The sequence below is a fragment of the Aythya marila genome, assembly GCF_965140915.1.
Source record: "Aythya marila genome assembly, chromosome: Z".
Taxonomy (NCBI): Eukaryota; Metazoa; Chordata; class Aves; order Anseriformes; family Anatidae; genus Aythya; species Aythya marila.
This window is the reverse complement of record NC_139080.1, coordinates 38,119,919-38,408,276: the sequence shown is the minus strand read 5'-3', so window position 1 is coordinate 38,408,276 and position 288,358 is coordinate 38,119,919. Positions and strand designations below refer to the sequence as shown.

The 288,358-nt window shown below is 38.8% G+C and overlaps 5 protein-coding genes across 12 annotated transcripts; 2 read left to right on the top strand and 3 right to left on the bottom strand.

Annotated features, from left to right (window-relative positions):
• Positions 1 to 5,570: 5,570 nt before the first annotated feature.
• RORB (RAR related orphan receptor B) lies at positions 5,571 to 47,095 on the top strand (the record flags this gene model as incomplete). Its single annotated transcript, XM_082783907.1, has 10 exons — positions 5,571 to 5,616; positions 6,586 to 6,671; positions 11,061 to 11,202; positions 14,350 to 14,751; positions 31,905 to 32,026; positions 33,377 to 33,509; positions 35,005 to 35,112; positions 36,266 to 36,376; positions 46,149 to 46,261; positions 46,779 to 47,095. The coding sequence occupies 10 exons, from the start codon at positions 5,571 to 5,573 to the stop codon at positions 46,932 to 46,934; spliced, it is 1,419 nt and encodes a 472-aa protein (XP_082640033.1). The 3' UTR covers positions 46,935 to 47,095.
• Positions 47,096 to 76,774: 29,679 nt separating this feature from the next.
• TRPM6 (transient receptor potential cation channel subfamily M member 6) lies at positions 76,775 to 173,484 on the bottom strand. Of its 8 annotated transcripts, XM_082784012.1 has the most exons (40): positions 173,095 to 173,484; positions 167,901 to 168,049; positions 149,602 to 149,681; positions 148,599 to 148,637; positions 141,650 to 141,827; positions 141,041 to 141,254; positions 140,044 to 140,168; positions 139,089 to 139,260; positions 137,518 to 137,692; positions 136,777 to 136,900; positions 135,848 to 135,920; positions 135,631 to 135,731; positions 132,477 to 132,611; positions 131,867 to 131,920; positions 129,684 to 129,824; positions 128,943 to 129,077; positions 127,117 to 127,397; positions 125,834 to 126,062; positions 125,078 to 125,233; positions 122,591 to 122,725; positions 121,518 to 121,646; positions 119,072 to 119,323; positions 118,000 to 118,174; positions 115,999 to 116,113; positions 114,270 to 114,469; positions 111,624 to 111,756; positions 107,929 to 109,070; positions 107,088 to 107,200; positions 105,994 to 106,120; positions 104,995 to 105,092; positions 102,603 to 102,658; positions 101,141 to 101,166; positions 99,353 to 99,403; positions 97,087 to 97,152; positions 94,591 to 94,877; positions 94,244 to 94,326; positions 93,223 to 93,428; positions 91,242 to 91,293; positions 82,732 to 82,838; positions 76,775 to 80,955 (listed from the first exon to the last, which is right to left on the bottom strand). In XM_082784012.1, exons 2-40 carry the CDS (start codon positions 167,928 to 167,930, stop codon positions 80,834 to 80,836), a joined length of 6,117 nt encoding a protein of 2,038 aa, XP_082640138.1. In that variant the 5' UTR covers positions 167,931 to 168,049; positions 173,095 to 173,484; the 3' UTR covers positions 76,775 to 80,833. The 8 variants fall into 8 exon arrangements, 6 of the variants coding, with proteins under 6 accessions (XP_082640138.1, XP_082640135.1, XP_082640136.1 ...); XM_082784009.1 differs by lacking the exons at positions 167,901 to 168,049; positions 173,095 to 173,484 and adding an exon at positions 165,137 to 165,729; XM_082784010.1 differs by lacking the exons at positions 167,901 to 168,049; positions 173,095 to 173,484 and adding an exon at positions 165,137 to 165,729 and having other exon boundaries at positions 107,932 to 109,070.
• Positions 173,485 to 175,890: 2,406 nt separating this feature from the next.
• LOC309890306 (uncharacterized protein C9orf40 homolog) lies at positions 175,891 to 180,807 on the bottom strand. Its single transcript, XM_082784015.1, has 2 exons — positions 180,361 to 180,807; positions 175,891 to 177,205 (listed from the first exon to the last, which is right to left on the bottom strand). The coding sequence occupies exons 1-2, from the start codon at positions 180,787 to 180,789 to the stop codon at positions 177,050 to 177,052; spliced, it is 585 nt and encodes a 194-aa protein (XP_082640141.1). The 5' UTR covers positions 180,790 to 180,807; the 3' UTR covers positions 175,891 to 177,049.
• A 293-nt stretch (positions 180,808 to 181,100) lies between these two features.
• Positions 181,101 to 213,867, bottom strand: CARNMT1 (carnosine N-methyltransferase 1). The gene is made up of 16 exons (XM_082783906.1): positions 211,800 to 213,867; positions 209,578 to 209,634; positions 209,070 to 209,160; positions 208,418 to 208,466; positions 206,840 to 207,011; positions 206,690 to 206,761; positions 205,640 to 205,746; positions 204,560 to 204,649; positions 201,382 to 201,997; positions 198,170 to 198,365; positions 197,001 to 197,164; positions 191,186 to 191,326; positions 186,999 to 187,177; positions 185,112 to 185,225; positions 184,123 to 184,226; positions 181,101 to 183,832 (listed from the first exon to the last, which is right to left on the bottom strand). Exons 1-16 carry the CDS (start codon positions 212,261 to 212,263, stop codon positions 183,731 to 183,733), a joined length of 2,718 nt encoding a protein of 905 aa, XP_082640032.1. The 5' UTR covers positions 212,264 to 213,867; the 3' UTR covers positions 181,101 to 183,730.
• On the top strand, positions 212,927 to 229,701 carry OSTF1 (osteoclast stimulating factor 1; the record flags this gene model as incomplete). Its single annotated transcript, XM_082783905.1, has 10 exons — positions 212,927 to 212,978; positions 221,098 to 221,144; positions 221,689 to 221,739; positions 221,823 to 221,886; positions 224,994 to 225,047; positions 225,403 to 225,597; positions 226,034 to 226,083; positions 226,194 to 226,272; positions 226,752 to 226,850; positions 229,643 to 229,701. The coding sequence occupies 10 exons, from the start codon at positions 212,927 to 212,929 to the stop codon at positions 229,699 to 229,701; spliced, it is 750 nt and encodes a 249-aa protein (XP_082640031.1).
• Positions 229,702 to 288,358: the final 58,657 nt, after the last annotated feature.

Sequence of the window (288,358 nt, the reverse complement as noted above, 5' to 3'; positions counted from 1 at the left end):
AAATACTTTGCCAACAAAGAAAAATCTATGCATCTTTCTAACTCGGGCCATCATAGGAGAAAATGACTAGTGAAGATATTTGTAAGTATATATATGTATATGTATATACATATATATATATGTATGTATGTACGTATGTATGTATTTTCCCCAAGGGTTCACTTCAAATGTCTGAGAAGATTTAGTATTTGCTTCCTTAATCATATTCTACCTTTCTTCCTGTTGTCCTGAGAGAATAAAATAGGTTCCAGATGGTAAACCCGGCATCTTGTAGGCTATTGTTACTAGTCATGTGGATTTAATTAACTCCATTGTGGCATTTGAATTTGTAGGATGCCATATAAACCTAAAAGTAGTTCCTAAGCTGATGTATAAAGTAAGAGATGAATACTGAAGAGAGGCAGGATGACCCTGTGATAATGATGAGAGAAGTTACTATTAGTGATAAGTGATTAGTGATCCACAATGCAGCATATATCCAAACATTATTAATGATTTTGGGTGATGGTTGTTTGCAGAATTTTATTGAGTGATACATCTCAAGACAGGATGAAAACTGAATGTGCTTGTTGAAAAATTGAACAAATGGGCAGTTGAGACCTATGTTGTAGCTTGAAAAAAAGGCAGGAGCCATTACTCTTACACACATTATTAAAGTTGATGTGTAAGAAGGCAAGTGGAAGGACTCTAAAATTGGAGATAAGTAGTTTTGTTGTTATGTTTTCTCATTTTTAGTATATTGGTAGAAAATAAATTCCTTTCCTGTACGGCTGAAAGTTATCATTACGGCAACTCCACTATTAGTTCCTTCCATTTTTACTTCAGTATTCAGGAATCAGTACCGAATCAATGTATTTTATACTTGCAAGGAATTCATAAGTGAGCTGTTTAGTTTATAGCAGCTATGGGTAGCAGTAGGATATACAGTTCCCTAAAATGTTTCTTGGCCTAAGAGGAGAAAGGAGGAAGAGAAACAACATAAAATTATAGGTGTCTGAACAAATACAAGATGTGAAAAAGGTGTAGTAGTCCCTGACAATCATTAAATCTGCAAAAGAAACCTGGTACATTGGGTGTTAATTACGGTAATTCAAGATGTTTCAGGGAATACAGTGGTTTCTTTTTCATCTGTCCTGTACAATTAATGACTCAAGGTTTCTCTTACAAATATTGTTCTGCTGTCCTATGAACAAAAAGAAATGCCTAGAAGACCATAGCAGAGTGTATTTTTCCAAACTTCTTCAAATGCTTTCTGTGTCCTAAAGATGTTACCTTCTCTGTGAACTATTTGAGGAGCCATAGTAGCAATTTCTTAGAGATCCTGTATTTACTATTTTATAGAATGGTTAGTTTTGAACAAAGGTTTGAATTAATTGATAAGTTGCATGCCTGTAATATTTATTTCATATTAATTGAAACCCAGAGCCTTAGCATTTAGTGACCTGATCCAGAAATATTTATCATGAGCATAGTGCTTATAATTGTAAGTCACACATGGAATTATTGATTGCTCATGGTAACGAGTACTGTGCTTAATGCAATGATTGTCACAGGATCAATACTTCTATCTCTGTTCGTACAGCATTTACAATCTGTATACGCAAGTCACATTAAAAGTATCTTTGAACTGTTTTTATTTTTTTCTTCCCTTGTCATTACTTTTCCTGGAGATCTCCTCATATTGTCACAGTAGTCCCTGCTTCTGACATTGATATATGTCTTTGATGCTTATCAGCATAAAACAGCACATGGTCCTAGGGCCTACCTTTGCTCCCTCCACATGACTTTCAAGCAGAAACCTGTGAGCAATTGTTTCAGCTAGCCTTTCAAAGAGCACTACCTTGATGTGCATGTTTAAATATTTTAATTACCTCAGTGGGGATAAGGCATGAGCATTTTTAAACAGTATCAACCTGGAAGAATTACCAAGAAACTGCATCTACATTTCTATAAGGAATTTCCATTTATTTTTTATTTATTTATTTTTTTAATGTGGTTATTAAGCTAGAAGGATAGCCAATGTATACAAGTTTCTTAAGAAGGTAGAAAATCTACATCACGTGTTTTGTGAAAGCAAAACAAGATACAGAAACTAATCACAAAAATGTGGATGACATAGCAAATTGTGTTTCAAGACATGAACTTTCTTGAATAGAAGGACCCAAAACATATTAACAATAAATAATATTTTTCTACAGCAAAATTCATCCTATCCATCTTAGCTTATAAACAATTTAAAAATCTCTATTGCTTGCTTAAGCCAGTGTTCACCTCACCTAGAAATATGATTGATCAGAGACAGCATCTTAGAAAAGTGAGATTACAATGGGAAACAAAAGTTTCTCTAACCATCCATAAATGTTCTTTTTTCCTGGTTCATTTTGTATATGGTGTCCCAGGGAAATAGTTACTAACTTTACAGAGAAGAGGCACACTAATATTCACCTTGTGGTTTTTACTTTAGTAAGTCCCTACCATGTAATACAAAGGAGTAGGGGTTGCAATTTTCCTTTCAGTGGGAAGTATGGTGGCTCTGCAAGACACTGCCTTGAGCTTTGCTTGCTTAACTTGATGGTGGCAGAAAGATAACTCTTAGGAAACTCTTGTTTCCTGGAAGTAGTGATAAATGATAACTATAGATTGGAAATGGTCAAAATCCAGACTATGCTATTACATTACCCCAACATTCAACATACGAATGTGCTTAGTGCTTGTCTTAAAATATGCAATCATTTTTAAATACATTTTCTCCAGTATTTATAGCCTTTTTGTGTGACAACAGGCTTGAAATGTCCTGAATTATAAACTTGTTTTCCTGACTTCCAATCCATTTTGGAGTTGAATTTATCCATACAAAGTATTAAGGGCTAGCAACTTTTGTGCTCAGGGTAGCCTCACCATGCAGGCTCTCAGTTTTGCTGCCCAAGTATTTGATGAGTGACTTGTGTTACAGAGAACTGTTACTATTTTTGCCCCAAATATGGAAGATATTGTCTTGGTTTTGGGTAGGATAGAGTTAATTTTCTTCATACTAGAATCTTCTGATCATAGGATCATAGAATGGTTTGGATTGGAAGGGAAGTTGAAGACCATCTAGTTCCAACCCCCCTGCCAGGAGCAGGGACACCTTCCACTAGACCAGGTTGCTCTAAGCTCTATTCAACCTGACCCTGAACACTTCCAGGGATGAGGCATCCACAGCTTCTCTGGGAGACCCGTTCCAGTGCCTCACTACCTTTATGGTGAAGAATTTCTTCCTACTAAAGTTACCCCTTTTTAGTTTAAAACAATTATTTTGTATCCTATCAGTACACTTCCTGGCAAAAAGTCCTTCTCTTGCTTTCCCTTAGCCCCCCCTTTAGATACTGTCTCCTAGAGCCTTCTCTTCTCCAGGCTGAACAACCCCAGCTACCTCAGCCTATCTTGGTAGGAGAGGCACTCCAGCCCCTTGATCACCTTCATGGCCCTCCTCTGGACTCATTCTAATAGATCCATGTCATTCTTAGAATAGGGGCCCCAGAGCTGAACACAGTGCTCCAGATTGGGTCTCATGAGAGCTGAGTAGAGGGAGAGAATCACCTCCCTCAACATGGTGGCCACACTGCTTTTCAGGAAGCCAGGAAACTGTTGGCTTTCTGGGCTGCAACTGCACATTGCTGGTTCACATGCTTAGCTTCTCTTTGACTAACATCCTCAGATCCTTCTCAGGGCTGCTTTCAATCCATTCTCTACCCAGGCTTACTTGTGCTTGGGATTGCCCTGGCCTAGGTGCAGGAACTTGCAATTGGCCTTGTTGAACTTCATGAGGTTCTCATAGGCCCACATCTTAAGCCTGTACAGGTCCCTCTGTATAGCAACCCTTCTCTCCAGTTTGTCAACCACACCACACATCTTGGTGTCTTCAGCAAGCTTGCTGAGACTCTTGTGTACTCAAGTGCACTCTTGTGCATTCAAACCCATTTTCCGTGTCACTGACAAAGAGGTTATATAACAGTGATCCCCATACTGACCCCTGAGAAACACCACTCATTACTGATCTTCACCTGGAGACTGAGCCATTGACCACAACTCTTAGAGTGCAGCCATCCAGTCAATTCCTTACCTACTGAGTGGTTCATCCATCAAACCATGTCTCTCCAATTTAGAGACATGGATATTATGGGGGTCAGTGTCAAACACTTTGCACAATTCAAGGTATTTGATGTCAGTTACTCTTCCCCTATCCACCAATACTGTAATCCTGTTTTAGAAGGCCACCAGATTTATCAGGCACAATCTGTCCCTAGTGAAGCCATGTTGGCTGCCACAAATCACTTATTTTCCATGTGCTTTAACATAGCTTCCAGATGGATCTGCTCCCTGATCTTGCCAGGCACAGAGGTGAGACTGACTAGTTTGTAGTTCCCTGGGTCTTCCTTTTTTCTTTTTTAAAAATCTAGTTTATGTTTCTCCTCTTCCATTTAATGGGAACTTCACCAGACTGCTGCAGTTTCTCAAATGATGGACAATGGCTTAGCAGCTATATTTGCTGTTTTCTTCAGGACCTGTGGATGTATCTCATCAGGCCCCCTTGTGCACCTTCAGATTCCCTCACTGGTCTTGAACCTGATTTTCTCCTACAGTAGGCAGTTCATCATTTTCCCAGTCCCTGATTTTGCCTTACGGAGCTTGGGCTATGTAGCTAGAGCTCTTGCCAGTGAAGACTGAGGAAAAAAAGCCATTGAGTACCTCAGCCTTTCCAGGTAAACAGGTCTCCTGTTTCCTTCCAGAGAGGTCCTGCAATTTCTGTGGTCTTCTATCACTGATGTGCTTATAGAAGCCAATAGATGGTATTGTGCTGTTTTGGAATTGTGATGAAAATAGTGTTGAAAACACACTGCTATTTTAGGTGTTGCTGAGCAGTATTTACACTGAGCCAAGGATCTCTCTGCTTCTCATGCTACCTCACTAGCTGTGCAAGAAACTGGGAGGGGTCACAGTGAGGGCAGCTGACACCAGCTGACTAGTGGATCCATCCCATATCATATGATCAGCAATAAAAGGTGAGGGGAAAGAAGTAGGAGATGAGGATGTTCAGAGTTATGACATTTGTCTTGCCAAATAACTGTTACATGTGGTGAATAAACTATGCTTCCTGGAAAGGGTTGAATGATGCCATGCAGCCCAAAATGGCTGAATGTCTGTGGATGTGAAGTACTGAAAGAACTATTTTGCTTTGCTTGCACATACAGATTTTGTTTTACCTAATAAACTGTCTTTACCACAAGCCATGAGTTTTCTCACTTTCACCCTTCTAATTCTCTCCCTCATCCCACTGGTGGGGAGTGAGCTAGAAGTTGTGTGGGGTGTGACTCTTTACCGGGGTTAAACCACAACCAATATCTGCCAGGAGTACTGGTCTTTACCAAGTATGATACTAGTTCCAGGTTGCAGGAGAAATCCAGAGAAAACATACTTCCACAGTGGAAAAGAAATGAATAGGAAAGAAAAAAAAAAAAAAAAAAAAGGGTTTCATTTCAACTCAATGCTTCTTACTAGAATAAGTACAATCCTTCCCTAAATTTCAGAGCATGTCTTCTTACAATGTAGAAAATGGAAACATACGCAGAATTCAAAGTAGGTAAGGGAAATTAATGGCTACATTACCAAAAGAAAAGGATATACACATAGAAGACAGTAATTTTCTAATCATTTGGTTTATAAAGGGATATGAAAGATAGACATATTCAAACACTTTCAGGTAGTGCCTGACTCTCCCATCACACAGTTATTGGATATTTAACCTCGGTCTGGATATTGCCTATTTTTGAGTAGGGGCTAGTAGTACTATTAATACTAATTATTAATAGCTATCCATATTATTTATTAATTACTTGTTTTTAAAATTCTTATTAATTAATATTAATTATAATCTATAATTAATAATTATTAATCAATTGTTTGTTGATTTAATTTTAAATTAATTATTGATATTGATGTTAAGTACTAGTAATAGTAGTACTATTGAGCTGGGGCTCAAACAAACCGCTTGAAGAGAAAGAGAGGTTAAGTAATCGTTGGCAAACTTATCTCTCCTACTGGGAGATCTTTGTGTGTCTTGAAGCCATAATCTGAAGGATATGAAAACTTCATCACCTCTACTGTTCTGCAAAATGCACCAAAACATACCATGTAAACCTACCTCTGCAAAATGAAGTCATGAATATTTGAAAACTGTAAGCAAGAACAATCTAGACAATTATTTAGGATCCTTAATGACTGTCATTAGTAATAATTAAGATGAAATTAACAAGTAAAAACAAAAGAGAAGAATATGAGGAAAAACTTGTTAATCATGAGATAACTTAAACTGTTTAAGAGTTTTGTGGGGTATGGCAGAAATTACATAATATGAAGAAATTAAATTCTGCCAAATCAAAGCATTCAGAAACATACAGTACAATAAGAAGCAGTTTTATGTTATCAGGGGAGGAAACAGGGGGACACAGCCTGTCTGTTGTCTACCTCTATCTTTTAAAACCTTCCTTTCAGGAAGAAAGAAATGAAATAGAATTACATACTCAAAATATTTGTCTTATTTTTCAGCGCAAATTGAAGTGATACCATGCAAAATTTGTGGTGATAAATCCTCTGGAATACACTATGGAGTCATCACATGTGAAGGCTGCAAGGTATGAGATTTGAGTACAGAATAGTCATCATCATCTGCATTAGCCTCAGGCATTAGTGTATGCAATAATACACTTCTACACTCTTTCAAGCAAGAGAAACCGAAGACCATAAAGCCTGCTGATCATATACATGTGTTCTGTGTCTGATTTTACAAGTTACTTTTCTTTTCATTAAATAGTCTTTAGAGTTACATCCTCTTTTGAAACATGAATTAATCACATCTGATAAAAGTATTTTATACTTATTATATATTTATATTTATATTATGTATTATTTTTATTATATTTATATTATTATATTATACTATTATATCATTGTATTATTTTTATATTTATTATTTATATTATTTTATAATATAAAATAAACTTGCAACTTAAAGTCACACAAGTTCTACTTTAAATCAGCTTGAGAACTGGATTGTTTCTTACATATTCTTTGTAGCATTAGAAGTTGATACGGTATCTCAGTTCAACATCTTAAAAGCTTACTGGTGTCAGTTTAGTCATATTTTATACGCTTTGCATTCTCTGCAAGCCAAATTGTAGTCTCTAAAAGAAAAAGATGCCTTATGTTATGTGTAGTGTAAAAGGATCCTTTTCCTTCTTCTCTATAAGCTCCAGCATAGTGGAATTGCTAGGAACTGGCAGTGAGACAAAAATAAATAAATAAATAAATAAAAATTTAGAATATTATCCCAGACATTGGCTCAAATAACTGTAATCAGACCCCAAGCAAATACAACAAAAAGGCTTAAGTTTTCAACTTTAAAAAGACTCTGTACTTTTTATTATATAAGGAAATAGATTATTACCTATGGGAAAACAGAATTTTATATTATACGCACTGTTATTTTAGCTCTAAATGTAAAAGAGAAGTTGCAAAGATGACGACAATATCTCTGGTTTATTCTGTATGGAAACAGTGAGTTCTGTATGGAAAGAGTGAGAATTCTGTAGAGTGAAATTCTGTATTTGTAAAATCTGAAAATTTGTGTACACCTATTCAGAAATGAAAATATTTAATGCCAACATGTTAAGAAACAATATATTGTCAAAGATCAGATTTCTTTCAGAAATATTAACAATTTTAAACAAAGACTCCACAATGTGACACTGTCTTATTGTGAGACTGGACCGGGAATAAGCATATTTTTCCAACAGTGACATGTGTTAAGATTTGTGTTTAAGATTAACACGTTTTAAGACATGTGTTGATCTGATACCTCAACATTGGCACAAAAATGACTGGAGAGAAATTCTTTAAGCAGAAAATGAGAGTATTAACTCAATACCCAGCCTCCACAGAAGAGTAGAATGAAGGGTGGAGTCTCCTGTAGATGTGATTAGGGTTAATGCTGGCCTTTTGTGTACCCTATGGGGAGATGACTCCCCTCAGCTCTGTGTGAGGACCACTTTTTGAAATAAATAACTTCTCTTGCACTCACAGCAGTTTTAAGCCTATGGTTTTTGTTCCAGAATCAGATCAATTAGTCTAATCTTGTTTTGTGAGGCTGTTGTGAAAAAAAAAAAAAAAAAGAAAAAAAAAAAAAAAGAAAGATGTCAGTTTTCACATCAGGTTCAAGAGGAAGCCTCTCCCTCTGCAAGACCTCTCTCTTAAGGTAAGCACTGTCTCAAGCAGTGCAACTCTACTCTTCATCACCCAGCTGCTATATAACTATTTGCTCAACACACACACTAATGTCCAACACTGGTCATGTCCAGCTCCTTTTGTCTGAATGCATTAGAAATGTGAACCAATTAAAAGGGAGAGGATGTGCAGAAGAAAGAGACCAGAAGTGTATCCACCAGCATGTGTGGATTTGAGCCAGACACCAGAGGGCCACAGCATTTCAGGATGTTGTGTTGGAGGATTACACTGCCGCTGTCATTGCTACAGACTCCAGGGGACACAAAATCCTTTCACTGCATGTCTGCATTAGTTCTGCCACTGCAAATGCATATCCTAAGTGCTTAAGGGGTGTCATAAACTTTGTGGCAGTTCCATGATACACACCTGCATAGACTGAGTAGCGTACTGGAGCCAGTGAAAAAATGGTGTCTGCTGCCATTGTTTCCACTGTCAGTGTGAAACCTGAAGACAGGTTTCTTCTGAGAAACAAAAAGCTTGAAGACAAACAAACAAAAAAAAAACTTTCCTTTTTTTGATGAGAGGTCTCTTCTCATCTCCTCTTCTGGCCCCGGCACAAAGTGTTTGCTACTTCTGACCTGTCTTGAAGTTTTTGTGGCCTCAGTAATGATTCATTCCCTGCTTCCCCTAACTGTCATTATTCTCAGCAAATATAGCCAATATTGTATAAAGATCCCCTAAACATGAAATAACTTCTCTCTACTTTGAAGAAAACACTGAGATATTTTGCATGAAGAACAAATTACAAAAGTCTCCTTGGAGAAATAAATTACCTGCTGTAGATTAACTTCATTATGTAACCCTTGATTTTTTCCTAAGAGGGGCAGAAAAGGAACAAACAAGTTTTTGTGAGAGGAGATCAACCTTAATGGGAGGGAAAAAAAATAGTCTTGTGAGAGGAGATCAGACAATGGATAGAAACAGCACTGCAGGTTAAGACATGTTGGTGCTAGATGGTTGTGTGTGTGTGTTTTTAACATCTTTTAATTCATTTGTTCTCTTAAATCCATATCCACATAAGAGGCACTAAAATCTAAACCAGAAAATGTTCCTCATGTCACAAACAAATTGGCTGTAAAGTTCAAAAAGTGGGTAAGAATTATCTGCAATTATCATCCATCTAGTGTTAAATTAAGCTCACCTCCACAGCAAGAAGAAAGTTTTGGTCAGCCAGGATGAGGCAAGTCCCTACCAGATTTTTTCTGAAAGCCACCCTATGTTCATGCATGGACGTTCATTCTCTTAGCAGTACAAATCATAAAACTTAATTTAATTTTTAGATATAATCACTGATAAAACCAGCACAGGCCAAATAGTCTCCTTATGCTCAACATTAGGAACTACCACTTCTGTCTCCTTAGCGGGATATTATGCCTATAGCCCATTGTTACTGACACCTTGTGACACCCTGATTTGGTTTGCAAGGACTTGAGTGAAAGTTTGTTTGCTACCCCTGGCAAGCAAATTGAGCCATTCACAGAAACCACAGCAGTTACAGATTCCATATTTTATCATTATCAGTCTGCATGGAGATAACACTGGTTTTGCTTAATGAGTGCAGTAAGCTCTTGCTTTCTGACTCCACTGAGAGCTGTTTACAAACCAACCCAGAAAAGCACAACCACTTTTGTGTCACTTCTGATAACTAGTGTAACTGCAATAATGATGCATTCTCTTTGTGGTTTCCTGCAGTTGTTAGACTAGCCTTCACCTTTCCCAACACAAAGCCATGCAGTTACCTGTTTCCACAGCTGTTAAGTTTGCCAATGAACTTCTTTTCTTTCTGTCTTTTGTTTCTCTTTCTGTCTCTAGATTCAATGTTCCTCCTGTTCTTTATTTTACAGGAAAAAAAAAAAAAAAAAAGAATATTATAAAATGTTTTCTCCCTCTCTCTTTTTCATCTCCTGATTTCATTTCTCTAGTCAACTCTTTCATTTCAAGTCACTTTTACAGTAATAGTACCTCTTGGTGATGATTGTAGCACTTCAGAGCTCATAAGGCTTTAAGTATTAGTTCTAGTTCTTTGATAAAGAACTGCCAAATAGTCCAGCCAAAGCTTCTAGAAGATAGAATAACTACAAAAATTTTAATAGATAAAATGGATATTTATATTGCATTGATATGGGAAATGTCTATATTTTCTCATGGTAGTCTCTAACGGTGTTGCTTTCTCCTTTGTGTGTCAGGTTTACTTGATACAGTCATTAAATCCTAGTGCTTTTGTTATGCTTGAATTTGAATTACTTTTCACTCCTGAAGTGTATGGTCTCTCCAGATCAGATCAACATTTGCCAGGTTAAATTAAACAGCAGACATTTTAGCTTCTAATGCTACGCATAACCAGTGCTGGATATTACCAGTATCTTTCACTAAAGAAAGAAAATAGTCAGAATATGTATTTTAAGTTGTCTGTTTACAAATTCTGACAGTCTTTTCCTCTGTAAGGAACAAGCACTAGATGATACTTTGTAGTTATTACACAGTAGGAGTGTATTCTGTAACTCTCCACTTTTTGTCTCTTAACAAAGTGGAATTATTTAATATTCTTCTACAAAGAAAAATTCTCCTTATTGGGAGTGCATGTTCTTTAATTCCACTATACATGTTTAGTTCATCAGCAAAGCCACAGCATAAATAACATTGTGCTAAATAAGAAATAAGCATGGCTGTGAGTGTGTGTGTGAGCGTGCGCACATATACGCACATGGTAATACTCTGTTTCTCTTCTTCATTGCCCCTAGGGATTCTTTCGGAGGAGTCAGCAGAACAATGCCTCCTACTCCTGCCCAAGGCAGAGAAACTGTTTAATTGACAGAACCAACAGAAATCGTTGCCAACACTGCCGACTGCAGAAATGTCTTGCCCTGGGAATGTCTAGAGATGGTAAGGAGTCAGATTCCTGCTTCATGCCTAATCCCTTTGAAACCCTTCTTCACTACTGACTTGCTTAAACTCCCTGTAGATTTCTAGAAAAAGAGAGAGGAGAAGCTCCTTGCTTTGTAATGCATGCACTGTGAGACACAGATCTTTGCCAGTTAACAAAGGAGGTTATATTTCGGGGGGGGGGGGGGAGTGGAAGGGGGGAGTGGAGTGGGTGTGTGTATTGGAATCACAAAATGGAGAGCAGTGTTGGTTTGGAAGCATCAAGAGTTAGGAGGAAAATGTGCTGTTCTGATAAAATGTGCTGTTCTGATTAAAAGCACAAAATGGTCCGTCCTCTCTTCAGAGGTGGATTTATATTCTAGTTTATATAATTTCTTATATTAATAACGCTAAATATTGAGGTAAGAAAGCATCCCTTTCCTTGAGATCTCTAAAGACAGTAAATAGGCAATTATTAAAAAAAAAAAAAAAAAAAAAAAAAAAAAAAAGAAGATAATATTAAGGTTTCAAACTCATTTATTTTATTCAGAGCACTTGACCTGGCATTTTTTAATGAAAAAAGAAAAAAAAAAAAGCATTTATTTCACTTGTGTATTGCCTCCTGTCCTCCTGTCTGGGTCTGGGTCTATATAAGAAATGTTGATTTAGCATTGAAAATGGAAATCAAACCAGGGGGAGGCTTCACAGTTTATCCACAGGTAGGATCTTTTGTAGAGCTCTGATCCACCTTCCAAGATGTGGGCAAGTCATGCTGAAGGTCTGGTGGGAGGCTTGAGCAAAGCTGCCCACAGCAGACCTGCCCCAGCCACCACTGCTAATACAAAGGCTGTGCAGCTCACAAACACATTTGAGATGGTCAGGAAGTATGATAAGAAAACATTGTTTTTGAAGAAAGGTTATATTAATTAGGTTTCCTGCCAGCAGTTTTCAGTCTTAAGCAATTTACATAAAATCTGTCATTTGAAATTAAGTCATTGATGAAGAAGTTACATAAAGAGCTATTTCTTTATATGGCCTGGTTTATAAACTTGTTTAAAAATTTAAATTTGTTTAAAAACGTCTTTTCCCGCCTCAGTATATTTTATGTCTCACTGAAACAACTTGCTTACCTGTTCCACCAGTCTGGGAGATACATTGCTATCTCATGGAGTTCTTTTGGTCCTAGCATACCATATACTCTGACAATTCAGCTCCCACTTCCTCCTGGAGGAAATTAAAGTAGCAAAATTTCAGTAATTTAACAGCACGTACTTTCCCATAAAAAGTACTATTTCCCAAGTATGGGATCACAAAAGTATTTTAACATGACTGACAATCCTGTCTTCCCAACCTATAATTCAGGGAACACTGCACACAGGTAAAGAAAGGGATTCTTTTGACAGCATCACTTTCTTCTCCCATTGTTGCTGTGAGGGTGTTTATACTTAATAATATTGAGAGCTCTTGCAAGTTTAAGATAGCCTGTATGGATTTTTTTAGCAGAGAAAATGAATGTGAATTTTACCTCTCAGCCATGTAACAGATTCGTTTTTATCGTGCGGAGGCAGGATACTAATTGACAGCAGCTGGAGAATCCAGTTAATGAATATATAATGAGAATAAACAGTGGGTGTTTGTTTTTATTACTGAGGCTCTAAATTTGAAGAAAATACGGAGTTGCATTTTTCAAAATCCAGTCATCTGTAAGAAAGTGCAATGCGCTATGGGCCAGTTGCAGGGACAGCCTTTGTGTGTCCATGTGAAGTGGCTTGTAGACTTTATGGAGGGCTTCAAGTAAGCTGGGGGTCATGACAAGAAAAACAAACTCTCAAAGTAAAGTTCAAATAAATTGAACAGGCTAACACCCCCTCAATTTTCTGGCACATCCTTCTCATATTGTTTCCTTCTTTTTCTGTTGTTCTTCCTATTAGAAGATTTTCACTCTCACCTACATGTGTAGGCTCAGAATCTTCTTGAGGTCTATAACTGAACTGTGAGATAGCAAAAATGGGAGACAAGCCCATCCTCTCCTACTAAGTGTGATGATTCTGAACTGATCTCCATTACAAATGGACTGGAAATACTCAGCATTGGAAAATACTCTTCATAATGTGTAAAAACAAGTATTTCCAGAGGAATGTCCTCCTGTCTGTTCTCTGATAAATTCTGCTAGATGTATCATAATGGAAAGATCTTATTTGTCTTACAGCACAGCTACCTCTGCTCTGAGAATCCTAGGTCCAGGCTAGTAGAAAGCCAGAATTTAAAGAGAGATGGAAAAATAAAAGATAACTCTGTATATACATGTGGATATATGTGGATATACCTGTATGTGGATATACTTCTCATAGTTCCCCTGCAATCAGCTTCTTATTTTTTGAAAATTTTAATCTCAGTGTGTCCTATTCCTGGGAAGGTTGTTTTTCACTCTGATGTTTTTCTGCCTTTCTCATTAGAAGGAATTCATGGATCTTAAACATGGAGATTATGTAAACTGATTGTGTAAATCCCTGAGACTTTCCTCTGTGGAAAAAATTATATTCATTTATGCTGCTTACCTTCAAATCTGTTATTGTCTTCTAGGTTATAACTCTAACCTCCAAGATTTTTCTAAATGTGTGAAGATAACACCCCATTGAAAGGATGCGATAATAGGGCTTTAGGGCTTGTTTTCATCCATAGCGCTAATCCTGTTAATGCACAGTTTAAACTGTTGTGGAAAGTTGGTAAATCATATGGGATATGAATCCAGAGATTGTGCATTTCATACAGCTCTACAGCTCTGGGTTGATGTTCAGTGGACACAGAGATATATTAAAAAAAAAAAAAAAAAAAAAAAGTTACATGATCTTTTTAACTTTCACAGTAGAAAGTGAGTTTCTTGACATAGGCCCTCCTGTCAAATAGAATTTAACAGTTGTCACCTTGTAAATCCAGGCACGTGATAGTTTTCCTTTGTGAGATACATCTTTGTGAGATGCAGTGTAATACTTTGCATTCTCTCTCATTTCTAATAATAATAATTTTCCACAGCAAAAAATGATATTAAAATTAAATATCAGAGAAGTGGTTTTGTTGAAAAGAATCAAGAAAAAAAAAAAAAAAAAAAAAAGGAAGAAGAAGAAGAAAGAAAGATGACAATGATTTACATTATGCTTTATTTTTCAGCTGTGAAATTTGGAAGAATGTCCAAAAAGCAGAGGGATAGTTTATATGCTGAAGTGCAGAAGCACCAGCAGCGACTGCAGGAACAGCGGCAGCAGCAGAGTGGCGAGGCAGAAGCCCTTGCCAGGGTTTACAGCAACAGCATCAGCAATGGCTTGAGCAACCTGAATAATGAAACGGGCAGCACCTACTCAAATGGGCACGTCATCGACCTGCCAAAGTCTGAGGGTTATTACAATGTGGATTCTGCCCAGCCTTCTCCAGATCAGTCTGGGTTAGACATGACTGGAATCAAACAGATAAAACAGGAACCTATCTATGACCTCACCTCTGTACCAAACTTGTTTACCTACAGCTCATTCAACAATGGGCAGTTAGCTCCGGGGATATCCATGACTGAAATAGGTAAGGAAAATTATTATTTCTCTTGTGTAATGGATAAATATAAACCAGATTACAATATTGTCTTTATTAAAATATTTTATAGGCATTCCATACATGGTTCTACAGTAATTACATGTTCATATGCACATATATTTGCACACATATACAAGAACTAAATGAAAGAAATGGAAGTAGTTGAAATGATACTGTTTTAAATAAACTCTGTGAATTATTCAGTCTCTTAAACCAAGCAGTTTACCTTCTGTGTGTGAAATACGAGCACCAAAGCAGGTGATGAATCAATCAGAACCAAGTGATAATTAGTAGTGTGGCATTTGCTTCAAATGAGCTCATTACTAGGAGGCTTAAATGATCTCTTCAGCTAGCCAGCTGTATTCTTGTCAACACCCAGAATCCCCACAGCAGCTAAATCTAGGGTATTCATAGTTAAAAACACCAGCTCCTGGTGTGTGGATGTACATGCAGAACAAGTTCACTTACCTCATGAGCTCAGCAGAGATGAAGGTAGTTTTGTGAACACCCCTGCCTGAATTCCTTGGAGCACCCTTCATTTCTTATTTGAAAAGTAGCATAGAGCCCTCAGTGTCAGATGAGACAGTTTAAATGGCAACAGGTGATTCTTCTGTAAGGGATTTCTGTTCATCTAACACTTCTAGTCCTATCTCTCCAATTCAACTGATGGTACTGCCTCTGATATAAATGCATATAATGGAAGGAGATCGGCATCCTAATACCTAAAGGTACTTCCCACCTGAACAAGTGAAGTATGATGACTCAGTTGTGGCTGAGGATATAATCAAGGGATAAGATTTCTCTAATGGGAATCAAAAATAAAATAAAGTTATAAATAAAATAAACCAAAATATGCTCAAAAACACTTATAACGAATTATTTAATGTCACACCATAAACACCAACTAGGCCTGGCCTTCCTCCTCGTGGGTGTATGTATGCTAAGATGTATAAGTATATGCATGTACTCAGACCTACAGATTGCCCTGGAGTTGTGGTTTGCCTGTGCCATTTCCCTGTGTCATGTTTGGTCTAGGCTGTCCAGTGAAGACCTACACCTACAGTGTAGCAGTGTGGATTACTGAAGATTACTGATGAACTTTTTTTCCACTCTCCTGCTTGGTTTTGGGGACTTGTGAATATTACTTAAGAATGATTTCTTCAAAGCTCAGTACTAGAACGGTGGTTAGTATTACAAGGAACCATCTGAGAGACAATTTAAACAATCCTGAGATCTGTTTCTCTGCAGCACCCTGTACCAAAGGGAAATGTTCCCAGAGATGTTCAGAGGAGGTACAAGAAGTATCGCAGTTCTGATAGTACATTAATTGAATTAGTGCTCAGTTACAGAACTGAGCCCAACATAGAGGCCATGAGATTATATCCGTAACAGCTAAAGGATTCCACCAAAATCAATGGGATCTTTTGACTTACAGAGCTTTAGAAAAGTGTTTAACTTCTATCTCTTGCAGGATCACTAAGAAATAATGCATTACTCTTGAATTCTCACCCAGCTTTTTGTTCTCTTCCAGCTTTTTGTTCCATCCCTGTACTTGACTGCCCTGTTTCCCATTCTTTCATCCTCCATACCATCAGACTGGTATTCCCTTTCCTGAGCAGAGAAAGGGGGGAAACCCACAACTGCAGAGAGAAAGACACAGCTAAGGGCCTGTCTCTGAGCTGACAACAGATGATAGGTGTTGGAATTGCCTCTTCTATTTGAAATTGGAACTGAGGCTCCTAAATTACTAGAATTTTACCCCAGTTCTGCTTTTATGTCATTTGTGGCACCTGCAGAAGAGTAGTAACATTTTTACTGAGAGATAATGCAGTATAACAGGTAACTGATGCAACTGAAGAAAAAAAAAATGGAAGAGAGGTACCATAAAGTATCGGAATTTGAGCACAGATGAAAGACATTTTCAAGGTTTAAAAACAATCAGAAAACATCTCTTAATGCTGCAGCAGATTGTGAGTATCTATATAGCCACAGTCTAGCAATGAAAGCAAGAAAACTCTAAGCAGTGGGATGCATTGATTTCATATTAAAATATGATTAAATTTCACTCTCTCTTACTTAGTCTGGTGAAACTTAGAAATAAATTCAAGTCATGTTAAGTAGAAGTTATAACCTTAACTGGTAGGTGAATAGAGAATATAAGAGATAGAAAAACAATACTGCATTGATTTTTGTGCTTGATAGGACTTTATGCTATCCTGCCTATTGATACTCCAAACTGCTGTTTTAAGTATCCAGGTCATTTTAGTTCTTATCCTCACTGAAGACTTTATACCAGATTCAGACTTCCATTCTTTATGTTGTTCTGGTGTTCATAATTCTTCAAAAGTGTATTTGTTTAAGCACCAGCACACTTGTCTTGTCATATCTTGACAAGATTCAGACAAGGCACTTGATCTTGTCTGAATGCAATCCTCCTCATAAACAAATGTGTGAGAATCCTTCCATCCCTGAGTTCCTTAAAGTTGGAGTAAGCTTTTCACAAGTCTTATTTGCAGGCAGCCCAGAATCATAGCTCTACATATTATAATCATAGCATCATATTTTAACCAATATCCATTTCACCGCTTACTACTTCAGTGCTATTGCTTTGGTTGTTTCTCATTTACCTTTTTACTGTATAGGACATTTCTTATTAAGAGACCTCTGAGTGCACATTTCTAAGCTTAAATCTTGTTTTCTCTTTTCTGTTTTTCTGTCCTTTTCAATCCTGCTACATTAGGTCTCAGTCGTCATTGATGATTTGTGACTTCTCTTGGTTTGGAGTTATCTACTCATTTAATTAACATGCTGTGAACCCTCTCTTCCAGATTATTAATGAAAATGTTAAAAGCTTGTTAAACAAGTTCTAACAATGGCCCCTGCTGCACCTGACTAAACAATTTGCTGCAACTGCATAAAGTACTTTAGTATTTACTTTTTGTCCACTAGCAAACAGTAAAATTCTCTCAAAAATTAAACAAGTATTCTTCATTTCCTTATCATTTTGACTCAGATATAGAAATAATGTTTTCAATGGTATTCTACCAAATAATTTATGTAACATTTACTTTATTTTCTTCACATCTTATTTTTTATCCACAAGTCAAAATTATCAGGCATGCTTTGATCTTAACTCTTATATGTTTTAATTTAAATGTAAAAGTTCTATTTTTTTCTGAACATACCTTGATCTGTTGTAGACTTAATAGTGGAAGTGGAAATTGTTCATTTTAACAGTTTTGAGAAACAAAAGTTTTATACAGCAGATACTTTAAATATATATATGTATTAGAATGCCATGGTAAGCAAAATGTAGCTCATCCTGCATTACATGCTTACCAGTATCTCTAAATACTGTACCAGGAAATAAGTGTAGGCAAAAGACATGCTGACAAATTGAAGTTATATAGGGCTCCTTCAGAGGTATTTAGAACTATTATATTCCTCCAAATAGGCCGAATATTCCAGGGTACAACTGCACCTTATCTGATCATGATGAGAATGTTGAGTATAAGAAAGAGCAGTCTTTCAAATACAGAAACAAATTTCTCATGTAACTGCCAGAGCCTATGATGAAGAATAGCTTGATTAAAACAGGTAGTTCCCCATTAGGCAGAAGAGTGCCTTAGGCTCTGCCCCGGTCAGTATTCCAGTTCCCGATTCAAAAAGAAATTCAAAACCCCAGGAAATAAAAAGCTGGTAAATAATCTGAAGCTGGTAAATAATCAGAAAGGAGCAGAGCTTCATCTTGACATCACTTGAATTTCTAGGTTATTTCCTTTTACTTTTAAGACAGGTATTTTCATCTGTGACTCAAGGCATCTTGTTTGGAGCCATGAGCTGGATTTGTAGCCAAGGTGGGCAGAGGACAGAGGAATTATTCAGCTTGATGAATTCAGGATAAATTGAGCATGCTTTTTCTCTACTTGTCCTGCTGACCATTGGCAACACAAGCCAGGTGTGTCCCACCAGCCAGGCAAAGCTGGCAGTATGAGGGGCACCCATGTCCCAGGGGTTCATGGTACTGTGTGTCCCTTATATCTGTAGGTCTGGGAAGGCAGAATTTTCTCCTGCTGTGGTAGAAGCTCAAACTCAGGTCCAATCTGCCTCTGTGCTGAAACCAAGTATTTCGTTGTACATAGAATGTCCTTCTCCTCACAGAGAGAGAGAGGCAAAGATCAGCCTGTGCATGGGAACTCTTTAAGGGAAAAAGCAGCTCTGTTTCCTGACCATTGCAGCTCCAGAGAAAATATAGTAATGCTTGTGCCCAAGTGTGATATTAAAGGCTTATTTTTAAACTTGGTCAAATTAAAGACCATCTTGTTTCAATGTATGTGCATAACGTTATCTGTTACAAAACAGCACTGCATTTTCCTCACAAAATGTGTCCTTAAGGCCTTGGTGTGTAGAAGTTAATGGAAAAGTTTCCTTGCCTTGATGACAGATGAGACTACCAGGCTTTACTTTCTTAAAGCCTTGTTTGGTCTTCCTTCCTTCCTCCCTCCCTCCCTCCCTCCCTCCCTTCCTTCCTTCCTTCCTTCCTTCCTTCCTTCCTTCCTCCCTCCCTCCCTCCCTCGCTCCCTTGCTTCCTTGTTGCTGTTGTTGTTAATTCTTTAACTCCCTTAACTGTACCTCCAAGCCTTGCTCTCTGTGCCAAATCAAAAATTAATGGACTGTCTACAGAATGTATACTTATCACTTAGATGTTATTTCAAAGGTTATTGTATAGATCAGATGATTCAAAATGCAATGAACTCTCTAAATTAAAGCCCATACCTAAGGCGACATTAACAACAGCTGTGTTGATGTTCTCTTTTGTCTGTAGCTTCTTTTCAAGCCCATGGACCACTACATAGTAAAACAAAAAGGCTGTGTAAATGTAGTCCTGCATAATATTTCTTCACCTCTTTTTCTAAGCCATGTTTTAATATCTCTTCTACCAAGGTGGTAGTCAAATTTTGCAGGGCAGATGTGTGCAGATGTGTACAGCCTTACAGCTGTATTTCAGCAGAGCGATGTTGCCATCTAGTGAGCAGTTAAAAATGTGCAGCATGAGCATTTCCATGCAGATACCCTTAGGGCACTATTTCTAATCATCATTACCTATTTAAAGGTAACAATCAGAATAAATTAATATTTCAGTGTTGTGCTCATTTCAGTTAATGTAATAAAGCTTAGAACCCCCTCTTCTGTTAATTTTTTAAGGTAATTAAGTAATCTTTTCCACTTCTAGTACATTAAAGAAGAAAATGGGGAATGGCAAGATTCAAAACTAATTTGACAGCTTAGCTCAGCTAGGAAACATTTCCACTTCATCTGAAATGGACAGAAGGGTGGAGGAATAAATTAAAATATTATGATGCAGAAAAATTCTAGCTGAGCTGATGTTAAAATGAAAATAGCTATATATATATATATAATTGCAGGTTCTGAATTTTAAATATTTAGAAATAAATTTGGCCAACAAAAATGCCATAAAATTATCAGAATTTTTGAAATATTTTTGAAAGTTTGTAGTTTTCTCTAGTTTTATCTTTTCCAGATTAGTAATCTTTATTTGTAAATTTACATATTTACAAATGACAATTTACAGATCAAAACCAGACTAATTATAGATCTATATAAAGGCTGTATTGAATATGTATTTCTCACACTGATAGTTTAAATGATCCAAATGTTAGCAAATAAATGATCATGTTCTTATACTTTACTAAATGCATATTTTAGCTCTTACTGACTTAAGAAGACAGAGAGAGCAGAGTTTGTGTTATAACTCTTGATGTAGATTTAGAAAACAAAAATTCACCCCGTGGCTTTCAAGTCACTGAACATCCACTTTGCCTCACTGTATCTGCAGTGGACTTCAGATCTGTCTCATATCAGTTATAGAAGTCATTTTCAGCTGCATTTAATGCAAATTACAGCAGTTTAATAAGCAGAATGCAATGTGCTTTTTTAACTATACTAAGTTCAAATTTATACAATTAAGCAATTAACCTAAAACTATTTAAAAATGCAATAGATAGACTAAAATTGTATGCTAGAGACAATTTTCCTGTAAATTATAAAGGGTTTGGGTGTTTTGTTTGTTATTTTTGGATTGTGCTTTTTTGTTTGTTTGTTCGTTTGTTTGTTTGTTTTGATATTTCTGAAAGTGAAATCCTTTTTCTCTTTCAGAGAAGGAAAAAATTCTCTTCCAATTAGTTCAATTTATATGTCAAATGCTAGCCAACTAAAAGAGCCACATTAATTTTACCAATAATGTCCATTGACATTGTTTCTAAATGGAGTCTGATTACATTACAGATCATGCACTATAGAGGTTGCAGAAAATGCCACTTTAAATATTGCCCTTTATGAGGATAATTGTTGCTGGTAGGAATACTCAAGATTTCTGGTTACATATAGTTAAATAATTTCTGGAAAATGATGCATATTTTCAAGAAATGAAAAATGTCTACTGACTGTGCAGCACCAAAGAGAACGAGGTCCATCTTAATTGCAGCTATGACTATTTGAAAAACATAAACCACTGCTTCAAGTATTTAAATTCCTAAAATCAATTATATCTTTAGCTGAGATTGAGAATAGGGAATATTTTGTGTTGTTTGGTTCTGTTTGACCTGCTTTTCAGACCATTGTACAAATGAATTAAAAATATATTAAACATTATTTAAAACAAATTAATCTATAGCTTACATTCCAAAGCATGATAATATATATCTTTAAAGTGGGAATATTTCTAATCCATTAAAACAAGTACATAAAATTCCTCTTTTTCTCAAAAGATATATTTTCTTATATAAGCAAACTTGACAGAATGTGTTCATTCTATTGAGAATCCAAAAAGCAGTTAGAAAGCAACCATTTGTAGCAGTCAAAATATGTAAAATAACATATCATGCATCCCATATATTACCATATATCATGATAATCTTTTCAGAAATAGCACTGTACGGTGAATATTATCATATTATAAATCACACAAAAAGATCAACCTAAAGCTAGCGGTATAATAAGTACTGAGGTGTGCTATAGCTGTCAGTCATAGGAATATCTGTTCAGCTGATTCCCTGCTGAACTGTATTATATTGTATTGTGTCGCAGTGTCAGCAGAAGAAATGGTAACTGGCTTTCTCTAAGAAACCCTCAGAAGAAGAAGGCTGGAACAGAGCATGGAGGGTATGTGGCATGTGATGTATGGTGCCGTATGGTGCCTTGCAAAGTTGTGTCTTACACACAACCTCTGAGGCAGCAAAGACAGCACTGCAGATGAGAATCAATGGGGCAAAACAGTGAAGAGTTAGGAATCACTGTAGTATATAGAAGTATCATATTATCTCCAAAAGTCACGTGTGTTGAATTAGTAGTGAAAAATTGCTTACCTCCTCATCCGGACAACCCCTTTACCTCAGTGTCAATGCTGATATTCGTGCATGATTTTTCTGGACAGTTCAGTACTGACAATATGCATATGTACCCTGTGCTTTTCAAAGAGCTAAATGTGGGGGCTGTAATGTATTTCTTTTTCATCGCATACAGCATTGTTTGATTCTTCTCTAACCTCCAGCCACAAGAAAAACACAGAAAGCTTTGTTTTATTTTGTTGTTGTTGTTTTGTTTTGTTTCCCAGTACACATGCAACATCTAAAGTGTTATTTTCCATTGCCATAGTTGACTTTTGTACACCACATGCATTCTGTGTGGTAGATTTCATTCATCATATCATGCATTTCACTACTATCCCTTTTATATTTATGAATAATGTGCATTATGTAGTTTATGATGTTTTTCCCAGCTCGATTGAGACCTATACCTTTCATTAGTCCATTCATTTTTGATAGTTCGTTTCAAAGAGCAGCACCACTATTTTTGTACAGGAGTGGAAACATATGAGGAAAATGTTGGATTGAAACACAGTGAGGAACAAGCATGTGTTTATTGCAAAGTTGCAGTGCAATGAGACTAAAATTCAGACAAATGAGCATCAGAATAGGTGAAATCACTGGGATTGTTTATGACGATCAAATTGTTTCAATTTCTGACTCTATACAGTGACACTACAATGCAGGTGTCATACTATGGGAAAATAGAACTACTGTAGAATGCTTTGTTATTGCTTTTTAAAGCAGTTCTACACCTAAATAGTATAAAATCTTTAAAAAAAAAAAAATGAATAGAAACCTGTGTCAGAGAAAAAAATGCTCAAATGTATTCCTAAACTCTCCCAATCTTTTGAAGACTTACAGGTCAAAGCCTTACAACTGTAGTTTAAGAGTTTTAATATTCCAAGTGTTCCATGCATATTTCTAGGTTTCATAGTGAACAATGTCCATTCTAAAAATGTTTGCTTAATTGTAATAAATGAAACCACATTCTTGCTTTGGAACAGTCTCAATTGTAATACAATTGTGTAATCTGTGTTTGAAGAAGTTAGGAAACAGTTCATCTCAATGAATTTGTGATAATTATATGGTGCCTGTAGAGCCCATGTCCTGTAATCTCTAGCCATTGCCTTGGTTTGTGCTTTTGCTGCCAGCAAAATGATTTCTAATTAGTATAAAATATACGTTTTTGACTAAATTGGCAGAGATCCAGGGAAAGAATTATTAAGTGGAGACCTTTAAGCATTTATAAATCCTCTAGGTTTTAACTGAATTCTGGGTCCATCCTCTAAGTTCCTTTGAATTAGGACTTTATTCAACTGTATTGTCATTTCTTGTAATTGATTAGCTTTTTATTATTATTTATTTATTTTCCCTTTATGCATTATGCTATTGAGAAAACCAGGGACAGATAAAAACATTAATTTGTTTTTTGGAACCACATTTCGGAAAAATTGTTTCTATTTTTCTATTAAAAATATATTAAAAAAATAAAATAAAATAAAATAAAATAAAATAAAATAAAATTAAAATAAAATAAAATAAAATAAAATAAAATAAAATAAAATAAAATAAAATAAAATAAAATAAAATAAAATAAAATAAAATAAAATAAAATAAAATAAAATAAAATAAAATAAAATAAAAAATAAAATAAAATAAAATAAAAAAGAATTTTCAGCCAGCCCATTTGTAAAAACAGATGGAAGGATGCAATATTCATGTTGGACAGCCACTACAGGACACATCTTTTCTTTATTGCCTGAATCACTGCCTCTACTGCCATAGAATTTCTTCAGAATTTCTTGAGGTAATCTATGTAATGAAACCTGTTCACAAATTTTTACATTTACGGTCATAGTTCCCTTGAATTAGAACACAGAAAAATGTTAATTTGGTATTACCCTGCCATTATTTTGAGTATTATAATGGAGATTTTATTTAGAATGTATAGCAGGAGTTTTGATAGTTTTAAGAACTGATATGCATGCTTATAGCAGCCAGCCAAAGCTGTGGTGTTATTGCAGCATTAATTCAAAGTGGATCCCTGTGAGAGCTCAACTTAGGATATAAGCTGAGATGAGCTATTCAACTGGATCCTAAGGGTAAGTGGCAAATTAAAAATTCATTATTCATTTTAATTGAGGATGATTATCAGTGTTTTAGGAGGCACACTTCAAAGTTCTTCAGTTCCCAGTGCAAAAGAAGGGAATGCTGAGAAAACCTAGGATTTCTCATGAGAAAAGACAGACAAATGAAAGAACTAAAGAGCCTGTAGAAAACAGACACTGCTGAATCCTGTGGATAATTTCCACTTAGCAGGCCAAATTCACAGCTGGTGAATATTGCGTGCAATGTTTGGAGTTACTAGACCTATAACCACCAGCACTGAACTTGACTCCAAGCTGGAGTTTTTCCTAGGCATTGCAGTTGAATATCTCCAGATATTACAAGGAAATGTCTGAAAAAGACAGGACTGACTCATCAGCTGATGAAAGACCACTGCAGGTCTGCACTAGGCTGATTTATATTATCTAGGTTGCGATGTTCAGTTTTCTGTATGTAGTTCAGATTTAAACAGCTCCTAACCCGTTGGTGCAATTCATGCTTGAGCTGTCACAACCTTTGGAGAGTACCTATTGTGAGGTGTCTACTGAAACCTAAAACAAGAAATGTAGGAAGAAAGGAAGAAAAGGAACGAAGATATCCTGGTTTCAGTTAGAACAGAGTTAATTTTCTTCCTAGTAGCTGGTAGAATGCTATGTTTAGGCTTAGGATGAGAAGAGTGCTGATAACACCCCGATGTTTTAATTGTTGCAGAGCAGTGCTTATACTAAGCCAAGGACATCTCAGCTTCTTGCTCTGTCCTGCCAACGGGCAGGCTGGGGATGCAGTAAGAGCTGGGAGAGGACAGACCAGGACAGCTGACCCAAACTAGCCAAAGGGGTATTCCATACCATCTGAAGTCATGCTAAACAATATATAGGGGTGGCTAGCTGGGGGAGGGGGCCGGACTGCTCGGGATTAGGCTGGGCATCGGTCAGTGGGTGGTGAGCAATTGCATTGTGCATCACTTGTTTGTACACATTAGTACTAGTAGTACTATTATCATCATTGTATTATTATTATTATTATTTTCCTGTCTTATTAAACTGTCTTTATCTCATCTCATGGGCTTCACTTTCCATTTCTCTCCCCCATCCCAGAGAGGAAGGGGGGAGGGTGAGCGAACGGCTTTGTGGTGTTTAGCTGCCGGCCGGGTTAAACCACGACAGAAGAAAAAGAAAGGAGGGAGGTAGGGAAAAGGAAGGAAGGAAGGAAGGAAGGAAGGAAGGAAGGAAGGAAGGAAGGAAGGAAGGAAGGAAGGAAGGAAGGAAGGAAGGAAGGAAGGAAGGAAGGAAGGAAGGAAGGAAGGAAGGAAGGAAGGAAGGAAGGAAGGAAGGAAGGAAGGAAGGAAGGAAGGAAGGAACTGTCAAGTATTTGTATCACCCAATACTTCTTTAACTTTCTCACACCCAGTACTTCTTTAACTCCTGTTCATCCTCAGCAAAGGCAGTCAGTGGTCTCAGAAATTTACATTCCCACAAACTTTTGCAAAAGAGATTACTCAGCTGTTGACAAAGACAGACCTTCTCAGGGAAGGAGAAAAGCCATGGTCAGGCCTGTGTCCACCCCAGAAGGTGTTGGCCTGCTGGCCAGTCAGCCTGTGTAGACAGGCACCATGTACACACTTGAGACCTCTTACCCAGCTGAACACAGGAGGAAGGGCAAGTGATGCGTCCATAAGAAACCAGGATGGATTTACTGCACTAATGATGCTGCAGCTTATTGCACTAGGCCAGTCTTCCAGAATCAAACATTTTTCTTGTCCCTGTAGTTTTAGGTAGACCAGACCAAATTTAAAAGCTGTTTCTTTTGCTAGAGCAACATTGATCTCTCATGGTCTTCTTCCTCCATATCTTGGCTATGTGCTATATTCCACATTTCACTGTTGAGATGCTGCTTTTCCCTAATAGCTTAATATAATTCTTTTAGTGTCAGTTAGATCCATCATTATGCTCTGGGACTGTTCCCATCAATATTTGCACATGACCTCTTTCAGGTATTGGCTTTAATAGGCTAATTTGCTTCCATCAAGCTGCCAACCCAGGAGCATGTTCTCTAGATTTTTATTCTGTCACCAGTCTCCTCTGCATATTGTACAGCTTTTGTTTTACTCACAGTACATGTATACATCTTTCTTTCATGTTTTTGTTGCTTCATCAGGTCACAAGCTTTGAGGCAATCTTGTCTGATCAGTCACATTTCACAGACCATAGAATTACATGCATATACAAAGTATTTCTTTCAAGAAATCCACAACTGTTTTTCTGAATTAGAACAAATCTTTTTTGACAGATAATCTTTCAGCTTCCTGATGTATGATTTTCATCTTATTTTGAGCATCTTCTTCTGCATATTTTACTTTATTTTACAGTGCTGTATTGCAAAGTCCCAATTAATTCATTGTCCACCATCCTTTCTGTGTCTCACTGAGTGCTGCTGATTTCTCCTACACACTGGATTACAGCATTGTTCAAGTTATTTCTTCCTTGTCTTTCTTTCTTAAATTGATTCTTCTGATTTAAGTTTCATTTTCTGTTACTTTTTCCCCCATCTATCTTACCATAATCTTTGGCAAGGCTTTCAGGAACTAGCTTTGGCATCGGAGGCATGTAATAGAGGTATGACTTGCAGTAGGGCTGTTAAAAAGCACAGGCTGCTGTTGTCAAGATCTTGTCACATGAGGAGAATCTAAACAAAAGTTTTGATGTCTTCTCCATGGTGTGGGCCTGTCTCTCAGTAAATGCCTGTATCTACACATCCACCCACCCTCCTGCCTGCCCAGCACCTTTCAGTGCCCCATCAGCATTGCCGTGGGGGAACACCTCCACAGCTTACTCAGCCCTGCAGCTCACCCTGTCCTGGCCTCTTCCACAATTCTTCTGGAGCTGTCCCAAATTATTGCCTGCCCACTTGACTGTTTGGGGAAGAATACAGTTTTCCTATTTTTCTCATTAATCAACAGGTTTTAGAGAATGTTTGAAACATCTCAAGCATGTTTTCCCTCTTCTGCAGTGTTTTTATCAGGGCAGGGTTGGGATCTGGTGGACACATCTCTCTGGAGGTTTGAGCTGTATGCTAAAACTAAATTCTTGTCTCTCCAGTTATTTTGGAGAATTCTGTGAAAGCTGGACATGTTAATTCTCCTGTTCTGAGAAACCAGTCCTGCTGGCAGGCATTTCTATAATCCAGATGATGAATCTATAAAATCAGCTTTCTTTAAAGATCTTGTTAAGACACCACTTGTAATTTTATTATTATTATTATTATTATTTAATTTAGTTTAATATAGATGTTTACCACACAGACTGCTCTGGTGTGATTTGATATTAAATCTTTTGAAATTCAGAGTCATGATGAACCAAAAATGTCTATTTTTTTTTCAGAATGAAAAAGAATGAATGAGACTTAATGGCTAATATAGTGGGTATTTACAGAAAACTAGGCAGGCATATATGGGACAGAAATGAGATATAACTGATCATTCCAAGATATAGCTTGCCTGAATATTTCTGATTTTTCAAGACCTCATATTGGTTACAACTAATAACTATTTACTTGATAGACTATGTTGTTTCTAGCTTACAAGTCTGGAAGCAAATACTTCTTACTGGAGACTTTTTGTAATGAAACAGTATTTGCACAAAAATAGACAGTTTTCTATGAAAAAAAAAAAAAAAAGTCAGAATAACAATACTAAAAATTCTTCAAATTTATAACTAAAATAAATGGAAAATAAAATGGAAATGCTTCCAATATATGCTGGGAAATACATTTTCTGTGGTCCATGTTTCCCAGCCAGAGTCAGTCTGCCAGGATATGCTGTGGCTCTCAGATCCCTAAAGGGTGTCATTCAGTATCAAGTGATCATGTTGCATGAGAGGAGATAGAACCCTAATATAATAAACCCAGTATGCATACAAAAGGGGAATAATAAAACACCTAGTGTACATCTGTGTTTACATATTATGGCAATAAGCTTCAATAATCATGCAGTTTACAACTGTAGTTATTGTTAATGTTGATGGTATACTGTCATGCAGGCTTAGTGATTGCTTTTGGCTGAAGTTATTAATTTTCACTCAACACTTGCAGGTTTTCCTTGCAAAAGAAAATGCTTCAAACTTTGATTCTCAAATATAAAGAATCAGCATCATCTCTTTCGCTTGTCTTGTCATAAAGCAAATGTTGCAAACCTGATGTAATCTATGTAAAACGGAGACTGAGAACATTTTAAAGGGGAATATAGTTCATATTGAGGTCACAAGAATTGTGCTGTCTTTCATAGTCCTTGCAACCCAACCAAAAAGGATTCTTAGTTATAGTTGTGTCTGTGCAGCTTCCTGGTGTGAGGGAACCCTTGGAAACTCTGCCTTAAGATGGCAGACAACAAAATGAAGTGAAAATGAAAATAATAAAATTGACTTAAGTCAAGACCTGTTGTGTGGAGAAACTGTGGTAGAAGCTTCTAGTCTGGAGAACAGGAGGGACATATCTGTTGACTATTCCCCCAGAAGGGTACCTCCAGGGGGCTGAGGCCATGGCCTCTGCATTAAGGCAACTGCTCTCTGTAGAAAGCTGCTTTCCTTCCTCACTGTTCCATTCTTTGAATGAACTCAGTTGCCAACAATACTCAAGAGCTGCTAGGTCTCCTCCCAGTAATGTGTCATGTTTTGGATTTCGCACAATACCCATGCCATATATCAGGACAGGTTTACATTAGATGTCATTACATTATTCCCAAGGATTTAAGGTCTTCTTTCTGCATGGGATTTGCAGAGATATGTGCTGATTTACATAAGTGAAAAGAACTCAGATCTGAAAATGGCATAGGGAAAAAAAAATAGGGGGGGGGGGGGAAGGCTATGCTCTTTGAAATCCCTTTGAGAGTAATATTCTTTGCTCTGCCTGCATTGCATCTTCTGTTGCTGAACCCTCTGAGAAGCCAAGATAAGCTTATAATTCTTTTGTTTTTTTGAACCATGTCAGCAATGCACACCCCATGTATCTGCTATATCTGCATAAAGCACCTCCCAGAGACTCCAGCACTGAGTGTAAGCAAGCAGCCTCCTCTGCTGCTTACACAAAATACGCAGTCCCATCTTCCCCTGAGACCCAGCATACCCTTTCCTTCATGCACTCAGCCTTGCCTAGCCTGCAGCCCAAGAGTTTCAAATCTTTCTTGCACCTGGTTCCTCTTTGGATGTCAGGATTTGGAACTGCTGCTTGCTGCAATTGCCCTAGGCCTTCATACATCTAAATGTTTTTTTATTGTCAGCTCAACGTAAGTACATAAGGAAAAAATGTATAGAACTAAAACACAGGATGCCATCCCTACAAAACCTTGAAGGTTCATGAATTGCTACTCAGATCTTTGATCCTAAGTTAAATATGTAAATGGTAGGAAAAAGACTGGGGCTGGGAGTCTTTGCAGTGATATAGAACTGATGATTAAATACATTTCCAGGTCAGTGAAATGAAAGGATCTTATCTTCAGATTCACATCGGGCCAACAATCAGGCCAGACTTATCTGATTCAAAATCTGGCTATGCAGTATTTATACTGCATATAAAGTATTTGATATTGCAAGTATTTTCTTTTGTCAAGAACATGAATAGTTCCAGCCTAGTGTAACAAATGCTGAGGCTAGGGGAGATGAGCTAGAAAGCACAAGAAACAGAAAGACCACTCAGTAGTTATAGAGAGCAAAATTCTTCACTTTTCAGATTGGGAATGTGTAATACAAGTTTAAACTATATTTATTTAATTGGTGTTTTAGATACAAGGTTTAAATGTTCTAACCATACTTCAGTTCCTTCTGGTTAAATACTTTCTGGAACATAAGATACAAAATTTATACCTTGAGCTAAACTGCTACAGTCATACTTACTGTAGTTTATGATTTTTCCAGAAAGCTGATTTTTTTTTTTCAACATACATTAAATTGAACAGTATGAGGAGTAAAAATCTGAAATATAGTGTTTATACAACATTTTTTTTTAATTATTGTTCAATTTATTCTGACATGTCCATTTATCTGTAAGGTTTTTACTACAAAATACAACATTGACTTACTACCATGGGGTAAGACTTGTATGCTTCCATGGAAGAATGATAGATTCCTGTACTTACTAATATACACTTTTAGTTATCTTTACACTAGTCAGTTCTTCCACCAGGAAACCTAGAGGCAGCATTATCTGTTAAATTATTATCTAAAGATTCAATAGAGAAAATACTCTCTTTTTGTACAAAAACTTGTAACTCTTTTGTGTTTTCTTCAGCACCCTTCCATTAACTCTCAGCTTATCAACTGTGACAGTAATATAGAAAAATCTCCTTTAATTCATACTCCTATAGTAGTGATTGCAGACAGCATATATATGTTTACAACCATTTTTCAGCTTTCCTTATTACTGGTGTTTTTAAATTCAGATAACATTTGTCCAAAGCAACAGTCTTATTTTGGGACTCCAAAACAACAGATCCACCCACTCTAAGAAAGTGTTGAGGATGTGGATGAGTAAATGATGACATTCCGAGTTCTTTTTATTTCCCATGTTTTCTGATAAGTGCAGGCTTTGAAATGACTATTTCAGATCAGGGTTGTTCTTTTTCTCCCACCTTTTACGTTGCTTAAATGGCATTTAGCTTAAACAATGTCTTCAGGATAAGGCACTGAGCTACATTAGCTATATAGGTCTCAAAGCTGCAAGATAAGAAATGATCGCGTTTCTAGAGCATGCTTTATCAAGACATTTCAACTTCCAGTGCTAATGAATTCATGTTGGATTTTATTTTTTTTGGGGGGTGGGAATATTTTTAATCCATTCAAGTGGCTTTCAAATGCTTCCTTGAGAAGTTTACTGTTAATTTTATGGGTTTCTCAGGTCAGCAATGAATGCTTCCCCCTTGCATCCTGCACTCCATGCTATGCAGTAATGTCTAAAGCTGTGATTTCAGAATAACTTTAATGTAACTTAATCATGTGCTGTTACAGTGTGAGAGCTATTCCCCAGCCTCTCTCCTCCTAAAACTCAGGCTGCTCATTGCAGCTTTCACACCTTGCTAGCAACAGTCTCCATGTTCATGTCCATTCTGCTAATTCACAAATCAATTCAGCTAAAACCTAACTGGAGAAAAATGAGACAATTTTCCTGTTTCTCTGATGTAAGTAATCCCCAAGTAATGCAAATGCCTATGTCAGGACTGAGTAGCCAGGTGTGGGCAGCTGTGCAGGCTTTGGGTAAACAGAAATGATCAGCAAACCAGAGTCTCCAAACATTTATTTGAACACATTAATAATAATAATAGTAATTGTCATCATTGTCATCATCATCATAACTTACAGAATGAAAGAATTAAAATAATTTCATAAGATCCATTGTTATTTCCATATATACATCCAAAAGCATTCTTAATTTATGAAGCATCCTTTGGTTTTGGATTGAATACTGAAATATTTCACAGAAGACGTCTTCAGAAATATTTTAAAAGAGAGTGAGATAAAAGTATCACTGGAAAGAAAAGACTTTTATTTTTATTTTTTGAAAATCTGCATTTTCCAAAAACCTTAATATTTTCAACATTTTGTTATTGCAATTCACTGTTCACCAGAGTGTTTCATATGAGCTACTTTTTATTCCCCTCAGATCGAATTGCACAGAATATCATTAAATCTCATTTGGAGACATGCCAATACACAATGGAGGAACTACACCAGCTAGCATGGCAGACCCACACATATGAAGAAATTAAAGTTTATCAGAGCAAGGTACAATCCTGTAATATGCTTTTTCTTCTGTTCCCTGTGAACTGAAATTGTTAATATAACAATGTTAATATAATTGTTATTGTAACATATTTGGCAAGGAAAGCTGATGAGTTTCATACAGGTGAAAATAGGCTTTTAAATATCTTTCAGGAGCCTGGTCACTAAAAGTAGAGTGACATTTCATAAATAGAAGGAGTAGCTTACTAGCAGGTTGGGATAATTTTTAAGTTAAAGCTCAGACATGGTCACAGAATCCAGATTTCTATCCAGTGTTTGTTACAACGTATTTAATCATTATGCAGAAATTCAGTTGATCATCATGTGATCAGGATTGGACCCTCTCTATTTTAAGAGTTTTCAGAAAATAAGACAACCTAACTTGTTTCCTTATCATTTTGATAGTTGTTAGAAGCACAGCCCTTTTTTATCTGAATAATAAATATTTTCACTGTGAGTAAAGTAAATATCTGTCACTTATAGATAACAAACAGTGATGAATTGAAAACACTCTTTAAAGTGAAGTTGTTCAAAAGTGGCTGGAAAAATGGTCTCATTACATGTTTGTTGGGATTTTTTTTCTGCCTTTGTGATTCTCAGATCATGTTCAGAATATTTCTTACTGGTACCTCTTCAGATATAGTCCAGTTAACAGGTCAAGCCATGCTCCTTGTGCCTCTTGTGCCTGTATCACTAAGAATGTTTCTGCAATGAGATATCAATTGGCAGATTAACTGATCATGCAAGAATCCAAAGAGACTCCTTCTTGTTCTAGGAAAGCCATGGGGCTAAGAAGAAGTAACAGGAATAAAAACACACTAACTTGCACAGTTATTGTATGCAACCCAAGAACATTGGTTTGCATTTGCACAACTTGCATGCACAAGGAAAGTAGTTTTCAAGGAGACAAAAATCTCAGGTAGTCAGTATTCAGATTGCAATGATACTATAATGATTTATTTTTTTAAGTTTCAAACTAGTAAAAATATTCTGTCAGATGACTGAATAGCACTGCACCACTTCCTCCCTTGGAATATCCTGGGTTATTTACATTGTTGGTGCCACTGACTGTCTCTCCTGCACAAAATTCAACACTAAAATCATTTTTTAATATTGGCCAATGCATTATCCCCCTCTGAAGAAGCAAAGAGAGATTTCAGACTACTTGGGCAACCAACTTGTGAAAACAACATTCTAATAAAAAGTGTTAGGCACCTTGAAAGGCAGAGATGCCACTAGCTCTGACTGGGGAGGCAGTCCTACGACTTTCTTGCAAGGCCACTTGAAGTCCTCTATGCACTGACGAAGCCCATTACTTATTGGTTTGCTTTTCCATGTGTGTTTTCCTGGAAGACCAGAGAAGCTCTGTGGCAACAGTGTGCCATTCAGATCACACATGCTATCCAGTACGTTGTGGAGTTTGCAAAGCGGATAACAGGCTTCATGGAGCTCTGTCAGAATGACCAAATTCTTCTCCTTAAGTCAGGTGGGTAAATACCAAAGGCTTGAGACTGGTTTTACTCCCAGTACGTTAGAAATGTACTCTGCTGTCTTGTTCTGTAGGTCATTTTAATTTTGATGGAACCTTACTTTTCAGTCTATTTCATTAGCTGCATTAACCCTTCTGTAGTTTTCCCCACTGATCATGTTACTGTCTTCTGATCCCCTTCCCTCTACAGTCAGTTGTGGTTATTAAATACACACACACACATTGTCATTGCAACAACTGCAGTCTCCAACCTGACATATAGTGGAAGGACCCTGTGAATTGAGCTGGTCGAGTCAGTCATCTGCCACCCCATAAAATCTCCACTTGTCATTAGTGAATGCCTCTGTGGTCATTTCTAATCTTTTTAATGAGACTACAGAGATACCCTCCAGCCAGTGCGCAGGAGAGTAAATCCCTGCTGGCGCCAGTTGGTTTGGAACTAAATGAGAGCGGATTATGGTGGCATGCTCTGGCCATGCTCTCTGTGCATGTCTGGGTGTGCATATGTGTACATAAGGGCAAGGTGGAAGGAAAGGGACAGGTCCCTTCCCTGAGATGGGACGTGGTAATTTCTGTTCTCCTTAAGAATCATGACAAGTTTTGTTCTGACTATACAACAACAGCGCTAAACTCAGAAGGACAAAATGGTGTGACAAAGTGAGGTGTGAGACAGCTTGTTAAAGCATAAGAAGTGCTTCCTTTTTCAACAGAAAGCTGTTCACTTCATCTGAAAGTCAATGTGGTTAGTGCTGTCTGTGGCCAGTGTGGGACTTGGCCAAGGTGGTGGGCAGAAGTGCAAAAGGGAAGGGAAGCAGAGCAGGTCCCTGGAAAAAGAGAGACATATAACAACATTTTTATTTTATTTTTTTAAGTTCACACTAACTTTGAAACGTTTCCAAATGACAGTGCGTCCCATGTCATTTCTTTCATTTGATGGACAAAACTAGCAACGCAATTGTACCTTAAGCAAAAGATATAGTTGCGCTTGACTATACAGTTAGACAACTCTGTTTAGCTTCAGCATGTATAAACACATCAGGTTTTATTTTCTGTTTTGCTGTTAATGCCAAGCAGAAGTTAGAAAATCTGGACCTTTTAATCTAAAACATGTTTGTAAAAGAATCCTCAAATTCAGAGTTTCTCTTACAGGAAACTTGGATTTAGTTAGAGGGTGCTTAAAATTATTATTCCATTCATTTTTCCAGGTCTAAATTCAGATTAAGCCTATGTTACCAATTTGCTGCAAGAAGAAAATAAGCCTAAAGAAAATATGGTGAGGCTGGCCCAAAAATTACTCATCTTCTATAATCAAATCAGACAGAACTATTGTTTCCCTTATTCAGAGAGAGATCATCTAGGTGGCTCCAAAGATTTTCTGTGCCTGTTGATGTTTCTAATGATTGATATCTTCCTAAATATTTTCTTGAAATTTCCTGTATTCTGATGTTTTACAGTAATGTGTGGTACTTTTCTTCCTTCTTGTGTCCTATAGGCTGCTTGGAAGTTGTTTTGGTGAGAATGTGCCGTGCCTTCAACCCACTCAACAATACTGTTTTGTTTGAAGGAAAGTATGGAGGGATGCAAATGTTTAAAGCCTTGGGTATGTTGATCTTCTTTTCAACCAATTACATAGAGCTAAATAACAGCAGATTTTATCTTTCTGAAAATACTGACACACATTGAAAACCTTAGTAACGTTGAACCTCAAATATCCAAATCTCTACAGTCGAACTGAAAATGTTGCCAGCGGTAGTGGGTGTTTTTCTCTAAAGGAAAGGAGCACTATGAGGGTTTTATCAGACAGAGACATCAGACATACTCTTCCATCTAAAGCTTTGATAAAGCATGAGTTCATGGTGAAAGCTGCATGGTTTAACATCACAGGTCAGTTATGCTTGACATATCAAATCCCTCCCACTAATTGTGTCCTGCAGAAGGCCACTTTATTATACCAAGGAGGGGACTAAAATGATGAACCACAATAAAATATACAAAGGGACTTGTCTAAAATACTGTATTGCTGAAAACATTTAAGCTTACTTAGATTCATATGTGAAAGCAATTGCTTCATTTCTTGACATAATATTAAAGGCTACCTAAAACATTAATAGCTAAATGTGTGTCCTTTGTCAGTCAATGAGAGTGATACATTATTAGCAAATTTAAAATGACACAAACAGAATCACATTCAAGGAGAGTAATTTATATCAAAAATTTATATCAAAAAATTACTGTATAGGTATAATTTTTTCTTGCATATGAATAAATATAACACTTTCTTGCATGAATAAACATTTATGTGTGTGTTAATTGCACTGTTTTAAGTATTTTAGTCCTTATGATATTTTCACAAATTTTCAAAAATTTTTGTACTGTTAATTAATAAACAATATGAGTGAAAGTTATTTAGGACTGGTCATTCACCCCCATTAGTTTTTATGTCTGATTAGAAATAAAAATTCTTTCCATGCTGGGAATAGAAAACACCTTTTTAAGATCTCTGTAAGTTGTTCATTTAAGTCATACCCCTAATTCTTGATAATTTTTTGTGCTTCTTTGGGTGATTAAGTGATACATGAAGTAGCTGATTTTCAGAGCAAGTAGAATTTTAATAGCTGATGAAAGGTAGTTGTTTTAGAAGTAGGGATATTTGTGCTTTTTTTTAAAAAAAAAAAAAAAAAAAAAAAAAACATGAAAAGGAAAAATATAAGCTAATACATTTCTAACTTGATGTTGTCCTTTGTGGTCTGTAGGTTCTGATGATCTGGTGAATGAAGCATTTGACTTTGCAAAGAATTTATGTTCCTTACAGCTCACTGAGGAGGAGATTGCCTTGTTTTCATCTGCAGTTCTGATATCACCAGGTATTTATTTAATCCAAACACCAGAATGAATCTTCTTTTTTTGTTGTTGTTTAGTTTAGTTGTTTGTTTGTTCATTCTGTATTTAACATCCTTGTCCACCTTTATTTCTACTTTTTTGAACAACCGTTTAAGGTGTATTAAATGTATCAAGTTGTGTATTACTCAATGGAAGAATACCTATATTAGTCAAATACAACTCCCAGTATTTTGGTTAGACTGCCAACAATTACACGTGTTGGAAATAGATCAAAAATGTGGTGGCCCTATCACAGAAATCCAGATAAGCAGACTATGTAACATACCATTTATATATATAATTTAGGAAGAAAGGAGGAAAGGAAGGGAGGAAGGGAGGAAGGGAGGAAGGGAGGAAGGGAGGAAGGGAGGAAGGGAGGAAGGGAGGAAGGGAGGAAGGGAGGAAGGAAGGAAGGAAGGGAGGAAGGGAGGAAGGGAGGAAGGAAGGAAGGAAGGAAGGAAGGAAGGAAGGAAGGAAGGAAGGAAGGAAGGAAGGAAGGAAGGAAGGAAGGAAGGAAGGAAGGAAGGAAGGAAGGAAGGAAGGAAGGAAGGAAGAGGAAAGAAAGAAAGAAAGAAAGAAAGAAAGAAAGAAAGAAAGAAAGAAAGAAAGAAAGAAAGAAAGAAAGAAAGAAAGAAAGAAAGAAAGAAAGAAAGAAAGAAAGAAAGAAAGAAAGAAAGAAAGAAAGAAAGAAAGAAAGAAAGAAAGAAAGAAAGAAAGAAAGAAAAAGAAAGAAAGGAAGAAAGGAAGAAAGAAAGAAAATGGGGGAGGGGGGAATCAATTGTTCTCTACCTGAACTTAATCTATAGGCAAAGATTTGCTATTTGAGTCAAAGACCATCTCATTAGACTGGAACTTGAGGGAGACATAGTTGCTGAGAATAATGGTAATAGACAAGGAGCAAGATTGTGCAGACAAGAAGTGCCAGCTGGCATTTCTCCAGCATACATACAGAGAAATATGGTACCCAAGATAAGGCATGGTCCTCTTAGGATTTTCAGTGAACTCAGATCTCACGACCCTGAGCAGGTCCCTAGTTATGACTGGGTTTTTCTATGGGGATAAGAACATGAGTAGTAAAAATCTGCATGAGTTCCTGTCTGAATTTATGTCCATGTGAGAAGTGATAATTCCAGGGGCAAAATATTTCTTTTCATATATTCACGTAACTCCACAAAGACAAACTCAGTTTAGTGTGGTATTTTAAACATTCCTCAGGTGTGGCAGACCTCCAGTTCCCACTAAGAGTAACCCCTTGAAAGGCCTTTTCAAAAAATTCCACCATTAATCATTTTTCCAGCCTGTTCCCTAAGGACTTCTTCTAGGTCACTTTGCCGTCTTGCACATCTGTGGTGGAAATCACATTAGGCAGAATTAGACTAGCACAGATGGTATCAACATGTTTGTTCTCATTAATGACACCTCCTGAAAGCACTCTACTCCTATTTTTCCTTTGAGCACTTCTTGCAGTCATCTGCTCGGAGGTGAAAGGTTTGAACTAGTGCCTGCTAGATGTGAGATCAGGATGTTTCAAAGATGACCCTCCAGAGAGCCCCCATTACCATGTGTTCCTCAGCCATGTCCTAGTTGTACATGGGTGTGAAAGCTGCCTGTGTGACACCTCCCAGATGTCCTGGCTTCCTCTGGGACAGGGGACACAGTGCCTTATTGGGTCCCTCTCCACCAGCCCTTTTCTCCCCAAAAAAGACCCAACCTATGAGAATAACAGAGATGTGCAACATTTGTTCCTGTTTAACATTAGTGACCTGTCAACTGACTGACTCAATTCAAAGCTGAAGACAACCTGGAAATTCTGTGGCAGTCTAGGCTGTACAGTTCCTCAGTAATATACTAACAGAGACAGCAGAAGATGATTTCAGGCTGACTTCATATTATAAAGCTAGGAAAAGTAGGATGGGGATGGCTGAATATTTGACCTTTTTAATATTTAGGGTGTTTCCTGAACAGACAGAAGCAATAAGATTATTTGGAAGCTGACTTCAAAGCACTTTTTCAAGCCATTTGCTGAGGCGATCGGCTCCGGGGCAGACGTGTTCTGCAGCGGAGCAGGGGACCGAGGCGGGCAGGGCTTTTTGTCCGGCATCGAGGCCACTCGGGGGAGCCGCCGGGACCCGGCTGTCCTCGCGAGGGAGGCTGACGAGGCGAGGGCGGAGCCAGCAGCGCCCCCTCCCAGGCTGTTAAAAGCTGCCCCTAGGGAGCGCGAGCGACCAGGAGCGCGGCGAACAGGGCGGGCAAACAGGGCGTGGCACGTCGAAGGGCGTGGCAGTTTGCGCGGCAGTTCGCGCGGGCAGGGCGAGCGGGGGGCTCATCGTCGCTCTTTTGCAGCTGCCTCTCCCTTCGGTGCTTGTAACCTGCTTGCGTAGAACCTGACCATGGTATCGACCAGGCAGAAAACCGTGGCCTCCGCATCTCGTGAGGCATCTCCAGCCACGGTCGCCAGTGTGGCTACTCAGACGGAGGGCTCGGGGAAACACGCAGCCGTCCAGGTCCTGGGCTGCAGAGTGTGCCCCAGCCTTCTGTCGGTCTCCGACAGCAGTGGTGGGTATGCCTGTGGGAGGTGTGCCCAGGTTGAAGAACTGCTCGGCCAGGTAGCGGAGCTCCGGGAGGAGGTGAACAGGCTCAGGAGCATCAGGGAATCAGAGAGGGAAATTGACTGGTGGAGGTGCGCTCTACCCTCTCTGAGGCAGGTTCACGAGACTGCCACGGCACAGGCGTCTCCTGTTACGCAGAAGACGGAGGTTCACTCCTCCAGCCAGGCAGCGGGAGGAGACCTAGATCAAGGGGGGGAATGGAGGCAGGTGCCTATTCGGGGTGGTAGGCGAGCCCTCTCTCTGCCCACCTCACCTTCTCATCTACCCTTAAATAATCGATATGAAGGACTAGAGCAAGACAATCTAAATGACAAAGTAGACAAACACCCGTCCCAGTTGGAGGGGGCGCCTAAGACAATGCGACCTACACGTCGCATTGCCACATCATCCTTCAAAAAAGAAAGAAGGGCTATTGTTATGGGGGGCTCCCTCCTGAAAGGGACAGAGGGACCGATATGCCGACCGGACCCAACCCGCAGAGAAGTCTGTTGCCTCCCTGGGGCTCGGGTGAGAGACTTTGCCAAGAAAGTCAAGCGCCTGGTACGGCCCACTGACTACTACCCGCTACTGGTCTTTCAGGCTGGTAGCGATGAAGTAGCAACGAGAAGTCCGAAGGCGATCAAAAGAGACTTTAGGGATTTGGGGCGACTACTTAGAGGATCAGGGGCGCAGGTGGTGTTTGCCTCTGTCCTTCCGATAGGGGGGATCGAAGCTGAAAGACGTACTGTTCGCATAAACTCGTGGCTTCGAGACTGGTGTGACCGGCAGAATTTCGGTTTCTTTGATCATGGGAAGGTCTATGCTACACCGGGCCTGATGGCACCGGATGGGATGCGCCTCTCTCGGAGAGGGGTAAGGATCTTAGGTCAGGAGTTGGCAGGGCTGATAGATAGGGCTTTAAACTAGAGTCGAAGGGGGAAGGGGCTAAAACCAGGCGAGCCGGTGAAGACCTAAGGGATGGTACGCTAGAATCAGAGGGGCTGTGTGCCAGTGGGGTCCTTTGGTCAGATCCACAAGGTGCTGAGTGTAAGGAGACGCACCTGAAGTGCTTTTACACAAACGCACGCAGTATGAGGAATAAAATAGATGAGCTAGAAGTCCTGGCCCAGTCCCGCAACTACGACATCATCGGCATAAGCGAAACCTGGTGGGATGAGTCCTGTGACTGGGGTGTTGCGATAGATGGTTACAGGCTCTTCAGGAGGGACAGGCAGGGTAGGCGAGGTGGTGGGGTGGCGATGTATGTGAAGCAGGGGCTGGACTGTGTGGAACTTCAGGTCGGCGATGGCAAAGTTGAGAGCCTCTGGGTAAGGATCAAGGGACGAACGAATAAAGGGGATGTCGTTGTGGAAGTCTATTACAGACCGCCTGGCCAGGACGATAGCGCCGATAAATTATTCTTTACAGAACTAAGAGAGGCCTCGAGATTAACTCCCCTTGTCCTTATGGGGGACTTCAACTTGCCGGACGTTAACTGGGAGTGCCACACGGCTGACACGAGCAAGTCCAGGAGGTTCATGAAGCACCTAGATGATAACTTCTTGGTACAGGTGCTAACGGAGCCAACTAGGAAAGGTGCCCTCCTAGACCTGTTGCTAGAAAACAGAGAGGGTCTGGTGGGAGATGTGGTGATTGGTGGCCGCCTCGGTCATAGCGACCATGAAGTGGTTGAGTTCAAAATTTATGGTGACAGAAGGAAAAGTGCCACCAAAACCTCATCCCTAGATATGGGGAAAGCGGACTTCAGGCTGCTCAGGGAACTAGTCAGCAAGGTACCCTGGGAAACTGCTCTTGAAGGCCTTGATGTCCACCAGTGCTGGTCACTCTTTAAGCGATGCCTCCTAGAAGCACAAGATAAGGCAATTCCAAAATATCGCAAGTCAGGCAGGCGGGGCAGGAGGCCGGCGTGGCTGAGCAGGAATGTTCTAATGGAGATTAGGCGGAAACAGAGAGTGTTTCGCTACTGGAAGGAGGGCCAGGCGTCATGGAAAGAATACAGGGATGCTGTTCGTGTTTGTAGGGAGAAAGTTCGAGTGGCCAAAGCACAGCTAGAGTTGAAGCTGGCTGTGTCTGTGAGAGAAAATAAAAAGGGTTTTTTTAGATATGTAAATGGAAAAAGGAGAACTAAAGAAAACATAGGGCCGCTCCTTGATAGGGAAGGTCTCCTCACAGACGATGACGTAGGCAAAGCAGAGACGCTTAACGCCTTCTTTGCCTCTGTCTTCAATGCCGATGATGGGCTTCGGGACCCAGGGTGCCCTGAGCTGGAGGACCGGGACGGTGGGGATGACAAACTCCCAACTGACCCTGAACGTGTGCGGGATTTGCTACTCCACCTGGATCCCTACAAGTCCATGGGTCCGGATGGGATTCATCCCCGGGTGCTGAAAGAGCTGGCGGATGTCATCGCGGAACCTCTATCAATTATTTTTCAACGATCCTGGGAATTTGGAGAGGTCCCTGTAGACTGGAAGCTGGCAAATGTTGTGCCGATTTTCAAGAAGGGTCAGAAAGAAGACCCTAGCAATTACAGGCCTGTCAGTCTCACGTCAGTGCCTGGTAAAATCATGGAGAAGTTGGTTCTCGGACTCATTGAGGCGCACCTGGGGGACAAAGCAGTCATTGGTCCCAGCCAGCATGGGTTTGTGAAGGGTAGGTCCTGCCTAACTAACCTGATTTCCTTTTATGATAAGATCACCCGTATGGTGGACCAAGGGAAACCAGCTGATGTGATTTTTTTGGACTTCAGCAAGGCTTTTGACACGGTTTCCCATAGGATCCTACTGGACAAAATGTCCACCATACAGCTAAATAAAAACATCATACGATGGGTGAGCAATTGGCTAACGGGCAGGGCCCAAAGGGTTATGGTAAATGGAGCTGCGTCAGGCTGGCGGGCGGTCACCAGTGGGGTCCCTCAAGGCTCCATTTTAGGGCCGGTACTTTTCAATATTTTTATAAATGATCTGGATGTAGGAATAGAAGGTATTTTGAGCAAGTTTGCTGATGACACCAAACTTGGAGGAGTTGTGGACTCAAATGAGGGCGTAAAGGCCTTGCAGAGGGATCTGGACAGGTTGGAGAGCTGGGCGATCACCAACCGCATGAAGTTCAATAAGAGCAAGTGCCGGGTCCTGCACCTGGGACGGGGAAACCCTGGCTGCATGTACAGACTGGGCGATGAGACGCTGGAGAGCAGCCTAGAAGAGAGGGATCTGGGGGTCGTGATAGACAGCAAGTTGAATATGAGCCAGCAGTGTGCCCTGGCAGCCAGGAGGGCCAATCGTATCCTGGGGTGCATCAAGCACGGCATCGCTAGTAGGTCAAGGGAGGTGATTGTCCCGCTCTACTCTGCGCTGGTGCAGCCTCACCTCGAGTACTGTGTGCAGTTCTGGGCACCACAGTATAAAAAGGACATGAAACTGTTGGAAAGTGTCCAGAGGAGGGCTACGAAGATGGTGAAAGGCCTTGAGGGGAAGACGTACGAGGAACGGCTGAGGTCACTGGGCCTGTTCAGCCTGGAGAAGAGGAGGCTGAGGGGAGACCTCATCGCAGTCTACAACTTCCTCGTAAGGGGTTGTCAAGAGGCAGGAGACCTTTTCTCCATTAACACTAGTGACAGGACCCGCGGGAACGGGGTTAAGCTGAGGCAGGGGAAATTTAGGCTGGACGTCAGGAGGGGGTTCTTCACAGAGAGGGTGGTTGCACACTGGAACAGGCTCCCCAGGGAAGTGGTCACTGCACCGAGCCTGTCTGAATTTAAGAAGAGATTGGACTGTGAACTTAGGCACATGGTCTGAACTTTTGGGTAGACCCGTGCGGTGTCGAGAGTTGGACTTGATGATCCTTAAGGGTCCCTTCCAACTCAGGATATTCTATGATTCTATGATTCTATGATTCACTTTGGATCAGATTGGGGTATCTCACATGGAGAAAGAAATTCAGTTACATAATTTCTAGATAAATTGAAAAGAAGTTATATTACTGTCTCCCAGGTAATCCTGGAAATGAGAACAATTTATAGCCTTATTTAACAAAATCTGGTCACAGAAATCTTCCAGCATCTTTGAGTATTGTACACCTTAGGTCTGGGAAAAAAAAAAAAAAAAAAAAAAAAAAAAAACACTATTTAAGCAATTAAAAGTTTCCTGTTGACTTTAATGGACTTTTGATCAAGTAATTTATGAAGCTATAGATAAGAATTCAATGGAAATCAAAATTCTGATAAAGGTTTGCAGATCTTCATACATCCCTTTACTTTGGAAAGCAACAAAATCTCATGCATTCTGTCAGCAGATCACTGACACTCATTTCTACTTCTAAAACATCTGCAGCTGTACTAAGTGTTTGAAAAAGCCAGCAACTCAGCACTGGCTTTGAGCCAGCGGTATTGCAGGCATGTGTTGTAAAATTTCTCCATTAATTCTAGTAAAGCATTTTAGTCAAAGTTGGGTGTCTTTTGAATAGCAGCTTCTGCTAAGTAACACAAATAAGTGGAGGTAATTCAAAGTTTTTTTCACCATAATCAAGCTTGAGGTTTGAAACTGGTTGTACTTGATGAAATACCTCAATAATCTGCAGTTTCTCATTTCATGTCCAAGTTGACATGCAATGTCTCCTATTCTTTTAACCAAAAAAAAAAAAAAAAAAAAAAAAAAAAAAAGGAAAAGTGATGCTTGTTAAATATTTCTTGCTGTAGTCTGCAAGCATCTGTATCTTTAGTCACTGAACAAGAAATGACACAATGGGCTGAAGCATCATGTGCAAGTGTGAAGGCAATCTCTCTTCGTTAGAATGACTGCAAGTTTGAGCTGTGTAAATAATTCTCCTTTCAGCTGGGCTGCTAAGTTTGTGAATGGGGAGGCAAGAAAAATCAGTACACATTGAATTGACATTGAAAATTGCCATTTATTTTCTTTCAAATATAATAAGCAACAGAGAATGAATGAAGAGTGAAATAATCCATGTGTTCCACTTTCTTCACCATAAAGTGTTTTATCTTGCAAACATAAGTAAACAAATAAAGCACTGGTTCACCAGTAATTCAACCCACTAATTTATTGACACATCCACTTCCTTTGACAAGTGTTCATCTTCAAGTTTTTCTTATACAGATGCTGCCAAAACCCACAAGGAAAAGCCCTGAAAGAGTTGAAAAAGTGCTTCTCATATTCTGTATGGGTAGCCACTTATCTGTTGACTTTTTCCCACACTTTAAGAATATAATTAGAGGTATCTGGGGAACTTGCAAAAATTTGCACGTTTTTCAGTTGGTAGAAACTACATTTTGGGAGACAAACTTAATATCCATTGTAAAATTTTCACTTAGCTCTTGTCATTATTTTAAGAACTGTATTATATACAACATGCTCTGTGACAGATAAATGATGAAGCTTGTGGTCCAACAGTCTGTCTATTTTTAAGCTCATTCTTTTGGCAGAAAGATACATCTTCAAGGATTGCTCTCATAATTCTTTCTACTTCCAGTCTGCCACAATAGGCATTGATTTAACACTATTGAAAGGTATGTTTTTGCAACAGCATAAATTTTGGAGCTAAACTGTAAAGTCCAAATATTCCTATGTGTTTATTTGTGTAGATACTGTGTGTTCCTTTGGCCAATTCTGTTTCTATGGCCACTGGTGGTACAGAATCCATTGGCTTATCTCCCAGGATCATGATCCCTAACCTTTTCATTTTTTTTTCTTTTTCTGATTATCTGCTAAGTATTTAGAGGCTTAGTTTTGTCTCTTTTCAGAACATTTGGTGAAGGTCACTTTTCATAGAGTATTCTCCACAGACAGTCAGACAAATGACAGAATCCTGCTTCTTCTGTGCTGAAATACTCTTCAGCTCCAGTCTCTTGATTTACATTCTTTCTATGGATTATTTTAGTGACTGGGGGAGGTATGGAGAAGAGCTCTGAAAAGGAGAAGGATTTTCCTGCACCTGTACATTAAGATTCGTGCCTGTGACAAAACTTAATTTCTTATTTCCTCCTGGAAAGCTAAAATCTATAGATCCAAGAATCAGTCTGGATTGTGAAAGAGGGAGAAAAAAATTTGCAGCGTGGGAACTCAGAAGGTGCTGTAAATGGGTATCAGGAAGAGCTTCTTCACTGAAAGAGTTGTCACGCACTGCAACAGGCTCCCCAGAGACACAGTCATGGTACCAAGCCTGCCAGAGTTTAAGAAGTGTTTGGACTGTGCTCTTAGTCATGTGGTCTGAATTTTTGGGTAGACCTATGTGGTGCCAGGAGTTGGACTCAATGATCCTAGTGGGTCCCTTCTAACTCGGGTTATTCTATGATTCTATGATTCTATGAACACAGAGTATTAGTCATTTGGAGATTGTCTTGGGGTCTGCTACTTCACTTTGTGTATGGTTGTTTCCAGAAGCTATGACTTGACAGAATATAGATTTTCTTTTTAATCTCCTACACTTGGGATTTGAGATCAGTACAAGTCCAAATAACTGTAATTGTTATTCTGCCATATAATCTTTATTTTGTGTTGTTTAAAAAGAGAATATTTTTAAATAATGAGAAATTTGCACTTCAAGATTTTGCAAGAGCTCATAATTCTTTGCATTATTAAATAAATTCTTTTGAAGGAAGATTTTTTTATACAGAATATAATATTTGGTCTCATAAAGTTAGCCTAATAAATAACGAGATACATTTTGTTTTGTTTTGTTTTTTTGATAATTATATTATTTTCAAATATGTGACTGTTTTGATTAATATGCTTATTCTTTATGTACTAAGACACTAAGATGACATGACATCTTTTTTACCTAATCAATACGAAGTTAGAGCAGTGACTACCAGCAAAGTATAATAAAATGCTTGGATCTTATTTCATTTCTACTCCCATTTTTCCCTCTAACATGCTGGTTCACACAAACAAATGCAGAGCCAATATTGTGTTGCTGTATACTCAGAATGTGTTAATTAATCTCTCCAGTGATCCTTTAATGGATTAAGATACTTTGCTTCTGAAACCATGTTTTAATTATCATGCAGTCCTTCCTCATGAGAATTATGATTGCTGTGAATGCTTGCCAGCATGGGACACTGAGTTCATCCATGAGCATGTACCACATCTGTGCTTTTCTTGGCCTTATCTCTTCCCTTCCTTTTTCTTAGACAGAGCCTGGTTAATAGAGCCAAGGAAGGTCCAGAAGCTTCAGGAAAAAATATACTTTGCACTTCAGCATGTGATCCAGAAGAACCATCTTGATGATGAGACTTTGACAAAGGTAAATTGTTAAAACAAGGAGCCAAGCACTCCTCAGTCATGTGTCTCTTTTTGTAGCCACTTCTCCATTACTGCATTAATATACATTAAAATCATCACACTAAATGCTTTCATTGCTGTAATTCAACAGTAAGCATTGCTGTTGCACTCTTCTTCTTGGTGTTGTCTTTCCTCTTAGTTCATATTTTGTTCTATCCATTAATTACTTTATTTGGTATCCTAGAAAGAGTGGGACCACTTTAACAAAAATACCCCTAGAGAAGGTTCCTTGTTAAAGGAACTTTAACAAAACTTTTTGTTTTGGCACTTCTCTCAAGTTTCCAGGACAATTGCTTTTAGCCTTTAACGGTACTTGAACAGTGGTCTTATACAAGGTCTGGGTAGGTAGTTTTGATAGAGTTCAGGATATTGCATCCAGTTAACCAAAAAGATACTATATTAGTTCACTCTGGAAACTGTAATTTATACTAAATTTATTTCCTCCCTGTTCCTTTTCTTCTTATTTTAATGTCTCACAGTTAATAGCCAAGATACCAACCATTACTGCACTTTGCAACTTGCACGGAGAGAAACTACAGGTATTTAAACAGTCTCATCCAGATATAGTGAACACACTGTTTCCTCCCTTATATAAGGAGCTTTTCAATCCAGACTCAACCACTGGCTGCAAGTGAAGGGGATAATAAAATTTTCACGTAGTCATGGAATGCATCACTGTTAAGACAAAAAGAAATGTTTTCATAATGAACTTATTAAAAATGTCACTACTGCAACACTAGGAATGTTCTGCACTTAATAGAATTATTTTTCACCGCTACAGTTTGAAGAATGTAAATATGCAACTCTGAGTGGGGATGTCCTTTTTCTCTTTTCTTTGTTTACTTTTTTTTTCCTTTTTTTTTTTTTTTTTTTTTTTTTTTTTTGAACTGACTATGAGTATAAAATATAGTACACTGGGTGTTACCTTTTTTAAATTTTATTTTATTGGGATATGTTTTGGGAGACAACTGTTCATAGAATTTTATTGTAGATATAAATGAGAATAGAGCAGTACTTTGCAGTATTACTCTTGCTGTTTATTGTTCAAATATAATTTAAGAAAATTCCACTTATTAGACTTGCCTATTTCTATGTTTTTAGATAGTTTAATGCATGTGGAAATTTGTAGCTGTCTTGGAAATTATTGTGCATGTATGAAATACGTATATATATGTATATGTGCTATATACTTATATATATATATATGTATGTATTATATGCATACATGCTGTAGCTTAAAAGTCCCATGCCTACTTTTAAAGGATGCTCAGCCAGGCTGTCATGCATTTCTTGCTCTCCAAGTAATGTATTAGATTTATTTTGGGCAATCACAATTTAATTTGCCAGTCAGAGTTAAATCATCAACTGCCAATGTGTAATGACAGGATCACTCCTGAGACGTGTAATGTAGTGCATGTGTGCAGTCTGTAAATGAAACATCAGGAATGTATCAATGGTGCAAAAGCCTTGTCTGGATGATTTTAGTGGAGAGAAGAAAAGCTTTTTTGGAATTCTCCCTGTCACAGGGATACAGCATATATAAAAGTGAACGCTTTAGGACATGATGTCATTGAAGTGTCTGAAACACTGAATAAAAATCTAGACGGTCCCACCCATACATTTTTCTGATTCCACAAAGGATTTTATTTTATATATACTTCTTTGAAAAGTAATTTCAAGACTTGGCTTGTTTTTTTGCTTACCTCAATGGAAAGACTTAGTGAACTCAGCAAAAACCATAGGAAGCCTAAAATGTAGCTCTGAGGGAGGGAGGAGGAAAGTCAAAGCAAGCAATGGCCATGGTTACAAAGATGAACATAACTATCGCTATTTCTGATGTAGCCTCATCTAGATGAGACTGATGGTTTCCATTCCACATATATGTTACATGCACATGCACTTACGTGTGTATATATATACACATACATAGGGATGATTTTATGCTCTCTTCAGGAGGCAAGCAAAAGATTCAGGCTATCTTTTTGTCTCTCCCTGAATTGATTTTATGTGCATTTATTTGTTTGCAAAACCGAAGGTAAACATAGGAGGGAGTTAAGAAGCATAGACTACTACAGACCTAAAGTTGGGGATTTATTAAATCTAATTGCATTCATGATTAACATATTTGGAGTCTACCAGGGATAAAAACCATAAACTTTTTGCCTGTGGAAGAACAGGTATTCAATTCCTGTCATGGCTCTGTCTTTAACGTCACTTCTACCTGTTGTGAGCTTTTCCTGAGAAGTCCCTTCAGGGGACACCACCAGAGGGACTAGAACAGAAATAAGAGGATGCAGAAATAAGTGAAAAAGAAATGAAGCAAAGGTAGGGCAAATAAAGAAAAGCAGATGCATTTCTTTATTTCAAATCACATTGAAGGCAATGCAAGCTGAGGCCTGGTGAGGAGGAGCATGTTGGCAGGCAGGCTGAAAGCCCCACTGTCTGCCAGGTCACTCCCAGAGCAGTGCTCCCGGGACCAATGGGGACACAGCTGTGCCTTATGGTGGGTGCAGAAACTTGGCTTGTGGCAGTGATAAGTTTAAGGCCTCTGGCTTTTCCAGGAGACCACACAGCTCCTGTCTCAGTTCAATGCTCCGTTTTCCGCATCATCTAGTAATTCAATGCCTATTTCAGACAAAATTGATATGGCCAGCCCTACACCAACCAGTTTGCAAGTATACATACACTGTTTTAGCACTCCCAGACCTGATACAAGAGCAGTTATGATCTCACAGCTAATAAATATTTAAGTCCATTCCAACTTATATGTATATAACCTGCACAAGCTAGTTAGTTGTGCTGAGAATAATTTTGTTGTGAACATGACACAATCTTCCAAATTACTAGGTCCTATACGAAATAAATCTCTAAAACACCTTTTTCTTCCACCAAATTCAGAGCATGTTTTCTGATCATTACATTGATATGTCTTCAGTTAACATAGTAAAACATTGCTCTTGATGCTTCTTTACAGCACTTAGTAAACCCTAAGACTGGCATCCTCTTAGAAGGTGATTTATCTGCTTGCAGCAAAGCTGTGAATAGGACTCCAAATTCCACCTCTTTCTAATATCAAAAAAAAAAAAAAAAAAAAAAAAAAAAAAAAAAAAAAACTAACCATATTTATGCATGGTCAGCTTGAAGGTACTTGGAAAAAAAAAAAAAAGTCAAACTGAATCCCACAAGAGCTCAATTTTAAGTGCAGGGGATTCATGTTTTTCTTCTGTTTTTCAACAAGAACATATCTATCTATCTATCTATCTATCTATCTATCTATCTATCTATCTATCTACTACCTATCTATCTATTCATTTGAAGTCTTTTATAAACTCATTTTCTGTATAAGTAACATATTTAGCTAAGCACCAGCATATGGAATGTGATAAATATTACTGTTCTTATTGTTGATAAATGAAGTTTATTATGTTTAGAAACAATCCACAGTTATGCATTACATCTTGAAAACGTTTTATTCTTTTCAAATAAGCTAATCAGTCTTTAGCTGACATTATGACTTAAGCAGGATGGCAAAATGGACATCACCAGTGAAAATGACATATTATTTAGTAATTATCCATGGGGAATTTCATCCTTAAAGCGCTATTCTTTAATCACTGCAACCTCTTGACCTCTTCAGTAAGATTTGACCAAATCATTAAGGATAACTTACCCTTTTCTAAAGATAAAGAAATGAAGATAAAGAAGTTAAATGACTTACCAGAAACCACAGAGGTAGCAGTGTACAGTCTGGGGTGAGAAATGGATTCTCTCCTTTTGTCATAAAACCATGAAGAATCTGGTATGCAAAAATCCTCATTGTCATTGATAGGCAATAGCCTGTACAAACAATAACAAATATTGCTAAACGAATTATTATCTTAAAACAATAACTATCAATAGCTTGTTCTACTTTTGTTTCTACTTTTACAGAATTTGAGGAAGTAATTCTGTTATTTATTTGAAAAACAGAAAATTATTCTCATACATTATTTATTTGTGCTAATTAGAGCTGATAACATTTATTTAATTTTCTGTGATTTTGGACTGGCCACATAGGTCAAGTAGTACTTCTCCTGCCCTTCGTTGACTGAGTATAGAATAACAAAAAATTACCAGATGCTACAGGCTGGATTTTTGTTGTCATTGTTGATACAAAGTCATTTGTACACAAATTCTCAATATTGGATATTGCATGTTCCAGTTATCCAAGTAAATAACCACATAGACCACTCACAGAATGCATTTCAGACAATATTGAGACAATATTGGTGCAATGGTTTATTTCTTGTTAGCTTTCATTAGTCTGCAATAATATCTGGAGCCCTTTAATCAAATCTCTAGAACTGGAACTTGTCACATCTGCTCCGTGTAGTAATTGGTTATGTTTGTTGATATTTTTAGTGACAAGCTCGTCACACAGGACACAATTTTTAATGATTGATGGATTCTTGGTATTTAACAAACAGATATTTAAAACATATATTGAGTCTTCTAGAATTGCTCTCAGATAATTGAACCACATTGATCTAAATTTTCCTTGGCATCAAGCAGGCAGATATAGACTGTTTGTTATACTACCACAGAGACTTCACTTTGGTGTAAATGTCACTCTAGCCAGCTCTTTGCATAAAGAATTAATTCCAAGAGTCATATTTTCTTCTAATGGAAAGAATGCTTTAGTGATTGCTAGGAAAAATAAATAAATAAAATAAATAAAAAATAAAATAAAATAAAATAAAATAAAATAAAATAAAATAAAATAAAATAAAATAAAATAAAATAAAATAAAATAAAATAAAATAAAATAAAATAAAATAAAATAAAATAAGAAAGGAAAAAGAAATCAACACAAACAAACAAGGTAATAGAAGGCATTCGGTTGAATCAACTAGTTTCCAAAAACAATGTGTATTTTAAGATTGCTTTGTGATAGGCAACATTTAGGAATTGATTTTGCAAGATGTCAAGCTCCCTGAGCTCTAACTAGGTCTGCTAAAAACGGAGGCATCTCAGCATCACACAGAAGGTGCTCAACTCCTCACAAAGTCAGACCTTTGATGTTAAGAGGTCCCCTTTGAGCTTTGTGGAGCACAGTCAGATGTCATCATACTTGCTCTTTAATGCTTTTCCTTCACACTTTCTGCTGTTCATTTTTGCTTCATTTCACAGGGACCAGTTTATTCTCTCAGTAGTGCCTTGAGCACCAATGCTGTCTCAATGTCTGTGCAAGGTTACGGTGCTCCAGTTGAAGCAGCTACTGGATTTGCCTGTGAATATAAGCTTTATTATATGACTGTTCATTTTAATGGTAGCAGCTTGCACAGGTGTACACTTTAACCCTTTGGGTTAATTTTGCTGGTATTTCTCACATACAAATTTCTACACAAAGAGGATGCAAAGCTGTGCAAAGCTCACATGCTGGCCCCTCAGCCTCCCACCACTGGGCTGTAGGAGCTGCTCCAAGGCTGCAGCACTCTGCAAAGCAGTCAGGCAGCACAGCTAGAGAAGTGCAGCTGATTATTACATTCCCCACTGTAAAGCTGTGCTACAAAGCACAGATGAGACACATCCAGGCCCCCTGCATCTTCCTTCCCTCTGACTCTGCATTGATTGTGCCATTTCTAGAAGGACCAAGGTCCAGCCTGGAAGCAGATTATTTTCAGAGCCATTGTCTATTAGACATCATAGGAATACAGCACTGCACAATCGGACCAAACTGAAACATGGCACAATCTTTTTTAAGTACATGTGAAATGGAAACCTGAGATGGCTTTCTTTTCCTGACAATAACAGAGTATACACACCTACCAATCTATCCCAGCACTTTCTGCCTCCATTCTGGAGACTTACTTCTATCTCTGATATCCATTACAAGCAGCATGTTGGAGACCCAGTCCTTTCTTTTTTATGTTTCATGCTTTGTAAATGACAATCACTGCTTGATGCAGATATTGCACTGTATGCCACTCAGGGATGTTTCATTATTAAAACTAGCTATATAAGTATAATGGTGATAATGAGGAAGAGAACACTAGAGGCTTTGAAGGGCACTGGTTGAGCTGCCCAAATGAGCACAACCCAGACAAGGCTTTCAAGCCAGTGAAGTAATATTGTTATAAACTGTTATAAACTGAATTCACTGTCAGAGTTTCCTCAGCTTGGTGCAGGATTCACTTAACCTATTGTTTCACAGTTAGTGGAGCACTAATGACCAGTCAGTTTATGGTGTTAAGTCCTTTTGGAAACAAAAATGCAAGCAAGCTCTCTATGAGTTACTGAATTTAGGCAATTGACAAAAGAAAGTGCTGTTTAAAGGTAATGAGTTTAGGTACCGCTAAAGTGAGCTCATATTCAGAATTGCTGCAGGTGTGTAAGACGAAAGGTTAAGATGTGGAATAAATGATAACATCAACAATGACAGCAACAGTTTTGCTGAGCTACCACATGGAGAAATGCCTATAAAGATTGAATAGTAGAAAATTAAGTGGCTAACAGCTGCCCCTTCCTCTCAGGGATACACAAAGTCACAGCTACCCCCAGGCCTTTGTAGCAATGCTTCTCCATGACATCACCAGTCCTTTTCTCGTCCCAAGGGTAAAAAAAAAAAAATAAAATTAAAATTAAAAAATAAATTCAACTTTTAAACTGCATTGGTGAAAAAACTCCTAGTAATTACTAGGAAAATTTCCTAGTAATGAGAGATGATAAATGCATTTCTTCTAATCCCTAGTTTTACTAGCTTTCCACTAAATGTTTTCATAGATCTACCTTTACAAGAACTCATACAAAAAGGTACATTTCAAGGGATTATCTTGCCAGCCATTGATTTAATTTCATTTCTCCAACCAATAGGTTTTCCTCAGCTCACATAATGACCATTGTTGCTATTATTTTAGTGAGTATGTATGAATTTTTACTCTTTCTATCTTCTGAAATCACTACACCTAGAGATGGCTGGGCAACCACATCAGGAGTTGGAAAGAAGAGGCCAATATCCCTATGCATAAAGGCTTTCATAATATTATTCTTTACTGTCCCTGTCCCAAGGCAACTTTAGTTTCAATTTTCAGGTTGCTGGGAGCCATGTCTAAATGGCTAAAATTCTTGCTAGCATGATAACTACCCATTAAAAGAACAATCTTCTGGCCAAAGAACCTTGCCTCTCTTTTCTTCTCCTTTTATTCTTAGTTCATAATGAATGAGGCCTGGAGTGCTGTATGACTCACTTTTGCTCTTTCTCAAAGATGACATTCACCTGCAGTCTGCAAGGAAGGCTGCACCCAGTAGACAGGAAGCAGGTTCCTTCCTCCTCTTCCTCCCAGCCTCCATGTCCTCATTTAGCTGTACCTTCTCTGCCTGTGTTGTCCCCAGAAGTCAGACTTATGGGAATAAACCCTAAATTTACCATCCCAGAAATGGTCTGCAACAGACCACTTAACTAAAAGAGCCAATTGTATATGCAGTCTAAACTGCAGACAAAAACTGTTGTGATGTAAAATTTCTCCAGTGGTAACTCATGGATCAGTAACTCACTTAAAAAGGCAGCCCAAATGTTCAGTGACATAATGGATGTGTCAGTGTCATGTAAACCATCCTTCCATTTTGTGTGTGCTGACAGAATAAAGCAATGCACAAAACGCATGGGGAAAGGAAGGATATTTCCTGGGTGTTACGGCAGGCAGTGAGGGTAATACTGCTCACAGTGAGTTCAGTAACACAATGTACTACATTTGCATAATTCCATCATCCTCATAATTCAAGCACAGTACATGGGGAGAGAAAGAAAACATCATTGGATATAGCAGCAATAAATAAATTATAAGTGTTTCTTTGTAATTATACATGCAGAAAATGTTTGCTTTGCACGTGATCTTCTGTAGAATAATATAAAGAAGAAATCATCCAATGTAGATATCACAATTTTTTTGCATATTTGTTGGAATTGTTGGGTGGAGCTGCTAATTTGTGATCGAAGATACTGCTGTTGGGAAAAAAATGTATGTGCTTCAAGAAAAGGCTGAGACCCTTGTTTATGGCTATACATTGGCAACAGTAAAGTATGTTCAATATAAAACTCTTCCTGGACAGAATGAAAGAATTGTCTCCTAATTTTCAATATTGTGATCACGTTGGTCCCTTATTATTTGACCAATGAAAAACTGACTGCATGGAAAAACAAGCAGGGCCAGATGGGCAACTGCAAAGAACAGGCTTTACCTTGAAGACTGTTTCAGACAAAACCAGCTTATTTAAAATTAAAAAATAAAAAATAAAAAAAATAATAAAATAAATAAAATAAAAAAGCACTTATACTTGTCTTGATTAGACACACAGCTTAATAAGTCAAAGTTACTACATTAGGCTGTCAGCTTCTATGGGGATTCAGATTCAGATGCACTACAGTTGTGTTTTTTTAATGTGTCACTTCAATGTCAAAATCAGGCAAAAAAGGTGTTTGGTTGTTAATCAGAAATGTTAATAATATGTTACACTATGAAGTGTGGACTACATATTCTCGTGCAGTAGACAGGGATTTATTCATGGACTTATTCTTAAAATTCACTGAGTATCATAGCAAGTGAACTAGTGGTGGTAGTCTTTGCCTCATGCATGACTGCAATGTGTCCTCTGGTAGGTTACAAGGAGTGAGTGGCTCTGTAATTGTACTTCTGGCCACAAATAAAACACAACAGAATTCTGAGTAAGCACCCAGATAAATCAAACACATGGGGTGTTTTGAGATTTATGCTAATCGCTGTGAGATAATTCCCATGTTAAACTAATTACTCGAGATATAATGAATGGATGGTATAAATATATTAAGAATCAGAATAGCAACAAATCCCTTATTTTACAACTGCACCGTCTGCCTCATCTGATTAACACTAAAGAAAGTTACTTAAAAAATAAACAAACAAAACAAGAGAGAAACCTGAGTATGTATTGTAGAAATGTAGAAGACAAATAAAATATTTTTTCAAATGTAATTACTTTTAATATATGCTTGTGGAAGGTCTAATACTATGTATGCTGTCTCTGTAATTTTTGCTGTATATAACTGGGGACAATGAATACACTGATTTTTTCTATGTCTCTGTTTAAGCATAAGACTTTGTAATGATTTTTTTTAAAGAGGAAAAACATCAAAGAGCAAATTATGTAATTGCTTCCTATAAGTGTATTGTACTCTTCAGTTTTTATGGAAACTGATTGTAATAGCTAAAGCCTTTTGACCAGCCGTTGATGTTTAATGTATACTTCTGTTTGTAATGGGAAAAAAAAAAAAAAAAAAAAAAAAAAAAAAAAAAAAAAGATGGGACTGTCAATCAAACCTGCTCCCTGTGAGTCTGTACAGTATGAATTGTATTAATACCTGCAGACTGCATTTGACTAATATGATTTGAAGAAAGTTTGATTAAGGTTAATAATGTTTCCTTACAGCATATGGCTTTTATGAATTCTTCTGGCATGGATTATATTAGTAGAAACATTTTTTCTTTCCAATGAGCAAAATATTTTTGTATGCTTTTCTTATTCAAATCTGAGGTCAGGTCACTCACTAGCTGTAATCTGAAGCCATAACTGACCTTCACCAAATACTTGTTTTAAAAATCATAATAGAAAATGAAATTATGTCCAATTCATCAGCAGCTATAATAACACAGGCAGGAGCATAAATAACAAAAAATTATTTGGATGCTTTTCCTGCATCCCAATGTGACTTTAATGGCTAGTATTTTCTGATTACCAATTTATAAAAAAAAAAAAAAAAAGAAAGAAAGAAAGAAAAAAAAAAAAAAAGAAAACATAATTAAAATAGATATTTAGATTTAAATGAAGCTTTCTAATATTTTTGAAATATCCCTGCAAATGCTTCCTTGCTTTTAGGATTATGAGAGAAACTGATTTTTCATGTACTTCCCACTTTCAAATATGTAATTTTTTTATTCTATTTCCCGTTCATTTTGTTAGAGTGAAATGAGATGCTAAGACCCAGATCTCCAAGCCTAAGCTGTTTGGTGCTTGGCTGTAGCTACATTGTTGTAAATCAATTTGATTTGAATTGGAAGGGAGGGGGAGGGTGTGCTACTTGAGAAGTATGCTTACCACTGTTGGTAACGCACAAGAGTTGCATTGTCTGAAAAGACATTTGTTAAAAACAATAACAACAACAACAATAAAATAAAAATAACACTCAAAATGAATCATTCTGAAAAGCTGAATGAAAATTCCTTTCTAAAATCAAATTCCTCATAGAGTCAACAGTGGGTTGTTTTTTTGTTTCGTTTTGTTTTGTTTTTTCCTGAAGCTTAATTGTATAATAATTATGATGTATCTTAACTGGCTTGTAGATTGAAAAAGCAAAACCACATATGAGCAATGATATACTGGGTAAAAATCTGGCTTAATTGAAATCAGTGGTAAAACCCCCTTGATTTCTGTGGAACCAGGAGTTCATCCAGCATTTCTACATCTGCAGTTTTCTTCTGATCTTTATCCCTTGTTTAATATAACTGACCTAATTTATGTGTAAGTGAGTAAAACTACAGCCTGATTCATTTAGAAAGTGACCGTTGAGGGTTTTATTTTTTATCACAAATTTCCTAGGACCAGCATCCCTGTCAAATGAAAAGGTTCTATATTACTTTAGAATGTAATAGATTTTGTCTTATTTTATGTCCTGTAAATTATTAGTTCAATACTGTTAGTATTCCATAATAATGCACACATGATTTTTGAATGTTTTCTGTAAATGACAATCAATGTTGAAGTTCCTTTCTTTAATGCTGAAGAAAATTAAAAAAAAAAAAAAAAAGCATAAGAAAAAAAACCTGGTTTGTCACTTTTCTCCCCCTTCCTTTGAATCACCTGGATCTGTCAGGAAGAAGTACTGTGTATGCATTTTCAAGACAATAGTAAAAATAAAAACCTAAACATAAAGAGTCTATACTTATTTTCATGATTTCTCTTGACCTATTGAATTAAGTATCACATGTTGCTCTATCAATGCACCAAAAGTGTCTCTGCTTTGCAATTTAAATTATAGCTGCAACTTTTGAATATGCAGATTGTTAGATTTATTCATTTATTTCTCTATTTAATTTAAGGAAAGCCTCACCTAGCAGAAGAGCAAAAGACTTAAAGCTAGAGATGCTTGAATTAAGGTAAACTGCACAATGTAACAGCAGGTTATCTAACTGAAAATAAGGTACTGTATTTAGAAGAAATAACAAATGTATATATATTAATTTTATGTATTTCTAATAGTAATAGCAGAAGATGAAACAGAAAATGCTAGCTGTTAAAGCTAAAGATGATACCTTTCAAATATACTATTATCTCATTTTTAGAATTCTAAATGTAAAGCAGAAGAAAATTTAGAAGACAATGTCTAAGACCTGATTTTGCACTGTTAAGCATACACTTAAAAGCAGCTACACGTTTAAATGTTCTTTAAATCATGATGCAAGAATGCAAGTTTGGGTTCTGAGATGCAATAAGTGCATCTTAGCATAATTAGATTTTCAAGTCCTAGACATTTAAGACTCATCCAGAGATTTTGTATCCATCTGAAATTATTTCAGATAAATCTAATAATGACTTCACATATAACCATCTATGTTTCAGATATCATGAAGTGTGAACAGTTTTCTAGCCAAATTAAATAATTGGATTATTTTATTTATATGTTCTAAAACACAGAACTCTCTAAGTATGCTTGTATTTTTTTTTATTTGAATAACCACTGTTACAGTGTCACGGGTGTTTATTTTATAATAACCTGTATTTTTTTCAGTTAGAAAATCAGAAATAATGTAGTTTAAATCAGTATTAGCAGATACTGGTGTAGATACTGGTATTTTGTTACTGTTTGGTTGTCTATGATATTTTAGACTATCTTGTCTTTCTAGTGAGCCTAGGAAGAAAAGTTTTAGTAAAATATTTTCTTTTCCTGAGATACAGAAACAAAGGTACTGACTGGCAAATAGTACAGTGAAGGACACTTTGTGAGGAAACAATATTTGTAATTAGAACACTATTTTGAAATGCAGTTATATGAAAGTCTTTCAGGGCATGGCTCACTACTCTGTCATGTCAGTTCAATGTCAGTGCAACTCCATTGTCCAGGCCATGTAACTCCACAAATAGATCTATTCATACATGCATGAACCATTTATTTTATACATTTTGTAAATTTTAGCTTCTGAAACATAGATGATGATACAGATTAATATAAGCTTTCAGGAAAGAAAACAGTGAAGTGCTTTAGATAGTACAACATGAAATAACAATCACTGTCTGTCCCAGAAAGATTATACACTTACAAGTGTTCACTTAATTACATGCTCATGAAAATGTCTGGATCATCAGGTGATAACTTGCCATGTACTTTAAGCACCATCTTCATTACAGGAACTGTCTCATGAAATGTGATAACTCAAAAATAGTCCAACATCTTTACTGGGTAAATCAAAATCTGGTTAAGCTATTTTTCTGCCTCTTTCTCTTCTTCTTATGCCTTCACTCTTCACTTCAATTCCCCACCCTTCCCCAAAGAGAAATCTTAAAAATAATAAATAATAATAAAAAAAAAAAAATCCTTTGAAATCTGGATTGCCAGTGGTTTGGGGAGGACAAAGACTGATTTGTTCTGATATAGGGTCTCTGAACCCAGAAGGCTTTCAATTATATTGAACATGCTGCTCAGGAAGGTTGTGGAGTCTCCTTCCATGGAGATATTCAAGGCCCGTCTGGACACCTACCCGGGCAACATGCTCTAGGGAAACTGCTTTGGCACGGGCTTGGACCCAATGATCTCTTGAGGTCCCTTCCAACCCCTACAATTCTGTGATTCTGTGAACGGGCTAATAATAAATAAATAAATAAATACTTTTCCCTACAGCTATTCATTAAAACTGTTTAGCTATGATTCTCAAAAAGTCAGAGCAAATCTTTAATATGGATGTTCTATCTGTAAGGAATCAATTGAACAGAAGGGTGTGTTGGTCTTGTTTACATTGCTCATGGACCTCCTCCATGGACTTGCTGGACCTCTACATGCTGCTCCTTAAGGTGTCAGGTCTCTCATAGCTCTCCCCAGCACATGGACACTTTGGATAATCTAGAACAACAGCATGAAACTACGTGGTGGTGTTTTAGGTGTTCATAGTGTTCATATAGACAGTTTGGTTGTGTAACATGCATACTTCATACAGAAGCCTAGAATTTTGCATGTATAAAAAAGTAAACAGATTAAGTACCATCTGTGATTTAGAAATAATTGTTGCGATTTCCCTTCAAAATTGCCACAAAAGTAAATGCAGTACTGAGCTTAAGAGATTACTTCCATGAGCAGCAGATTCAGTCCAACCCTAATAAAGCTGGTGTACACACTGCTTCCATTTCAACTAATTAACCAACAGCAATTTTGTGGAAATGCTGAGCTTGTCTGGAATTTCTTCAGATTAAAGAAAACCTTTCTTTATCACAGGGCTTTAGAAACTGTTTCCTCTATCCCCTTCTGTTTTGTTATATTTTGGAATTCAAAAATGTATTCAGTTACTGTGAAAGAGCCATGAAAATTGCAATAGCAGTTGATTGGCTTTGAAACACTCCTCTAAATGACTCAGTAATGGACATAGTCCAGGTTTAGTATATACTTTGCTTCTTTGTGACTGCTGAAGACCAAGCACTGTGAAGTTTTCAGCTGTGAAGTCTTAGTAAATGTATTTTGGAGTTACTCCCTTACCAATAAAAAATTCCTGTCAGGTTAAAAGTCAGATTCCTCATTTACTGGGATTGTAGTTGATCCCTTATGTTTCTCCTGAGGCAATGCAACACACTCAGTATCACTATGATATCAAATAGGAGGTATTGTGTGAAGGTAATGATGTGATGCTTACTCTATCTTCGCCTTCTTTAACTGGCCATGCTGCCCTAATCAACATGCTCACCCTCTCACTACAAAAAAAAATATTTTTTTTTCCAGGTTACAAAATAGTTTTGTGCACAGTGCTTCCTACTAGGTGTCTCTGGAGCCACTCCCAGCAGATGTGCAGGGTAATACAGGATTTCTCACTTTTGTACAGTCTTTGTATTTGCCTGCTACAAATACTGAATAGCTTGCACTGCAGGGCAATTCAAAAAGGGAAGTACATTTCAGGGGCACTCCACTATTTCTGTCCCTTAGAAAGGTTCTTTGCCATTATCCCTTCTCTTCTCTACCCTCCCTGCCTTATAACAGAAGCGAGGTTGGAGGCCATGCTTTTAAGGAGTCCCAGTAGAGTCCAAAGCATTAACTTGTGTGCACCTTTTAAGCTCATACCCTATCCAAAGAAATCAATACCTCTTCCATGTGCTTAAAGCTAGTCATGTGCTTAAGTAACCATCTGAATATAGCTATCCCAGCAGCTTGAGGAAGTGCGGAATATTTTACCAGCCAAAATCTATACAGAACAAAAATGTTATTTTAATGAATTATAATTTTTCTCTTCATGAACTAAATCATAATAATATTATACAGCTAATTGAGAGGCCTACTGAAAAAATTATAACAACAGCAAGTTTAAGCAGCATGTTTTGGGCACACTAGTTGTGATCATTGATTACTGCTATCATTTTAGGCAAGCAGATGACTTGGCATCTGCATATCTGTTTATCTATTTCTTGGCACTTTTGAGGTATATGTACTGTCTTCATCTTTACCGTAAGGTTTCCAGATGTTATCACATCAGTCTATATTTTCTTGGCAAAGTCCGCATCTCTTGCTGCCATCTGTGATACTAATGAAATCCACTCTGTTGCTCTCTGAGGTGAGTTATTGTTCCAGTGTCCCAGAGTGACTTGCTATGTGCAAGTCAGTCTGATCTGTAACAAAATTTCAATCTTTAAAAGGAAAATTCTGCAATCCTGTCATATCACTGAAAAAGCACCCTGAGAAGCCGTGGCTGTTTGTAAATCTGGATTTAAAGCTATCACTCTTAACCTTCAATACTGCATGCAAAAAGATATCCAGTTCTACTGAATTCACACCATTTACATTTTCTCCAAAAAGTAGTAAAGCATAGGTATTATGCCTTTTACAAATGACTCAGTGGCCCCTAAACATCACTGAACTAAACCAACAGATTTTAAAATCCTTGCATGGAATTGGAAAGTCAAATTTGTTATTTTCATTTTAGTACAAAAACATTCAGTGAGTGCAATCAAATAAGCTTTGCATTTTCAAAGGTGTCTTCAGCCCCTAGGAAAAGATATTGTCCAGCAAAAGCTGCTTAAGATAATATGTGACAGATGTTAATAAAAACATATAATCAGAAAGAGTGACAAAAGTATTAGGTTTAGTGCTCTTTCAATTAAAAATATATTTTCCTGTAGGCACAGTTTTTCTGTGAGGAATATTGCTATAAAAGGCAACAAAAAAAGAAAAGAAAAAAAAATGAAAGAAACATCTTTTCAGTAAATTTAAAAGAAAATGGTGTCTTTATGATATTCTATGGAAAGACTAAGAATTGGAACAAACACCAGAGAAGGCTGATAACAGAAGTTCCACTTAAACTTCCTCAGTCATTTAATGGCTGCACAGAACTCAGTGTGTATTATCAAATGTGACCAAATATGCATCCATCAAGTGCTTGCATCAACAGCACAGGGAATAACACTAATTTTTCTATTTTAAATTTACAGACCACAATTTAGTACCACTAGAACTAATGGCTGGTCTCAAATAGGAGAGTGCGAGGCATTAAAAGCTTATGTCATTATCTATTTATGCTGTTTCCCAAGAGGTTTTCTTTCCAGTGCTGTGTTGAACTTGGACCTCTGCTAGAGCTACTCTAACATTCTTTCCAATGCAAGGCAGTGTTGCAACATAGGGAGTCCTTGACACACTGCCCTCTATTGGAAATATCAAGTATTTGTAAAAGTTGATCCCTGCCTCCAGCAGAGAGGTGCAGGCAGGAGTACTTCACATCTGACTGATCTGTTTTGTTCCATTTGAAATTATATTTTTCCTGTGTTAAGGAGATAAAATACTCTTTCAATCACATGCTTCAAATGCAACCAGCACACTATTGTTAAACAGTTTTTTTTAAATTTAACTATGTACCTAATGGTCAAAAAGATTCCCTTAGAAAATATTTGTAAGAAAAATAGGACCACATGAAACAAGGAAGGTTTTACATATTTCAATGTCAGGAGTGCTCTTTTTATAGATGTTTTAACCCATAGTTACTCTACTGAAACCAGCAGCAGTGGTGGAACTGAAGGCATAAAATCACTGTACAAGCATAAAATGTACTTAAGTAGACATATACATAAACCACATATTTGCAAGTGTAAAGTAAAATAATGACAGACCAGAGATATTTAAAGATGCTACCAAACTCTCAGGATTTCCTACATAAATTCAGTCTGTTTAAGCTAAAAAAACTTCTACAGAAATCAAGATTCCAGGCACCGGCTGCACAAACCCAACTAGTGTACAAAAGAACCCCTTTGTCTTATGAAGGTTGTTAACTGAATTTTGTTTCTTGTCTGCCTTTGGCTAAACAGCTTGCAGATTGGTATGAGGCCAAGCAAACATTCAGAGCAGGTGGGAAAATTTATCTCGCATTATCATTCATCATTACATATTCTGGTCCTTTGTCACCGGTCCTAGTTATTGAGAACTCTAGCTTAAACAGAAATTTCCAGCCCAAAAGTGATAGAATAATAGAATCACAGAATAGCCCAGGTTGTAAGGGACCTTGAAAGATTATCAGGTTCGATATTTCATAGGAAAAGGAAGCCTAGATGGGATTATCTAGCAGCCTGTACTATTGCATCTTAAAAACCTCCACTGATAATGATTCTACCACATCCAGTGATTAACTGTTCTCACTGTACAGAGTTCTTATATCCAGATGCAACCTCCCCTTGTACCTGTTGCCCCTTGCCTTCTCCATGTGGCTCTTCATGAAGAGCACCTCTGTTCACTTTGTAGCCACCTTTTAAATACTGGAATAAGGTCCCCCAATGCTTCTCTTCTCCAAGGTGAAAAGATCCAACTCCTTTAGTCTTTTCTTCACAGGATCACCAACACTTTGATCTTCTTCATGGCTCTCTTTTGGACCTTCTTCAGCCTGCCCATATCTTTCCTGAATAGTGGGGACCAGAACTAGACACAGTACCGTTGGTGCTGCCTGACAAGCACCAAGTAGGGTGAGATGGTCACATCTCTGTCTCTGCTAGTAATGTCACTGCAGATGCAGTCCAGGATCTGATTTTTCTCCCTTGCTTCTCCATTACAATGCAATGCCATTCCAACTCATGTTCAGTTTGCTGTCCAAGAGGACTGCCAGGTCTCTTTCAAGAAGGCTGCTCCTGCCACCACATAGATCATTTTGCCCTTTTTAGGGCAATCATGATGCTAACCAACTGGATATGGCCATAATTAAATGGATTGTATGTTCCTGCAAAATCTTGTGTATGACTGAATTCATTTCTACATGCAGAGTTGTTTGGAGAGCTACTCTGCTGAAATTTGCTGAGGAGAAATAGATAACACAGTGAAAATACCATTTCTAAAAGAAATGTTTGACATAGGGAGGAAGGTCCCTGCAGGACCTCATAGGGTCTCTTTATAACAGGGAGTAGTATTAGAAGAATATGGAAGAGGTGAATCAGAGTGAAGGTGCTGCCAAGCTGTCAAGAGGGAGTAAACGCAGGTGAGTGTTTGAAGAGTTGATCTCCCACTTGTGTTATAAAAAAGTCCTGGAACAAGCATTGCTGATTGATAGGAAACAATAGGCTTTGGGAAGTTGATATTTGTTTATTTCTGAAAAAGAGAGAGGCCTGAGAGGTGAACATTTTCCATTTTTTTTATCCTTCCCAACAAAAGCCAACTAATGATAATGATAAAGGAAATGGCCTTAAAGTAAAAGATAGATTTAGATTAGACATTAGGAGCAAATTCTTCACTGTAAGGGCAGTGACGCACTGGCTCAGGTTGTCCAGAGAAGCTGTGGATGCCCCATCCCAGGACATGTTCAAGGCCAGGCTGGATGGCCTTGGCCAACCTGATCTAGTGGGTGGAATCCCTGACCAAGGTGGGGGGCGTGGAATTAGATGATCTTCCAGCCCAAGCTCTTCTATGATTCTATGATTATTTGATTCTATGATTAAATGATACAGCCCAGTGACACACTCTAACTATGCCACAGTATGATCCCTCTGTAAGACTCCTAAGAAGAGCTAACAGCATTGCTCAGCTTCTGGACTTGCATTCAACTCACAGAGTGAACAGCATTTGTCTCCCTTCCCCTGGTAAGACTCAGCCTTCAAAAATACTCCCCAGAATTGCCCTCCCTCTCACTGGAAAAGATGAACCACATTTTTTGGACCATTTTGTCCCAAAGGGCTTTTCATTGTTCTCTGTAATTGTAACATTATAATTACATCTCTGGTCACAGAATCACAGAATCACAGAATTTCTAGGTTGGAAGAGACCTCAAGATCATCGAGTCCAACCTCTGACCTAACGCTAGCAGTCCCCACTAAACCATATCCCTAAGCTCTACATCTAAACGTCTTTTGAAGACTTCCAGGGATGGTGACTCCACCACTTCCCTGGGCAGTCTGTTCCAATGCCTCACAACCCTTTCAGTAAAGAAGTTCTTCCTAACATCTAACCTAAAACTCCCCTGGCTCAACTTAAGCCCATTCCCCCTCGTCCTGTCACCAGGCACGTGGGAGAATAGACCAACCCCCACCTCGCTACAACCTCCCTTGAGGTACCTATAGAGAGCGATAAGGTCGCCCCTGAGCCTCCTCTTCTCCAGGCTGAACAAGCCCAGCTCCCTCAGCCGCTCCTCGTAGGACTTGTTCTCCAGGCCCCTCACCAGCTTCGTCGCCCTTCTCTGCACCCGCTCAAGCACCTCGATGTCCTTCTTGTACCGAGGGGCCCAAAACTGAACACAGTACTCGAGGTGCGGCCTCACCAGAGCTGAGTACAGGGGGACGATCACCTCCCTAGCCCTGCTGGTCACACTGTTTCTGATACAAGCCAGGATGCCGTTGGCCTTCTTGGCCACCTGAGCACACTGCTGGCTCATATTCAGCTGACTATCCACCATCACTCCCAGGTCCTTCTCTGCCTGGCAGCTCTCCAACCATTCCTCTCCCAGCCTGTAGCTCTGCTTGGTGTTATTGCACCCCAGGTGCAGGACCCGGCACTTGGCCTTGTTGAACTTCATGCAGTTGACCTCAGCCCATCGGTGCAGCCTATCCAGATCCTCCTGCAGAGCTTTCCTACCCTCAAGCAGATCGACACACGCACCTAACTTGGTGTCATCTGCAAACTTACTGAGGGTGCACTCAATGCCCTCGTCCAGATCATCGATGAAGATATTAAAGAGGACCCGCCCCAGCACCGAGCCCTGGGGGACGCCACTAGTGACTGGCCTCCAACTGGACTTGGCTCCATTCACCACGACTCTTTGGGCCCGGCTATCCAGCCAGTTTCTAACCCAACGAAGCGTGCGCCAGTCCAAGCCAAGAGCAGCCAGTTTCTTGAGGAGAATGCTGTAGGAGACGGTGTCAAAAGCCTTGCTGAAGTCAAGGTAGACCACATCCACAGCCTTTCCCTCATCCACCCAGCGCGTCACTTTGTCATAGAAGGAGATCAGGTTCGTCAAGCAGGATCTGCCTTTCATAAACCCATGCTGACTGGGCCTGATCGCCTGCTTGCCCTGCAAGTGCTGCGTGATGACTCTCAGGAGGATCTGCTCCATGAGCTTCCCTGGCACTGAGGTCAAACTGACAGGCCTGTAGTTTCCCGGGTCTGCCCTCCGGCCAGATGGGCGTCACATTTGCTAGCCGCCAGTCAACTGGGACCTCCCCCGATAGCCAGGACTGCTGATAAATGATGGACAGTGGCTTGGCCAGCTCCTCTGCCAGTTCTCTCAGTACCCTTGGGTGGATCCCATCCGGCCCCATCGACTTGTGCACATCCAAGTGCCGTAGCAGGTCACCAACCAGTTCTTCATGGATAGTGAGGGCCACATCCTGCTCCCCATCCCCTTCCACCAGCTCAGGGTACTGAGTATCCAGAGAACAACCGGTATTGCCACTAAAGACTGAGGCAAAGAAGGCATTGAGCACCTCCGCCTTTACCTCATCTTTTGTAACTAAGTTTCCCCCCGCATCCAGTAAAGGATGGAGATTCTCCTTAGTCCTCCTTTTTGTGTTGATGTATTTATAAAAACGGTTTTTGTTATCTTTAACGGCAGTAGCCAGATTGAGCTCCAGATGAGCTTTGGCCTTTCTAATTTTGTCCCTGCACAGCCTCGCTACACCCTTATAGTCCTCCCTAGTGGCCTGCCCACTTTTCCAAAGATTATAAACCCTCTTTTTTCTCCTAAGATCAAGCCACAATTCTCTGTTGAGCCAGGCTGGTCTTCTTCCCCGCCAGCTCATCTTTGGGCACGTGGGGACAGACCATTCCTGCGCCATTACGATTTCCCTCTTGAAGAGCGCCCAGCCTTCCTGGACCCCTCTGCCCTTCAGAACCGCCTCCCAAGGGACTCCACCAACCAGTGTCCTGAGCAGCTCAAAGTCAGCCCTCCGAAAGTCCAATACAGCGGTTTTACTGGTCCCCTTCCTGGCCTCGCCAAGAATAGTGAACTCCACCATTGCGTGGTCATTCTGCCCAAGACAGCTCCCGACAATCACATCCTCCACCAGTCCCTCTCAGTTTGTGAAGAGGAGGTCTAGCGGGGCACCACCCCTGGTAGGTTCACTAACCAGCTGCATCAGGAAGCTATCTTCCACGCTCTCCAGAAACCTCCTAGACTGCTTTCTCAGGGCTGTGTTGTGCTTCCAGGATATGTCAGGGAAGTTGAAGTCCTCCACGAGTACAAGAGCTGACGATTTCGCAACTTCTGTCAGCTGCCTGTAGAACTCCTCATCCGTCTCCTCATCCTGGTTCGGCGGTCTATAGCAGACCCCGACCAGGACACTAGCCTTGTTGTCCCTGCCGATCCTAACCCAAAGGGACTCAACCTTGTCATTCCCAGCCTCGAGTTCTACAACCTCGAAAGACTCTCTAATATAGAGAGCCACACCACCACCCCTTCTGTGCTGCCTGTCCCTTCTAAAGAGCTTATAGCCAGGCATTGCAGTACTCCAGTCACGAGACTGGTCCCACCACGTCTCCGTGATGGCAACCAAGTCGTAGCCTGCCTGCTGCACGATGGCTTCCAGCTCCTCCTGTTTGTTACCCATGCTGCGAGCATTGGTGTAGATGCACTTCAGCTGGGCCATTGCCTTATCCTCCAGCCTTGCCATTGTTCCCCCCTGCACAGCCCCAACAATCCTAGCTTCAGCCCCATCCCCCTTCCTACCTAGTTTAAAGCCCTCTCAATGAGCCCTGCCAGCTCCTGGCCCAGGATCCTTTTTCCCCTAAAAGATAGGGACCCATCTGCGGCCATCAGGCCAGGTGCTGAGTAAAGTGCCCCATGATCGAAAAACCCAAGATTTCTGCGTTGGCACCAGCCCCGGAGCCACGTGTTTAACAGGTGGGCTTTCCGTGTCCTTGCTTTCTGGTGAAGAAAGCTACAGGGATCTAGAGTTTTACTGATCCCCAGCATCCACTTCACTCCCTTCCTAGGTGTGGAGACAGTGGGAAAGGTGGCAGTGAATGCATGCTGGTCCCTACACCATATGGTTAACAGGTTAATGCATTAACCAAAGCCCCTTTCATCTCTTTCACACTGAGATTAACTAATAAATATCAGTCACAGATTTAATGTGCAAAATGAGGAGAAATTCTCCTAGAGCATATAGACTCTATATGGGCCCCAGTGAGCACACAGATCCCTGCCCAATAACCTGGACTTTTTTGGACAGGAGTGTCTGTTTCATGTGGGTCAGAATAGATGAGTACAACAGCCCGATAGCTTCCTCTGACCACAACATCAGTGACGGAAGTTGATGACTCTGTCAAAAGCCTTCTGACTGAGAAGGGACAAGTTATCATAAAGACTGTTAAACTGCTGTTCAGTATTGTCATCATCTCCTCGCCTAGGTTCTTGTCAAGTCAAGACAGTCAGAAGTAAATAACATGAGAAGGCACAGTAAAATAACTAGGAAATAAAGAAGGCAAGATGTCATATGAAAAGCCAAGGACTCTGTAGTTTGTCCTACCAGATGTAGGCTGGCAATTTTCACTGACCAGATCTTATCACTCTACCTTCCACTGCCAGGAAAAGAAAACTTTCTTCTCACAGAGCCTTCATCAGGGAGGAACAATGGCCTCCATGTTTAATAAAGCCCAAAATCAAACCAACCCACCACTTCTCTGCCTGCAGGCAGGGGGTACAAACTTTTTAGGCTGTTGTTATTGAGTCTTTGGTAGACATTAAAGAATCTCTCTGGGAAAAAATAAATAAATAAATAAATAAAATAAAATAAAATAAAATAAAATAAAATAAAATAAAATAAAATAAAATAAAATAAAATAAAATAAAATAAAAGAGAGAGAGAGAGAGAAAATAAGGGAAAAAAATAGCTAAGGGCAACCTTGCTTGGTAATGAGTTTACAATTAAAACACAGATAAATACATCTGGACACTTCCCACCTCAAAAACCTTAAAAGAATATAAGCTGCATTCAAAATGGTGTTAATCATGCTCAATCTATTTCCCCTCTCACTGCAAATCAGTGCAGTTTTCAGCTAACAAGAATGGGTGCCCTACTTGAACCGACAAACCCTATTCCCCCTAGTAGGAGAGGCACTTAGCATGGTATTACCATCATTACATCCCAAGGTTAAAGGCAATGAAACTCCAGGAGTGGCAAAGTCAAATCAGTTCAATTGTCTGATTGTTCATACTCATGAAGTAGTGAGGCTGGCAGGGGTCCAGCATAAAACTTAAGGCTTTCCAGAGGAGTTCCTTTAAGGTAATTCATTGCCCTCTACAGTAGCTTAAATCAGAAGGGCTAGAATGGTCACAGTAAATGTGGCTCCTGACACTTCTTAAGAGCAATATTAGCAGATAGCCAGCTGCTAGGCCAGATGTCAAAGGTGCATTAAGTGTACTTGGTTTTGATCTAATCCATTCCTGAGAAGTAGAATGGATTTGGCTTTGAGCAATGTAATAAAAAAGATTGTGATTAATGAAGCAGTACAACTTAGTAACATAAGTTGACTCCCGCTTCCTTCTCTACTGCATTTTCACTGTCCACAAAGCAGTTCTTTTGCTTACCAGCAGGGACATGTAAAATGTTAATCATCAATCTGTGGGCCGTTAAAGAAGTTGCTTTTCCTTTCTCAACTTGAAAACCAAAGGGGAAAGATAATAGGTTTGGTTAACAGAGCTGTTCAAATAATGGAGAATTTTAAAGAAAAGCCTTCATAGATTCGGCATGGGAGCTCGGTGCCTTCATCTATCCCTCTTATAAACCTGAGTTCAACACCTAGATAGGGACTAGAATTAGGATTGAGATGGAAGGAAAAGAATTTTTTCTCTTTGCTGGGATGTTCCATTTCAGCATGGCCTAGAACAATGAGAATGCCTTATCATTTGAGCAGAGGTGGCATGCTGCCAGCAATATCAAGTTAATGTCTGCATTTTTGGACTTTTTACTAGGTAATCAAGCAGAGTGCATGCAATTGCAAATTCAAGACAGAAAGCTAAATAGAGCACAACATCTAATAAATAGGAGATGTTTATAGGAAGGAGTGAGCATATAGTGCTCGCTCTACTCATTAAACTGTTTTAGAGAGCATCATGCACAGAAAACATTTTTGCATAAGTTTGGGCTTGGAAAATTGGATGGAATGACAATATTTATAACAGACTTTATGTAGATCTATAAGCCATTTTGCAATCTGTGGGTGTAGTCTAGTTCTGCTGTTCCAAGAAGAGGAGAAGAGATAATTATTCCAAATACCAAGAATTACTGGGAGGCAGCTGCTAAGTGATGACAGTCAAAGGACCCTGGAGATGCTAGCAAAATCATGAAGCCTGTCAAAAGCTCAGTCCACATGGGACCTCAAGCTGGATTCAAGCTACAGGTCTGTCTTCACAGGGCATCTAAACTTACCTTAACTACAGTATCTGAAACGTCAGCTTCATGTATGCTCTAAGATGTAGGTCCAAAAAATAGAAAAGGGACTTTTCAATGTACTAGCTGCCCTTTATAAGCAATCTATTTATTTTGTTTATTATTCATTTGGCATCACATTTCAGAGCTTATTATAACCAAAGCAATAAAAACCTGCAGCCCCACCTTGAAAGCTGCTGCAATAAATCAATCTGAAAATGCAACCACTGCTGTAATTGTATCACTACTTCAGAAGACTTACTGCAGCATGGTACTGTGTGCAAATAGCAGGCACATGGAACAACAAAAGTTTGGGTTCAGGTGGGTGTAAAAAACTGCAAGGCTATGCTTTCTTGCACTGTTAGAGTAGGAAAAATAAAATATAATAATTAAGTAATAAATAGTAACAGATAAAATAGCCTTTTCTCTCTTCCTACCATTCACTTTGCTTTCCTGTTTTTTATTACTTTATTTCCATGTATTTTTGTCTTTTCCTGAACTGGATAGTAAACATCAGCTGTGGAGCAAAGACTTTAACTTTTGCAGTGGTTTTTATGCTGGAGGGACGCAGGAAGCAGGTTGCTGGGTTTTGGTTTTTTGTTTCTTTGTTTTGTTTTGTTAAGATATGTGCTTGCTGAAAGAAATGGTAATTCTACAAGACCTGTCAATTTTAATTGGAAAGCTGGCACCAGCACTGTCTGTAATTTCTTCCATGTTGTGGACCCTGCATGTTGCAATTAGATGTCATTGCTGTATCCTTGATTCCAGTTTTCTGTGGAGAAGCAGGGAGTATCTCTTTGGAAGCCAATGTTTTCTTTTCCACAATTGCACTACACACCTAATTCTAAGCCTTGGAGCCACAGACTTGCTGACATGTTCAAGCAGGTAGGTGGGCTGATCTGTGAGGAAAGGATTTGCGACCAAAAGTGAATATTGCAAAACACAGGTTCAGATTTTGCAGTGTATAATCTGATTTCCTAAATCTCCAAAACCCTATGGACAGGATTTTATTGGTTTTGTCTGTTTGTTTGTTTTGGTATGTACCATTGAGACTGGCAGCTACTACCACTACTACTGCTACAACAACTAATAATAATAATAGTTATCAGAGTAACTATTTATGTAACCAGTGTGCTGGATAGATGTAGTGTCAAGGAGCAACTGGATATGAGCATTGAAAAAAGGTAATGAAGGCTTCCCACAGGTCAAGCTCATTCTCACGTAAGCAGCAGCATTGGGAAGCCAAATGCAACTTCTCTGCAAATTATGTGCCTGACCCTAAAAAAACAGAATGAAAGGTCTTAGCACCCCAATAAAAACAAAGCAAATGAAAATATTAACTATTATCAGATAATTGGAGAAGTTTCTGTTTGGGAGGGGGGGGAGGGGGAGAGAGAAAAAAGAGAAAAAAAGAGTGCTTTTTTTTTTTTTCTCTGTACTTTCTTAATAAGCAGTTTGTTGTCTACCCTTAAAGAGCAGCAATATCAATAGAAGACACTTAATATATTCTCTTTGTGCTATTATAAATGCCTGATTGTATGAATTATGTCCCAAAGCATTGAAATGCAATCTGTGGTGAAGAGAGCTTATTTATTCAGTTATTTATGTTTATTATCAGTAATTTTCAGCAGGAAACAAAGAATGCTATGTATTACTCCTGCTTTAAGTGCATGAAGAGACCAACTTAGTCCTTAAGACTCATAACAATTTTAGAGAAGGAAAGAAACAATGATGTGTGACAAACAAGCATGTGTGAGATTCATGAAAAGATTGTTGTACAGGTGCTTCACTGTGTATTGTTACAGCATCAGCTTAAAGCAGGTTTCCCAGGCAGTGCAGTTTACCTTCGTGCCCTGAAAATTTGTGTATGCTGTTTCTTTGAGGTTTAAGGGATCTGACAAGGAGAAGGTTGTAGGCAAACCTACTTGTGGCAAGGGCTATGTTAAAGATATACAGTCCCATGTAGCACATGCAGAACATGCTTGCTGTTTGCCAAACTAATGCATGTATGTGTCCTTTATTATTTTGGTTAAAATGTGTATATTGAATAGAGAGAGAACTTGTGGTAAGTTTTTCATGGTATATTAAATGATTCTCTGTTCTACAGGAGCCAGTGGGTCATTTTGTCACTGTCTCTGAGAGAGAGTTAAAGTCACTGGAAAACAGTGCCACCAGTGAAACATTTAAATATATATACATGTATATATATCACATTGTTCCCCAGAAGGAATTTCAGCCCACGGACATAAATGTAGTAGCTTAGGCTAATGTGAGGGAAGAAAAGAACAAATTTTCATTTACATTTCAACAAATATAGTGTTTGAGCATCAAACACAGGAGCAGTTTGCTCGTGATTGTTGTTTGGGTACATGTTCTTCACAAAGGGGCAAAAATTCTCTCCCGCTGTTCCTCTTTGTGGTCTGCTCAAGCATCGTGACTGATGCCAAGATAAGATCCAGGACTGGATCCCATAGCAGAGAAGTATTGAGATAGGTAAGAGAATGAAAACTGGTGGGTAGAATTTGAAGAATGAGGCCATAGTTAGCAAGGCATGTAAAGAGAAGAGTGCAATATGGGAAAGATCACTAAAAGGAGGCCTTCAGCTAAACTGTGCTCCAAAAGACCAAGACAAGAATGCATGATAGGAGTGCAGAAGGTGAGGAATGGTAGTGTGTAAAATGAAAACTGTGGGTAAGGGTAATGGTCTGAGGCTGAAGTGAAGGAGACTGACGTTTAATTTTTGTAATTACTAAGGGGGACTATGGGATTAGAGGCTAGAAGAGGCTTGAAAAAATATATCCCTTTAACTAAGAAGTAATGCAAAAGCAAACATTTTATAATAAAGGTGCAAAGGCATAAGAAAACTGAGGTTTTCTGTTGCCCGCCTAATGGCAAACAATGGTAGTAAATAAAAGTCTTCATTGGCTGTCTGTTAATTAAAATTGTGTATCCCTGATGTGTTGGTTTCCAGTTCTTCCTCCCAGCAGTCAAACACAGTTGATGGACAAAAATGTGTAACTTAAAACTCTTCTTGTGTTAGTGCCTTCAGTGCTTCCATGGATCTGGAACAACATTTTTATATTTAAAGGACACAACAAGTACAACAGTTTAATATTTATTCACATAAATAATTGTGGTATATTAATTAAACAGAAGCAAGAATGTAGGTAGGTAAAGTAGTTATCTGAAATCTGCTGGCACATAGAGGGTAAACAGCCAGCTGTCTGACTTCTCTCTTGGGAATCCCAGGGTTTCCAATTAGTGCACAGATTCGTGTAGCGGAAAAAGACAGCAAATCCATTCTGTGCTGGTACTTAGCCTATCCAATTTGTTTCATAATGATCTATTATGTATTTAAAGGATAATAATATAGATGTGTCTACAGAAATTTAATTTAAACATCAGAGCTCTATGTAGCTTTCCAGAAAGTCTATTAATTTTAGATCAATATTCATTCCATGTTAGGATTTCACCAAATGAAGAAAGGAGGCCTGGCATACTTCCAGTCAAACTCCATCACCTTAGCTCTTCCAATCAAGAAAATATCAGCCTTCTGCCACAACTCTTACCACAACATGCCTTCCACATACTGCTACACGCAGTAATACATACATAGTAGGCCCTTCTGCACATGCACATTTACAATGAGAGTATATTTGATCCATGCTTTATGATTGTAATATTTTGGTAGGGATAAAGTACCTCTAAGAGTCAATGTTTGGAAGGAAGCAGATGGGGAGTACAGCAGAAGAAGATATTTTCTAACTTGGGAATGGCGTACTTTTCCAATTTTGACCTTAAGGCTTTTCCAGTGTCTACACATTTGTAGTTTATCAGAGTATGCTTGAATCATCGAGGCAACTAACACAGAATCATCTGCAATTCTGTGATTCTGTAACATGGTTGGTGTCCGTAAGTTAAAAGCAAAGGAAACATTAAGTATCCAAGGAGGCATTAGCCAAGTACATAGTACATAAGAGAGTGTGAGTTTCAAACGGGACTTGAATTAGAAACCATTCTGTCTAGGAGAGCAGAACACACAGTGTAACAGAGCTGACATAGTATTTGGCATATTGTGGAATGGAGGACAAAACAGCATTTCCATTCCTGATACAAAGCAAGGTAATGAATATTAGTTAGCATGGAACTAAAGCTGACATTCATTTAAATATGGAATATTTAATCATTTTCTATGTTGCAATTTACTGTTAATGTCTTTTTAGTTGGTATCATGCATCATAATCATAACTGGAAGGTCAGTTGCTGTTGACAAAAGATGACCACTAGCACCCATGCAGGCTGGATCACAGCAACTACGCACCTGTTGTGTAATTAAAGGACTATGAAGCAGACAGACTTGGTGATCCTGTGAGAAGTATTTGTGTTGCATTCAACTCTGAGGAATCTGCCTGATCGAAAACTATTCAGTGCTCTAAGCAGAAACCACAGAATTTCAGAGCAAATGCTTCAACCCACCTAGAATTCAAATATTAAGCTAATTCCATGTCTGGCTTGATAGAAAACTTGATATGATATTGATATAGTGTGGATTGTGAAGGGTGTGTTAGACACACCTAAAAAAATCTGATGGTCTTACATTGTAGGATGGACAGAGTAAGATATATTGTTTTAATATTAGAGTCTTCACTGGGAAGAATCGACATGATCATAGTTTATTTGGACTATGGATCCAAACAGGTCTTAGAGACAGAAGAAGAGATTCAAAGAAATGGTTAGGTAGACAGATTTTTTACTTGGGCACTGAAAGCCCCACTGAAGTCAATGGCAAAGTTGTGGGTTTCCTTTATGTCATATTTTTACTAAGGACTGTGTAAAAGTGATATCCTTTTAATGGGCAATGTGGAATTATGAATGACATTTCAGAAGTGCTCAGTTCAGAAGACTGAAATGTTGAGTTTGAGGTCGCATTAGGACACCAAAATAGGACAGGGACTCTGCATGCCAGCAGACAGCCCATCACAGGACAGGAACCACAGCAGCCATCTTCAGCTTCTTATCCATGTTCACAGGCAGTCATGTGCAGACTGTATGTCCTAGTCCATAGAAATTTTTTGGCACTCAAACTCTCTTGAGGTACCTGCCAGCCTCTGTTTGTTATTTGGATGTCATCAATGTTAAACATATTTGCCTAATTTAAAAGATAAAATTCAGATAGGAGAGAGATGGCACTGGTTGAGATCATATTCTGCCACCACCTCTTGTAATGGTGTCAAATGAGGTTAACTATGGATGCAGATTGCAGATGGGGCACTGTACTGTTTTACTGCTTACAGCACAATAAGGTCATGTACTTCTCTAATTCAAAAAGTCATATGAAGTCAATTACTTCCTCAATTAATTATTCAGAAACAATGTGAAATTAAATACCACTCTATGTCCTACATTTGGATTCAGGGATCAGGAGTGCAAAGGTCAATTACTGAACAATTTGCTACTCAGGAAACAATGATAAAAAATAATATTTAAATTGAGTTTAGTGGAAATAAACCAGCACTACAATCTTTACAGTGGCCACATAACATCCCCCAGCTCCATATTTGTTCTCACTAAATCTTCTTTGGTTATTTATGGCCAAAGCTGTGTATTTGGATGTCAATGCCTGCCCTAGTTTACAGCTCAAAGGTCAATGAAGATCAATTGCTTCTTCAATTCACTGTACAACATCCTCCAGATGTTATTGCTACCTAAGAAATATGTGTATTTACAGTTACATTACAGTTGTCCTGTAACAGGGACAACTGTTCACTTATCTTATATTATTCTTATTCACTTATCTAATATTATCTTATATTAATTATATATTATATAATATCTTATATTATTCACTTATCATTATGATATATCCATAGCCCTACAGTTAAACCCACCTGCCCCAAACTTTACAATGGGGTAAACGTAATTTAACTGTAGTTCCATACTGCTGGCCAGATGCATCATACTTATCTATGTACTACATGTGCTGCTCAGGGATTACCTGAGATCAAGTATTGAGCACAATTTGGTAGTGGAGGCAGAAGAAGATAAGAAAATGAAATGTTTCATGCTTAAAGTTATTCTCAGATCAAATACTGCCTCAGTCTTCTGCTGAGGAGATTGTTGGAGATGAAATGCATGGAAATAGAAAAAGCTTGTCATTTTCACATCAATTTGTCACTTGAGATGGACTGCAGCCTGGGGTTTATGCCAAGAATGATCTATATCTTTCTGTTCTCCTCCTGAATACACTACAAAGACCTCAAGCAATACATTTGTCAATCAGAGGGTCTGTGCATTTAAGAGCTGCCATATTTTGTTGATCATCTGAAATCAACTGCTGTCCTCATCTGGATGTGCTGTGGTCTTGTGCAGAAAATAAATGAATAACTAAATAAATAAATAAATAAATAAATAAATAAATAAATAAATAAATAATATTTCCATTTGCTACTTTGCAACTTATGTTATTTGAAGGCAGACATAGTTCCATTTTGCCTGGGGTCCACAGATCACAGACTCAACTACATGGCCTTGGCTCACAGTACTGAGAGAATAGGTAAGTTTCATCAAGAGTTTGTCAGCAGACATTTGAAATCGACTTGAGATCCAATTAGAAGGCCCCATGGTGAACTGAACTGTACACAAGATTCAGGTAGCTACCTGGGGTCATTCGAGGTCACCGTGAGAGTGAATTATCTTGAACAGAGTCACTGGAGATCACCACAGCCATTGCTGCCCACTCAGGGGGGGCATTTGAGGTCAATTTGAGGGCTAATCAATCACCATTACATCATTTGAGGTCAACTTAAGTGCCAATTAACCTATCCAGAGGAGCAGTATGACATCATTATCAGATCTATGTATATTTAAGGCATTGTTTGAGGTCAACTAAGTTGTTGCTGTGACCCAGGATCACCTGAGGTCAACATGACATTCGGTTACATGCACAGTGGTCATTTAAGATCAACACTGTTCTCACCTAGGGGAGAGAACAATCATTTAAGGTCAGCTTGAGATCCAATTAAGCTGCCATGCTTCATCTGGGGTTAACCAGAGAGCCCAAGAGTTTATGAGGCCAGGGAAGAATTTTTTTGGTGCCCAAGTGTAGTTTAAGGTAAAGCTGATATCCAATTAATTGCTTGGGTTGTCACTTCAGGTGCTCGTTTGGTGCTCAGGGATCATCAGAGGGCATCCATAGTCCTTGTTTCCTGTCTGGGGTCAACATCATATTCAAATTTTATTGCAGAGCCATCTCAGGTTTTGGCAAGAGGTCAGTTCAGGTAAAATATGAGCTCTAATTACTAGTGGAGGTCACTTGAGGTTAAAATAGCATTTTTTTGATCCTCAAGGCTCATCTGAGGTCAACATGCTAGCATTAGCTAAAAAAGGTCAACTGAGAACAACATGAGATCCACTGAAGGTCAGCTTTACACCCAATAAATTGCCCAGGGTCAACTTTGCCTATGGTATTTATTTCACGAGCTATTTGAAATCAAATTCAGAGCCAATTAACCTGCAAAGGAGTCATGTGAAATCAACTCTAATTCCAGCTAGTTTCCCCAAGTGATCATTTGAGGGCAGCCTGGCCTTGTTAGTTGCCCAGGAGTCATCAAAAGTTAATCCAGTCCTCCAAGTCATTTGAGTCCAATTTTAAATCTAGTTAGCAGCATAGGGTGAGCTTGTAGCTAGCTCAAGGTCTCATTTGCTGTTACGGTGTCTTTGAAGACTGCCCTGCTCACCTGGGTCAGTTGCTGTGCAATGGGGTCCTATAGGTTTAGTTCATTAGCCCCCCTCATTCTAGCTCATTCCTTAACTGGATGCATAGCAGGTGTCTGAGACCAGCCTTAGGCCTCTTCCTTCTTCATTATTTTGTGGCCATGTTCTAACTCTTCAATCAGCTAAGTGTTCCTCACAGGTCAACCCCAGCTCTTCTATGCTTCTCATAAAATTTCCTTTAAGATCATATTAAAATGTGAGTTTATAACTTTTGTTTTAACTTTTTTTTTTTTTTTTTTAGAAATTTACCACCTTTCCTATTTGAGCAAAGTAAAGCTTTTCTTTGAACACACCAGAAGTATTTAAAAAAAAAAAATAATCTAAACATGCTTTTTAGCAAAAACAAATATTGAAACTAACAATCAGGAAACCCTACAGTTTGACATGCAGGATTTCCTCTTCCACAGTCTTTGTCAAGCAAAGCAGAGAAAGAACTCTGTCCTGAAAATCTTTCATTCTACATATACCATTTTTTAGTATGGAGCATGTTGCTCCATACACTTTTCTTTCAAATAGGGAGATGTTTTTTAATACAAAAAAATAAAAAGCAAAAATAATCACTGTTTGTATGTGTATGTAGGATACTTTCAGGAACTAATGGCATCTTATCTGAACTTCGTATAGGTGATTACAACAATGTCTTAATTGAAATCATAATCAATACAAAAACTGGGAATGTATAACTGGGAACATACAATTTCTTCAGAAGGCCAATCATATCCTGGGCTGCACCAAAAGAGGTATAGCTAGCAGGTTGAAGGAGGTGATTCTCCCTCTCTACTTTGCTCTTGTGAAGCCCCACCTGGAGTGCTACGTCCAGCTCTGGGGGACCCCAGCATAGGAAAAACACGGACCTTCTAGATAGGTCCAGAGGAGGGCCATGAAGATGATCAGAGGGCTGGAGCACCTCTACTGTGAAGAAAATCTGAGAGAGGTGGGGTAATTTAGCCTAAAGGCTCTGGGAAAACTTTAGAGCAGCCTTCCAGTACTTAAAGGGGGTCTACAGGAAAGATGGTGTGGGACACTTTATCAGGGTGTGGTAAAAGGAAAAGGGATAATGGCTGTAAACTAAGATGGCAAGAGAGTAAATCTTGATATAAGGAAGAAATTCTTCACTCTGAGGGTGGTGAGGCACTGGCACAGCTTACCCGGAGAAGCCGTGGATGCCCCATCCCTGAAGTGTTCAAGGCCATGTTGGGTGGGGCTTTGGGCGACCTGGTCCAGTAGGTGGCATCCCTGTCCATAGAAGGGGATTAGAACTGGATGATCTTTAAGGTCCCTTCCAACCCAAACTATTCTGTGATTCTATGATTCTTATTCCTATGTGTACACAGACATTTTCTAAATATTCCAAATGAATGGTAGATGTAACATGTAGATCTGTTAAGCATTAAATTTTACTATCCAAAGTGATGGAAATGCATGTTGTTTTTTTTTCTTATTCAAGTATAAAGTTTTCCGATGATTTACATTTCAGCATTAAGTATTTCTACTCAATACAAAATTGTGAAGATTCTTTAATGGTAGAAGTGATCTGTAAAACAACATAAGTTATATCAGATATTTGTGCTCTGCAGTTCATTTCAATCCTTATTGTACAAAAATCATATTGCACATAATTGATTTTCATGCTTATCAGATTCTCCTGAAATCAGACAAAATCAATAGAAAAACAGATGAATATGCTGCAAAAGCGTACATGTTACTGCACCATTGGTAACATTGGTAGAAAATAGTCCCACGTATGGCCTGACATTGTCAACATGAAGTTAAATACCAAATGGAACATGTTACTCTTTGTGACCTTTCAAACCTTCTTCAATTGACCACCTTTGACTTAAAAAAAACCCTGAAGCTAACATATTATAAAGAAACACAAATCCTGTTAAAATTTATATCACATTCAAGGTTATTCTTTATGTTTGAACTGAAGATTGTGGATGTATCAGCTTCATCATCTTAAAATGAGTAAGGTTAATGATGCTTATGGGCCCAATAATCTAACACTTAACTGTCTCTCTTGTTCTTGTTATGTGATAAGGACTCAGGATGAAGTTCCCACACAATTCTGCAGTACATCTGCCATACCAATGGCTATTGTTTAAATCAGTAATTTATTACTTGCGTATTCTTATTTTGTCTCCACATCAAAGTCAACAAAAAAGAAAAAATAGTACTTCTACATTGTCTTGGAAGGTATCTTATACATTGGTCAAAAGCAAAAGTAAGGCAGAGCATGGTCTGCATCTGAAAATAAGTGATTTACACGTGTATATATTCAGCTATTTACTAAAGAACAAAAAGACAAATCATATCAAATCATTTCCCTCTGTAAATAATTTTGTCACAGTCATTTGCCTTTAGCCAGCATAGTTTGGAACTACTATCCACATTTCCAAAAAAAAAAAAGGCACTGATAGGACAGTTGATCCACCAAAGGGGTGACCTACTGATGGAAATTTACTGAGCAGTACAAACAGACCAGCACAAGGCACAAGAGAAAGGGAGTAAATAATGAGATTTTTTTTTTTTATGCCTTGCCTGTAGCATCTGTCAAGTGCAGACAGATGTTGCATTCAGACATCTATGTTTTGTTCTTTTGGATTGGCCCATGCCAGTGATAGGGAACAGGTTTTTAAGCATGCATACGTGGGCTCCGCTCACAGCTGCTGCTTCACAACCGTGTGTCATACTCCAGCGGCTCATCTGCATCGTCATTTTCTCTGGCACTTGCCTCTACTTCTCCTTCAAAGGCTGGACGGAGCCTTTCCATTGTGCAGTCGTTTCTTCTCAAATCTATGGCAAGAAGACGACAAGCTTGAGAAGTGGGCTCATGAACCTAATGAGGTTCAACAAGCCCAAATGCAAGGTGCTGCCCCTGGGTCAGGGCAGTCCCAGACAAGAGTACAGACTGGGAGAAAAATTAATTAAAAGTAGTCCTGCAGAAAAGCACTTGGGGGTTCTGGTGCATGAAAAGCTCAATGTGAGCTAGCAGTGCACACTTGCAGCCCTGAAGATCAACTACACTCTGGGCTGCAACAACAGAGAGGTGACCAGCAGGTGGAGGGATGTGATTGTCCCCCTGTGTTCTGCCCTTGTGAGGATCCACTGGAACACTGCATCCAGGTCTGGGGCCCCCAGCACAAGGACATGGACCTGTTAGAGCAGGTCCAGAGGAGGGCCATGAAATTGGACCAGAGGGCTGGAGCATCTCTCCTGCGAAGAAAGGCTGAGAGAGCTTAAAGACATTGAAGGTACGCTGTAAGGCATGCTGAAAGGCAGCAATGTTCAGCCTGAAGAAGAGAAGGTTCCAGGGAGACCTCAATGTAGCTTTTCAGTACCGACAGGAACTTATAAAAAGATGGAGAGCAACTTTTTACATGGGCAGGTAGTGACACAACAGACGTAATGGTTGTATACTAAAACAGGGGAAATTTATATTAGATGTGAGGGGGAAATTCTTCACTGTAAAGGTGGTGAGGCACTGGAACAGGTTGCCCAGAGAGGTTGTGGATGCCCCACCCCTGGAGGTGTTCAAGGCCAGGTTAGATGAGGCCTTGGGCAACCTGATCTAGTGGGTGGCATCCCCACCCATGGCAATGGGTTTAGAACTGGATGATTTTTAAGGTTCCTTCCAACCCAAGCCATTTTATGATTCTATGAAAAAAAATAAATGATTCTGCCAAGTAAATATTTAAAAAGCACATAAAACCTTGGCAGTGTCCAACCCTGCAACTGGTGGCCAGCAGTCTGTTAGCAGCTTTCAGGAGACAGAAAATCTGTTGCAGGGCAAATCAGAGTCAGTGGAAAGAGAGCCCTGAAGGGGCCAAAAATGGTGGGAGCTGATATGAATGAACCGTCCCACACTGTCAATTCAGCTGATCTTCTCCTTTGTTATCTCTGGCTGCCACAAACACAAATACACAAATAATCCAAAGCAATAACACTGCAGTTCCTGTTTCTGAATCAAACAAATTCTTCCTCCAACCAGGCACTGAAAAGAAGGAACCTTCCTCTGAAAAAAAAAAAAATGTGGGTGGAAAGTCATCCAAAATTGCAATGTATTTTGGCTTTGAGCCGTTTAAATCTGCACCACAATAAACAGAACCCATTCTATAAAACCTGATGCGAATAATCAGTGATCCAGCTAAGCAGGAGGTAAGAGCTGCAGTGTACAGGCCCTATCCAAGGGCCAGGAAAGCTCCAGCAATTTTTTCCCTGGCTAACGCATAGATAATTTTTAGATCATTCTCTGTTCTCATTCTAAAAATTATTGCTGATGCTATCTGTAGTGATCACCCTGGAAAAATGGGTGATGCTATCACCCAAAATGCTATCAGTTTTGCACAGCAAAGGAAATAATTCATTGGGTAGAAGCTTTGAATACTTACATGTTGCTGGGCAAAATAACAATGTAAAAGATCAATATTCTCTTATTTGCCTTTGTTTAAGTGTGCCAGCTATAGTTTCATCTCTGTAGAATTTCTGTTCTTGTTATAGCACACCTAGGCCTTTACTACCTTATACTTAGAAAGTTAGATATAGGTTAAAAATAATCTTCATTTTGAATACCAGGAAGTTTCAGCCTCCTGCAGCAGGAGTTACAACGATGCTTTGTGATGAAGTTTCTGATAGCATCTTCTCCTAGGTTTGCTGGTCCAAATACCATCTTTCCAGATCTAAAAGTAATAATATCAAATAATCAACAAACTCAAAATAAAGCAATTTTAGGGGAGAGAGAGGATGATAATTTCCATTTATTGAGTCATATAAGAATCATATTGAATCAGATAAGTTAGCTCTTTGTATAAAAGACCATAAAAACTAGTGTGCATCTCCAGTTTCTTAGCTCTGAGACAAGAAAACGACTAGTTCTGGTAAGAGATTAACCTATATATACCCCATATCTGCTCTTCCTTTCTGCACCATCTCAGAGATGCAGTGTTGCTGTGGCCTTCTCTAAAGGGAGATGGGACATACCCTGCAGTTACTACTAAAATGCTCAATGAAAATTTGAGCACAATGACATTAAGACGGTGTATGCCAGAGCCTGAATGACTCTGTTGCAGCCACCATTCAGTCTCATCAAGCAAATGGTTTGGTCTGTGTTTTGCTAAGGGGCATCTGGGACCAAACCTGAGTTAGCAAAGACTTACTTTTACCTTATTTAAGAACAGAAAACCAAAAGCAAGTGGAGCCTGAGTCACATCAATATGCAACACAGAAAAAGAACATAGTTCTGCTGTCAGGCAAGGCTTTAAAATTTATTGGCTTCTTTCTATGCTCATTTCCATGTGTCTGCACTCTGGCCAATTCAGCAACATTACTAAGGGATCCATTTGTGGAAGTGTATTGCATATTCTGAATGAAGATGACACGATTACAAATAGAAGCAAGCTATATCCACACATGTATTAAAAGTACCACATAATCATAACAGATCCTTAATATGGTCTGAAAGATCAGTGTTCATTAATTTTAATATTGCTTCACTATTATTCTCAAGAATTTAGTTGACATTACGGACATCACGGAACACAGCACACAAGAAACACTTCCAAAGAAATTTTATGAATGCTAGTATTTTATTTTAATGATATGCAGAGCAGAAACAACACATTTTAGAATCTGAAATCAATTACAGCTCTAAGAAGCTATAGAAAAAGATTTTAACTCTCTCAAATCTATCTGTAATCCACACTAAGAAAATCTATTCTCTCTAAGGAAAGAAGTTATAAAATATGACACTCTCCTCTTTCCTACACGAGAAGAGCAATGAATAACCAAAACTACTAGTATCTGTCTAATTTCTGGCAGGCAGTGAAGATAATCTGTTTCTGGATCATTTGAAGGAATAGTCTATCCAGCTTTTACTGCAAATTAGTACAACAAAACATGTAAGAATTGGAACATTATTTAAGTGCCATCTATACATTTTAGATGACATGATGCTACATAGCCATTTCTGGTTTTTGGTATAATCTCGCAAAATGCTACTGTAAATTGAATATGTTCAAGTATTTGCTTGGGCAAGGTATAGAAAATTGAGAAGACTTCACTAATTCCAAGTCTACAGAACCACAATGATACTTCTCCTGATCTAACTTTTTCCATGCAAAATGTAGCCAATACAATACAAACTAATTTTCTCATGTTGTTATGGGATATATAAACAGGGATACTGTTTAGAGGAAAGAATAATATTTCCTCTCTACCCAGAACTGTTAATGATACAAGACTAAATGACTAATAGCATTTCAATTTGGAAAACTGTTTCAAGAAATATATTGGCAAATTAGGAATATAACAAGAATGGCCAGCAGTCTATAAGTCTTCTTATAGATGGGGATAGCCTAAGAACAAAATAAAAGAATTGAAGAAGATAGTGCCTACATTTGAACTTGCTGATTTTTTTTTTTTTGTCTATGTCAATGGTAGACAGGATCAGAAAGAAGTGTTTCAAGCAAAGAAGCAGGAAAAAATCTTTTAAACTGTAAGGATGGTAAATAATTGAAAACAAACATACTGGCAAGTTGCCTGTACAAGACCTGTAAGGCCTGACACAGGAATGACTTGGTGCAAACGAACCAACTGAACTCTTCTGGTCCTTTCTAACTGTACAAATGTTTTATAAACAAAGTCACTCTACTTCACTCAGAGTTGACCTTATTGCAGTTTTTCAATACTTAAAGGGGTGGCTTATAAAAGATGGCATATAAAAAAGATGGAGAGCAACATTTTGTTTGGGCAGACAGGACAAGGGGTATGGTTTTAAACAGAAAGAGGGAAGATTTAGATTAGAGGTTAGAAGGAAATTCTTCACTCTGAGGGTGGTGAGGCACTGGCACAGACTGCCTGGAGAAGCTGTGGTTGCCCCATCCCTGGAGGTGTTCAAGGCCAGGCTGGATGGGGCTTTGGGCAACCTGGCCTAGTGGAATGTGTCCCTGTCTATGGCGGGGGGGTGGAACCAGGTGATCATTAAGGTCCCTTCCAACCAAAGCCATTCTATGGTTCCTGTTTATTCATGATCTGATTTTGTCTCCAAGGAGAGAAAAATACTGAGTCCAGTTTTCCTATCTGAAACAGGTGCATAAGTATGAGCTAATGGACTTAAAACAAACAAAAACTCTTCCTGCTTTTGTGAAGAACCTTACTTCACAGTTATGCTCCATAAATGCCTACCAGTTCGTACCAGATCAGTCCTGTCTGACAGTTAGGTAACATAGAGACTGTTGTTACAAACAGTGCTAGTCATGGTCAATTTGTAGACAGAGCTACAAATGCTCAGATAAGACGATAAGACATCTATAGACCTTTACTGATGGAAGGTACTGGGGGCTTCACACGAAGCGGCACCTTTCCAGGGAAACATCCATTCCATTTAATCCATATGTTTTTGCAGACTTAAATTCCTATCTACCAGTTTCAACTGTACAGGTGTCTATAGCAGAGATCCAGTCCAGGCAGGTATTTTATCTATTGACAGCAATTCAACTGTAAATTGTTTGGCTGAAATTGCAAAGCTTGGTAAAGATTCAATAGATTTGTTCTTCAAAGTGCATGCCAATGATTAACTTCAGAGAACATGGTCTCCACTCATACTACAACCTCTAGCCCATCACTACCTGCTTTAGAGTTTTCAAAAGAGAGAGTAAGAGATTGAGCACCTCTGACTCCTCCATTTAATTTGTTTGTAATGAGATTTTTCACCACTAGTGCCCTTTTCCTCACCTCTCAGTAGGCGTAATGCATCTGTTCTTTACAATTTGAAATTCAGCCAGCTATTTTCCTCATCTCTGAATCTGTTCTACAGACATTCTGCACCCAGTGTCTGTGAAAGCTTTACCAGTATAGACTTTGTTACGGGCTTAGCAAGAAGCACACTCTGAAGAGAGCATCTAGAGTACTACTTAGGAGGCAATTCTTCACAACGTTTCAGTGCTACAGGAGTCTGCAGGGACTGCACTATGTCACGACCCTGCTGCTGTGACTTGACTACTTCTGTCTTAAAGGAAATCTTTTTGTGAACATTAAACCTGCACCATTTAATCACCTCATACATCCTATGCAGTGTATGTGGCCAGATCTCTGATGTTCATATCCATGAAGTTACACCAATTTACATGAGCTCAGGATCTGCCTGCTCAGTATCAGACGTACTTTCCAAACTAATCTGCTGGTTTTTATCACAGTACTATACATACATTGAAGATACAACACACTGTCACAGAGCTAGAGGTCATGTTTTGCCATTGAAAAGTCCATTTCAAGACAGCATGAAGGATGCATGAAAGACTCATTGCAAGATAATGACATGAGCCACTAGATCAATGGAATTAAAGAAACAAAACATAAATAATGTAATTATAAGTCATGTTAAAATTTGTATCAGTCCCATCCGTCAGTGAGATGCTATCTATTTTCTCTCAGGCTTCTAACAGAACATGAGCTCAAAGCAATTTTAGAGGTAGTACACAGGTTTTGATTAAGTATCTTATATATAAATGAAAACTTCAATCAGATCTTGGTACTACCAGAAATGTTCCCCCTGTGAGTAAATGAACATTAAACAAAGACAGTGTTTTTACATCATTATTGTTATTATTTTAGAAAGTGTTTCTTAGAATTGGGTATCTGCTAGCTGCTTATAGAATACATCCATGGTTTCACTGCCTTATTCCTTTACATCCCTGAATCAAAACAATATTGTTTCACAACTTGCTGTACTGAAGATTTCCCAGAGCATAAAAAAATCAAGCTGGTTTTGATTAATTAATCAACACTTGCTCTTTAACTGGGACTTGACTGTTTTGCAGATGACAGAAACAAAACAAAAAAAAAGTTCTGAAAATAAAATCTTAGTAACCATGAGAAAATAATTTAATGACAAAAAGATGGATACTAGCAGATGGATACTAACAAGCACATGCTTCAACATAATGCAGGTAAATATTATTCCTGTTTTAAAGAGGATATGCTAAGTTGACATATGCAGTACTGTGGACTAATGACTGGTCACAGTTTTCACTAATAACTATCAGTCTGTTGAGATTCAACATTTCACAGAATCATAGAATCATTAAGTTTGGAAAAGACCTTCAAGACCATCTGGCCCAACCAGCCCCCTAACACCAGTGTCACCCACTAAACTACGTTCCTACGCACCACGTCCAACCTTTCCTTAAACACCCCCAGGGAAGGTGACTCCACCACCTCCATGGGGAATCCCTTCCAATGCCTGACTGCACATTCTGAGAAGAAATGTCTCCTCACTTCCAACCTGAACCTCCCCTAGTGCAACTTGAGGTCATTCCCTCTAGTCCTATCATTAGTTACCTGTGAGAAGAGGCTGATCCCCAGCTCCCCACACCTTCCTTTCAGGTAGCAGTAGAGAGCAATAAGGTCTCCCCCAAGCCTCCTCTTCCACAGACTAAACACCCCCAGTTCCCTCAGCCACTCCTCACAGGACTTGTATTCCAGACCTTAACCAGTTTTGTAGCCCTTTTCTGGACACACTCCAGGGCCTCAATGTCCTTCTTGTAGTGAGGGGTCCAAAGCTGAACACAGCACTCAAGGTGCAGCCTCACCAGAACAGAGTACAAGAGGGCAATCACCTTCCTGGTCCTGCTGGCTGCACTGTTCCTGATACAGGCCAGGATGCTGTTGGCCTTCTTGATCACCTGGGCACACTGCTGGCTCATGTTGAGGTGAACATCAACCAGCACCCCAGATCCTTTTCCTCTGCACAGCTTTCCAGCCGCTCTGCCTCAAGCCTGTAGTGTTGCATGGGGTTGTTGTGACCAAAGTGCAGGACCCAGTACTTAGCCATGTTGAACCTCATCCCATTGTCTTCTGCCCATCGACCCAGCCTGTCCAGGTCCCTCTGCAGGGCCTTCCTACCCTCCAGCAGATTGACACTTCCCCCCAGCTTGGTGTCATCTGCAAACTTACTGAGGGTGCACTCAATTCCCTTGTCCAAATTGTCATTAAAGATATTAAAGAGGATGGGCCCCAACACCAACCCCCAGGGAACACCACTGGTGACCAGTTGCCAGCCACATTTCACTCCGTTCACCATCACTCTCTGGGCCCAGCTGTCCAGCTAGTTTTTAACCCAGCAAAGAGTGTACCTGTCCAAGCCATGGGCTGCCAGCTTCTCCAAGAGTATACTGTGGGAGACCATGTCAAAGGCCTTGCTGAAGTCCAGGTAAACCACATCAACAGCCTTTCCCACATCCACCAGGTGGTTTACCTTGTCACAGGAGATGAGGTTGGTCAGGCAGAACTTGCTTTTCATGAACCCATGTTGACTGGGCCTGATCCCCTGGTTGTCCATCATACATTGTGTGATTACATTCAAGATGACCTGTTCCATCACCTTTCCTGGCTCTGAGGTCAGGCTGACAGGCCTGTAATTCCCTGAGTCCTCCTTATAACCCTTCTTACAGATGGGCATCACTTTAACAAGTCTCCAGTCATCTCAAACCTCCCTGGACGACCATGACTGCTGATAGATGATGGAAAGTGGCCAAGCAATCACATCCACTAACTCTCTCAGCACCCTCATTTTCATTGGTATAAAAAAAGTCTACTTGAATAACAGCAAACCATATCTTTATATACCTGTAACAACATTTTAAAAACATTTTTTCAAATTTTTGTAGTCAACAACTACATCATCAACCAATCAACCTCTCTGTTTCTCTATCCTAAACTATCCTTGTATTTCTGTCATGATCCCATGACCTTCTCACTGCAAAGAAATCTTTGTCAGTGACATTAAGAATGGGACTGAGTGCACCCTCAGCAAGTCTGCAGATGATAGCAAGCCATGTGGTAGCGTTGACATGCTGGAGTTGACATGCCCCCCAGCAAGACTTCGACAGTCTTGAAAGGTAAGCCCTTGTGAACTTCATAAAGTTCAACAAAGTCAACTACAAGGTCCTTCACCTGGGTCAGAGCAATCCCAACCACAAACACAGGCTAGGAGAGACTCTTTGTCAGAGAGTGTAGTGATAGGACAAGGGTTAATGGTTGTAAATTTAAAAAGGGCAGGTTTAGATTAGACATTAGGAAGAAATTCTTTACTAGAAGAGAGGGGTGAGACGTTGGCACAGGTTGCCCAGGGAAGCTGTGGATCACCCCTCCCTGGAATTGCTCAAGGCCATGTTGAATGGGGCTTTGGGCAACCCAATCTAGTGGGAGAAGTTGAAGGCAGGGGGGTTGGAACTAGATGACCATTAAAGTCCGTTCCAACTCAGACTATTCTATGATACTATGAAGACTTTGTCACTGTGAGGTGTTCAGCTTTTTTTTTCATGTTACTTCCAAAGTAAATATTATACAGACAATACACCTGCCCCCATAATTAAGCATTCATACCTTAATAGTAATTTATCATTAATTTCTTTAATGGAATATTAATAATGGTTATAGAACTAAGTACCTGTTTCCAAAACTAACTTGTTCTGAGTTCTAGACTAGTCATCTGATACCCTTATAGTTAATTTCCCTTTGTATTAAATCAAACTAATCAAACTTCCTTCCAAACATGAGAAACCCCCTCAGTCGGTTGACATGAGCCGAATGAGAGTGAGTCAAAGCTGAACACAAGACAGTCTGGAGAGATGTCAGTGTCTAGGAAGTCCACCCAAAAAAGAGGACTTTGCAGGGTACCACCCACTGACACTACTACCTCTCCTCTGCTCTACCATAGCACCTATGACCAAGGAGCAAGGTCATAGGATGGGAGAGTAGTTATTGCACAGCATGACAGACAGGGTGCAGAGTCTTGTACCCAGAAGACAGTTGTGTTTGTTGTATTGTCCACAGTGAGGATTGGTGGGAATATTTTACTTATTACATAGGACACTATGAAGTCTGCCTAGATATTACTGTGAGCAGTAGATATCTCCCTAGATATTCCTGTGTGCAACAGATATTACTGTGTGCAGTTTTGGGTGCCACAGAATAAGAAATATAAAACTGTTAGAGAAAGTCCAAAGAGGGGCAACAAAGATGGTAAGGGGTCTGGAGGAGAAGACATAGGAAAAGTGCCTGAATTCGCTTGGTTTGTTTAGCCTGAAGAAGAAAAGGCTGAGGGTAGATCTCATTGCAGTCTGCAGCTTCCTCATGAGGGGGAATAGAAGGTCAGGTGCTGATCTCTCTGGTGACAAGTGATAGGACCCAAGAGAACAGCGTGGAGCTGTGACAGAGGTGGTTCAGGCTGAATATCAGGAAAAGGTTCTTCACCAAGAGGGTGGTTGGACACTGGAGCAGTTTCCCCAGGGAAGCAGTCACAGCACTGAGTTCTCTCTCAGACACAGGGTCTGATTTTTTTGGGTGGTCCTTTGGGGACCCAGGAGTTGGACTCGATGATCCTTGTGTGTTCCTTCCAACTCAAGATATTTGATGATTCTATGATTCTATGATATCAGCCTAGCTTCTGCAACTTGATTCATGAAGGCAGAATCACAGAATTTCTAGGTTGGAAGAGACCTCAAGATCATCGAAACATTCTGCACATGATTTAAGATCTCTGCAACATAGCTCTTGGTTTGTAACATGCACTATGCTTAAATGCACTACTATGATCTCTTGGAAAGATCAGAGATCCAAAGTCCATCTCCTTGAGCCATATGGCCCTATATACTCATACAGTGCCTCACTAGACAGTGGAAACCAGACTACAACATTTAAATTACTGATAAACACCTTCAGTACAATTTTGCTAAGAAAATTATCCACTTCTTAAGCTCCTACTCCTGTTCTCTTTATGTAATCCTGAAAAACTGCTGTGTTCTGAGGACAGCAATATAGATTCTCCCCACCTTTCACATACTGCTCAGCATATATGGAGCTGGTACACATACAGCCCCTGAAGTTCACAGCCATCTAAAACACAGTAGTCGGTGCAGCCTTCCCATTGCCATCACAATCCCATTTAACACAAACACCATACAATAAATAATTAAACCTCTCACACAGAACATAAAAAAAAAAAAAAAAAAAAAAAAACTAAATACACAGACTATCAGCAGAATGTTTGAATTGAATAATAATTTCGTTAGAGAGAAATGTACCTTTTGTCTTCAGGTTTAATCACAGATGGATCCGTAAGGTTTTCCCCAACACCTACAAGAAAATCAATAGAGTGTGTTACAAGGGAAGATAGTTGTGATTTCATAACCTGGGACTTAAGAATAATGTAATTACCCATTTTCATTTTAGATCGTGAATTGTCACAATTAAAACAGTCATGAGCTAAAAAAAATGTTGTGACTCTAAAAACCTGTTACATATTGGCTACATACAGAGTTCTTATTACAGTCCCGTTTTGTGGTTTATTCATACATAGACAGAAGGCTTATGCAAATACTAGTAACAACTAAACATTCTGCCGAAACTGAAAGAATTAAACAAAGTGTAACCTGCAGTAAGACTTTAATTTGGAATAACGGTACCAACCCAAGGTGCATCTTACTGATAACAACAGATCTACTTCCAGATATATACTCCTTTCAAGGTAGCAAACACAACACAAGCCACAACTCATTATTCAATTAAGTGATGTGCAAATCTGGGTCCGTTATCTCTGCTTCTTTGGGGTGTTCACCAAAGTAGATTAAATAAATGATTACAGTAACTGACTGACTGCTCATATTTATGTTGCAGTTTTCCTAAAACTGAAAAATAATAGCATTTTACCAAAAAGCTCTTTCTTTATATCTGAAGAAATTGTTGTACTCTTAAACTAAAGAAGAGATTCTATAAACATATGCAATTATTTAATTTGAATAATTAAGTATTTTGAACACCAGTAAAACTTATGGGTAGCATTTTGTAATTGAAATACCCCAAATTGCAATATTCTTCAAAAGAATTCATTTCAGCTGACATAAATAAGATAAAATTTAGTGTCTACATGTGTAGTATGGCTCCAGTATTAAACTTGTGATAGAAATTTATCAGAAAACCAAAGACAGCAGCCCTCGCACTCTCACTAAACACCAGATAAGAGAACTACAGAATAAACATGAGACCAACACTAGAGCAGACTTCAGTCCATTTCCCCACTTTAGATGGAAACTGAAGCTCCAGTCTCGGTGTGATTTACATAGATGTTTAAATTCTTCACATTTGAGCCAATGCAGTTGGTCTGGAACTGTCAAGAGTTGTATAATAAACCCAAGCAAACTTAAAGACAAATTCTAGTAAGCTATGGTTGGAGACACACTTACTCTTTCTATTTTTTTTTTCATGTGCTGCTAAAGCCAAGTGAAGGCAAGGATGGAATTATAGGTTTATTTTGCATACTAAGCATGTCTTTTTGTAATTCACAGCTTCTGAATGCTGTAAAATGTAAATATGTTAAGTCTCTGTCCACGCATACACATTTCCCTTGACAGAAATGACAAACAATGGTGTTTATACCATTTGATGGGTGCCGTTCATCTTCTGAACATTGTCAACTGTTTTATCTCTTTAAAATATGCCATGTTCCTATTTATACATGTACAGTAAAGTGATCACATGCTCTTTGAAGGAGCTACCAGAGTTTGCGAATAGCACTGAGGCTTGCAGCTTATGTAAACTGCTTACAGATTTAAAAAAAAAATAATAATAAAAAAATAAAGATAGCCATTCAAAGTCTTTGGACAGATATACACACATATTAACTATGCATATATACATGGGTACACTTGAATCGCTGTATTATTTACATATTTTAATAAAAAGAAAAGTACCTAATCTGTGGAGTGTTTTTCTGGAGCTGGCTGAAATGTTCCTGTGCACTTTAACTCCCTGCTGCTTGCCCATTCAGCCTAAATGTACTTGAAGCCAAATTATTTTCCCACAATACCTACATTAATCTATCACGTTTCTGTCAATGCTCATTTATCAGGACCTCACAACAGATATCCAGGGGTTGCTTGAGCTTTGCCAGTATATAGAAAAGAGACGGGCTAAAGAGAATTTAGCCCATTTTGCAGTATTAAATTCTCTTTTTAAAAAGTTGTTTTTCAGTGGGCTTAGGACTAGTGATCCCATGCTAGCTGTCACCTTGCAAATCCAGGACAAGGAGCTCCCCACGAGTATATACGTAGGTCCAGTGAGAGAAGGCCAGCAACAGCTCTTCAAGCAAGCTGCTGGGAGTAATTTCATCTCCATTGTTGTTGTTGTATTTCCGAAACTCGCCAGTCATGTACTTCTCAATGGTCAGCCACTGGTTTGCTGAATGGCAGTAGATGAGGAAAACTTCCAGGAATCTGTGGATATAAATGCTGTCTATAAGGGTAATGAACATCCTCACAGTCAGTATACAGCATGATGGTAATGCTGTAATGCATGTTGGTAAATATACCAAAAAGGAGGGCATGTCTTCACTGGCTGTATCATTTTCATCGGCAAGCGATACCAAATGGTAGACAGCACAAACACTTCCTCAGTTTGGTAACTATCAAAGCAATGCACTTCAGCAGACGGTACAGTTTATGGGCAAACAACATAATCTGTGTCCTGGCTTTGGCTGGGTTAGAGTTAATTTTCCTCCTGGTAGCTGGTACAGTGCTGTGTTTTGGATTTAGGATGAAAGTAATGCTGAACACACAGCACTGAGTTAGCTGTTGCAGAGAAGGGCTTACATGGAGCCAAGGCTTTTTCAGTGGCCACCCAACTGCTACCAAAGAAAATGCATAACAGCTCAGTGTCACTTGCTTTTTCCCCAGCAGTGACATTAAACTGGGTATCTCTTCTTTACTATCCTGCTGTCAAATCTATACCCACCAAGACAATAGAAAATATACACAAAAAATATAAATAACAGAAATATAAATATTTTTTAAGTCTCGTTAAAATTTCTTTCACTAACACCCTCTTGTTTAAGCCACTACCATTGCTGTTGTCTTCCACCCTGATTTATCTTTACATATCTATATACCTATGTATTTTAATTAAACTATCACTCAACTGTTTTAAGCAACTGCTATTTCAACTCACTATGGAAAAAGAGTCTACATTAGACCCAGGACATAGCTGAGAAGAGAAACCTTTGCAACCGAAACCTTCAAGACAGTGAAGTTACCTTGGAGTATAGGGAATGGTATGAGGCTTCACTTGATTGAAGGTATAAATTAACTTTTGGGCAGCCCTTTGCTGTTGGATCTCCTGAAGAAAAGCATGTAATAAGCATCAGTTTCATTTGGTATCATGAAGAAAGGTAGCATGAATTTGACAAAAGAAACAAACAAAAACCAGCCAATTGTATACTGTTTACAAATGGGATATATATCTTCCTCAAAACCATTTTCCTTTCCAGAAGGTAACATCAAACCACACATCACCCATGCTGAAGACATTCACACATAAGCAGTATAACATTTAAGGCATGTCAAACTACACTAGTCAGAGTCCCTTCAGGTCTGTACTCACCCTCAGGCAGAGATGTAACACTGTGCCATCATGAAAGATCTTTTGCCAAGCCTGAACCACCTCTGGCAGAAAAGACTTCACAATAAATACTTGTCCCAATTTTAATACATCATTCTCAGACCAAGTACAAACGACCTTCATGGCCCTCCGTAGACCACCATCCATCTCCTCCCGTGACAAGACTTGGATCATTGCAGCCATACCACGCTGGGACCAGGAAGACATGCTTTTATCAAGGTTCATAGGTGAACTCTCTTCTAGTCGATAGACAGTCACTTCCTCTCCAGCTTAAACAAAAGGAAGTTTTGTCAGTAAAAGTCACACATTGCAGAAACAGGAGAGAACTGCATTTTGATTCAGTATCTTAAAATAACACAACACTTTACATAACTCTGTAAGCCACACTATTCATTTCTGTGAAAGTTTTCCCTGCCTAAACTTATATACACAGATCCTCTTTGAAAACACGAGTGGCCCAAAGAGCTGTATTAAGCCTCTAGACAGATGTGAATTTAAGACCTTATGCAATTTAAGACCTTTTACACAAACAAAGCTCAGTAACATTCTGGTCTATATAATACAATCTCTTTTGCCACAATTTTAAAGTAGTTAAAATGGTTTAAAAAATAGATTTAAAAATATATATTTAAAAAGGTTTATCATTTTATCTCCAGTGAATTAACTTAACTATCGTGAACATGGCTCTTTCTGTTTATGCACTTGTGTGGAAGGGGAATTTTTAGTAAGATTTGTTTTAAGTTAATCAAGACCCAGGCACCACTCACAGTATTTTTCTTGTAACTGTGCTTAACAAAACAAACAAATAGACAAGGCAAGCAGACACACACAGCTTGTGATAGTTATTGACTACAAAATTAAAGGGCTACAGATTGCCGCTTTTTGAGGCAGACAGCCAAGTTGTTCAGAAGTAATGAACTGGCCATGATAAGCCAGGAAAATTAGACTGAAAAGGGCATGATCTTTCCTTGGAGAAAGGAATCCTAGAAAAACAAGCGAAAGCAAATTAACAAGACATTTACATCTTTGGCATTGTAAATTAAGATTTATCTTTTTTCCTATAAATTCCAATGTTATTTGTACTGCAAAAGATTTCAGTTTTGCTCCTGCTAATAACATTTTTCTGAAAGCAGAATAAATCTGGTGAGTTTTAACTCAGTCATGCTGTTACCCTATATAGTTGTAACAGCATTCCTCTCTAGCAGTGCAAGCAAGGGACATTTCTGTCAGTTGTAAACTAACAGATTTTTATTTTTTTTTTAAGCTTGGCTTTTCTTCTTGCAACTCACATTACTTGCAATGTGAATTCAACAGAAATAGGTCTTTATTAGCAAGTGGGATGAGGCATCTGCAAATAGCAAACAATAGCATAAGGGAGGGCAAACTGAATTCAAAGGTAAATTAATGTATTTTGTTCCTGCCCCTGAGCCTACCTTCACCAGTTACCACAGAATTGGTATGAATGATACACTTTGCAAACATTTTAATTTAAAATAAAGCAATGGAAAAGTCAATGTTTTACATAAAAGTAAGACACTTGAAAATAGGTATTATAACTAGGCACATTTCTTAATCTTATATTAATTCTTCATTTTATTATCTTTTGACAATTTAATACCTAGAAAGGTATCTCCTGGGAGCTTGAAAGATTAGAATGTTCAATATGCTCATAGCTATATTAATTATCTGCAGCAATCTGGTCCCAAGAAACCCTATGATGCAGCAAGTATCAGCAATTAGTTGCTGTGAGACAAAATATTCTACCCATTGAAGAAAATGCACCTAGATCTCAAATGTCTAGAGACATAGCTTCTGCTGCTGTAAACCAATACAGCACACTAATTTCAAAACTCTTCCAAATGATCTTATATGTTACTCTCTACCACTCTTCTGTTATACCACAGTTCTTTTTTACTTGGAACACTACAAATCTTTTGCCCTTTCAACATAGTCATGGTTTTGTTCCTGACAAGATATCCTACACATATATCTGAGAAAGAGAGAATGCATGTATAAATCTTAGAGGAATCTTATTGCTCTCTTCAACTACTTAATGAGAGGTTACAGAGAAGATAGAGTTAGATTCCTCTGTGAGGTTCACAGTAATCACATGGATGCTAAGAGATACAAGCTACAGCAAGGGAAACTCCAATGAACATTAGGAAACAAACAGAGTTTACAGTGAAACAGTCAAACGCTGAAACAGGTTTTCCAGAGAGGCTGTAGAAACTCTGCTTACAGATATATTCAAAACACAACTGGACAGGTCCTGAGCAGCCTGGTATGAATTGGACCAGATAACCATGAGAATTTCCTAAAATACTGCACGAATATAATTCATTTCTTTAGAAAAGAAGAATTACTTAAATTAATTCAAGGAAATGTCTCAAATGCAGTCTTTAAAAAATAATGCATGGAATATTTAAAAAGAAAAAAAAAAAAAGAAAAAAAAAACATAAGCAGGAGGTCAGTACTCACCAAAGAGCTGGACTGGTGTAAATGGTATGGTCTGAGCAAGTCTCATTAAGTTGTTTCTTTCAACGGCTGCAAACAAGACAGATTTCACTGCAATACTGGGTAAACAAGCCAATTGACTTTCAAAAATATCTGACAGTGTTTTACTGTAGTGTACAAAGCCAAGCAAGCTACAGTGTGGTTCTCCGTCAGATCTTCTAATTGCTGTTTGAGTTCTACCTAGCCAGCAACTCTCCTTTAAATGACCATGGTATCTCACAAGCATCAGCTACCACTCTTCCCTGTCCATTAGTTCCCATCTTCCAAGAAAACAGACTGTGGAACAAGCACTTTGCACCCTAGCTAGAAGGACTGCTTCTGGTCTTCATCCTCCTTTTCACCAAGCGCTGCTTCTGCTTTTTCTTCCTGCTGGCTCCAGTGCAGTGACATTTGAACTGTGCCATTGGCCTCAGCTGCCCTCACTGTCTGTCTCTGTCAGGCTCTGAAGTGCATCAGGTTTTAGCAAGACTTTGCAGGGAAATCCAGGCTTGCCCTACGCAGACTATAGCTTCTTCATCTGGGCTCCATGCCAAACAACCTAATTAACATTATTATACCTTCTTAACAGGGAGCTTATTTCTCAGTCAAACACCTTCAAAACTCAGAGTGCCAACTAAATATTTATGGATTTGTCTTCACAATGACTCAGTTATTGGGAAGTGGGAGAGAGGTGAGGAGTAAACCTCAAAGAGATTAAGAGTAGAACAAGGAGGAAACCCATGTACTACCTTAGCTGTGTTTCTCTGAACAGCAACCAAAAAGTTTGTAAGTCTGGCTGACTTCCAGAGCTTATATGCAAGCTTCCAGAGCTCATCCTTTTTTTATACAAATCTCCAAGCAGAAATTAAAGATTAATTAGCCCAGAAGGAGAGAGCAAAGGGGAACCCTGAAATGCCAACCCTTGAATTAGGGTGCTCAACTGAGACACCTCTGTCTCAGCCTCTGTTTACATATTCCAAATCTGATAGGCATTGATTAATATACCTGAACAGTTTTTGAAGCATAGACTGAAAATCAAAGTCCTGCCTTGATGCATCACTAAAGTGACATAGTCACTAAATTACTGGAAGGAAAAGAATATGAACGGGGAGCTGCCATGACCTGTGCTGTCCATCAGACCCTGTCACTGCTTACTGCAGAGCCTTGGGAAGCAATTTGAAAGCACCTTGCACCAGCTGCTAAATTTGAGGCAAAACTCAAGCTCTTTTGGGTGTGCAGGGAGGCAGAACTGTAGTTGTCTGCAAAACATGACAGCAAAAAATAAAGTATAAGCAGTATATGGCACAGATTTTTAGTATTGAAGTGTGGGTTCTGTTGACTACTTTCTATTCTGATCTTTCTGATATAGGAACACCTATACACCTATACTGGAAACATCTAGAGATCTTTGTCAGCTTTTAATGTAAATGAGATTGTCACCTGCACTAAAAAGTCCTCCCAGTCTCAAACAGCACACCTGACAAGAAACAAATTAATCATTGCAACAATGCCACCATCAGATAAATTACTCCTGTACACTGATTACAAACTAAGAGGTGTTATTCCCACTGAAAACGACATTGCTTTTTGAACTTCATGAGGCTGCTAATGCTTCTGGTTTACCCTATGCTTCCTTTGAAAGGAGCCGAAGCCATGCAGGCAATAGAGACATCTACTGGTACGCTGCGCACAGCTCTCCTCTGGGGAAAAAAAAAAAAAAATGAAACCCAAGCCTTGTGGGAAAATCTCTACATATTCAGTTCAGGAAAAGACAGGATTGTGGGTAATTAGCATCCAAATGATTTATTCCCTGCCAAATTTCCATGAGTTCATAGGTATATAAACACAGATTAAGTGGTACAGAACCAATTAACTGAAGAAAACAACTCCAGAAAGTACAAAGGAGCATGTGGGAGGTGTGAGGGGAAATGACAGCTATAAACAAATGAGAGTCTCTACTACCCCCCCTGGGAATCAGAGCTCTGTTCATTGTTTCCTCTGATATTTTGAAAGCAATTATCTATATTCTGCTCTGTATTTACCACAAATACCTGGAATGGAGCAATTAGCAAGAAAATAATTCATAATTTCCTCACTGCAGTATTAGGCCTGACTTAATACACCACCTTCTTAGCAGTGGGCAGTTGTGCAACTCTTCAAAGTGAAAATCACAGAGAATGAGAAGGGAAGAACTAATGTTCTTTTAAATGTGTTAAACTACTCAGCTATCATATTGGTGCCTACTGCTTACCTGAGTAATGATGGTGCAGATCTTGAGATGTTTTCGAGCAGGCAAAGATATCTGAAATAATGTTTAAAGGATCATTACGTTAATTAGCATAGCAGAGACAAATGCATGGTTTTTGAATTCCTTCCATCCCAGACTTTGCCATGAAACAAATTAATCAGAATTACTGTCTGAGCATTCTGAAGAGGAGAATTACTAATAGGCTTTAACTGTGTTATAATGTACAGAATATCAACAGATTTCAGTCAGTGCAATACAGCCAGACGACTTATTTATTCAGGGAAATGGTGGGAAAACAGTGATATTAACCTCAAGGACATGTAGCTTCTCTGAGCCAATTACACCCCTGGGATATTAAAAGCATTTTACTATCCATCATGCTTCACAGTCTCCCAAAGGCATGATTTTACCGAGTCCATCCTCAGTCATTAAGCATTCCATTAAGTGTACTATTACAACAAAGTTATAATAATACTGATTCATTAACCCATGACATCTAAAATGCTGTTAAATTATAAACAGACAAACAATTTCTGCGGTTACATACATAACAGGCACAACTGGATCAGATTTGGTCCAAAAATCTTTGCTTTATAAAAATTATTTTTAATAAAACCAAGATTAATATGCATGTTTCCATTAATCAGATTAAATTACTTTATTATATTGGAAAGAAATCCTTTGAAATGCCAAGTTGGAAAAAAAAAAAAAAAAAAAAAAAAAACTATAATATTTTTAATTCTGAAAAATGAGATAATTGTAACCATTCTATTCATCAAACCATTTGAAAATTACACTCTTCTTGTTGGTCTAGTTTATTTGCTAGGTTCCCTTCCCCAGTAGAAGAGATCTTAAATGAAAAACACAAACAGATGCTGGGGGAATGATCAGCATTTCCAGCCAGTGCCCTTGGTGATTAGAGGTCCCTTTTGCTCTCTTTCCTGAAGGACCCAAGTTTTGTCACATTTTGTGCCTTGTCAGATGAGAAGCATGAGAAGTCAACTGGGGGCCAACTTACTCCTTTTGAGGATTGGAAAATCAGGTTTTAATGAAAGCAAGGGTGCACTCTAGAAAGCAGCCCAAGGACACCCCACACCTGCAGCAGTGCCACAGTTTGTGCACAGCCTGACCCAGAGAGACCACACATGTAGGGGAGACAAGTCTAAGAGTGATGTGCTCTGCATCACAGCTAGCCTCAAACAAAAGATAAACGTTCCACTGTTCAACCTGTTGTAGCTAAATCTGTCTGAAGGCAGGCTAAAAGGCAATAAATACAAGTGAAGTGAACTAGCTGCTATGGAACAGAGTCACTCCTCATTATGAACTTGAATTTATTCATTGGCCATTTCATAATAAGTTCAGTGCTTCTCCAGCTTCACCAACTTGGAACTACAAGTTGGAGGAACTACACCAAACTGGAATTCAAAAAATCAAACATACATTAGAAATTGTATACCATAATCTACCCTCAGGCATAGACACAGCTTTAACTCAGGAAGTTTATTTCTCCTGAAAAGGACATAATTGCAGGACAGACTTGAGTAAAAATAGATTTTTTCTTTTCAAGATTTTACAGCTACCATGAGGAAAACATGTCCTCACCAAAAAATAAATAAACAAATTTTACATTTCAAAATAAGATTTTATAACCAATGTATGAAACAAATGTAACATTTATTATAACTATCCAACTATAGAAATTAATCTTCTTTTGGATTATATATTTCTGAATTGTCAAAGTGGAATTTGCAGAGAGGAATTACAAGGTGTGGCAAGCAACCAAAAACTTACTGTCAGGTCCTTCTGAAGCTCTTAACCTGTTTAAAAGCAAACATTTGATATTTTACTCCAAAATTCCTGTACATAACTACATATAGTATATCATATATCAAAGAGGTATAATCTATATGAGGGCAAAACTCACTAAGTTTTGATAAGCAATCATAAAACAAAACAACCCTCAGTGTAATTTTGTTCACTGAAACAATTAGCAAATAAACTTCAGTTACTGAAGAATAGCCACATTTTTCTGCGGGTTTCTTTCTCTGCTGTATGTTGAACTCCTTTTGCAGTTCTGCACTGCTGTTCATTTCATTTACAATGCAGTAACAATATCAGCTAAAGACCTTCAATCACATACACAACTGCCCGTTTTTCAAACTATGTGAATCAATGCTGAAATGTATTCAGAGCTACACGTGCCATTGCCATTGCTTGCATCAAAGGTGACTTTTTAAACAGTTGGTCTTTTGGATTAACAAGGCTGCAAACATTAACGTTAACATTGAAGGTGCTTTTGTTTGACAAGAGAGCAGATATGATTCACCTAACACACCACTGAAGACAACAGACTCACTCAACAGACTCAGACTTACAGAATCAAGCTATTCAAAAGCCTGTAAATCCTGCTAGTAAGTATGTAGTTTGGCTACTGGATTTAAAAAAAAAAAAAAAAAAAAAAACAGGATGGGTAAAAAACACAGTATCTTCCTCCCTCCTCCCATAGTGAAATCACAAAATCACATGGGATGTGACAGTTTTCTAGTACATTGTATTTATTACTTCAACAGCATTACTCAGTAAGGGAAACATACAAGAAATTTATGAAAATAAGAATGAAGAGGAACAGAAAGACAGTGTTGGATTAAATAAATTACCCCCAATATTAAGCTAATGGTCAATCAAGCTGTAAAAAAATAAAAATTAAAAAGTAACGTTGAAAACACACTTGAAAACAGTATAATTTCAATACGTATAATCAAAGCTTAATAACTACTGAAAACTGATTATAAAAACTAAGTAAATATTTTGTAAATATGTAAACTCAGTACAAAAGAGATTAATCACAGAATGAGATAATGTTTCACGAGCCACTAGGATTTTAATTACTAATAATGGAAACATGCAATTTGCACAGCAAAATCATATGCAACTCATGCTTACTAGATTGTATAAAGACACGATGGTAATCTTAGTGATTGAATTAGAAAATTTCATATTGTTAGAATAAAAAGGAGCGTCTATTCCACCTAAAATTATACGTTTCCTTTGAATGGATCTACTTTACCTCCATCAATATGCCTTCATTTAAAGAAACCAGACCGCATTGTCTTAGCTCCTCTTTTGACCTCAATTTCTCATTGTAAGTATATTACAGAACTGAAGTGGAAAGTTGCAGAAAGTATAGCAAAAAGCACAGAAGTCACTTTCTAAAATCATGTGATGAATATCTTAATATGCTAATGATACGTACGAGGAGTTTCTTAGATTATTTCTCTGTGTGCTTCCAGACATGTTATTACTCAAATCCTATAGAGAAGAGAGATACTTTTACTGGTAAAAATCTGTATATTGCTGTCACATACTCACTGAACAATTAAAAAATGTAAAATCTTGAAAACATTTGATACTCTTATTGTTAACATGAATAATACCACTGACAGGATAATCACAGCATTGCCATACCTACAGTAAAATGCAATATCAATTTGCTCATACTGCAGTTTTTCATGTTGTCTGTATATAACTGAATAAAATAGTCATGTTCAGAGCTATATCTCAGTAGTTACAAAGCATGTTAAAGGTCTTCTAATACTGAAAATATTATGGGAACCCCCTTTGTATTAGTAAATTACAATTTAGCAATAAACTTTACAGTTGTTGGAAATAAAATGCACCCTAAATCTCTGTAATAGAAGAAGGCAACATATTAAGTAGTTCTCCAGGGATACTTAGATCAAATATTTTCCAGGTCTTGTAGTTAGAGAAGTAGTCAAATGATCTTCCAGCCCTATTACGATAAATTGGGTCAGCCTGCCATTTGCAAGATCCTCCTAAAATGCTAGTCAGAGATGGGATTATTCTTCTGAAAAGAGAAGTCAGACAGATTTCAATCCTCAAAGGAAGCAGAGCTCATATCAAAATTTGAAGAAGACAAAGACTAAAGATAAACTAACTAAAATTCAGCTTTGAATATTTTCTGAGACTTAATTCTCTCTTTTTTTTTTTTTAATTTCAGAATTCACTCATGTTTTCACAATGTACATTGCTTTGCAGATGAAAAAATATCTTTAACAAAACAGAGACCTTCTCAGATACATCCCTGCTTTGCTCCCTGATACCAATTTACCCTCCTGGGTAAATCTGAGAAATATCATAATTCATTAATTTAAAATAAATGTTAACCCACAATAAGCAGTTACATGCAGCAATATCATAATATCTGAACAATATATGTATTGTTGAGATGTCATAACCCAGACATAACCTTATAATCCAGACAGTTCTTAAAAGAAGGCATAGACATTCAGTGGGCATTGGAAACTATATTTTAGAAGATTAAATAATTTGAAGTTAGTGTTCTTGAGGTGACCAGTTCCTGCCTAATTCTGATCCCACAGTGGAATATTTCTGCAGGCTTTAAAAATCCTACCCTTGAGTTTTAACAAGAAACCTTAATATAAATTTTGAAGCATCAGATTACTTTGTCATTTCACGCAGTTTTCCTGACTGTACCTTTATTTTGCTTTTCTGACTCTTTCACATTTTAAAGATCTATTGATGTAATCTCCAAATTCAGGTTTTACAGAATTCACAATCAGCAAAGTTATTTCTATTTTTATCTCTGACCTCTTTCACACACACAAAAAAAAAATGTTTCAATTTTTTTTAATTAGGATTTGAGCTGTCTTCACAAGTATTTGGGATTCAAATTCTATGCCACTCAGAATATCAGATCTGAAACTATATGTTTTATTTTCTTTCCTTTTTTAAAAAAGCAACTCACATTACTACAGTGAAAAATAAGCTAGGCTGTTAAACATCATTGTTTCAAAAATCAAGTGCCATAAGTAAAACAGGCAAGAGTGGGTGCAGTTGAAATGGAAGAGGAAAGGATTATTTCACAGTTCCTTTTCTCAATTTATTCCTTGTTAATTTTCTGACATGCCTCGAGAAACTCCTACACAATGTAGTGAAAGATATGTTTCCTTCTATTAGCCACACCATTTAAAAACATATAATTTTCTATACAGCAACTTCCTGCCCACAGTCTTCAGGACATATAAATTGGTCTAGCTCCATCAAATTCAAAGGGCATATGTTGATTTACATAGGCAGTGGGCCTTTATGTTATTAAGTTGCAAATTAATTCAGATGAATCATAAGATAAGGTGTTTATAAATCAGAGGTTAAGAAATCCAAGCTTTGAAATTATTATCAACACTTTGCAAGAAATAACTATCTCTGTGTGATGGATTAAGAACTATGAAGTTAACTTTCCAAAAATCTTTTCACTGTGCTGACCAGTTCTGACCACAAGTTCAAGACAAAGCTCTGTGCTCACTTGCTGCATAGTGAAACATCAACACATACTTTGTTTCTAGCCACTTTCTGCATATTCAGAACTACTCTGTGATTCAATAATTTAATAACCTACTTCAATAATCTTCATAGAGTGTTAGCAGCTTTCAATTATTCATTTACTCACACACATGCACAGTGGCAGCATACAAGAAAGTTCTCGTGTCTCAAGAGGTATTTCAGGACAAAGAACCTAGAGTTCCAAGTCCATGGAGGTCAGCAGATCTATCCTAGTCTCAAAACAGACAAATCTATGGACTAGGATGTGTAATCTTAGGTCTTACCTCTTCAGAATGCCTCAGGTAATCACAGAATGGTATGGTATGCCTATGGATGTCTTGATTTTTCATTTTCTGGTGCATGTAACTGAGACATTCCAGACCTAGCCAAAAGAGCAGGTATCAGCTATTTCCAGAGTGTATAATGAACAGCTCTACTGCTAAACACACCTATGCAGTGCTACATGTATAAAATAAACACCTATATGACATAATGCCCTAGCAAATATGTAATGGGCTATAAAAGCAAGAGTAGAATTTCACAGGGTTAAAACTGACTGTTTCCATTTTCTGTCAGCAGAATTCAGAGTGCAGCCCTTCTCAGACCATGCTGTGCTGAGTCACAGCACTCCCTCGTGCTTCTCCCAGCAGCTTGCAGGATGAAGCTAGTGAGTTGCCTATAGCAAAGCTGAAAGATCCATGCAAGGATTTCTCAGAATGAAAGAGATGGAGAATTTATAAAAGAACAGGAAGAATGCCATTCCCTTTTAATTCCATCAGAGACGATGCAGAATTCATTTTTTCACTCTGGAAGATGTGTTTCTGAGCAATGAGTAATGAATAATGCATCCAGAAGATCTGCCAACAGATACAGTATCACAGCACTGCCTGTGAGTGTATGTGCCCTGAAAAATTCACGAGAGAGTTTATTTTTGCAATAAGCCAGAATGCCACTTTAAAAGACACCTCAGGAGAGGAGAAAAGGATATCATCTTCCCCACTTCCCACTTATTCCTGAGGATTAGTACTCTACTATTTTCCATGCAAGACAGGCAGCACTTCCAGAAAAACGCAACTGACCTTCCATCCAACCTATGACCCTTTTTGCTCTGACATAAAGTAGCAAGTAACCAAGCCACGCATGCTTGCTATCTGTTTCTAATTCTGTAAAAATTATGCCAGGAGGTGAAAATGGAAGATGACATTTTGAGTTTGTGAATTTTTATTTACTGCTTCTTTTTTTAAAAGCTGTCCTGAATTCACTGTCTGCAAAGTATCACATACTTAGCTGACTGAAATTAGACACAGTAAGCCAGTTCTTGCTCTGTTTCTCTTCCTCATCCCAGATATTGATCTCTGCAGGCTCTGAGCTCACTTGGGTGTTCTGGGGACAATCATCCACTCTAATCACCTGGCAAGACACAGACAAAACGACACTCGATTTATAGGATGACTAGCACCTCTGCAGTTCCTCTGACAGCTACACTATGACATGGCCTTTCAGTACACTACTGAAATGCCGATGACTGAACTGGCTCCTAAATGAGAAACGGATTTTCCCATATTTGTTAAAAGCTGCAGAAGTCACATTGCTTTTGTCTAGTCAATACTACTGAAGAAAGATCTAGTGCCATAGGTTTTTAAAACAAACTTCAGAGTCCCTCAGAATACCTTAAGAGACAATCAGGTCTCAAAGCTCAAGTCTCAGGTCTGTTGCTGACCTAAGCATCTTATGTAAACAAATCAGTCTTCACCTTTCATCTCATTAAATAGGAATAATTCTTTCCATTAGACAAAGATGCTGGAAATCTCTTCAGACGTGAATTTTTATGTATGTACGTATAGATACAGTTAGGAAAGTTGCACTATTTCTATGACACAGTCAACATGCTATCTACAATGTGATTACTGGTTGATGGATTCAGAGAAAAGACTGCAGGGCTCCTGTAGGTGAGTGAGAACCTTATAAAGCCTGGCTTTCTTCTTTACAGTAGCACACAGTCTGGATGTAGCTCACCGCTTCTTCAGTATATCCTACAGCATACAAAGCCTCCATGATTGATTCTCTCAGCTGAAGTGCAAGGACTGATTCCTTTCTATGTAAAATCAATAATTGTCTTGGTCTGCTATCTAACAAAGTCCATAGGCTTCATCATGTGCAAAACTGAAATGGCACACATTCAAACAAAAGGGAGATTAAATCAAAGCCAGACCAAAAAAAAAAAAAAAAAAAAAAAAAGCTTCTGAATTTATGTGTGCAGCCTTTTAAATGCAAACATATTCAGCTAAACTTCAATTTTGCACTACACTGCAGAACTGTTCTTAGTGAATGAAAAAGACTGCTATGAGATACGTGATTCCCTTCCATCTACACATACCGGCACCTGAAGGGGTTTTTGAATCTTCTTTTCTCTCCCAGACTTTCTGTCTCTGTTTTGTTGTTTTGCTTTTGTTGCCTCACTGTAGTGTAACTCACTAGATGGTAAAGACTCTGTGGGAAAGAATCAAAAAACACCATTAAGCTACAGAGCTTTTGTTTACTAAGAGAAGATCTGATAAGACAGAGTTGGCAGATCTCCAGAGCAAGCTGAGAAAGACTTGTAACACCCAAAGCTAATACTCACACAGTCCATGCAGTTCAGTGCAAAGATGTTCACCATCATAAGATATAAAACAACAAATGTTATCTATCATCTCATACTATTTATACTTAGAACTGGAATCTGCCATATTTTAGCTGCTGGTAAGCAAATTTGGTGGTGGACAGGAAGGTTTGTAAGACTTCTATAAAAATGTCATTCATTATCCATTCAACCATCTGACAATGTATCTCTTAGGTATTCTGCAAATTCATTTAGTTCTTGTAATTCTTGGATTGCTTCCCCAGGATAAGAAACTCCCCAAGATCCAGTATCATTCCTCTGTCACAGCAGCATTGTAGCCATAACTGTAGGGGGCCATTTAGATGGGGAGAATCAGGGTTGGACTGCTACTGTGGCTGACACACTGGTGTCGTACAGCTTGTACCGGGCACACTTACAAATTCCTCAGAGCAATCATTCCCAGCACAAAAAAAAAGGTGAAAGAGTAGCTCTGGACTCTTTCCTTACTACCCTCAGCTGCAGCTAATACCTCCTGAATGACAAAAAAAACATCTTTTAATAATGTCTTGTGTTTCCCAATAAAAGATACTGTAGAGGTACAGCATATTTTTATTACCACCTCTGGCTTTGCAGGTTTTCCCACTTTTCTCTTTTTGAGAGGAAGGTAAGCTGTTGCTCCTGCAGACACCCCAGTTCCTCCAGAGGGGGCTGATCCAAAAGGAGGTATTGTGTTTCGGTTTGTTCTCAGAGATGATGCTGTGCTGTGAGCTGCTGGAGTTGTAAAAGAAGGACTTTGATTCTTTTATCTGGACGTGCCTGGGAGGGCTATCCTTGCAATTGCCATCACAGTTATAGGTGGATTGTATGCACAGGGCCTTCTTCTGTTTCTTTCTTGAGCTGAAAACCCCTTTTTCATCACCTTCAGAGAATCCCCAGTTCACATAACCACCTCCAGTTTCTTCCCTGTCATCACAGCAGGGTATTACATTCTCTCCATCATCCAGTGATGGCTGGAGACCGAGAGGATGATCAGCCTCTACAGCATTAGTCTTTTTTGATGGCAAGTGAATAACAAAGTCCGTCTGGCTCCACTGATAACCTTCTGGCTCTTTATCAATGAGGCTGACACTTTGCATGTTTTGCTGCACTGCAATGCTCCTTTGCAGTTCATCATTGAATACATTTTCCCTGTACTTGGTAGGAGTGCTCGAAAAGGACAAGTTTAAAGTGACATCCTCTGAAAAGGGCCCTCCTTGGTGATCAGGAGGTACCAGCAAAAATTGCCCATATCTAGGGGTTGACTTAGTCTCAGATGAAATGCCTGAAGTGAGAGTGTCACTTTCTATTTCAATCTTCCGAGAGCTGTCTTCTACCACCTTGTTACTTTCAGTCCTCAGTTTGTGGTCTTTGCATTCTGATGACCACTGACTCCTTACCAAGCTCCGTAACAGAGAGGGTGGCATGCTGTAGTAGTGGTACTTCTTGTCATACAAACACTCCAGACTGCTCAGGGTCTTGGAATAGAGCACGTTGCTCCAGCTGTGGGGCAGCTTCCTATAGGATCTACATTTTGTGTCAGCCAGTAAGGCTTCTTCCACCTGCAAGGTGTCTACAGCTGAAAGCACTTTCAGGATGTCCACTGTCAAGGCAGACAAGTCTTGCAAATGTCCTAGCTGACTGTCGAGGGAGATTAAAGACTCCTTGATATAAAATACCTTCTCGTGCACTTCTTTTAGCTGCAGAAACATCTCCTCCACTCTAGACAGAATAAGAAAAGATAATTAAAATATCAAAACACGGATCTTTGGCTCTCTGTGCCAGATGATTAACACATTTTAAAAAGCCAGTATTTAAAACAATCCTTTATATTTTTTCATGTGAATTCCATTCTCATGAACATGTATATTTGATAAAACCCGTCCAGACTTAAAACACGTCATTCGGTATACTGGGCCAAATGGCACTTTGCTCAAAGAGAATCTATCTTAAAAAACATATTTCTACTAATCTGCATTCCATGCCATAGAACTACTAAGCCACGGCCAAGAAGACACAGCTTTGGAAATGCTACATTGTGCATTGCTATGTAAATGCTGTAAAAAGAAGAAAAAAGAAAGAAAAAAAAAAAAAAAAAAAGAAAGAAAGAAACAAAAAGTAAAAATCTGTAAAGTATACTTCCTGTCATCCATTCATCTTTCATTCTTACACTTCTTGTGCAAACATGAGAAGGATAAGGCTTCACCCTACAGATACTATTCCATTTCTCAAATGCTGCTTGAAAACGGTCTTCCCAACAAGCCATATGGCCCATTGGAACAGATTTTTTATGTTTGATGCCACCAAAACCCTCATCTTCAGCCACCAAAAAATAAAATAAAATAAAATAAAATAAAATAAAATAAAATAAAATAAAATAAAATAAAATAAAATAAAATAAAATAATCAGCTTCCAAAAAGCAAAGTTTTTTTTGTTGTTATTGTTTGTTTGTTTGTTTTTGGCTTTGTTTTTATGATCTTCAAATCCCCAGTGAACAGCACAAGAACTTCTTGGACTGGAACAATATCTTTTTAACCAATTCATTATCTTCGTGTTTGCTAAAGATACTCTCTCTGGTGCTCTATCATTAAGACAATGATGAACCAGCTGCAGGCAATATGCAAAAGAAGCTCTCTTCCTTTGTTACCGAATAACATAAAGATGCAGCATTTAACCAACACATTTAACCAACAGCTGAATAAAATCAAATACCATTGTTCCAAAATGTTTTATTCACCTAAAGGAATTTATTGTGTTAATGTTATGCAATGCTAGGAAGTACGTTTTAACTTGGCACTTTGGAAAAAAAAAAATCCCTTTCTAGGTCTATAGCTATCCAGTAAATAAAATCTTCTTGCTGTAATTGATTCTACAGCTTTTGAACAAAAGTATTTATTATATTTCTTCTACAAGGGACATTCATTTTGCTTGTATGTTTTGTCTCAGTATGTAGAAAATAAGACCATGAAAATATAACCATCAAGGGCCTATCTGTATCTAGGCAAAACAAATTTTAGATCAGATCTGTATTGGCATTCAGTAAGACTTTTTACAGTGCTCAGTTTGTTTAATTCTTCCCTTTAAAAGTAATGGCAGCTTTGCCATTGATTTCAATAGAAAGCTAAATTAGGCCAATACTGGAAGCTTTGAAATCCTGTTAATAGTTACATATTGATATTTTGCAAGCCAAGATGGTACAGATAATGCTACACTGGTTATACAGTTATTTTCTTACACAGTTGAGCCTCAGAATAAAACTACGTACTGTATGCCATATTCTGGCACGTCCTCTTGGTGATACCTTCTCTGCAAAAGTGAAAATGTAGAACACCATACTGCACACAGCAAGCAGTTGCCAGTGCGCAGCATTGGTTGGGCCTCCGGGAGAGCAGAGCTTGAACAAAGCTTGAGAGATCCAGCCTGCAGTCACCCAGATGAGTGCAGCAGGAGGGCAGGAGGTGCTTCAGCCACGCAGCAGCAGTTCTCCTGCGGCCTGTGGAGAAGCCCCTGGTGGAGCAGGCTGTCCCCCTGCAGCCCATGGGTCCCACATGGAGCAGATCTCCACGCTGCAGCCCCCCCCATGGGTGGAGGAGCCCCCGGTTGGAGCAGGTGGATGTGGCCTGGAGGAGGCTGTGGCCCATGGAGAGCCCCCACAGGAGCAGGCCCCGGGCCAGAGCTGCAGCCCGTGGAGAGGAGCCCACGCAGGAGCAGGGAGTCTGGGAGGAGCTGTCGCCCACCCATGGGGGACCCGTACTGGAGCAGTTTGCTCCTGGGGGATGGACCCTGTGGTATGGAGCCGTGTGGGAGCAGTGCTTGAAGAGCTGCTACCTATGGGCTGCCCCCGCAGGCTCAGTTCGGGTGGGAGGGACCCCACGTGGCGCAGGGGCAGAGAGGGACTGTACTAAACGCCCTATGTTGTGTCTGTTTTGCCTGTGATGAGAACTGTTGAGTGACCTCCCTGTCCTCATCTCAACCCTTGAGCCCTTTTTCACCATGTTTTCTCTCCCTGTTCATTTGAAGAGCAGAAGTAAGAAAGCTGTGTGGCAGAGCTTAAGTAGCTATCAGTGTGAAACCACTAACCCCATTAACCACACTGCACATGTCCAAGGATGCAATTCTGCCAGCAAGGCTTCCCAGACAGGCCTGATATTCAGTTCAAACAGGTATGTTACTTGTCCATCAAATTAGCATGGTCTACATATGCTACCGCCTCTCAGATTCACAATGGCCATAACTTGTCAAAAAGCATTAAAAGTTTTTGCAGCATAACACACCTTTCTGTTGTCAGGCGGATCCTTTCACTGTCACTGGAACTCAAGCTTTCATTCTTCTCATGAAAATATTTTTCCACACACTGTTCCTCAAAGTCATGTAGTTTCTTCAACTCCTCATCACTTAAGTACAGCTCTGAACAAAGAAGTAGATGTAGGTATTAAGTGTGATGACAAATACAATTGAGTATGTGTCTATGAAAATAGGAAAATGTCAGAACAGGTTTTCTTCTCCTCCCTTGACAAGAATGAAACAGACCTAACTCCATGAAATTTGGACTCATGTATAAAGACCAAACATGCCAAATCGTCTTTGCCCTGCTTGTGAGCTCATTTCAAAGATTTCACTCTGCCTTGGCATTTTCATTCATTTTCCACAGGGTGGCACTGGATCTTCATTGCTAAAAGCAGTTGTTTAATCACACAAAAATTTAAGAAACTTGTCAAGCAATGCATAGGCATATTGAAAGGGAACACAAAGGTATTAAAATGGGAAAATAATAATAATAATAATAATAATAATAATAATAATAATAATAATAATAATAATAACAACAACAACAACAACAACAACAACAACAACAACAACAACCTCACTGAGAAAAGTGCAGGCAAAGTATGAGCCCTCTTCTATCCAAAGACTTTTGGATGTGCTAAGCAGTCTTACAGTTTCCTGGTATCTAACATACCTTGCAAGAAACCCTCCGTGTCAGTCACTTATACTATGCACGCATATAAAAAGAGCAGTGGTACTTCAAAGGCACGCTGATATATCCAGCCATGAAGGAGGAGCTACAGCAGTAAAGCTGCTCAGCATTGATTAGTTGAGCACACTTTTGAACTCTGTAACCACTTGTGAGCATGGCAGATATCTTCAGGGATTCATGTTCAGCAGAGAAAATCCTAAATGAACCATAACCCAAGAAGGGTCTGCTCAGTTCAGTTATTAGGTATCAAGAATGTACACTGCTTCAAAAAGGATAAGGCTGTGTAATACTATATAGTCATGTTCCCCATTTTAGATGAGATTACAGCCCCCAGCCTCTCCACAAGCCCATTCCCCTGCATTGCCCCACCATCCATCAAGACCCACTGATGAGTATTTGTTCCCCATCCTGACACCCTATAGTCCCCTCCTCTCATTGGCTATGGCTGTTCCTGACAGAGAGCTGGAGGCAGTGTGACACGGAGCTGGCATTGCCATGAGGAGGTGTTAGGAATGACCTCGGGACAGAGGAGTCCAGGTCAGGAAGGGTGAAGAAGGTAGGATTAAAGGACAGTGGTGTACCAGTGCACAAAGGAACTAGGGTGCAGTAAGGAAGTAGAAACTCCCATGCTCTCTCCCTGTATCTTCCAACACCAGATCTCCTGTGTCCTCAGGCTCTGCAACTACTTCCTCAGCTTCCACAGGCATCTGTTCCCCGATACAGGAGGCAGCAACAGCACTATGAAGTACTGTACAAGGGCTTGTTCTGGGCATTCATATTGGTATTCGCTGCTATCAAGTAATGTTGACGCACTGACTAACAACCAATCTGAAGCCTAACATTAAGTGCTTATTTTGTGCATAACCAAAGACCTAGCAAGTGGGAGTTTTTTTGTTCTACCAGAGATTCATATAGTCTAGGAGGATTTTCCCCTCACAGCCCTTTATATCTACAAACAGGTTGTGTTACTTGATGCAGAAATGGGTTCTCAAATGTCAGGTTTCACTTCCCCAGACGATGCTGCAGAAGTCAGGAAGGGACTCTGCACTCATGTACTGCATTATATAACAAGCCAGGGACATAAGAGTCCTTTGCTGAAGCATCTTTAATGGGCTGCTAACACCTCATCTCAAAATACCCTGAACTAGCTTACTTAATACATGTGACTCTCATTACAAACGAAACTGAAAGCAGGAGACTGATCTCCATTCAGTGCCTTTTTACTTAAACTGCCATTTATCTTATGAGCCACAGATCCCAACTACCCAAGCTCCAGGGAAAAAAAATATGAAAACTTAATGGTATATGGAGGATACAGGGGGAAGAAGTCATTGAATTGTATCAGAAGAATAAACACAGACTCATCAAAAGTATTTGTCACTCTGGGCTATTAAAAAGGAATTTATGGTCTTTTCAGGATAAATGTACAAAAATGTATGCCTTCAGTGTTGTTTATTTTCTGTCAAAATAAGGTTTTTCTATCATACAGAAAAAGTTAATATCACTTTATTTCAGCTACAAGTTGTAATATATCTATATCACTCCAGCAGGATATGTTTGCAACACCGTCTTGCAAGTCATAGGCTAGCTACGTTGAAAATAGCTATGACTGAGTATGATGTAAGTTAAAACTTGGAGCCAGAGCCTGCCTAAGTTCTTTACTATTACTATCTATATTACGTTTTGATTGATGCACAATATGTAGCAAAGCAAAAGCTAAATAAAAAGCAAAGCATTCCCCTAGTCACTTTTTTTTTTTTTTTTTTTTTTTTTTTCTACAAGACTTCTCAGACAGGCACATCAAATTCTGGTTTGCCAGAAAACAGCCTCCAGGCCAGAAAATCTCTTTCTTTTTGGAGAAACTGAGCTACAAAGTGATGGGAGGCTGACAAAACATTCCTTATAATCTATTCCTGTTTGTCCCCAGTTTAGCTCTGCTTACTCAGTCCAACGTCGCCTTCCTCTTGATCAGACTCATTTGTGGGCCGGTGGTGGAAGATGCGATTTATCAGAAGTCCAATATGGCTCAGGAGAATAAAAGGTGGAGGCAGCCATGGCTTATCATGATAGGTCATAATGTAGCGGTACCGGTTGTACTTCCAGAGCTTGTTTGATATGGATTTCAAATCATAGTAAACATTACTGAGAAGAGAGATAAATGGGAAAGGAAGGTAGAACACTCCTGTGAGGAATCTTCTCAATACAGCAAAAGATGCTTGTCTACAGATCTAATTTGACACTGAAGAAAAGTCTCATCCCTCCAGTGAAGTAAATCAGCTTAGCAACTTTCATTTAACAAAGCAGCAGCATGTGCCTGCAGCTTGTGCACAGAGAATGAGATCTTCAAAGCTGCCTAACAGATTGGGATATCCAATTCCCATTCACTTTAATGGGAACTGGGCAAAAAATATCCCTAAAGTGGCTTTGAAATCTCAACCAGATTATTTAAACTTTAATACATAGCCTATCTGGGAATTCAACATTGTCTGCCTCTTTGGACTGGATTAAATGTGTGAATCAGGCTAAGGGAAGAGTGTTAACAATGCTTCTGCTGCCTTTCAGTGCTTTCCCCCTACAACAAAATACATGCTGCAAAAGGCAGCTACATGAGCAATTCTTCTGTGGGGTACTTTTTGGAGCACTGATATTACTAAATGTGATGCTGGTGTTGCACAGAGTATTTCCTGCACTGTCATAGACCCAAATACAGGAAAGCAACTTTGTGGTTTCTGGCACTTTAATTTCAGTTGCATTGTCATACTCTTCACCCAACATATAATCAAAAAAAAACATCAGCTTTGCTTCTGGGAGTATAATTAAAAATATTGCTTATACCCTTTTTTGGTCCCACTTCTGGAACAATCAAATCACTAAGCAGAAGGTTTAACATATCATCAATGCTGAAGGTTTAAATCTAGAAATAATTCAAATTACAATTTCACAGCTGTGCATTAAAAAAAAAAAATTAATGCCTTGCCACAATTTCAGGAAAGGGATTTCTAATTGGAAGTGGGAATAGAATGAGTTTTGATCATTCAGTTTTCTTGAATATTAATCACTACATTTCTTGATTTGAAAATTTTTTAACCTACAGCTGGCATTTTCTTCCCCAGAAATACTAGAACTCTAAGAAAAAAAAAATTAACTATTTGGGTTACACTGTTCTTTATTAATATTTACACAGAACTTGATTTACTTCAAGGGCTTCCCTCAACCCAAAAGGTTAAAATTACTATAACGACATTGATGAAAGCTTCCTACTCTAGCAGCAGACATTAAAAAGCAGATAGTTCAATACACTACAGTTAGATTTCAGTTCCAGAACATATCAAATTGCACCAAACAATAGGAATTCTTAAACAATTACATAAAGATTATGCTCCTACAATGGCATTACCCTCATTCCCTTAAATTCTCCACTTATCTGCTGACTTAAAACTTGTGCCGCCCTGGGATGAGTATTGTATAGGCTGTCAGCACAACAAATACAATTTTTAGGAACAAAGTACAAATTATGTCAGAGCTGAATTAATGTTCTTTGTTTGCCAAGTGGAGCTGTCTACTGCCACAGAGCCAGGTTCTGTTCAAACTGCAAAACAGTCAACACAGAAGTGTTGGCAGAACATTTATCAGTTGTCTTTGCTTTTGCAGCAATATGGCATGATACCTACTTAAAGAAAGCAATAAGTAAGTTGACCATGATGATGTATTGCACAAAGAGGTAGACAGCTTGGAGGAACGGTGTAAGGAAGGACCCAGGAGGACAGTCTTGATTGGTTTCACAAACTAAAAGGGAAAGACATACAGAGCACCGTTAGCAAGGGAATAGAACAGAGGGCATGTGCAATGGGTTGCCCAGGGAGGTGGTGGAGTCACCTTCCCTGGGGGTGTTTAAGGAAAGTTTGGACATGGTGCTTAGGGACGTGGTTTAGTGGGTGATATTGGTGGTAGGATCTTGGAGGAGATCCAAGATCTTGGAGGTCTTTTCCAACCTTAATGATTCTATGATTCTATATGCTTCTCATCTGCCTGAGCAAGAAAGAGAATAGTCCCAGTTTCTTCCACAGAGATATGTTGTTAAAAGTCTGCCTCTGTGTAAGGAAGATAACTCTTCATAACCCTACTGCCTCATTGTTACCATTTCAATTCAGAAGCTCTAGACACCATTTTATACATATCTTATGACAGTCATTATGACTTTTTGTTAAGTGGAAAATAACACGACTGCAATGTATTTGGGTGTGGTGGCTTTACTCAGGTGGGCAGCCGAGCTCCACCACAACCACTCTCTCACTCCCCCTCTCCTCAAAGAGGAAGGGGGAGAAAATACAACACAGAGAACTCGAGGTTTGAGATTTGCGGGCTGCTGCAGGGAAAAGGCGACTCCAGCTCAGACAGACCCAACATATTGGGGGATGGCACACACTCAAGTAAACTGCAATACAAATCCTAGAGGAAGTGGCAAAGCTTTCTCTGACCCCATTGTGAAACAAATATAGCTACAAGGCTGCTTTATCAGAACTGAAGTATTAATCCTTTATAGCTTCAATAAGATCATATTAATTAACATGCAAATGTACATATGGATAGTTTTGATAGTTCACAGAAACTAAGGGATCCCTTTGTATATTTTTAAACTGCCATAACAACCACTTTTTAATGTTTGTGTTTTCTTAATCAAATATTGCACCTTTGAGGAAATTTTAAAATACGTTGGTAACACAGCAGTCACAAATTCAAGAGATATTCCATGGCATAAAGACTCATTAGAGAAACCTGTCTTATCTGAGAAGTTTCAAATTTCTAAAGGTTTAGCATTACTAGGTGATTAAATGAATTAAACTGTGAAACTTAATGCCATACTTTTATTAAAAATATTTTGACTTATGTAGCCAAGATATGTATCTGTCATGTGACTGTTTCATCAATAATAATGGATGAGGCATCCTTAATTATTTAAGTGAATCAGGTCTAAACTGAACTATGTGTCTTAAGTATCTATATCTATTTGCAAAACTTCTTTTCTATTTTTGAGACTATCTTATTTGCACCCATTGCTTAATAGTATAAATATGACTTCCATCTATATAATGAAATAACCCCTGGAGTTCCTGGTTCTTCTCTGTCACTGTGACAAAGCCAAAGCCATAAGCAAGAAATAACATTTTTCCTATGGTTTTAATCTATTATTTTTATGTTCAGCTGGTTTGTTTGTTTAAGAAGGATGTCATGTAATTCTTACTGTGGTGAAAAATCATTTTTCTCTTTCCTTTTTGCTTTTCTCTTTATTCCGTCTTCCTAATAACCTTTGCAGTCTTTTCTCCAAGAGATCAGCAGCTTAGGACTGTCTCAATTGCAAATTCATTTCACTGACAGAGTCTGACCAAGAATTACCTTGTTATTAGTCCCTATGTTCTAAGCTTTGTAGTATACTTCATTTCAGAAGTTAAATTTGAAAGTTTTAAAGGTTAATCTTCATTTTATACAAAGAAACTAATATTCTCACTTTTATTTGTGCAGTATTGCAAATTAAGACTATATATACACTGGAATAGAAATTGTTTGAGTAAGGGCAAACTTAGTGTGTGGTCAAAATTCTAACAGTCAGAAGTGAACTTGTTTAAGCACATATTAAACGTAAGCTGTTGAGCTGTACTGTGAAAATCACCTACCATCTATTTCTCCAGCATAGACCTCACCAAACATCATCCAGTAGGGTTGAAACACAATATCTCGGGCCAGAGTCCAAGAAGGAGGCTCTTCTGGTGAAAGTATTGCCTTTCGTGACACTCCAAAACTCAACAGGACAATGGCCATCATGACCACAATATAGAACATGTTTGCTGTCTGGACATGGAATAATTAACTGTGTTAATTATATACAAAGGAGACTTACATTTTAGGGTAGAAAATCAGTCATAGCTTTTGCAAATAGCAATACAAAAACAGGCTAACAATCTAATATGCTGGAGGAAAGTAAAACATTTTCTAGAGATTAAAATCAATTCTGGACCAAACAGGCCAGAAGACTTGCCTCTCAAGTCTCACTAAACATCTTAACCAATATTTGAAAAATGCAGAGACCTTGTGGTGGTGATTTTCATTAGTGGCATCTTCATCTAAACTAAGAGTACAGAATAGCAGTTCAAATGAATTTTTCCTTCTAACACTGAATCAGAATTACTATGCAAGACAGAATATAAAAGTATTAATAAGATAGTTCCAATAACTGAGGGAAATTACAGTGGGAATCTGCATATGTCCCTCAAGACTAGGCAGCAGTTCAGCAGCAGTTTTGATACCAAAAGAGAAAAAAATTAACTTTGATCTCAGAGAAATTTTGCCTGCTAAAAATGGGATATAATTATTTGAATCAAAATGTAATATAATAATGAGACGGTTTCCAAGAGCTAGGGGAATTATCTATAGTAGTGAGCCTGTCTGCAAGACACGGTGATTTTTCTTCCTACTATTATCAAGCTGGATCAGAAACTCTACTCAAATACAACCCTTCTCTAAGGAACTAAGTGAAAATGGCTTTTGTGAATAAACTTAAATAATGAATAAATTAGAACTGAAATCTGGTCATCGTCAACTCACAAACAGAAAAAATCAAGGTATTTTCAGGTAACATATTCACTATTGGGTAACATCTACTTTGACCACAATTCTTTTATGTCACTTCTGACAAGCTCCTCAGTAGCTCATGACTACAAGAAAATTGCTCCACAGTGTAATGCTTACCATTTTCCCAATCATTGTCAGATATGGGCCAGCATGCTGATTCACAGCAAAGAGATCAAGGAGACGAGCATACCAAAATATTATATCCAAGCAATAAAGTAGCCGCCCTGCAGTTTGAACTGGGGGTTCAGACCAGCGCAAGCCAAAACCAATCATAAACAGGATGATGGCTATAGAATCAGTAAAATTCCAGTATTCATTAATCCACACCTTCACTTTTTGGCTGAATTTTCCAGGTTCTGAGATAAATACCTGAATAGAATGTGGAAAAAAAATCAAACAAAACAAAACCAAAACCAAAAATATACACAGAATCTCCATTAAAATCACAGATACATTCTTTGACCTTTTCTGTCTGAACAGTTTTGTGATATTTGAAAATGTTTGTTTCTTATTTACTTTTTTACATACTACAAACTGCAATTCATTCTTTATAGAGGTTTGGACTTAATCTATAATGTTTTATTTCTCAACCATGCCACACCAAACAGAATTGCTCTTCCTAAAGAAAAACAAATCCCAAGCCTGAACCTATTCACTGAAGAGTGTGTTCTTCAGCAGAAAAGAACAGGCAGTACAGAACAGCTATCACTATAAATTAATTAATATTTTCTAGAGGACTGATCATGACTTGCAGTAGCCCTTTCAAAAGCCCTGAAGTCATGGAAAGCATCAACCTAACCTTGCTGATGGGGAAACAACTAATGCCTGTTATTGCAGCCTGAAAATATAAAGTAAGATCCTTGTATTGCACCAAGGGCATGCTAAAAAAGGAGTGCTGGCAACTAGGAAGGTAAAGAATGAAACGTTCACTCCTTGAACTGTGAGGTGCCCCAAAGGGATTTTAAGCTTCACTGAGCAAATGTGTGAAGTGGAATCTTTGGGAGGCTGTAAATAAAACCACTGCATGTTGCGTGAATGAGGCTAATTATGCAGTGCTATGTAAGAACACACTGATAAGAATCAAGCAGAGGAGAGATTTTTAAATGTTATGCCCTGATCCTGCAAGAATTTACGCATATGAACACATTCGTGTAAACAAGTGATCCTACTCAATTCAGCTTAACTAACTCATATAAGGAACTAGTTGTAGGATCAGCGCCTAAAGCTTTAAACATTACTTGATACGATCTAGAGAAATGGATATTTGCAATTATATATAACAAGATATATATATATATATATCTTACTTATATACATATATATATATATCTTTTATATATATATATATCTTGTATATATATATCTTGTGTATATATATATATAACAAGAACCTCAGTTAATTAGCTGGACATGTAACACATATTGTCCTACAAAATCTTTGACAGCTGCCCAGAACTAGTACATGAACAAAGAAGATCAAGGAAAAATGAATTTCAAAGTCTCCAAAGAATGTTAATGCTAGAAACAAGAACTGATATCTTCACTGTCCCACCACCAATACAGCGCAACAGCAGAATATCAATCTCCAACATCCTTGATATTTCATATCCTTTTTTCTTTTCCCAATTAGATAATCCTTTATTATTTAACCTCATGCAGCTACAGAACTTCTATGTTCATCCCAAACTTCAATATTTCTGCTGCACCTTAAAATCCCTCACCTCTCTCATAATGATGTTGTAGTCTTCTGAGTGATCTGTTGTAACAGAATCCTTCACTCAGAACTGTGAATACTTTGTTTTATTCTTCTAAAAGTACAGCATTCCAAAGACCATATAAAGGACACCTCACACCGCTGTTGATTACTGCTGCACCAATTTCATGTTGAAGATATGTCTGATCAGATCAAATAATTTGTGAAATATATAGCTGCATTTGTCCCAAGCTTCAGGTCTGAAGTGCAAGGTATGTTCAGAAACTCAGAAATAATTGACTGCAATTAATTGCAATTAATTTTCATTAGAGTATCATTTTTTTCATGCCCAAGCAATCCAGCATTAAAATTTGCTGGCTTTTTTTTTTTTTTTTTTTCAGTTTGTTTCTAGATGGTCAGTTAGACTTGATGGAAAATCTTAGATTGTTCTACATAAAATACCTGATAACAATGCCCACACTCAAAGTAGTACCTAAAGACACATGCTATATTCATTATAGGAAATCTAATGGTCTGGTCCAAGAAAGTAAGAAATGGGTGCCTACAATAGGGTTCCAAAACCCAATTCAGCACAATCACTTTCAAACAAACTGTACGTTACCACTGGCTTACATAGAAATGGAGATTTAGGGACAAACTTCAAGATGTATTTTTAAAGTGCAAGTACTGGTCTTTATATTAAAAAATAAAAATAAAAAAAAAATCACAGAAATAAATACCCTATGTAATTCTTTCCTCTACTAAATTCTCACCAAAGGAAAATTCACAGTTTGGCATTCTCTAGTTTATTTTATTTTCTGATTAATAATACATCCTTTATAGATGAGAAGTGTGAATGGAAAAGCTTACCTCCCTAACTTTTTCAATGGCAGTGCTGAAAATATAAATAATAACAAGCCACTCTTGAACACTCGGTCTTGGTTCCATCTTCACCAACACAGTATAAGTGAAGAGCATGAGAAATGCCATGTATGCCATCTAAAAAATACACAGTATATAATACAGATGCATTAAAAACTCCAACAAATTTCTGCAAACATATTATCAAATAATTACCCCGAATATAAGAAAATATACTTCGAATATAAATATATATTCTAACTACTGGGCCACTTTAAGATTTTTAAGCCCAGCTCTCCCAAGTATTTAATGCAACTAAGCTTAAGCATCATCTGAAAACTGTGTTTTGGTGCTCAAAAGATTGAAGGAGAAAATGAACTATTGTTGTGCATGTTCACCAAGGCCCCAGAGCCATAACAGGAGCCAGACTATTACCTATCTTTCTTTCTAATTATCTATCTAAATGTTAACTATCTGTACACTGTTACATGAATGTAAAGGTACACTTGTGTGAATCACATTTGATTTATCAGTGCCTTCCAAAACACACATAAACACAAACAAACAAAAAAATCAGATGGATAACATATTTAAAAGGCAACAAAACTTCCCATAAACATACCTAAGATGGAGGATTTACAACATACCAATTGGTTGACTACAACCTGTTAAAAGAGTAACAGTTGACAAAAAGTGGCCTGACCCAACAGGCAGCCTGATCTCAAATACCCTAAGTTCTAGTAACATAGAGGTTAGTTATTCAAATTGATTTAATAAATGCAGGGAGAATAAATGCAAATTGATTTAATAAATGCTCTGTAGGAAATAATCTTTTAAAAGAGAGGGAGGGGATCATTGTTGTTGTTTTTTTGTTTGTTTTGTTGTTGTTGTTTTTGTTTGTTTGTTTGTTTTTATGCAGCTGCATGATTTTAGCTGAAAACTTTTCATTAAAATGTCTTCCCATTCTCCACCACTACCAAGTGACTGTAAATCCACGTTGGACAGAGAAAAATTTGCATCAAGTGGTATTCGAAGAATCAGAGGAGAATTCTGGAAATCCAAGTTTTTTTGTGATGACCAACCGTGTGAAACCAGAACTTGACAATTGGTGCATTGTAGAACTCATAGATTTTTCTAGTGCGAGGCAGGTTTCTTTGTCCACCATCTACTCGGCATTCATCAGACTTCTGAGTCACCTTCTCCACATCACAATCCTTCTTAAAAAGGAAATAGCATTTTAAAAGTCAGAAACCATGCTCTATGTTTGCAAAGATTGTGCCATGTTAGAAGAAGGCACAGATGTTTAGGCTTTACTCAAAATATACTATTACTGTAGCTTGATTTTATCTGGCTACAACCATCTCATTATCATTCCCACTTTTCAATTATAAATACCATTTAGAGTTTGGTCTTATGATTACAGGCAATGGCCTGGGTATCAGCAGAATTGAATCCACTCCTGTTTCTGACATACATTTCTCTAAGGCTTTAAGCAAGTCACTTACCTCCCTGTATCTCACCTCCTCTATCTGTAAAGCACAGAAAAATAACAACTCCCAATATGACTTAAGTGTGTAAGCTATAAATCTATTCATATCTGTGGGGCATTCTGAAATAAGTGAATGAGTACCACATCTCAGCTCATTGCACACAGTCTGAATACAGATGCACAGAAAACATCAGGACACTGATGTTTCAAATACAGAATCCAGTTGCTACTTTTGGTGTACTGTATGCCTGATTAGAACATGAGGATGAAATAAGTATTCTCTTACAAAATCAGCCTACAAAAAATACTGGTAACTTCTTTATTATCCTCAATAAATTAAAAACAAAGAAAAAAGCAAACTTGATTCTGCATTCAGTTTGACACTTGTACAAGAACCCTTCTGAAGAAACAAATATCTGAGTTGCTGCTGAAACCTAGGAAAAGGTGCAGAACCCCAGCAGTGGGCAACTGAAAAACAAACAAACAGAAGGAGCTGAAAGAAGCTTTAAGACTTGAAGAGGGAGAGGCCTGGGGAAACTATAGGCAGTTGGGCAGGCCTGAAGGAACCAACCTATCTCATTCATTCTTGTTTTAACATTGGCCAATTGCCATGGCTAATATCAATGCTAAAACTTGTTGATACTGGACACCTGCAGCATAGCAGTTTTGGTGACATGGAGATTTATTCCTACTACACAACATTTCCTTATCAGGGAAAACTGATTTTTTTCCATCATCTTTGACTCAGAAAAGTACTGAAACAGAGAAACACACACAGAATCATCCTGACATATTAACAGCAGATCTGTTGAGGTGAAGTAGACAATTTGTCCCATAAAAGAGTGCAATTTCCAGCTGCAGCAGGTGACTAGAATTTATGACCATGTGTGAAAAATGTTCTGTGTGGCACTTGAAGATTTTTGAAATTTTCTGTACTTTCTTCCCCATTTCATATCAGAGGATTTAAGAAAAGTAGGTCAGCTTTCTGTTTTAAACATCACTCTGTATTAGATAAAATTAGAAGTTAAGGCTATTGCTAGCTCAGAAAGGAAGCAACCCTGTCTGAGGCAGGGCAGAAAAGCACATTACTGTGTTGCTTTCTACCAGACTGCAGGGGGGTCCCTACAGCGAGTAATTACAATTTGCCTTTCCTACATATCATAGCTGTTACCTAATCCCACAGAAAGCATTTTTGAACAGTCAGTTCAGGCACTGCAGGGTGTATGAGCTTCAAGCATTTTCCTGCATCAGGTAGAAAACAGGCGTGGCAATGACAGGTCTGCCATTCTGCAAAAGCCCTTGACAATAATCCACTCTCCTTTATTTTTGCACAAATTGAAAGTTAATGGATAAGGTCCCAATCAATCCATAAAACATATCTGCTGGAGGCAGAGCAAGTAAGATTGCCTGACACATCTCACTTGACAATCATATTTGCACTGGTCAACACCTCACCAACATTTAGCAGTTAGGATCAAAATTCTCTGTGTCTGATGTCTGCCTCCAACTGAAAACTTCTAGAAAATTTCAGTTCAAGGAATGCGTTGTGAAGAATGAAGAAAAGAAAGGACACACAACTCTGCTTAGCAGAAGTGTGGAGGAATTCAGATCTTAATAGGGAAAGATTTCACCTATGCTAGAGATTCTCTACAGTCAGATCTAAGAAGGACTTTCATGCAACGACAGGTCCCCGCAGAGTGCTTCAGGACTCAGTTCAAATGATTAAAACAAAAACAGAGTGCTTCTCTTGTGCTTTAAATGACATCTCTTCTAGCCTCGAGAGAGTCAGAAGAAGAGAGAACCTGTTTTTGAACAAGGACAGCAGAAAATTTGTGCCCTAAAATAATAGCATAACTGACAGTTAATTATAACCTCTTTGTATTCCTGTGAGACTGGGAAGGATATTCTCACTATGACCAATACAGGACAGATGAAGTGACTTGCCCAAGATCCCTCTTGTCTCCATCCCAGCAAGGGATCAAAACCCTACTTGATAATCTGGTTCCAATGTTTCCAGCTGATCAATCCCTCCTCATTCAACAGACCCTGACACATAAATGACAGCTCATCAGAGACTAACCAGAGACAAGACATCTTTAGTGCTGGGTGGGCTCTGATCCCCATGGTACCATGTGAACTGGTGGAAATCTTGAGACTGAGGCACATGAGACATTTCTGCCTTGGTTTTAAACTCCAGCATCAAGATAGTGGGAGGCAGGAGAATACTTACAATGACCTGAAAGAGAAACGCAAGACTCAGGAAATTAATTCAGCAGTGATAGCATAGACCTGAGGCCAAAGTCAGCCATGCATGATGCTGGCACAAACCCATAGCTATTCCTCTGGCCTAGGAGGGAGCCACTGGGGTGGGAATCTCCATGGCACACTCTTATAGCTTCTGAAGTGTGCTGCTCTTGATTGTTTTGTGGCTTTGGAGAGAGTTAGTGGTATCTGGAGATATTGTAGATACCGTTCCCCATGTCTGGAGAGCATTCCTGCCATCAGCAGCTCTGTTGAAAAACCAGCAATGTGGGGCAGCAAGAACAGGTGGGGAGGGACTGGAGGGTGCTGAGGAAATGGGAACAAAGACAGCTCAGGAGCTGTGTTCTTCTAATGCCATCCCCCAGATTCTTTTGCAAAGAAGTAAAACCAACGCCAAGTACTGTCCTCCCTCCCCTGCCTTTCTTTTCTCTCCCAGATGAGTATGCTCCAATCTACATGTATGCTCAAGCACATCTGTCTGAACCTGCATTAGACTAGTTCATAAACACAAATACATGTATAAAACATATAAACAACATCAAATTGCCCCAAAAGCTAAAGTGACTGATGCTACCTTAAACCAGGAGTTCTTCCGCATCTTCAGGCGTCCCATCCACATATCGGTCAGTAGCATCTGTGTGCAAGTATGAGATACAAAAGGCCGCATGCCCACAGACACTGCTAGTTTTAAGCAAGTTGAGTTGCTCCAATTTTTCAGTTCATAGGTCAGCAACTTCATGGCCATCTGTTCATTTTGTTTGAATGCTTTTTCCAGTACATCTAAGGCAAGCTGCCCAAATTCCCTTGAGCAGAAAAGAATTAACGGGGACCAGTCAAAACTCAGAATCACTACTGGTTGGATTGAAAGCTCCATTGGCCAAAGTTCAGCCAAAATACACAGTAAGTATGCCTTTTCCCATTTACCCATTGCTTTATCAATATATTCAGAGAAAAACAGTTTGGTGAGTAAATGTGACTATTTAGTCCTAATCACAAGGTTTAATGTCATCCTCATTTCTATCTTTTTATTTATTTGTTTTGTTCTTAATCTCATTCATTCATCAAAATGGACCCTATGAATTTCGATGTACTTGCATCAGTGACTCATCATCACCGTGGGGAAGCATTGCAGGCATCTGCAAAAGCCTCTTCTTTTATACTGGCTCTTATACACCTCTGCTGGGGAGACTTTGCTAGGAAGATACACCTTCCTTTAAATTAAATTTTGGAACTACATGCAGAACAGGCAAGCACATTTTACTGTAATCTGAATCTGAGTAATTATGGTACAAAACCATAATGACAATGTCATTAAGAAGAAAAACTGCCAGAAAAATACTACAATGAAATAACAAACTTGATGAAAATTCTTGGTCTACTTCATTTTTGATTCACTCAGATATTTTCAGCAAATACTTTTTGTAAGGTCTTACGCAGAGCAGGACTTAAGGACTGATTTTACTTTGTTCATTACAAGATGTCATGGGTTTTAAAGGTTTAACACAGCTGTGTTGTATTAAATGGACTTTTAACAAGTTAAGCTGGTAAGGTAAGCTATTAGGGAAATTTCAACATTCCAGTTGACCACACAGTAGACCGTGAGATATGCCCTACTAACCTATATTTTATTTTTCAGATATGCAAATAGATAACATGTTAATAGTTTTACCTTAACTCTTGACCAGACTGTGCACTAATACAGAGCTCCATTATACGTTATAAATAGTGAGCATCAGAAGACATTTTATACTCCACAGTCTGCAGCACCACTAATCTTACATATTCGATTATAAAAAAAGTCTAACCATTCTAAGCATTGCTAATCTTTATTAACTGAAGTGAAGGGAGAACTCATACTTTGAGTACTTCTTAAGTTCTTCTGAAGTGTCATCCACCATGTTGCTCTGTTTAGCTTCATGTGCCATTGCCTTGTAGAGTTTACAAGCCACAACTGCTTTGACCATGGCTTCCTCTCCATGCTGCCAGAAGAACATTGCCATCTTCTGCCTTTTCATTAATACCGCCCAAACCAGAAGGTCATTATAGGGGTACGTAAAGCCAGGTGACTCATAGTTCTCTGCAAAGTTTCCGTCCTCTTTTGACTTCTTCTTAGACTTATGGAAACCAGTGGATCTTTCCTATAAATTTGTTTTAAAAAAAAACAAAATTTTTCTGAATGGTTGAAGTTCACATTCACGTGAACAAAATTGCACAGTTCTGAATTTCAAGTAGCAAACTGTTTAATTGGTGTATACATCAAAGTCATAAACCACAGCTAGGGTACATTCAGTTTATCAGTGCTAAGATGCTGATAACATTAGTGGAGCAAAAACAGTCCTTGCTCTGTATCCTCACTGTTTATAGCCTCCTCTTCCATAACATTGGGTAGTCAACAACCCCTGCAATACCAAGACACTACTTTCACTCCTTTCTTGTACTTCAATCATGACCAGAGTAAAAGCAAACAGCAAACTGAAACACACAATAAAGGACCTATGATAGTTAATGATGATTTTTAGTTTACAACACCTGTAGTATGAACTTTCTACACATTCCTATATTTACTAATGGCAATGAAAATGTCTTACTAGGTTTAAGGGAAGTGCATCACAGATTGTGTCAGTGCTGAAATGCATTCATTTTGTCTCAGACTAAATTTAATAAAGCCAATTAAACTCATTCAACCCTACATTTAGTCTGTCAGATATATGTATATGGTGATCTTTGCTCTTTTATTGTTCTTTCTTGAACAGAAAACATTGTCTTTGTTTTACAGATATCAGAACTGTATCTCTTCTTATTGTAGCTACTTTAATAAGCAATCATGAGAAGACATCAGGAAAGTCAGAAAATTCTTACTGCTGCTTCCAAATCAGAAGAGTTTTCATCTGTGCTTGATATTCACAGATTTAGTGATACAGCATTTCAGTGAATGAAAGCCCTTATCAACAAGTGTGAATGGAAGTCAAAAAGTATCATGGGAGGAGTCCTTTACTGCATGAATAGTGGGCAGTAAAACCTTATCATAAAAATGCCTGTCTAAAATAAATCTTTCAGTAAGCTAATTAGCAGCCTACTGTGTTGTGGTTTAACCCAGCCAGCAGCTAAACACCACACAGCCTCCCCACTCCCTCTCTGGGATGGGAGAGAGAAACCGGAAAGTGAAGCCTGTGTGTTGAGATAAAGACAGTTTATTAAGACAGAAAAATAATAATAACAATAAATAATAATAATAATAGTAATTACAAGTAATAATAATGAATACTATATATGTATAATAATATATAAGTGATGCACAATGCAAATTGTGCTCACCACCCACTGACCAATGCCCAGCCTAACCCCGAGCAGCCGGCCCTCCCACCCCGGCTAGCCACCCCTATCTGTTGTTCAGCATGACCCCAAATGGTATGGAATACCCCTTTGGCTAGTTTGGGTCAGCTGTTCTGGGTCTGTCCCCTCCCAGCCTGCCCGCTGGCAGGACAGAGTGAGAAGCTGAAATGTCCTTAGCTTGGTGTAAGCACTGCTCTGCAGCAACTAAAACATCAGCATGTTATCAGCACTCTTCTCATCCTAAGCCAAAACACAGCACCTTACAAGCTACTAGGATGAAAATTAACTCTGTTCTAACTGAAACCAGGACATGTGTCCTAAGTACTGTTCAGAACTAGCAATTACATTACCTTGCATTTGTAAGGCTGTGCTGTTCGGAAGAACTGAGAATGTAAAGTATTTTCAGCAGATGCCATTCTGCTACCCATTTGATTATTCTGATGAAGGGAATGAGACAGGTTCTGAGAAAAGCTGGAGAGCACTCTCTAAATGCAAAGGCACACCATAAAACAGAAAAAGAGAAATGCAAATTAGGGACAAAGTTTGCCTGTATTTATCTCTGACTTCAGTGGCACCTGTGCAGTCATTCAGAGACTAGTGAGTCATCCATCATTGCAAACTACAGCTGAAGCTTATATCAACAAGGAGAAAAAAATGGCCTGTTTCACATTTAATTTAAAATATATATATATATATTTTTGAATCTCTAAAACATAAAATACTGATTTCGCCAATACTACAATTTAAACAACAAAGCTTGCACAACAATGGGATCATCCAACCTGGAATTTTTTCCAAGTGCCAGTCCTTACAAAATGTGCCATAAGTTCTTAAAAAGACAAAAGTTCTCTGAACTTTTTGCTGACCGTTTTGTCCAAAGGATGGTGTTTCTAGCATTTGGTCTAGACATTAGACATATCTGTCTGTTTTAATTGCAACTTTTCCACAGCTAGCAAATTCATAAAACACATAAGCATGGAATACACTTAAATGATGGCCTTCAAACAAATACAGTGACATCCTGAGCTATTTTAAGGTGTAATACTTTGGATTTTCTTTGTGACAAGTGGTAGACATTTCACAGAATTTACCTTGTGTTTTCTGTACAGATCATTGTACAGAATTCGGAAATGTTTCCTTGTGTAGCTGCTCCGATAAGCTCCACCAAGAAGGTACTCTACAACCAGCCCAATATCAATCAGGGATATCTTATAATCCGAAGGAAGTGTACTCTGGAACGCCAAATGTCACAAACATTTTGTGATGTTATTATGTGCAACCTGCTATCACTGATACTATGAAGGAACTCTGGAAGAAGGTGCAACTGACAGCTACTGCATCAGTCAAGAAGTGTAAACAGTCTTTAGGCATATGATATCGCTCTAGTAGGGAGAAAAGAGGTATACTGACATTTTCAGCCTAAGAAGTGTGACATCTGCTGTCCACTGCATACACATCACATAGGGAAATACATTGCAATGTTCACAAGATGAGCTACATTCAACACTGAAGGTAATTAATTGTACTTCAGTACAATTCAGTACTTCAGTACAATTTTTATCAGCCAGAGAGGCTGATAAAAATCTTCCTTTTCAGATAACAGAGCAAACTGGTAGAGTACAATTTGCTCATTAAACCAGTTCATTAATTAAAAATTAAGGTATAGATGAAGCATACATTTAATGTTGTAGAATAATTCCAGGAGGCTTGTAGTCTCTTGTAGAGGCTCAAGACTGTCATGGTAACTAGGACAGTAGCTGCACTTGTAGTAGTTGTACCTTCCAAGTATGTCACTACTTGTGTTCAAAGCACAACTGCTTCCCTGGGTACATCCAGTGTACTTCCAAGACACAAGATTTGTGACAAATTAGTTGAAGAAAGATTATCTTCCATGCATATTTTAGATATTATCAATAAAAACTTAAAGTGCAACTCTTGGAAATGAAAAATGTGCCTGCCTGAACATAAACAGGACGAGAGGTATTAACAGGATCAGAGGAGTCTATGCCTTTCAGACTGTAAAAAGCCATTTTATTCATTAGGCTGAGTTTTTTTCATTGGACTTTCATGGTAACCCTTAGTGTAGCTAGCAAAAGCCACCCAGTCTTTTCAACCTAACAAGAGGCACCAACATGTTGAGCATTCTTGGGCAAAAGCGTGTCTCACAGCTTGACACCTCCAAAATTAAGAAATAGGCCAGTAATTATAGTCCTAAGTACCCACATTTGTAGATACTTCTCTGCACAAGTAACATATACTGAATGCTAGCAGGGGCAGACTGCAATGTATCTCCATTCAAACAAAGCAGCAGCAAAGCTGGTCACACTAATGGAGAAAACTCCATTCGCAGACTGGAAGAACAGAATGTATTTTCAACACTGCAATCCTCCAGGTCCATCATATAAATTAAACCCAAAATATGTCTCTCAGTGTGGGAAAACACAGAAAATCGTTTGCCACGAAGATCTGAACACCCTGTGCCCTCCTATTGCATAGCATCAATGGCATTGACATGGAAGTCACCCACAAAAAGAAAATCTCAGAAATCCCAATACTTGAGACCAGAGAAATAGTCAGATTTATTTATTTATTTATTTAGTATTCATAACCTGGAACGAATTGGCCAATTAATCTAGTTTTGGATCTAGGCATCTCTTGCAGTGGAGACTAGATGCAGAAAGGACACTTATCCGTTTCTGGTTAAGCAAAGCTGTCAGGGATAATGAAAATATGAAATAAATTAAATGTAGCTATATAACAAGGCTGTCACTAAACTAAGTCAGCCAGAGCTCCATGCAATAGTCATCCACTGCCACCTTCTGTTCTTCTAGACACTGCAGCACAGTAAAGTAATATTTCTTGTCACGTAATCTTTCTGTTACTGCTTAGCACAGAAAACCTCTTTCTTTCACTTTAGGGGAAAAAAAAAAATATTACCTCACTAAGCATAATCACTGTACTAATTCACTAAGTCTTTTGTACAATCCCTTCATAATACCACTTTAGTAACTTGAGAAAGAGACAGTCTGATCTATACGAACCTCTGGCTTTGAAATTAAGGTACAGGACCTTTGGGAACATTCAGTGGTAGTAGGTTAGTTAATTGCTTGGGGGGATTCGTGGGATGAAGATAAAACCATTTAGTAGATACAGGAGTATGATAATGAAAACATCATTTCTATTCCTTCATATTCCCCAGTATAGTCTAATAGCAGTCTGCCACTGGACACTAAAGTTTTAAATTACTATTTTTACTCCACAGCTTCTCCATTACCTGTTTCACATCTCGAACTAGGTGATGCAAAAGTAGATTTGATGGTCCTTGTTTCTGTAATGTGAAAAGAAAAAGTAAATCAACACATCTCTAAATTTGAAAAATAATATTGAGGAAATAAGTTTAGAGATCCTCAGAATAAGCCATTGTGATTCACACTGTCCCCACAAACCTCTTCAAAAACATTTCAATTCCAATCTGTAGCACCTCTATTAACTTAAATCTTAATATGTTGTACATCAGTAGGAATCACTTTGGTTAAACAGCATATCATTTACAACAAAGTAAGTATACATCAGATACTGGATTAAAAGCAGAGCATAATTCTCATGAACTTCAGATGAGCAGTCTGGTTCAAGTCAATGAATTGAAAAATAAAAAGCTGGGACATCAATCCAATAATCCTTCATTGCAATCAAAACTGATCAAAACCCATTCATTTTCGATTTTTCTCAAAAGCCCTTTATTTAAAAAAAAAAAAAAAATAACAAAAAAATAAAAGTGGCCCAGCCTAATCTCTTAAGGAAAACAGGAAAACAGTAAACTTTCTATAAATGTTCATCCAAAGCTATTAGTGTGCCTTTTGTACACTGGGATTTCAAATACTAACCGTATTGTAGAGTTCTTCCAAACGAGATATGGTAAGAAAATGGTGCATGTTTACTCCATGTTCTATTAACAGCTTCACAAAATCCACACGGTCCATCACTAAAGCATCCTGCATTGCTTGTTCCAAAGCACCAACCTTCAGAAGGACAGAAATAGATGGAAAGGTTAGAAAGTTATCTTCTTATGGAACTAAATAAAAGATTCCTGGGCAGTTAAAGATCTGTTTATTACACTGATTTGTCTTTATGTATATTCGAAGTATACAGTAAAAAAGAAAATTATACTGGAAGAAGCACCTACCTAAAAAATCTAGTAGCAAGGGGGAGTAAAACTGTGTCTCCATAAACCCAACATCTGTAAAGACCTTTACAAGTCTATCTTTACAACCAGACTTGGATAATAATATACTCTACAGCATGGTACTCTCCTACTCTTCAATTCACTTCAGAAGCTAATGTATGATAATGCTGGGGGCAGGAGGAAAGCCTCTCTTTTTTGACATATGACAAAAGCCATTTCAAGGTACTATATTTCAAGATCTCTCTATAGAACTCTAAGTTCTTTAAAGCAGACTTCTCTTCACATATGTGAGAGAATCTGTGTTAGGATAAACTCTCTCCAACACACTGCAAAGCAGAGCTCTACCTACAGCAGTGTCCAAACTGTGAAAACACTCTAGTCATAGTACTTATGCAGAATTTAAGAGGACTTCTACATGCAAAATAACAAAGGAGCTGGACATAGAGTCACAGAACCCCAAGTCCTTCAGCCTGTCTTCATAGGAGAGGTGCTCCTGCACTCTGATCACCCTTGTGGCCCTCCTCTGGACTTGCTCTAATCATAGAACCATAGAACATCCCAGAGTTGGAAGGGACCCATAAGGATCATCGAGTCTAACTCCTGGCACCACACAGGTCTACCCAAAAATTCAGACCATGTGACTAAGTGCACAGTCCAAATGCTTTTTAAATTCCGACAGGCTTGGTGCTGTGACTGCTTCCCTGGGGAGCCTGTTCCAGCACACGATAACCCTCTGTGTTCTCCAGCAACAGATCTAGGAGGTCACCTTTCCTAGTTGGCACCCTAAGCAACTGCAAGAAGTTAGAAATTATCATCAAGGTGCTTTAGGAAACTCCTGGATCTGCTCCTGTTGGCCATGTGGTAATCCAAGTTGACATCTGGCAAGTTGAAGTGCCCCATAAGGACAAGGACAGTTACGTCCATGTCCTTCTTGTGCTGGGGCCCCAGGTGGGGTCTCATGAGAGCAGAGTAGAAGGGGAGAATTCCCTCCATGCTGGCCATGCTTTTGACGCTGCCCAGAATACAGTTGGGCTGCAAGTGTACATTGCCAGCTCATGTTGAGTTTCTCATCAACCAACACCCGTAGGTTCTTCTCCTCAGGGCTGCTTTCAATCCAGCCTGTATCTGTGCTTAGAGTCGTCCAAAAACAAACTGCACTGTTCCAGTGCACAATCACGCTCTCAGTGAAGAATTTTTTCATAATACCCAAATATCCATGTGTAAACAGTTGACACTTACAACTGCATTGGATAGGTACTCCTCTTTAATCAAGAAAGAATTTAGGTCAAAATAGAAGTTTAAAACAGTGGTTTTGGTGTTTTTTTTTCTTTTTTTTTCTTGTTGTTTTGTTTTGTTGTTGTTGTTGTTTGGTTTGTTTGTTTGTTTTAATTTACAATGTATGAAGAAAGTGTTGTTATTTTAAGATTGTTTCCTACTTAATTGGCAGAAGATTTTCCAGAACATGTTTTTTTCCAATTTCTGCTTGGAGAAGCATCTAGAGATGTAAGCATTGTTTATTACAAACTCTTTTCATCTTACTCAAAGGGGAGAAAATTATTTCACTATTTGACAATGACTTTTCATTCAAAATGGTGCTGAACAATTGTGCAGATATGAAGAGGTACACAGATCTTTTTCAAGCACATCTGAAGTAGAGGAGCAGGAGCAGGGGGACTGCCAGTAAATACATAAAGGCCAAAGGATGATTAAGGTGTAAAGGAAACATGAGAAAAGAGAAGTCTATTACGGAAATGGCAAATTAATTCATTGCCTCACCGCTCACTACAGAATATGTTAGGAAAGTTCCTACATTAAAGCTGTTCTTTATGGCAGACAAATCTGAGGAACTATGTCAAACTGAACTGTCGGTAGAAAAGATTTTAGAAGTCATCAGTAAAGTGGTAGAAACTGTCAGTACCAGGTAGTATTCACTATAAGATCTCCCAAGAAACAGATGCATAGCTGAAATCAGCCCTCTTAACAGCAGAATGGGAGATATATTAAAAAAATAAAAAGAAAAAAAAAAAAAGAAAAGACAAAGAAAAGTTTTACTTTGATAAATATGCACTCTTACAACAAATGGGAAGTCCCAGACCTCTCAGCCTTTCCTCATAGGACAGGTGCTCCAGTCCCTTAATCACCTTTGTGGCCCTACATTGGACTCCCTCCTCCCTCCAGTATGTCCAGATAGCTGTTGTACTGGCAGGGAGAATAGAAATGGACAGTCTTCCAGGTGCAGCTTCACCAGCGCTGGCAATACTTTGCCTAATGCAGCCAATGGTATTGTTAACCTTTGTAGTGGCATATTGCTGACTCATGATTAACGTGGCATATACTAGGTCATTTTCTGCAAAGCTGAGCCACAATGGCATGCTAACCACAAGTAATTTTATTTCTACTTGACAACACCATAAAGGAATCGGTATTTGTATTGGGATATCCGTATTCTCTTGAGCTAGGAAAAAAGAGATAACACTCCTTTGTAGTTTATTCCTTCAAAGAAAAGAATGTTCTGGGTTACCGTGAAACGTCTGTGATCATCAGTGATTGCCAACATAGGCTTGAGGGATACATATTCAGAAGGACCACTAAAACTGTTTGAAAAAGCTAGCAGTGAAAACTATGGAAATTTTAGATAGCATGTCTTCTCTGGGTAAACAAGCACAACTGATGCCCTCAACTGTCTCTACAGTTGAGCACTTTGCAGTTCTAAGAAAAATGCTTCTTCAAAATTAGAGATGAAGACTGACTCCAAGCACCAAACTACTCCTCATTTAAAGCCTGACAAATGGAAATCATGGAAAAATCAGTTTTCAAAATAAAGTGTAAAGTTACTGTGAAAAAATAAAATGTACCTTCCAGTGTTGTCCATAAACCAATATATGTTTCTTGGCAATATCTAGCTGGTTCCAGGCCAATGCCAAATCCAGCTGATCTGAAGCAGACATATTTGTACCTAGGAAACAAGCAAAGGACCGAGTAGTCTTCACACATTGATGTTACTCCTTTGCTTTAAAAGGATAAACCAGTGGGACTGAACATTAGATGAAAGCAGATTGCATTTTCAGGTACCTTTCAGGAGTGCAGTCAGAATTGCCAAATCAATGTCCTGCTGCTCTTCAGACTCCACATCAAGTATGGTTATCTGTTAGAATTGCAGAATTACACTATTTCAGGTGAGGTAACGAAGTCTATGGTTATTTCTTCTTGGTTGTAGTAGATTAAATCATAAACTTTTCAACACGAACACTGGCAAAGGCCTGGGCATGATTTTCCTTTGTTTCAGAAAGACAATGTACCATTTTGCTTTGTAATACAATACCATACAAGGCAAATTAGCATCAACCTACTGCATAATAACATGTCTGTTTCCTTTTGATTAGTTTTAAAGCTGCAAAATGTTAAAAGGCAACATGATGAATAACTACGTAGCTTTCAACTAGAAAACAGACACTCCGATTAAGCAAAACAAGTAATAATAAAAACATATTGGATAGCTTCCATTTTAGTAATCATTGCTACAACTGTCATTATTCCCAGAACAAATATTTGGCAACTCCAAATAAGCTCCTGAGCCAATAAACATGACAGCACAGTTTACCCTGATATTGGGAGAGAAATTCTAGCACAGTTCTGGTACAAGTAGAAGAATGGCTAGAACCATTTCCAAATTACCAAGAAGACAGCAGTAGAGCATTAAAAAAAAAATAATAATAATAATTAATTGATCTTTCCTGTGAAAACAAAGATATCCAGCCTCTACTAAAATCAGAAAGGCTGTCATTTCATAACCAGCCATCAAGACTTCCAAAGTTAACTAAGCAGTCTCTGTGTAGCTACTTAGTATATAAATTAGTACAGACACTTTTTTATTATATTTACTTTAGGGATAACACCATTACTTTTACAACTGCTGTGTCCATGCCAACCCACCACAGGAAGGGAAAAAAGTGTAACAGCAAATTAAGATATAAAAAAGTCAGAGTGCTAATCACACTCACAGACTCTCTGTGCTCCATGCATTCCATCAAAATGTGAAATAGGTGACTGGACTGTTTCTGTCCCAAACTAAATATATTCTGAATCATTACCAAAACCTCCTCCTTCACTTGAGGGCGCAGCTCCCTGAAAAACAGATATACATGCTAAAATATGTATTTTTTGGGCTACTTCTTCCCGGCCCAAATGACATCTAAGCAAGAGATAGAGACTGCAGAGACACTCGGAGATCTCTTTTACATCTGCTTCTCTGTTGACATCTTCCTCCCTTTGCTCAACAAAACAAAACAAAGGCATTCAATAACTTAAATTATTATTCACACAGACATTTGTTCTGACCATACATATATACTACCGGAAATTGAATAAATGGAACAGTTTTTTATTTTTAATGGATTATCCATGAATATAAAGCAAACAGACACTAAAAGTTTAGAAACTATTTTTTCTTTCTGAATTAATTTAGGGATAAAATTAAATTCCTCATTAGTCTTGATATCTCTCTGTTGCCCTCATCTTTTTTCCCCTCATTTCTCTCTGCTAACCCTTCTGTTCATATTCTTCTTTTCTTCTCAAATGACAGGTTTTCTATTTTATTTTTTTAAAGATAAAATATTGAGGACAAAGTGAAAAAAGTGCCCACTACAATACATTGGGGAAAAATACTACCTCTTCCTCCCTTCTCCCCCTCCCCACAGGTGTTTTATGGCCCCTCCCAATACAACAGACCATGCACTACTCACCCTGTATCACCTGTGTGTTTGTGGGTAAAAGCCAGGATATCTGCAGCTCTGCCAGTGCCATCATAGACCACCACCGGGACAGGTGGACTGGTCCTCACGTACTCCCACACCATTAGAATCACATTGGGACCTCCTTCCACCACCAACCCAACTATGGGTACACCTTGGCCCATTCCTGTTTCAAAACACATGTAACCAGTTACAAACAGGTCTGTCACACACAGACACACACACACACAAAAATTAAATTAAATTAAATTAAAAACTCAGGACATCTGATCAATACTCAAGAAGGAGTCTCACGGTAACTATGCAATTCAACGGAGAGGAAAACATACCTCCACTGTCTCTAATTTAAGACTGATTTTCAGAGAACTTCTGTGACAGATCAAAATGACCATGAAAACTTCTCAATAAAGTTCTAGCATCAGAAAGAAGGAATATCATTTTGAATATCCTGCCCTTTATATTAACTCTCACACATACAAGGACACTGACAGCATTTTAAATGCGATCCATATCCATTTTCTTACCTGCATATATAAAAAAAAGTAACGAGGCACCTTCTAAGGACTTTCTCAAGTTTTACACTAGCAGGCTATTTTTCTTACTAATCAGAAATATTTCCAATAAGATGCAATAATAATAAAAAGTAGAAATAGTCTGACTTAAAGTCCTAATAAAAAATATCAGAGGCTGAGTAAGAAGCTCTAAATATGAACAGATTAAAAACAGAGTTAGTTTCTAAATATTATACTGTAAGCAAATTAAGAAAACAAGGAATCAATATCATAACTCTAATAAAGTTTTTTAACATACGTAAAGATTTAAATCATTAGGTAATAATGTACTTTCCACAAGTGACTTATAGAAACTAGTACATAAAAAGAAACACTTGTTTATGTAATAAATATTTCCTTCATTATTTTTATACTATAATTCAGTTACTGTGTAAGCAACCAATGGAAGTTGCACAAAGTGACAAACAGAAACACTGGATAAAAGTATTCCTTTTGCAACCAGTCTTTGCTTCTGTACGTGGGGAGGACACAGGTTGGTAATATAAACAAGTGATAAGGATAAAAGTAATAAAAAGGGAGAAGAATACAAATTCAACTGAATGTGAGTTTTTCTGCCTGGCAAAATGCTGCAAAACTGTCTAGTGCTTATATAAAGACCATGCAAAACTGTGTGAACTGAGCAAATGCTCAATCAATACTGAATAATCTGAATCATTTAGATGTCCCTACAACTAAGAAACCAAAATGTGAGTTAGTCCAGATGCAAAATGCTTTATGAGAATGCTGTCCTTTTTATTTTTCTGATATTCAAAATTCAAGACAGTTGCACTGTCAATCTCAGTGAAATCTACAGAAAATGAATCAGAATCATTTCGGTTGCAAAAGACCCTTAAGATAATTAAGTCTAACCATCAACTTAACACTACCAATTCCACCATTAAACCACATCCCTAATTGCCACATTCACAAGAAGAGGACAGGAAATGTCAAGTACTTTCATGATTTTTTAAATAGGGTTTCTGTAATAAAGCTGACCATGGTAGTACTTACTTGCATGTATTTTTTGAAGTGACAAATACTTCTCCAAATTCCTCCTGAGCATCATTTCATTCCCATATTTGCCTACTGTCCCATCATCTGCCATTAGAAAATGAGAATGCATGCTGTTGAGGGTACTTAGCTTGCTGAGTGGATTACCAAGGGTCTGGTATAGGCAAACTACCTATGAAAACCAAAATAAAAAGATCTTCACAGATACCAGCACAATATCACCAGATACGTCATCTCATTTGTATGTATTTCTTCATCACATTGCAATCTTCTGAAAGTCTCTACCATGCTTTTCGTTGCTTTAGTCAAGAATGGGCTTTCATTTTATATGATCTTAACAGCAACAAAACCACAATTTATAACACAGAAAACATTTCTGATTAGGCAGGCTTGCAGTCCTTAGTCAGGGTCACTGCCTGCCTTTCTTTGCAACAGTTGAAACACAATGGCATATTTTTCCTGGGTGTATTTCTGTTAAATGGTAGCTTACATGTTTTTATCAGGAATTAATGTGCCTTACATATCATATGTTTTTCAACAGCTAAGTAGATTGTGCCCCCACATTGGCACTTACATAAAATTCTAATTTACGAACAAAAATCACACATAATAGTAGCCTTTTTGTGTATACCATTAACCTGATTGCCTATCCTAAATCAAATGAATATAGAAATACATCATTAGCATCATCGGAGTTACCTAATTAATTACAAAATTTCAAAAAAGGAATGACAATGTCCTATAAGAAATGTTTTTAAATTATTCATTTACGTAAGAAAAACAAAATACATTGTCTCAACATGCCACAGAATTCCCCTCCTGCACAAAATCTAAGCCTCTGTTACTACGAAAAAATACCAAATCAGGGAAATAAAGCAAACAGAAAATAAGGCATGCACAAAAGCTAAAACTTTGCCAGAACATGAAGGGTTTTATTAAAATGCGTTAAACTCACATCTTTGCCAATGAGATCCCTCTGGTTCTCAATGATACCCCATGGGGGAATCCCAACAGCACAAATCTTTCTCAGGTATCGTGAGGTACGACCTTTCAGTGCATCCCCCACATGCCTGGACACTCCTAAAAAATAATTAACAATCATTTTTCTTTTACATTATAGACTCTCTACGGGACAGAAATGAAAGAGTTTTCCATCATGTAATTTATTCTGTGGTTATGTTTTGATCAGAAATAAACATTCTCCCTGCTTCTATACCCGATGTGCCTTGCAGTAATTGTAAAGCTCAGATGTAATGTGCCAATGCTTCATACTCAATACAAATTTTTAGTTAATAATTCTAACATATGTGCTACTGGGGCTTTCTACCTAAACTGAAACTTCATTATTTACATAACTGCAGAGGCTGGTTCTCCTGTAAGGTCACTTGATTGAATAAAAACTAAAGAAGTAAAATTGTTTCAGTTCTGTGGCTTACTGACCACCTCAGTTTTTGAGAGTAGAAAAATACACAGAGATTTTTAGATAATAATACACTAGTTGTAATGATTAACATAACTCAAGAAAAATCTTATTTATAAAACAGAAGTTAAATTTAGATTTGAAAACAGTTTCAAAAACACTGCTTCTAGACCTCAGGAGCTAAATATTTCAATAAAGCAGATAAAATTGACTGAAAATAAGTACTGCTTATCTACTGTCAGTTGGCACTATATTTCTTACTACATGCAGAATACTCTTTGCTCATTAATAGAACAATAAAAAATAAATAGAACGATAAAAATAAATATAAAAAAATATTCAGAATGCTTGTCAACAGCATAGGCACTGTTACTCTTTGAATTATGCATTGTTCCTAAACCAGAAATGCTTTGTTTTTGTGGTAAAATATCACAAATATCAAACAATTTCATTATATTTTCCCCAAAAATATATGCTTATATACAGACAGAGAACACTAAAGGGAAACTAAAACAAATAAGAATTACAATACCGCTGTTGATGCCTTCTGTAATTATCCATGCTCCTGTAGTCTCAGCAGCCTTCACCAGTCCTTTGCTGAAAACCTGCTTGATCTTCGAGGGAAGCTGGAAATTTTGAATGCCTCCATGAATGGAGATAACTAGCTTTGGCAACTCCATTTGCCATTCTTTAACCATCAAGTGTAACAGCTGATCCAAATTGCTATCATAAGAGAGTCTAATATACTGGAAGAAATAGTCAAAAAAAATGGGTAAAATAAACACCCTTAAAATACTCCTAGAGAAGAAAATGCAACATCTTATGAAGTTCCCACCTCTGACATCTTAAACACCTTGTGCAGGATCACAGCTTTCATAACACAGTTAAAGTGATAACACAAAAATACAGCAGTGAGCAGTACAGACAAAAAGACAAGCTATTCTTAGTTACAGTGAAGTTCAACATAAAAATATTATGCACACACTCTAACTTGAATTACGTTTAGGTTCCCCTGCTCTTTTAAGAAAAACCATCCAATATTCACCCAGTGTCACTCTTCACTTTTCTTACACTAGAATTATAAGAAAAAATCAGACATATATACCCTCAACATTCATTAATAATGGAATTACATGCAAACCTTGGCATGGTAAGTGTGATCTCCATCTTGAAATTTGATTGTTCCAAATGCATCTGTTGGACTCATCTTTGTATGTTTTTGCACAGACCATTCTTCATCTCTCTGCAGGGCAGACTGATAGACAGGCCAACTACAGTTTAATCCTGGGTGATCTCCAATCAGACGTCCACAGCAGCATCTCACATTAGAGAGGTCAGATAAAGAGATTAGATATAACAAAACAAATTTATACTATACACACTTGTGCACAGCTCTAGGATCATCACTAAAATAGCCTACATAGTTTTCCTGTAAAGAAGAGTATCTCTCTGACACCAAATAAAATAAAAAGGAGCTCAGCTAAAAAATCTCAGAAATGACAAAATGACATTGAATTAAATATACATGCTTTACTAGATACATGACTTGTTCTCTGTCTTGAGAACACTGCTAACAGTTTGACAGTTTACCCATAAATTAATTTTGACCTAGTATTTACTGGTCTTGTGAAATTTCAGAGGAATATCTTAGGACACCAAGATTTGCTATGATTATTACCAGAGGTTATTCTAGGTACTGAAGAAAGATCTAGTAGTTACAGCCATTAACTGAGAGGAGAGGAGCAACCCTCAATCTAGAGAGACCATTGTACTAACCCTTGGACATCAGCAAAGTAAATATACAAAATAAATTAAGTGCAACATTATGAGAAATTTAGCAGAAGCTCAGTTAGCATTTAAGGTTTGCAACAGGATGAATAACCTAGACTCCAAATTCAATCAGTATTACTGTCATACAGGCTCCAACAGGCTCCAGCCTGTTCTACAAAGGTAAATTTGATGTATTCACAGTGACATCTGACACTCCAGTTTTCCTTTAGACATTTCAAATGTTAACATGCTCTGCGAAATGGAGATAAATTCTTCCCCTTTAGTCTGTAGAATAACAAATAACCTCCAAAAGCCCAAATTCAGTCAAAACACTGCCTTCAGACTCTGATGCATTCCTTGTGCATCTAGGTGCAAGCTAGATGTAAACTTGATCTGCAAAACCCTGAAAAGCTCAGAAAGAGACACTATTTTTTGTGTAGATAAGTGTAAACTAACTTGTGAAAGATAAATACATTAAAAAAAAAAAAAGCCCTAAGCAAATTAAGGAAGTCAACTAAGCAAACTGGAGAAGGAAGCCTCCTACAGTTATGGGTTTATTAAAATAAAATAAAATAAAATAAAATAAAATAAAATAAAATAAAATAAAATAAAATAAAATAAAATAAAATAAAATAAAATAAAATAAAATAAAATAAAATAAAATAAAATAAAATAAAATAAAATAAAACAAAATAAAACAAAATAAAACAAAACAGGAAATAGCAGAGCAGGCACAGGAGCTGATGAAACTAGCTACTGATCTAGAAACCTTATTCTGATGACCCCAAAATCAAAACCTGCTGTAATTCAGACTCCTCAGAGGCAGTCCAGGTCAAGGATCATGAATTAGACAAAAAGTATCCAAGCTGGAACTTGGAGAATAAGCCAGTCACACCAAAACATTTACAGATACACAATGAAATGACTATTTCAGGAAACTGCATGGGTTCAACACAGGTGGAAGATCGTTGCAGACCTTGCAAGTGCTGTCAAATAGCACGTGGACTTAGACTTCATTGAGAGTTGCTACATAGGCCTACCTGCTCTAAAAGTGTTTCAGAGAAATGTAGCTGCAGAGCCAGATAACACAAGCAAAACAGCCTTGGATAACATCTGCCTGCAAAGGACATGAGGGTAATGACTATACATGTTTATGGCTCTGCCCATGTGCCACAGAGGAAGGACCACAAAAAAGAAATAGCTTTGATTGGTCTTCAGAAGGCATATTTCCTTACAGGTAAGGTATTAGCCTCCTTGCTCCATTTTTTTTCCTCATTCTTTTGATCTTCTGGGGACTCCAGGGTATGAGACAGTAAGATGTCCAAACCCCCCCCCCCCCCCCCCCCCCCCGAAAAAAAAAAACAGAGAAATCTCCAGATGAAAAATGAGTAAGAGTATCCTTATTCATTTTGGTCCTGAAAATATCTTGTTGTCACCATTCTGCTCCTGGAGTGGTCTCACCATAACAAACCCATTTATGCAGGAGTCATTCTGGAAGACACTTAGCCAATAGTAGCCCCACCTAAATACTACATTAACTTTAATTACTTACTATACCACATTACACAGTCCAACTCAGCACAGGTCAGTGCTTGGAAGAGCAGCACTGAAAAGCAATCAGGTTCATTATCACTGCATTAGATTTTCTAAAATCTGAATTAATTTCAGTCTACAGAGTAAGAACTACATGATCAAATACGAGCACAGAATGACTATCTCACATTACTGCTCCATGCAGGGTCACATTAACAGTACTTTCCACAGCAGCAAGAGCCAGAGCAACCTTCCTTTTTAAAGCAGAGATCCTATAGAAAGCAACCAACTATCTGGCATGACAAATCAGTGCAGTAACCTTGAAACTGAGAGGCCCAATGAGCATTGAACAGTTTTAGTAATTAACAGCATTAGCACTGCATACTTAATGCTTAGATGCAAATATGCCCACAGGTGAGCTGCACTCAGAACAGTTCAGCTACATTCAGCAGACAATGAAGGAACTGCACGTGGACCAAACACGTGCAGTTTAGGGTACATACACCTGCTTTTACTTCAGCGATAACCGTAATAAGAGGTATGAACTCAAAGGGTCCTGTATTTCCAAGCAGCTCATGCTCTGCCACATGCTGGCATGCTCAGGATCTTCAGCCAACTAGCAGGGACAGACCAGGTGCTAAGGCCTTCCTGATGTGAGTGTTCAAAAGGCAAGACAAGAGGCTCTCTGAAAGGGTGAGGAAACCAAAGCACAACATCATACACATCTGTTTTGCTTTGCTTTTCTGTAAACTTTTGTGCTGTGTGTATAGCTACAGGGCTCAAGGAGGAGAAGAGCTCACAACCAGGGTTAGTCCTTGAACCAGGGATTGCTTAGGAGCTCTGGAGCCACATACCCTGGGACCCATTGGGCTGCACCACAGGGTGCTAATGGAGCTGGCAAATGCCCTTCTATGGCTACTCTCCATCAGCTCTGAAAGGCTCATGGAGATCAGCTGGAGAGATGCAAATGCCACACCTGTCTTCAAAACTGCAGTTCCAACCTGAGGAACTGCAGGCCGGCTGGCCTCCCTTCAGTCCTGGGTGAGATCGTGGAGCAATACCTCCTGGAGCCCATGTCTGGGCACATGAGCGAGAAGGCAGTGATCAGGAGCAGTCAGTAAGAGCTCACCAAGGATAAATCATGCCTGTCCCACCTGACTGCCCTCTGTGGGTTAAACCCTGGGGATGAGAGGAGAGACGGGGATGCCGTTTACACCACTCCAGCTGGGCACCAGGCACAGCTCCCCAGTACCTTGTGTCTGGGCTGGGATGCTGCAGTCTGTGGGGAGGATGCCCAAAAACAGGCAGGAGGGAGGGGAGGCACCAAGGCGGTGGTGCTGGAGGCCTTGCCCTGCGTGGTGAGGCTGCGAAGTGGGGCCGGTTCAGCCAGGAAAAGGGGCAGCTGGAGGGGACGGAGGAGATATGGCCAGGCTCTGCCCAGCGGTGCCTGGCAGGAAGGCGGATGGCAGAGCATGGGATGAGGCTCGAGGCGCTCAGGATGGAGATGAGGAGAAGCCTTTTCCCCACCAGGATAGTCCAGCTGTGGAGCAAGTGCCCAAGCAGGTCGGGCCTCTGTGACCTGCGTATTCACATTCCAGATGGGTAAAGGCCTGAGCAGCCCAGCCTGAGCCCAAACTGAGCCTGCTCTGGGCTGGGGACCTCCTCAAGGCCCTACCAGCCTGCATTTTCCTATGATAGTATGAATATGTCGCAAGCATAGTTTCAAAGTGCCAGCAACAACTCTACTGTCTTTGTCCAAAAGGCTCACCAAGCTACTAGCAAAGAAGGGAGCAATGTTAGTAACACAAAAGCATACCCCTGGAAAATCACACTTAAAACAAAAAGGAGAAACCTGGAGGGTTATTACTGAAGTAACTGTAGTAACTGCACTACAAAGTCCAGTGTCTTTGAAGGCAGCGCTTCAGAGACAGTGCCCAAAAATTCACAGAATCACAGAATGGTTTGGGATGGAAGGGAACTTAAAGATTATCCAGTTCCAATCCCCCCTACCATCAGCAGGGATGCCACCCACTAGACCAGGCTGTCCAAAGCCCCATCCAATCTGGCCTTGAACACTTCCAGGGGTGGGGCAACCACAACTTCTCTAGGAAACCTGTTGAATGTCTAACCAACCTCATTATGAAAAATTTCTACCTTATATCTAATCTAGTATCTACCCTCTTTCAGTTTAAAACCATTATCCCTTGTCCTATCATTACACTCCCTGATAAGGAGATTTCCCATCTTTCCTGTGGGCCCTCTTTACATACTAGAAGGCCTCTGTAAGGTCTCCCCAGAGCCTTCTCTTCTATAGATCAGACTACCCCAGCTCTCTCAGCCTCTCTTCAATAGTAGAGGTGCTCCAGCTCTCTGATCATCCCTGTGGCACTCCTCTGGACCTACTCCATCAGGACCCTGACTTTCTGTGGGTCCCAGAGCTGAGCACAGTATTCCAGGTGAAGCTTCATGAGAGGGGAGTAGAGGGGTAGAATCACCTCCTTGGACCTGCTGGCCATGTTTCTTTTGATGCAGCCTTAAATGCGCCTAAATGGTCAAATACAGAGACAATTTGTGACAGCACCTCAGATATGTAAGGATTCAGAATTATGGCACTATGCTTCTGAATATTCACATAGTGAGACTGGTCTAGGTGCTTTCTGGCATGTATTTGTTAGCACTGCACTGAAGAGGCATTTCAACACACCAGGAAAGAATGGACAAACAAGTGTGCTAGTGAGTTTATCAAATGTCATTAAAAACTACTTCATGGAGTTATTCTACTTAGTATTAGCAAATAGTTGTATAACTCAATCATAAACCTCAAACCTTGGAAGGTCTTTGCAAATAAGAAATCATTAAGAGATTTCAATTGCCTGTGATATTAGGTCAAATTGTAATAGGCATCAAGTACACTGACGTCAATTTTGGACTGAGTGGAAAATCACAGATCTCAAGAGGCCTAAACCTGACTTCACTGCTGACCTAATAAATACAATATAAACAGTTATAACACTAAGGTGAAAATGACTTACTCTTGTTAAGATAAATTCTTCTCAAGTAAAGCTTGGAGTGCATCATAAGATACACAAGTAGAAAAGAAGAGTTAAAATTTGGGGAAATGTACTTGCGTGACTGAATGGCTGACTGAAATGAACATCGGACACCCACACACATTCTGCATGTATAGGGAGAAGATCCACAGGAAAATGCTCAACAGATAGTAAAAGAAACAACTACAAGATGAAAAGTAAAAATCCAAAGGTATGCGATCTCTTTACAGAGAAAAGTGAAAGAAAAAAAAATAAACCCATCCCCTGGGGTGCATATTTCCATTTTCTCTTCCTCCTTCTCCTGCCATAATATTAGCATTCATGCAACTAAATAATGGTTCATTAGGTGGCTGATTTGGTGGAAAGCTTTTTTTTTTTTTTCCTCTAGATTAATTTCCATATTAATGAGCTTCCAAGACCAACTAACAATATGGTCGCACTAAGAGCAAGGTGAGAGAGGTTGCACAGAACTACAGAACTGCTGTGGTCCTGATTTAGAGTGGTTTAAACCATGAAATTATAAATACTGCTTTACTTAGCCCACCTGGCCCCAAAGGAATAGCCATCTTAGAAGTGCAAGTCAACTTTAGCTTTCTTTCTACTTCTAGAACATTTGCAAAAAAATCTTTGGATCTTCTTTCTTCTGTTCTAAAGCAAAATATGCATACAGCTATTCTTTATAGACAGGTACCAGATAGAGGGAGTTGACCCTTTCTGAACTAGCACTGCACAGAATGTTTGCTTTACTTACAAATCCATTTGCAATCATGATTTAGAGCAGTATTTTATTTGCTTTTTGGGAAATGTGATTCTTGTTTCATACAAGACTTAGAAGCAAAACAAAATAGAATAGAATAGAATAGAACAGAACAGAACAGAACAGAACAGAACAGTTGGAAAGGACCTTCAGAGATCATGTTGTCCAACTGCAAAATGTGAAACATTTCATCAAAAAGCAATGTCAAGCTCATGCAGATGACAGAATCATTTTGCATCAGCTTACTAGTCCTTAGTTATTGGAAACATTGTTTTCTGGTGCTTCAGCTTTCAAAGGCCTTTAATGCAAAATAAATAACAAGAAAAAATTAAATGTTAATTAAAAAAACTTCTAGTTTATAACCATAAACAATACTAAAAACAGTTTGGGAATACTAGCTGAACTAAAAATATTGGATTGAAAACAACTAGTTAATATAAGGTACAAATATTAGCTGTCTGAAAAATCAACACACCAGCTAAAACCACCAAAATAATGTGATTTTTGTTACTTCCTGAAAGCAGGGGCTCAGAATGCCCAGTGCAGAGCAGATGAAATCCTATCATCAGGGATATTTCTTCTCCCTTTATGTTGTTTCTGCTCTTTCCCTCATTCTTACTGTTTTCCATTGCTTTCCTCTCTCTCTCCTTTGTATCATCCAGGATATAGCTGGAATTGTTTCCCATGTTAACATCACATTTCTGTCTTTCATTCATCAGGAAAAGATTAAGACAAACTCACACACTTAAGTTATTTGGATATTTTTATTTTTTTTTTTTTACTGGGAGTAAGTTAAAGTTTACCCTACAATTATTTTATGTAGGTTTGAGGTAAAATGTCTCCACCAGGTTCCCAGAAATTCTTTTCTGACATCGTAAGAGGAAGGATATTTTTGCTGTCACTGTTTCATAGACTAGGAATATCTATTGCTGGTTTTAGGTCATTAGAAAAATCATAGATACATATTTATGCATTCTTACCTGATTAAATTCTGGCACACCTGGCATCCTGATGGACATCTGTGATAAAGATGGTTAATTGATACATGAATGTATAAAAGAAAACATCTGTAATTATATTCATAAAATATCAACTCACATGTAATAAAATTCTTATTAGCAGAATTAAAGGTTGTGTTCTTCTGCATTCACCCTTGGAAGAACTACTGGGTAACTTCACTGATTTGTTTGGGATTTTACATCTCAGAATATACATTATATCTGCATTTCATAGATGAGTCTTCCTTCTCATCTACTCTACACAATCCATGTGTTCAGAACAATACTATCTAAATTACAAGTTTACACCCTCAAAATGTGTTTTCACTGAGTATACTTAGGCAACACCATCCACTAGATACAGAGTTTAGAATGCCAAATCATGAAATCATGTTTTTCTTCTCAGTTCCTAAAGAATAGGTTGAGGATTTCATCTTTTCTTTACTCTTTTCATGACCTATGCCAGCCTGAGCAGAAACCTGTAACTCAGAACTTTGATAAACAGCAGACATTATTTTGAGGAAGGGAAAAAACAGTAGAACAGGATTAAGAATTCCTGTGCAACAGTAGTGCAATATTAGAAGCATGACACTTTTTTCTCTTTCAGTTGGATGCCATACCACAGTTCTGGTTACTGGACTGAAAGCCAGATGCCTAGAAAGGAAAGGAAGGTCACTTCTAATTCAAACAGTATTGTAGAAACACAGAATAGTTTGGGATGGAGGGGACTTTAAAGATCACCTAGTTCCAACCCCATGGGCAGGGACTACACCAGGTTGCTCAAACCCCATGCAACACTCCCACAGATGAAGCAAAGAGCATCATTTAAAATGGACTGCTGAGATGTACTTAAAAATGGAGCAATCGCCACTGCAGCATTGCAAAACTGCAAAGAACTGCATCTAAACTTCACAAAACACCCATAAAAGCATATGCTAATTCTTTCTAAATGTTAACAGAAAGAAAATGAAATTAATTGTGTTACCTGTGAGCATCTTTTAAATTGGGAATGAAGTTTGCACATTCTCTTTTACTGAAGACTTCTTCAATCCAAGATTTGGGGGACTGAAAAGACATTGCAAATATAATTGTATTCCTTAGCTTCAGAACATATTGCCAAAAAATGCTTTACAAAGTCTACACTGCTATACACAATTCTGAATGATTCCTGTCACAGTGTCAGGTGGTAGCAAATTCTATGAGATTAACCTTCAGCTCTCAATAGTCCTAGTCCTTCACTCCCAAGTTTTACTAAGCTCCATGGAAAGATGAACTATAAAATTTATTCCCACCCCTCAGTAATAAACATGAGAATGATTTAGAATATCACACACATGTAACAGAGAAAGTGGCAAGGATAAATTAGGACTGTTTAAAGGACTGCACATTACTTCTGACTTGCAAGAAAACTATTAAGTGACAATTTTACTAAACCTGAAAATGTGCAAAAATGCAGCATTTTCTTTTTGCCTGAAAGTGATTGTTGACTCCTTCTTATTATTATCAGAGTTCAGAACTGATGCATCCTGGTTACATGTTTACTGAACAAGGCCTATAGTGAAATACAAAAGACAAGGACCAAAGACTGAACCTACTGCTTACAGTGGTATTAGGTGGGGTTTCTCCATAGGGACATTGCCTCAGTGAAGGCTGTTGCAGTTGAATGAATTGAACAGTCGCTGTGGTATACAGATTTTTTTTCAAAGAATCTCACTGGGAGTGAAATGATCTTTCAAGGTCCCTTCCAATCCCTAATATTTTGTGATTCTGGAAACCTCTTTCTATTCTGGCCTATCAGAATCAAAATCCCTGAAAACAATGACTGATTTCTGGATGTCGAACTTCAAAATCTCCAGGACTGAAATAATACTAAAACAAAAATACTAAATAAATAAAAATAAAATAAAATAAAAATACAATAAAAAAATAAAAATAGAAAAAAAAAATAAAAATAAATAAAGTAAATACTAAAACAAAATGAAGGTTTGTTTGTTTGTTTGTTGTTTGTTTTGTTTTGTTTTTGCAGCTAAATAGAACTGCCACCATAATAAAACATGCAACGGACAGATATTTTATCATTAAAAGTAAATACAATTATATTGATCATTATTGCCTTGTTTCTCATGTTCGTATTACTCTTTGTCTATGTGTTGTCTATCTTCTACTTACATGGTAAGCCCTCCAGGACAGGTCTGGTAACAGAATAAGGTCCTGTTTTATGATTAGGCTTACAAGGCAAACAGCAATCAAATTATAAATGTTGACTCCTTATTCACTTTTGATGCTTACAATTGATTATTCCTATGCAATATGTCTACCTTGCAAAAATATTTATGGTAAGTGCTTGTCTCCATACTTAAAAAGGGAGATACTCTCTTTTGTAAGAATTATTTGCTGACCTCCAACCATAAAAATGCTCCTAGCACTGCTCTTAATCAGCTGAATTACAGCCATTCTCATGAATTGAATTCTTTTCTAATTCATTGTATGAAGGAGACATTTTACAAACAATTCTTACAAAAGAGAGTATCTCTCTTTTATCTCCTGAATGGAACTATGATACCTAATAAAACTGGTCTGTTTGGGTATTTTTACTTTAGCTTCACATCCCTAAATGTCCCTGCATAATCTCACAGCTAATCACTTTGTTATAGAATACCAAGAGCTACCTGGGTGAAATATCAGCTTGTCGGCAGGTTCAGATCCAGCTCCCATCAGGACTAATGGGACATGAAACTGTTGGAAAGTGTCCAGAGGAGGGCTACGAAGATGGTGAAAGGCCTTGAGGGGAAGACGTACGAGGAACGGCTGAGGTCACTGGGCCTGTTCAGCCTGGAGAAGAGGAGGCTGAGGGGAGACCTCATCGCAGTCTACAACTTCCTCGTAAGGGGTTGTCAAGAGGCAGGAGACCTTTTCTCCATTAACACTAGTGACAGGACCCGCGGGAACGGGGTTAAGCTGAGGCAGGGGAAATTTAGGCTGGACGTCAGGAGGGGGTTCTTCACAGAGAGGGTGGTTGCACACTGGAACAGGCTCCCCAGGGAAGTGGTCACTGCACCGAGCCTGGCTGAATTTAAGAAGAGATTGGACTGTGAACTTAGGCACATGGTCTGAACTTTTGGGTAGACCCGTGCGGTGTCGAGAGTTGGACTTGATGATCCTTAAGGGTCCCTTCCAACTCAGGATATTCTATGATTCTATGATTCTATGAGTCCTTTCTTTGATTTTAATGTAGTCTGAATCAGGACCCCGCTGATAAAGATGAAAGAGTTTATTAAAAAGCAGTTTGCTGGTATTGATGTGCATGTGTATTCTTCTGGGAGTAACTAATTGAATTGTGTCTGGTTGAGCTTAGAATGAAGAAGTAACAGCGTGGAAGATCCTCAGGGCTGGACAGAGCATGGGCATGCAGGAAAATTAATTATCCTAGAAAGACGCCTACTGAAGACAAGGCACAAAAATTAAATCTGAGGAAAAACTGAGAAGCAGCAAAGCAAATTTCATTGTTTGAGGGCAGATACACACTGCTCTAAAAACCTTTCAACAGTAGTCTTGTTAGTAATTAGAATTGTTTCACGCTTCCCAAGCCACTTTATTCTAGTTGTTTGAGCTATCAAGCAAAACAGTGAAATGTTTCTAATGTTACAATACTCTGGGACTCTGATTTTTCTGAGGTCTATTACTATTTCAAGTAATGCTTTTCAATCAAAAGTAGGGAACAAAAAATCTTTCTGTTCTATGGGACACTTTGGGTAAGAATGAACTTGACTAAAGTTTTCATTAATGTGAGTGGGTGTAATGGACAAGCCTCACAGCACTTGCTGGGGCAATGTGCTCAGCCTTGTGAGAGAACAAAAACAATCACACTGCTTGCTGTCACTTTGATTAGTAATGACACGGGTAGTTGAAATACTTTTGAACAAGCTGCTGGCATCACACAACTTCATCACACAACCTCCCTCCAGCTATTTTATCTCCAGTATGACATATTTTGAAGATCAAGTGTTATCTGGGTATCTTTCCAGGTGTGAAGGACAGCACTGGAGAATACAGACCAGTGTAAAAGGAGGGCATTGCACTAACATATGCACCAACAGCAAAACATGCTGCTAAATGAGTAAGGCACTGGCGCTCAGGTAATCGGCACATGAAAACATTTGAAAAAGTGTGTCTTAAGTTTTTATCTCCAAAATTCACTGTTACAATGATACAAGTTACAACATAAATCAGTAATTTTAAAGTGGGTAGAGGTCATCTGGTATACTACAACTTTTTAGTGTGGTTATTTCAAAACAAAATATAATTTATAGTCTGCAAGGATGGCAATACACTATGTTAAACTGAAATTACAGTATCTAATAGAGGAGATGTATAGGCTTCTTTACCATTAGCTTTCTGAACATCTAAGCCATCTCCTAAAGTAACACACATTTCTTTAAACATTTATTTTTTTTAGATTGTGTCTTGCTTAGAGGATTAAGACAAAAGTAACAATGCTTAAAATTCTGGATGCTTGGTGCAATGTTTTACAATTTGATCAAACCACCTGTTTTCATAGGTAACTGAGGCAGTAAGGGCAGGGACCAACACATCCCGCAGCTGATCAGGCTACTTGAATCCCAGTGGGTCAGGCTTAAGGTCTAGCAAAGCTAATGGAAAAACGCTATTGATTCCAGTGAGCTTTAGATCACTTGCCATGGATCTAATCTTGCTCTTATAGAGATCATTGACAAAATTCTCATTTACTTCAAATGAACAAGGTCACAGTGAATTTAATTTGACCTTTGAATCCTAATACACCAAAGCTGTATCTCACTCAAGTAGCTCAGAAATCCTTCTAGCATAACACTCATCTCAGATAACTCCACTTCAGGATTCTCAGCCTGAAAGAGCTTCTCAGTAAATAGGGCTGGAAACAACGTTTCAAACAAAAGTTGATAGAATAGTGGTAAATTTCACCCCACTCCGCAAAGAAATAGATTATTATTCCATACTGGTATTTCAACATTAATTTTTCTTTGTTTACACAAAGAGTTTGAAAAAGTGTTGACTATGCTGTGCTATCTCACCTCCTTGCTTCCTGTACTTTTTGTATTTAAAAAAAGCAATACTTGGACTGAATATCATATTTGCATATAATCCTGATGAAGCCTGCCTAAACATCTGTAACTTTAACATTCGTTTTCATATGTAATGATAAATAAGTAAATATAGCAAAAAACAGTTTGCAAACTCTTCATCATTTTTGTCTTTAATGAACTTCCTGAACAGATGGTTTTATTTAAAAGTACATGTATAACAAATTAAAATTGCAATCAATCATAGGAAAAAATAAAATAGAAATTTGTCTGTAAAAGTCTCTTTCATCTTGTGAAGCATAAGTTTCAAAACTGAAACACTATGATATACAAAACATTCATTGTTACTTTTATATAAAATGAAGGTGAAATCTTCCATCCTATGTATAATTTATACCATAACAATAACATCCATTTCTTAATCTAAGGCTTTAATAAGGTTTCTAAACTAATACTATAATTGGGAAAAGGGTTTTAAAACTTCATGTTCTTCACAGTCATTCATGACATCAGCATTGGGCAAGTAAGAAAGGAAATAGGAGACTTCTCAACTGCTGTTTGTCAGATTTTGGTTCCTAGCTTTCTGAAAGACCTCTGTATATATATATATGTGAATATATACAGACCTCTGTCTACATAAATAAATTTAAAAAAAAAAGGTATACTTCTTTCGTAAAACTGTGACAAACATTTCCAAATTGTCATCATTTAATTAAACAACAAATCAAATTTTTTTTTTCTTCACTACAATGATATATATATGCACATCAGCAAGTATCAACATGTATCCTTTCTACCACCAAATCCTAAAGGAGACAAAAATACACCTGTATGTTATTTCTGACTGACAAATATATTTTCTGATATACTGAAAACCAAAAGACAAGCTTATACTGCAATTTTCCTTCCAGAAAGTCCCAAGGCCTTTATGTGGGAGTTCTGCCTTCTCATTTCTTGCCAGTCAGAGGATTAGGATTGCTGCTTAGTATTCCCTGCCTCAGAAGAGGCTTTGCAGATTTCTAGCCTGATTTAGTCAATGGGTAGGAAGAGTTTGGCACTGAAATTTAAGGCACATGAGTAGTTTTTAGAAAACTGCTTTTAATCACTTCTCCAATATATTTAATGTCTGAGATTCTTACATAATGCGGTATTAAAGGGATGCAGTCAGGTCAAATTTGGTTAAACAGAAGGAACGTTTAAGAAATTAAGGTTTCCAGTAGTAAAGAAATAGATCAAGAGTGTAAAATTCAGAGAAACACCCGCACCACTTTCAACCCCTTCTTGACAGGGAGCGAGAGCAGACAAAGCCTAAAAGCCCAGACTACTGAAAAGGCAAGCAGCCCTCCAAAGCCCAGCAGCACCACCTGCGAGGTGCCACCAGAGCCAGGGCTGCAGCGTGGTGGGCTCAGCAACTCCTCATGTACGCAGGTTCACGCATGGCACCAACAGTCCCTGGCCCGACAGCATCACTGAGCAGGGGTGCAGGCAGCCCTGCTCTCTTCTCTCAGATGAATACTGCAGTTCCTCTTCCTGCTGTCTTCTGCCCACGTCCACCTGGACACCTCCTAAAGGGCTTGCCAGAATCAGAGCTTTTAGATGCACTGCACCAATTAAAAACCAATAAGCAGTGGCTAATGTGCATTTGTCCTGCTCTGGATTTAGCTTTTCCAACCAAGATCAGCAAGAAACATTCAGCCCCTTCAAGACCAGACAATAAGCACTGTTTTCTGGTTGAGTACCAAACTCAGGGAAACCAGGTTACACTGCAAAAACTAAACAACAAATATTTTAGTACCATTAGTTGTACTAACTTCCCCTTTGGGTGAAAGGCACAGATATACACATTTTCTGCATAAACAGCATGCTGTTCCCGACAGTGTCAAATTCCCTACAAAAGGAAATTAAAAGACACTTGTCTTTGTGTCAGAATAATTTCATCCATTATTGAAATAAATTCTTCCACAAACAGCTACAACTGTCTTTACTGTAGATGTAGACAGGGGAAGATAATGATAAATTAAATAATGACTAGACATTTTAAATAATAGGCTAGTTCATTTAGGCAAAAATCCATTTCTGTTGGAGACTAGACAAAACAATCAAGTCACTTCCTAAACTGCAGCAAATTAATGCTGACAACAGAGAAAGCAATGATCTCTGATTCATATCTTAGCCAAAACACTACTTCAAGAGCTGAAAAGTACCACCAAACACCATATACCTCTGCTCTGCACAGAATCCACTAAACACAAAAATTTTTCTAACTCTTAGAATCACAGAGTCATTAAGGTTGGAAACGACCTCCAAGATCATCTGGCCCAAGCATCCCCCTACACTATAACCCACAAAACCATAAGCGCCATGTCCAACCTTTCCTTAACACCCCCAGGGATGGTGACTCCACCAGCTCCCTGGGCAACCCATTCCAATGTCTGACTGCTCTTTCTGAGAAGGAAATGTCTCCTCATTTCCAACCTGAACCTCCCCTGGCACAACTTGAGGCCATTCCCTCTTGTCCCTCATGTCTCAAGGATTTGCGTATCCCTAAAGATCCTAACTGTTAGAGCCAGTATTTTTGCGAAGTTTAGCAGATCGGGCAGAATTTCAGCAAAATGGGATATAGCTACCCACCACATAATTCTGTTTCCAATTTAGAAATGTTTTGTAACCCTTAAAATGGAGAGTTGAAAGCAAACACTTATTTAATTGCAACAGATAAACCTGGGACTAATAGTTTTGCCCCAGGACTCCAGTATACCTACACAATACCTGTAAAGAACTTTTACTACTCATGTCAAAATTAGAAAAACCCAAAAGACCTAAAATTGATTTTCAGTGCCTGCGAAGAAGGAAGATACCATTCTCAGGTGGAAGTTGTGAGAAATCAGCATAAGGCAGCATGTGACCAACACTTATTCAAACACAAAGTGAGAGAGGGAAAGAAGAATTTCCCCTTAGCATAGCCACTACAAGAATCTAGCCTCAGTGTTCAGCAGGGTATCCTAAAATATCTTAAACTCTTTTAAAAATTAACTAGACATGGAGCAAGTCACTTGCAAGTACACTAGGTACCTGAAATGTAGCCAGAGTTCTTGTAAGCCAACACTCGAGCCTATTTCACAAGAGCTCAGCCTGTCAGCAAATTTATCTTTTTAACCCTTTGCTCTGGGATCTTTTCCTGGGCTATAAAAGCTAAGGTGGACTTTCAGGTATCATCATTGTATGCCTCAACAATTTCTACATTAAATATAGGACTTCAGCAATATTTCTGCACCCCATGGTGATTACTAAATTGCTGCCAGTGTGAAAGAGAGTTCCAACTTCAACATGCTGCCTTGCATAAGCTTTTCAGGGAAGGAACTTTCTTCTTCAATTTTCATTGCATGCATGCTTATGGTATGAAGTAATATAGCAACTGATCATAACAAAGAACGCCACTTTGGATTCACATAAGGCAGAAGTGTATTGTAAAATGACAGGGTTATGTGCAATAAAACACAACTGCAGTGTGAGGTTTCCAACAAACTCACAGGTATTCTAAGGTTTCACTGTGTTCAGGCTACACTGCAGACCGGCATGTAACACAGAAGTGCTGTGGTTCTCCATACCTCTACCACTGCAGTGCACTAGCCCATCTGTTACTAACTGGTATTTTTCACTTTTCACATTTTTCTTACCCACTCTGTTGACTGAGTGTTCAGGACTGTAAATCTGTGGAATACTGCATTATAAGTAATTTAATTTGCAAGAAAACTTTCATCACTGCACTTCAAAAAGATTCACAGAAGTCCTGTGCAAAAAAATAAAATAACTCAAATGCTTTCACTGCTCAATAGTTCACCTTGCCCAGTTATAGAGGACAGCTACCAGTTAATCCCAAACCACTTGTGTAAGAAGAATCTAGATTCCATAACACAGATTTTTTTTTTTCACTTTTTAAGAATAAAGTATCATTTCAGGCCACAGCAGAATCTCTGTGATTATTTCCTAGTAATTCATTCAACTATATTTTCTGTTAGCATATTCTCAAATCTCTGTAAATATCCACACACGCAAAAAAAAGAGGAGTCACCAGTGCTAGCAGGGTAAATCACAAAGACCCAAGTTTAGAGAGGGACAACAGAACTTGTTAAAAATCTTCAGTTATAGTGAAGAGAAATTTTACATGATTCTCCTTAGCACAAATGGAGCCTGTCAGCTTCTTAGAAACAAGTAAATTCAGTCCGAAATGCATACTATGGCATGTACTTTTACATTTAATCAACTGCACATAAAAGCAAAGAATGCATGGCTAAGTGCTTTTCTGGATCTGGGCCTTACACTGAAGGCTCATAAAAATGTTTCCAAATTTTCATCCCAAACTTAGCCAACAAAAGAAAACCCCTTTGATTGTAATTGGCTTTCCAACACGTTGTTTCTAATCTCAGAGTGGACCACACAGGACAACCAGAAGGACATTCTGATTGCAAATAGCGGTGGGGTCATGACAACAGAACACAGGAAATACTGAACAGAAAATGATCTCCTTGTTGCTGTCAAAGTCCCAGCTTGATTCCAGGAACACGGAACTATCAAGGTGATGGAAAGCTGAGCTCACAGAATGAAATTAGCCTGTGCCTAATTAATTACCTCTTACTATTTAAGTTTATTAATGAATCAGTTAAGCCTTTCTGCTGTCACAGAAGATGTAATGTTCCCTGCTGGGTGCAGAGGCTCTGGGGGATGCACAGTTTGCAGCTGGAGGCTCCAAGTAGACTCTCCTGTCCCATCCCACCCCACAGCCCACTGGCACCAGACTACAGGAAGGCCACAGAGGCAGGCACTCCACGTAATGTTTCTGCCAACAGCCCAGACACTTGCAAACAAGCTAAACACAGGAATTCTCAAATTACAATTAATCTTCCTCAGTGCTATCCTTGAAGCAGGCTCCAAACGCGTTGCTAAAAATCTTGTACTGGCATTACATATCTGCAAATTACTTATAAACAGGTTCGTGGGCATGTTCCCCAAATGGGAATGACAAAAGCCTCTGTGACATGAAACTTAATTTGGCCCTCTGCCTAAAATAGGCCAATCTAAAACCCACTTCTCTGGAAGCATGGTAATTTTTGAGAAAGTTTGGATCCAGCTATGCTTCATAACTCTGACCCATACAGACAACAAAAATATCTGTGTTTGAAGCTGGTGGCAGCTACCTTGCCAAACACTGACACCTGTCTCACACTGCTAACATTAGAACACAGAATACTGTACATTGTCCTCTTACAAAGCCAGTTCAATGAGCAGCCTAAAACATGGATTATTTAGCAAACTAGTCATGTACTAAGATATATAAAAATATCTTCTAATTATTTTAATGGATGGAAAACGTTCTGAAATTGCAGAGTGAATTATGAAAGTTAAAAAACTTTGACAGACTGGAGAAGGAACCAGTAACAGAGTATTTGCAAATTTAAATGTAAGAATGATCTTACTTTACCAGGTCTCTTTCAGAGACAAAAGTTGCAAGGTTCCCAACATGAACAGCTCTGCCTGTCTCACTGGCAACATTTCTGAAGCCAGTAGTATTGGTATGACATTTTGGGACCACCAGAAGGCAGTACTTTTTCTTTGTTAACACTTGATGTTTGCAAAAGCAATTGGCTGTATTTGAAACTGGGTCTCACCTGCTGGGATCACCCAGGTCAGCCACCCACTGTGCTTACCTGTGCATGCCTCCTTCAAAGATCCAAAATTATACAGCACAAAGCTCTTCGCAGTTAAAACCATCTACAGCTTTGCTTGCAGTAGATTATATCTCTTGTGGCTCACGTTACTGTTATTTGTTGAATTATAAAATCTATTCTACATACTTAAAACACTGAACACAGCTTTAGAGTAAATATGAGTCATTGATCTCTTGCCAAAGATTTCCTCTTGATAGCCATCAAACTTAACTTGTGTTTTGTGAATATTTTTAGTTTTTCCAGGAAAGATCACAGCATGTTCTATGTTCAAGTAAAAATGCTCCTTTGTTCTAAAAACACTCATGTTTATCCAGAAATTTAGTCTCTGTGCTTTAAAGTCATATTGAAAATAATTTTATGCCTTCCTTTTAACAGAAGACTACCCCTGTCTCATTCCTCTTGTCTTTTGGATCATTAGTACAGGTTCTCCTTCACCAAGAAAAGGCAAAGAAGAAAAGGAAATTAGATCTGACACCTGCTGATAAATTTCTGAGCTTGCTTTCATTTATTTGTATTTTCACAGCTGAAGAGCTAACATTAGCTAGGGGAGTGACTCTCTGAAGACAGGATATATCTAAACTACCTGAAGTTACCTTTGAAAGGAAAGCAAATAAAGTTTGCAGCATTCAGCTGAGAGAAGCATGAGAAACCCTGAGAAGTGGCAGTTTGATAGCAATCTGTGTTAAACTGCAGTACTAGAAAGTTTACGGGATGTGAATGACCTAGACAAGTGTCCCCTGGAGCCTCTTGGCCGTTTGCTGTCACTCCTGACAGCCTTGTTCCTTTAGCTCCACTGCTTGTCTCACAGCCTAATAAAATCTTTATGGGGTGGATTTGCACACAGCAGACCTCACATGTGCTGTGAGACAGGCAGGATTTTCACAGGACCGAAATCCCATTTTCCAAAGTGATAGGGAAGGCAGTTCTGATGAGCTCTGCGGAGGCTGAAGTCCCACATCTGCATCTCCAAGGTAGACATCGCTTGCTGCTCTCCTCAGCACTGCCCACTCTAGCACCTCTCATAAAAATAATAAAAAATAAAAAGTTTTCTTTGTGGTGTCTTGCTTTTAAATATGAATCACTCCATTGTAAATATGAATAACTCCATGGAGGAAGCTAGCGGTGGCCTAGGAGTAGCTGCACATGACAGGCTATGGGGACAGGAATGTCTTCCTGCCCCTTTGCAACAAAGGCCACTTGAGCACACCCTCAGGCCCTTCACCAGGTCTGTCAAAACCTACCCTTCGGCCTCCTGTGCCAAGATACACTCTGCGACACCCACATTATCAGCTGTTCCTCACACTGCAGGCTGCATGAGCAGCCAAAGGGCTTTTGCTTACCTGGGCCTGGAGGGCAAGGAGCAGCTGCGGCTGCCACTTACAGCCCAGCAATGGCCCAAGCCGTCACCAAAGCTCCTTGTCCCCACCGCACCAGGCTGGGTTCCCCTGTGTCCCAGATGGTCTCTGCTCCCTCCCACCCTGCTCACCAAGCTGTGGGGCTCCCTCTGTGTGGGGTCGGCTCCGTGAGCTGTGCCAGCAGGAGGGGTGGCGGCGGGGACAGCACCGGCACACAGACGGCACGCGGTATGTCTCATAAGCACCAGGGACCTACTGGTCTAAGTTCCTCTGCCCCTCTTTGGGTGTCAAGCCATGCCAGTAAAGTGTAAACAGATATAGTTGTTTATAGCAGCAGGGCTGGGATCAAAACAGCGACTGTCCTGCTCTGGCTGGGCTGGTAGGAGATTTACACCCACAGCCCAACCTGAGCAGCCTGCACTCATCCAAGCGGTGCTAAAGTCACAGCAGGTGAGAAACCTTTACAGCAACAACTGAGTCTCCCATCACCTTTGCACTAGTAAACTCTAGCACTACACGGCAGCTAGGAAACGATGTTTTTAATGGAAATGTGTTGTTTTTGGCGCTGTGGAGCTGGCAACACAGCACAGCCACAGCCGTTCACACATTTCCAGACCATTGCACCTGGGACCATCAAGGGCAAGGTGATGAGTGCCAGCTGAGTGTGCATTCAGCAACAATGCAGAAGTGTGCTAAACTCCACCCTCATCACTGAGACTTGCTAATTAGGAAAAAAAGGAAGCACCCATTCTGGTAGCAACCCAAGGCCATTTGATTTGGAAACAGTGGTGTCAAGATGTTACGACAGCAGTGCATTTAAAAAAAAAAAAAAACACTTTTTTTTTTTTTTTTAATGAATTGCATCTATCTGTGTGCCTATCTTCTGTCTCCAGTCAAGAACAGCAAGTAATCCCAGAAACTATTTTTGGTTGCCTCCTTCTGTGCCCGCATGACGGACAGAGGGAATTGGACAACCCAGAAAACCATGTACCAGAATCAGCACTATGGGAGAGGAGCAAAGACAATGACATCAATACGGAAATGATGAGGACAAAGGCTTAATCCTGCCTTTCGTGAGGCCCAAATACTTCACTTAGAGCTATGACCCTTTCAAGGGGTCTCTTTTCTTTCAGGACTAGCTCTCAATATGGTATGACCTGCTCTCAATAACTGAGTTAAAATGGTAGAGATAAGAATATACAAAAAAAGAGCTCGTAATTCACAGCATACAGGGCAGATCACAGGGTTTATCTAGTCTGCATGTTACACAGAAATATCTTTAAGTGTTACAAGAATCACGGAAGCTTCACACAACAGTTGATAAAGCAGGTCCTCCTGAAAAACAGCAGAGAAAATGAAGTCTTTATCAACGCCCCTTCAGCTTTCCATTGTGCTGTGAACTGCCTGAAGTCTCAAACTCATTAAGGCAATTCTCCAAAAATTGGATTACCCAGCTAGAACCTACCACCTCCCTGGAGAGCAACCAAAAGCCTATGGGGGTCACTTGGGGGGGACCTACTTTTTCAACAGACAAGGTGCTGAGTGAAAAATGAATTTATGGTTAACCAAGCCATGAAAGGCAGGATGAGAGGACTCATTTAGGACAAAATGTTGGGTTCTGCTCTGAGCACTCCATTCCTGGTTTTTCACGTGACACTCCAAAAGACCCTGTCAGTAAGACTAGCCCTTCATGATATTAGCTTAAGCGTAAGTCAGGCACACAACTGCTCTGTCAAGAACAAGAACAAGACAGATTTTAGGTGCCAGTATCCATATTTAAACTTAGCTAAAAGAGCTTAGCTTATCTAGGTCCTGCTATAGTTTCAGTCTTTTCTTCTTCACATCATATACTCATCTGACACAATTCACCTCCAGAAGAGGTGGATTAATAAGTTTCTTGGAAACAGTTGTCTGACATAAAATACTCGTGATTTATATTTAACTATTTATACTAATGTAAGAAAATAGAAGTAACACGTGTATTAAGAAGATTTATCATGAATTTGCCTCTTTTTGTGTTGTCACAGAGCTGACTAAACACAACCAAAAAAAAACACCTTTCTCCTTCTCTTCAAGTTGGTCTCAATTCAAGTTTCAAAACTGTGCAGCCATAAACATAAACAGTGAGGCTCCTATTGCAAATTTATTTGGGAACATGTGGAGCTGAGAATACCAATGGAGTTGAAGTACTTCATAACTGATTATCCTTATACTTATCCCAGTACTTCTATTTCATAACTGATTATCCCTGGACTCAAGTGTAGAAATAACCGTGTGTCAGTTTCTTCATGCATCCCCCCCAAAATATGTATAAAATAAAAGAGTAGATTATCTCTCATTATTTAGCTTACTCTTTCCACTGCCTGTCAGGTGCTCCTGGTTCCTCATTTCTAGAATTAGAAAGATGCTGGAACAGTATTGCACATAGTACCTTTTCTCCCTCTGCTTAAGATTTTCTTCCTGGGAAGTTTTCATTCCACTAAGGCAGATGTAACCAGGCTAGATCCACACTGATAGATGCTGCAGATGGAGTAGAGCAGTACTTTGCAGTCTTCACCATCCTTTTTGCAACACCATCCATGTTCAGAGTGATGTTAATAGTGGTGAAGGGATCAGCCTTCTCTTCCTACAGCTGCAACCTTCCCCTAACAAGCTACCCTGCACCAAAACCCAGCTTCAAAAACAATACCATAAATCAAGGATGATTTTGGTCCCATGACCTTGAAAATTTGTTTTCTGTTATTCCAGGCACCTGCCACAGTGGTTACACATGTGCAAACAAGAATTCCTTGGGATGACAGAGGAGTGACGTGTTGCAGCTGCCCAGTTCATCAGGTTCTCCACAAAGTGGCCACCCAAAGCTTGACTGGCTCCACTGGGACCTATGCTCCACATACCTCTGAAAACAGGAAATTAGGTGCATAAATCACTTACATGTTTTTGAAAATGTTAGCTGTGACCCACCTATGGACACTGCACAATTATGTGCATGCACGAACAGACAGACGCTTATGGAGACCTTTTTTTCCCCATGAGCTACAGAAATTTTAAACTCATCTACCTTCTGCTTTTCTAAAACTACTTTGTGACGTTTTAGATTCCACTTCAGTGTACACAAATGGAAAGGGTAGAAGAAGATAACAATTAACTTCCTCAACATCTCCTTGTCCCTACAACATTAAAAAAAAAAAAAAAAAGTGAAGGTGAAGGTGGAGTCAGAGAGATATGTCTTCCTTCAGCGTGTTTCTGCATGATTCTTGTTTTCTTTCTGATACAGGTTACTTCTAGACAGCATATTCCAGCACGTTCACTACAGGGCAAATTCTGTGCCTCTGACCTTTCAACAGCTGAGAAAGTTTCATCCTTTGTCCCTTATCAAGCCAAAAGATGATTAAGGAAACTTAAGTTCAAACATACTCCAACTTATTTGCTGCTTATCATGTTTTTTAATAACACTATATAAGCATGTCATTACGTTACATAAGGTTGTTATACTATAAACTTACTGAGGAAAAGCCTGTAAACTGACTTCAAAACTTCAGCGCATATTCTTTCATAAACAAAAAAAAGGATGCTTCCTTAAGCCCATTTTAGTCTCATACAAATATGAGCATATTCCTGTAGGTAACACTGGAATTCCCCTGGGTTTGGCTACCTGTGGAGTCCAATGTGCAGTCCATCTCTGAAAATGGCCACTCTTTTTAGGTATCAAAAAAGGAGTTTGTGATTTACCTTCAGGAGTTTACAACTTAAAACCCAACTTCACCTGTTTCTTGGTGTGCTGGCAGATACTGCATATTTTGAAAATTATATTTGTAAATTGGGATATTTGCAAAGAAAAGTCTACTGTAGACATACTTCTTGTATCATCAGGTATATTAGAAAAGGATGCTCAAGATACCTGGGGGAAGGGAAGGGAAGGGAAGGGAAGGGAAGGGAAGGGAAGGGAAGGGAAGGGAAGGGAAGGGAAGGGAAGGGAAGGGAAGGGAAGGGAAGGGAAGGGAAGGGAAGGGAAGGGAAGGGAAGGGAAGGGAAGGGAAGGGAAGGGAAGGGAAGGGAAGGGAAGGGAAGGGAAGGGAAGGGAAGGGAAGGGAAGGGAAGGGAAGGGAAGGGAAGGGAAGGGAAGGGAAGGGAAGGGAAGGGAAGGGAAGGGAAGGGAAGGGAAGGGAAGGGAAGGGAAGGGAAGGGAAGGGAAGGGAAGGGAAGGGAAGGGAAGGGAAGGGAAGGGAAGGGAAGGGAAGGGAAGGGAAGATGCTCTCGGTCGGCGCAGGCACCGCGGCGCCCCGCCGGCTGCCAGCCCCACCGCCGGCTCGGCAGGGGGCAGCGCTGCCTCTCCGCCCGCCCACCCTCCCCAGCCTCACCTCAGGCTGCGCGGGGGCCGCGGGTTCGCGGCTGCCCTCGGCCGACCCGCGGCGGCGCGGGGGGCGCGGAGCCTCCCGTGCGCGGAGGTCCTCGGCGCAGCACTCGTGGGCCGCGTGCCGCCAGCTGCCCCCCCGCCAGACGGGGCCCAGCTGCGCGAAGAGCAGGTCCCGCCACGTCGCCATGCCCGTGCGGCGCCGCCGATCCTTGTCCCGCGGCGGCCGAGCGGGCGGGCGGCGCCTCGGCGGGGCGCGGCGGCTCCCGGGGCGCCGGCCTTCACCCCCGGCGTCCCTCCCGCGCCTGACGGGCACCGGCACCGGCACCGCGGGGCAATGCCGCTCCCCACCCGGCGGGCGCTGAACCGAGTGTCCCAAGCGCGGCGTACACACGGCAAAGAAAACCCGAAGCATCAACCTCAGCACCCCATCAGGAGTTATCACTGTCCCCTGCAGGGCTTTAAACCTCCCAAGAACATGGGCATTGGGCCAACACAAGCACCTGCAGCAGTTCGGATCACAGAATGGTTCGGGTTGGAAGGGACCGACCTTATAGACCATCTACTTCCAACCCCCCTGCCATGTGCAGGGACACCTCCCACCAGACCAGGTTGCCCAAAGCCCCATCCAGCCTGACCTTGGACACCTCCAGGGATGGGGCAGCCACAGCTGCTCTGGGCAGCCTGTGCCAGGGCCCCACCACCCTCAGAGCAAAAAAGTCCTTCCAAATGTTCAATCTAAATCTCCCCTCTTTTATATTAAAACAATTACCCCTTGTGCTGTCACTACCGACCCTGATAAAAATAAAATAAAATAAAATAAAATAAAATAAAATAAAATAAAATAAAATAAAATAAAATAAAATAAAATAAAATAAAATAAAATAAAATAAAAAATAATCTTATTTATAAGCCTACTTTACGTGTTGAATGGCCTCAGTAAGGTCTCCGCTTCATAGGCTGAACAACCCCAACTCCCTCAGCCTGACTTCACAGGAGACCTCCTCTGGATGGGCTCTTAAACATTCGTTTCTTTCTTGTGCTGGGGACCCCAGAGCTGAACACAGGCTCCAGGTGGGGTCTCACAAGAGCAGAGTAGAAGGGGAGAATCCCCTCCCTCTCACTGCTGGCCATGCTTCTTTTCATGGATCCCAGGATACAATGGGCCTTCTGGGCTGCAAATGCACACTGCTGGCTCAGGTCTGATTTGTCATTCACCAGAAGCTCCAAGTGCTTCTCTGCAGGGCTCTCCATCCGTTCATCATCCAGTCTGCAGTGACATTGGGGATTGCCCCGACCCATGTGCAGGAGTCTTGTGCTTGTATCACGTTGCACCTAGTGTGGGCTAGCACAGGGCAGAGACGCTTCTTCCTTTATTCTGAGTTTCAGTTTTATCTATTCTGTATCTCCTCCAACTTGTCTCTCAAGTGTGACTTTTCTCTCAACTCTATTTTCTTTTTGTTCCTAAATTATCATCTCCCCATAGCCAATCCAAAGTTCTTTGGCTTCCCTACCCTGCCCTCCCATCCCCTTCTTGCTTAATATTTCTTTTATTTTGTTGCTTTCAGATATGCTGTTCTGTTAACTGCAAGTTCCAACTGTGAGCTGCCAGCCTGCCTCTGGATGTTGTCTGTATTTCCCCTCCACTTTCTCTTCCATTTTCCAGTCTCTCAACTTCTAATTTCACTGTCCAGCCAATTCTCATCTTCCTCCTTGGTGCCCAGCTCTCCCTCCCCCTGTACAAGAGCGCTCTGCCTTCAGACCAGGCCATCTCCTTCCCCCTCCAGTCAGGAGCCCAGGAACAGACCCACCCAGAGCACAGAGCAGCAGCAGGTCACAGAGTGCCTGGTCTGAACAGCTCCCAAAATCACAGCAGAAAAGCCTGCTCAGCCTGGAGCATGCCTCAGGGCCTTCTGGACCTCAGCTGTTAAACTTAGCAGTGAGTTAACATAAACAGTTTTTCCAAAGACAGGGAGGATAAAACTCTTTCCAGCCCCCTGCAAAACATAATGTTGTGCTTCTGACATTGCCTCTATTTTGTCTTTAGACTTCTTATGTTGCACTTCTTACAGAGTAGCCCTTAAAAAAGCATTACAGCTTCAAAGAACAGAACATATTCCTAGAAATTTTAGCAGGTGATAAACAGCATGTTCATTCTTCTTTTTTTTTTTTTTTAGCTTCACCTTTTAATATATTAAAATATTTTCAATTCACATCCATATTCTATTTTCACCAAAGTTCATAAATTAAATAAAAACCATTCTTGTTATAGGACATATCAGGCAAACGTATCAGTTACTGTCACCATGCCCAGTCTTTGTATGAATCTGAACCTTATAAGAAAACTGAAATATTTGTATACCAGCACATGCAGATGCCCCGGACTTTGACTGGAACACAGCAAGGTGAACATATTCCTCTGACTTCAAGCATTTTCTTAATTCCAAACGTATGCCTTTCATTCTAAGTTGTGCAAATTCAGACACGAGAAATTCTGTCTTCCCTAGAATCAAGATTCAGCATTTGTAATCTAATATAAAGACCTAAAGATCCATTCTACAAAGCCTTGCAAACCAATTCTCACACTTCATTCCCTAGTACTTCACAGATATGAAAACATTCATAGCGTGTTTTATAACAGACTTTTTAAGAGGTCAAAGTCTACAGAACTACCATGGACTCTTTATCGTTATCTCTAGAAAGCAGAATTGCTGGTGTGTTTTCTCCTGCAGTCCTCCCATAGACTATCAGTTCTATTTCTAGAGACTTACCTTAACATCAGAGAGATCTTGCTTTTCCATCCTTTATGCTTCTTTTTTCATAACATCTGTATTCCCAGTGTATAGGCAGTTACTTCAGCAGCAGTGAAGCCAGCTCAGTTCTGGATGACCAACAGCTGACACCTCCTACTTTTCATGTCCTAAGCAATTGAAATGCACACATGTCAAAGCATGCCTGCAATAATTCAGGCAGTACCTTCCATTTTGTTCAAAGTCCAAGAATCCATCCACCTATAAAGCTTGTCCAGGTCCCTTTGGATGACATCCTTTCCCTCTGTTGTAGGTGACACCACTCAGCTTGGTGTCACGTGCAAAGCTGCTGAGGGTGCACGCAATCCCACTGTCTATGTCATCAATAAGAATATTAAACAGTACTGGTCCCAGTATGGACCCCCAAGGAACATCACTTGTTACTGATCTCCATCTAGAGAAACTGATCTGACAACAAAAGCTTTTCCAGGAAGGGGAACATGGTTTCCCTCAGTAAGAATAAACTGGTTTTCATTCAGCTTAAGGATGACACAACTCAAGCAGGTATATAAGTATCAACCAGCTAGCTATTAGTTCACATAATACATGTTCTTCAACAGGAGGGAAGAAAGATGACAGTCTTGAGTACTGAAACATAAATAGCCAGTATGTTATGTAGCGTTGGACGTTATGGTGTTTCCTCAGTCAGATCATTCAGTTGTTGCAACAAGTGTTTACTGATATCTAAACACAGCTCAGACTCTTTCACAATAGTTCAGGCATCACTGTATTTGAATTTTGAATGAAGAGTTATTCAGTCAATAGGATTGTCTGCAGAATTTATGAGAAAAAAAAAAAAAAAAAAAGTTCTTATTGGAGTCTGTAAGTAGGCAGGAATGTAGTGTGGTGGGTTTTGTCAGTTTGATAGTCACACTCATAAATTATCCAACCATCAGTTCTCCCAAAGCAAATTCTGCAAATACCTTTGAAGTCAGTACAGACGCAAGGAAGAACAAAATGTGATGGTGTGGTTTAGTTTCTTGTTATAGTTTCTGTGCTTCTAGTGATAGCCTCACAGAAATCAGTGTACTGCTCCTTAAGGCATGATGACACTGTTTGGAAATGAGAAATAACATTTCAGATGGTCTCTGTTATTCAGTTTTCTGAACAGGGGTAGGAAAATGAGTGAAGAAGGCCTAAGAGGTCTCCATGTAGGAGTATGTTCTGCAGCTTTCATATGTAGTAGTCTCCACCTCTTGAAAATAATCCCTTTGCATTGATCCCTCAACAGTGTTCGCTCAAGCATGAGGAAGATGCAATGTCCCAACCATAACCACGTCAGTTTATGTTCTTAGTTCAGCATTAGATGATTCATATGGTGATTTTGTTTAGCTAAACAGTAACCCCTTAAAATTTTTCTGTTTCTGAGGAGCCTTTCTTGAGCCTTAACGCAATGTCTGATTCTAAAAATAATGTTTTGTAGAGCAGTCACAGGGCACACTGCTTCTCTTCAATTTGCTTAATCATTCCTTGTATCCCTCAGCTTAGTTAACAGATTTTTCAAACTTTTCATCTTTCAGATTTCTAATATATGGGAATTCTGACTTGTCAGCTCCCTGGCCTGTGCCAAATATCAGGTGTAAGGATACTTCTGTAAGACTTTCTTTCTTTCAAACCCTCATCTTAAAACAACTTTCAAAATCTCCTTTCACAGTAAATCTACCTCACATAGCCTTTAAGGAAAATAGTTGACAGGTTTGACAGGATGGAGGTTTGTGTTGGTGTTGGCACTCAAATATGTACCAAAGCAAATACTTCAAACTTTGGAGGAAAGGGGAAAAACAAAACAAAACAAAAAAAACTTCCTGCTTCAGACTAGGAAAATTAAAAAAAAAGAAAAGAAAAGAAAAGAAAAGAAAAGAAAAGAACCTTGTCTACATGACCTCTTCATGACCTCTTTATTTTAAAAGGGTTAAACAGCACAGAATGGATAGGGAACACCCAATAATCACTTCATAAAGAAAGAACTCTGTCCTTTACTGACCCATGGCTGGAGGCAAGAGGAAAAACTAGAGATACCCAACACGCATGCTGTCAAAGTGGAATAGTCTGTACAGAAGTTAAAGCCGCACCAGTGCAACAGTGAGGCTGACTTGCAAAGAATAGTATTGTCCCAGGCAAGTCTTTCAAGAGCTGATCACACTTCCATAGTGCATGTGACACTGTGCCTTCATGGTACAATTGACAACTGCACCACAGGCAAATCCAAAACACTTGGCTGTTGGGTTTCACAGGCACTCTATTTCTTTTCAGAGGCAATGTCCTAGCAATTAAATTTATTGGGCAACAGGTCCCCACACCAAAGCCAGATTGCAGGGCCATGGCGTGAGAGGCTAGCAACCACACGCAGCCATCCTTTGAGCTGGATCCAGTCTGCAGGTCATCGCTTACAGCCCTCTCCACTGAAAGCAGCATGAAGCAAAACAGTCAGCAAAAGCCCCATGTAAAAATATTGAGACGTTTGTATCAGGTAGGCAGGGCTCATATATAATTATTATCACTTCCAAACTGTATCACAGAAATACAGCATATCATTGGTGTTCATACTGACTAACTTGTCTGTTGCTGGTTTCTTAACAGTTTCACTTTCAGGTACCTACATTTCTAGGACAGCAGAGTAAATTTAAGCTAACTTGTATTCAGCGAATTAGTAAGTCTATTTTGGATTTCTTCTATTTTGGATTTCTTCTATTTGCCAGCCTTCCGTTTCTAAAACAATTTGCATTTACATTATTTTTATACCAAAGTGTTGGCTAATTGTTATATTCTGCTTCTGAATAGTAGCTTTAAAAGCCATAGAAATCAGTATTTGCATCTGAAACCACCCTCTTAAGTGCTTACCTCATATGAAAATACCTTATGCATTTTCATATTTATTGTAAACATATATAAATATCCATCTATTTGGAAAAGCAGATCAGCCTAGGAGAGGAAATGACTTTGGCTGCATCAACAAAATGGTGTGACTTTTTTTTTTTTTTTAATAACATATTATGTGATCAGATAAGCCCTCATTTGCTTAAGACACAATAAAAATACTGTTGTTTCCTTGATTACTTACGATAAAAAAATAACACTGGCTTTCATAAATGCTAAGTTACTGCTCACTCCTGTGAGCTGCCCTGAATTGCACCTTTTAAACTTTAAAGGTTTAAAGTGTTTCTAATTTTCCTTACTAAAAAGGAAAATCTGATAATGCACTTCAAGTTAATGATAGACAATAAAAATCACCAGGCAATGCGGTCTAAGAAATTTGAGTGAGACTGTTTTGATTGTTGAACTGAAAGGACCGGTCTTTAAAAACTAGCAATTCTTGCCTCAAAATGATTCAAGACTAAACAACCAAAGATAAAACAGAAATCTGAAAAAGATTTGAGAGCAGAGTAGGTAGCGCTGATAAATCCAGGATATTCATAGCTAAGCTGCACAACAGAAAATGGGAGAAGAGAAAGCATTTAAATGTGGGTATGAGACTCTGTCTCACAGCTCAGAGAAGTGGTGGAGAGCCTTTTCTGCTATTTGCTTGCACAAAAACAAGTAGGCACACTCAGTACCTATTTGTTTTATGCAAAGGGACACTGCTGACAGTTTTCTTTAAAGTTTTCTTTGGCCATATGTACATTGTATGTATGGACTATAGGAAAAATAATGCACAGAAGCCTGCTGTGTCATAGAAACTATGACATTTTTATATTTACACTCCAGAATTGATATTACTACTAACATCAAAGGTGTAAACAATTTTGCTTGTTAGCCATTCCTTTCCCTCTCATATCTATGGTTCAGAACTACACTTCAGTATTATTTCAAGGCTTTTATTCAACAGTGAGAAGCTGTAATTTATTTCTTCCTCTGTCTTTTGCATCTCTGTAGTTGCACATTATACACTGGGATATATAGATGCTTGTCTAAAGTGTGCTTTTCTGTTTTCAGACACAGAAGCTTTCCCTAATTCCTAAAAGGTAAAAGCAGAAAAACAGTAACTATTAGGGGAACACATGTGCAATATTTCATGATCATCTGATCAAGAAACATTGCAGTTTACTGCTGATAATCAAAACACAGGATTTTGGTAGCTTAATGCCAAAGGATCTCTTACGTTTTTATGGAGTTCAAAGCAAAACTAGTTGGTTTAAAATGCCAGAAAGTAAAAGAAAATTTAAACATGTATTTCATATTCTACAAATTGAATCACTGAAATATCTTTTTTTTTTTTTTTTTTTTTTTTTGCATCACGCTTCAAAGAGAGCATGTTTGATACTTAAGAGTAGATTTTGTTGAATAATTTATTGTGTTCCTATTTAATTAGAACACTGCACACTACACAAATGAATGAAGTAGATTACAAAATTCATCTGTGCAAAAGAACAGTGAGTAAAGTTGCTCATTTCCATTCATATCTATCTGCATGAAAACTTTCCTCTCGCACTTCATTGTACAATGTTCAATAGTACAATACTATTTTTATTTACTTCTGTTTCTCAGTCTAATATTTTGTAAGGCACTTGTTTCATCAGATTCCAATCTGAACATAAATCCCTCACATTCATATAAGAAAGATGAAAAATGCATTGTTTAGCCAATCCATAAACTTTTATCTCATAAACTTACTACTATAAAATAAGACAAAACAAAATCTGGAACATTACCAGCTATCACAACTATTCTTAAAAAGGAAAATAGAGTAACAAAGAAAAAATTACTTTTCCTCCTTTCACAACTTTTCCCCTGAGAATGGTAACATACCAGTAACAAGGAAGCAATTTCATCCTTCAGTAGTGACAAAAGCATGATCCATATGGCTTTAAGAGAAGAAAGAACCATGCTTTTTAAGTCCTTAGAAGTGACTAAAAAGTCATGACTGGTTCAGTGGTAGGGTGCTGTATTTCTGACCAAGAGTATTTAAAACATACTTACTAATGAGCATGCTTGCAAATGAAATGGCACTAATTCAAATGCATTGTTTTCTGCATCAAATTTAAAATCTCTAAAATATGAAAAGTTTTAAATACAGGTTTTAAATAAACAACCTTTTAATATGACTACTGGAAAAAACCTTTGGTATTTCCTCATGCATTTCTAACATATTGTTACCTACATGCCAACATTTAAACACTGCCCCATGACTTAGTTTCTTATGAATTAGCACACTTACCTTTCTCTTCCCCATGTCTAACAAATGCGTTTCAAGCAGCCTTCAGCTCCAGAGTGAGGTTTCCATCCAACATGCAATCAGATAAATCTTGCTTTCCAGTTGTAACTAATGGAAACAGTGCTAAGAAGTAGTGACAACAAATTCCCATGTGTTTAAATTAGCAGTTATTGGTGGGGTGGGATAGAAGGAAGGTAGAAATGAGAAATGAACCAAACACTCTTGGCAAAGCGTTTCTACTCTAATTATGCTGAAGACCTTGTGTTGCCTTATAGTCAGGAACTTGTGCGTTGATGTGCCTTTATTTATACATCACGGTAAGCAAATGATTAGCATTCATGATGTCACTGCTCGAATGTTCAGTAGCAGTTCAGAATAAAAGCATACCCAAAACATTGTCCAGACCACTGTAGTTTACTGTGTATGTGTATTGCCACCTAGAGTCAAGGTTATAACTGTAGGCATGGAAATAATTAAACCAGCCCAAGCATAGTAGCTATTTTGAAATGCTTCTTTGAATAAGTTTCGCTATACCGATTAGTTTGTGCAGCCTAACATCTCTTACTGCAGTTATCATCAGATACTCTCACAAAAATACATGTGATTTCCCCACAGTGCATCTGCCATAAACAGAATTAGCCAACAAATACCAGACAAACTGTCTTTCTTGCCACTTGGAAACACACATATACACTCTTACTTTCTACACTAAGATCTTCCAACTATCTATATATGTGCACATACTCTTTAACTTCCGGTAAATTCAAGCAAATAACTGCCAAAACAATGAGAAAACCGGTAAGCTTACTGTTGATCACTATATTCAAATTATTTTAAGTATTTCTGTGCTGAGGATAGAGCCAGTGCAGAAATTATTGTATGCCATTGCTTTCCTGGCCAGCTGCCTGCAATTATTTTCTGCCCTCCTAATTCGTCGTCACCTGTCTTCCATTCCCTGTTTTCCTCCTCCTTTCCTTCTACCAGTGTCTTCTTACCAGACACAGTCAGTAACGCAGCCTGTTTCACCTCATTCGGACTAACTTTCAGCCATCTCCTGGAGGTTTGTCAATCTTAGGAACCACAGAACCTCAGCGCACACAAACCAGCGTAGGCCTTCACGTAACCCAAGTCAAAGCTTTCAAAACAAGCCTTGAGTTTAGAATGAGACACAAAACATACATAGGTAGACATGCCGGTAACGTGACCTTCCTGAAGTGAAAAGTATTCCAGAGGAGGTGTAAGCAGCAATGTAGCTGGTTCTCATTAGCATTCCCATACCCTGATTGTGCTGCTCCACATGCAACCCTTATCAACTTATCAAAGACCTCTACATGATCTCTGAGTTTTCACTGCACATTTTATTTCTCTTTCGACAGTTGCTCTTTTCTGTTTAGAGATGAAAATTTTAGAGAAAAGCAAACTCCCAGTTACCTTGAGAGAACATAGACAATTTTCTTCTGAATGTTTATGAACTCATCATGTGATTTTCAGTTGCTAGGTATTATGCTACTCCTGAATTGTCTTAAAATTTCTTTGTGCTTGTTAATTACAAAAACACTTTCCTTTCAATGGATATGAAAGTACAAGCAAATTAACATTGTAAGTTTACTTAGAGCACTTGAATAACAGCTCTCTAGATAAATTTAGCCAGAAGTTAAGGCCAGTATTTTGGTATCCTGTAGTGACATATGGTATCTGAAGACACCAGACATCGAGCAAAATTTCTTGATTATGCCTTTTGACAGCTCTAATGCAAAGCTTATGTAATCTAACATCATTCCCTCTTACTCTGCCCAGTCTTTTATATAACCCACACTCTCAGACTCATTCAAAAGCTTTTCCAAGGCTTTTAAATTTGCCACTGCTAGCAAACAGATGAATGGAAAAAATGAATCAGCTCTGAAAGTACCTGTAACATTCCACCCCATAACCCAGAGCCCAGGACTGGAACAAGCTGAGAGAAAAGTGCTTGCCTACGGCATAATTGCAAAGTAAATATATAGCCTACAACATAGTGCAAGCCTAATTTTTAAACGACTTATTTCGTTACAGTAGCGCTGGAATGTATTAACATTTATAAAATCTCTTCCACCTCAAAGATACTGGGCAAAGGAGAGATGGATTTTAACACTAAAACTAAATGACTGTAGTATATCTGCATAAATACAAGACCACAATTCAAAATACCAGATCCCAAGAAACAATGAATGTTATAAAATATTAGAAGTGCTGCAAATATATGGAGGCAGTATATTAGCTAGGGTAAAAAAAAAAAAAAAAAAAAAAATCAGCAGATGAATAAACCTGTTTCCTCACTAATTTCCTTGGTTACAGTAAGCATGTAATAGTGGTTGCATTCTTGCCAGAAGCTGATTGTTTATAAAGACATTTTTAAAATGTCTCTTAAGAGCAAGCTGAGGTATTTGGACTTTATTATAAATATAGTGATAAAATACATGCACAACTTAAATGTTGTTTTAAATAATGCTAATAATTTAAGTAATGGCTAATCTGATAGCCATCAGAAGCATTTCTGAACAAGTACTATGACATGTTTGAGTTAGTAAGCCTCGTCCTTTATTCTGTGGACTCAAGAGACTCTAAGAATCCAAACCAATAAGCAACAAAAAAGTAGGTACTTTATAGTTCAAATACCGGAAAAAAAAAAAAAAAAAAAAAAGTTTTGAAATGTTTACTAAGCAGGCTGTCTAATTGACTATTTTAAATATAGAGTCCTAACAGAACAAAACTACAGCAGGAACAACCTTAAAAAAAAATCCAAAACTTCAAGCAGTAACAGACCCAAAGTTTTCAAATACACACAGGTTAAAACTTTATTGACATTTTAACAAATACATTATTAAAAATAAAATTAAAAAACAGAAGTTTCCTTATTCAAAGGTGACTCCGGTAAAAATATGGCGTCAGCTATACCTACAGAAAAACCACATTTGCAAAGTCTGACACTCTGCCAATACAACTTTAATTTTCAATTTATTATTGAAGACAGGTATTTCTAATTGTTTTTTAACCTGTAAATAAATTAAAAGAAATGATAAGCAGTAACTTCATATTTCACAGCTAATTTGTCGAACTCCTGTAAAAAATGTTTTTTGCAGATCCATAGTCTCTGGAAAAAATAAACCTCAGTCAGTTAGGTCTGACAAAGTGTATGTGGTAATTTTATATTGCATTAACTTTTCAGGACATCTCTGCATGCAGCTGCCATTTCAACATTACCAAACAGAATAATGTCACAAAGCATAGGGAAAACATTAACTTAAGAATGGACCAAAAACTTGGAAGCTAGCTGCCACTGCTTTGAATGATCACAAGAAGAATGTGGAACAACATTCAGAACACTGACAGTTTACCAAAGAAGAGATCCCCTTTCCTTTCTCATCCCCAACACACTCATTTTTGGTTTGCATAGAAAAGGGAATGTTTTGTCTGGTTTTGGTGGACTTTTATTTTTTGGCTTAACTATTACGTTGAAAAAAACCTACACTAAAAACCACAAAAGTTTGTGTGCTTTATGGTAAATTCACATGGTAAGTATTTCACACTTGGATACCATAGTTACACTTTTTGTTCAGGATGAGCAAAATGATTTTCCATTTCCCTTCCACATGTAACTTACCCAACTTTTTCTTACAATCACAACCAGAATTTCTAATGTTCTGTAGTTGTCCTTTAGTTGGCTGCCATGATTTCAGGCATTCTTATTAGAAAACCATAGCCTCCTCCACAAAGGATAAGTAAACTCAGGTCTCCAGCCAGCTTATCGGTGAGTACCTAACAGTGATTATTCCACCAACTTAGACAACCCAGACTTGCCTCTGCAGACTAACATAACACTGTTTCTTCAAAAAGACAGAAGCACTTTGATTTTTCTCCCACGCAGAAAATACTGAATCCAGACAAAAACAAGCTTTGTGCACAACTATGAAACAACTGATCAGGTCTCCATTTCAGTCTCCATGGTATCCGTCCTTGAAGCAGTTTTATCTGCAGGTGTAGTCTCTCCATCTAGGTTCTGAATATCAGACAGATCAATGGCAGGCAACGGTGTTCTCCAATACAAGAATGAGTTATACTGACAGAATTCTTCTTGCTTTGGAAAGAGACAAATAAACAAAAAGGCAACAAAACATTAATGTGTATCACAGTATTAGAAAACAAACAAACAAAACTTAAAAAGAAAAAAAAAATTAGCTATTTTTAAGGGAAGTACTGTAGAAAAATCTCATAATTAACTTTTGTCCTTTCAGATATTCTGGGTAAGAACTAGTGTATCACTTATTGGAATCACCTCTGCAACTCCACCCATTTGTTCAACTGGAAATCTTAGCTTAGAATGACACCGAAAAACCTATGCAATTATTGTACTTCACACAGAGAAATTGCTTGCTGTTTTTTCTTCTTACAACGGGATAGAAATTTCATTCACATTTAGAAGCTGGTATTCTGTATCTACATTTTATACTCAAGTATATGCTGAAAAAAAAAAAAAAAAAAAAGAAAAAGAAAATAAAAAGAAAAAAAAGGAAAAGAAAACAAACAAACAAACAAACAAGATCTCTTTAGGGGCCAGGGAGGAGAAATTTTAGGAACTGTTAAGTCACACAAGAAAAACCTGTGAGGAATATACTACTATACTACTCAGAAGGTATAAGGCTCCAAAACCACTTTTTTTTTTTTTTTTCTCTTAAATCTCTGTTGGGAAGTGCAGTTTGCTTATAATAGTATGGCACTAATTAACCAAGGAATAAATTTTATAGACTGTGTGTCCAATTTGTGCATGTGTCTATAGAAGTGATATACGTAAGAACTGTAAAGAGGGGTTTTCAAGCTGTTCTTTAGGTCTTGAGCATGTACCTTCTCCTGGTGTATAGAAACAATGAATGCTGCCACAGACCTAAAACGATGCAGTTCTATATAACAGTGCTTTGCATTTTTCCTAGCATGCAATTGGAATTATTAAACATTATACTTTAATGTCTCAGCACAAACAGTTACCAAAAAAAAGCAGTTTTAATGACTACACTGTCATAACTGTTTTGTTATGGCTGTTGAACAAGTTCAAGCTTTGTCTGCTGATTCTGTAACTGAATAAGAAAAAACCGTAATGTTAAAAATTCCCAGTAAGCATTGGCCCTAACCCTTCTCAGCTACTAGAATATATTTTTTTCCTTAATAATAAATAAATAATACATAAACTCATCATACTTTCTATCAAAAAAAAAAAAAAATTTCTATTCACTGCAACACAAACCTATCGTGAACTATAGCTTGTTGTACTAGGTAGCCTGTTTGCACAATCAACACCTGCGTTATTAAAGGCCTATAATATTAAAACAGGTTTGAAACGTGAAGACAGATCATAGCAACAGGATGATTGTATTGCCTGTAGAGTTCTCCTGATTTGCTAACGAAGTGCAGATTGTATTCACAGAAGATTAAAGAACTGAAGTTCCAATTAATTTGAACTGAGAGCAAAACCAATAAACGTGCCATGGTGACAAGATACGAAAACTGGAGTAAAAACAAACTAAAAGTAGCTGCACACATATATATTATTGTAAATTTATTTTTTTATACAAATATGTTAACATAATTTATATATTAACAACAAACAATAATCAAAATCTTCCTTGAAAACAACTGCCAGCAGCATTGTTTCAGAACCCACTGTCTACCTGTAGGAGTTCTCCCCATTTTGAATCTGAATTCTCCACTTTACATGTAAGTAGTTAATAAGGCGTTACCTCTCACATCATGAGAGCCAAGTACTTAAAGCTGGAATACCTCTGGGCTATCTGTTTTGTATGCGCTGCCTAATGACAGAATTTTTGTTTGAAAGACATAACGTAAAACCTCATAACCACAACGATACGCAGTCTCTCATTTTGGACTCAGACCACCTATGGGATTAATCTCATGAGTACTCAAGACTCCAGAGCATCAGTGTTTTATTTTATGTCTTTTTTCCAGCAAGATTCAGTGTGAAAGTGGACAACACTAAGGAGTGCAGGAGACAGAAGCAAACATTCAACCTTAATATATAAAATGCAAAAGAAAGCATTAAATACTTCCGTTCACTTAAATATCTTTTAAAACATGTTTTGTGAAAAAAAATATCTAGTTAGGTAGGTAGATAACAAGCTCAGAGATGCAAATGCTTAGCTTTAATGGATTTAGTTGTTTATTTTTTAAGGAGTTAATTTATATATATTTATATATGCAAGTATGTGTTCAAATGTAACTCATATAATATTTCTTCTCTGGCCAAATTAAGTATGATCATCTTTAACCTTAACAAAAGCAGTGTAAAAGTAACAGTACCCTGATCATGGTTATTACTGCAACAAATTATACAGGCCAGAAAACAGCAAAGAATAATACCAACCTATGGCTGTGTTTTCAGAAAAGTGCAAAAATCATCGTAATAAGTATTTATCTGTGTGAAAGCTTCAGAATATACAGGTTGGACATGCAGAAGATTAAAGAAACACTGCTTGCCTGCCATTAACCATGAGAGCGTGTGAGAGAGACCTTTCTGAACAATACTTTATTTAGGGAAGCAAACTCTTAAAAACACAGCCCTATAAAAAATATAAAGAAGCCTGACAAAATTACTTCAGATAGCGTTATCTTTCTTCTTACTGAGTGGAAACTCACGTAGCCTTCCTTACTGCCTTCCTATCACACGTACAGCTTATGTAACTATACCTAATAACCCAAAACAAGGTTAAAACTTTGTTCAATTTGCTTGCTTCAGAAGAGGCTTGCCATCTTCTTTTCCAAAAGGATGAGCCTGGATTTAAAAGGAACAGCCTAAAAAGGGACGTTTAATTTTCATGGCCTTTTTCAGCAGTTCCTTCGTGCCTCGGTTCTACTAATAAAAATCAAAAACGCCTAACCCCCGCGGCCGGGTTAGAGGGCGTGCTGCCCCGCACGCACCGGGCGCTCCGTAACCCCGCCGGTGACGCCGATCCGTGTTTATCTCCCCGTGCCACGCCGCTCACGGGGCGGCTGCCGGCAGCCGGGGCCGGGGCCGGGGCCGGGGCTGCGGCCGCTGAAGGCCGAGCCGCGGGGGCTCCCCGGGCACCGGGGGGTGTGCCGGAAGGCGGGGCGCAGCGCCCCGGCCGGCCCCACAGCAGCGCCAGGCGCCCGCCCCTTCGCCCCGCAGAACGGGGCGGGGGGGAACGGACAGGGCAGGGAAGCACCGGGCGCTCACACCGCCGCCAGAGGCCGCCGCGCCGTTACCTCGTCGCCCGCCGCCTCCTTGCCCCGGCCGCCGCCTCCCTCCGCCGGCCGCCCGTCCTGCGCCGCCGCCGCCGCCCCCCGCCGCCGCCGCCTCCCCGTAGCCGTGGCCGTGGCCGTGGCGGCGGCCGCGTCCCCGCCCTGCTCGTTGCGGGGCCCGCCGCCCCGCAGCCCGTGCCGCTTGCCCGGCGGCGCCTCGGCTTCCTCCAGCTTCCGCTTGGCGGGGCCGGCGGCGGCGGGGGCCGCCTCAGCCCGGGGCCGCCTCTCGGCCGCGCGGGGCGGCGGCGGCTCGCGCAGGACGCGCTTGCAGGGCACGTGACACACCAACGGCTCCGCGCCGCGCTTGGCCATCGGCGGCACCGGCGCCGCCGCCTCCGCGGCACGCGCGTCCACCGCCGCCCCCACCGCCGCCGCCGCGCGGGCAGAGCGCATGCGCCCGCCCCTCGCTGCCCGCCGGCGGCGCCGCGGGGAGGAGCGCGCCGTGACGCCCAAGGGCGGGCGGCGCTCGCCAGGCCCCGCCCCCGCGGCTTCGCGCGGTGCTTCCGCCCGGCTGCTGCGCCCCGCCCCCCCCCCGGGGAGGCGGCGACCCCAGCGCGTGGGGCTTCAAAGCGCAACGTGCCGCGTGGCCGTTAGGCGCCTCACAGGCGCCAGGCTCCCCCTTCTGCCCTTCCCAGCCTCACACGAATAAAAGCACACCCGACCGTCTGACAAACTTAGTCCCCACAAAGAACCGACACGCTGAAGGTTATGCAGCATTTTATTTTACACTCACTATCACATACAGTTTAATAGTGACCTAAATTGTCTCGGCTTCTGCTGACAGACAGCTTAAGCGTTTTTGTTTTTGTTTTTGTTTTTCCCCTGCGTACACGACTGAGGAACTGAGTTTGATCACATTGAATAACACACAATTATCCCCATCAATAAAAACACAAATGGTGAATTTTAAGAACTCATAAATAGGACCGCAGGTAAAAACACTAACTCATACAACTTATTCACAACATTATTCGGCTTCCAACTGTTAATGCAGCTGTTATACATAGAAGGAAAACAATGGGAGAAAATTGGCATTTTCCAAACAAGAAATAGAAGCACATCACTATATACATGATAAAAGCAAATAAAAGCATTTCCTAAAACAGTCAAAAAATGGCACTTGTGACAATGTGCTGTTGCAAAAAACAAAACCAACAGAACAAAGGATATCAACATTCAACCAGAATGCAAGAGTTCAATTGCTTAGTTGTAAAAAACATCACACTTCAAATGTAACTAAAGACTGGTTAAGAGGCAGAAATTCAGCAATATTACAGGTGTAGCTACTCAACAACTGCATAATCAACATTCATCTAACTTTGTCTGATTTCAAAGAACTTATTCAAGGAAAACAAAATAAAATACTAATCACATTTTATCTAAGGGAAAAAAAAAAAGTCAAAATGAAGGTAAAGCATCACCAGAAATTGAAGTCCATTCGTTAAAAAGAATGAATAGTACAATAAGAAAATGAAAGTAACTGAAGACTTTTTCTTTCTTTCTTCCTTTTAAAGGTGCTCAAGGGTTTTTCTTTTAATCTACTTGTAATAGGTGTGTTTCAGCTTTAGACATTGTTCATGGAGCAGGGTTGATTAATGGAGTTAAATCCTGTTGGTACAGCGTAGGAAGAAGAAATAGTTCAAGTAAAGCTCTAACTGAAAACTTCTGTAGTCCAGAAGCCTTTGCTCTCAATAAGGATTCCGAGCAGAGAGAGGCATAGTATTGTAACATCCATGGTCACTCTCTTTCATATGCAGTGTTGAAATTATTTAAAAAAAAAAAAAAAAAAAAAAAAAAAAAGTTGTGTTTTTCCTCCATGCAAACTTTTGGCTTAGAAATGAAGGCACAAATGTCCGGCCTTAACAGGAAAAATCCATTAGTTAATAATGGAACTATTAAAGTAACTATGACATCATCCTGCAAAAAGGGACTAGAAATAATGGAAAGCATTTAAACAAGTTATTGTCCAGTGCCATAATGTTCAAATACTAAAAACAACCTTGATTCCTTACCACAAGCTTCTTGCATTTTAAAGAAAGTTCTGAGTAAGGATGAAGGTTGGTACTGAAATTAACCAATACATTAAGAAAACAAATGGCTACCATGACACTTCCTCTCAGTACAGTAATTATTAATGTTTTCTCATTTATATAACTTGAGTGACAGAAGATTCAGCTTTTCTTGTATGAAGATTCAGACAGGATAAATATCCACCAAAGCCTCATTAGACAGGAAAAAAGTTAGGATAAGGAACCAAGAAGTAAGCCAGGGTAGCATGGGTAAGGTGCCTAAAGCTACAATGAAATTGCCTGCCAATTGTCCTGCATATGCTGACTTAGACAATGAAGCCACGAGGTTACAGTACATTATATTTCACAAGTAGCTTTTTTTTTTTTCTTTTGAGAAAGAAGGATTTTTTTTCTGTCAAAATTAAGATATATGGCATGGATAACAGCTTTGTTATTAACTTTAAGAAAGAGAAGAGTTTTCTGTTAGTTACACCTTTAAAACTTTGGCTTAAGCAGGAAGTGGGTGACTCAAAAATCAATTCATTTTTAAGACTGCAAAGCATCCAATATTTCAATTTCAACACTAAGGGACTAATCAGAACTGGTTTATTCCTGAACTGAGGTTAGTATACTGGTTTTCTGTTACATGCTGCTCTTCTTCACTTGGTTCTCCACTTTAACTGAGTATTTCAAACTGCCTACCGATTCTGCGTGTCAATAAAACTGTTAACACTGTTACAGGCAAAAATTATAATTTTTAACAATAATCTACTTCCTTCTTATTTTTGGTTCCACAGAGAACACTGTAACAATTCTTTTGGTTATTTTATCTGTTCAGAATCATATTATCACTTTTGAACCATTTCAGATTTTGTAATTTTAAATGTATGTTTAAAAATACTTTCTTAAACATGACACAGAAAGTACATTAAGTACCTCCAAGCAGAGAAAAAAGGAAATCACTATGGATCTGAGAAAAATGAAGCAGCATATGCGGAAAACTAGCCTGATTCTGGTGAACATTAAGTTTTATACCCAATAAAACATTTTTGTTTTTAAATTCATTCCAAAGCATAAAGACAGTGTATGCAAACATTTCCTCCTCCATTTTCACTATAGTACAAATATGCATGGCATAGTACATGTCTGGATAGCAACATAGATATTAAGAAAATAGACACTATCTAAATCTTATTAGGAATAAGAAGGCACCACTGATTTGAGGTTGTGTCCAGACAGCACATCACTCAGTCCATTTTACATTTGATTCTAGCATTCAAGTCAACTTTTTTTTATCTTTTCTGACTAACCTACTCAAATCACTCTTATTCTGGTTTTCTCACCACAAACAACACACATTCATAGTAGTATTTCATCATGGAGAGTTCATTCACAGTGTAAGTTGACAGTACAGATTCTTTTTCCACCTGGAAAAAAAAAGCTCAAGTTTTCAAAACACCCTCTCTTCAAGCACTACACAAGTTTCTCTTAGTATGAAAGAAAATGCTATAAATTTACTACCCACTGATTTTTAAGTCCATCTGTACACTTTCCAACACACGACGAATGTAAATTTGCAACATAATTACACACATTTACCTCTCCTAGAAGTCATTAGTCTGTGGCATTAGCGTGAACTAACTTCAAGGTAAAAAATCATTGAAGGAGTTTGACCGGTCTCTACAAATAGTACTTAGTCCAAACTGTATCTTCTTACCTCTATATGGAATCCATACTGCAGTATAACATTTTTTATATCCTCGTAGCTTAATTCTATAGAAAGCTCATTTGCCAAGTTTTCAAAGTGGTAAAGTAGAGGACCTACAGTACAGAGATACAATGAAAATGCTATAAACTTCTTTAAAATCAAAAGCACATACTGAAAGTGTGAAAAATGTTAATACCCAGACTCACTAAATTCAAACATGCTGCTATTACTCAAGTATAATTCTTATAATACATTTCAGAATCAGGGCAAAATTAAAAACAAATAGTTCAACTGCTTATTCAAGAATGAAGTCTCCTATGCCACCAAACTATGTTTTCTGTATCCTAAACTTCTGTATCCTAAACTCCCTTCTACCAGTCTAGCACCATTGCTGTCTGTACAAAAGAGAAGGCAGGATACCTGTGGTCTACTCAAGAGCTACGCTCACTATGACTGATCAGTGACTGATGAGTTTCTACTGTACAAACTACACAAAAGTCTCTCTCTGTCATACTGTACAAATGTCTGAGTTTTGTCTGCCAGTCCCTCACCATGGGAGACCTAATAATTTAAGTCTGTCTTCTTTCAAACTAAGGCATCCATAAATCTCCTTCCCAAACCTTCTACTTCGGAGGATTAATTAGACAACTGACTAAGAAAAAAAATCAAGGATTTCTACAGGCAGAACAAGTTTTATTTTCCTAGGAAAACAGCAAGAAGAATATAGAACACTATACTTGTGATGCATAAATGAGAAACTTGCCACTGGTAAGCCATACTTTTCTATTTAATATCAGGTGTTGACTTGTTTGTAACTAACAAACACATGCTGAACACAGTTATTATATTATCTCAGATAATTTTGAAGCCATGTTTTTAGCTCCACAGAGTTTTCAATACAGACACTAATTCCACTACTCCTTTCAATTACTGGATGCCTAGTACTTGTGAGCAAACAGAAGTCAAGGGTTGCAGGAAGAAAGGTTGGTCATACTTGCCTACATTTATCCATATTCCGCCAGGCTTTAGTATTTTCCATATAGTATCAATATAATCAATAACATTATGTGCCGTATCGATGAAAAAGCAAGTTGCTATGCAGTCCCAAGTATCTGTGCAAGAAGAACAGATTGTATAGATTAAATTGTTTCTTCCTCTGTAAAAATTCTTCATTTAACACTAATGTTTGTTTACACACTCAGGATTTCCTTTAACTAATAGTAACAGTTGAACACTTTTCATTCAGTTGTAAACTTCAGTTTAGAAGAAACTAAGTGTGAAACATTTTGTTCTATGCTAAAGACATTTCAGCTTAGACCTTTGCAGTCTACATCCATATATATACACACACCCACAAATTCTAAAATAGCAAACACATATTAATTATACATTTTATAATTAATTCATATATTGTAAAATATAAGAATCATATAACATCCGAAGTTAGAAGGGACCTAGAGGGACCACCCAAAAATCAGACCTTGTCTGAGAGTGCTGTAACATTATAACATGTTTTATATAAATGAAAACCCAAGCATCCCATTATGCACTCACCTGTCCTAAGAACCTCATTACCAAACTGTTAAAATACAAATGCAAAAATATCCTGTGATTTTGGGCCTTTCTAGATACATTAATATCTAGAAGAATACTAGCCTGTACACTAAGCTGTACTTCCACAAATAACACAGCTTTAAAACATGCGCATATTTCTCCATTTGTTATTTATTAGCAAAATTTAGCAAGCAGGATCTTTCAAGAACTACCTTTTAAAGCATGTCTCCCTGTCTGTCTCTAGATGTACACCTGAATTTGTAAATTTAAAACTTCTGAAATATTAAAAAAAAAAATAAAAGTCTTAATTTATTTCCAGCAATGGATACTCTAATATAAAATCACATCTTCACAAAAGCAGACAACTGTAAGGAAGACAACCTAGAAGAAAATACCTGGAAGACTACCTATGCGGAAAAAAAAAAAAAAAAAAAGAAAAGGTTGATTAAAAACTATTTTGTTCTGGTGAAAAACTGCTATAGGAATAAAAAGGATGGAGAGCTGAAGCCAGAAAACAGATACACTAAAAGGTAATCCAATACTGTGTAAGGAAAAGCAGAGTAAAAGCTATTTAAGCTTACTATATAAGCTTACTTCATGTTTTCTTATTATTTACTCAACCAACTCTAGAAGTGTTAATATACATATAAAAGAAGTGGGTAATTGCTACCTTTGATTAAATCATGAATATGTAACTGGAAGTATTAAATAAGGTCATCTGCAGGTTAATCCAACAAGGGGTTAGTCACAGAAGATTACTTCATAGCTGCAATGAGGACAGCACAACTAACCTGATACCACAAGAAAAAATACTGGTATTTGTACTAATGTAAGTTTCAATCTTTGCTCCTTATTAACCCCATCACATTTATCTGAAATACTATTAAGTATTGTAAGTATATATACTTATACATAATATTTATATGTATATCCAATAAGTATCTATTTGCTTTTACAATAGAAAACGAATCAATACAAAGTACTTGTCTTTGTATGTTTTACACTGAAGAAGAAAATGGACTCACTATATTGTTCTTTGAAACACCATTTTTCTAAATGAAGTAAATTTTTCCTAAATACTCCCATGTTGTCTTTTTCTGAAAGAGATGACTGCAACTGTTATGTTAGGATGTGTTTTTTTTTTTTTTTTTTTTAATAATCAAAAAGAAAGGAAAAGCTGACTTGGAATAAAAAAATCTTGCTACAGCTAGCCCTTCCTCCTTAATGCTTGTAGATACAGTTTTATTCTATTTATAATGATTTCTTAACTGCCTCATAACAAATACTCTGAAGATAAAGTTACACACAGTCTAAAGGATGCTTTTACTCACTGCACTCAGAGTAAATCTCTTGAAAATCCCCTGCCGTCATAGAGAAGTTTGAACCAGAAGGAAGACTGTGAGGATCAACATCAGGGAAATAAATTGGACGTATCTGATCAGCAGATCTTCTGTTATTGCTAAACTGATGAATCCAGGGATAAAGCTTACATGAGTTAACTTCAGAACATCTGCAAAATACAGAAATGAGAACAATTCAGTTTCAACGAATTACTTACGTATTATCTAGAAATGCAGGTGACAAACTTTCAACATGCATTGCTGTTTTAATGATGAAAAAGCACATCTCTAAAGCTAGAAGTTTTCTAAGGCACTTACCTAGCTCGTAACATTTCAGACAGTTCATCAATTTATGAACTGAACAAAATGCCAGTGTGACACACAACCACAAGTTGGTGCCGTACAGTTGGCACAACACAGTAACTACCTTTTGTTCTCTTTTTCTTTTCTCCTTTTCACCATTTTTATCATCTTTTCAACTGAAAACTATTAAGATTCTTTCATTGGAATTATGAAGTTTGTGATTTGGTATATGTAGCAAAGCTAAGTCTTTTTTTTTTTTTTCCTGTTTTAAAAAGGACAACATTAGTACCATGCTTGTTTTCAATTTCCTTGGCAACACTGGCTTTTCTGCCTTTTCTGGACCACAGCCATATGGGTTTTGAAAACAAAAAAGCATTTTTCAGATGCTAACTGAAAGCATGTGTTTAAATTTAAAAAATAATAATCCTATTTTGCAAAGGGTAATAGTTTTGTGCTAGATGTCACTAAGTTAGTAGTATCTGGAGTGTTGCAGTTATGCTATAAGCATATGCTAAGTATGTAGTAAAACAGAATTTGTGGGTTGACATGACCAATGAAGTGAATATCTATTTTTGAAAGTGATAATAGCATAAAAGTTTATTTCTAAACTTTTCCCACAGTCCTGCAAAATCAGTATATAATTTTAAAAATTAAGATTTTTTCTTTCCCTGTGCATCACCAAATTTTGCAGTTAAGCTCACTTACGAAGGCATAACACAGTTACACAGGCATAACTAAATATTCAGGGAGAACAAAGGACACATCTGTCCCATAAAACACACAAATATCTTTGTACTGGAAGCAGTCTTACCATGTTATAGAAAATGCACTTTATGCTGGTAGATAGGAAACATCCGTGGCAAAGACTTTGAAATAAAAGGTCTTACTTGCTCCATGATGTCATATTTCATTTTATCAATAAAAAAACACAGAACTCCTGTGTTATGAGCAGCAGTATACAGAGATAATTAACCATTTCTATACATAACAGATATATAAATATCAGATTTATGCAGTCAATCAAAGAAAACAATTAGGCATAAAGCCCTGATAACATGGGCACCATTTTCTTAAAGACATTTCTGGTTTGGCTGACAAAAAAAAAAAGTCGGCCAACTGCATTAACTATTTTAGCATTCTCCATGTGCTCACAGTCAATCTGTATTAACTTCAGAATATTTTTGTGTAACAATGAAATTTTCCAAAAAGCAATGTAAAGGTGAGGTACAAGTAAATCAGAAAGGAAAATGTTCCTGAACTATAAGGGAAAACACACCTCACAGTATTTTTTTTCAGCACGAAGTATTTTCATGCAGACTTCTCAACAGTTTTATAAGGAAGTATCAGTTTAATATAAGAGACAAAAACCTGTCCATAGTCATGCTTGTAAACTCTCCTTTGCACTTCAGCTAAATACTGCAGTCCTTTAGAATTCCATTCTTTCAACACAAAGTGTTACTGAAGTTAAAAGCTTTAACTAAGACTGTGATGCTTTTTGTTTCTTTCCAAGTAGGAGCAGGTAGTTTTTATTGTGCATCATTCAGTCTAAAAACACTGCTCTGACAAAGATGGATAGGTCCAATCTTACTTTTAAGCACTGATTTCAAAATAAAATTTTGAACTGTTTTCATTCTAAGGCATTCATGGACATGCAACAGATAAAATTTATTTTAAATATTCACAGTGACCACTGTTAGGCATTGATGCACTTTCTATGTACAATGCTATGAAATTTCATCCCCAGTGAGAAAATCTCACAACTTCAGAGAATTAAGTTTTGTATATATGTTAAAAATTAGCTGTTATCACTCTTCATACAGAAGACTTAAGCTGCTGTATCACATCTAGAAGTCCACTGTAGAAGTTGGCTTGATATTCAAGACAGTATTTTTTTTTCCTAAAAATAAAATGCGGTCGGACAGAGGAAGAACACAGATTCAAACTGTAAGCATACAGTAGCAAAATCCTCAATTTTATCAACTGAAAACAAAATTTAATTAAGTTTAGATTGTAGTTAAAGGCTAATTTGCAAATTTTTCAAGATCCTTCTTATCCATCCTTAACTATTATGTTCAGCTCATATTGACCATTGCTGTTTCTTCCAGTTTCGGGAAGGCAAACATCCATTCCAGAAGGCTAACTAGGAACAGACAATAAAGACTAGATCCAAGTTCTCAAATGTCCCTAAAAACTTCCTCGCAGACATCTGATCATCTAGTTAAAGCAAAGACCATGGTCACATCTGGCAGAAAGGAATCAACTGAAATGACTGGAATTCAGTCAGCTTAGCAGTTATCTGTAATCTCTTTCATGCTAATAAGAAAACTTTTAACTGATAACTCACTCAGCAAAGGTAAAGATTACAGAAGCTGAGCCAAACTCAGTTTGACTGTATAAAATCTAATACTGTTAGCAAGTCTATGATACATATTTAGCAAAATTGTGTATATTTTATATAAATAGGAAATATCCCATAAGTGTCAGATGCTAAGAATTATTACTATTGCAAACTAAAAATACTTTCAGGGGAATTCCACATATAGAAATGCCATATTTAAGGTAGATGAAAAACATGTCATAGGTTTGAACCAATATGACAGCTTACTGGTGCTCCTAGGCATGGTAAATGAATAATTTTATAATACTTTGTGTTGCTTCAAACACTATATAGAGCTAAGAGTCAAAAGGGGGATGTAAAGCTAGGGAGGAGTGGGAGGTGAATTTCTTTCAGTAACTGCAAGGTATTAGATCAGCTCAACTGTAACATGCAATTGCAGATGACAGTCATTTGAGAATGTAAGAAAAAAAGGAGTAAATATATTCTTAGCAACTACCTATTTTCTTTGCAGTGACTACCACTGTTTTACCCAGACATGCAACAGACCAGAAACAGTGTTTGCTAGCACCCATCCTCCCCCTTTTATTTTTGAAGAGTAAGCTATAACAAATCTGGTATCATCACAGTCTGTGGAGGACAATCACTGTCTACAAACAGGGCTCAAGTATCATGACAATATAGAATACAAGTTCAGGTGTTTTCATCAAAGAGATTCAGATTGAAGAACCAGCAAACTGTATACTTGGTCTCTGAACTGGCTACAAACTCACCAGGAATACAACAAAACTCAGTCCTCTTTCATATATCCAGTCTCCCCACCCTCAATCTTACAGGAACAGTTGCATTCAGTGCCTTGTTTCCTCTCTAAAAAGCTCCTTATGAGATAAGTAATTTCCATCACAAGTGACAGAAAACCAAATACTAAAATGTACTTCAGATTAAGCCTACGTAGTGCAATTTATTAATTCAAATTTATAGCATAATTGTAGAACTATTAGCTGTAACATTTTAGCTGTTGTCCAGCAACAAACTTGCTTACAAAGCTGTGTTTGTAAAATAGTTTTTCATTTAGGAACAGTGTCTAAAATCTCAGTACGGAATGTAACATTGGAAGAGGTTTCCTCTGCTACTAAACATCACCACTAAATACTACGCATAGTTAGTCCCTGTTTGAAACCTGAGATAGGTGTGCTTTTTCTTTCAGAAACAGGTGTGAAATAAAAGCCATAACATTCAAGATTACACAGGAAATCTGTGGTAGAATCCAGACATTTCAAGTTTCATAACTTAACACCCATGCACCCTGATGTAATCTTAATGACTTACCCATTTAACTCAGATACGTTTCTCTTCACCCAATTATCCCACTAATTATTTTCATCAAGACATTCTAAAAAATAGTTGTTTGCATCCTGTGTTATGAATTAGAAACCCATTCTTTTGAGTTTTATATATTCAACTTTTTCTCATTCATAACTTTGCCTCACTGATTCATACCTGCAGGTTTTGGCCAAAAAGTAAAACATAAGCTATGTACCTGTTGAGTACGAAGTTAGAAGAAAAGAGCATAAAGAGGCTCCACTCGTTTCCTTGGCAAGCATAACCGAGCATAGCTATTTCCCACGCCAATCTACCCAGCCCAGCACCAGGTACCAAGATATTGACTTTGGAGAAATCCCTGCAACAGAATAAAAACAATAGTTAAATCTTGATCTGATACTTCTTAAAACTTACAGAGGTTCAGTCAAACATTTTCCCCCATGTATTTAGATATTATAAATATTTCCTGTAAGGTTTTACTTCTTAAAGGCAAATGGAGCCAGTTCAGGTCAGATCAGTTTTTTACAGTCAGAATAACTCATAGGAAATGACACAGAAGAACATATGCAACCCTTATTGAATAAAGTACATAATTATAAAACAAAATATTTCTTTTGAAAACTTACAATTATCAAACTAAAACAATCGCCTAAGTGAACTGCAGGAAGGAAGAACATGATTATATATCACCATTTCTTTTTCTGTGGTGCCTGTTGATAGCTCCTAAATATCTTCTCGCTAACATCGCATTGAAAAATAAACAAGTATTTTGACATCAGCAAAACTTTCCTGATCTGACGAGCAAATCAGACTGCAAACTTACAAGTAGCTACCTTCTCAGCAGCTAGGGGTGTTAAATGTGCTGTTCACCAACTTCAGTCAATACGGTTCACCAACTGGTGAATGCTGTTCACCAACTCCAATCCAGTGACAAAGGATTTCCTAAACCAAAGTACAACACAGCTCTCTACCTCTTCACTTCCTGTAACTAGACATCATTTGAAGAATACTGGAAGATGTCCAGCACTGTGTAGTTACCAAGAGATTTAGAAAACCCCCTCCCAACTTCCAGGTCAAACAGCTAATAAATAGAAGAACTAAGAATCTAAAACCTTTTTCTCTTTCAGGCAGAAATGCAGTACACACACATTCTAATCAGTATATTTGCATCACAGCACAATTAAACTTGCATTCCTGAAGCAAAAACAACCCCAACACAAAGCTGAAAAGATACGCCATCTAAAAATCATTTTTCCAGTTTCCGTCCTGAAAAAAGACTTTTTAATTTCATATACCAAAAATGCTAGTTCACCTTCTCTTTTGCATGTTACCTTCAAAGACAAACATACATGTACATATATATATGCAACTATGGGAAGGAAGCCACAATAAACATTGTGAATATGATGAAGAATATGACAAAGAAAGCAAAATACAAAGCCTCTTACTATTTAAAAATCAGGATGCCAGAAAGGGTTCAAAAGACCTTGTATGCTGTGTAATCATGAAGATGAATCTGGGAGGTACATAAATTCTAAAAAGCAGTACATGAATGTGATGACCCTAACACGGGAGAAAGTACGATCCTCGTCTAAAGGCCTCACAAACTAACAAAGCAGTTTGAACACTGCCTGTTGGTGTACAGCTTAATCATGTAACCAGTGAATCCTTCCAAACTGAAAAATTGTGTTTCCTTTCATTCCTGATTTTCATTCCAGTATACATAGATATTTTGTTTTCTAATTATCGAGAAACAGGAAGCCAAGACTTTGCTATTATTTTAGAGTAGTTTTGTGAAGTAAGAATTCTCCTTATGTCTCTCCTAGACGAAAAACCTAAAGCTAACCATAAGCTAGCTGTGAAGTCTTATGCCACTTCCGAGAATATATTCCACTAATCAAAAGAGGCATTTTTTCTTAAAACAACCTAATGAAAAGTGTTGAACAGGCATAATTACAGCTTATAATCCAACGTTTATTTATTCATCCAAAAAAAAAAATCATCCAAAATAATATATTAATAATATTTAAATAATATAAAGCTCTTGCATTTCTGAACTATTTTCACAAATTCTCTCTCTAGAAAATAGTTGGTTTTAACTGCACTTTCCTGTGCACTTTTATTAAGGGACTGAAGTCTAATTTAATGTCTACCTATAGTCTTTGCATCAATTGCTAGGAACTGATGGTGGCCTCCAACTTCATTTCAGTATACAGAACACAAAAAAATAAACTGAGTAAAGTAAAATCTGAGTCCAAGAGCACTGACATTAGTATTCCAAAATAGTTTAAGAGCATTTTTTTGAGCTATCATCCAGTAAATCAGGTATGCTTCAAACTCATGTTTAAAAAATCTCGAGCATTGATAGTGTCCTGATATCAAAAAAGTGCTCAAATACCTCTTGTTTATCAAGATTTAAATGGAATTGCTAGTGACAAGCTGTGATGAATTAAAAAAAAATGAAGGCATGAAACCAGTGGTAGTAGGAACACTCCAATGCCCTATACTATTTTTGAACCTTTAAAACTAAAATATTTAACTGCATGAAAACAATTTTCTTAGCGGCTGAATAGTTGTAAGACAACTAAAGAAGCAAGAAAAACTTGCCTTGCTGTGGTAGGTATGCAATTGCAGCAACAGTAAAAATCATAGAAAGACATAACCCCAGACTGTGATAACTGACAGTAACAACCAACAGTGATCCACAGTCAAACTAGCCTTGAACTAACAAGCATTAGCAGGCTTTCTAAGACACAGTGCCTGTGGGGCACTAAGGGAGAACTACTGTTAACCTATTGGGATGTGGGGATGACAGACGAGGAAGAGGTCTAACATTGGACTGCTTGGATCAACTATTGATCCTGCAGCAACCTCTCAGATAGAGGACAAATACTGGAAACAACTACAATCTCTCATGCGATTTTGCAGTGTGATATATCATCAGTTTTTAAAAGTTAAATGCTATTAATGAAGATGTATCTTTTTTAAGGGGAAAACTATACATGTTAAAAAGAGGCCAATCACACTTTAACTGAACAAAAAGATGGTACTGAAGCAGTAAACTGAAGTTAAGCAAAAAAAATTAGCATATGCAAACACAAACCGTTTTCATGAGAAACACTGAAATCCAATGTTATATAATGATAAGAAGGGATCAGAAATATACAGCCTGTAGAGAGAAGATCAATGGAAATATTGGCAAAGAATCACCCTGTGGGATTCAGACTAGTTCTTTCCTGATGTCTTATCTGCAATGTTTGTAAATTTAGACAGTGAACACATCCAGTTCTCAGTATTTTTAATTCTTTTACTGTAGTCTAATTTCAGAGGGGTTTTTTTGTTTGTTTGTTTGTTTGTTTTTAATACAACTGCTTTTCAGATAACATACTGAATAATGAAGTTAGCTAAAAAGTAAAATCACTTGAAAAGCAGCTCTTCTTCAAAGTTGTCAATTTAGGCTTACACACTTCCACAGACTTCAGTGGATTTACATGCATCAGTGGACTGGAGTAACACTGAAGATAACACTTGCTCTTAAATCCAACATTTAAAGCAAAGTTTCAGCTAAATCACAGATCTGGATTAAAAACTCTAAGTGGACAGATGTATTCTATGTTAAATAAAATTGTATAAAGCAGAAGCTTTACAGTCACTAAACTGTGTCTGAGTACATTCAAAAAGCCCTTAGACTGTGAATTAAAATTAAATTAATTTCCCCAAATTAAATGGAAACTAAGCACTGGCCACACTTCTTCTAAGCTGTCCTGACAGTATCTTGAAAATAAAGTACACTGCTGAACTAGAAAATACATTTAAATTTTAAGTTACAGCTGGTTTCAGAGGCCAAGTTAATGAATAGAAGCTTGGAGAAAATACCTAAGCCATAGAAATTTATAAACTAATTTAAAGGTTAATCATTTCTTTGGTTCCTTTCTGACAAGAAATTGGATCATAATATCCTTTCACATAAGTAGAAATGGTAACAGTAGAAAAGAAAAAACAAAAACAATGCCAAAAAGGAGGATGCTTACTTCGATTTTGAACTTTGTGTTTCCCCATAAAAACACTTTAACAATAATGTTCCATCAAGAAATAGAAGTGTTTTACTATTTTCTCCTACAGAAAACAGTGATCATAGTTCATTCAGGTCTAAGAAATTCAGATGAGTTCATTAAAAGGCAGATAATCCTGCGAGCTGAAACGTATGATGAAATTCCAACATAATTAATGCAGACAATCTACTGCTTCTTCAGGAAGAGTTTTATCTAATGGAACTTCACTTCAAACTGCCTTGTTGATGCTAGTAACATTTTCTGTACTAAGCAGAAAGAAGGAACTACTTCTGAAGAGGAATAAAAGGCAGGAACTGCTTTTGCCTTCTGACTTTAGTTTTAGGTGAGTCTTGTCAGAAGACTGGACTGAAACAAAAGATAACAGCAACTCCTACTCAAAAGAGTGTTCAGATTTACAGCTGCTTTCAAGCATGGCTCGCATCTCTTCCACATCCCAGAAGAGCAAGCATATAAAGCACCTCACTTCCATTGCCCACCAACAGAACTGAAGCAGGTGAGACTTGTAGAGAACAGCAACTACGTAACACCCACATGCATGAAGCAAAACATACTTGGACAGTTCCAAAAATTTATATTCCTTTTTCATATGATTCTAGCATAAGGAACAAATGATGTTGACCAGAAGCAGAATATATAAGTCCAATGAAGCCATTAAAAAAAAATAAGAGATTGACTGTAGGGACAGTCTCTCTAAAGTATTTGTTTCTCCATCTTTCTCACTGCAAGATACATCCAGGCAAATCTGCTTTCATTACCAAGTGCCAACACAATTACAGGAAGTTCACACGAAATATCTGAAGTGATACATCCACCTTGAGATAAGTTAGCCAAAAGCAAAAGAGAAACCAAGCAATCTGCCTGGTGTTGCCATTTCATCATACCAGATTCCACTCCACGTTCTGCTCTCACTAACTGAAAACTAAACAATAGCTAGTGTAAAGTATGTACAGGTGCATTATTAGCAATCACTGAAGAAGAATGTCCACAATTAATTGTCAGCTAAATCAAAAGCTTAGTTCTGGCCTATTATATTTTATAAATACAAGGTTAACAAATTATAGCATTACAAGTTTAAACTGAAATGTACTTTCTGGCTAAATGGCAGAATCATTAACTACGCAATTCTTACAGTAGCTGTTTCTTCCTAGCTTCTACCAGCACACTTCTACTTAAATTTACGTAAAAGAAACCACACATTACTATTTAGACAGCGTGCGTTGTTTTTTGTTTTAAACATGCCAACACAATTACAAAGGTACCCACACATGTGCAGCAGTTTTTATAAGACATGTAACTTCTGTTTGAAACTAAGGCTAGAAATACATAACTAACAAAAATCTACAGGAGGTTACCAGACGTCTTCCCTACTTTCACCTTCCAGAACGAAGTGCAATTCTCATACTTGCTGCTGTCACAAGTATCTTTCCCTTTATCAAGCCTGTCTGAATTTAAGAAGCTTAAGTGCAGACTGTGCACTTAGTTACATGGTCTAAAATTTTGGGTAGACCTGTGTGGTGCCAGGAGTTGGACTATACGATCCTTATGGGTCCCTTCCAGCTCGGGATATTCTACAATTCCATGATTCTGTGATCTGTAGCATGCACACTGAGAATCTACTAACCTGCAAACACGACCTCACTGAGCACAACTGAATTAACATAATGACTTTCTAAGGTCTATTACCTGAAAAGTGAACAGAATACAATCTGTGGTATCAAGCTACAGGAAAAAAAATAATCCTGGCTTACTATTTATGAAGTTTAAGATCTTGCTCTTTTCAATATGTTCTATTAATAACAAACTCTCTTGATTAAACAGAAAATTCCACATTCACAGCAATTTCTATACCTTTAAATCGAAACTTTTCATTACTCCATAAAAATCTCTGTTAGATTTGTGCAACAGTGTATGCCCACATAAAAAAAAAAAAAAAAAAAAGGAATCTTAAAACACGATTACCATCTTTCTTTTGGAAAGTTCTTTACAATTTCACTTATGATTGGCTGGTAGCAGGAATCTCTTTCAGGCTTTCCCTCTTCACTCCAGTCTCTCACAAATTGTTTCAAGGTGGATTTCAATTTATCCATGTCAAACGTTGAAGCTGGTGTAATCTTCCCTCTTCCCTGATTAAAATGGGGGAAAAAAAAAAAAAAAGTTAATGAAAAAATGCACCAAATATGTCTTGAAGAATAAAAAGTAAATCATAAACATACAAATGTCATGCTGTAATGGCTGTTGAGAGCTTTAGCTGACAAAGCACTAGTCTTTCACTTCTGAGACCAGTGCTTACATCCAGACTAGAATGCTAAATAAATTGAGTTTGGTGGTCTGAGTGAGACACCCAAGAGAGCAGTTTCTTCCACATCACAAAAGCACTAAGTAGCAGAGCACAGCTCCTAGTCCTTATTCAGGGAAGGACCAGGGTTTAGCTAGTGCAGAGGCTGAACTGCTTACCCTGAGATGATGATCTCTTTAGGTACTAATGAGGCAGCACTGAGAAGCTCACATTAGAGCTGCCCATTACTGTACCTTGCCTGTAGATATCAAAAAGGACTTCAGTTTCCATCTCTGCCACTCTTTTAACCCTGAATGCAATTTTTTTTTTGATAGAGATGCCACACTGAAAAAGCAGATAAATAGTGAAAGTTTTATAGGTGATAACATTCAGAATATTCAGCCTAACTAAAACTGTAACTGATCTAGGATACTGTAACATAAAAGAACCTACAGAAGAATGGAGTACGCTATTTATGCTGTACATAGTTAACTGAAATATTAACTTTAAAATGTAACTAGGGTAGAGCTAGAACCCTGGAGCAAAAAAAAAAAAAAGGGTTTGTTTTGTTTTTCTTAAAAAAAGTAATCAGTGATTACTGTCATCTGCCAGATTCACAATTAGTTTTTGTAAGAGGAACTACAAATACTAACAACATTGTTTTCTTAACATCAGCTCTACAAGATGTTTATGAGAGTAAGAAAATGTAAGCAGTCAGGAATTAATAGAGGAGAAAGCAAAGAGGGCAAAAGGTAAGAAAGCTGGAGATCTAAAGGCATGAAAAACAAACATAGAAAATCCCAAGGCGTACAGAATTTAATTTTTTAGTATGAAAAAGTCCATTTTAACATACGTCTTCTCCATATTCTTTATTTTCAAACATATGAACGCAGTCATTCACAATAGTATGTAGTATTTCTTGATTATGATCGATGCACTTCCGAATCTTGTCCAGGTGAGGAAGGAATTGAGGAAGAAGACACTGTTGGTTAGCTGGGAGAGATTTAAACTGCCTTTCTGTTCTGTTGACTCGTTCATGCATATTCGTTCTAAAAAGCAAAAAGTTTAAGATCTTTAGATATCAGCAGAAATAAATGCACCAAGAGCAAGTAATTCATTCTAAGCTACACCAGTTAGAGTTATTAATTTATTTAAACTTAGAAAACGTTCAGACAATGTACTGCTTACTAGAGAACAAGTTTTCAGGAAGTTTTTAGGCAAAATGTTTGTTTTAAGCACTAGTTCTACAACATCATCATTTTAACATCTTTCAGTTTAGGGTGACCATTATTTTACTCTTACCATCCCATCACCCTTGCTAGCACAGGTGATCACGACCTTAATACATGGATCAACAAAATTTAATGAACAACCAAAACCAGTCACAAAAATAGCCAAATCCAATTTAAATTGAATGAACCAGCTGAATTATGTGGTAACCTTTGGAATAAAAAGAGCTGGTTATGTATCAGGAATAGGTATCCTCAAAGTCAATTGCTTCTACAGGAGCCATAAAAGTGAAGACTAGACACCGATGAAGTTCTGGTATGCCAACTAAGATACTAAACTACCGTAACAACATATTCCCACAAGTACGAGTACTGTGAATTTGATGTAACTAATCTGAGCTAAACATAACTCTTCCTTTTCCCAAAGTAACATTTTCACAAAAAAAAAAAGGTTAAGTTGCTGCCAAAAGAAAGAGGATTTATTATTTTTTTGGTATTTTTTCTTCCCTTTCCTTTTTTCTTCCTTCTCCTCAGCAACAGTTTAACATCATGTGACAGTTCTGGCACTCACCAGGCCTGCCATAAAGCTGGTTTGACTTGCTAACTGTGAAGAGAGCTGTATAGGATAACGCTGTTTGATTTCTGTCAGTTTAGTAAATCAAGCTAGCTAAGCAGAGTCATAGCAACTCTGGGAGGGAGCGGCTGTGATGCCAAGTCAAGGGAGATTGCCCCTTTTGGCAGGAGCAAATCATTTTATTGAGTTAAGCCACCCTGCAGTTTCTCAAACTTTTGTGTCATCGTACTGCTGTAGAGTTGAGAACTAGCGATCAGCGATGGCAAAGTACTGCATTGCTTTTGACTGGGTTAGAGTTAATTTTCCCTACAGCAGCTCACATAGTGCTGTATTTTGGCTTTGTCACCAAAACACTGTTGACAACACACAGATGTTTTAGCTGTTGCTTTACTGCATCAAGGCTTTCTCTCATGCTGCCCCACCAGCGAGGAGGCTAGAGGTACACAAGAAGCTTGAAAGGGACACAGCCAGGACAGCTGGCCCAGACTGGCCGAAGGGATATCCCCTACCATGCAATGGTATGGTCAGCAATTAAAGTTGGGTAAAAGAAGGAGGAAAGGGAGGTATTCACTGTTACAGCACCTGCCTTCCCCAGTAGCTATTACACGCGATGAAGCTCTGCTTTCCTGGAAATGGGTAAACACCTCTCTGGTCATGGGAAGTCATGAATGCATTGTTTTTGCTTTTTTTTTTTTTTTTTTTTTTTTTGCTTTGCATGGTTACACAGCTGTTGCTTTACCTGCTGTCTGTGTCTCAACCCATGAGTTTTCTCTCTTTTACCCCTTCCTCTCTCCTCCCTGTTGCACTGTGGGAGAGTGAGCAAGCCACTGTGTGGGGCTCAGCTGCTCACAACAGGTGTAGCTACTGTGGTTTTAGTTGCAACCTCAGACTGGAAATATGACCAGTTAACATTTCCAACATTACATTCACACTACTGAAAATGTTCATTTTAATATATACACAGGGTTTAAGTGACATTTAAAAATAAGGTAGAAAATATCAGTAGGAAAAATAAACTGATCCTCTATAAAAAACACAATGTCTCATTATCAACATCTGTTGGATGTTTTGTCAGTAACGTCCTTTGAATCATCACTAGAAGGATGGACGATGAGTTGACACCTGTTAGCAGAATGAATAGTTCACTGAAATCAGAAGAACTATAAAGGATGAATTTAGGCCCGTATGTCTGCAGACCTTAATATGGACTGAACTGAAAATGTTGCCTTGTTCACACAGGTGTTCCCATATGATTTTTAACTACCAATACACAAAATTCCACTTAAAGTCAGAGTTATTTATTTGAAGCAGAATTTAATTCAATTCCTGTAACGGAATTTAGGTCATATCCTTTCATTACAGTTTCCTACTGAAACTGAAGGATTCAAAGGCAACCCAGAATCACAATTTGAGCATGAGGTTGACAGGGATGTTCCTGCTTTCTGAGGCCAGAAGATACAGTTACATCACTGACATCTGTAAATGACAGCTGCCTGTTATTAGAGAATTCTGTACGGAGGAAACATCCAAGGTGTCATCCAGTCCAACCTCCTGCTCAAATGTAAATCCTGGAAAACAAAAAAATCCATGATACAGAAACAATAAGCAGGAAAAAATACTTAAAATGTCACTTACCCATCCAAAGAACCTCACTGTCACTTAAAAGTTCTGGATATGTTTGTCATTGACATTGACAAAAAGCAGTGCATAACAATGGCTCGGGTGACAGGGTCTGTCAACGGGAGCGTACAATATGCAGCACAGCTATATCTTATATCTCATTCTAAAGCCTAAAGTAACATAGGAGGGTTTATGAAAATATGAAAACGAGTGGACTTTTCCAGCCAGTCCCACCCCTTTTCTCTGTCACTGGGATGAGTTGTCACCCCTTCACTGAAGTTGGTTATTTCCTACTTTTGTCTCAATCCTAAAGGCCCAATGAACCCTTTCTTCTGACTGAACAAATGTTTAGGGAGCTAAGCTGATTAGAAAATGGCATCCGTTAGCCCTGCTAAGAGGACTCATCTGCCGTACAAAGTAACGAATATCTGGGAGCTGTCTCCGCAGAGGAAGCATCCTTCTCGCCCCTCGGAGGGCAGGACCCCGCTGCACCCCCTACAAGGCGGAGCCCCGCGGGGCGGCTCCGTGGGTGTGTGTGGGGGTGTGTGGGGGTGTGTGGGGGTGTGTGGGGGTGTGTGGGGGTGTGTGGGGGTGTGTGGGGGTGTGTGGGGGTCCGCCCGCAGCACGCGCGGCGCCGGTTACCCGTAGTATCGGAAGGCGTTGATGATCCTGCGGAAGTGCTCCCGCTCCATGCGCTCCTCCTCCGCCTCGGCCGCCGCCGCCGCCGCCGCCGCCAGCGCCCTGGGCTCGTGGGGCTGCCGCCGCCGCCGCTCGTCGCCGCGCTCGGCCGCCCGCCCGGCCTGCCGCTCGCCGCCCCCGCCGCCCGCGCCCTCCGCCGGCCACGACAGCTGCTCGCGCTCCTCCTCGTGGCCCCGCCGCAGCCCCCTGCGCATGGCCTTGGCGGGCGGGTCCCTCTCGCCCCGGGGGGGAGGCGGCGGCGGCGGCAGCGCCGGCTGCGCTTTGCGGGACACGGCGCACGCGGCCGACATCCCCCCGCCGCCCGCCCGCCCGCCCGCAACGATCGCGCACGGCCGCTCGCTTCCGGCGAGGGGCGGCCCCGCGGCGAGAGACGGCCCACGGCGAGTATCGCGAGAGCGGGCGCGGCGCCGTGACGGCGAGGCGGGGTGGGGAGCGGAGGGGAAGGGAAGGGCGCGGCGGCCGGCGCAGGCGTGGTGCTGCCGGCGGGCGGTGCCGCACGACAGGGAGGGGCCCGCCGTTACCCCGGGGGCGGGGGGCTTGGGCAGGGCCGCCCCGTGCTCTGCAAGCATCGATCCCACACGGCTCCGTGCCACGGGGTCCATCCATCCCCCAGGAGCAAACTGCTCCAGCACGGGGCCCCCACGGGTGGGCGGCAGCTCCCCCCAGACTCCCTGCTCCTGTGTGGGCTCCTCTCCACGGGCTGCAGCTTTAGAAGTACTTCATCTTAAACACGGATTTAACCGCTCTGATCTGTTTAAGGCCTTTTTTTTATTTACAGTTTTGTGACTCTGAATAAAAGCAATACCTTTCAATCACCATTAGTTCACTTGAAGCGTAAGTAATACAGTCCATTCTTTGCTTATCTCATCTGCAGCTAGATTTTTATTCTGGCTTTTTTATTTTAATTAAACATATTTTTTAATAAAAAAGGCTTTTTATTAATTTTAATTTTCATTTATTAAATAAAATTTAAGAGATCATATACAAAAAGTATGGGTTGATACGTTACTTATCCAGCAACTGAAGACAATTAAATCTGCTAGTCTCCCAGTTTATCTTAATATATATGTACAGATTCTGTAACAAAATTTTAACATTCATTTCGTATGCCTGCTTTCTGAACACTTTCATTGTATATGTAATATATAATTACATACATAACTTCATCCTGAGTTCTGAATATTAGTAAGAAATACTTCTTACTTCTTCCTCCCCAAAGCATGGGTTTATCATCTTGTGCTTTATACCATTCTAATCCATGATCTTTCTATGATATATGTAATTTAGCTTGTTAGTGATGCATATCTATTCAGAGATGTTAGTCCCCCACATTTTCCCAACAATCTTTCTTTTTAAAACAATACATTCTCAACTGGTCCAAACATGTAACATAGAAATTACTTGAGAAACACCACATGGGTATTGAGCAAGTCTAAGTTCAGTTACAATGCATTCAGTAACAGATTCAGTTACTGAATGAGCAGAGTAACAGCTTACACAATTTTAAAGTTAGCATTGCCACAGCTTACAGCTAGTTCCTCTAACCATGTCTATCAGTGATTAATATTTAATTATCATTTCCAAGTACTATATGAACATTTCAAATTGCATTCATCCATTTTCAGATGATCTTACTAATCCAACAGAACTGCATCTTTATAGTTTAGTTCTGTATACAAGTGTTTCTATTATTTAAAATATGCAATTTCAATCATATAAAGATCTGCCAAGGCATAACTGATGGAAGGAATCCTAAGGGATAATGCACTGTTGATAGTTAACTCAGTATCTGAGGCTTACAGAGCTAATACTTGCTACAAATCGATTTGCGTTGTATGAACTACCATTACGGGCATAAACATGGACATCTGCTCAGTTGGGTGGCTTGCCAAGCACCATTCCTGGGGTTTTAAATCTGTATCAAACAGAATCCAGGCCTTCTACATTATCATGCCATGAGACCTGATATGAAACAAAAATAAAGTACATGTTTAACTTGCGGTGTCATTTCTCTGTTTGCATGTGACATCACTGTATATTCGAACCTACCGTTACCACAACATCTGCTTTCATTGATGTTTTTCCTCACCTTACTTTCTATTTTTTTTTTTTTAATTATTATTATTCTACCAGCAGATAGCAGTGGGTTCACCTATTACCCAAGAGAACCCAACAATGCGCTTAAAGCTATACCTCATTATGATGCAGAGTAACAGGCAAGTATGCATAAAGACATAGGAATATATGTATATGTATCACATAATCCTAGAATGGTTTGGGCTGGAAGAGACCTTAAAGATCATCTAGTTCTAACCCTCCTGTTGGTAAGGATGTCACCCACTAGATCAGGTTGGCCAAAGCGCCATCCAGCCTGGCCTTGAACACCTCCAGGGATGGGGTATCCACAGCCTCTCTGGGCAGCTTGTGCCAGTGCCTCACCACCCTCTGAGTGAAGAATTTGCTCCTAACATCTAATTAAATTTCTTCTCTTTTAGTTTAAAACAAATCCCCCTTGTCCCATCACTACCTTGCCCATGTAAAAGTCTCTCTCCATCTTTTTAATAAGCCCCATTTAAGTACTGAAAGGCCTCAAGGAGGTCCCCCTGGAGCCATTTCTTCTGTGGGCTGAACATCCCCAGCTCTCTCAGCCTTTCTTCATAAGTGAGGTGCTCCAGCCCTCTGATCAACTTCATGGCCCTCCTCTGGACCCGCACTAACAACTACACATCTTTCTTGTGCTGGAAGCCCCAGACCTGGATGCAGCACTCCAGGTGGGGCCTCACAAGGGCAGAGCAGAGGGGGACAATCACCTCCCTCGACCTTCTGTCCACTTTTGATGCAGCCCAGAATTTGGCTGGCTTTCTGGGCTGCAAGTGCACAGTGCTACCTCATGTTGAGCTTTTTGTCCACAAGACCCCCAAGTCCTTCTCTGCAGGACTGATCTACCCCCAGTCTGTACTCATGTCCGGGTTTGCCCCAACCCAGATGCAGTGCCTTGCATTATGAAAATATAGTCAGATATAGATCTGTACAATCCTTGCAGTGTTTCCCTACACAGTAATAAGCTTCTTGTTAACTTCAAATTCTATAAGCACATCCAATTTCCAATAAAATAACTTACTTCCTTCCCTCAGCTTCTTTAATTCCTGTATTATATCACTATACACACAGGATAAAAGCTCTTCTTGGGGTTTAGTTCCATCCAAATAAACTAAGAAAAAAGAAAAAGTTTTCATGAGTTCTGTTATCTACAGTAGCAGTTGGTAACATTTTCAGTATTCCTATGAATGCAATCAGAAGAGATGAAAAAAATAGAAAGCAAGAGCCACTCCTCCCTTTGTTTCTTTCCCAAATTGAATATGAATGTTAAAAACTAACGTAATGGAAAGGTATTACAGTTAGGAATTAGATTACAAATATTTATGGTAAAAAAATCTCCAAAAGAGTGGCAGTAATACCATTAGGACAGTAGAGCAATCGAATAATTCAGCAGAAAGGTTCCTATGCAAGGCAAGATCTCAGGTTCTTCCTCAACTTCAGGGCTTGAGGAAGTCAAGGAAGAGCATTGTAGTTCTCCCCCTCACTGCACAGTAAACAGCAGTGCCCTAGTCTGCATGCTCATGAAAGGCCACCTGATGTCTTTCCTCTGAGACCCACTCCAGAAGCAGGCACTCCCAAGAGCAGTAAAATTGACAATATCACACAAACTCACAGCACCACCATAGCAGCAAGCAAGGCTTTGACATTCCCCATGCAAGACAAGTGACTGTAGTATGTACAAAAAGCATCTGTGAACTATCCTATAGCTTTTAATGGGACTTCAGCCAGGATTTTAATTTTGAAGAATTCAGCCAGGGCATCAGCTATTGTCTCAGAAGTTTCCTGTTTAGCCACAGACATTTATGCACACGTGAACATGCAAACTAGCTTATTAAATGGTCATAACTGATGATCAAAACATTTATACTTTTTAACCTTATAATTTTCACAATTTAAAAAAAAATAAAAAAAATAAAACAAAACTATAAAGACTTAGAACATAAACCAACAGATGGGGCAAAACCTACCGTGCAAGTGCCACACTAATATTTGAAGAAAATGTTGCCCCTTTTAAAAATACATAAACAAACAAAACAAACAAACAAAACAGACAAGAACCACACTTTATCGTTTTATAAGTTTAAAATTAAGGACACCATACCAATGTTACTTGTGTTTTCTTCCAATTCATTTTTGTATTTCAGATACATAGGCCACACGTGTCCATCGAAGTACCCCGGTGTATCTGCTGGCTGATAGACTCTGGTGCTACACAGAAATATATCTGCATTCCCATGCAAGTTTTGCATTTCCCACACAACACCCAATGTTAGCTGGTTTAATAAGAGCATGTATCCAAAACACATATATGCAAGGAGGTTGCATAACTGCTGGAGCAAAAGAGGGGTTTTTGTTGTAATAATATTATCTGTGATATGAACTCTTGCTAACTTACCTATTTCTGCCAATCAAATTATATTTAAGACAACATAAAAGGAGTTTTAACTGAAGAGATTATATAATTAAGCTGCATCGAAAAGAACCTAAAGTGGAGTCAGCTAAAGTCAGCTGAATGGAGGACTGCTTTACTCAGAGAGCAGTTTCTGACTTCATGCACATGTATTGCTCCAAGCATACAGTAGCACTACAAATCTGGAGCCAAGTCAGACACTGGCTTAATAATCTAAATCAAATACACAGTGTAACTAATATATTATATACTTTAAAATGAATTATACAATAAAACTATGCATAAACATTGTTACTTTAACATTAATCACATAGCTATTTTCACCCAAGGATAAGACTACTTTATGTTTTTTATTTTTTTCTCTTTTGAAGAGGAATTTTATCTCCAATATACAGTTAGTAATCTAAATAATTTATCTGGACACCGAATTCCATTTTGGAATTTGTAAGACACTGAACATTTTAATATCTCAGTAATCTCAGTGCTTTAAAATGAAAAAACAAAACAAAACAAAAAACAAAACAAAACAAAACAAAACAAAACAAAAAAAACCACCACATTTGTTAATATTTTTTAAATACCCACAGCGTCTTGCCCAGGAACCACAGAAAACAGAAAACCTGTTCTCTGCGATCTGCAAACTGTTAAGCTTACATCTGGCAAGCACAAGCTGGTAAAAACAAACCACTCCAGGTTAAATGATACAGCAACCCTCTGTGAACAATAATTGAATAATCTTACCTCCTTCTCCTTTTGCACTCTTCATAAGGAAGCGTCAAAAAGTATCTTCTATTCCAGAGTTCATTAAGTGGCCTAAGAAAAAAATATATTTAGTTCTCCCTTCCTTTTTAGGGCAGCTCTTAACATACCAGTTTACATACTGCTGCTTACTCATAGTTATACAGCAGAAAGCCTTCAACAATCAAAATACAAACATCTTCTGTATTTTTAACACTGTCAAGTGTATTCTGTGGTTCTTCAGTCACAACAGCTGAGCATGTATGGCTGTTCATCCAATTGCGAATACTTTTCACCATTTCATCCATATAGAGAGCATCAAGTACTAGATGAAAAGAAAAAGTTAGGCACCTCTTAAAAACAAAGAATTTGTTTACTGATTAACCTAAATCAGTAAAAAACAAACAATCTACATATAAGTCTAAATGATAGGGAGCAGTATTACCCCTCAAAAGTCTCTCTCACACATGTAGGCAGTTCTGTGTTGGCAACAGATGATACCCTAAAACAGAAGCGTTTCCTAAGATTGGGGTGTCTGGTTGGTGTGGTCCCTCTGAATCCCGTGACACCAAAAACTGTGTGAGTTCCCTCACAGCCTTTTTCTCCATGGAATAAATTCCAGCGATTGCTCTCTTATTCTACAGAACTTGTTAAAAAAAAAAATCTAATACCTCCACCTTTCAGTCAATTGTCACTGAAATAGGCCAAGGGCGGGGGCTCATTTTTTTTTTTTCTTTTTGCTTTGAGTTTTCATTGGGTTTCAAGTATTTGGATGGTTGTGAGGGATGGATTGGTTTGAAAGGAGGATGGCATACAAAGCAAAACAGCATAGTGTAGCACCTGTTTTTGTGCAGAGATGAAAGAACATACCAGGTAAGTACTAAACAGAAGGCAGACTTTGCATAAGGTAGGAGCAAATACATTTTAAAGGAATATTTAAGCGCAGCATTAAGTCCAGATACTTGAACCAGACTGTCCAACTTATCCCTCCAGTTTCACATACCAGTTTCATTTAGCCTAGATGTGTCAAAGACTGCACTAACTGATGAAAGTCAGTTTTCAGATGTAAGTTAAGTTTCTGGCCAACGTTTAGAACAATATATTTTGTTATCACCGAATATCAAAATAGAGTAGCTAATAATCAACTGTTTGTAACTAGGTATGATCTGAACCAAATTACTGGCATAAAGTAGATCTGGATCTAGAAGTTCACACAGCTGAATTGGCATACTGAGCCAGCATTACCTATGAAGTTGGAAACATTTGGTCTCCATGTAAGATCTGACTTGAGATCAGATCCAAGCTTAACTTCTTTAGAATATAACAATGCAAGAAACTCAATGGTGAATATATCCAATGAGATCAAAGTGAAAAAAATCCATCATTACACAGAAAGTGATGAGGCTTAGCTTATGCCAGTGCTGTAAGTCAAGAGACTTTCAACTGAACTGAAGCATTTGCTACTGCACCAGGTGCAACTTGAGAAAAGATTAAAAAGAGGAAAGGGTAAGACAAAGCACTAGCTTCAGCAATTTGCTAATTCATCAAGTTTTCTATTTTGATTTCAGTGAGCTGAGAGAAACTGAGGTAAGGATCACTTTGACACAATCATTTGTTTACAGCCTTTCTCTGAAGGGACGGTGTCAGAGGATGGAGGGGAACAAAGTCTTGAAGCTCAGCACAGTGGAGTTTCAGTAAAATCTTCAGAAACAATGCTTCAAAGTTACTGACCATCATACAGCTTAAATCCGCGCTCATCTGTTTCTACTTCAGACTCTGGCTGAAAAGAAAAAAAATCAGCACTTTCAACGGTGCTTTGTATCCTAACTGATAAAATTTGTGTTCAAAATTAAACTGCTGTATACAACAATTTTGATGTCATACAAACACTTTATTTGATCTAGAAAGAGTCTCCAAATCATAGCTCTTAAGTTCACTAGAACTTTACCCTTCAGAAATCAGAACCTATTCAACCTCTTTAACAACTCTGATATTAATAATTTTTTTTTTCTTTTTTGATTTGGGAAATGATGAATTACATATTACCACATGGATGTATGGTAAACTCAACAATATTACAAATCCCATTAGTATAAAGTATCTGCAAGAAATGTATCCAAGGTACACCCATTCCTTACTTTGAAAGAGTATCAAAAATACAGTCAATTTCTTTTTCCCAAATATACTCAGTGGTTTTGGACACTAAAAGTTCAGTTACCCAAGTGCTGGTTTTATTTCTCGTTCTTGCAGAGTTATTATTTTAAGCAGCGTCAATTTTAACAATCCATCAATAGCTAAACTGGGAATAGTACAAATGATAGTAAATAGCAAAATCTACCCAAACCCACTTTAATCTAATAGGTCTTTTCACTAATAATGTTACCTTAAAGAAGTCATCTTGAGAGATTATATCACAGTTGGGAAGCATTTTCTTAAGCTTTTCTGCCAGTGTTGTTTTTCCTCCATTTGTTACTCTGATTTAGAAAACACAGTAGAAACTGCATCAAGATATGATCTGTCTTTTACACACATACACATATACACATGTAAATGGAGTAAACCACAAAGACACTGCCCCCACTCCCATAAAGTTTATTCACATTAAATATTCTCTTGAAATTTTGTATAAGGTTCTAACAGCTTCCAGGCAGTAAATCCAGCAAAGATAACAAAGAAATCAGAAGAAATTAGAGAGAGATGATACCTGAGATCTTCAACAGAGACAGGAACAATTTCTTAAGAGTTACACACAATAAAAAATACAATAATATGATATATTTGTAATCTGTTTTCACAAGTTATCTATCCAGAAATAAAAATTATACCGCTATTCATTATGCAAGGAAGACTAGTCTTGAGCAGTACAGGAAATTTAATTTGCTAATACTTACCCTCCAAGGCCAATAACCAGTACTTTCATAGCTTTTCTCCTCGGTTCTTCCTTTCCACTGTCAAAAATAGCAACTCAGTTAAAACTCTTAATTTATAGATATAACAGACTTCAATGCATTTTAACTTTGACAGTATTTTAATAATTTGAGATTAACTTTGAGAGACTAATTTACACCAATATTGATTACCACAGAAGTACCTTGAAGAAAAGCACAATCGCTAGCTCAAACATCAACTCTATCCAAAGGACTACATAAATAGATGCTGCAGTGGCAAAACAAACAAACATAAAACTTAGAAAGCAACCTGGTGACATATGCTGAGGAAAGAAAGACGTTTCAAAAATTCTTTAAGAGTTATAACAGAACATGTCCAAAGACTCTTACAAATCTTGGTCTTGGCAGTGTATAAGAATGCACCACTCCCTTGTTATAGTTAACAGCACTGATCACATAAGTGTTCCTCATCCGCTCCACCACAGAACAGTCTGGATTCAAGATCAAAGACTGAAACTCCAAAACAGGTTGCATTTGTCCACCTACGCCCCTATTGCTGCCAAGAAACCTATCCTACGACTCTGACTGTCAGCTGTTAACTGCCAAAAGACGCAATTCTATCTTTCCCTAACTTTTTCCCAAAACTTTCTTCTGGAACAGGTGTTTGCAGAGCCCAAGGTGCACTGCAGCAGAAAACTACTCCAGCTGAAAAACAGTTCTGCAGAATGGGAGGGAAAGGATGAATGTTAGTTTTCAGCTGAATGAACTCCTTCTAGTTTACCATCCAATTAACTGCTGTAGTGTTGCAGAAGGATAGGTAGCAAGGGCTGACTGAACACCTTCCTGTGTCAGAGCCGCCAAAACACACAATCCTGTCTTTCTCTAACTCTTAACCCAGAACTTTCTTCCAGAACAGGTTTTTCTCTTGACTGTATCACTAGTCTATGGACTTTGTCAAGCATTTGTCAGACATAATTTTCCAAGAGCACACACAAATCAATAAGTGCTTAACCACACACAAATGCCCCAATCTGAGAGTTTAGCCTTTTGCATTTGTTTCACAGATCTGCACTGCAATCTTTGCGTGGCTGCCTTAAGTGTTTTCTCTGTTAGGAAAAAAAATGAGGATGTACTGACTAGTCCAAGAGTCATCGCCAGTATGACAAGACACAGTTCTGCAATCATGCTGCATACTGGGTAAACTTTACAAATCAGCATGCAAGGGTTTTCTAAGAATCTAATAATTCTCTAGGTCAATGATATGTTCATGGTATTGACTATCTATTTAGAGAGTGTAAGCAGATTACCCATTCTCAGGATATGATAAGACTTGGTCCATGAAAACACAATGCTATTAAAGAAAATCAGTAAGATTCGTGCTGTTGAGGGTTAGCCTTTGACCCACAAAAAAAAGCTGTTACAAACTAACATCTGGACACAGGTGCCGAGCTTTGGACCCAAATTTACGTCACTGTCTACACAAAAGTTAATCCCACCTCATGAGCAAGAACCACCACGATGCAAAAAAACTATCAACCCTTCCTCCCCCGGAATAACGTGTAGCCCCAAGTAGGAAGGCACGTTTGTCTCCAGTGTTGTAACACGGAACTCCTACGTTAGCCTACCCACCTCGGCTCAGCACCTTTAAACAGAACACAGATTCACTCTGGCTCCCCCAAGCCGGTGCCCTCGCCCTGTTTCTAACGGCATGGGGTGACAGAGCTGCAGCACCAGCGGCCACACCACGTTTCCCCTCGGTCACCACAGACCGGGCACCGAACCCGCCCGCCCGTTTCGCGGAGCTGCCGGAGGGCTCACGCAGCTCGCCCCCCGCCGCTGCCCGGGCGCAGCACCGCCCGCGAACCGCCGCTGACACACACCGGCAGAGCGGCCAGCGCCAACCGCCCCGCCCGCGGCCCTTCCGCGGGGCAGCAGCCGGCCCGCAGGGCACCGAGCCCCCGTCACGCAGCGGGGACGGGGCACCGCGCACCTCACGCCTGCCGCCGCTACTCGCCCGCGCTCCAACCGCCGCCAACGGCCGCCAACCGCCGCCGGGGCGACGGGGGCGAGCCAGGAGGGGCGGGGCCTCGGCGCGCAGGGGGTGGCTGCGCACGGCACCACGCGGCCGCCGCTAGGGGGCGCTGCGCACGGCACGGGCGCTGCACACGCCCATCGCTGCCGCCCTCCCCCCCTCCCTCCTTCCTCCTCCTGCTCCCCGTCCTCGCCTTCCTCGTCTGCCGCCGCCGCCGCCGCCGGGAGCCCGCAGAGGGCTCGCCCCGCCGCCCGCAGCCATGTCCAAGCCGCCGCCGCCCAAGCCGGCCAAGCCAGGTAAGGCGCGAGGGAGGGTCCCGGCGGCCCGCGGAGCAGCCGGGTGCCGGCTGACGGAGCCCCGCGGAGGGGGGCGCGGGGCCGAGCCGCCCTCCCGCTGCCTTCCTCTTCCTCGGCTGGGCGCCGCGGCGCCGGGGAAGCTTCCAGAAGGCCCCGTCAGGCCCCCGCTGGCCGGGAAGCCGTCAGGGAGGCGGTGCGGGGCGAGCCCCGCGGCCGAGGCTCGGGAGCAGCCCCGCGGGGAGCCCCCGCCGCCCGCCCCTACTCCCCTGCCAGCGCCCTGAGGCGGAGCTCTTGCCCCGGGCCCCTGTCGCGGAGAGTTAGCTTCCACGGCCTGACAAAAAAACAACACATAAAAGCACATCTTTCTTTTTCTTTTTCCTTCTAAAAACGTGCTGAAAAGAATGATTAGAAGTGGCGTAGTTTTCAAACTTAGCGTAAAGATGTCTTCCTGCGGGTCAACGTACACGCTCCTCTGTCAAAATTTAAGCCATTAGGTTTAGCTTTCTTCTTAACGCTTTCCAAAAATACCTCGAGCCTAACCAAACACTTGAACAGCTTGTAACTTTTGAATTCGTTTAGAGGAAGTGCAACACCGGTTTAGGACACTTAACCCATCTATCTACCTACCTGCAGAAGCAAAATCTGTGAAAGCTCCCTGAATGCGGAGTTCCACCCTTGGGGGAATTTCCTCTGCTCTTTAATCTGCTAAGCATCTTTCAAAACTGACCTTGCCCACGGGGAAAATAAGGCAGTACTAGAAGTATGGCCCTTGTGGTCTGCCATTGAAAACCTGTATGAGGAAATCTGTGGGCTTCTGAAAGGGTGTGGTGTTATTTTAACAGCCAAATATGTACAAAAAAAAAAAAATCTAGAGTGGGTAACTCAGTGTCGATTTGCAGAAAGATGGGTTAAAGTTAAGATTCTTAAGGAATTTCAGGAATCAAACTATTTAACCTCCCAGAGCTACAAGGCTAACTCCGGCGTTTTATGTCTAATGTTGGGCATTCTTCACGAGTTTACTGCGATGCAGTTTTGTGGTACGACTGATCTGATAAAATGCAGGCTGCCATCAAAAGGTGAGGTTCTCTGTACCTGCACCATATCCCTTTTCCATTCTGTTTAGTGATGGGGCAAGCTGGATTGGTGTTCCGACACTACAGAACACTTTCTTGTTAGGTTATTCTTATATTACAATGAACTTGCTGATCTGGTTTACCACATGATTGCTTGACACAGCAAAAGGAAATGGGTAGAAATAAATGGCAGAAGAAGAAAGAGGAAGAGAATAAGGCTTTCTTAGTAGTTGTTCTCAGGGTCGATTAATGAAAGTCTTTTTGAAAAACGTCTTCTTTTTGAAAAGAGAAAGTGAGGCTATTGTGTTAATGTAATTCCAAGGCAGGAAGAGACTGTCTTCTAGTTTACTTCAAAATATTTTGTACAGCTGGCTTCTTTCTGTGTAGAATACCAGTTATGTTTTTAATACTGTCATTGGATCTCTTGGGGTTATAGTCATTAAAATGTAGCAACTTAAAGACATAAATATAGGGGCTGCATGTTGTGAAACAATTCCTGTAGCTTTTGATACAAATTGATGTATCTGTTAGCAACTTCTAGGCTGCAGATGATGGAATGTTTTCTCAGTGCATTTGATGAGGCTGTTAATTTTTCTTCGTTATTATTAGGTATCCAGACTGTAACCTGATATGTAGCCTGTGTCAGAGGACATCAAACCTGCTTGCCTTGCCACTGAATAGTTACAATTCAAGACAGATAGGAAACAAGACTTCGGCTGCTGCAGTTCTCTACAAATTTATTTATTTATTTATTTATTTTTTAAATAGGAAAAACTGCAAACTAGGTAGAAATGGAGGGAGATGCAGCCAGTGGTAGAGAAGTATGTGTAGTGAAATACTCATTTCTAAAACAGTGAGAGTGTTCATCATGGGGCTGTTGGAGATTACAGCTGGAAGGCCAGACAGTGCTTTGAAAATGTGCAAAACAGGACGTGCTAAGGGAAGAATACTAATTACAGCATTAAATGTGGTTTTCTTCTGTACATGAGAGATTTTTACCTGATCAAATACTCTTCACTTCTAATAATCCTGCTGCATGAGCAGTGCATTGGATTTCTTTGTGAAGAGGGGGTTTTGTCATTTTAGATTTTAGACAGTTGTCTGATACATTTGTCAGCTCTTGAGCTATATTTTGGCAACTGTGGTTAACCTTTGAGTAAGGGGCTGTGGTTGTTTTTAGTGGCTTTAGGAAGCTTCTAATTTTTATCGTTTTGTGACTTTTTCCTTTAAAACAATCCAGCTTTCAAAGAAGCCATCTCCTCACTTTGCTTTTCTGCTGAGGCTCTTCATACCATTCTTGCTTTCAGGCCTGTTTTTCTATTTAGATCTGCCACTGGAGATACAAAAGAGTGGAGTGGGAGCTGAGAATAGTTGAAGCTTTCTTCTAGCTTTCCTTCACTACGCAAGGGTAGGATTTCTCCTCCGTCTTTCAAAAGCTCTATTGATGTCTCAAACTACATTATTCTTTTTAGAGTTCATTAACCTCTTAAACATTCTGTGTCTGATGTTGATTCTATTTACAAAAACTACTTAATAAATCCTTTGAACCTGACAAGCTGTATTGACTTGTGCTAGTTTTTTCCTTAAACAGTGTTCTGTGATTACACTTTTTTGACTTGAGCCTTACACTTCGTGCAGCAACATCTTTTCGGGACCTGAAAATGTTATGTTAATATTTTTAAAGAAATCTTCCTTATTTTCTTACTATCCCGATAAAGTAAGATTTATTGATCCTGGCACAGAGTCCACATAATACTTACATTTTACAGAGAAAGACAGGATTTTGTCCCAAGGAAATTACAATTTAAAATGATTCCAATTGAGAGGAAGGGAGGCAGAAGGAAACATAACATATGTAACAGAACGGCTCACTGCCTTAAAGTAGGTCTGTTGCCTTCGCAGCCACTAGTAGCTTTCACAGTTAAAAATAGAATTTTGAATATAAATATTTAGTTTGAACCACAGTCAAGTACTTTTCATGTTACTGAGATGAAGTAGGAGCTGTGGCACTTACAGGAGTCACAGAAGCAGAAAATATACCCTGAGTGGTACGCTAAGGTCTTGACAGCCAGATGGCTCAAACTGATCCCTTTTGTAGTCACTGAAAGGTTTCTGTCAGCTACGGAGAGGTGAGCATGTGAGTGTGGGGAGCTGTGCCTTAGCCTCGAGCTTGAAAGTGGGAGGCTGTGGGGCGGACATTAGCACAACTATTAAACAGCACCAACATGAATGCTAAATTTCCGTTTCTGACCCCGGACCCTCCATTTACTGCAAGCGGCTTGCTGGGGCTACAAACAGGCTTCCTGCAAGTGAAGGCATTCTCTGTATTTGGAAAATTAAACTGCTAAGAAGAGGAAGATTAAAACATCAAACTGCTGGTCAAAATTAATTTATGAATTTGTATGCATCAAACACAAAGTGTCCACATATATCTTCACTGAGAATATTCTTAATTCTGATTTTCTGTAAACAAACGCTGTTTGTTCTTTCTGCTCCAGTTATTGATGGGTGCAGTCCATGGTTGTTGCTGGGCTACCCCACTTTGTCATCTATGCTGGTACCAGTCTGTCCTTTGGATTCATTTCTGTGTATCCCTAAACAGAGTCCCAGTCTTTTTTGCTGGATTAATGCCCCCCTGCCCTTCCCCCCTCCCATTTGTGTGCCCTTGTTCACTTTTCTAACAGAGCGCTATTTAAAAGTGGAAGATGGCTCTCTAAACACTGATACCTCTACTTTTTGTCTGTCTTAAAGTGGTCCTTAAATGTTGTATTGTACTCAGTTGTGTCTCTATGCAAAAATCTTTGAGCAAAATGCCAGATTTCAAGCAGCAGTCCTGTAAAACATATTCCCACTCTTTAATCCTTCTTGAACGTCTGAGTGTAACAGCACCTTATTTTCCTGTTCCTGAAAAGTCAGGGGAGGAAAGTTTCCATCTGCCCTTAATGTCCTCCTAAGAAAACAGCATGCTTCCAAAGACGCATGCATTATCATAACACAAGCATTACTTTCCTTGTTAAAGTGAAGTGCAAGCATATCACAAATGATCCTGATCTATAGTTTTCCCATAATGCCAGCTCTTACAAAAAGCATCGTGGCTTCCAATTGCTGCTGTTGCCAGGCTGTGTAATTCCTTTGTAGGGTCCTAAATCAACACTGAGAAAGCACCAACTGTTTGTGACAGCACATCATCTGTGAGGCAGAAGATGTCTTGCATGCTTCAGAGAAAATCATCTGAATGTGCATCAAAATGCACAATTTGTGTTCTGGGAGGAGACTCTGAAACTTGCATAGGCCCTTGAACCTGTCCTTTTTCTCCCTACCCTGGAGCTTATTCATACTTTCTCTTTTTGGTCAAATTGTTACAGGTGGGGATTGAAATTAGTTGTTGTTAATCAAATTTCTGCTAGACTCTCCCTTATTCTCAGCTTTGTCTGTGCAGCCTTGGAGGATGGTCGCTGCCTAATGGCTGGTGACAGTTAGCCAAGAATTAGTTTGAACTCTTATGGAAGTTGATGGACTTGAAGTTTTCTAATTTGTGTGTAGAAGACCAGGGTCCGCAGTGCGGAGAGTATCCCATTCCCTCTGTTACAGGCACTGTAACAGTGCGCTGTGATATCCAGGGAGTCTTTATCTAAAGAAAGTTAATTACTCTGATTTTTATGGTAGTCTAGTGCTACTCACTCTAAATGTAGTCGATGAAAAGATGCTCCATCGTGACCAATATCTGATTTGTAAAATGTTGTTTGGATCATTCAGTGAAATTTGATTGTGTCTGTCTCTGGCAGGAGAACGAGGATGTAAAATTCTAGCAAAAGACCTGTATTGGTTCACTGGAGCCAAGCCTTGATTGGCTTATAATCATGATTATTTTAACTAAAATAAATGGCTCTCACATCCAGGAAGGTGTCGTGCTGTGTGTTTTTTGTTATTGTTAGTTTTGTTTGTTTGTTTGTTTTTGCTGAATAAGTAATACAAATTGACTAACAAAGTTGTTTTCCCTCCCCTTTAGTGCTAGAAGTTTGGCCTCACTGAGATGGCTAAATAAATAATGCCATGCAAGAATCAGTCTCTTTTCTTTCTTTCACAGGTGAAAGCAAATAAGAGGAAAGCAGAAAATGCTTTAGGTGCAAGTTGAGTGGAATTTTAACGCTGGTGTCTGTGACAGCATTGAGAAGCTGGTGTAAAAGGACAGAAGGGAAGTGGGGGGGGGGGGGGAACATTACTGAGAGAAACTAAATCTGCTGCAACTAAATTTGTTGCAAAAACACTTAGCACTTCTTTGAAAACAACTTTCTATTAATGATACTGCAATTAAAATCAAAATTGTTAGGAAACAAAGTTTCTAGTCCTTTGAAAAAAAACTTTTTTTTTTTTAAACTTTGTATTGGAAAACCCAGTAGAGGTCTTGTGTAGTTCAGTATATATCAGAAGCTGCATTTTTAAACTGTTGTTACTGTTTAGTACCACAGTTTCTTTCCTTTCATGAGTGTTATTTGTTACTCAACTGTTAAGAGGAATCTGAGTTGCCTGTTCCCTTTCTTGATGAAAGCATTCTGTAGGAGAAATTATCAGAAAGAATTCAGAGGAATTTAGGTTGACTCACCTTGTCCTGCTGCTGGGTGAGGGTTTGTTAAATTGTGACGTGGGTGTTTTGTATGCTGAGTTCACTTGACTGTGTGGTGTGTGTATAAATTATCCTTTTTTGTCAGATAGTTGTATTATAGATGTTTAATAAAAATCCTGTGAAAAGGGAAAAGGCAGACTTGTGGCTGAAGTACGGAACTGAAAAGGACTGTTCAGATTTGTCCCTGCAGTTACTGTGAGATATCTCTGCACTGTGCTTCTATTTTTTATTTTCAGAAGTGATACTGCCTTTGTTAGTTATGCTGATAACAAAGTTGTTAATCTTAGCCTGATACCTTGAGACCTCAAAAATAAAATAAAATAAGAAAGTAGATGTGTCTTTTGCATTTTGGTTATTTTGTTCTAGAAATACCCGTTCAGGAGGTGCAGCCAGTCTACTTAAGCAAATCTAAATCAGTGCTAATAACCATCGTCTCCATCCTACCGGAATCTTACAAAGTGGTTAGTGAAAGGAGAGTAGTAAAGAGGAGCACAGCAGGTCCTCAGGCACTTTCTAATTTTGTGCTTATTCCAGAGGACACTAGCCAGGAAAAGATGTAATTTTGTATGCAAGCCTAGGGATGTGCATTGCTAGATAAAAGTACTTGTATTCAAGTGATTGTGGCTAGTCGTGTGCCTAGTAAAAAACAGGTTATTGGTATTTCCAGAATGGGGGCACTAGTTTAATATGCCCCTTGAGTCCCTATGTTTTGTTGTTTTAAATCTCATTAATTTATGAGATTTAATTAATCTCTGGGAGAAAAGAAAATTTACCCTGTGAAGTGCTAAAATCATATTGTTCTTTGCTCTTAAATGCAGCAATGTAAACAGGCTTAACATCTGTTTATCAATAAATACTTAAAAGATAATTTGAAAATGCCAGTAGTAAGTAGTGTTTAACTCCATATGAAGTACTGTAAAACTAAAGTTTACCAGACTTACTGTTTTGTAGATGCAGATCTGTACTTCATCAGAGGGAAATGTTCAGGAATGTGCTGTGCTGTGAAGCCATGAATAAACATTTGGGGAAGTAACTCTGTATTTCTATTGTATAGAATAAAACATAAACAGAAAACAAATTACCTTTAGTTTAAAAAACATTTCAACAGTGCTTTTATCAGCTTCAGTATTTACATTTTCTAAAACCTCCCCAGTTCTAGAAAACTGTTAAACTCTGGGTATGCATGTAGTACATTATTACTGGAAATGCATGCTGTACAAAGATCTATATTTCTTGCTTTTCTCTATCTTCTGCCATCTTATCATTTCTGCTTTATTATTTGTTATTCTTCCCTTTTGGTTTCCAGTTTCTCCTTTTACTTAAGTAGAACCTTGAAAAGTAGTGTTTGATGCTTAAAGTCATCAAAGTATATAGTGTGCAGTCCTTTTGTGCATTTTACTGCCATCTATTCAAGAAAAAGTCTTAGATAAGGAACAGTATTCTGTACCACCCACCCCTTTATGTTACCCATCCTGGTTTGTCATCCCTTGTTCTTTCTCCATATGTGTGTTTTTTGTTTTTTTTTTTTTTTTTTATTGACTACTAGTCACAGTTTGGACACTTAATTCTGAAGCACTTGCGTCTATGACACATTATTGTTTGCTTGTTTTGTTTTCATCATTTCAATCCATGTAATGAATAGGGGTTTCATTCTTTTTAGCTGCTGCCACAGTACAGGTAGTTAGTTTCTGGAGTGTGGGTCTGTAAAGTGTTGAACCCATTATGTCTAAGTAATGGCTGCTGTGTGAGAGAGAATTCTAATGGTATTACTCAAGGAGAAAAAAAAATGTCTGGGAGAAGCATGGGATATAGCTACAAACTGGAAGAAAAATAGTATTTTCAGTGTCTGCATACGTTTGGTAATTAAGAAAGTTAACAGTTCAATTTTATGGATATATCATTACATGTACTTAGACATAAAAAAAAGCTTAATAGAGAGTACTAGATAAATGTTTTGCATAGCAGTTACGCATTGATAGATGTCCCTATATAAACATAGACTGTGCTATGGCTCTTGCCCAAGAACATCTAGAGGTATTTGAAGATGTCTTTCAAAAGCTACTCCAAGACTTCAGGATATCGATCAAAATGGCAGACTGATCAATATGGCAGCTTATACAGTTGAGTACCATCCCTCTTTCTCAAGCCTGTCAGCATATATATATATATTTAGACTGAGATTTCTAAAGCCCTTAAGTTAGCCAAAATGCTTAAACTCTAAAACTCCCGTCAGTAGGCTATTTGCGGTCAGAAAGAGTACCTCTATTAAGAAAGTATCTCGAGACATTTTTTGCCTCCTCTTCTTTAGAGAAGGATAAGGGGTTATTCTTAAGAGGTAGGGAAACTTACTCTCTTGTTGCTCAATTCTTTCCACATAATTTACACCTTAATATACTGTGCAAGAGTCTGTGTAACCACACTTTGTTGTACAGTGTGAATCTTTGGCAGTAAATTCATCAGTGACAGAAAATATAAATAGCCTTTTCTAAGTAGTGCATTGTCTTAATGAACCAAAGAACTGCTTTGATTATAAGTTAGTCTGCATAACGTGAAATATAATTTAAGAACCTGCAGTACAGTGTGGCTTACTTACATAGTTGTGATATTTAAAAGCAAACAAATGTGTGTATATTTTTCCATCCAGCTCAGTATATTTCAGCAGTTCAATTAATAAAATTATAGAATGTACGTGTTTCTTCTCCTGAACCCATCTTATACCTTTTGCTTTGTATGCTCGAAATACACCTAGATTGAATATTTTTAAATGTTTACAGGGATGCTTCTCTTGCAGTTAATGTAGTTAAATTTCTGCCTCTCTGTGCTAAAGTTACGTTTTCCGGGCCTGGATGCTGCTATAAGAGTCTCTTAAAACTGCCCTATTAAAATAAACATTGCTTACTCAGTGGAATTATAAACACTAGGTTATTTTAAGCATGTAAGCAGAATACCTTATAAGTTGTACATTACATAAATAGGACTTGCTGACCATGATCATTTTACTTCAAGTCCTTCAATGATTTTTGTGCCATTGTGTTATTTTTTTGATTAATAATGACTGCAAGTATGAGAGCATAGGACAGACATCAGTCATTGCTTTGTTTCTTTATTCCTTCCTTAATTCTGTAGAATTTGACATTATTTAAAAAACAAACCAAAAAAAAACAAAAAAAAAAAACACAAGTATATGGGTGAGTAAATGATTGAAACTGCAATTTATCTCAGAAACCAGTGACAATACTTAAGTTGATTTACATGGTTAGCCATGAAGACTGTTAGATGTGTAGGACTGGTCAGTTGACCCATTTCCTTCAGAATCACGCTGCTTGGTTCAGTGTTTTCATCATTACTTTCATTGATAAAAATTCGTACCACAAACTCATTCAGCAAGCAGTTTTAAGGGTTAAGAAAAGGAATTTACTTGGATTTGGGGGCTGTATGTGTATGCAGTGTTTAGAAAGCATGGTATTAATAATTTTTATTTTTTTAATATTTTTTTAGGGCAGGTTAAAGTGTTCAGAGCCCTGTATACGTTTGAACCCAGAACAGTAAGTATATCCAGATTTTGGGATTTGGAGGGGCTTCTTTTAAAACTTTTCTATAATAAGATTTCTTTAGTTCTGCTAGGATTGGACTATCAGACTTGCTGTACTACTTTTTCATTGAAAACGTGTGTTGATGGGTACTGGTTCTTAAACATGACTTTTCTTTTCTTCCAAAGGCAACAAGGATAATTGAGAGAGAACTGAGAGAGTTGATGAACTGTGACCAGCCAAGAAAGGGGAAGAAGTTAACAAACAAGATATATTTCACTGATATATTTCACTGCTTTTGTTGCACAGTGTTCAGTTGGAAAGACCACAGTCTTTCTTTAGCAGTCAGGAAGATGACAGATCCAAACAGTTAGCTGCAGGCAAGTCAAACTACAGTATCAGACTGTCAGGCAGTTGTCTAGTACCTACAGAATTAGAACTATGGTCATTTTGAAAGAAATACTGAATAGACTCTGCTTTTTACAGGTATTTATTTTACTTAATTATACACACCCAGATTTCTGTTTACCCTTACTTTTATTTTAATTATTTTTTTAAGCCAGATGAACTGTACTTTGAAGAAGGAGATATCATTTACATCTCAGACATGGTGAGTCTGACACATCCCGTACAGACTATATACTTCTGAGATGCAGTATATCCCTTATAAACTCTTTTCTCCTTTCTCTTCAGAGTGATACAAACTGGTGGAAAGGAACTTGCAAAGGGAGAACTGGACTAATTCCAAGCAACTATGGTAATGTCTAGAATAATTTCATTTGGTAAGATCATTCACAATCAAAGGAAATGGCCAAATGAAAATTACTGATACGCTTTCTTTCAGACACTGTTAACAATATTGGCATTTAACAGTACTCTGCCAGGGTATTTTGGAATACTTCTGCAATATCACTTACACTATGAATATCACTATTCATCAGCAGTGTACAGGCTGTGAGTTTGCCAAGTATTTGTTTCTAAGTGTGCATGTAACAGCAGGAGATGTTCTTAGTTTTGAGAGGAAGAACACATGGATATAAGGGAGGATTCTATAGGATGCACGCAACTCATGGGCTTACATTTTTGATATCCTTAGTGAATGTATTCCAACTTTTAAGATCTTAGTAGCAGTGTCTTAGATGTATTCTTTCCGTTTGTATATTGCTTTTGGTTTGAGGTGGTTTTTTTGTTTGTTTGTTTGTTTTTAAATAAATCTAATGATGGACACAAGTCCTTTCATAACTTGGAGCTTGAGAAGCTGGCAGAGCTTCTGGGTGGCTTCTTAGACAGATAGATTATCAATAGTTGAAATGTTAAGTAAATACTGTATGTGGACAGGAGTCTAAAGCAGATGAGCAGTTCTGTAGATATCCTTTGCTTTTTTGTCTTTTTTTTACTCTGCTGAAGAAATAGGGCTGTTTTGTTTGACATTTGTTGGTTTTTAATGAACCTATTCAGCCACAGAAGGAAATGTTTCTTGATTGCACCAACATTAAACATACCTGTTTTGACAGAATAGAAATTGCTTTTTCACATTCAACTAAAATCATTTTGAAAAGCCATGAGTATGGTAATCACAGCACAACTCTTCCAAGTCCACCCAGGAAATGTAGGCAGAGTAGCAGAGTCACGTGACAGGTTGCATCAGAACTGTTAGTATTTTGGTAACTGTGTGGTTGCTCTGTGTTGTCCCTTCTTCACTAGGAGACATGGTAGCAATGCTATATGGTTCCCCACCCTGAACTGTACTTAGTAGAATTATATGAGTAGAGGACTACAGTGCAGTTATTGAGACCATAGTGTACAATTTCACTTGCAGAAAAACTTTGTGACTTCTAGAATGACTATTCCTGCCAGAGATGATTGCTGTTATATACAAGAGTAGTTTAAAGGTGCTTACCTGCACTCAAATTTCTTTTGGACATTGAAGTGTGCTGTATTTAAAATAAAAGCAGCAACTATCAATTTGGAGAACTTGCTTCCAGTCTTTCACTGCAAAAATTATCCGAGCAGCATTAAGCTTTCATCAGCATTGGTGAGTCTGTACCTGGAGTACTGTGTGTAGTTCTCAGCTCCCCTGTACAAAAGGGACATGGAGTTACTGGAGCGAACACAGTGAAGGGCCATAAAGATGAAGGGACTGGAGCACCTCTCCTATGAAGAAGTGGTGTGGTCTTCTTCCTTGGCAGTCTTCAAAAGCTGTCTGGACATGGTCCTGGGCAACCTGCTCTGGGTGGCTTTACCTGAGTAGGGGCACGGGACTAGATGACTTTCAGAGGACCCTTCCAACCTCAACCGCTCTGATTTTAGGCCAGAAGGATATGTCTGTGCGCATGCTTTTGCAAAATTTCATGTGTAAGCAGAACAGAAACCTATGTAGAACCTAAGAATGAAGAGTGCTAGGAACATGTTTTCCAATTTAGACATACAAAATCTTCATAAATTTGCTTCCGCTGGTCATCACGGTTAGGTCTGCCTAGGTTTTTAGTCTTAACTACTGAAACAGTGATACCTCCTCGTGTGCTTCAGCAACCTTTTTGAGGAAGGTGGAGACAGGCGTGAAACTGCTGAGTCTCTGGTGGGGTCTTGTACTCCACTTGCTGGGCTTGAAGGAACATGTCTGAATAGAAAAGCTGATGAAGCTAGAGTTATGAGCAAGTGTTATCTGCATTAAAAATACTTATTACTGAACTTCTGACAGTTTTATAAGGACAAAATTATTTTTAGGTTTCTGAGAGAGTGTTATGCTTTATGAAAGTTAATGCTTTCTGCTGTGCATTACAAGCACTACCAAATATCACTAGGGCATTCTGCTAATGTGATGGCTGTCCACTTCTGCTCTACTTCAGGATTCTGTTCACTGCTGGCACAAACTTTTGGAACCTGAAGTACTGGAATCTAGCAGTTCTATTTTATTCACGGTTAGAGAAACATGAAATAAGAATACGTTATGACAATCTTCAGACTTCTGTTTCTGATAATTGAAATATATTTGCCTGCATTGCATCTGATTGTAGTAGCAGTTGGATCTGAGAAACATACTCTTATATTCTCCCTGCCTAGGGTAACAAGCTGTAGAGCAAGGACATAGGGAGTCTACTCATCTCAGATTGTATTTATCTGTTTGCATAGTAGTAACAAGCTTTTTCACCTAAAAACTACTAAAAAAAAAAAGGAGTTGCCAAATCACAGCTGCACTTCCAGCTGTTCCACAGTGCTGTTCAGTTTCTTTTTTTCTGTTGCAACAGCACAGTGACCAGGAACTTGTTGGCTTCTCTTCTCTAGTAAAACCTAAAGCTTGTGAGATGAAGCAAAGACCTACAGAAGCCTCAACTTGAATCTGCTTACTGCTATATTCATTGCTTCTGCAGTTATGATTTGCAGATCTCCTGTAAGTTTTCCAGGGAAAATAAAAACCTCTGTTAAATAAGTTGTAAGTCTGTTGACAGTGGGTTTTCTTAGCTATCTTTCAGAGACCCCTTGGAAATAATTCACTTATAACTACAGAAGGCAAGCTGTAGGTTGAAAGCCTAGTCACATGCAGTTACTTAGGAACATTCCAATTGTGGAAAGGCAAGTAACAACTGAGATAAAATATTACCAGATACCTAATGCCTTGCAACCTCTGATCAACTCAGTGCTGTGCTTTGAAGTTTTTACAAGCGCTTTTCTGAATTGCTTTACCATACATAAGAAATTGAAGTGTATCTGACTAGTCCATCAGGCACAAGTCCCCTTTCATATGTGAATCAAATATGTATTACTGTCTCCTGTAGAACAAATAGCAAGTTTTATTTCTGTACAGAAATCAAGTATCTCTTCAGTTTCAGATGTAGTTAGAATGTACTGTCTGTTTCATTTCAGTGGCCGAGCAAGCTGAATCTATTGATAATCCATTGCATGAAGCTGCCAAGCGAGGTAAGTGTGACTTGGATTTTAGTTGTGTAATGCTAAAAGACTGTTTTGTGTTAAAATAATGTATTTAGAATGAAGTTACCCTGTCTGTTTTGTTTATCTGATATCTTGAACTGTCAAGATAGTTACTTGCTGAAGTTCAGCAGCTTTCAGAAGCTGGTTTACAGTCTGGGAAAATTGCCACTCTCTGTGACATGATTGTATATACAGCAGAAGAAGTTGGTGTCATCCATTTAGCTGTGCAGGGACCTGAAGGTCTCCTGAGAAGGAGGAAGAGATGTTTGCTATGAGTTGGACAGGTTGTTTTACAAATTATAGTTGTTTCTGATAACTTTTTCTCCTTGTATGTTCATGGCAGGACTGGCGGTTTTCATAAAGAACCAAGTAATGTTTCTATTAGCTTTTAAAAGAAAAAACAAATCAGTAAAACAGAATTGTTTTTCAGGCAATCTAAGCTGGTTGAGAGAATGTTTGGATAACCGAGTTGGGGTCAATGGCTTAGACAAAGCTGGAAACACAGCTCTGTACTGGGCATGCCACGGAGGCCACAAAGGTATGGGAGAATTCATTGGAGATAACTGTCCTCTGATTTTCTTGATTTGCTTGTTAGATAGATTGCTAAATAATAAAGCAAGGATTTTATATATATGTACATATATATATATATATTATTTTTTTTTTAAGAGAAGTTAAAGCTATAAGGGAAGTTCAGGTCTGTCAAATGCTATGTGTTTTGATGTTGCTGTTGAAGTGGGCTTTCTAATCACTGTAACTGGTAGAAGTGGAGCGGGAAGGACAGACAAAAAAAGTGTTGCTTATTTTGTTGTAGTGACTGGTGACTGGTTGTTTCCTGAACATGTTCTGGCTGTTAGAGATTTTCATTAGCTGATTGGATCTCTCTTTCCTTGCATCTTAACTAAAATCTGTACTATGAATGTAAATAAGACCATTTTGTTTCCAGTAAACTCTTTTTTTCCTGTTCTTTGCAGATATAGTGGATGTTCTGTTTACCCAAGCAAACCTAGAGTTAAACCAACAGGTAGGAGGACCCTTACACTACAGATCTGATTTTATTTGTCCTTGGTACAGGCTGAAAGGTTTTTTTTTTTCTGTATTTTAATCCTGTTGCTTTTCCCTCTAACTCCACAGAACAAATTGGGAGACACAGCTTTGCATGCTGCTGCATGGAAAGGTTATGCAGATATTGTAGAGATGCTGCTGGCAAAGGGTAAAGATCTTCACCAAGATTTCAACAACCTGTGTGGCAAACGAGCTTCCTGAATTTTTATTAATGTGTATATTTAAACTTTTTTCCTATAACCCAGGTACAATCTCTAGCCAGCTTACCTGCCATGACTTTATATGCCTTACAGAAAATTCTGGCAGCTGTTTAGAAAGTAGACACGTCACCTGCTTAAAATAAATTTCATCCTGCTATGTGGACAAAATTAGGCACTTAACCCCAGAACAGCAGTTCCATTTCCTTCTTGGAAAGGGAGAGCAGACAGCAATTTCCCTAGCCAGCTGTAGCTTTTGGAAGCTCATCCATATCTTTTAGTCTACTTCAGATCAGTCCATAGATAAGATTTCCTTGTCCATTATTCTGAGCTGTTTTACCCATGCTACTGAAACTCATGTCTTACTTAATGTCATTGCTCAAGGCATACCTGGGACAGTGATTAATAGTGGAAATTTTGTGTTATAAAGGGGCAAGAACAGATCTGAAGAACAACGAGAAGAAACTGGCTTTAGACATGGCAACCAATGCAGCTTGTGCTTCACTGCTTAAGAAGAAACAGAGTGCAGGTATCTATAATTTTGTTCTTCAGATAATTTTTTCCTCTTTGGAGGACACACTATTTCAGCTGAGTATCAAGATGTTGTTAGTCATAATCACTCTGGAGCTAAGAGTGTTCTTTGGAAGGGTTTGTTTGAATGAGGTGGTTCAGCAGAGGTGTGATAGGCCTGTGGTTCATCACATCCAGTGTAGTTGACTCCACACGAAATGCCATCCTACTTAGCAAGAGGCAAAGGAATTTGTGGAAACAGTAAGGGCTATTCAGAAGAAAAGTGTGGATGGAAACTTCCTTTAGGAGCAGTATACTACAAGGAACAGGGTGTGAGAATAAAGCAGTGTGGCATGTTTTCTCTGTTCTTCTAAACTAAATCAATATCTGCAGAAGCTCCTCTTTTTTTCTGTTTGTTTGGTTTGTTTGTTTGTTTTTGTCTTGCTGCTTTTACAACTTTTTACTCCTATGTCTTTCTAAGTGATGTTCAATGGAGGAATAAAGAAAGAATGATTTCAGGTATTTATCAAAATAGTCTCTCTGCCTCGCACTTGTGTTCTTCTTTCCTAACAGCCCAATGTCTGTGTACAAAGGCTTCTGGGAGGTAAAAAGGACATTTTACAAAAGTGAACAAATACTGAATTGTTCAGCGTCACATAAGCAACATCACCTATGACTTTCAGGATGCTGAAATTTGTGTGGAAACCCTAAGTGAATTACACATACATGTAAGATGAGAAATGTCTTAATGACACAGGCAGTGACAACTTGTACCAATGGGATGCAGTCTAGCAACTGTACTGTTGAAGGGCTAGCATGGAAAACATGGGAACAGAAGGAATTATTTGTGGGTAATACGCAGTTGTGGGAGTTAAATGATGGAACATCTGACAGTAGCTTTGAAGAATGATGATCAGTTGCAGCAAAAATACTGATCAGCTTTTTCATAGAGGTAATACCCAGATTTCCTAGAAAATGTTGACAAACTATTTCTCTCAATTTTGGCTCTGAAGAAAACAGTTGTAACCAGGGGCAGACTTTCCTCTGTTTCAATATGTGTTGTTGTTTTTTTTTTTCCTAATGTTATCTAATCCCTGTTAGAACGACTTATTTTTTTTCCTGTCTTGTTTAGACACCTCGTATGGGACTATCTTCTGTTCTAATGTCCCAGATAATTATATTAATATTTCATTTTGTGGCTCTAGAAACTTTACCTACTTTTGGTTCATTTGCTTCACTCCTAAATTATTTTGTTTCACAGCTGACTAATTTTTCATCCTTAGTCACGTCATCTGTTGCCAGGCTCTGATACTCTCGCACAGTTTTCTTGTTTGTCTTGATATGAGAGCCGATGTTAGTTTTTTAACTGCAGGTTCAATATTAGCTTCCTTGCTTGTTTTTCTCTGTAAATTTGGTCATTTATAACCTATGTGATACTGCTAGTCTGTTCTTGTTTGCTCTATTTTCTTGGTCATTTGTATTCATTCCTTTTTTTCTATGACTGGATTCTACATTTCAGTATTTCAAGTATCTCTCAGTTAAAATATGTTTCTTTTTCAGAAGCTCAGTCCTATTTCAGTGGTCTTCCTGTCCCCATTTTCAAATTTGTTCCTATTTATATGGACCAGATATGGCTTATATCACAGTCTGTCTATAAAACGTTTTGTTTTCTCCAAGGAAGGTTACTTACATTTAACTTCCACAAGTTAAATGTCCAATTTTGCTTTACGTTTTTACACACAGATTCATGTGTACATGTCACAACTATTGAAGTATATTCTAAGAAATGAGAGTTATTAAAATTGCGCCATACGAATGCAAAAAGATTGTGTCGCTTTTGCTTTTGAGAAAACAGAATCTGTCCTTTCCTAAAGCATGGTCCCTTGAGCACAGGGCTCTACTGTTTCTTATTTCTTTCCTTCCTTTTCTTTTCCTACTAAAGAGAAAAAACTTTCATATATTTCTTTTATCAAAATGATACAGCAGGTCAGTTTAAATTTACTCGTTTTTATTCTAGAAGTCTGGTATAGCATGGTGATTATTTCTGTGCGTTACATAAGTCTGCACTTGATATTAATAATTAAATATATTATTGCAAAATTATGACTAGGATCTTATGATTCTTTGCTCCCAATAGTACAGAATATTATACATTATATACGATATATGTTACTGTATATTTGAAAATCTGCTGGAAAATAATTATTTATTACAGAAAGCCTTTGCAGTTTATCTTTGTTTAGTCCCAAAGATAGATGTAGTTCTCCAGGTAGTACTGCACTTCAGTACTCCTGTGTTCCGCTTACCATTTTTTCAAAAGCATAAGCTCATAAAGTAGATCTAAGAAATGCTTGCTTAGGAAAAAATGTAGGTGAGGAAAGAGAAGACAATGATGGAGTGTGTTCGATTTTAAGTGGAGAATTGTAGCCATCTAAGCACTTGGAAGAAAATTACATAAACTCTTCTGCCAGTGCAGCCCTCCTTTCCTTTTTGATTTGAAGTTAACATATACAGAAAATACAACTAGAGCGTTCCATCTCTGCTGTACAGCTCCTAACAAGCCAGGAGGTGGCTCCTGAGGGTCACTGAGGACAGACTACATTACATACATATGAGATGTGACTGGCTTAGCCCTACCTTTGCAATCCAGATCTTCAGTCCCAGCATCTGTATAGTGCTAGCATCCCAGAATGATACAGAAATCAGTTTTCTCAGATACTGATTTACAAGCATTGCAAATCTTTTTTTTTTTTTTTTTTTTGTCTGATTTTTATCCCAGGCTAAAAGAGATCTTTTTTGCTTTTTTTCTAGGTACAGTCCGAACATTAAGTAATGCGGAGGAATACCTCGATGATGAAGACTCCGATTAGCTTTTTTCATTCAGCCTGAAGAACTGTAACCTATGCTATTTCCAAAGCGTATCTCTAAAACTGTAAAATTATCTTACTTAAAGTATTGCAGTCTTCCAATATAGCTTTCCAAGGGAGCAATCTTCATGTGTATCAGAAGATGCCACATTATAAGTCAGAGTTCCTTTGGAATTATCTGACAGGGGATGCGTGGCTTAGCCTTTCCTTTCTTATCTCTTGAATGGGCAGAGGGGACAGTCTTTTGAACTCACAGTTTTCATCTCAGGCCTTCCCAGCAAGTGCCTTGCATCTCTGGAATACAATCCTCAAATTTGAAAGGTCCCTCTGGGACAGCAGGACACCATTGCTAACATTCCCCAAAGTACCCCTGGGTACAGGTTCCATTGTGCAGCAAGATAATACTGGCAGCGTCAGTACTGGCTGACAGGCGTGAATGCAGATGCTGCTATAGAGCTCCATGTGGAGCCAGTACAACAACATACGGTTTTGGAGGCTTGAGCCTAGGAGTGTTTTGTTGTTGTTGCTTGTTTTTTTTTTTTTTTTTTTAATTCCCTATTCATCTCTCTCAGTGTAAGGGGTAGTAGGATCTGGATCTGTCCCTGGATGCTTTTTCTTCTCTACTGCTGTGGGCCCAATCCCTGAAATATAAACTCAGGTGAAATAATTGCTTAAGTCTGTTTTGCTTCAGAAATACACTTAATTTTGGACTTAGTGACTTGATTATTTTGCTTTTGAAATGCATTCTATTGAAACAATTCATAGTGAAAAGAAGGCTGAATATTTTTCTATTTATCCTGCCTACATTTTTTTTTACTGATCTCTTGCTTTTATTTTTTAAGTGTTCTTATATTTGTCCTAAATTACCTCAAAGCTTGACTGTTTTTGAAGGAATGAGGGAAAAGATGTATATCTTTGAAAGAGGTGTGTGAATAAACATTTTTAAAATGTGTGGTTTCTTCCTGTGAATTAAAGACGGCTAAGAATTTGAGCCACTTTCAAGCTTTCCTGCAGAGTTAAAGAAATATTTCATTCAGATTGCTGAAATAGCTTCAGCCAAAGACTATACCCTACTGAGGAGTACTTGTGACGGTAGGAGAGTTTGGCAAGTATTTGTGATACAGTCTTACTTTTTAAATTTTTTGGCTAAATTTGCTGTTAGCAACTTTGACAGATTCAGTCCAATATGAAATAGTCTGTGATAATTAAAAATAATAATAATAATAATTGTGAAAGGTAGGGTAAAAATGAAAATTGGAATTTTAGAGATTAAAAGTAGCTCTAGACCATTGAACCAGATACTCGTATTTTTATTATCCTGGAAAGAACTAAATACAGATAAAGGTTTTCAAATGAATGCCTTCCAAAGAAGGCAGCTTTAGATTTACCAGAACAATGCAAGACTGAGGCATTGCACAAATCTGCAGATAGTTTCCTCTGCTGTTAGTGACCTGGTCTCAAAAGAAGAATTTGAAGAGTCAAAACATTTCAATTCTGAACTGTTCAAACAATAAACCTGTAGAACAAGTGTTCTAGCCCTGTAAAATGCTGTGATCAGCTGAACAATGGTACTTTATTTTGTGTGAACTAAAAGTGAAAATCCTGGTGAGGGGGAGAGAGAAGAAAAAGCAAAGCCACCAAGTTTTTCTCTCCCATCTTTCATTAAAACAGTTGTTGAGAGTGACTCAGAGGCAGAGTTGAGAGGCAGAGACTGTCCTGCCTCACATTTTATCGGCTAGATATTTTTACTAGCTCAAACTTAACACATTCAGCCCACGTGTTGTTCTGAATGCTGTTGATTAACATCATGCAATTTCACAGTGCAAGCAAAAGAGCTGTACAAAGAAGCTAGAGAAAGAAGGTGGTTCGTATGTCTGTTAAACGAGTCTTGTTTCCTGCATAAATGAAGCTCACAGGGTGCCATGGAACATGGAGAGAATGGCTTTTCCCCAAGATTACTGTTTGCCTATCAAAGTTTTGTGGCAGAGTTTGTATTAATAACTCTAATCTGATGTCTTCTGATGCCATAGGTTCAACATCCTGAACGTTAATTGCAGCTTTGAATTAAAAAATGTTAGGTTATACTCACGTTTGTGGAATTAATGGCTGCCAGAAGACTGGCTCTTGTCAACTTGTATTCTACAGGCAAGTCTAGGTGCTGCAAGGGAATACTGGTGACAGAAACACAAGTTGGGCCCCTGAAGTATTCCTGTTAAGTTGTTACTGGAATGTCCTGAAGGGGAAATGCATCACAAGGCAGCTTAATGCTTTAATCAATTTCTGTGATGAAAATTACTGCTAATTTTTCAAAACTTCATTTTTCCTCATGCATCTTCCTCCTCACTGTGTAAGATATAAATCACTGTGAAAAATTCAGGCAATAAATGACTTCTTGCCTAGATAGGAGTTAAGTTGTTTGTTTGTTTGTTTTTCTTTTGGTTTGGCTTGTTTTAAGCAAAACTCATATAGCTAGATGGAGATTTACAGCCAGAGTAAGATGATATTCTATTTTACCATTTATACAAATACACTTACTCCATTTTTCTCCAAAGTACCACTGCAGGCACTTGGACAAATTTAAGAGTCTCCAATGACAGCTGGATGCAGGTTTGTGAAAAGTAATTTTTCAAGAAGAATGGTAAAGTGATAATTGTTGAGCTCCTGGTGTCACCTACCTGGACATTGAAGGACATTATTCTGTGTACTTTTGGCTGAATGATGTGTGCCCTTCTGTTGGCTGAATGGCATGTGCCTTCCTATTGAAAAACAGCTGAGTTCAAGTTAGAAATGCTGTACTCTCTGGGGACAGAAATTATTCTGATTTATTTAGGGATTTTTCCAGCCAAAACAGTACATTGTCTGTCTGCTTCAAGAACAAGCAAATGCTTAATACCTGTTTTGTAGAAAGGACGATGGGACATTTTTGTAACTGTCCTTGGTATAGTTCTTAGGCAATCACTCCATGTGGATAATCTTCAAGTTATTACACTGTGTCGCTAAAGAAGAAAAAACACCTTACTTGAATTCAGCTCTCAAACTTCCCATTGCAGTGGCAGCTGGTATAAACTTGAACATGGCAAGATCTTAATCTGGTTTTAATTGGCTCTGTCTCATCAGCATCCACAGATATACAGTTGTTGCCAATCTGGCCTTAACTTCAGATGTGAAAAAATGTGTTCAATACTTAAAGGGGTAAGATGGGGAAGGGCTCAGCTAGATAATGTTAGGACAAGGGGCAATGGTCTTAAACTAAAAGGGGAAATTTGGATTATTAAGAGGAAATTTGTCACTCAGAGGGTGGTGAGGCACTGAAACAGGTTGCTCAGAGAAGATGTGAATGCCCCAGGAAGTCCCTGGTGTTGTTCACAGCCAGGTTGGATGGGGCTTTGGGCAACCTGATCCAGTGGGTGGCATCCCTGCCTACAGCTGGGGGGGGTTGGAATGAGATGATCTTCAAGATCCCTTTCAACCCAAGCTACTCCGTGAAATGTAATTTGCTTAAAATAATTAAAGTCACATTAAATAATTGCACTTCAGTGGCCCATTGCCTAATACCCTCTTCAGTTTTAGGCCCTCCCTATCCCTAATTTATGCTAATTTGTAAAGACAACACGGTGCTTCTTCTGCTTGGATTTTATATCAAGGAGCAAAGACTGCTTAAAGTTGAGTTATCTTGACCTTGTTATCATTTCAGTTAAATGCTGCTAAGTCAGGTGGTTTTGAGTGTGCAGCATACACCACTGAATTAAAGATTTGTCTTCAGTTGCTGTCTTCTAATGAAGCCATTGAAATGGAAGACATCTATGGAGTAGAGTAAGAAGTAACAGGCTGTGGTTCCAGTGCTTCCTAAAACAGAAATAAACTGAATTACGTGCTTGAGGACAATGTTAGCTGTACTATACTTTGATCTTGGGAGACAGAGATGAGTAGAAATGGTTTAATCTGAAACAGGATAGCAGGATGTTTCAAAAGAAAATCATTTGATATCAATACGATATAAAATCTTGTATGCTCATTTGCTGAGCAGATTTTTTTTAAAGCCATATTTTACGAGTAGAGTAGCTTAAAACAAGACTAAACATAGTAGAAAAGCCATTCAGAAAAACAAAATCTTACACGTACTGGGGCAGAACTTGAACTGGTGGTAGAGAAACAGATACAAGGTACCAAGCTGCAGCCTCTCCTGGAAGGCTACATTACTACTCTTTCCCTATATGAAACTTGGGAGGCTTGCTTTGGGTTCTCTAGTGCAAGATTGATAGCACACCAGAAAACTCTGCTGGAAGATATGGAAGGTACATTTTATGAGATGCTCTTCAAATATCAGGTGAGCTGTAAATATCAATGTCACTGTAAAAAACTGTGGTCCAGCTAGTATTGACCCGCAGTTACAAAAGTGGTGGCAGTTTCCTTTGGTCTTGAGGAACTTGAAGTTTTGTCAGAGGCTGAGGGAACTCATTGCAAAGATAACTGATGCTTTTTCAGTGCGTGCAGAACAGCACAGGTCTTCAAGTATACTGGTGTTCAATTCTTCTGCATATGTGAAATTCATGCATATGGGAAAAGGTCCATAACTTATCCTATTCCCTTGTGGGGTACAGATTTTCACTTAAATCATGAAGCATACAAGAGGAATTTATTTTTTCTTATTAGCAATTATCATCCCATTTCTTTACTGTTGTCTGTGGATATACTGGGACAATAGCCTGTATCTGTTCTTTATCATCACTTGGGATCTTTTTGTTACAGAGATGGATTATTTGGGATATGTTTTATTACTTTGCATGAAAATCCATATTTGTTCCTCTTACAAAGGCTGACTCTGAAAAAGGGCTGTTGTAAGATTTAACATAAAACAGATGTGAAGACTTTACAGTGCCATGAGGGAATTGGACATTTAAAAGTTTATCATGATCACATTTTTGACTTCATGGTCTAAAGGGAGTTGTTTGGAAATGGTGAAGCTATATGGGGAAGACCTCTGTCTTGAAGTTCAGCACAGTCCTATTTTGGCTTTTTTGATATGTGTTGCTTAGTATATTGTATATTTGTTCACAGTTCTACTGTGGTCACATCTTCACTTGACTTCATGTCTACAAAGAAATCTCACACTGAAATTAACCTTTAGCCCTCTTTGGAGATGTTCAATGTAAAATTATAATTGCATCCTCAAAATTTACATCTAAGTTTCATGTGTCTCTTGAGTTCAGCAGACTCCTATAACACAAGTAATTCCTCTGTTAGTAATCTACATGCAATTTTTCTTTTATTGAAGATTTTCATTTTATCCTTTCATATAATTTCCTTAATGTTGGTAAAGACATGGCATCAGAAATTCATGAAAGAGTACATTTCTTTCTCTTTCAAATTTTTACTTCTCTACAACAGTATTTTATTTTTATTTTTTATTTTATTTTTCCCATAAGATTACTATTTCCAGTTATTTTGCTAGAAAATCCCACGGAGATCTGACATCCTACTGCCTAGCTCAGGGTTTAAAACAGAAGAGGAACAAAGGAACAAAAAATGTGTCTGGACCACATGCAGTTATGCTGAAAGCAGCAGTGTGGTAAACACTTTGTTAATGAAAAGGTTGCGCAAGAAGCAGGTTGAGTAGCAAGCATGACACATGAGAAACTTGCACAGATTAATTAAAGCCCTGAGCTAGCACATACTTTGGTTTTAGGATTCCATCTAATCAGAGACAGCATCCAATTCAGTTACAGTATTGTAAGTACTCTTCTAAGAAATAGACTCCACATGGAGCCAAATTTGTCTAGCTAAAAGACTTTAGATTTCCCTTAAGTTGGCCAAGAATGATTCAAAAGCATGAACCGCTGCAGTGGCTGAACAAATGCAAATAATTTCTCATCAGAAGGAAGATCTCTGAAGATTAGCAGTTTACATCTGCTCCTTCAAACTGGTGCTGAAAATGCTCAAATTACTTCAGTAGATGTGGCAAGGTTGCTGTGATAAATGAGTTTGAAAAGCAAAGCCTTCTCATACAGGAGAAAAGTTAAAAGGGTCCGATGATGCTTACTGAAGAGTTATTTCCACACATAGCGTAGAGTCCTTAACTCCTTAACAAGGAGTCATTTCCACTGTGTTTCACCCAAATCCTGGCTATACCACATACAGCTTCAGCAGTTTTCTTACTACTTCAAGGTTCCAATATTACTCATATTATTTTAGGGAAACTCCAGTTTAGCATTCTGTTGCCATTTTAAGGGCTATTAGCAGTTAATTTAGCTTTGGCTTTGCACTTTTCCTCATGACCCCAGATGGCTGGAATCTACATGCTGCTTTGCTTTGCATTTCAGTCTGGTACTTAAAAAGTTTAAATGAGATTTGATATTGTACTGGTTTTAGTTTACCAGCTGTTCCAACTGGACTACCTGCTGAAATGCACTTGTAGTCATCTCCTTGTCTCTGTGACCAGACAAATGTGAGCCAGCAATGTGCCCTTATAGCACAGATGTAAGCTACATTAAGCAAAGTGTTTCCAGCAAGTCCAGGCAGATTATCCTTCTCTACTCAGTACGGCTGAGGCCACACTTGGGGTACTGTGTCTAGCTCTGGCCTCACCCCTGCAAGAGAAGCATGGAGATACTGGAGAGGGCCCAGTGAAAGTGCCATGATGATGATGAAGAGGCTGGAGCACCTCTCCTATGATAAATGACTGAGAGCTGGTATTGCTCAGCCTTGAGAAGAGAAGGCTCAGGGGGACATCATCTCTGTCTATAAATACCTGAAGGGAAAGCACAAAAAGGAGGGAGCCAGGCATCCTTCAGTGGTGCCCGATACCAAGACAAGATGCAGTGGGCACAAACAAGAACATGAGAGGGTTCTATCTGAACATCAGAAAGCACTTCTTTACCATGCGGTTGATGGAGCACTGCCATGGGTTGCCCAGAGAAGTTGTATAGTCTCCCTCCTTGGCAATCTTCAGAAGCCACCTGGACATAGTCCTGGGTGTCCCTGCTTGTGCAGGGAGGTTGGACCAGATGGCCTCCACAAGTCCATTCCAAACTCAGCTGTTCTGTTATATTCAGCAGTAAAGAGACTAAAATATATGTGCCAACAATATCTTGAAATTTTAAAAATTTATATGACAAACAAACCCTAGCATATGGACTGTATAATTGCTAATTTATCTAATCTCTTTTGTTGAGCTGTAGGTTATAAAAACTCATGTCTTCTCAGATGTGAGAATGTAAGAGTGCAGCATGGCATCTCTTTGCGTACATACTGTGGTTTAACCCTGGCAGACAGTTGAGTCCCACACAGCTTCTCCACTTCCCCCCCAGGTGGGGTAGGGAGAAAATCAAAAGGTAAAAGTGAAAAAATCGTGTGTGGGGATAAGGACAGTTCACTAGGTAAAGCAAAAGCTGTGCACACAAGCAAAGCCAAACAAGGAATCCATTTGCTACTTTCCATCAGCAGGCAGGTGTTCAGCCATTTCCAGGAAAGCAGAGCTCAGCACACATCACAGCCTCTTGGAAAGACAAATGCTCAGCTTTTGTTGCTGTGCATAGCATTGTATGCTATGGGACATCCCTTTGGTCCATCAGGGCCAATTGTCTTGGCTGTGTTGCCCTCTAGCTCCTGGGGCACCTCCAGCCTCCTCACTGGCAGGGCAGTGTGACAAACAGAGAAGGAACAACTAAAACAGTGTATTTTCACCACTATTTTTGTCACAAATCCAAAACAGAACATCATACCAGCTACTGTAAAGAAAATCAACTCCATTCTGGCCTAAACCAGAGCAACACATAAGTCCAGGTATTTAAGTATGTGCACATCAACATTTTTATTTTATTTTATTTTATTTTATTTTATTTTATTTTATTTTATTTTATTTTATTTTATTTTATTTTATTTTATTTTATTTTATTTTATTTTATTTTATTTTATTTTATTTTATTTTATTTTATTTTATTTTATTTTTTATTTTTTTAAGTCCATACAGGTAACCTAAAATTAGTGTTGACTGGTTGTATCAGTAAAGTGTACCCATATTTATGGCTTGACTTGGAGCCTTAAAATGAAATGATCATTTGTCAAAACTCACCTCCTGGTTTCCAGTAAGTATTTGTTTTGGTTTTAACTAAGAATGGACAATTTTTAAGTCTTACATGGAATAAATCAAAAATGTTTTCTGCATGTTCAGTGTTTTAGATACTTATAAACTAATGACGGTGCTGTGTAATATGCACTACCCTCACTGCCTGACTTGCTACATTCATTGAATTTTTTTTTAATGTAATTAAGAGCAGCTAAACATAAATTAATACCATTCAGAGGATGTTTCAAAATAGTTTCCACTTGTATTAAATATAATTTGACACATTCCGATGTGTTAATGTGATATGTACTGGGTTTTGCTCCTTTATTATTTATATTTATTGTATTTATATATTATAATATATCATATATATTATATATATGTATATTAATTTATATTAATACATATTATATATTATATATATTTACACATATATTATAATTATATTTGTTATTTATACAAACTTTATTATTTAATCATTTTGATTTTATTTTACATACATTTATATAAACTAGTGATTACCTGCATACTGTGCTCTGAAAACTGATCATACACACAGTTCGGTGGACCCAAATGCATCACCTTCATTACCATATCAGTTGAACTTTCTTAATGAGCTAGATGGTTCTCCTATTTGGGTTTAAAGAGCAGAGCTGAATTCTTTTTTGTTTTCCATATCAGAAGTTAAACTTCTGCAGACCTCATTACATCCCCTATGCAATTCTGTTTTCTGTGTTGACCAGGTCCTAATCATCATACTGCACACACGTACACACAAGAATTATTTACTGCACAAGGTGGCTACACAAATAGACTTTGCAAAATCCATCTGTGCTGGCACAGTCAAGCAAATTGAAGCTGAAATGCTTTGCCCACTTTTTCCACTTATGGTTAACTGATGTGGCCTAAGTTAGACTTGAATTTCTGACTTGAATTTTTCATATTTTTCTTTGGTAAAAATGGGAGCTACATTTACATATTGAACAACATTTATTTTGTAGAAGAACATTCTGAAGGGTTCCCAAATAAAAACACATTAAAAAAAAATTAAGTGTTAAACAGTTTATTAAACGTAATCACCCCATTTTACGTGAATACTTACCCTGTGATTGCAGTAAAACTTGATGGTTTTATCAAAAAATTGAAACACTTTGCAAAAACATGTTAACCAATCCTTCAGTAGTTCACTTTTGTTTCACTGATCAAGTTAATACAGTTTTTGCCTAGTTGAGTAGTACTGCTATGAACTAAACTAGTAGAGGATGCAGAGCAGGATGTATAACAAAGTGTATTAAATGATCATGAGTCTTTCAGGCTCAAAACAGAAGTCTAGATGTGGTCTGAAGTCAACCACAGTGTTGCTACTACTCTGCTGAAAGAGCTATTTTCAACTGCTTTGCAGTGAGGAAGAATCTTGAAATAGTCTATCGTGGTACTATGTCTAGAAACTAGGATGAAGCCAGTCTGAGAGATTTTTGTAAGATGGGAAGAATGAATATACATGCAGACAGCCCTGGCTTCAGAATTGTTTCCCTCTTCAAATAGTGATGTGTGAATTCTACTAAGTATTTGCAGCAGCCTTTAAGTAGTGGGCTTCAAGGCCAGCCCTGCATGCAATTTCTTCTCCATTTTTACTTTAAATATATAACATTATACATAAATATCTTTCTTGTTAGCCCAAAAGATGATGGAGAAAATAGCAAAAGGTGAAGGAAGAGCCAAGACTTGCTTAGTTTGTATTTAAATGCAGGGTATTTTCTGGTTAGTCATTTCCTGCTCCCTTTTGTTTCAAGATTGTACCTCTCCTATTCTTTCTTAAAAATGTTTCCCCTACCAATTGTATTTCGTAGCCTTCTACCAGTTACTTGGAAAGATGAATTAACTCTCTTTTAAAGGTAAAACAGATATAATTTGAAGGCAAGAGAGGTCACTACATTATCAGTAACTTTAACTGTCTCTTGCAAATGTAACCATTTGACACGATCCTAATGCAGCAGGTGCTGCATTAGTTCAATAAGTTCAATTCTGCACTAGGGAAAGTAAATAGGGATTTTAATAGGAGTAAGTGAAATGGAGGATTTGACTGATTTTGTTCGCTCATCAAAAATCCGGTGAGGGCTGGCCACACAGGACTACATAAGCTCTTCTGCTTGCTCACCATCAGTACCATGCACACAGACATCCTCATCTCATGATGTAATACACAGCTGTGCTTCATCACAGGTCTAAAAAACCATTCCTATCTGCTCACTTTTCTTATAACCATATCAATATTTTTATTTCCACCCAGAGGTCTTACGAGACACTGAGTAGGCCAATATGAATTATTCTAAAGGACCATATCAGTAAGCACAGCACAAGATGCAGAGAAAACAGGAGAGAGAAAAAATGAGTAATATACCTATTTAATATAGGTATATTAAATAGGGGTATATAGGTATATATATATATATATATATATATATATATATATATATATATATATATATATATATATATATATATATATACCTATAATATAGGTATATTATAGGGGTAATACACCTATATTACAATGAAATATTTCCCAGTTCCTTAATACTGAAAGGCTGTTAGTATTGTTAAGGATCGGTATTTAAAGCTGGAACACAAGCCTGATGACTAGAAAATCCCAGGTGGATGGAAGAGAACTACTGTGCCCATTTACAGGAAGCAAAAGCAGCACAGCAGCAGCAAGCCTGCATAAATTTGATGTGGTGGAGTACACCAGTAAAGGAGAGCAGTGTGAAATTAACAGGGCGTTAGCCTGAGTGCCTCAACAAACAAACTTGATGATGCTACTTGTAAAGATTACCAGTCTTCAGAAATAGATTCTATTTTCAGAAATCTATTTTCATACAATGCATAAATTAGTGCTACATTATATTCTCAATTTGGATACAAGTATAATGCAAGGTATGTCTACTATCTTATATTTTAAAAAGTTCTGTTTTTTTTTTTTTTTTGTTTGTTTTGTTTTGTTTTTTAAAAAAAAGACATACAGAAAAAGATATAACACTTTAATCAATTGCGTCAAACTTTAAAATCACTGTTGACCAGACCTGTGGCTGTGATAATGACTTGTGAAATAACAATAAATAATGGCATAGGTTTTTTATTTATGAGGACCTCTTCAAACGAATTAACTGTAAGAAAACCAGATTCAAAGTTATGCACCTGGGAAGGAGGACTGAAGGGAAAACAGTTATAAAATAGGCAGTTGTGAATATGCTCAGGCCATAATCACTGCCCAAAATCAATTTCCTCCTCTAGGGCAGAATTTTCAAAATATTTTATTTCCTTTGCTTTTCAGTCTTTTCTGTATCAAACAGATGAGTTGCTCATTCCCGGATACTTTCTGTTACATCACAGCTTATGGTGGGAAATTTGTTGTGGCTTTTAATTTTGTTATTGTTAGGTGTGGATGAGTTTTTATTCTCTTTTCACTAAGTTATATATTTATATATTTGTAACACGAAATGCAAAGTAGTATTGCAAAGCTACAAGCTCACTTCATACAGTGCTCTTCTGGAAATGCTAGAAAACCTGTTGCAGCCCAGGCAGTCAGATTTTGTGACAGTCTGGCTGATCTGACTCAAAAGAAAACAGAAGTGAAAAGAGAAAAGGCAGCGGTGTCTTAAGTGAAGTTAAAAAATAAATAAATAAAAGGAAACAAACAAACAAAAAACCCTAAACTTTCTACATCTCTCTTCTCAGTTTGTAAGGCCATAAGACTAAATGTCACTTAGTCGTAATTCATAAGTGGCATTCTTATCCCTTATTCTATTTAACCAGTTTGATGGAATTTTTCACACTAATGTGAAAATAAGCCCTCAGGAAACTCTGATGTTTCAAATGATAGTTCTACTAAGAGATGGCCTTTTTCTAAGGTGATGAATTATTGTTCTTGCAGGTACAATTTTTTGCTCATGTACAACAGAAAATGTTCTTCCCTTTTCTTCTAGGTTCACAGAGCTTGCAGACCTTCTGTGGTGTGTCTATTTCCACTGTAGTGATTTTTTTTAAAGCTAAACATCAGTCTGATCTAAAAACCTTTTTTAAGGCAAAAAGAAAAAAAAAAAAAAGCAATTAAAGTATGTTTTAGGACTTTCTTAGTCATTTTTATTTTTATTTTACTTTTATTTTTTCTTGATCACTTCCTTTCTTTGTAAGAGGAATGAAAGTTTCTGTACTCTCAGAAAAAATCAGATCAATGTTTCCATTCCATCACCCAATACCCTAGAGATGTCACCTTCATGCAAGCTAACATGCATCTGGAGGCTAATAGTTGAGAAAGCTTTTTATATTTCACCTTGTAAACTTCTGAACTACTCAAGCAACTATTCCAGGGAATCTCTCTAGGGGAATATCATGACCCAAACATGCTGCATGTTTTGGACTTGAGCAGCAGATCCCTGAAGCAAATAGTGTTGAACACAGATTTTATTTATGTTATGTTATGTTATGTTATGTTATTCTTTTGCTCCACTTCAGGGCTCAGCTGTTTGTTCTGCAGCTTTTTAGAAAGCATGTTATAATCAGTGTCAGTAACTTGGTGGACAAAACCAGCTCTTTCTCACTAACAAAAATGTCTAGAGGAAGATATCTGAGCAATGTTTGGATACCAGCTGCATCCTTTAAGTCTCCTGCATTATGCACATATTGTAATCTGGTGCACGCCTACTGCAATCTGGTGGACACTTCTACTGCATTTGATTCAGAGAATCTAGTCAATGCTAGATTCCAAATCTTTTTTTTTTTTTTTCCTTTTTTTTTTTTTTTTTTTTTTCTCTTCACAATATTACTTAAAAAAAAATACATTAAAGTCATTTTCCTGTTTATCTGACAGCTCAATACCAAAATTCACTGGCCTGGTTTGCCTGCAAATATAAAAGTACCTTACCATTTTGTAAAGGGTCACATTAACCACACTGCCCCATGTATTGCCAGGTGCATTTCTTCTGAGTCTTCTAACATAGCTCATATTTAGATTGTGTTTGGTGAGGTGAGAGATGTCTGCAGGCTTTCCTTTCCTCTTAATGATCAGTCAAAGATACTGGAAGAATCTGAAGTTCAATCCTCTTGAGTTTTCTCAGTCAGATCTAGTGTATCATGAAGCTCTTTTGTATATACAAGTGGAGGATATCCCAATGAAGTCTGGAGGATTTAGAAAATGATTATAAAAGATAAAGTAACAGAGAAACTGTGTGCTGGGGATCTGACAGCAACTATTTTTGTATCACTCCTCCAGGGGGCTGATTTGTTTGCGACACCTGAGGATGGTAGGTCATGTGAATGGCCTTGAATTTTTTCAAATTTGATAAAACTCTTTTAACAGAGATACATGAAATTGGTTTGTGATATATTCTGTCTTTTGGGATATATGCAGTACGCAGTCCTAATTTTTTTTTTTTTTTTTTTTTTTTTTATTGTGGAACCATGTAATAGATCTGACCCCAGAAAGCTGGTCAGGTCTGGTGGTCAGGTCAGAGATATTTATTTTATCCTTTTTCTGAGCTCCCGTGGCAGACTCATGACAGCCTTTTCAATCTTTACAATTGCCTACCTGCAATAGGGAAGGGAACCCCAGATCCTTGGTCTGAGCACTGCCCCTGGACAAAGCTCTAAACAGACTGTGCCGCCTCTTGGAAGTTACAGGTATGAAATCCCTCGGTGTATCAGTTGTTTTGCCTGTTTTTCAGTTTTGCCACCTGGCACCTGTGGGTAAGAGGTTATGGGACACACACACTCTTAGTCTGCAGGCATTCAGGCAGCAGACAGAACAGCTGAAGCCAGTTACCATAATATCTAGCTGCTGTTAAGACAATCAATAAGATAAAACATACCATCCTGTGCTTTTCATCTTTTTTTGTCTGATAATATGAAAGGAAAAAGAGATGTTTTTCTTTTTGTACCCCCAGCTCTTCTTGTTCTGATCTTAGTTCCTCTGCTCTGTGACAAGTGTTTTCATTACAGCCTAACAGAAGTTCCTGACAGCTTCCTGATCCTAACTGCATTAGTTGGTGCTCATGCTCTACTCAGACTCTTCCTTGAACTGACCAGACAATGTAGCTAGTAAACCCCTTCTTGCCAGTGCATTGGCATCTGACACTAAGAGCAGCTCCCACCACTTGTCTCATGGTCCTTTCTCTCACCCTGCTCTTCCCAAGATCCTGCTTTCCTCTCATCTGCTTCTTGGGCAGTGATTGATTAGGGCTGGTCAGTGGGATATGAGCTTAAGGCCCAGATTCCTCAAATTAGAGTGGATGTGTCAGTGCTGTTCTTCATTCTGTTTCAGCAAGCAGAGGTTTCATGCATTCGGTGTGCTTCCTGCCATAGATGTCTTACAATGTGAATGCTGCCTTGCCAAATTCTTCTAGGTACCTTCCTGTGAATGTAGATGCTAGGCACTTGTCCAAGAAATCATGTTTTTTGTGGTGCTCCACTCAGCAAAATTTTGTGGTTTCTCAGAAACTGTATGCAGGCAAGCTTCGTGGAGAAAGGCCGCTAGCAGCTGTGGTTTGAATTTAAACTAGTCGGAAACCACCAGCACATCGAGCGGAAAGACTGAGAAGTGAATAGGTAGAAACCGGTGGAAAAACTCTCTGGTGGAATGAAAACCCAGGGCTTTAGCAGCATTTGAAGCCCTTTCCCCTGGACTTTTGTACTTCCTCAGGGCAGGCCTGAAAGTGAGACACGGTGTGCATGCCAGGCAGCTATTCATGTACATGTGCTGTGGGATGGGGACCACGACACAGCTGGCTGTGGGCAGCCTTGCTCGGCCTGGGCGTACAGGCCCTGGTGGCGAGGGGCAGGAGGACACAGAGCACTCGTGCTGGCGCCCAGTGAGGTCTGTTCATGGGCCTGCTCTGCCTGAGGCAGCACAGAGCACCCGGCCAGCTTATATTGGTTTCAGCGAAGGTGGTCTGGGTTTTAGGGCAAGCTGACAGGGAAAGAGAACCTTTATCAAAGTTGTGGAGGTTATTAATTTTCCCTCTCTTTCGGTTACAATGTGAACAAAATCTGTCATGTTTTTGGGAGACGGCATTGTGCCAGCATGCCTGCAGGTGGCCCGCAGCACAAAATCCCCCACCTGGGACCCCTCTTCTTCTCTTCAACTGAACAAAAGTTTTCTTTGAGTTGTTTTTATAATCCCCAAATGCTCACAGAAAAGTCACAAGAGGTTTGTGTTTAGTTCTTCTGTCTGCTTTATGTGGATCCCAAAACCAGACAAAATGTGAAGTGCAGACTGCTAGACACACTTCTATGAGGTCTACTGAGCTTGTCAAAACTGATTCGTCTCCAGCAAATATTCTGGTTTGAATATAGCATTCTATTCTGGCAACATCACATTTTACAAACTCTAACTTACATTAATGTATTGCCAGGAATGCCCCCATCCTAAACCAGATTGTTTGAACACGGTTCTGTAAAAATGCTTGTTTGCTGTGATTCAACCACTAATGCATCACAGAAAAAAACAACTCACAAGCATCCTAGATATTACAGTGAACTAATTTAGCTCACTGGGATTTTAACATAACCATTTATTTGTCCTTTCTCTTATTGCAACACCTATAGTAGGATAACATATCACATCTTGCTAGCAGACTGGTAAGAGGTTGAAATTCATAAAAATACCAGGAATAAAAGCATGTGGAAAAATAAAGTTTTTTGATTGGAAAAATATAGAAAAATAAATTAAAAAAATGAGACAAAATTTATAAAAAAACTTTGCTTGGTGGCTTTATACTGCAAACTGTGTGAGAATGAGTACCTTGCTTTGAAGAAACAGCACCAGGCACGCAGCAGTAAGAAGTAAGCTTACTCTCCTGTCTCCCTCAGCATTGCACGTGACTGTAGTGCCGGGTGGCTGACAGGGTTTCTGAGTGTAGTAGCAAAGTTTACGAGGAATGAAACTAGAAAAAGCAGGCATGTCCTGGTGTCCCTGTGCATTTCCTGGATGACATCCCTTGTCTGTCCACATTCAGTTTCACAGGCTCTTTGGATGAAGAATGGAGCTGCTAGAGGTTTTGTGAAAATTACATGTTGATTTACTGGCCTAACCTTTGTAAAGTCCCAACCTTTGCCGCCCTCAAATTTATTGCTACTGTGGCTACTGTGGCTGTGTTCTTGAGACAAAGGCCTTCCACTCTGGCAACCTTATTCACACTCAGAAAATTAATTGAAGATGCTTTGATATGCATCGTGGTACATCTTGGGATCTTTTAAGTCTACTACTCCTTATAATCCATTTGTGTTCTATCTGAGCTAGACCATAACCAGCTTGAGTCATAATCTGATCGTATATAACTGGGGAAGTACAATGTCAAGTAGGAAATGATAATTGGACTTTTATTGCACTGACTACAATGTCTAAACGCTTTGGAAATTTGAAGGCCCAAAGCTAAAGAAAACAGAAAAAAATATATCTGAAATAGAGACCTTAAAGAACCTAGGTTTCAGAATCAGGAGAATTTATGGACTATTAAAAGTAATAAAAAGGTACTTTGGGTCAAACATGAAGCCTAAGCTATGGTACATGAGCTTATTCAATGAACATCAGAGCTCTTAACCTTGCTGGCTATTCCCAGCATCCCTGGGGTGACATTAGGCTACATACTTTTATAAGGAATATTAAAAATTTAAGGAAAAACAAGAGCAATGGTCACTGAAACTGATCCAACACCATGGCAAGAAAGGAAAGCTTCTATGATTTACTGCTTGCGAAGGTTGCATCCAGACTTGTCTGTTTTCAAGGAAATAAGCTCTGAGAGACAGAGAATGGAAAATCAATTCACCTTTCCAGCAGTCAACTATGCTGAGTGAATTTATAGTTACATTACTGTATCCTTCTCACACAAGATGGATAAACTGCGTTAATACGCAGTATTTTCACCTGAGCTGATGGCAAGAGGGGCCTGGAGGACCAGGACGGAAGGGGCCTCACTGCTACCTTTCAGACAGTTTGGCAGCTGCTGCAAGGAGGTCTTTTTTTGATCAAAACTTCCCCTGGGAGAGGGGAAACACCGCTTCCCAGCTGGTAAGCCTCCATGCCTGACACCAGCAGAGGCAGTGAGCCAGCTCCCCTCCAGCTCCGCATTGTCCCCGGGGGGGAAAGCCCCTGGGTTGAACCAGGACTGACGCTGCTACGTGTGACAGCAGAGCCAGAGCCCCGGTGTCAACCCTGGTGACACATCCTACGCCACCTAGGGGCAGAGCCGGCATTTGACATGTCTTGGTGGCAACCCAGGCGACGAGAAGCCACAGCAGCTTGGTGTAGCCCCACCTTAACGTTGTTCCGTTTTCCACGGGTTATTCCCATTTGCAAGTTCTTGTTAGCTTCTCGTTGGCTGCCGCAGCAAGGAAGGGAGACACCTTTCTTTTTTTTTCTTTTTTACCCTGGACAGCACACGCTTGGTTAAATAATATTTGTGGACCCTGCTGGATGGAAAACCAAGCGTGCCAGAAATTTGTGAATCTCAGGCCCGACCAGTTTGGTCATGGCACACTCATGCCAAGCTACACTATGCTTTCCTCGTGGTGCAGAGGCTGTTTTGGCTGCCACAGTTCAGACAGCCATGCATTGACAACACACCCACAGGCACTCTGGGGAGAGCCCTGCCGTGCTTTGCCCGCTGTGCTGCCGAGGATTCTATGTTGTGTGTGCCCTTGGTGCACTCCTTCTAACAAGCAGGGGGCTCAAGCAGCTGCTGCCACTGTGCTGTGGTTATTGCTGCTGCCTGCAGGAAGGAACACATGTCCGCACGTGCTCTGAGTCACATTCATAGGAAGCAGGCACCTGTAGGTGCAACAAAACTGCTGGAGCTTCTGTTTTTCTCTGCTCTGACACTCTGAGCCCTTTCTGTCAAGAAGAACAGCCAAATGATTTGTTTGCTTGGCAAGCCTCCAACACACAGAAGTTGTTCGTTTTATTTTGCACTGGTGGCTTCAGCTCTGACTTCCTTTTCCTAGCTGAACCCCAGCTCTGTTTACCAAGGAAAGAAACCTTCCCCATGTGCCCTCACACTGCTCTGTGGTGAGGAAAGTAACAGCAGTTTCTCTCTTGTTTTCCTAATGAGTCTTGATAGTCTTTTAACATAATAGAAATGCAGCAGAGGCAGTGTTTATTTCAGAAGCTTCCTGCTTTTCATATTCTTAGATCTGCTTGGCTCAGTTACCCTCTTTCACTTACAACTGGTACACACAGTCTTCTCTCCTGCCTCCGTTTCACTCCCCATCATGTAACAGCTGTCTTTTTCAATGCACGTACTAAGTTTCCTGCTTTCACTGCAGGATTTTAATTCTTTCACTTTCAACTTCTTTGTTGTTGTTGTTTCAGTTGCCCCAGCATTTCATGCTAATTAAATTAATTAAATGTAATGTTAGTAAAATGCTTCCAAGTATTTAAACTTAGAGCACAAATTTCTAGAATAAGTTTTATCCCCTAGCACAGTTTTATCTCCTAGGACTGAATTGTTTCCTTGTGTACTCCAAAGCTCCCATACTTAACAGCTGTCTCTAGTCTGAAGAGATTAATCCTTAAAGTGTCTGAAAAGGCTTACAAACATAGTCAATTTAGAGAAAAACAGACTTCTACAAGTAACCTTTTCTGGCAAGACTTGTGCAAAATTCCAGCAGCAATAACAGAGTCAGTACACTTACGTACTTCAGTTTTAGCCCCTTTTCTACAATTAATGTCTATGCTCTTTGCACTGCTGACATCTGCTAGGGCACTTCACAGTTTTTCTAGGATTTATGTCTGGACCAGGTGTTGCTAACTTCCTTAGAAATAATGGTGCAACAGGCCTACCTTTTTCTCCTGTCATATTACAGATAGGAAAAAACTATGACTCATTTGATAACAGTAATCATTTTGATATTAACTTTTCAATCTGCTTGGAGAACATCAATTGTGCATATATATATATATATATAAAATCTGCTCGAAAAGAAGCCTGAAATGTGTTTACTAATATTTTCCTTGAAATCTGCAGTACAGTTCCTTTAGTTATATGACTTTTTAGTCACCATACTATGGCAAATCCAAACATCTATGAAGTTTTCATTTTCTATAACATGCTAATTGAAATGTAGTTGTTTTGTAAATAAAAACCAAAAATGTCTTAGTAATAGAAACTGAAAACTTTCCCGTGTTACAATGGAGAGTTAAAATATTCAAATAAATAGAGGAACTAATTCAAAACAATGACAATAAAGAAAAAAAAAAAAAAAGTATCAATTTGTACCTTACTGCAATAGCTGCTGTGCTTCTGAAGTACTTGAAAACTTGAAGAACAATCTGGAAGCTAAGACAAGCTTCCATTCAGAGCCGTGTAACCTACTGGATGCCCCATAAAATTAAAGCATATTGTCTGTAGCACTTTAAAGTAGACTCAGAATTATTTTCTGAACACTTGAAGAACACTCAGTAGTGCTTAAGTACTGCAAGAGAAGATATTATTTGTGATCTCAAACATACATTTTAATGGTTGCAGATTTTCTGCCTCCTCTTGGAAGTGCTCTAAGAAAAATGCATGAAATTTTAATTTGACACTAAGTTACTGTGACCACTCATCCTTTATGTTAAAGAACACCTGTATTATATTTTTTGGTCATATGAATGAGAAAGCAGAAGCAATAAACTCTTTGCAAAGCCACTAAGCAAAACATAATTTTTGATTAAATCTTGCTGTCTGTGTAAAAACCTGTCTGGAAAACTTGTTTTAACAAACACCATGCACAAAGCAGTAATAGTGTTTTCTTTGACCTTCTTTTATTTATTTATTTATTTTGTCAGTTGTGAAGTAGCAAAGAATTGCAATACAAATACAAACATCTATAAACTCAGGCCTGCATCTCTCTGATCTCTAGGCCTGAGAAATAAATTGCTTTGTCATTTACCCTTTCAACCAAGATAAATATGTTGGATTAGAAGAAATAACACTTCTGAAAACTTTTCTTTAAATATATTACAAAAGGTTTGGCAAAGGTGGGTCCAGTATCCACTGATATTTTATTATCTCAAAGATGTGCTGTTTGTCAGGTGTTGGTATGAAACATGGGTCTTAAATTTCCAAACAGGTTTCCATTCTTGCTCTAAGGAGACCTCTGGCCGGAGAAGGACTTCCTTCTTTCAAAGTTGTTGCCATATCATGAGTGCCAGAGAGATCAAAGGAGTGAAATAAGGATGGTGGAAAAAGAAATAGACTTATTTTGGAACTGGGCTCGAACAAGTAAAAGTGCTTTCATGCACTTTTCTCAGCTGCCCAGCTTTTCCTCCTTCCTTACTCCCCTTCCTGCACTTGTCCCATCCCCTGGAGAGCAAATACTGGGCCAGCACAGAGCTGCTAGGTTTTGACCTGGGTCACTTTTTATCCTGAATTATTTGTTTTCCCGTATCACTTGTCATTTCAATTTACTTGTATGCAGTGCTTTTACCTCCAAACAATCATGCTGATTTATAGTTTTGAAAAGTAAAAAAATAGTCTTCCTTGCCAAAGAAAAATTAAAAATAATACTTCCCGACTGGCTAAGTATGTTCAAAATCTAGACCCACTCAAGTGTAGCTAAAGGAAATACAGATCCAACGGGGCTCTGCGGACTTCATTGCCTGGTATTGTTGCTGCCATGCCTGTGCATGGGAAAGGCCTGTGAAATTGGCTGTAGCAATAACTTCCATCTAAAATGAATATGTACTCTTGCAGTGATGAGTTTATTTGAGCACATAATCATGGCAGTACTTGTTATCCACTCTGCTACATTTAATGTAGAAAAAATCCCTCAGAAATTGTTTTGACATGTCTGAAGGACAGCAGATTGCTGAAGAGACAAGTTCTGCTGCTATCTAGACAACCTCTCCTGAAACTTCCTTTGAAAGAAAATTGAAAGCCCAGAGGAACACAAGGTGTCTGCTTTGAAGATCTGCAGGAGTGTGCAATAAAAAATAAAAAATACCTGTTACTATATACAGTTAAAGTTATTTGACAATGATAGCAAGTTAAATGCCATTGTTTTCCAAGAGTTTTCCAAAGTAGAATGAAGACTATCTACATTGGCAAAATCACTGCCTATTTCAGTCAAGAAAACAGCCATGGCAGACATTTTTATCCAGTCACTGTTGATGTCCCTAAATACAGGAACTGCAAAATGCTTGCAGCAGTGGTTTGCTCCTGCAGAGACAAAAGGGTTGTTGTACTTTGCCTCTTTCATTATTTTCAAGGCATCTGTGTAAGAAGTGCATTATACTCAAGTGCTTCATTTTTTGACAGTACCTTATTTTGCAATTGAAGACACTTAAGTTGAACTTTGTGAGACAGCACTCTGCCTCATATTCATGGGACATGAAAAGAGGTATTTACTTACAAGTAACTGCCTGGATGCTATACTTCAAAATGCAAATTATGTAACAGATAACTCACAATTTCGTGTTAAAGTGTGTGTAAGAAACATCTTCACCCACTTTTGGGCCAGGCATTAGAGGCATTAGATTTAGACGAGGAGAGACTCCAGTTTGTCAGCCTGGAATAAATAACTATATTGAGTCATGTTTCCACCACATGGTTTTTACCATATTCTGCAACTGAAAGCATCTTAAAGCATTTTACAGCTAATAGATACTTCTGTACATTAGGGAAAGATTGCCTGATTGCTTGCTTTTAGGTTGATAGGGACCAAACAGCTCTTTCAAAACATGCCAATAGTTAATGACACAGTCTAAAGTGGGAGTAAATGGTTCTGGAAATTTAGAATGTGAATGTATTCACTGGAAGTTACAGCAGAGACTTAATATATTTGCTGGTAGACAGAACTTTTCTAAAAACCTATTGCAGCAAAGCAGAAAAATGAAAAGATTGTTTCTGGTGATGTACATTAGCTCTCCCATACCTGACATTATCTGTTAATTTCAGCATACCAAACACTCTAAAAAGATTCATCTACTTTCTTTGAAAAACAAAAAACAAAACCCACGCACACTGAATTTTCTAAAAGCCTGATGCATTTGAAAGGTTGAAAGTTGATAGGGGAGTGGGTATAAAATATTCATTAGTGTGCAAATGTTTCACAAACCTTGTGTTAAGAAACTGCTTAGTGTTTTAGGAATTTGAGAAAATCAAAATTTAAAGATAAAATGTGTGGAAACTATTATGTCATTCTTATCTCACTGCAGTAGTGGAAATATTTCCCATCCATAAACCAGACATGAACAGAGCATGCACTCCTACTGATTATGTTGAGGCTAAGCTTCAGACTAAAAGTCTCTTTTGGTCAAATATGTAGTCTTAAGAAGAAACCAAGGAAAGATTTAAGTGTAGTAGTATACTTTTATAGTATAATCAATTAACATAGAAGGTAGTCATTTAAATATATCTATATGAGTGATTTCATGTTCAAGGGCGGTAGACATCCAGGCTTAGGAGGAAGAGTAGAATGGAGCAGGGTCCCTCAGAAGGCACTCTGAAGCAAAGCTTTCCCATTCCTTCCTGTTAAATCAGCTTTATCTGAATGTATTTCACAACAAGTGAGTATTCATGGCCATCAGCTGTGCATTATCCTCTTCTCCTTCCTAGTTCTACAGCAATTCTGTTACTCTGTTTTTGGAATCTAGAGATGTGCTCTTTGAACACTTTACATTTTGGACAAACTAATTTCTATTCCTACCAGTCCCTCCTGTTCCTGCTCAGTAGCTGTCAGAAATTTTATTGCTGGGAAAGAATTGCAGAGAAATGCTGTAATCTCTGTTCAAAGATGGAAAGAAATAGAGAGATTTGCCTGCTGCCTGATTTGTTTCAGTGTAAGAACTAGATGCAAAACCCACTTCTTGAAGGCACAAAGTAATCTTCAGGGAATCTCATTAGAACAGTTTCCTTTCACAATGCCAAAATACTGATGCTGTTTGTCATCTAGGCTTGGCTGGGATTCAATTTTGTAATCCCTAACCATATTTTTAAATTTTCTTGGGAAATAAGTCTGCCAAAAGCTAAAAATGCAAGTACAAACTGCTAGGATGAGCTCCATAAATTATAAACCATTGTGTTGTTACATGACAGCTGAAGTGTGGCTTGATTTACCTCTACGTGCACTTACTAAGTTATGTTTGGATGAATTTCACTGTGCCTGGAATTTTTCTGCTGCTGTATCAGTCTCTTTTTAGCATCACTCTACAGACACAATCTGAAACGTGTCTTCAAATAAGAATTATTCTTTGAAATGATTATGAACACTGTAAAGAATAGAAAGGAAGGAGGATTCTTTTTACTTTTGTTTCTTGTCTTCTCACAGCATCCTTCTTTCGTAACATAGAAGCATCACAAAATGCCTTGGAAACATACTTGCACTAAGCAGCAAGCTCTCTGATGCAGGCATTTTGCACAGAACATATTAACTGCACACAAAAATGGGACAGAGTTAATCATCCTTAGTGGTTGAAAGTTTGTTCTGTTACAAGAGTCACTGGTATTTACAGCTTCTTAAAAACTGGCTTAAATCTATCTCTACTCTAAATTACATTTCTTCACTATTACACAAATTTACATTTTTAAGCGAAATACAAATCAACTTTCTATAGACTTCTGGATTAACTGCATGCATTAAAAGTAGATTTGCATTAGTAAGATTAGCGTTGATCCTGTAACAAGTTTTAATTTTCTCTGCTAAATGCATTTCAATCCAAACAACATGCAATAATAGCAATACTCTTGAGGGAAGCTACAATCCTGGCCGTACATGTCTGTGATACATGTTATGTAAAGAAACCCTCTATTTCACTGAATTATGTGACATTTAACATGAACTTTTGAACCATCCCTGTTTAGATCTTCTTCCCCTCAAGTACAGCAGCTCCATAAAACAACAACAAAAAACACTTTTTATGTCTTTTTACCCTTTCACTGTGTAATTTGTATTAGTACACTTAGAAAAACGTTGTTTCATCTTACTCAGCCCAATACACACACAACTAAGTTCAAAAGTGAGGCAAAACAAAACCGTCATGAAGGATGTTTTGAATATTCATGTATGAAGCAGATCTAAGATATAATTTGAATCCCAGTTTTCTGAGGATATATCAATTATTTTCAAGATTAGGTAGCATCTGGTCTCCTTCCCAAGGTGTGGTATCTGACACTGTGTAGCTAACTAAGTGTAGAACCAATGTTTTTTATAAAAGGGCAGTTGATCATTTTCTGGATTTTTTTTTTTTTTAAAGAAAAATAAAATATATGCTCCAACATATAACGCGACACGGGCTGGATGTACATTTATTGCACATGTATAGACCACAATTTTATTGGAAAAGCTCATCTGGCAAAATAATAAGAGCAATGAGCATATTCATTTTGTAAAACATAATATTGAAAATATAAATCAAAATCAGTGAGAGGTATCCATATTGTATGGTAAAACTGACTTAAAATATAGTCAGTCCAACATCAATCTTTGGGAGAAAGAAAATAGTCTTGTGTTCAGTGAAGGTGGTGATATTCTATTCATATGAAAAACTCTAGTATCTTAAATTCTGAGAAACAGCAAGTTATGGAACTGGCAGATAATTTCCTTTCCCTAATAAGATATATTCCAATCTGTAGGAAGTAATTGTACCATACATCACAAAGTGCCTTTCCTTCCCTTGTGGATGCATACAGTATTGAAATTCATGAAGGTGCTTCAGATGCAGAAATGCTAGCAAACAAAGTTTGGTACCACAAGAACCTGAAGTTTTTGTGCCATGACACAGAGGAAAGCCACTATGTCAGAACTGTGTTTTCTATTGAAAAAGGTACTTTTACTCACAATAACTATCAAACCATAACTCTGATTTTGTTAATGCTTTTAAAAATGATATTACCAATTATAAAATGTAATAATAACACCTATTACCTTTAATGTTAAAAGCATGGTGATTGAAACATACCTGTTCTCCAAAATCTTTGGTGAGTTCGTGATTATGAAAACTCCTCTCTAGCAGTTCTTACCTAACACATAGTCAAAATGAGCCACTGGCTGTAATGCATTTTCTGTTTGACTAAAAAAAGAAAAAAGAAAAAAAAAAAACATCTTGCAGATCCCAGGTGTTCACCATTATTCCTTGGAAATCTTTAGCAGATTTGACCCCCTCCTGTGTTGTAGCATCAGAGTGACCAACCAGGCACTTTAAAGGGGGCAGCCAGGGGATGGGTCTTGAAAGTAATTCCTGGCTGTGGTTTCAGCCCACTACTAGTTAGCCAGGAGTAAATGGCAATATTATTTTTGTTATAGACATTCATGTGATTCTTTAGGTAAGACTAGCTATGATTTTCCAGTGTGCATCACTATCATCATCACTGATTGCTGATTAGTTAAAATAACGCTTTCTCCACCTTTACAGTCTTGGAATTTTGGCAGTACCTGTGGTTTCAGATGTCTGGCAAGCTGTGGGGCATCTACAAGCTTGTCCAACAGCCTGCATATAGCAGTTTAATTTTGTAATATCGTACTGTCAAACATGAATTCAAAGTGTTCCACATCTCTCTCTCTCTCTTTCTCTCTCTCTCTTTCTCTCTCTCTCTTTTTTTTTTTTTTCTTTTTTTTTTTTTTTTTTTTTTTCATAAAGATAACAAATATCCACATATAGGAGTTTTTGCACTGATTTTTCTTTCCTTAAAAAGAAAAACATAAATCTTACTTAATATTGCAGGAGACCTTTCTTGAGAAGTGTCATAGCATCTGGTGCTTCTGCACAAATGAACTGTCATTTAAAAGCTGATACTTAATTACCCACTGACGATGCCCTGGGATCCTTCCTGTTCCCATGGATTGAGCATTGGTTTCTCCTTTCAGGAATACAGCCAATCTGAGCACCAGGAGATTTAGCAGCTTTAGGTTGGTGTGAAAGTTTTATTTCTGACTGTTAAGAAATTAATATTAATATTTTCTTTGATTAATATTTTGATTTAATATTTTTTTGATTAATATTTTCTTTGCAGATTTCAAATTTGTGGAGGCTTAACAGAAGGATGGTAGGGGTACAGGATTTACTTGAGTACTTAAACAAGCGTTTCTAGCAGTGGTTTTGCCTCTGGCTACACAGCTGTTGAGTTCAGCCAGATTTCAGGCAAAACCTTATCTTTGTAATTTTGGAAGAAATCTCTTCATTGTTAGAAAGGACAGCCAAGACAACTCATTTACAAATTTTTCCCCAATATTTCCAGAAACGGTTTTATATCATTACCTACAAACCCCATTGCACCAATCATGTATCCAACTGTAAAACTGAAAGTAACACTGTGCAAGGCCTGTCAGAGCTACCTGGGCAAGAGTTTACCAGCAGAACCTAGCAACGCAGAAAGAAAAGGCTTGGAAAGTTAGCACCTGATAGCCAGCTATGAACGGAATCCAACTCTTAGCCAGCACCTAGATCACTTGCAAAAGACAGATCTCACTCTTAAATCTAGTCAGGTCATTACAAGCAATAAATGAATAGCCACAAAAGCAGATCCTAAGTGAGAAACCTGAACAAAGATTAAGACAATACAAAAGCTGCTTAGGTTACAGGCAGTACCTAGCTGTAACAAGGGGACTATATTGGGCAGAAAGAAAAAGGTCTGGACAAATTAAAAGGTTTAATTTGGCAAGGTATTTTAACTTCTTTCTCATGACATGTCAGCTCCCTCCCACTGAAGGGAGCCCAGTGAAGTGCTCTTGTGTTAGAAGATGCAATGACACTGACAGGGCTTTGTCCGTTGAATTGAGTCATAACCAAAGTTTCTATTTCAAGTAAAATAACATCAATTATTTATGAGTATTAAATAATTTTATTTCAATAAAAGGAATTTACATTCATTTTATTTATTTATTTATTTATTTTTTGATGGGAGAAGTAGGAAAGAAGAATAAATGTTTCTTTTATTATGAGAAATACTGAACATTCATAGAATCATAGAATGACTTGGTTTGGAAGTGACCTTAAGGTCACCTGACTCCAACACCCTTGCCATGGGCAGGGATGCCAGCCACTTTATCAGGCTGGTGAAGGCCCTGTCTAACCTGGCCTTGAAAACCTCCAGAAATGGAACATCCACAGCTTCTCTGGGCAACCTGTTCCAGTGTCTCACTACCTGTACAGTGAAGAATTTCTTCCTTATATCTAATCTAAATCTACACTCTTTTAGTTTAAGACCATCCCCCCTTGTTCAATCATTATCTACCAAAGTGAAGTGTCCTTCTCCATTCTTTTTATAAGACTCCTTTAAGTACAGAAAGGCTACAATGAAGTCTCCCCAGAGCCTTCTCTTCTCCAGGCTGAACATCCCCAGTTCACTCAGCCTTTCTTCATAGGAGAGGTGCTCCAGCCTCTTGATCATCTTCGTAACCTTCCTCTGGACCCACTCTAACAGCCCCACATCCTTCTTGTGCTGCGGACCCTAAACCTGAATACAGCACTCCATGTAGGGCCTCACAAGGGCAGAGCAGAGGGGGACAATCCCCTCCCTCCGCCAGCTGTCCAGCCCTCTGTTGATGCAGCCCAAGATGCACTTGGACTTCTGGGCTGCAAGCATACTCTGCTGGCTCAAGTCAAGCTCTTCATCCACCAGAACCCCCAAGTCCTTCCCTGCAGGGCTGCTCTCAGTGACTTCTTCTCCCAGCCTGTGCACATGCCTGGAATTATCCTGACCTAGGTGAATCACTTTGCACTTGGCCTTGTTGAACCTCATTAGATTCACCTGGGCCTTCTTGAGCCTGTCCAGGTCCCTTTGGATGACATCCCTTCCTTCCGTTGTATCAGCCACACCACTGTAGCCATTGAGCCAATTCCTTATCCACTCTTCAAATCCATATCTCTAATTTAGAGATTAGGATGTCATGTGGGACCATGTCAAAAGCCTTACAGAAGTCCAAGTAGATGACATCAGTTGGTCTTCCCTGGTCAACCAATGAAGTCACTCCATCATAGAAGGCTACCAACTTGGTCAGGCAGGATTTGTCCTTGGTTAAGCTGTAATTGCTGACCTGGATCACCTGCTTTAACATTGCCTTCAGGAGGATCCATTTCATGATCTTGCCTGGTACAGAGGTGATGTTCACTGTTCTGTAGTTCCTTGGGTATTCCTTTCTACTTTTTTAACAAATGGGAACGATGTTTCCCTTTTTCTAGATAGCAATGACTTTGTCTGACTGCCATGATTTTTCACAAAAAGAGATTGGATTGGTGACTATATCAACCACTTCCCTCAGGACCCTCAATACATGTAATCAGGCCCCATAAACTTGTTAAATTACATCACGATGTCCTGAACTTGCTCTTCACTTACAGTGGGAGAGACTCTGCTTCTCCAACCCCCGCCTAGAGGTTCAGAGACTTGAAAGATGTGGGAAGCCTGACCACCAGTGAAGATCTAGGCAAAGAAGTTGTTAAGTTCTTCTGCCTTCTCCACATTTATTGTTAACAAATGCTGTTGTTAAACATTCTGAAATTATTTCTTAGAAGATCCCTTAGGTGTTGTTTATCTTCACAAAAAGAAAAAAGGAAAAGGAAAAGGAAAAGGAAAAGGAAAAGGAAAAGGAAAAAGAGAAAAAGGAAAAGAAAAAAAAAGAAAAAGAAAAAGAAAAAGAAAAAGAAAAAGAAAAAGAAAAAGAAAAAGAAAAAGAAAAAGAAAAAGAAAAAGAAAAAGAAAAAGAAAAAGAAAAAGAAAAAGAAAAAGAAAAAGAAAAAGAAAAAGAAAAAAAAAGAAAAAGAAAGAGAAAAAGAAAGGGCAGGGCAGGGCAGGGCAGGGCAGGGCAGGGCAGGGAAGGGAAGGGAAGGGAAGGGAAGGGAAGGGAAGGGAAGGGAAGGGAAGGGAAGGGAAGGGAAGGGAAGGGAAGGGAAGGGAAGGGAAGGGAAGGGAAGGGAAGGGAAGGGAAGGGAAGGGAAGGGAAGGGAAGGGAAGGGAAGGGAAGGGAAATCTGTTTTCAGCACAACCCATTTATAGGGGTAGATAAGAAGCACAAGTTCTGCCATGTGTAGTTTTCTGCATAATATTAAAAGCAGTGTGATTACATTTATAGTAATCAATAAGCTTCTTAGTAGTAATGATCAGAGGTCAGAAGTTTAAAATCTACAGTGGAACTTATTTTCCCCACAAAATAAAGAAAAGCAAAACAAAACAAAACAGGGAAACCAAGTGGAATTTTAAAGATATATTCTAGCTATATTCTAACACTACTTGCTAGGACAGGGTTTTTTTTTTATCAACTCCTTTGTTAAATCCTGATTCTAAATCCTGGTTCTGATTTTTTTCCTTTATTTTTCTTATTTTACATTATTTCTTTCACCTTAATAAAACAGTACACTTCTTCAAAAGTGTTAAGTTCACAGATGGGAGATAAGTGTCTGTGAAAAATTGCAGGTAAAGGTATAGAAAAACAGGAAAACAGATTCAAAGATGACATACTTTATTACATTGCCAAATATCTCATTTTTAATGCAGAGTCCTTGATTTTTTGTTTGTTTGTTTGTTTGTTTTTGTTTTTCCCTTTAAAGCCAGGGTTTTAAAGCCATAAATCAAAATCTATTGTAACAATCTCAGTGCATTTTTTATTTAAAGTTCAGACATTTCTAGTCCTTGTAGGTATGAAAAAATCCTCAGAAATAATTTTAAAAAGTAGAAATTTAAGGATAAAAACAGATGAAAAAGATTATTTTCCTGGCAATATCAATGTTTTTAAAGAGAGAAAGTATGAAAGCATTTTCAGCATTGCAAAAGTGTCAAAAATTAAATAAATCCTTCAAACAATTGTTTCTGTCTTCCAAATAAGTGATAATTACTCCTATTTCACACATTTTGGTAAAAACTAAGACACACATCCCTGTTGTAACGTTCAAGCAGGTGAGAGAACGTCATACAGCCCTGCATGTTTCCCATGGCAAATTGCAATCTCCGGACAGGGGTGCTTTGCTTCACACTCATACATTACCTAGCACCCACAGCTAAACCTCAATGACTAGGTTGCTGCCCTTACTCATAAATTGGACTCACACATCCACATTGTCAACATTTTTTGATGGTCACAAGCCTGAGCTGAACGTTAGCTCTACCTTCCACAAAAACACAGCATGTTTAAAGCCTAGGGCTTTATTTCATTTATTTCAGTGTAGTTTGGTACAAATTTTATAGAAAAGGCAGAAGAAAAGGAGGAACATACATCCTTGCACACCTTTGCCCTGGAGCTACTGACTCCTTCTATCCCTAAGTGCTCCAGGCAGCTGACTTCATACATCTCTCCTGAGTGCCCACTGGTTCTGACATCCCCAGCCAGACATTTAGGGACAACTGGGCCATATGTCACTCTTTCTCAGATCATAACCCTGTGGTCACTGTAATGGATACTGCTGACCTATGGTCTCACACGTGCCTGCACCAGCCCAAGCATGAGTGATGGGGAAGCTACATCTCTTCTCCCAGATTTAGCATGGATTTGTATTGGACTGAAGTGACTTGGTAGCTGCAGCCTCTGGCTACACAGCTATTGAGTGCTTCTCAAAGAATGACACAGGAGACCGTGTTTAAATGGGGTAACTTCAGCTACAGAAAAAGTGAAAAGACAGTGTGGGACCACTTCATCCCTCCTGCATCACATTATGTAATCCACCTGTACTGCACGTACGCATTCCACGGCAGATCAACCTGCCACATGTATTTCTTAACAAGTAACAGTCATCAAAGATAGCAGTCTAGTGCAATCATTTTACTAGCACAACTCAGGGCTGGATACCAAAGACCGTTACTCTCTATTGCCAACGTGTTTTCCAGCTTCCAGTCTGACAAGTAGCCGCTCTGGTACAATAAATATCAGTGTGTATTTCCATCTGTGGAGGAGTCATGTCAGAAAATGAAATAACCCAGGACAGCACTTGTTGGACAAGAAAGGACTGACTTTGCCCTTATCTACCTCTCAGTCATGGAGAGGGTGAATGCAGCTAGGTCAGCTGAATGAAAGCTGTCAGACTGTGTACCCTTCTACCTGTCTTTTCCTCTTCCTTCCTCTAACTACAAATGATGACCTAACTGCTAGTATGCTTTCTTTGTACACACAAATATTTATTTCCACACTTGTTATGTCCACACTCTCCCCAAAATTAGTTATGCATTTAAATTGGAATATCTTGAGGGACATGTCTGTACATAGCAGCATCAGAAGAGACAGACAAGGTGACTTTTGCTGTGTGTACACATCAGACATTGTACATCAGGCGGTGTCTGTGTTGTCATGCCGGCAAGGAGTACATGCACATATATGTACTCAGGGTACAAACTTTAATGTATACACATAAGCACTCACCCATTAGCGTGCAATTCTTAAACAGGATCAAACTGAGTTTATTATGTCAGTTGTTAAACTAAGGGGGAAAGTTAAACTTTTGGTTTTTCCTAGTCTAAAGGCAGTAAGCTAATTCTTGCTGTAAGGTACTGCATCTCTGCCTCAATCTGTAGCAGCTTATTCTCACCTCTGTCAAAAGTTTTTTTTTTTTTTTTTTTTTTTTTTTTTTTGCTTTCTGTTTAGCATTTAAATTCTTCCTGCTTCTGTGATCTCACCTTCTCTTCAGAGAGTTTTTATATTCATGTAGAATAGGAAGCAAATAAGGGACTTTGTTCCTGACAGTCCCCTTCCTCCCCTTGGCAGCAAATAAGGTCAATCTCTAAACCCTTGGGCTGACTGGTGTAAGCTCCTTCCAAAATGATACTTCACCTTGCCTGAAACGGCTGCTGCCAATATCAGACTTGATCCTTATGTGCAAGAGCTGTTCTGCAAAACAGCTCATGGAAGAACTGTTAATTGGTTTCTACATATCCTTGGAGAGAAAAATGAATTCACGGAGCTGTCAGAGGTGAACTGGCCTGGAAGTCCCCAAGATAATGATGTTGCTGACATTTATATCACAGCAGTGCTGGAGGGGTTCAGAAGGGATGAGTCACAAACAAGTCTGATGGGTAACTCCTTAAATAGAAGCATGGTTTTGTTTCTCACAGTATCCTTTTTCATAGGTGTTTGCAATATCACTTCTACCAATGCAGTGTATGACTACCAAATTCATTTCTCAGCTGTTTTTACAAAATGGAAAATTCTAGATTTAGGTAAAGGTCTTTATTTCTTGCAGAGAATCAGTGATTCACTGCTTAGAATACCGATTTAAGTTTTACTTTGCATTATGTGTGACTGCTGCATGGTCAGGAGGTGTCTGCAAACTTCATTTCCAAAGCTAGGAGAAGGGGAAAAAGAGACACTAGAGGTTTTTAAGCATCTGAGTTCTTGCGGTTACATATTTACCTCTAAGGTCGTGTTCTCACTGGGGACTTGAAGGTATAATTACCTGCATAAAGTAAGAGCAGTGAAATTTGTGCATACACACATATATCAAAAACAGATTATCCACAAGAGGATTTATGCTGCTGTAGATCTACCAGTAAATTTTTCTTAGGCGAACAAACCCTAACTAGTAATCTACTGATCTATTTTTTACTCCTGCTTTTAAATGTAGAGTTGTTCATTAAATGTTGTTGGCTCATATTGCAATTTACTCCTGTGAAAGATGGCATCTTTAGACAACATATATTAACCAAGTACTGAAATCTTCCTTCCATTTACACACCTCTTAGAAGCTATACAGTTTTCTATCAGTAGATGGCCATGTAGTGTTACTGCTATTTTCCCCTTCTGCTTCCTTGAGTTAAACGTTAGAAAGACAAAAAGATTGTAGCTGGCCCAATGTGATCTCTTTCTGCTGCAAATTCGTAGAGGCGAGTTCTACCTTTGCAGAGCATACACACTGTAGAGTTTGCCAGAGCCTTTGCCAATGAACTTCAGACGAAATTGGTGAGAAAAGTTAGAAGTATCTGCCCCTGGATGCTATCTCTCCAGTGACAGGCCACTACGTACAGTTCCATTTGGTTAAAGTTATTATGTTGTATCAAAGTCTAAAACAGAGGACAGAAAGATCCTTTAAAAAAAATACACATTACTAGTAGTATTTCTGTCACAAGGTCAGTCTTCTTTAAGGACTTGTCATGTTAGGCATGTTCAATAAGTATTCAGTATGAACTCTAGAGCTTCTTAATGATAAGGCTACAGTCAAATATTCATAACAAAAAGAGTGGTTGGGCATCAGTGCAAGAGGACTGCTAGACATTTTAGGATCCTAGGTGAAATTTATCAAAAATCTCTCTAACAAGAACGAAAAACAAGAACTATTTTTTACATTCGTTTATCTCTGAATTATCCTTGTGAGGAGACTTTTCAGAATACTGTTCCTCAAACAGGTAAGATAGCTGATTGACAATGTATTTGGCCAGAATGTGGAAAGCCCTGAACTCAGATCTTTGATTTCAGCTGACCACAAATTCCACTCTGGGCCTGGAAAACTTCAAAGGAGGAGACAATTCCCAGTCTAAGAAACTTTTTTGATGGAAATGTCTGGTGATATTGACTTTCTTATGGAAAAAAAAAAAAAAAAAAGTTTATTTTAAATAAAGGTTACTTGTTAGTTCTACATTTAGGTCCTTTCACCAATTGTAAACAATACTACAAGTATTCCCAGTCCTGTCCAAAAATACACATTCCTGTATAACCAAAAGTTAGGTGTCAGTTTCAAATAGTGTTCTCTAGTTACAGGATAAAGTTATGTACTTTTCTACAATCAAACACAGGATCAGTACTTCACTGTATGTAAGGAAAAAAAATACTTTTTATTTATTTAGAACTACATGTTTGTTTGGTTGGTTGGTTGTTTTTTGTTTGTTTGTTTGTTTTTGTTTTTGTTTTTTCTTCATTTTATTACATAAACTTCATTCTAGTGTGCTTGACAGACCTACCACATATAGGAGAGGAATGGTTTATCAGGCACTCAATACTATGGAAAAGGAACTGTGATCACCATGAGTTCAGCCCTCTCCTCTCATCCTTGCCTGTGCCAGACTATCCAAGGGAGCACTCACAGCATTAGGTACACCTGGGCATGCATCTTCGTGCCCCTCTTCAAAGGGTGAAACCTCACCACTCCTGAGGCTACGCTTTCAAGGTGGTAGCCTGATACATATTAGACTATTTTCCAGGGTGGCCTATTTTCAGAATGTTTTCACCTGATTCATAGCTGTACTATGCTGCTGGGGCAAAGTCTTACTTCTGTAGGCTGCCATTTTAGTCACACTAACATCTGTAGCTTCATATTAGTAACAAAAACCTGAATATAATTCAATTCAGGAACTAAAACAGGACTTTGTAGGATCACCTCAGGTGGTATTTCCCAGTACTTCTGATGTAGCCATGTAAACCATATAAAGCCATGGTACAGCATGCATTTTGTTTAAACAGAGACACCTTCAGAGCGTGCTGAAATCACATCATCACACATGGGTCTGCCTCTAAGTTAATATGTCTGGGCTTCCAGCTGAATACTCAGAGCAGACGCTTATGTAGATTTTTTTTATTATTATTATTATTATTTTATTTTTAAGAACCAAGAAGAGAAAATAAAGGAGGCATTTCACTCAGTAGGCTTTCTAAGCTTTGCTAAATTACTACAAATTGCCACTAACATGTGTAACTTCCATTACAGACCTCTTTGGCAAGCTAGCCCTGTTTCCCACTCTGCTTTGACAGCCCCTTGCTCTCCCTGTGGGCGTGAAGGAACTCCACCAGAGCAGAGACCTCACCTGCATATATCGCTCTACCATGACCCTTTCACCCCTTGCAGGATCTGCTGGAAATGAGCTCAAAGTTTCTTGGGAGGAAAAAAAAATTAAGCCAGCACAAGTTACGTTAAATATATGCTAGGGAAGTACATTGAAAGATCCTCTGCTGAGAGTTTTAACACTGTGTTTGTGACTGACTACCAGATAGAGGCATTAGTGCACAGACAAATGTGTAATACAAAGCACTGTACAGGAACCTCTTAAACAGTTGCATAAAAATGCTAAATCTTTTTTTCTTAAATAATCCAAACTTCAGACAAAATGTAACTCTGCAAAAACCTGTACCCCTCACATATCATCTTTATAAGCCACAGCCAACTGCTGTTTGCAGAGAGTCACATCAGCTGCAAGAAGAAGGCGATGATTCATGCTCAGTGTGCAACAACTGCTCTTTTCAGAAAACAAGCCAACCTGCCAGATCTCTTTGGATTCACTGTGTTCATAAATTACTTTTCTGTCTGAGCAATTCATGTGTGAGGGGATTTACCTCTATGATAATCAAAGATACTTTTGACCTCCCTAAAGGATTCCTAAGCTATGTTTCTCTGAAAAGTACCATAACGATTAGTGGCAATAGAGAGATGAAGTGTACTGCTGTTGCCCTGATAGTAACACCAATGCATTATGATACTCCTATCCCATGGGGAGCTTGTCTGAGCATAAGCTGTGGTTGTTTCATGGCACCACAGCCCATGATGAAGGAGCAGTGTTGAAAAAAAAAAAAAGATGATGCACCACACTGCTCTGTAGGGTCTTTTGTTAGAGGTTCTCTGGTGATTAAGGCAGATTTACTACAACAGAAGATCTTTCTTTCCCCCTCATCTCATTTCTGTTGCATGTGCAGCAGGGACAGCCAAACAAATCTGGATGCCAGAAAGTACCAAGAAAGTACACAAGCGACAAAAATACCATCTTTAGATGGAAGAGTTTATTTCCACCCTGACAGTGACACACTATGGTTGGTGATTAAGTCCAGAAGATTCATCAGCCTGGTTATCTTGCACTTATCCCCTGATACAAGCATTGTTGTAGCCGTTTGTAATTATACTCTGTTGGGTGACTGTGAACTGCCGTTCAGTCTCAGCTCTGGCAGGTGCAGTCTGCCAGCTCTAAAAGCGATTGTACTCACAAATGCACCAAGTGCTTTAAGCACAGCAGGGCCAGGTTTTTAATTGCAAGATATTAACTGAAACTCTTGAGGTTTCATCTGAGGGGATTTTGTAAGGGATGATTTGGAAGATGCTATTCTGTCTGGATTTTGAACTCCCAAAGGTAATATGGTGCAGATTTTTCTTACCCAAGGCAGACATAAAAAGCTTTCACAGCTCATGCCCACAGGGGGAGAAATGTGGTTATGAACTGTACCATACACCTGCACATAAACTGCTTTGTCTCAACAAACACAGTTTCTTGCATGACCAGGAAATTAGCAGAACAATAACTGGGAAATAGTTTGACCTCTCTCCTTTCTGAAGAGGACCCATAACCTTTCATTACCCAGCTATTTCTTCTGGCTCAGTGCCTCTTGTGAAAAACTGCTCATTTCCTCCAAGTAAAGACAGTCATTATGAATAAGTTTCTTACATCCTCCTGTTCATTCCAATTTGCATTGTACATATGTTATGTACATGTTGCAACTTCATCTGAAATGTCAGTTGCAAGCTCATAGTTTCTGGGTAAAACTTTCAGAATGGTGCAGAGCTGAACTTACAGACAAATTCAGGGAATTCTGCTACCATTTTTCTACTTATAAAAAATAAATTAAATTAAATTAATGTAAAATAAAATAAAATAAATAAAACAAAATGATTTCCAGGTATTTGTGAATCTATATCCCTTAATTGTCAGTAAAACATCAGGACCTCTAGTCACGTTAGAAAATTTCCTCTGAATTTATTTTTGATTGACTTATTTCCTACCTTCAGCTGCATTTACAAGCCATACATTATCTTTTAGGTATAGTGCTCTTTAATTACCATCAGTGTCTCCAAAGTAAGCAGCTGCAACCACATTAACTTAACCTTTCTGTTTCTCTGTAACAGTTTGTCTTTCATTCACTGCTCCCCTACTGTCTCAGTGGGTGCCTTAGCTGTCAACCACATCAACCTTTTCTGAAATGCAGAAATAAAAAATCCCATGCAGTTTCAACCAATGGGCTATATATATATATATATATATATATTTTTTTTTTTTTTTTTTTTTTTGTACCTCACGGGTAGGAATTTGCCACATGGCAAATATACATAATCCAAGCACAGGCAAAGGATACAGATAATTTTATTTCTACTTTTGTTTTCTTAGCTCACCTTTAACTTGTCTTCCACATTTCTGCTTTTAAATTTCGGCAAGACATGGGAGTGTACTCAGTAATTCATGAGAGTCTAGAATTGTTAAGTGACTTGAATGTAGCAAGTATTGCTATGCACTATGCCACCTCTGTTATTCTATTATAAAACATCACCCCTCCTTCCCTTTACAATTTTCCTTCCTTAGGGAGAAACACTTTTACTGTTTTGGATGAAGAGACAGTGGATTTACAAAATGTAGTGTTCTAAGCAACATCATGCAAAGCTATCATGATTTTTTTTCCATTCTCCCATCTATACAGTTATTCTCTAGATACTATTTTTGGCATATCCAATAAAACTTGTAATTTCTGGAATGTACATTTTGTTTTACAGTTGTGGCACTTGGTGGGGAAAACAGGGCTGATGACCTACTGGTTCTGTGGCTGATTATTTCAGCCAGTAAAACTCCAACATCTGTTTCTGTAATAAAAAGTCAGCAAGAACAATGTAAATCATTTTCACCTTAATTTTGCCAGTACTCAAAAATGTTGATCACCTACAGTTCTGGTTCTGGTTCTGAAATAGGTCACAGTATTTGAATTGTTGCTGTGGAACAAGATCAATAGTTGCAACTGTCCAAAGGCCAGTAGGGCATGCAACAAATGAAGAGTCCCTTGCCTTTTGGGCCTCTCACATATAGGTGAAGTTTGTGAAACCACTGGGTATTGTGAAACTACCAGCAGAACAAAAACATGCTTTCAGTTTAACAATACAACATGCTGATGGTCTAGTAGTACTATTTACGGTATGCCTCATGAGGAAATTCTGATCTTCAGCTAGAATGTTTATGTAAAGACATAATCCCATTAAAATGTGTCATGTTTTAAAAAGCAGCTATGATTTTCTTCCAAAATCCAAAATATTTTTGTGGTTGGAAGAAAATACAAATAATACCTATTAGTTTCAGAGAGTGCTTAACTCAGTGATGCATTTTTATCCTATAAGAAACTGTGAGCAGAAATCCCCTCATAACAATAGGGGTTCAACTTAGTCCCAGGAAGATAGAAGGCAATTTTGTAAAGAACTAGTATACAAGCAGGGGAGTCCACAAAGGCCTGGTCCTTGGAGAGCACTGAAATGCAGTTTGGTGACAGATCTACAAAACATTCCAGTTAAAACTTATCTCTTTTCCTTTGAACTGCTTCCTCTAGCTCCTTTCTCCATGGCTTTGAGCTAGCCAAGAGCATCCTCCAGTCATTTTAATCTATAACATCATTCTTCAGAACAGGGAAGTGATGACACCCTTATAAAGTTCAATAAAGCAGTTGGTTTTGCATTGCCTAAATGGCTTGTTATTTAGCTCTTTAACCCTTCACCATGTCAGCTCACACTCTGTGATCACAAACAGCTTTGTTGGGGTGGTACAAAGTTGTATAGTCTTCTGACTGCAACATCAGGACACCTGTCTAGTTCTGCTAGTCACTGACAGGAGTAGAAACCTCTCATCTCACAATGGCTGGTTTGGTAAAGCCCATAAATTTCTCAGATATTGTTCAGATACTACATGTTATGTCATAACTGATTCCCTTTGGTTATTTCTAATTCAAGGCCCAGTGTGCTGCCAGGAATCCTTATGATATAACTGGAGAGGGTAGAGTAGAAATCACCTGAAAATGTCATACAGAAAAAAAAACATGTTCTGTCCAAGACTGACAAGGAAGGAGCACAACAAAGGCAGTGTGGGTCTTAGTTCTGACAAGCAGAAGTGGCATTTCCTCCTCCATCTCATGGCTCCACAGTGTAAATAACCCACCTCGCCTTCTACTCATTGGGCAGTGTGCAGTAATTAAAAGTTTCCTGTGAAACTGTGTGAAGCACCAAGCAGTGCTGATTTTCAATTGCTGTCCAGACAGCCTAGGTTTGGGAAGGCAGTCCAGAGCTGAGAGGCTCACTTCTTCAGTCATCCAGTCTTTCTTGATTTTCACTCAAATGAGAAAATCTCTTAAAATCAGTAGTGAGACAAACTTACATAAACTCCCTTCCATAAAAATACAAGAGTAAAATAACAGTTTATTTTGTCAGACAGCTGAGAAGAATTTATGATATATTTTGAAGTAAAATTTATTCTATAAATGTAGGCAAATTATATTTACAAACACTAATTTTGATGCATGTACAGAAAATTTATATACAATAGCATAAAAACCTCACAACCAATTTCAGGACCAGACTCATGCCTGGTGGATCATGGAGGATCTCTCCTCCCCAGAATAACTACATTCTTTCTTGGCTTGCCTTGCACAACATTACCAATGCCAAATGGACTTCATGGCATGAAGTTGATAGTACAGCAAAGATAGTACTGCAGACAGTACTGCAAAGCAATTTGTACCATAATTCCTGGCATGGCAAATTGGAAGTACATGTCAGAGAGACTGTGATTGTATTTCATCTTTGCATTTGCTTTCATTTGTCCTTAAAAATAAGAATAGAACAAAGCCTAGGCCTTTATATATAATATATATACATCAACAAGATGATCTTTGAATCCTATCATAAATGAGTCAGAAGATACATGTAATAAGGTAGTTGAAAAATTGACACAAAGAACATGAACAATTTTCTTTTCATCATTATTAATGTGCCACTTCCAAATAGATCCAATCCTTTAAACACAGACAAAGCAAATTCACCAAAGCCTAACACCTGATGAAGAGCCTGCTCCCAATGGATCTATGTGCAATTTCTATATCTCAGTCACTGTGCAACTATTGCACAGAATACATATGTTTCATTCCTTCTTGTGAATCAATTAACACAGAGAAACTGCTATTTTTTTTTTTTTTTGTGCAAGACTCCTGGTGAATAGGTTTAGACAGACAAAAGGAAAAAAATCAAAGTAACAACCTGAGTTTCCTTTTCCTTCCTTTGAATTGCTGGCAAAATAACAACATCTTATTGTGGTAGAGTGTAATATGTCACTGAGATATACACTTAAAGTACAGAACATTTTTCTGAAGTGTGAAAATACTGTAGTGTAATAAACACTGACTTTTCCAGTTGCCCAACAATACTGCAGGAGTGAACAAGGGCATACAGAATATTCCTGTGCCTTGATGTAGTGTGGGTGGTGTGTTTGTGTGCATACCACAGGACACAGCTGCAGAACAGGAAAGGGAAACATGCCAGCATCAGCTACCTATGTTCTCTGTTGCTCTAAATAAGATTTCCACAAGTGAAGATGTTGCCAGAGATTTTGGCACATTGTTTCTCTGAGGTTAGTATTATTTACCTTACTAAAACTCAGCAGAGAAATCTGTATCTATAATCCTCTTTGTGTGTGTCTTTGACATGATGTTGTATTTTGATGATGATGGTGTTATTGGAGAGGTCCCACAGTTAGTTAACACTTTTACCTTCCCGTACATGGCACTGAGGTCATAGAATCATAGAATCATAGAATATCCTGAGTTGGAAGGGACCCTTAAGGATCATCAAGTCCAACTCTTGACACCGCACAGGTCTACCCAAAAGTTCAGACCATGTGACTAAGTACACAGTCCAATCTCTTCTTAAATTCAGACAGGCTCGGTGCAGTGACCACTTCCCTGGGGAGCCTGTTCCAGTGTGCAACCACCCTCTCTGTGAAGAACCCCCTCCTGATGTCAAGCCTAAATTTCCCCTGCCTCAGCTTAACCCCGTTCCCGCGGGTCCTGTCACTGGTGTTAATGGAGAAAAGGTCTCCTGCCTCTCGACACCCCCTTACGAGGAAGTTGTAGACTGTGATGAGGTCTCCCCTCAGCCTCCTCTTCTCCAGGCTGAACAGGCCCAGTGACCTCAGCCGTTCCTCGTACGTCTTCCCCTCAAGGCCTTTCACCATCTTCGTAGCCCTCCTCTGGACACTCTCCAACAGTTTCATGTCCTTTTTATACTGTGGTGCCCAGAACTGCACACAGTACTCGAGGTGAGGCCGCACCAGCGCAGAGTAGAGCGGGACAATCACCTCCTTTGACCTACTAGCGATGCCGTGCTTGATGCACCCCAGGACACGGTTGGCCCTCCTGGCTGCCAGGGCACACTGCTGGCTCATATTCAACTTGCTGTCTACCACGACCCCCGGATCCCTCTCTTCTAGGCTGCTCTCCAGCGTCTCATCGCCCAGTCTGTACGTGCAGCCAGGGTTTCCCCGTCCCAGGTGCAGGACCCGGCACTTGCTCTTATTGAACTTCATGCGGTTGGTGATCGCCCAGCTCTCCAACCTATCCAGGTCCCTCTGCAAGGCCTTTCCACCCTCATTCGAGTCCACAACTCCTCCAAGTTTGGTGTCATCAGCAAACTTGCTCAAAATACCTTCTATTCCTACATCCAGATCGTTTATAAAAATATTGAAAAGTACCGGCCCTAAAATGGAGCCTTGAGGGACCCCACTGGTGACCACCCGCCAGCCTGACACAGCCCCATTTACCATAACCCTTTGGGCCCTGCCCGTTAGCCAATTGCTCACCCATCGTATGATGTTTTTATTTAGCTGTATGGTGGACATTTTGTCCAGTAGGATCCTATGGGAAACCGTGTCAAAAGCCTTGCTGAAGTCCAAAAAAATCACATCAGCTGGTATCCCTTGGTCCACCATACGGGTGATCTTATCATAAAAGGAAATCAGGTTAGTTAGGCAGGACCTACCCTTCACAAACCCATGCTGGCTGGGACCAATGACTGCTTTGTCCCCCAGGTGCGCCTCAATAAGTTCGAGAACCATCTTCTCCATGATTTTACCAGGCACTGACGTGAGACTGACAGGCCTGTAATTGCTAGGGTCTTCTTTCTGACCCTTCTTGAAAATCGGCACAACATTTGCCAGCTTCCAGTCTACTGGGACCTCTCCAAATTCCCAGGATCGTTGAAAAATAATTGAGAGAGGTTCCGCGATGACGTCCGCCAGCTCTTTCAGCACCCGGGGATAAATCCCATCCGGACCCATGGACTTGTAGGGATCCAGGTGGAGTAGCAAATCCCGCACACGTTCAGGGTCGGTTGGGAGTTTGTCATCCCCACTGTCCCGGTCCTCCAGCTCAGGGCACCCTGGGTCCCGAAGCCCATCATCGGCATTAAAGACAGAGGCAAAGAAGGTGTTAAGCGTCTCTGCTTTGCCTATGTCATTGTCTGTGAGGAGACCTTCCCTATCAAGGAGCGGCCCTATGTATTCTTTAGTTCTCCTTTTTCCATTCACATATCTAAAAAAAAACTTTTTATTTTCTCTCACAGACACAGCCAGCTTCAACTCTAGGTGTGCTTTGGCCACTCGAACTTTCTCCCTACAAACACGAACAGCATCCCTGTATTCTTTCCATGACACCTGGCCCTCCTTCCAGTAGTGAAACACTCTCTGTTTCCACCTAATCTCCATTAGAATGTTCCTCGTCAACCACGCCGGCCCTCTTAAGCCCAGTCCTTCTCAAAAATGACAAGAAAATCTGACCTATGATCTGAAAATGATAAATGAAAATTTAACAGCTTTAATTGCAAAGAAAATGTCAGTAGTGTGTTTATTTTCTGTCAATCTCCAAGATTTTGATTAAATCCTTGTAATCTGTATTTGTCATCACTACACTTTTCAAGACATTGTTTCCTTTATCTCCCCATGCAATAATCTGTCCTTGTTGCATGATTTCTTCACAAATGCCAATACAGTAATAATAATAATCTTTGCTCTCAACTGAAAAGCAAGAACTAAAATGCACTCTCAGGAACCTTTCTTGCAATTTAGTTTCTGTAATCTCCTGAATTTCACTCTCAGAGTTGATGGTATTAGTGTATATTGCCTCTGGCTTGAATTACAGCTTTTTCTAATAAGCCAATAGCTCTGTATTTTTTGAGATGTTTTTCACATATCTGAGACTGTTCTGACTTTGGGAGATTTAATCCCAAGCTACCTTTATTTAAAAACTGTGGTGTCCAAACTTTGCAATACTGGCAGTGTCATTAGCAAGTTCTCAGACCCCTGTGAACTATGCCAAGTCAATGCAGATATTGGTTAATTATCATAACTTTGTTTATTATTTAGAGTCATGTCCTCTGTCTGCAATTTTGTCTTCCTCTGTTGCTCAGAAGCAATTGCTTATTTCAGTTCAGAAGCAATGAAATCCTGGAACTGAGCAGTATTATATTTATCCTATTATTACAGGTTGTCTTTTAAGGGTCTGCTGAGCTCATTTGTCTGTAAAAAGAAATGCAGTTTGAGCACCACTACTGTTAAATAAAGCAATAAGAAAAAAAAAATATATATATATATATGTTTCTCCTCAGCACAAGGAACCGTATGGCATAGCAAAGCTCCTGCGTTTGACCCGGGTGTGTGAATAAACTACTGAATTATTTCAAAAGCTGAAACTCAAGGGTAAGGAGAAAAGTACGGAAAACTTGACATTTACATGGTTTTTGTTTGTTTGTTTGTTTGGTCATTTATTTATTTATTTATTTTCCCCCAGTATTAGGAATACATTTGGCAATGAAAGCTCAAAATTTTCAACATGGGCATGGCATGTTTCCGATTGGTTTGGCGCTCACTCTGGATCACTTTCCAACTCTGAAATGAATGTCTTAACCTCCAGGGCATCTCAGTTAACCTTGATAACTCTAATTCCCTGGTGTACAGACATATCTGCTGGGCTCAGGTAGAGCTACAAGAGCCACTCAGACTATTCTGCCTCCTGAACACTATGCTCCACTGTGTGCTCGGCAACATTTGCTCTCATACCAATGGTATCTTCAACCTCCTCAGATGCTGGGGGTGCTTCAGAGAGGAGACCCTTTATAGCCATGGCTAGAAGAGGCTGGATGTGTTGAAACTGCAGGGGGAAGGGCTGTATTCAAAAACAGAATGGATAAGGGAGAACTGCTGATGTGAAGAAAGGGCTCCTGCATCTTTGAATGTGGTCTCCAAAGAAATACCATCTCCATCCAGTGCAGGCAGCACAGCTGGGTTTGTTAAGAAGATGACTGAGAGATTTCCCTTCATGTGCATCCCTGTACTATGTGCCACAAGGAAAAATTTCTGCAGTACAGGTTTTACTTCAAGAAGCAAGATATCAGTTTGGTCCAAAGTTTAAATTCAGTGTCCTATGCTTTCTGGAGAAGTTTGTCACATTGAAGCTTGCCCACCATTTGATACGCTTGAACACCACCACTATTCAGAAGATCACAGAATCACAGAATCACAGAATCACAGAATCACAGAATCACAGAACTGTAGGGGTTGGAAAGGACCTCGAAAGATCATCGGGTCCAACACCCTTGCCAAAGCAGGTTCCTCAGAGCAGGCTGCCCAGGTAGGTGTCCTGACAGGCCTTGAATATCTCCAGGGAAGGAGACTCCACAACCTCCCTAGGCAGCCTGTTCCAATGCTCCATCACCCTCACCATGAAGAAGTTCTTTTGCATGTCAGTGCAGAACTTCCTGTGTTCTAACTTGCAGACATTGCCCTCCACAAACCACTGAGAAGAGGTTGGCTACATCCTTCTGTCCCCCACTCCTCAGATATTTATATACACTGACGAGATCCACTCTCAGTCTTCTCTTCCCCAGGCTGAACGGACCCAGGTCTCTCAGCCTTTCCTCATAGGGAAGATGCTCCAGGCCCCATATCATCTTTGTGGCCCTCCACTAGACTCTTTCCAGGAGATCCCTGTCTTTTTTGTACTGGGGAGCCCAGAACTGGACACAGTACTCCAGGTGAGGCCTGACCAGGGCAGAGTAGAGGGGCAGGATCACCTCCCTTGACCTGCTGGCCATGCGCCTTTTAATGCACGCCAGGATCCCATTGGCCCTCTTGGCCACAAGGGCATGGTGCTGGCTCATGGTCAACCTGTTGTCCAGCAGGACCCCCAGGTCCTTCTCCTCAGAGCTCCTCTCCAGCAGGTCATCTCCCAGCCTGTACGGATACTTCAGGTTGTTCTTTCCCAGGTGCAGGACTTTACACTTGCTCTTATTAAATCTCATTTGGTTTCTTCCTGCCCACCTCTCCAGCCGGTCCAGGTCTCGCTGAATGCCAGTACAGCCTTCAGGCATGTCAGCCACTCCTCCCAGCTTTGTGTCATCGGCGTACTTGCTGAGGTCAGACACTATTCCCTCATCAAGGTCATCGATAAAGATGCTGAACAAGGCTGGACCCAGATGCCAGGGACCATCAGAACTACTTCACTTGTAGTCATAGGGCACCAGAGAAGTGGTAGGGGGTCTGTGGGTCTATGGCTCCCTACCAAGCTGTAGAAAGGGAATCTTCCATCTAGTTCTGTTTAACGATATTGCACTGACTTCAGATTTCTTTTGTTTCCCGTCTCACAGAATCACAGAATCACAGAATTTTCTAGGTTGGAAGAGACCTCAAGATCATCGAGTCCAACCTCTGACCTAACGCTAACAGTCCCCACTAAACCATTTCCCTAAGCTCTACATCTAAATGTCTTTTGAAGACTTCCAGGGATGGTGACTCCACCACTTCCCTGGGCAGCCTGTTCCAGTGCCTCACAACCCTTTCAGTGAAGAAGTTCTTCCTAACATCTAACCTAAAACTCCCCTGGCTCAACTTAAGCCCATTCCCCCTCGTCCTGTCACCAGGCACGTGGGAGAACAGGCCAACCCCCACCTCGCTACAGCCTCCCTTGAGGTACCCATAGAGAGTGATAAGTTCGCCCCTGAGCCTCCTCTTCTCCAAAAATATTTCCTTGCTCAGGAAATATTTTCAACAAAAAAGTTATATCTCTGAACATACACTGTTCATAAGGAAAAATTTCTGCTTGCTTTCTAAGCAATATGGTAGATTGTAAGGTGGTGGCAACTATCTGAAATAATGATGACCAATGAACTGTGATATATCATATAGCTTTTTCTGCCAAGAATTTATTGTACTGACATTTAGGAAAGCAAAATTCCTCAGTTTCATAAGATTCTGCAGAATGACTGTTGTCAGCCACAACATGTTTATGTATTTGAGTGTTTTCAAGCTGTTTTCTCTTATCTATGGCCTATGTCCTCTTCAAGTAATCCAAACATCTCTCTGTGAAATAGACAAGAAGATATACAATAAATCTAATACAGAATTAGCTAGTCTTAACTCAAAGAATTTCCCTAGCTTACAATACTTATAGTTTTATAAAAGATACATTATGAAAAATAAAACTGTCATATTACCATTTTCTGGAAAACACGAGAACATAATTGAAATAAATTGACTTTGTGTGTCCTTATCATAGAATCACAGAGTCATGGAATCATAGAGTTGTGTAGCCTTGTTTCACTGTGTGCAATTTCTATCAAGCAGAATATGGTAACATGGTAAGAGTGAGAAGTTTGCAAGTGTTTTTATCTTGTGATTTAACTCGGAGTAAATTGTTCCCTTGGAACTGAAGCAACCAAGAAGAGTTTTTCTGAAGAGTCTACAGAAGAATGAAACTTTCTGCTAAATGGGTTTCAAATAAACTAAATAATTAAAGCACTGTTAAAGAGGATAACAGGGAGTCGATGACTAGCTAGAGAAAATGGGATCTTCTAGAACCAGAAATTTCTTGAGAGATTTCAGAAAAGCCCTTATCTCTAACCCTGGCAGGGATTGTGTGAGAATGGATTTCTTGGTGTTGCTCTCTATAGGTTTGGACAATGTGTACTCGTTTGCCTACCTATAGCTACTGCTGTATGTGTAAACTTGCCAGAGTGGCTGAAGATCAAAACAGATTTAAATTTCCCCTCATTGTGACTATGGTCTTGAACAAAAATGCTGAGATTTAAATCAATTTCTATGTCAACAGACACAGAGCACTATATGCAGAAGATGCACCAAGGTTCAGTTTCAGGAGTTATTTAACTAGGTGATGGAAAGCTTGATCTCAAAAAGAAAAATCTCTTTGTCTGAAATCCATGCAATGGGCTCTAAGAGACCCCTCTTGATATAGTCACAGCCAAATTGAGTGATATTTGTGATATCAATACTACGGTATACTGTAGTATACTGCTACTGTAGTATACTACTCATGAAGCATTTTAATTCTTCTTGCTTGTTCATTGGTTTGTCTTTAATTTAAGCAAATGACCTTTTCCTATGCTCAGTAAACATATGGTCCAATATTAAGTGCATCCTGGAGACTCAGTTTCAGTGGTGCATACAGCTGTAGCAAAGATAAGAGTTCAGTTTATTCACTGTTATTATGGGCTCCACCCTATATTACTTGTATATCTAAGACTCCATCTAAAGGTAATAGAAGGTAGGAATGTCAAAGAATATGGGACAGGGGTATAATTATGAAAATGTAACAAGTGTTAGCTCAAGGGCTTTGTAAACCACTAATTCCCAAGGGAAACAGCCTATCATTATTTGAAAATGATAATGTCGTAACACATCTTGTTGTACTTGAAAAAATTAATAAAAAGAGAATTATTAAAAAACACTAAAAATTACATATACTCTGCCCACACACAAGCTATTTAATAAAGCAGATACCAAGCTGGCATTCTGATATTTCATATCAACACAGCCACTACTCAATTTTACTGTTATTAAAAATAAGCCAAAGAAAAACATTACTCATTTTTTCCTCTTTTAAACACCTTCTTTGTTTCTTTTAAACACCTTCTTCTCCCTGCCCAAAGGGCAAAGAAAGCTGAAGTGAGAAGGGACATCCATGATCAGGATGGACCATAGCATGTGGTGGGTTTGGGGTAGGGTCATGGTTCCTGGCACATAAAACTCAGCTATTGGGACATGAACATAGCCCCCTTCTGACTTCCTCAAAATTGCTCAGAGAGGGATGGTCCAGAGTTAGTGCCTCTTCTCTACACCAGCTATCATTGAGGTGAAGATGCATGATGAGCATTCACGGTCCTCAGAAGGTCTAGTGTCACGTGCCAGTACAGACTCCATTGTCATCTTGGCAGGGCATTAACGTTAGCTCCTGGAGGCTGGAAGACACACTAAGCAGATGTGTAAGTGAAGAGGACACAAGGCAGCTTTGTCACTTCCATCCCTGCCCTTCAGTTTGACACCTGATGTGTGAGGCTGTGGGACAAGCACAGTGGCAAAGCAGAAAAGCCATCAGCATGTGTGGGGGCTTCTTGGAGCTGCTGTCCCATGCTCTTGGTGCATCCTGGTGTGCACTAGGCCACACAGAGGCTCCACAATGCCAAGCACTCACATCACTGGGGCAAGCATCCAAGGTCTCAGCTCCCAGGAGCTTTTAATTCCTCACATTTCATTTTTGAAGCTTCATTGCTTTTGGGGAGGAGAGTCTGTTTTTCAAAGCACGTCTTCTCCTATCAGATAAAGCAGGCAAAAGCTGACTGAGTCCCACAAACAGAGGTAAGCTGGCTGCTGCCTTCAGTTTAAAACAAATAAATGAAACCAAAACACCTCCCACATATGCACTTCCAGCACTTCAAGAATTTTAAAAGGAGGGTTGTGACTTCAGTGAAGAGAGCAGCCAAACTCTGCATCTGGCCCACACACATTGCTCAAGTCTAGACTGATTGGCCCAGACATCAGCCCAGTCACATGTTTTCAAATTAAATTAGACCTTTTGATCAAAGAACTGGGGACACTTAAGCAATGCCATAATTTCCTAATTATATGTCTTATTATTTGATTAGAATAAGACTTAACACAGTGACATTCAATAATTTTGTGCCAGGGGAAATGGATTCTCATTGACACTACAGTCCTGAGCTAAAAAGAGCCACAGTTGCTGAAAGAACAGTAATAATAACAGTAATAGTAGAAAAGGCATCCTATTAAGCACTCAGTTTAAGTGAAATTCAAGGACAAAAGTGAGTTACAGCTGAGGCTATCACTGCCTGAGACAGAGAGGTAAAGGGATGCCTTTAGGTTAGTGTGACTTAAAACATGAACAAGCTACCTTCTCAAATCATTAGCAAAGGGAAAAGTGCTTCCCTCCTGTTCAGTGCTGGCAAACAAGGTAGCCTGTAAGTGAGATTGTGTCATCCATGTGAGCACTGCAGCAGACCCAACAGTATGTTAAATTTAGTTGTTGCCATGCTAGAACAGTGTGGTTTCATTCTGCAGGTTTTTTTTAAGTATAAAAATTAGGAGCCTATGAAAACAAAGTTTTTATTTAATAAACAGTCTGTGCTGTGCCATCACATTGACTTCTTCAACCTGCCTCTGCAGGAAAGGTAGAAACAGCTTTTTCAGCCAGTCAGCCCAACTCTGTTCATGGATCCTCTTTCTGTAGCACTCAGAATCAGCTGTGGAAAGGCACCCTGTGGTTGGCATTGAATAGGTCTCATCCCCTTCAGATCAAAGACAATCTCACTTCAAACCTCTTTGTAAACCCAACAATACCGAGACTTTATACCAAATACTTCTCTGCTTCAATAAGTAGAAATTGAGCTTGTTTGTGGTGCTCAAGAGCCATAGGCTGAGATCAGGTGAGTAACTGAATATACAATCATTTATAACACTGGACATGATCTTTGGATCATGCTAGGAGGCTTGGAGAGGCAGATGAGGGGTGGAAGGAAATAACAGCAACTAGTCTTCAAAGCATGATGTATTATATTTTTGTATGTGTGGATGAGAACATACGGTTGGGTTTGAAAAGATCATGACTTCCTTGGAACTTCTGGAGCCTGCCATTCATTGTCTCAATGCTAAGAGACTTCATGACAAAGACAGACATCTTCAAAGTAGTAGCATAGAGAGAGTTCAGATAAATTAGTGGGGTTCCCTTAGACAATGTTTGAAACACATTGCATGATGACGTTTAACCAATAAAGAAAGCCATCCTGTCAGGCTCTGAGAAGGTGTGGCATATTCTTTCTTCTTTTCATAACTATCATAGCTTACTTTTCAGCAGCACTATAAGTAGCATGATGAGCAAACAGGCATGTCTCTGTGATATATAGACATATCCATGCATGTGTTACTCTTACACAACTGCCTTGAGCTTACAGCAAGTGAAAATTCAGAAATGTAATACATGGAAGAAGTTGAGTTACAACATTTTTCTTACACTGACGCAGCTCTGTTACCTCTCTGATGCCAATGGCCATAACAAAGGCTGGACCTAGTCCAGTCTCCCAGGGGTCCTGCTCTGAAAGAAATGAACCTATTACTCAAGCCCTGAGTCAGAGCTGACTCCTGTTCCCAGCTCTGTGTAACTGAACTCTCATCACCTACTGCTGTGTCTCTCCACTCACCAGGCCTCAGGAACCTTGGGAGGACTGAAACTCTCATACCTTACACTTTCTCTCCTCCCAGCTAAAGCCACCATGATTGTAGCTGCTACCCTGTGTTGATTACACTTTTGCTCTTTCATTTTATTTTATTTTATTTTTTTCTCTCAGGAGTTGTTGCTGAAGGCTAGTAACTGCAGGTCAGTCGAGATGGTGTGTTTAGAGGTGCTGGAATCTTCCCTGACCCAGACCCCTAACTACAGTCCTGGCAAGTACATGGCAGTGGCTCTCCTCCACCACTGCCCTCCCACTTCACAACCTGCCCAGATAGTAAGGGGCACCAGTGCTTTCCTCATTGCTCTGATGGATCCAAAGCCAATGCCAGCTTCCTTCCAGAGACCATGAAGGTATCAGACCACTTCTCTGATAGCTGTCACTGCTAATGCATGTCTGTGCTGCTGCAAGCTTGTTTCTGTCCAGCTCTGGAAAACTCTGCTGTGCATTACCAGATGCCTTGCAGGAGGACACAGAGATGCAAAGAACAGTGGGATTTCTGGGGAACCTCCTAGTCTGCTGGATAATCTCTCTGTCTCACTGAACTTGAATTCCCTGAAAATCCAGCTGCAACTTCTAAACCTCTCACAATGACTCTATCGAGTTATTAGTTATGCATCAGTCATACTGTAGATAGTGCAATAAAAAACAGTATGTGAGGCTGTAAACAATGTATAGTAACAATTCATGTGGGAGACTTCGGCTCCCTATCAAGGGATCTGAGCCTTGTCAACCTGTCTCTAATTACCTCTGTTAATTTACCATTTATTGTACTTTCTGGTTTTACAGTCTGTGCCATTTTCTCATTACTGTTCCATTCTGATTTCCTCTCATGTCTTTCAAATTTCTATTTCTATAACTGTTAATTGTACCTCCACACTAATAATTGTTTTATATTCGGAATGAAACTAAACAGTTCAAAAATTGATATATAGGTCTGTCCTCCAAGTGTATCTGCATTTGATGACCTAGTCATCAGGCAAGGGGAAGCAAATATTCTCCTCCAGACCTGATAGCACCTTTGAGGTCCATGAGAAATCAGACACCCTCATTCTTCTGGATCCCTGACAGGATAAGAACAAACTATAAGCCTGTGAAATCAATTAATGCCTTTACAGAGTTTCATAAAATTACTGGTGATCTTGGTAGATAGAGCAGATGACAAGTCAGAGGAGAAGAAATTTGTACATTGACCTAATATGGGTTAATCTTTAAATTCATTTCAAGGTCAGATCTGTATGGCCCCATCAGAAAAACACAGTTTAAAAATGAAGTGCTTGTGATAGGAAACACCATTGTGACAGGCAGATGGAGCTGATCACAGAACAGTAGTTTAATGAGGTGATACCACATGATCACCATGTACTTCACTATTATGTCAAGTATTTGTCCCAAATATTTGCCATGACTGTGTTTATAGAATAGTTCAGTTACAATCAGTGACAGACCTGAGTCCTGTATAAATGATGAGCTTCAAGGATGTTACTTATCAATGGGTTAGCAACTAATGCAGTGCAGCCCAGTTATATCTCCAGCTAGTGTTTCCTTCTGCATCTGGATATTTCAAACTCCATAAAACAACCCAAACACATGGCATGCACTCCTGACTTTTTCTGTAAGCAAAAGGTTTGAGATGAACCAGGGTTTAGCACTGTAGAACTAAGTTAATCTTCCCAGATCAGGAAGTGCTTTGATAGTTTCTGATTTTGTGATCTCTGCAATAAAACCAGGATATTTTTTCCTGGAGCAGCAGCTTCAGATGGAGAGCTGAGGGACTAGGCCATTATTATCAGTTTTGCAATTATATTCTGTTCAAGCTCAAATAAGCTGTTTTACCTGTGGTTTAACTTATGCAGAGTGGAGACAGACAGATCTGTTTATTGAAAGCATGAGACCCATCACATTTTCTGAGGAGAACTAATCAAAATGCAGAATTTCTGTTCTGATTAATTCTGATATTTTTCAAAGGATGAGGAAGAAAAATACAGCTGTTGAGATGAGAAGTTGGGGGGTCAGGAGCAGGGATCAGGAGGAGGGAGACTTCCCAGATGTAAGCCCCTGTGGAGCAGGAATGGGGAGCTGCAGGATCCCTGCATCCATCCCCACCTGGAACCCAGGTGCTGGACAGCCTGCACCCAAAGTGTTTTCCTTTGCCAGTCCCTGATAGGAACTTCAGTAAGAAAGTGGCGAGCTCCTGGCTCGGAATTCAAGACCTTCCCCGGTGTTTTAAATTACATTTCCTTTTTGAAAAGGAAGGCACTTTTTGAGCTCAAAGCATTTCATGAGGTGCAGGTCTTGGCAGGTCTCTTTTCTGAGCAAATCCAGATGGCAAGGACCTGCAATGCTTCTTGGGAACAACAGAGACTGAAACGATGTGGGTATCACACCAGCTGGTACCACAGCAGTACTGGCCTGTGGGCAGCTGTGCACCTGGACAAGGGACAGCTAAACACTGCAGGAGCAATTCTGACCCCGCCTTGCTCCTGGGATCTCTCAATTGATATACAGAGTATCTATCTTATCCCCCTAACTGAATAAATACAAGGAGAATAATGCAGAAATCAAAGTCTCCTGCTATCTGTTTTCCACCACATAAATCCGCTTACAGCAACAGAAATTTACTTCAAAGGAGTCTTGCTTATACATTAAAAAACAAAAACAACTTGTAAACCTGCATGACCAAGCACCATCTGGCGACTCTTGTCATAACAGAGCTATTGTTTGTTTAGGTAGATTTCATTTAGGGTTTTAATTACTCACTGGGGAGTGGCACCCCTGCAAAGAAATCCCCTGACCTCAACCCCTGCAGATGTGAGCTTCTTCTTTCTTACTTTATTGAGAAACATGGCTATTACAAAAGTAGAGAGGTTCCCAGTGTTTTAACATAACTATTAATCCATCAAAAGGGTTTTTATGTAATTTCTTAATTTCATGGCTTGGGCTTGTCTGAGAAGGAAAGTTAATCATTTTATATTTCTATTTCTTCTTTAATCTAAGTCATGAGTGTCGCTCAGATATGCTCCCCCGACACAACCAGGAACTGGTATTCAACAAGATTTTTACCTGACTCTCCTACCATAAAATCTAATGCAGTGGATCAATTTTTATCTTGTTTAATCCACAAAAGCTTAAAGACTTTAAATGTATGTAATGTATATTAAATTCAGCAATAAAGTGAGTTATTCTCTGCAAAATAAGAATTTTGCAGTACATTTTCATTGGTACAGGTAGAAATACTCCTACTATATCAATGAAAGTTGTTGTAATCAAAAAATATCATCAGGAAAATGTGCTGTTCCTATCTGGAAGGTCTTTGTTATCAATTTTGAATATTACCACTACTATGATAAGCCTCAGTAAGCCTCCCATATTCTTTCTCAGTGTTGAGTTTTAGGTTATCTGAAAGTCTGGACATAACAAACTGAATATTGGCCAAGTCTATAAGGAGTCTTTGTTGCATGTGCTACCTTGATTCTTTGCTTTTTATGTGTCTCCCGAAGGTCTCTAAGTTCAAACAAACAGGAGCACTGTTTAACATTGCAGAGTGTTCACAGCATCTCACACAGCAGATTATTGCACTCCTTCACCTCTCTTACTAAGCACGAAGATCAGAGAGCCTCTCCTGGCAGCTGGAAGTAACTAGGTATGCATCCTTGGTGCCCAGCCCTGCATTGCTCTCAGGGCCACTGTTGCCCTGGACTGACCCAGGTTAAAACTGGTCTCCAGACCTGCTAAGGCTTCTTCCAGACTCCATTATCAGAGGGTAGTTTTAAACCATGTTAAGTTATAATTAGAGCTTTTGTTAACTTAGAGAACCTAGACATCAAAGAGTCTTAGTAGGACATCTAATCCATGTCTTGGCCAACACATCACTGTCATCGACAGCATCCTTAAATGACCTGAAACATATTAGCATTCTGAGATAATTCTCCTCGCTGGCTTTGTGCCTAAAGCAATCTGCAGCAAGGATTTATGACTTCCTTTCTATCCATTCTGCACCTCCTGTGTTAACTCTGTGTACTCTACAGTCCTGCCTGCCAATTAACTGCTATCCATGATCAAATAATCCGATGTGATCAAGATGAACGTCAGACAGCAAACAGCCACAATTTTTAGCAGTAACAACAGCACATAGTTACTGGCAGTAAAATAAAACTAAAGGCAGTAGTAAGAGTGGTTCCAGTCTACCAGAACTTTTTCTATAAGAAGCATAAAATTAATATGAGCAGATTTTTGCTGGACTCCAATGCAATATTTAGTGTTTTGTTTGGAAGAAAAGAGAAGTATGAATAAAAGATGCAAGAAGTCTGCTTAGACTGATCACAAGTGCCACAAGAGGAATATATCACAGCAAATCATTATATTTCTAAGATGTCATTAAACATAGAAGAAGGATCTGTTTGGGCTGTATTTTTGGGGACTGACAGATTGGATACTTCACTTTCAAGTTAGAGAAAGGCAAAGAACTATTAAAACCCAAATTTTGACACATAACAGTCTTAAGCAACTCCTAATAACCAGGTTAGCCCATCTATTCACTTCTTAACTGAATTTAATAAATTTTATTTTTATTTAGTATATATTTTTAGTATATTTCTTATACATGTAAAAGGTAATTCCAAAATTGGGCAAAAACCTCACAATCTAGCCACTGATTTTTTTTTTATTTTTTATTTTTTATTTTTCACACAATATTGTTAGGCAATTCAGTAACTCAGGCAGCCTTTTCAACTTAGCTTGGCATTGCAGGATTTTCCACACTTCTGACCTCTTCAGATGTAACAAAAAATGTGGTTTAGGTTCATCTCTGCCTCTAGCTGTCATCCCATGGAGGCAGGACAAGGTTCCTCCCCAGGCTACTTCAGTCTTCCTTTCTTATCACACTATACCACAAAAACCATGCTATACATAAACTAATCTGAAACACAGCCTTCTTCAATATTAATTTTACCACCTGCTTCTAACTGTGCATTTACTCATAACTAATGATGCATTAGCTCATTTCCAACACTATCTGGGCTTTACCATTGCCGTCATTCAGCTGGCTATACTGCACCTGCTTTAAAAATGAAGTCCCTAAGTTTCACATGTAGAGCTGGTGCACTTATTTTTCACTGAGTTTTTTTTTTTTTTTTCCTAAACAAGTAGTTCTTAAAAATAATTAAAATTTTCATTGTCTTTATAATTTCCCTTTAATATCATGTAAATGTCTCAAAACCCACAAAGATTATTTAATATATATTTTTTTTTTCCTTAGTTGAAGCAGTCTGGGATTTGAAAACTAGAACTTTAACCACAGTGCTAGAGACTTTTATCAAAATGGCTTCATTCTGAAAATTGTCTTTTTTTTTTTTGTTTTTTTTTTCTCTTGTGAAAACATATGACCACAAGAATTTGCTCTTAGTTTATGCACATAATTTATTTCTGAGACAATAACTGAAATTTTCCGTGGACTGTGTATGCACACTGCCAAGGAATAATGATAAAGTTACATTAGATATATTGCAAATATACTGCATCTCCTGAATAGCCCATGGATAAAATATCAAAGAAGGACATTTAATGTCCTGCATAAAGAGCACTTGTTTTGGTGTGACCTGTGCCTTTAGGAACACATGGTAAAACATACCAAAATAAGAATGGTTCTGTGTACACTTGCCCTTGTTGACTGTCAATCATAACTGAAGTAATGTTATGTCTATTGTTACATGTATGTCCAGGAAATTCCCTCTGCAATATAAAATGAGCTTGTTGATATGTATCCCTCCTTTGTACCCAGCTTACTACAAATGTGAGACCCTGTCTCCTAGCAGGGAAACTCATCTAATTGCAAATCCAAATCAAAACACTCCATTCAAATTTGAAAATGCTCACCATTTTCCCTAAGTTTGTCAGATGTTTGGGCCAATTTTAAGTTGCTCTTTCTGTCTCCAGGGATTTGGAACCAGGTATAAATGGGCGATATTGGAGCATCATTAACCCAGTATTACTGTGTTATTTTTATTTCTTATTAGTCAGCATTCAGCTTCAGACTGAAGATTTTATACAGTGCCCGAGCTGTATGCTGACCTCTCTGCAATGCACTAAAAATGCAGTCCCCAGGATGATTTACTGATCTGCTCATAATTTGGAAGATTCCTCCAAGGAGTCATATTTTTCTTCTTCTTTAAGTGGACGTAGCATGTAAAGCAGGTCCCTGCTAAGTATTTACTTCTCTGCCCAATTAAGTATGAAATGCTAATCATACTTTATAAAAATTTTTATTTTCAACAATAAATTCTGCTGGACATTTATGAGTGCTCTCATTCTCTAATTTCTATTCAATTAAATGTCCTGAACAGCCAGGGAGGCAGAACAGTTGCAGTTTCTTCATTTGCAGGTCAAAAGCTGAGCACAGGACACCATTGTTTTTGTAGCATGTGCATTGAGTACACATATTGTATGATTACCTGAGGATGCGCAGAATTCTGCAAATTTATCATTTGGTTCTTGCCAGTGTTCCTCACAGACTCTGGGCATTCCATGAACTTCAGGAGAAATATGCTTCCTAACAGCACTAGTCTACTTGGTAAGGGTTTGTTGTGTCTGACAGCTGGGGAACTAAGACACCAAGAAACATTTTGGGTCTGCTGCAGTCCACAAAATGGAAGGAGCACCACTTTGGTGTTGCAGCTTTGCAGCTACCTATGCTGTTCACCTCATCTCCATTTCACTGCCAAAACTGAGGCACCTTTGTGTCAGTGAACCTGAAGACTGGGATCAAGGCAAACTGCTGCTCCAACCTTACACACTAAGCCCATCCTGACAGCAGGTGTAGTTTTAACTGTCTGTTGTAGTTTTGACTATCTAATTCTTCCTTCTATCTGTACAACAAGTTGCTGGAAGTAAAATACTGTTGCTTTTTAAAAAAGGAGATGACATTACTATAAAATAATATATGCAGAGAATGCATACATAGAAAAACAAACAAACAAACAAAAAACATGCAGCATCCTGGAACAGGGTTTCAGTAGGTAGAATTCTGCTGTTTCCAACACATCTCTCTGTACACAACTGTTTGCTGCTCAGATGTACAGGGAGGGGAAAATCAGGGCAGGGCATAGATGGAACTAAGCTTGACATGGGATGCAAAGAATAACAGGAAGAGATTCTATATTTCTCAGAAAAGAAAAGCTAAGGAGGGTGTACCCCCTCTGATGGTTGAGAAGGGTGAAGTGTTAATGACATGGAGGAGGCTGAAGTACTCAACCACTTCTTCGCCTCAGTCTTTACTGCCGGTGAGACTTCCCAAGTCTTTCATTTCCCTGAACCCATAGATGGAGGCTGGGGGAGCAGAGTCCCTCCCACAGCAAGTGAAGAGAAAGTTCGAGACCACCTGAAGAAAGTAAACAATACAAGTCTATGTCTCTAAGACATCCCAGGGTCCTGAAGGAATCATCTGAGTTGCCAAGCCTCCCTCTTTTTTTTTTTTAAAAAAAATGTCCAGGCAGTCAGGCAAAAAAAAAAAAAAAAAAAAAAAAAAAAAAAGGAAACATCACTCCCATTTTTAAAAAGGGAAGAAATGAGGACCTGGAAGACTACAGACCAGTGAGCCTCACCTCTGTGCCTGGCAAGATTGTGGACAAGATACTCATGGAAGCAATGTCAAGGCACATGCAGGAAAAGGAAGTGATCTGAGACAGCCAGAATGGCTTGAGCAAGAACAAATCATGTCTTACCAATCTGGTGGCTTCTGTGATGGAGTGACTGCATCAGTTGACAAGTGAAGACCAACCAGTGACATCCACCTGGACTTCTGTAAGGTCTTTGGCACTGTCCCACATGACATCCTTGTCTCCAGATTGGAGAGAAATGGATTTGATGGGTGGACTGTTGAGTGCCTAAGGAGTTGGCTTGAAGGTTGCACCCAGACCGTGGTGGTATGTCCAGGTGGAGGCTGGTGACAAGTGGTGTCCCTCAGGGGTCTGTCCTGGGGTTGATGCACTTTAATATCTTTATCAATGACATAGACAGTGGGATCGAGTGCACCCTCAGCAAGTTTGCAGATGACACCAAGCTAAGTGGTGTGGCTGATACAACAGAAGAAAGAGATGCCATCCAAAGGAACCTTCACAAGCTTGAGAAGTGGGCCCATGTGAACTGCATGAGGTTCAAGTCCAAGTGCGAGGTGCTGCACCTGGGTCAGGTGCATGACTCCCAGACATGAGCACAGACTGGAAGAAGAACTTATTGAGAGCAGCCTTGCAGAGAAGGATTTGAGGGTTCTGGTGGATGAAAGGCTCAACATGAGCCAGCAGTGCGTGCTTGCAGCCCATAAGGCCAACTGCATTGTGGGCTGCATCAACAGAGGGGTG

Excerpts from the sequence above, each read along its gene's own strand:
- TRPM6 (XM_082784009.1), bottom strand. The coding sequence starts at position 165,691 with ATGGTCTATAAGGTCGGTCCCTTCCAACCCGAACCATTCTGTGATCCG. Across the intron at positions 127,398-128,942 it reads CACAGCCTTACAAATGCAAG|GAAAGATCCACTGGTTTCCA; the intron begins GTAATGTAATTG and ends ACAAATTTATAG. Across the intron at positions 121,647-122,590 it reads TCAAGTTCTGGTTTCACACG|ATGGCATACATGGCATTTCT; the intron begins GTTGGTCATCAC and ends TGTATTTTTTAG.
- LOC309890306 (XM_082784015.1), bottom strand. The coding sequence starts at position 180,789 with ATGCGCTCTGCCCGCGCGGCGGCGGCGGTGGGGGCGGCGGTGGACGCG. Across the intron at positions 177,206-180,360 it reads AGGAGGCGGCGGGCGACGAG|CAAGAAGAATTCTGTCAGTA; the intron begins GTAACGGCGCGG and ends CTCTTTCCAAAG.
- CARNMT1 (XM_082783906.1), bottom strand. The coding sequence starts at position 212,263 with ATGTGCTTTTATGTGTTGTTTTTTTGTCAGGCCGTGGAAGCTAACTCT. Across the intron at positions 209,161-209,577 it reads CTGGTTATTGGCCTTGGAGG|AGTAACAAATGGAGGAAAAA; the intron begins GTAAGTATTAGC and ends TTTCTAAATCAG. Across the intron at positions 197,165-198,169 it reads ATAAAGAATATGGAGAAGAC|GGAAGAGGGAAGATTACACC; the intron begins GTATGTTAAAAT and ends CATTTTAATCAG.